Source organism: Nymphalis io, chromosome 7 (assembly GCF_905147045.1).
Source record: "Nymphalis io chromosome 7, ilAglIoxx1.1, whole genome shotgun sequence".
NCBI classification, from domain to species: domain Eukaryota; kingdom Metazoa; phylum Arthropoda; class Insecta; order Lepidoptera; family Nymphalidae; genus Nymphalis; species Nymphalis io.
The window spans coordinates 4,761,100-5,019,760 of NC_065894.1; the positions used below are offsets into that span (position 1 = coordinate 4,761,100).

Genomic DNA, 258,661 nt, shown 5'->3' on the forward strand with positions numbered 1-258,661 from the left:
ATAAAATACAAGAATTATCATACTGTATCTTTGTGGTTAATTGCCTGAGACCTACGCCATAAACCCTGTACCAGAAGCTCCTACCGATGACGGGCGTGTCGCTGATCTATCGAAGACGCCGTCAAATATATATTTAAAATCTCATATGTGTCCTCCGCATAGTGATAAAGTATGCCTGTAAGACTGACATGCACTGTAAATACATGAACATATTATTTAAACTGCATTTCCTAAATTATTTATTTATGAATATGATCCTCAAAAAACATATTACTCACTGTCAAAACTGCTTCATAATTACGAGAAAATTTTTCCCGAAAGCGTATTCAACTTCTCGTTACCAAATTTTCTTCGTCGTTATAATACTTAATGGACCATCAATCAATGTCAGGACAGTGTCTTAGATGTATTCGCATCTTAAGCACCTGGTCCCATTTTATCTCATTGTACCACATCAGACATCGCAAGGATCTTTATGTGCTCGCCTTAATGTAATCACTTATACTAGTTGTCACCCAGTGAGCATTCGGCCGTAATTCATTACTAATAAAGGTTAAAATTTATAGTTATAGACGTATATTCTATGAAAATAACTTATATAACTTTTTTTTGTATTCTAAAATTTTTGAGTTTATTTATTATATATTTTAGAAATATATAGTACTAAATATCATATAGGTTAAAAAAATAGATTAATCTTAAACCAAATCAGTTTCCCGTTATAAATAAAACAAATGAAATATTTTACACATTGTTGAACATTGGCAAAATAAACGGAAGCAATGAATGTCTTAAATTATTTACTATAAAATATGGGTAAAATTGGTATAGGTTGTATAATATTATACATAAATTTTAGCTTTTTGTACATATTAACATTTTATAGCAAGCATTTAGCTGAACACTGTTATGTCTCATTCTGTCAACATTGATTTCACATTGGAAAGAAGAAGACAAGGCATTGTTCAAAAAATCACCCCAATAACATAATTTATATGTAAAGAAAGCCAAAGTAAGTAAATCTACAAATAGTATCTGTCTTACAAAGTCAAAATCTTCTTAAAATTGTATTTGTAACACGTACAAAAAACCCAATGAATAAGACAACCTAATAGTCAAATAAAATCTATAATATATACAAAATATTCCTCAGACTAAATAATAAGCGCATAAATTAAGTTAAGGAAACTACGACGGTTACAAATGTATGACTAATATACACACATCATTGTTTAACCGCATTGTCAGATAAATAAAAAAAACATAAAAAATAATAAAAACATAAAAAAAATATTTTGTAAACCAACCTACAGATTAATACAAAAAAAATTCTTCAACAAAGCAATACAAAAAAATGTCTTTCTAAAGAAACCCAATTAAAGTATAACTTGCAAGTAAAATCAAAGAGTGATTCCTTTAATAATGAAAGCAGCTTTAATAATTCGCAGCGTCCTCGGAAACACTTGGAAAAACTTAAGCTGTGATGAGATATATCGTTAGTTATTTTTTTTATTTAAATATCTTAAGTGAATCAAGGTAAATAACGGTTTTGTACGCGTTCAATGCTTTTCGCGACTACTCAATTAAAAGGTTAGCAATATTTTTTTGTCCGTGCTTCAATATTAAAATGGCTGACTACCTTTGAATTTCTTTCACAGATTTTTATATTCCTTTTTTTCATATCAAACGTTTATAAAACCTTGAGAAAAATACGATTTTATTTTTTGAAATACGTTTAAGGAAAAACATATTTTTTACATTGACCATTTCAATTACCTACCATCTATCGTCAGTCATCCATTTATAAAAGTTGTATTCGCACAAAACATTATTGATAATCCGAGGAAAACATTTGAATTAGCTTGCTTTAATAATATTGTTATGAGCTTAATCAACGCGATAAAACTGCAAGAAAATCCATTCGTGTTTGAGAGATTACCGTGTTCATAAACAAAATTTAAAAAATGCATTTTCATGTTCTTCTAGTCTTTTATCATATCCTACACTCATTTTTTGATAAGTTTATTCAAATATATACTAATATAATATATTCATAATATTGTTACAATAATTTAAAAATGTCTTTAAATTTATTATATTTAAATAAACGATATAATACAATGTTGACTTAATAAAAGTACGTTCAACTACACTCGTGGCAAAACTAAAGCATACCTCAACTCAACGCAAGTCTAAGGCAATAACACCCGTTCACTTTGTATTAGAATTGATCGGCCATAGTTTACACAGTATTGCATATGTCGGCAGAATAATAACGTCATCATTCGAATGAACCTGTCAATATCGAGTTAATTCGATACGGTCTCCATTCGGATCGTGATTTGGCATCGAATTTACATGGAAATACATCGTTCCTTCGCATACGCTTCGTTATTTATAGGGAGACTATTGGAAACTTTTGGCTATATGAATGATCCGGTCCTTCGTTGCTTATTACATAAAGGAATATTGAAAAAATGTGCCACATTTTTCTATATCAAAAGTAGAATTAATAGCTCAAACTTTTATAAAGAACTAGTTTCCGACCGCGGCTTTGCTCGCTTGTTAGGGGGCAGGTTTTAAATACCCTATGTCCTTTTATATACCCCTGACAGGATGATGAACAGTTGAGTAGCCAATACGTGAAAGTGTAACAAACAAAAAATAAACAATGCACTTCCGTATTTATGATATTCGTTGGGAGAATAAATAAAATGATAACACGTTTCATATATCAAATAATCTGTGGACTTTTTAATACTAAAATCTATACGTATATACATATTCTTTTCCGAAGAAGAGATTGATTATGAATCAGATAGTGATTTTCCTAGTTATATTACAGATATCTTACAGAAAACATTTGTCTAAATTATTCTACTTACAATAAACGTAATTAAAATAATACTACTAAGAAGAGACGAAACTGAGTCAATTGATAAACAATAATTGTAATATCTCTTACTAACTCATGAAATATTTAATATGAAAGTGTTGTTAGCAAAATAAATTCTCCATATTATTAATCTGTTCAGAATAATATAGAAATGGATACCTTGTCTATTGAAAATGATAGATAATTTAGTGTTCTAGATTTTGTGTAGGCTTGCTTATGAAGGAATAGGCTAGCTATAATTTATTTGTCAAACATTATTAGTTGAATAAATACTACAATCTCCATTCGCGTTCATACGTTTCAAATATGCATTACGCATAATATGTTTAATTTTTCATACAATTGTATATTTATAAATGAACGCTTAAGTAAACTGTTAAGACATTTCTTGCTAAATATTTGCAAAATATTACAGAAATATGTCGAGTAAGAGTATCCGGATCTGAATTTCGTTAAACATACATTTCCAACAACTTGACGTCATTACAAACGTCACCGTAACCCAATAAGTAGTCGGTGCGATGGTAAACAATATTTCATTAACAGCACGACCCAAAAACAAATCGGGTCGTTCATCCCCACCCTCCCCGTAAACAATAAGATAATGTTGCGAATTCAGGGTCTAGTTAACACCCCGGGCTTTTTTCGACCTTAATTGTAAGTGGCAGTTTCATGTTTGATTGTCGTGGCCCACTTCCGTTTACTTTATACGTAATGCACCCAACATTATCTACAGAAAGTTACACCCACACAGATTAAAATCAGTGTATTATTATAAAACCATGCCGCGGTTTATTTTATCGGAATCGTTGATTCGGAGTACATTTTATTATTATTCTTATAATACTCGTATGTATAATTTTCTTATAACTTTAACAATAAAATACCTAACTATTTGCATTATTACCTATTAAAATGAGTATTCTACAGGATAACTGAAAATACAAACAGGAACACCGCTGTGTTTCAGGACCTGACCAGGTCTCCGTTTGCTACAACGTGTAGTAGTAGATAAAGTAGTTATTAGAGAATGAAAAATGACAACCGACTTACGGTGATTTTAATTATTATTATAATAAACGTTACGTTATGTGTAATATATATAATGTATCAAATATATAATAATCGTTGGTGTAGTGGCTACGTGGCCGCAGACCCGGAGGTCCTCGGTTTAAATCCCAGGTTAGGCCAATAAAAAGTTATTGAGTTTTTCAAAATTCTCAGTAGCAGCCTGGAAGTTGGAAGTGTATACACCCCTGTGCCTCGGAAAGCACGTAAAACCGTTGGTCCTGCACCTGAACTCTTTCTGGTCGTGTTGGAGTTCCGTCCTCCGGGATTATGAGAGTTAGGGAATAGAGAGTGCACCTTGAGTGTTTGCGCACACTCTTGTGCACTATAATATGTCCTGCGCAGTTGGCTTCAGATTGACCACCGTGGTCGAAATTGGTCTGGAGGACGTTATTATTATTATTATTTTGTATCTTTTTTTATATCTCCCTTTCAACAGGGGTAACTTAACTATCACGTGGGCCATGACCAAGCGTGATAGGTTTGTTAAATATTAAATTGACAATGGTGATGTGAGGAACTTTCGTGTAAGATGTGTGGTGTTCAGTATGACTGCTTTTTGTAAAAGTGCGAGAGTGGAGTTGGACATTTGGAGAAAATTGAGATTAGTCTTGAGTGTTTTTGGGATAACGCCTGTACTGGAGAGAATAATTGGTAAAATTTTCACTGTGTTTATTGACCATTGGTTTTTAATTCCATTAGCCAATTCTATGTATTTTATTACTTTTTCATTGTGTGTATTGAGTAGGTTGTGTGTATTACATACTGCAATATCGACTATATAAACTATTTTGTTGTTTTTGTCTACCACTGTTATATCCGGTCTATTGTAATGTATGGTTTGGTCGGTGATGATCATTCGATCCCAGTAGATTTTATAATAATTATTTTCTAGAACTTTACAGGGTTGGTATTTATAGTAAGCTACTTTATTTGTTATGAATTTATATTGATGGGCTAAGTTTTGGTGAATTATTGCTGCTACTTGGTCATGCCTGTGCTTATAATCAGTTTGGACGATTGACTTGCAAGCACCGGTTATGTGTTGAATTGCTTTGGCAACGTCTACATAAATCAGTCGGTAAATTAGCTGTGCGAATAATATGTTTCTGATAGTTTCGGGTGTCTATTACTTGATCTTGTATGGCTATCATAAAAGCCTCTGTCTCGGGGAATAACTCACCACGCCGCAGCCACTCGTTCGACGCTTCCATATCGACATGTCCTTGGCTCAAGTCGGCTCGATGTCTTCCATGCAATGACTTTTGTGACCACATACTAATTTTTTGTTCTTTATTAATTATTTGTTGACTTGATTGTTTATTTCTATTATGTAGATGTAGTTAAGTGGAGTGAATTTTTTATCAGTTTCAGTTATGTATTTATGGATTGGAGTACTTTCTGCCTTATCATGAAAGTACTTTCTCAGCTTAGCTATGAGACTATTGTGCAAATTATATATAAACTATCAATGAAACCTCTTCCTCCTTCACCGCGTGGTAGTGTGAGTCTCTGTATACAACTTTTGGGGTGATGATTCCTGTGTGTGGTCATATGTGTGTTTATTATTCGCTGTAGTTTTTGTAGATCAGTTTTAGACCAATTTATAATTCCAAAGGAATATGTGAGTAATGGTATTGCATAGGTATTAATTGCTTTTGTGCTGTTGCGTGAATTTAAATATGTTTTTAATATTTGATTTAACCTTATTTTAAACTTTTGTATCAATTCTTTTTTTATTTGTTTGTGTTTTATTTGGTTAGACTGGTGAAATCCTAAATACTTATAAGTGCTCATTTCATCCATTGCTTCTATTTGTTCTCCTGTTTCTAACATATATGTATTTGTTTCCGTTCCTCTATTTATTGAATGCATTTTACATTTATCAACCCCAAAGTGCATTTGTATGTCCGTAGAAAAAGATTGTGTGACGTCTGTTAGTTTTATAAGTTCGGCTTTAGTAGTTACATAGATCTTTATATCGTCCATGTACATTAAATGGGAAATAAGACAGTGTGTGTGATTATGTTTTAGTTTGAAACCAGCATTAGTATTATTAAGTAAATTGGAAAGGGGGTTGAGTGCCATACAAAACCATAACGGACTAAGTGCATCTCCTTGAAATATTCCTCTTTGTATTTTAATCGGGTCAATAGTAATTGATGCGTTATTCTGATAAACTTTAAGTGTGGTTTGCCACTGAGGCATTATACAACTAAAAAAATTTATAAGTACCGGGTCGATCTTATAAAGTTGAAGTACATGTAGAAGCCAACTGTGAGGTACCGAATCAAATGCCTTCTTATAATCGACATACATTGTGTAAATATTTCGTTTGCTGGTCAGTGCCTGTTTCATTACGATTGTATCTATAACCAATTGTTCTTTACATCCTTGACTATTTTTCCTACATCCTTTTTGTTGTTCTGCTAAAATGTTATATGCTTCTAAGTGCTGATGAATGATTTCGCTAATACATCCTGTCATTATTTTATATATTGTTTGTAAACATGTGATTGGTCTATAATTTGCAGGATTTTTAAGATCTGATTCTTTAGGGAGCATGTAGGTAATTCCAGTTGTTAAAAACTTTGGTATAGTTTCTGGTGATTTGATGAATTGACATATGTGATTATGAATGTATGGATGGACGCAAGTGAGTTTCTTAAGCCAAAAATTATGTATGTTATCAGTACCAGGAGCTTTCCAGTTATGTGTGCGTTTGATAATCTGAGTGAACGTTTCTATTGGTATGTCTTTAAAATTCATTTGCTCTATATGCGTATTATCTCCGATGTTCTGCAGCCAGTTGGCGTTTGCATTATGTTGGACTGGATTTGACCAAATACCCGCCCAAAATTCGAGAATTTTTTGTGGTGTGGTGTATTCAGTATTTTGAGTTAAAGTGTTATAGTGTTATGATTATGTGTTCCTAAATTTCTGTAAAATGTTCTTTCATTATTTGTAAATGTCAAATTTTGTTGTTTTCTATGTGTACATGTTAAGTATCGTTTAAGCCTTTTAGATGCGGCATTTAATTTTTGTTTTAATGTGTCCAGAAAATGTTCTAATTCAATATTTGGTTCCTCGTATTGACTGTGGGTTTTATACTTTACTTTAATATCGTCTACGGTTTTGATTACTCTCTGGTTTCTATTACCTGCAATATATTGGGTTAATCTTCCGATTTCTCGTCTATACTTTTCAATTCTTTTTTCAATTCTTCTCTGCCATGTCGTTTTTTTAAGGTATTTATTTTGTACTGTATCATTGCTTACTCTAAAAATTGTGCCATTACAGACAGCTGCTGTATAAGCTGCTGAGTAAATTAGTGTATGTAAATATTTAAAATCTACGTTGTTATTTAAATGTTTCGGGAGGATTTCATTATTCAATGTTCGTGTAATATTAGCAAATTTACGAGTAGTTTTTTGTTTTGGAATATATGGTCTTTCTTCTGGCTGCATATCTTTAAATCTATTTATTGCGTTATTAAACTGCTCGTGCAATAGTTGTAAATAATTATTCATTTGTGTTGTTTCGCATTTAGTAATTAGTAAATATGTGTGCCATATAAAGCGGTTCATATCCTGAGACCATTTATTTCGCACACGAGAAGTACCAGCACTGGGCGCAGCATTGATGGCACATGCCTCCTGCGCAACAGCTGTTGGCATTGAAATATGGGATAAATATCGTGATGGTGGTGAAGAGCTGGGTGACTCGAAAAAAGTTGCAGTTGAAGAAGGTGATGGAAAGTTTGAAGACAGTGAATAATTTGAAAGAGAAGTAGATGAAGGTGAGGGTGATTGGTCGGCTGTAACATATTCTTCGAGGGGAACCCGCCTGTTCAGTCCCCCATCGCCAACGGATCGCATGCTATGACATCCAGCGTCGGCTCCAGATGCGCCCCGGCGACCCCCGGGCAGCGACCGTAAACTATATCTTTTATTACTGCGTTCCATGTTAATCTCCAATGACAAGATTGGGTTGGGTTTGGGATCGTTAGTTTGGGTAGGTGTTTGCCAAGATGTATATGGCTATGTGAAAATGTATATTAGTCAAGATGATAGGACCACAAGAACCAGTACCAGCTACCCGTAAGCCTCCCCACCACGGCAAGGTGATCCCCGGGGGGTTATTATTTTTATTATTATCCATATATATAAATTAATAATAATATTTATAACCAATATAATATTTACATATCTACGGCCGTACTCATAAACGTTATGTTTAATTAAATACTTATTTCTCTATTTCTGTTATTCCTGATTTCACATTCAAAAGAAGGAGATACATTGTTTGACAAATCATCTGCTAAATAACGCTTATAAGTAAGGCCGTTATTTTCTATATAAAAATAATTGATCGTAAAAAATTAACATTTAATTTCTTGTCAAAAAATATATATATGTATAGATACTTTAGAGCAATGTTTCCATATATTTTTGAAATCGACTTAAAAAATTAATTTCCTGTCGCATAAAACGGAGTTTTAATCATCGTCGCTTAATTGTAATTTCCTCGCGATCTTTGAAAATGTCAGTTAAGCTAATTAAGCTACAAAAGACTCATTACTGTTAGTATCTTCGCTTAGTAATATATTCTATTTTATATAGACACTCATTATTCTAAAATAAGAAACGTATTTATTTAGTCTTCATTTAAGCTCCAAACCTTAAAGGGAAAGAAGACCGTAGCCCAGCAGTGGGATATCTACATACTGTTACTTATTTAACTTTATTGTCTTAGAAAGAAACAAAATAGCCAAGATAAATAGAGCACGTTTATTATAAGCTAAAACCGCGAGTTAAAATCATGGCAAGCATCACTGAGCTTAATTTATGTTTATAATTAATTTTGAGCTTGACGGTGAAGGAAAGCTGCATGTGTCGGATGATACAGCACACATGTGTATCATTATATTCCGTGTTTGGAAATGATATGATTGTGGAAAAATATTTAACAAATAAACAGTGTGAAATATTTAAAATTATGTGTAATATTCGTTTCATTATTAATTTTTAAAACATTTCTATATAGTAGAAACGTAAGTGGTGCGTATATATATAGGCACTACAACTAGATCATTCGTGTAATAATGAAGTAAATACATACAATAATAGCATTTGAAGCAGTGCAACTAAGCTATATAGAGATGAGACAATTGCCCAACATTAGGATAATATTGCCGAAAATGAATATATAAATTATATTTTTCGTAAATAAAAATTAGAATGTACACCACGATAGTAAATTTTACTGGTGGTAGGGCTTTGTGCAAGCTCGTCTGGGTAGGTACCACCCACTCATCAGATATTCTACCGCAAAACAGCAATACTTGATATTGTTGTGTTCCGGTTTGAAGGGTGAGTGAGCCAGTGTAATTACAGGCACAAGGGACATAAAATCTTAGTTCCCAAGGTTGGTGGCGCATTGGATATGTAAGCGATGGTTGACATTTCTTACAATGCCAATGTCTAAGAGCGTTGGTGATCACTTACCATCAGGTGGCCCATATGCTCGTCCGCCTTCCTATTCTATAAAAAAAAAAAAAAAAAAAAAAAAAAAAAAAAAAAAAAAAAAAAAAAAAAAAAAAAAAAAAAAAAATTGAAAACTTTTATTATATTATATTCGTATCAAACTATAACAGAATAATAGAACTTAAATAATAATAGTGTTCATAGTCTTTGTTTATTGAATTTACAAATATTTAAAATAAAGGCAATAACTTTCTAATTTAAAGCGTTTAATAATCCTTTCTAAGTCTATATTAAATAAATTTTCATACAGTTGATTCGTAGTATAATGAATTTATCAAAATAACGTATTGCTCCGTGAGGTGTACATATCAAACACTTATATAAATAAGTACAACTCATTAATAATTAAAATCACATCTTCTATTTTTTATTTTAATAATACATTTAACACGTTTTTAATGATTTTTAACAACGATGTTATAAAAAAATGCATATTATTCATTTTTATGTAAAACCTCATTCATCAGTAAGACCGCCTCGTATGTCTCACAGCAAACGGCATGACGTTTTCTCCGCCACAACTCTACTCTTATACTCTATATATTTATAGCACTATTTTTATATTTAAAACCTCAATTTATTTATTGGTTTTACTTAATTATAAATTAATAAAAACACTCAATATGTTTTATGGTTCATATCTGCCGAACCACGTTAAAATATTTTTTAATTTTATTACCTTTATTGTATACTTTAATTTGCTAAAAGTATCAACGTGTAAATTAAAACCAATGACACAAATAAAATTACAATTTATAGGTTGATCCGATCCAAACTTCTAGCAACCTAAATTAAACAGAATTAATTAGACCATTAACTTTCACTTTTTATTTTTATTTAATTTTCACTTGCCTTGCAATTAATATAGTATAAAGCATATTGCAATATTCTCAGTCAATGCGCCTTAAATATATAAGTTACAAATATTTTTATTCGACGTATTTCATGCTATTGTTCTTTTAGTATGTAATATTTTTTAGTATGTAATACGACTGCGTTGCGCTACGTACAAAGAACGGCCACACTCAGTAAATAAACAGCAATTTGCAACACATTGTTTTTAAATGCTTTCGAAGTCAACGCATTATTCATGATATTGCACTTTAAAAAAATAGCCATATTCCTTCTAACTAATACCTTCTAACTAACTCAAAAAGACCGCCTATTAATTTTTTTTTGCGGATTTTACATTATTCAACCATAACGCGTTCCGAAACATTTGTTCTTAGAATCTAAAATATTAATATGAATAAGACATTTATCTTTATCTTTTATCTCTAAAATTACTTAATGCTAAAAATAACTAAAATTCTATTAGAAAATATCTGCTCCAATTCAAAAGTAATTTTGTTTAAAATTCCACTGAACTTTTTTTCATCAAAGCGTTATAGGAAAACCCGCTGCGTTGAAATAGAAATGTTGTGTTATTTGCTTAAATTTTTCGAATCTTTATTAATATTATAAAGCTCAAGATTTTTTTTTTATTGAACTCTCTTATCTGTAATATTATTGCATTAAAAATTATAAACTATATAACATCACGCTATGAGCCATGTGTAATGTTTAAAGCAGGTAAAGATAACATAAATTCTGATACACGCAACATTTTTCTTATAACATTAATTGAAGTTAGAAATATCGCTTAATTTTTTGTAATATGAGTATTTCGTCAACAGTGTAATCGTGTTTATAACCGAAACGTCGTGGTAATTAATTACTAAAAATTATTATATTAAATACAATATAAGCGCTTTGATTATTATTTAATCTCTCAAACAATATAAGTTCATTATAAGAAAATTAATATAAAGTAATCTGTTTTATCATCAAAAATCAAAAAAGTATTAATAGTTAGTATTAGTTAAATGAACAGTACACTATCATTTAAAAGAACTATTATCTTAAATATATCTTTAATGTTATCTTTGTCACTATCTCGAACTGTCCCACAATTACTATATCAATATTAGCTATCACAATTAGTAAATGTAATGAACGTATTCTATATCTACAGGTCATCGTATAGCGAGAGACCGTACCGGACTGATACGCGCACTTCCTGGCCAGCTGTGACCCGACAGCCCTAACAAAATGCCTTATCGGACCCTCTTCAGTCTAAGTTCTGGGACACTTATCAGTCGCGCACGAAACCCGCTAGCATCCCGACCTAACCGTTAGACCATGATTGATGCATTGCGGGCAAATGATGAGTGATAATTTACAATGGGTGATCTTTTACCGAGTATACCGAAGAGTACTCTAGCCAGTGACGTAGACGGTCACAATTGGAGCGTGGTGGGACTGGACGCTTATAACACAGATGAAGAGCTGGCAGCGGTTGAACTTTTCAAGGATTATCCGGAAGGCCTGCTGCGTTTCGCATCAGCGTGCTGTGTGTTGTTCATGCTTGTTGGAATCCCCGGAAATTTAATCACAATAGTTGCTCTGGCGAGATGTAAGAAGGTAAGATTTTCTTATTTATTTTTTACAAAGTAATACTTAAACTTAATTTTAATAATAAATCGTGGTTAAAATTTAAATAATATCATAACAATATAAAATATTTCGGGTCTACGTACTTATTATTCATTACTAAACTTTAAGAACACACAAATCCGAACCTACTGAATATATTAGGAACTTTCTTTTGAACTGAAACTGAAAGAAAATGTGACGGATCGATGTTGAGTTTTCATAAAATTATGAGTAGAATTAATAATAATAATTAATATTTTTATATTAGTTAGAAACTCAATGTATAACCCTTGCTAAATGCAATTTAAAGTATTATCAGGTAAATATATAATATTTACATGACACAGCATAACAAATTAAACGAGGGGTGATATAAGTTTGACGTGTATGTCTGTAACTCTGTTTGTCTGTCTACATGAGATCGTAGCTCTCAAGCGGATGAACCGATTTTCATTAAGTTTCTTTTGTTTCAAAGATTTCTTATTCGAGAGTGTTTTAGGCTTGTTGCTTGTTTGAATGATGAATTTACTAAATTCAGCATACATACTCGAGTAGGGGGAGCGGTACCAAATGCAAAGGTTTGATTTGTGTTTTACAAAATGGGCTGTTTAAAGTTTTATTATATGATTTTTTACTTTTTACCTGTCAAGACTTTATTTTTATAGTGTTTTTTTTTAATTTTTAATTTTAGTTTTATTTATACTAAAATAAAACAGCCTGTAAATTACCCACTGCTGAGTTAAGTTCTTCTCCTTTTAACATACGGTTACAGCTTACTCCACGACACTGCTCTAATGCAGCTTGGTAGAAACATGTCGAGCGCAAGATGAAATATAATATCTATCATCGGTATCATAGGTCAGGATACACGTGTCTAATCATTGGGCCATTTTGGCATACATTTAAACGGATAATTTAGTAGTGAATGATAACTGAGTGTTGTATTTTTTCAAACACCTTTTATTTTTCAGCAATGTGAGTTACCTTGACTGTACCTTACAATATAGTAATATATTTAATATTTAGCTATAATGTGTTGTGAACTGACCGGATATCCACGGTAACGTACACATATGACCTAATTTCCGGCGTCTTTATTGTATCTAATAAGAGGATATGAAATATTGTACCTTTGGGGTGTAAATTGAGGAAATATAAGTCGCACCTCCTTGATACACGTGTCAAATCAAATCATTATCTTGATACATATTTAAAAAGTATAAGAATAGGACGTAGGTACATTGTATTCGTGCTTTTATTACGAAATTATGATCTGAAACGTTATTTTAATTTAAAAATTTATAACCCAAATATTGTTGTATCATATAATTTGTACAGTACCCATAAAATATACAGAAATGGTTCTCCGTACAATTTTATTTTATTATTTTTACACCGCTTGTCTGAAAATGTTATTCTTTAATGCTTTTTCTCATTAAAACTCAGAGCGTAGTACAAAGACATACATTGCAATTAGAATTGTCCGACGCTAACTTAATAGAAAATAAGAATTTTATTTTACGGAAATAGCCCGAGATTGCAGGAAAAGCAAGAAGTGCCCAGAGAGATAGTCTTTACGATAGTCGATATTGCATTAAGTTGTAAGTTTAAAGAAATATCCTCATTAAGGTAGAATCTTTTTTTAAAATTGATATCTTTGTGGTCTACATACTTAAAGAATATTATTCTTATTATTATTTCTTTGTTCGGTTGTCCATTGATCTTATGCCTAGCTTTAAGACCGTAAATCTGAAGGTCCTGGGTTCAAACCTCGGCTTTGGCGAATATAAAGTTGTTCACTATTATATGTCTCGCGCAGTTGTCCAGACTCCCTTGCAAATGACAGAATTGGCTATAATCGGTCAAGAGGATATCATTTTATTGCACACCACCAGAAAATATAATTGTTTAGAGCTAATTAATTAATTTTATAAAAATGCTTTTCTTATGCCTAATAAGATATTTGCAGACAATCTTATTACCTCGCTAAAAATATTTATATAAATATATCTATTATAGTTACATATGTTTACCGTATTTTCTCTCTTTCAAGCACTTTTAAAACATTTTATTCAACTTAGACTACTATCGCTCATATCCCATATCTATAAACTATAACTAAGTAGGGACACCATCAAACTAAACGCCATAAATTAATTATATATATTTTTATAGCTAACAGATGTAATAACAATAGTGGCAACATATTTTATTTATTTTAAAAACAATTATCAAAATAAATTATTTCGTTCGTTTCACTAATAGAATAGATAAAAAAATCAAAAATTAAAATAACAAAGTTTAAAGATAATTTTTGTCATGTTTGTCCGTCATTAAAGATAACGCTTTCAACCCAAACGACGGTGGAGACTACTGAAATTTATCACATAGATAACAAAATGAATGTTTAAAACTGTTGTCATATTTGATAATTAAAAAAAAACATCCCGTTCAATTTTAACTTAAAAACAAATAAAACTGTACATTTCATACAATATTTTTAAATCAATATGTCTCGTAATAATATATAAGAACATTTAACCGTAGATTTTGGTTTCAAACTTATATGCGTACATAATTCATCTCGTGTTCCGCGGTCCAGGAAAATATCCTGCACGTGTCGGATGAAAATCTGCTACACATGTATACTCCACACCAATCCTCGTTGATTAAACATAGTCGGATAGGTTTGACGAGCCGGTTGGCGTGGTTGGTAGATACTTGCCTTTCACGCCGAAGGTTGTGGGTCCGATTCCCACCCAGGATAGACGTTTGTGTGCATGAACATGTCTGTTTGTCTTGAGTCTGGGTATAATTATCTATATAAGTATGTATTTACAAAAGAATAGTAGTATATTATGTAGTATATCAGTTGTCTGGTTTCCATCGTACAAGCTCTGTACAAGCTTAATTTGGGATCAGATGGCCGTGTGTGAAAAATGTCCCACGATATTATTATTATTATTATATTAAACCCGGTCCAAAAACCAAATAGGGCTTAAGGCCCAGCATTGGGATAATGGTAGTAAATATCAAACGTTTGTCCGATTACATCAACATTCTCGCTATCACGCTGTTATCAAAATTCATCAAGTCTTAACTATCGAGGTTACGAGTGGAATAGTTATCTTCCTGAATCAAAGGTATAAAAAATCTCTATATTTCAATCAATATCGATAAATATTCGATTTTCGTCCTATTTTTTCCTAACATATAACGTAAACACATTTAAGCCCTTACTATTTAACACTTCGAGCCGTACTATTGCTGCATGAAATAAGGACACCGACCAACAAACACATTTTTGCATTTATAATATTATCAGGAAAGTGGAATTTATCGGACATCTACAAGTTAGTAATATTCATGTTCACATTGAATAAAACAAAATAGATTAGGTTTTTTGCGTTAATATATTATAATATATATTAAATTTGAAACTCGTGTAAGCATTAAATAAATATGCTTCCTTTGTGTGCGTTTTATCAAATATGCTAAGGACGTAGACATTGTTTATATATTACATCATGATCACAAATATTTGAAAAAAATATATTGGAGAATATAAATCCGTACCGTACCGTAACAGCCTGTGAATGTCCCACTGCTGGGCTAAAGGCCTCCTCTCCTCTTTTAGAGGAGAAGGTTCATTTATCGCTTTTCAGTTATATTACTTTCTATTTAATATTTTCAAAATATTTACAAATTTCTTATAGTTCAATATCAGAGAAACGTACTATATAATATATTCTGAACTAGATATTGCCATGAACTTGGTGGTATCCTAAGTAACATTTTGCAATAACTGTGTTTGCCAGCTCTTCTAAATAGAATCTACAATCCAAACCGGTGGTAACTGTACATTTTGTAAAATGATGATTCAAAAGTTCTCGTAAGAGTATACTTGAATAAAATATAATTTAATGATATGCAGCTTACAGACACCCTGAATGATAATATGTATTTGGTGATATTAATAGATATCCCTTTAATACCTTGAAAACATTTTAAGCCGTATATTAACCACCGCTACGCTTTGATTTATTCTGTGTGAGCATTATGCTGTATAATTAAAGCTTATTCTTAATTGATATCGATAAAAAGTATTGATATAAAACACGCCCGTTTATAATTTATATTGTATGCAGTCCTAAGATTAATAACACTTAATCAAGGTTGTATGCGTATTGTTTCTTTACAAATATATTCATAATCAAATATTGTTAAAAAAATCGAGAAATGTTCATCAAATTCTGCTTAATGAAACGTTTACCATCGTCAGCATGACGAGCATTCCTAAAAAATTTTAGCGATTCCAGAAACGTTGATAAGTGTATTCTCTAGTCCCTAACTCTTATGATCCGATGGGGTGGTAAATTTAACACGAACGGAAATAGTTCAGGCGCGGGGCTAACGATTTTACGTGCTATCCGAAACACGAGTGTAAAGACCTGAGTCCGTTGATTATTTAAGATTTCTCAACAGGGAGAACCGAAATCAAGTTTTATTTTCCCGACCCAGGGCTTAAACCCTTGAATTTAAACTTTTTAAGCTAGCCCACCAACGAAACAGTCAATAATAATATATTGAAAACTTACTAGTAATTTAATTGTAAGATTACATTAACATGTTCCGTATATTTATAGCCATATCTTCTTTGCCGTAGGTCAGTGATCATTGTAGTTATTTTAATAAATAGTTACAATGTGAGGATGCGATAACGTAACGTCGTTAGTTTATCTCGCTTAAATATGGACATTTATTACACATTTGTGAATGAGAGATTTTGAAATAAATTTAAATTGTTAAATTTATCGTCACGTGTTTATCTTTACGGCATAAAATAATCTTAAGTTACGAGCAGTAACTATCGTAACTGATTTATGTACGTACGTATGTATTTGAAGACAACCGATTTTTATCTCTATGTTAAAATAAGATCAATAACAACTTAGCATACATTACGAAAGTGAAACATTTTCGAGTCGTTAACGCATCAGATTTAAATACATTCTTAAAATTTAACTCACATTTATTGGCTTCGAAGAATTTTCAGGTAATTTCTTATGATAATACCATAACTTAACTTTATCGAGAAATAACGAAAGGAATTTAACAATATTGTCAATTGTCAAAGTTAAAATCAGCTAGAATTAGTTCGAACAAACAGTTAATAAGCGGTGTTACTAAATAGAGATCGTTACACACGAACGTTATCAGATTACGTTTCCATTTAACAGCTTAATTGAAAGCAATGAAACATAACGACAATTGTTCATTTGCTACGAGAATATTGTCATTGCTTCAAGTTCTTCGCAATTAAAATATGAAAGTAACATCCCTATAATATCTCGATGGTAGACAAGCTAGTGTAGGTGTCCTTAAGATTTTTTTATTTTAATAATTCAAACTAAGTTTAGCTTGCTTGGGGTTGGAACCGCAGTCTTCTGTTTATATTCTAGTGTTCTAGCCTGAGACTGAGTCATCTCAGGTCGTTGACATGTAAAAAGTATGATAGTACATCATCTTATGTTTATACTAAATTGTGTATTTTTTGTGTTTATAATAAACATGTAATATAATAAAATTAGAAACTACTCAGCCGAGTGCTGATTAATGAATCTCATTTTAAAAGTCGTTCTGAAATAAAACCTATTCTTAAAATTAGTATTAAAACTAGATTCACGACTGTGACACGTTTTCGTAAACTTGAATTGTTATAATATAACTAATATTATTATATTGTTTGAATTAAATTGTTAGTTTATTATATTATATGTATAATATATGTAGTTAATATCCATACCTTAATTGTACGTAGGACAAAACTTATCGTGTTGTTGTTTGTTTCCAAAACTTTGTGTCCAATAAAATTATTCTATTCTAAAACTAGTTACAACGTATAAAACCATTAAAATAATAACCAATAAAAATGAAGGTAATATAATAATAATAATACATTAAAACGATATCTTTTAGCCACATACAAGTTTTTCATTAAAGCGTTCTAATTATTTTGTAAACAATTACAGGTACGCAACGCGACAGCTGTGTTTATAATGAATTTGTCATGCTCTGATTTGCTGTTCTGCTGCTTTAATCTACCGCTCGCTGCTTCCACCTTCTGGCAGCGATCGTGGTCACATGGAAGGATACTCTGCAGGATGTTTCCCCTCGCAAGATATGCGCTCGTAGCAGTATCATTGTTCACTGTGCTCGCCATAACTATCAACAGATATGTCATGATCTCACATCCAAGGCTATACCCTAAGTAAGTATGATGGCTTAATAAAATTATAGACAATTTTTTGTCCCAAATGCAAACTATATATTTCGAATTCCTTGTTCCGAATTTAAATCGTTCTTGATCATGTTAGTAATCTAGATAAAAATTACAATTTTACGATATATGAATCACACTGTTGTTTTTAGTAAGATGTAGATAAAATTAATTCAAGCTTATCAATAGTTAAGTCGATATTAAGATAATGTCTATTTTTAATATAACCTTTTATTACAGACTCTATAAAAGGCAGTATCTGGCTGTGATGGTAGCTAGCACGTGGGTTTTTTCCTTTGGAGCTCTTATTGCGACATGGCTCGAAAAATGGGGTCGCTTTGGCCTAGACCCCTCTATCGGATCGTGTTCTATACTTCCTGATCAAAACCACCGTTCCCCAAAAGAATTTTTATTCGTTGGAGCTTTTATGCTTCCTTGTCTAGCCATTGTAATATGTTACGCAAGAATATTTTGTATAGTAAGAGAAGCTGCTCGACGATCCCGTGCACCTGGTCGAGGAAGACCTAGACCTGGTCTAGAAGATTCTGCAGTTGGTTCAGCTTCGACGGCATTAGAACGATCTCCGGGTCCAGAAAATGGTTTCAATCATGTCGCACCACCTAAAAAAGCTTTACTTGCTCCTCCATCGCTTCATTATCCTCCCACTCCGGGACCTGAGCGTTCATCATCCTCTGGTGTAGATACATTAGATGGTCACGATGATGAATGCGCTCTTGACGCAAAACCTAGAACTCCGAGCGGCAGTGATACAGCTAAAAGACTTCGACAAGCAGCAGTAGCTCTTAGGCGATCCCCGGCTCCTGTGCGACCGCCCCGATTAACGCCGAAGGACAGAAAACTATTAAAGATGATAATGGCGATAATGCTCTCGTTCTGGGTATGCTATTTACCAATTACCCTAACGAAACTGTTTAGGGAGTTCACTTCTCACCCCGCGGCAAATATAGCGGGATATATTTTGATATACTTGACGACATGTATCAATCCCATAATTTATGTGGTTATGTCGAGTGAATATCGTCAGGCTTACAAGAATCTTCTGATGTGTAGAAGACGAGCGTGACGTTCGCCCGGCGAAGGTGTCTCTGAGAAGCGCCCGCCGTAATTAACCGCAATTAAATACTGTGAATTAGTTTTAAAGTGGACGTTTCAACGTTCAAGAGAAGTTATGATAACTGAACTTTGAACTCTGTTTAATAACTGTGTAGTAATCATTTGTATGGTAGTATGTATAAGTATGACTGTGTATGTTTTGTACATACAATATGTTATAATCGCGAGCCGTCCGTGATTGTGCTATATGGAAGATTTGTATTGATGATGAAGTTTAAAACATAAATACTTAATATTAATAATTATTATAAATGTAAGTTAGTAATGTTAGTTAAATATCACGTAGTCATTTTAAATTTTTTTTACAAATGTATTTAATTATGCATTCATTATTCCCGGTTAAATTAAAATATCAATTTATGTTTTATTTTAATTTGAATATAAAGTAAATTATAGTATTATTGAACAACATTCCGCAAGATAATTTCCTTGTTATGATAATATTATTATTATTGCTTGTACTATAATATTTGATGGATATTTCCATTTATAACCTATGAAATAGTATAGAATAACGAATGTAAATCCTTAACCGTTCTACAATATAATGTGGACATCATGACGTTATTGATAAATGTAACCGAAGGACAGAGTACAATCAAAGTCGGGTGAAACCCGTCGAATATACAAAACTGAGTCATTAGGGAAAATCATTCTAGGAAAAAGAATCAACGCAATGATGTTTACAATATACACTCATTTGTAATGTTATAACTGTGGATGTATGACGCGTGAAGTGTAGTTTTCAGTTTAAGATGGAATTATTACATAACAAAAGTGATGTGTTTGTGAATGGTAGTGCGTTTATTTCTGATGCTGATCTGGCATCAGTGGAACTTTTCAAGGGATATCCAGATGGACTGATGAAATTTGCAACTGCTAGCTGCATTCTCTTCATGCTGATTGGAATCCCGGGGAACATCACTACAATTGTGGCTCTAGCGCGCTATGAAAAAGTACGTAATATACATTTTTTTTCTCAAATCTCCTAATCCGTATTTGTACCTTTATAGTTTTGCTTTATGTTTTTATTGTTATACTTGCATGTTTTATTTGCAGGCATCATAATCTAATATTAAACAATAAACGGTTTACAAAAATATTAACATATTCAAAATTATTATTTATTATAGCAACATTAAATTGGCAATTTGTTAAAACCCAAAATTAATAACCAAACCAAATTACAGTTACTATAAACAAAACACTCCTATTATAAACTTTTACATAAATTTTACCTATATTAATAAATTTTGTTACATGCAATAGTGTCATAAATTTTGTTTACTTTATATTAAAAAAATATCTATTTCACACGCAATTAAACTTTTTTATAACCTTTAAAGCATATTATCATCATATCAAATTATTAACGATGGCAACACTGTTGTTTTCGTCATAAATATAAACGCCAAGCAGTCTAGCTGGAACTAGTACAATTTCGCTAAAATAATCTTTAGTAGCTGAAGCTAAATAACTTGAAGCTAAGGAAATAATAGTTATAAATTGTTCACTGTGCAATGCACTTGGGTAATCCACAGATATGTATATTTATGATATGTTATATATCTCATTAACGTATCGTTAACAACATAACGTTTCGATGAAGACAAGCCTTTAAATATAATTTATAATTAAACGCGTGTAATAATAATTCGATTGAAATTCCTATATAAATAAAAAAATTCTAATGAAATGATATATAAATATATTTTGTAGATACAGAATATATGTATTGAAATAATAAACAAATTTAAAAAATATATATAATAATATAAACGTATTATATACAATAGATTTCTAGGAAATTATTTTATTTATCAATTGAAAAAATCGAAATAACCTAAATAAAGTTTATCTAATCAACTTTAAATACATCTTAACTATTTAATTTACTTTACCATACACCTTGACTTGGATAGTATATGATAAGCTTATTTAAAAATATTTTAGAAAAAAAAAATTAATTGAAAAACAATAAATTATGTAGAGACGATAGGTGTATAACACACTAATTACAATAAATTGTAACATATAACTAAAAATAAGGCTTAATTTACGTTGTAGATCATATTACACCGTCTAATATACATATAACCGCAGAGCATAGTCTTATTGTTAATATGTGACCTTTAAAAGTAATCAAGTCGTAATCCGCGGCACCGCACGTTCGTCCGGCCGTAATCAGTACCGGGATGGTACTGATTACAACTTTTCGTAAACAAAGCTGATTGTGTTATCATGTTAATGTTTCCGTTTATTCGTTAATTAATTTAATCCCTTATTTAAAAATCTGTCAGCGCGCTTATATCATGTTGATTTTTTTAACTTAACTCGCCTTTTTACATAATTTTTTTGTTTTAAATGTTAATTTACAAAAAATCAAGCTTTTTTAAGTAAAATATTTAACTTAAGCTTATACGGTTTTCAAAATATCAATAATCCTGTCCTAGGCTTAAGTCTTGTATTAGGAGTGAGTATCACAGTTACCGAAATTAGAATCAAACCCGTTTTGTGTTTAGCTGATTAACTTTTAAAACAGTATATAAATTTAAAAATATATTTTTTTGTTCTCATAAAAAGGTGAATAATTTTAAAATGACCTACTTAAGTGTTGAGGTAAACCGAAATGAATACATTCAATTTCATTATAAATTATAATACTTACTTGTATATTTACTTAAAATTTATCTTTGTTCAATTCAGCGACTGGCTAAAAAGGCCAAAGTACATTTTGAGTAAAATAAAACGTATTTTTCCATTTTCCAAATGATTTAAATAACAATAAATTTATTTCTGCTAGAACGACATAAGCCTTTATAGCATTACTAATACCAACAATATTACGGAAAAAATCATATGTTATATAAAACAACAAACATCTGTTCATTGTTTCTATTCTGTTTACCAAAATAAAGGATTATTAATAAAGGCCCTTTGAGCTCCAGGTCACCGAACTATAAGTGCTTTATTAAAAATGTTTTCCTGTAATAAATTGCCTTTAATTATTTTTATATTGTATTATTTATTGTATTAGGTAGCAGAATGACAAGTGGTCTGATAGTACGTGATCACCACCACACATATACGTTGACATTCTAAGTAATAAATTATATTGTATTCTATCGAAAGCTGTAAGGGTATTACACACATTTAAGATTTCAACATTAGTATAAGCACACAAACAAATTATTATTTACCATATTCAAATGCGTAACGTTAACAGTATGACGCATGTTAATACGTAAGTAAATTCTGTAATCTAGAGTCATTCTTTGAAGAAAGTTTTTTGAGACCGCTTCCTGGACAACGTGACGACAGCTTGATGACGAGTGTTCTCAATAAATATGATAATAAACAATGCAGTTTTTTTTAATATTGTGTCAATATTTAGATTACATTTTGGTTGAATTCACACAAATATGTTTAAATTAACAAAATTAATTAAACTTATAACCAACTTTATCCAGTACGGAATATTTAAAACGATACTTTATTGAAGTCGTAATTTAAGTTTTTAAGCTGATATATTAGTCTACGAAAATTAAATTACTTTTTAACTTTGAACGCTAAAATATTACATAATTAACTGACTGTCCTAAACTGACTCCGTACGATGAAATAAGACTAAAAAAATCCTGAAACGCCACCAATCGGGCCCATCTAAACTATCCAGAGACCCCCTTAAACACTCATAAAAAATCATTGAAATCGGTCCAACCGTTTTAAGAGGAGTTCAGTGACAAACAGTACACGTACAGAATAGTATAATATATAAATATGAGAGATAACTTGAAATCGGAACGAGCCTTTGTGAAGTCACCACATAATTTAGTACAAATGAATAAGAGATATGACGCATATAAACATTGTACCTGCAAGCGTGATTCTTTAAAGAAAGTTCCGTAATACCGAATAGCGATACAATACTAGGAGTGAAAGACATTTAGTTACAAATGAAAGATAATAATAAAATAATATATTATAATTTGCACAGACATTTTTAAAGATAATATTATTACAAGATTAATATTGGAGTTACACCTAATCATGTGGAAATTGTAAATTTTTATTTTTTTATAATTTAGGTGGGCGGACGAGCACATGGGCCACCTGATTGTAAGTGGTCACCAACGCCCATAGACATTGGCATTGCAAGAATCATCGCTTTCATTCGCGCCACCAACCTTGCGAACTAAGATGTTATGTCCCTCTTGCCTGTAATTACACGGACTTACTCACCCTTCAAACCGGAACACAACAATACTAAGTACTGCTGTTTTGCGGTAGAATATCAGATGAGTGGGTACCTACCCAGAAGAGCTTGCACAAAGCCCTACCACCAGTAAAATCGTCGACAATACGTGAACAGAGCATTCAAATAGGATAAATCTCATACAACTATACTTTCGGTACGGTTATTTTAAAAGCTTTATAATTTATATAAAATTGTATCATGTTGTAAATTGAAAAACGGTCTTTACAATTTCCATAATATTTAAACATGACAATCTAGCTTGATTTAATGTAAGCTTACGGTGTTTACGAGTATATCATGATATTATTCAACTATCATCGCATTTTATTTTTAGCTATTTATAACAGATAGGCAAATAGCAATCTGATAAAATATTATATCCTCACACTGGCATAAAGCCAGTGGAAGTATAAGCGCTTACTTATATCGTAAATTAGCAGGTATTGGTAAATGTAATGTCCCTTGTACCTGTAATTACGATTTCTTAGTCACTCTTTAAACTAGAAAACAGCAATATAATGTATTGATATTTGACAAAATAACTGGTTCATATATTGAATCCCTTTACGCATGCTTATGATTATCTTTGCAAAATAGTTAACGCAATTTTCAATATAGTTGACGGTTGGTGTGGTTGGTTGGTACTTTCACGCCGAAGGTTGTAGGTTCGATTCCCACCCAGGACAGACATTTGTGTGCATGAACACGTCTGTTTGTCCTGAGTCTGGGTGTAATTATCTATATAAGTATGTATTTACATACTTAGTTTCCATAGTACAAGCTCTGCTTTGTTTGGGATCAGATGGCCGTGTGAGAAAAAGTTCCCAGTAAAAAAAATATTGCACGGTCGTCATTTTAAAACGTCATGTCATAGTTGTAATTTTAGTGAATTGATGACAATTTTGCATGATATGCTTTTTAAATAACAAAATGACAAAATAATATTATTACAAAAGCATGCCTAGAACTTGAGCAAAACTTATAGAACTTTTTACTCGCTAGCTAATCATAAGCGTATAAAAATATTTTAATTTCAGCTATTAGCAAAAAAAAAACATTTCATTTCGAATATAAACGACATTAATGCCTACCTATAATTAATATACGCTTTAAAATTATTGAGTGAAGTTATCTAATATGTTTTCATTGATGTTTCGAGTCTAAGCACTTTTCTTATAAACATTGTTTAACGGGTGCTTAGTTGAACACCCTTTTCTCTCTTTCTCTCATCATTGACTTGTTATTGATAAGAAGAAGACACAGTTTTATTAAACTTTTCACGCCGTATTGTCATTAAAATTATTTTTAACAGTTTTTAACCGTTTTTAAATTATTATAATATACTGAATCGCCTGTAGCCGGTGTGAATATCTGCTGTTGTGAGAAAAAAATCAAAAATTTAATAACGAAAATGTTGCTATAACGTATAGAGCGTACGTGCTTCGAACGTCAAAGCCGGATAGTGAAACGAAAACTAACTTTTATATATTACACGGCATGTCATTGATATTCCATTTATTACATTTTAATTTTATTTTAATAATAGCATCAATTTGATATCCTCTCTGAAATGAAAACTCTTTTTTTAAATATCGGCTCTCAATTTTTTAATTTATCATTTTAATTATTATATTTTCATTATTACTAAATAAATACATAATATTAGGGCTAAGTGTGGTGTACCCGGTAAATAAATAAGATAGGTGACCCCCACTATGAATATATTATCTTTATATTCGTCGTTCGAAAGAAAACTCTATTATGTCCCAGGCAGGATATTATTATTATTTTCCTGATGAAATATGAATGAGTCAATGACATCCTTTTATTAATTATTTAATTGACGTACAGCAACGTTTTCAATTGTTATTAGCTTATTTTTATAATTTATTTATAATCATTAGTTATCAAGGTTTTACGCTTGACGGTAACGGTCAGTAACTATATTAAAAGAGTGAATATGATTTAAAATAGCATTAAGGAAAATAATAACACATATATTAAACGTAAACACGGTGGTAACTTTTTGCCTTTCGACTAAAATGAAGTAAAAAGTCATCTTATGTTAAGTAACCCTTGATCCTAGACATTAAGAAGTTGACTTATATAAATTGTTTAAATAATTCTTTAGTCAGTCAATGCACTGCTAACCATAAGTGCTAACATCCACCCCCTCTAATTATTATTGCTGTTTGCTTACCTTGTTTCTGAAACGGTGATTAATCTGTCATAAATATCAATGGTCATTGGTCAATGGTCATCTATGGCAGCCAAGGACAAAGCAGTCTTTGGTCGCCTATTGGCGACCAATGACTGCTTAGATTAAAGCCATAGTTATTCCGATTTTGACCAACGATTCAGAAATTGATGGTTATTATATAATTATTTCTGTATAACCTAGCTGCGCTTGCAAAATGGGCGTAGGTGACCACTTACCATCAGGTGGCCCATTTGCTCGGTCATTTTGACCTATTATGTAAAAAAAAAACTCGACTAAGTATATATCAAGTTATTGAAATTAATTTTGACAAATTCATTAAACAATAATGCTTAGAAATATGAAATCGGTTATAGTCAGTTTTCAGCCAGGAGTCAATACACTGCTGCCCTCCGAGAAATTTATAACAATATCACTGTGACAATTTTGATTTATAAGCGTTTTTCGTGACCGTCGTAAATTTCTTATTTCATGCCAAAATATTTATTTTCATTAAAGCAAAAGTTCGAATCTGCTTACGAAACTTGGAATTAAAAATAAAACGTGCGCTAACACACCATAATAAAAACCATATATTCAATTGTAAAATATATATCTAATAATACTAATATCACTTTATCCTAAAGATTCAGTTAAACGTTAGATATATGTCATATAGATAGCTCATGCATGCTCATGAATGCGGGTTGGTGGGGTGCACGTGTGTCATAATTTCAGTGAAATTAGACACATGCAGGTTTCATCATCAAAACATCATTTTCATTCACCGTCCAGCACTAGATTAATTATAACCACAAATTAAGCACATGAAAATTCAGTGGTGCTTGCCATCTTGGCCATCTCATTATAAAGGTTGAGTGACAAAAAATATATTGTATATTTTAAACTTTCGAGATATTTAAGTCATATTGTGTAATCTTAGACTAGCAAAAAGTGGTCCTGTACTGATTTTTTTTTTTTTTTATAGAATAGGAAGGCGGACGAGCATATGGGCCACCTGATGGTAAGTGGTCACCAACGCTCTTAGACATTGGCATTGTAAGAAATGTCAACCATCGCTTACATATCCAATGCGCCACCAACCTTGGGAACTAAGATTTTATGTCCCTTGTGCCTGTAATTACACTGGCTCACTCACCCTTCAAACCGGAACACAACAATATCAAGTATTGCTGTTTTGCGGTAGAATATCTGATGAGTGGGTGGTACCTACCCAGACGAGCTTGCACAAAGCCCTACCACCAGTAAAAGTAGTTTTTAGTATATGTCGACGATGTTTATGCTTACTACTTAGTTTTATTATTTTATTCGGAGCAAAAATGCAAATAACATTAAGAAAACATTGTAACCGAAGGCACGGATGTACATCTATGTGAAGAATATTTTAAATATAATATTAAAAAATAAATAAATTAGTATAGTTATTTATATATATTTACATTAAAAGGAACTATCATTTTAAAAAGGGAAACCGTTTTAATTAAAGACAAAAAAAAGTTTATTATTGAAGATTTGATTATTTTATACATGTCTTATTCCTTAGGCTTTAACCACAAATTTCCATATAATCCACTTTTTGACTGTTTCATCTGCAGTATTATGATGTGATAATAAATATTAACTTATAATTGTTAATCAGTACCGTGGTCTCGTTATAATATGTATTTTATTTTATATTAATTTATATCTGTAAAAGAAAATACTACATAACTTAGAAACATACATATATTAGAAAATTATTTTAATAATTATAATAGTCGTATTAATGTGTGATTCTCTTTGTGCAGGTGCGAAACGCTACAGCAATATTCATAATGAGTCTATCCTGTTCGGATCTGCTCTTCTGTTGTTTTAATCTGCCTCTCGCCGCTTCAACCTTTTGGCATCGCTCTTGGACTCACGGCGGCCTTCTGTGCCGTATGTTTCCTCTAGCAAGATATGCCCTAGTGGCTGCCTCACTCTTCACTGTGCTGGCCATTACAGTTAACAGATATGTCATGATTGCTCATCCAAGATTATATCCTAAGTGAGTATTAATAACTGACTAAATATTTAATATTGTTATATTATCTTCACTGTTTTAAAATACGCACAATTCATTAACAGGTTGTACAAGAACCGAAACATAGCAATAATGCTAGTCTTTATATGGATTTTGTCTTTTGGAATAATGATCGCTACATGGTTCGAAAAATGGGGGCGATTCGGATTAGATACAAGTATAGGGTCTTGCTCTATACTTCCAGATATAAAAAACAGATCGCCAAAAAAAGTTCTTTTTCTTACCGCTTTTATATTGCCTTGTATAGCAATAATACTATGTTATGCACGGATATTTTTCATCGTTCGCAAAGCGACGAAAAAATCTATGAACACTAACAAACGATTACCTAACCCAGAGGAATTGTCATCAGCTGATACGTCTTCATCGGTATCGGCACGAATAACAGCGGAAATTAGTAGCAATTACGTTATGGAACAAACCAAAGATCTTGATATTTCACTAAGAACTGATCAAAGTCCGGAAATTCAGCGATCTACGACGTTCAATCTTAGCACGAGAGACGATGTAAGACATCCTGAAGATTTAAGACAAGAACCAAGCAGACTTCGACGAACTGCATTAAGGAAATCTATGGCACTTCTCAAACTTTCACTACCAACTCGAAAAGATAGAAGACTTGGTACGATGATTATTGCTATAATGATATCATTTTGTTTGTGTCATTTACCTATTACGATAACAAAAGTATTACGCGAGATTAACCCCCATCCCGCATCTAATATAGCTGCCTATATTCTTTTATATTTATCATCTAGTATTAATCCTGTAATTTACGTGGTTATGTCAAACGAGTATAGAAAAGCCTATAAGAACTTATTTAGGCGACGAAGCAGAGCTTCGTTATCATTAAGGGAAATCAGAAATCAAACATAGCAAATATAATTAATTGGAAAATAATTCCTTAGAATATTATGTAGAACTTGAATTGAATACTCAAATTAACATTTATTTAGGTTAAGATGAATTCTGTGTGTCGTATTTTTTGTTGTTGTAAATATTGATAAATGTTATTTACGAAATAAAGGTTATATGAGGTATCATCATTGAAATGATGATTAAAGTAGCTGTTTTTCAGTAATTTATTGTTATAGATTAGATAGACTAGGTTTGGATTAGAAATATCTTAGGATTAATCATGTGTTTACCTGTTATAGACAAAGAATAATTATATAATGTTATATAACAATAGGATTATGTAGATCATTAATATATAAGATGACCAGTATGATTGTTTAATAAATGGGGCCCAAGAACAATTGTTATTGACATTCCGTTATATGATATGATATAAATCACATATATTATATTAAGACACGCACACACTAGTCGAGTGCACAATTGTTAAATTTAACATAGCATTATATAAGCCACAGATACTTATTGCGTAGGCTTTGTGATCGTATATTTTTTAGTCAGTTAACTCCTAGACTATCTATTAGGATCAATACCAAGTTCGTAATGCAAAACTAATTTCTGGAGCAAAGGAAACTGTTCCCATAATTCAATTACTTCTAACATTATATTCTGAAAAAATATATCTTGTGATTACTCATTTTTAATCTATGGTGGCTGAACGATGTTCGACTGGATGAAGGGTTTTTTTAGACGCCCAGTTGTTCAATTCTTCCGGTCACGACTAGTGTGTACCCTGAATTACTGCGTATAATCTGTTTCCAATGTTACAATATCATTCAAATTAAATGTAGGTTATAATTGATAAGGTAACAATAATCTTTTTAAAGTTAAGCAATATACATATGTGGCATGGAGATTGGTACAATAATACGAGAAAGCAATCAAATTGTGTTATAAATAAATTTAAAAGTGAAGATTTCCGTGATTTTGATAATTGATCATCGGATCTTTAAAATTAGTATATGTATCTCTTTTGAGATATGATTTGCAGCAAAGTTGACGGCTTTTATTTCATTTTTCTATTCGAAGTGTAACTTCTTTGAACGTGTCATCACGAGTCGAAGCTTCCGTCTTGCAGTAATACGAAGTGTGAGAAAGTAAGCACTGTTTCGCTTCCTCTCGCACTGAATTGCACGCACTCTTTCTCTCTTATAATGTATGAATATTTGAAACGATAACATCAAAGAAAACATATATTGATACAGTTAAATATAAACTGTCTCGTACTAAGTATACAACGTTGTGGTGTGATATTTTTTACTTAACGAAATGTCAAAGGCATGTAAAATTATTAGAATGATTAATATATAAGGTGCTGCCATATTGACATGTAATCAGGAACTACAGTACCATCAAATTATAATAGAATTATTCTGAATGAATTATGCATCTATAACTTCTTTATAATCAAAAATATTATAATTATTAAAAAGTCAGAGTGCTCAAAAATAATACAGAACTCACTATAACCAAATGTATATTAATATTAAGCTTATTCTTAATAAGTGTTGTATTTGTTATCTGTAAAAATTTAGATGATTAAAAATTAGATGTTGAAACGGAATGGTGAATATATACGACATATATGTATGTTTTTTTTAAGTATATACCAATCATGTTTTTTTATATAATGATACTTCAATGGAAATAATAACAATTTAGCTGTTTGAGAATTGATACTATTGTTCCAGTTAAGATATTCTCTAAAATAAAATATTGGCACTCGATTCTCGTCCAACTTGTAAAAAATGTCTGAAATCGACTTATAGTGATACGCTATTCGATGCCTATTTTCCTTAAATTAATTCGGTAATGACGTATACAATTTTCTGACAATTTACGATCGATTTATACGTTGAGTACGATCTGAAATCTATTCTGTAACAAAGTAAGTAAGTGACATACGACAAAGACTATATAATAATAATAATTTATTTACACACCCAAAAGATACATGTACACAATTTGTTTGCAGTATTATCCAACTCTAGGGTTTTTATTTACATTAGCAGTACTATTGGAGGATATCTGACTCCGAAACTAATATAAATTGTACTATCAGAGTCAGCGATTCCTCGACAATTATATCTTTAACATTTAACGCGTATCGCATACGCATCAAAACTCCTGGATCGGTTTCAACGTTTTTTGAGTGAAATACGAGCATTGTCATTTGAAAAATGCATATATTTCATGTTGTACATTATACTATATTTGTTTATAATAGTAACGCATTTTCTAATGTATCAAGCATGTTATATTTTATACTACGATTTTTTCCTTATTAATTCAACTTTTTTTCTTACATAATAATTTAATAGATTTCAAATGTAACCCAATATTTTAAAGCAAGTAGAAAAGTAATTAATTTGGGTCTGATCTACCAAACATGTTACTCGTTACGTTTAGGTAAAGTTTTCTAAAATAAATTAGTCTTGTAATCATTCAAGTATTATATAGTAACACCAATATAATTATGGAAAATTACGTAAGAAACATAAACGCAGAAAATTATTTATTTAAAATGGTAAATTTTAAAAATTGATTTTTGCTTATATATATGTACCTATATGAAATTATATAAAAATTAATATTGCTATTTTTTTTTTATTAAGCCATGTCTGTATTAAAAATGTTTTTCATATTATATAAGTTTTTTGAGGTGAAATGATGTACCAAAGAACCAATTCTCCTGGGGCCACAGAACCCTAAGCCATTGTACTTACCAAAGATGTAATAAAATGAACTTCAAATATAAGTGATTTTGATTGAAAACCAATACACACATATAATATATTATGTACCTTAGAAAAGGTAAGTTACTTCACTTAACTTTTTGAACTTGAAAGATACGTACTTATTAGAGAAGGTTTATTCTGATTGTTTAATATTTATTACGAAATTATCCTGATGGTAAGTGGTCACCACCGTCTATTTATATTGCTACAAGTTAGAAACATTAACCATCCCTTACATCGTCAATGTGCCACCAAACTTGGGAACTTGTACCTGTAGTACACACACACTCACAGGCACATTCAATCTTCAAAGCAAACACAATAACATCTTAGTATTGCTGTATGGCGCTAGAATATGTAATGAGTGTGTGCCGTGTGGCAACTACCCAAACGCGCTAGCACAAAGACCTACCATCAAGTTTTTATTTTGGGTTTTATACAAATGTTGGACTTACGAAATGCTATTCTGATAACGTAAGTTATTACAAAATTATCCTTAATATAAAATTTAAAATTACTTTTAAACAAAGTGTATTAAATTAAATTTAATAATTAAATTTAAACTTATATAAATTAATGATATACAATAACAAGTTTTACATACATAAAGTACATCATATATAATTATCATATATATGACTCAACAATACAGTAAAATAGTTATACTAATTGTACGTTTGCTTTGGTTAATTAAACATAATTATAGCATGATCGTCTGTCGTTTGCGGTGATTATCGGCGTCACGTGTACTGTAGACTACTGGGACGCGCACTATTATATCCAATTATTCTATTATTTACGTAGAATATTGATGTATACTTGTAATATTAGTAGAATATATTCATCATCAGAAGTAAACTGTTTTTTTTTTTAAACCTCGAAATTATATTAATGAAAATATACCACCAAATCGCTAAAATATTTTTAACAAATCATAAGTCGCGTCAATAATGAATTAATGACCTTACCTTTCTGTCCACCGACAAAATAGCGGTTTCAGATTATATATATAAAGGAATCCCCTTAGTATATAATATATGGTACCTAATAATTATCTTGATCTAGTGGCTGAAATATAAAGTAAAGCTGCAGGTTCTAGGTTCAAATCTCACATTAGGCTAATAAAAATGATCTATTCCTTAGTATTTTCTCGTAATGAATTCTTAATCAATTGCTTATTTTCTCGTGTATCTTGTAAAGGCGGCCATCATTGACTGTGATCTCTTCCAGACAAAACCTTTTAGAAAACAAAGAAAGGAAAAATGTTGTACATTGCGCAATTAGAAAATAAAATGAAATAATATATAAGACTACACCCTACATACATAACGTTAATATAATAAATTAGTAATTACGCTTTCCTTCTTATCTTTGTCCAAAATATTATTTTAATGTCTAACAAATTAATCTACTATACAAAATGTAGCTGATAAATATACTACACTAGACACAAAGTATTTTAAACCATAATTAGATCTACAAGAGCTGAAGATTAAACCTAACCCGTAACACACACCTAACAAAGTTTTATCCATTATCATCACAAAACAATGTAACAAAACGCGAACTATATAAATCAATTATCGTAAAGTAATTAAATATGTAGGCAAAGTCATTACTAGAAAGGGAACAACAAAGGCCATTGAGAAACTTCGGGCCCTTTGATGCTCGGTAACACATGATTAATTGGTACGAATAATGGAAAACTTTACGACCATATCATGCTGCGAATTTAGGATTAATAAATGACTATGGCTTAATCAATAACGTCGAAGTGTTTACGTTGGATTTAATAATTCTGTCGATGACTTCGATACATAACGAACGATAACGATATCTTCCTTACCGATTTTGAAGAATAACCAACTCTGCAGGGCCTTGTATTGTCCGTCCTGGGAACTCCAAGCTGAGGTACTCGCGAAAGTGCATCGGTTCCGGGTTAAAGCCAGGGCGAATAGCGACCGTCAAGGATCAGCGGAGTTGGGGCGAATCAGATCTGTCAAATTTGTCAGCCCAACAAGCCCTGATTCGCAGATAAGAGGAGGACCTGGGATCCCCATCAGCAGGCATGGTGACAGTGGATGCGATCCGCCTCCACTTGAATCGCTGAGTAACAAGAAGGAGCGGCACTCTCACGTTTAGGCTGACGCAGGTGCTTACCAGACATGGCTGTTTCGGTAAGTACCTGCACAGGATAGCGAGGGAGATATCACCCTCCTGCCACGAGTGTGGTGCGCTACTGGTGGTACGGAATCAACACACCAACAAAATCATTCAAGGACGGTTGGTTGCAGGTCAAGGTCAAGCAGGCCAACTTACCCAAATTATGTCTAACATGGTATAACATCTAACAAATTATGATCATATTGTATTTGATAGCCAACAATATTCAAATTTAAAAGTAATAAAATTCAACTTATAACATACTAGCTTCCAAACTTTGTAGGGATAACATTCATCGTTACGACTCCTTAATTTAAAAGTTGAAATTTACAAAAATCCTTTCTTAGATGACGCTTACATTATAAAATAAACCTGTTCCAAATTTTAGCTTTATTAACTCAGTTTTAGCTGTGTGCTGACAATAATCAGCCAGGACAAACAATTTTATAAATATAGGTTATTGAATATATCGTGTACTACACGTGTAAAAACCTTTACCTATAATATTCTTTTGGTGTTATTTTACCAATTTTCCGCGTAATATTTTTCTAACCAACATCAAACAATAATTCATACACCGGACACCATTTGTTCGGTTCCGTCGAAAATAATCCTTTCGAGCTTAGGTATAATACAAAAACGTGATCATAAATCAAACTTTATTTCAATTTCATTACTCTTATGTGATAAATTATAAATATCGATTTGTATTCAATGACCGAAAAACCAAATAGAAAATAAGATAGTAACCTATCCTATGTATATGAAGGTGGATTAAACGATTAAAACAAAAGGAAAGTGTTTATGTATTTACATACATGCTTACACAGAAGGAATTTTTGATTGGCCATAAATAGCCAAATCAAAAAATACAAAAACGAGACTTTAAACTAGCACTAATAAATATCAATATCGAGAAAGTTAGAGTATTTATTATAAAAAATAGTTATTTTAATAATAAATAAATTAAAGTACTTTTTCGGTACTCTATCAAATTGACCATACTTTCTTTAGTGAGGTTTATTAGATCGCTTTATCGATATTTTAATATAAATAATTGCTAAAGTTTTACTAGAAGCTTGCGTTAGTTCTTTTTAATATAATTTTAAAAATAATAAAAATAATTTTAAAAAATCGTTTAAGCATAATTTATACATAGATATTCTAGCACTAAACAGCAATACTAAATATTTTTGCGTTCCGGTTTGTAGAGTGAGTGAGCCAGTGTAACTACAAGCACAATGGACATAGCATCTTCGTTCCCAAGGTTGGTGGCGCGTAAGGAATCGTTAATATTTTTTACATCGCCAATGTCTTAAGGCAGTAGTGATCACTTGACATCAGGTGGGCTATTTGCCTGCGCGTGCTTCACAACATACTTTAAAACATTGTTTTTATAATGTTTACCACGGTTTGATTTATAGCATTTTATTCCGTAAACTCTTGGAATTTGAACATTTGTAAAAAATCCAATCAACGTGTCAATTAGACGTCACGAATCTGGAGTACTCTCACGCCCTATAAATTGTCTTCAAATTAGTTTTGCACTAAAGAAAGAGAAAAATAAAATCAACCAATAACTGTTTTATAACTGAGACAACTATGTCGGATGTGGTCTTGTCGTGTCGTAATATATATAATAAGATGGCGCTTCAGCTTTCATATACGTATTTTATATATGTTATTAATATTATATATGTTAGTATGTTATCAATAATCAACTCAAATGTTAAATTGTAGCATAATATTTATGAATATCGTGGAACATAATTTTATCATATCCTACTAATGTGAATAATATTGCTATTAAAATACACAACATGTAGATCCACTCATGTCGGTTCAAAGTAACGAGAACGAGCTCTCTGTCGTTTATGCTCGAAGATTGTTTAGGTAACACTGTCTTACGCCTTAATTACATAATATATGATATAGAAACTCAATAATTAATGAATATATACATATAATTGATAGGCTGTTACTATTAATTAATTATGCATTTCAAATTCTTTTATTGTGTGTGCGAGTGCGTGTGAGTGTGTGTGTGTGTGTGTGCGTGTTATACGTTCAAATACTTTGGAAAGAGAAAAAATAGTCAAGAAAAGAAGCCTTTACCTAACAGTTGACCAGGCTATTTACTTTACATTACTTTTACAATTTATTACAAAAGTAAAGTAAAACTGCTAGTAGAATTGTCTAAGTATTTGACTTTTTCATTCTTTTTTTAAATAAATAATGTATAATGTCATCTTCATAAGTTCATCCTACTATCCGACATTCGTAGCATTCTGATCCATTCATTCGCAAAATTCTAAAATATAGTAATTTTGCGATAATCAATGTTTATAAAACGAAGCATTTCTTTTCTTAATACGTAACAAAATTTTCCTAATGGCAGAAGTTTTTTTTATGATTTATATTTATTTTCGTTTTTTACAAGCGAACGCTAGAATCCTTTGTTTTATCAAAGCCACTAGGGTTTTATTAAAAAAGTTGAAGGGTAATTTAAGGTGGAAACAATTTGCAAATGTCACGCTGTTGTTTCCCTAACTCCTGTTTATTTTGCGGCAACAATATCGCATTGGTAATGCGAGGGCACGAAACGGTTAACTACAAACAGTCTTAATATTTATTGAGATATAATAATCGAATTGAAAAAAAAATGAAAAAAAATGTGAATCAAGTTTTTTTTCTTCCTTATTCACATTCGGTCTTCATCATTTGTAATTTATAAATGATGTCTGTCATTTTTCCACTAACCCGCATTCAAGCAGCGTGGTGGAATAAGCTCCATACCTTCTCCTTAAAAGGGAGAGGAGGCCTTAACCCAGCAGTGGGACATTCACAGGCTGTTACTGTTATAGTCAGTCATTTTGACTACAATTCATGTCCATACATGCATCGTGTAACATTGGATTTTGTATCTTGCTTCAAAGAGTCATTTGTTTTCTTTACAATAAACATTATAGATAATATATTATATTTATTCTGTTATTATTTTATTTTGCTTATTTTTTATTGTTTAAACTTGCACTACCCTATTTCGATTATTTTCATCGTAACTTCAATATTTTAGAACATTACCAAAAAAAATTGCTCGAATAGTCTATGACATAAAGAACATTCGCCTTCCCTTTAAATTGTTAGCGGATAATATTTCTTATTCATCTAAGGCCTACGTGACTGAACATAAGTTATATCGTGACAGAAAAAAGGGCCACCTGAATCACGACTAAATATAAATAATAAAATAGATTTGCGATGTTTCTTTCTAGACATGTGTAACATTAAAATATCGTACACAAATGTTTGTGTGTGTGTGCTGGTGTTAAGTGTACATTTATATATGCAAGCGTGCATGCGTGCATATGAGTGCGTACTAGTACACTAACGTGGGTTCACGCGTCCACTAACATTATTTTATTTCCCCAAAGAAGATTATCTGTACAAACATTCTCATGAATTGCTTGCTTTTATTGCTATTATTATTTAGGGCTTCGTTCAAGCTTATGTGGGTAAGTAAAATCCACTCATCTTCAAAACAACAGTTCTTAGTAATGTTGTGTTCCGGTTTGAAGGGTGAGTGAGCCAGTGTAACTACAGATACGAGGGACATGACATCTTAGTTCCCAAGGTTGGTGACGCATTGGCGATTATGCTTAGCAAAAAGTACAGTGGATATAGTGTGGTTCTATTCTAATCTGCCGGAACCACGCAGTAGATTCTCTATGAAAACCTATTCATTTATATTTAAATAAATCATATCCCATCATAAAAAAATACTCTGTTCTGAACCGGAATAAACTTTAAATCATTTCTTATTAGAATTTATACTAGAAATTTAATTAAAAAATTTTATTTTTATTTTTATTTATAGGACATCACAATGTTTTGAAACAAGATTTATCTGGTTTTTTATTTCATTATTTGGGAATAAATTTAAATACTTTTTTCATTCATAAGAGAGGAAGCCGAATAGAAACGATCCTATTGGGTAGACGCGCGACTACAGCGCCACATGCGTTGAACTATTCTCTTCTCATCGATATCCGAACGTGTCTGAACTGACCGGTCGATATTTTACGCACTGTAATCTGTGTTCTTTGTGAGTTATATCATCATATATAAAAGTGTGGACGACATCCCCTGGTTCCTTCAGCAACTGGTAACCTATGGAAAACGTATAAATAAGAAAAACGAAGACGCGTACTGAGCCCAGTCTACGTTAGCTAGTTGGTGCTGTTGAAGGTAGGTGCTTAGGTTCAATTCCTTATTAATACGTTACATGCTCTTATAAATCATTCATATAACTCTTTTTTTCTATTATTTTATAACTCTAAAATGGGAAAGTTTTTTTTATAAAATTTATAAAATCACAGTTTTCTGTAATGACATAATATATATGCTATATATGGAATATATATTTGCCAATATCCAATTACTTTATAAATAAAATTAAACAATATTTTTGGTTATTCCGTAAAGAATAATTTTATGTTAACACGTGTCTTAATAATCATTTTAGCTAACACGTTTACTTTAAGAAGCGTAAATATAAATGATATTATTAAATATGAAAAACATTTTACAAGAAACGGTTCCTATATATTTAAGACAAAAATGCTCTTAATTTTAACTATAACTCCTAACCTAGAGGTATTCCTGTAACATTATAATCATGTAAAACCTTTCGCACTCTCAAGACTAAATATAATTTAAATCTATCCACAATAGATACCTTGAAGCAAACAATGCCTGTAAGATACTCTGTTCCAAACGGAAGTATTTTTTATAAAAATACCTACGTGTCTTCCTCCATTTCATCCTCTCAGTGATACGAGTATATACGGAAATCCAATTATAAGTTACAATAACATTACATCATACATGCTATATATCAAAATTATGTCTAATATATATGATGTCATCATTCTATGAATATATTTACGTGGGTATTGTACACAGGGACATCAAAACATAAACAGCGGGCACAAAAGCTCGCCCCCAAGACACACACAAACATTCAGAAACTAAGCTTAATTAATAATTTGAGGTAAGATTTAGTCTCACTGGAAGTACATTTCGACAAATTTCATGTAAAAAAAAGATTGTAAATGTCCCACTGGGGGGCTAATGATCCAGCCAAAATATACAAAATCGTGGTAAGCACAGTAAGTGGCAAAGAGCTAAAAAAAGTCTTGGTCTGACAAATGAAATATCAAAAAACCGATCCTACGCCTGCTTAAAAAAATAAAATAGATGGTGCAATTATTGTAAATGGAAATATTTATTTTGATCGGACTATAAGTCCTCCCCTACTCTCGAGCTACTGCTAACAGCTACTGTTTTTTGTTAAGATAATAAAAGTATCGCGTGTATAGTAAAATATAAAATGAAATATAGTGTATAGTAAAATATAAAATTTATAAAATCACAGTTTTCTGTAATGACATAATATATATGCTATATATGGAATATATATTTGCCAATATCCAATTACTTTATAAATAAAATTAAACAATATTTTTGGTTATTCCGTAAAGAATAATTTTATGTTAACACGTGTCTTAATAATCATTTTAGCTAACACGTTTACTTTAAGAAGCGTAAATATAAATGATATTATTAAATATGAAAAACATTTTACAAGAAACGGTTCCTATATATTTAAGACAAAAATGCTCTTAATTTTAACTATAACTCCTAACCTAGAGGTATTCCTGTAACATTATAATCATGTAAAACCTTTCGCACTCTCAAGACTAAATATAATTTAAATCTATCCACAATAGATACCTTGAAGCAAACAATGCCTGTAAGATACTCTGTTCCAAACGGAAGTATTTTTTATAAAAATACCTACGTGTCTTCCTCCATTTCATCCTCTCAGTGATACGAGTATATACGGAAATCCAATTATAAGTTACAATAACATTACATCATACATGCTATATATCAAAATTATGTCTAATATATATGATGTCATCATTCTATGAATATATTTACGTGGGTATTGTACACAGGGACATCAAAACATAAACAGCGGGCACAAAAGCTCGCCCCCAAGACACACACAAACATTCAGAAACTAAGCTTAATTAATAATTTGAGGTAAGATTTAGTCTCACTGGAAGTACATTTCGACAAATTTCATGTAAAAAAAAGATTGTAAATGTCCCACTGGGGGGCTAATGATCCAGCCAAAATATACAAAATCGTGGTAAGCACAGTAAGTGGCAAAGAGCTAAAAAAAGTCTTGGTCTGACAAATGAAATATCAAAAAACCGATCCTACGCCTGCTTAAAAAAATAAAATAGATGGTGCAATTATTGTAAATGGAAATATTTATTTTGATCGGACTATAAGTCCTCCCCTACTCTCGAGCTACTGCTAACAGCTACTGTTTTTTGTTAAGATAATAAAAGTATCGCGTGTATAGTAAAATATAAAATGAAATTCTGTTGTGATGAGATAATTACCTAGATAATTATGCTAAATAGTTATTTCAAAATCCGTGTATTTCTTTGGCGTTTGTAAAAACTTTTTTCATTTCAAAACTTATTCATTTAGCAGTTGGATTACGTAGACATCAGCTGTGAATAAATCTCGGGCCTCCAAAACACTAAAGCTTAAGGTGTATTCTAAAAGGTCGTAGCAATTGTGGTTAAAAAAGATTAAAGAAGACTGTTTTTATCATTTGTTTTTCTAATGTACTCGATAATTATAAGTAATATTTTAGGTCAAGCAAAACAATCAAGTACACAATGATTCGTTTTTCTATTTTCCGGTTGAAACGGATAATTGGTAAAATTACCGAGAAAAGGAACATCTTAGATATTGACGGACAATATAAGAAAAGTTCAATCCCGATATATATTCTATATATATGAATTGCTCACCATCAGATGGTCCATTTAGTCTGCTTCAAAAGAAATAAATAAGAGGATCTTGAGAGGTTACGTATTGGTTGACGAATTCGTTTGTAGGAAATACCAAAATGTATAGAAATGCGTAATAATCAATGTATTTTTTTTCGTCGCTCGATGACGTCATCATATAAGGCTTTATAACATATTCGAAACAAATAAGCAACTTCGACGTTGAGTTAACGCGATATCATTGGTCAAGTCATGATAATAATTAATCGATCACTATGGATTCGCAAGAAAATAGCGTTTTGCATGTTGGCGAAGTTATTATCGAAATTTTGCAAATTGAAGCAGATATTATTAGTTAAACGGAATAGTGTATTTTTATAAATAAAATTATAATAATCGAGACACCCCAGAAACTTGGAGTTTGAATAAAATTTTACCTAAAAATCTCCTCCAAAGTTTATACCTTCTTAAATACTTTTGGATAGTCGAAGTAGTCTTAACAAAATTGACCGTAAAAAAATATATTCTATATTTTTAAAATACATCCTATATTTTTTTTTATAAAAATTAAATATTAAACCTGATATCTGATATTTCCGGTACAGAAAAAAATACTTTATCTCTTAAGAGCGCGCCTAAAGCTTTTACTCTCGCGTCCCTTACACCACTCTCAACGCGCAACAATATTGTATTTAATTATATTTTTTATAAGAATATGGCAAAGTTCTTTTAATTATAATAGGATAACTAATCAAAATCGTGAGGACATTTCGTGATTTTTTTTCTATTAATAATATAAATATTTCATTAAGTTATGTTTCTGATGTGACACAACCCTTGAAAATATGGTGTATGTATGTAATTATAATACATATAATATTTTATTTTTAACTTGAACTGGATGTAAAAAACCCTTTTAAATTAAAGGTTTTCTGTTATCGACAGTATCAAATATTTTAAAATTTTATACACATCAGTAACATAATTTATCAAAAGCGCTGTTGAACAAATTAAATAATAATAATTGCGCGACAAGCAATGTGAGGCTCCTACTTCAGATGTGCTTCGATCAGCGGTTTTTATTACCTACCCCTACTATAAATCTACTTTTCTGACTACCTGCCATTGGTAAAAAATTGTTTTTTTTTTTTGTAAAACGTTATTGTTTTTCTATCAAAAGGTTATCAATAACAAAAAGCATAAATTACATCATTACAATATTAGTATGATCAATTTTTATCACACAATTACTTTAAAAATATATGAAACAAGAAAAATTAAAATATTTTAAAAAAGAAGGGAAAATCTGCATATTTTTTTACTTGCAACCTTTCCTGGTACATTTATTGCAGTTAAATTTATATAATTATATCATTATAGATAAGTATTCATCGCGACAAATTACTTTTAAAACAAAATACATTTATATTTCTTGCGTTAATACAAACATGCATAATATGGTTCTCGTAAAAAATACATGTAAATAAGCACATCTCGTTTAGAAATTGTCCCGCAACTTCCCTTTCATATTTGCGTAATTTGAATATAAAATATTGTTATGGTATATGAATATGTCTGCCTTAGATTACTCACTTATATTTTTATTGAAGATGAGTATATACAGGAAAATATAAGGAAGTGAACACACGTTTGTAACAATGCTGTAGTAAGTACTTTTTAGTTGATTAGTAAGAAACTACTAAGAAATGAAATGAACTAGTAAGAAATGTGAAACTTTAAAAATAGAACTGATTCTATTTTTTTCATATTTCAATCAGGAACTATGTAATAAAAGAAAATATAATGTTATTAAAAATGCGAGCGTCCTATTCAGGTACCTGAATAAGTCACCCCATTTTTATCGACAGGACAGTATTGATGTTTTCCATTAAATTTAAATGGCTTTATTTCTATTTCAATAAGTTATTACAGCAATTTGATGTCACAGATAAGCAAGGCCGTTGTCGCAGCGCTGATCCTTATCGCCATTATTGTCTGCCCAAGAATGTTCATGAAGACCCCGTCCGCTAAGAGCCTATGTAAATATATTTTATCGCTAAAATCTAATATAAAAAGCCTATGTCACTCTCCGGCTCATAATGTATCAACTCAACCGACCGTTACTCCGTTACTTGAACAAAAACGCGCAAAATAAACCATGAGCAATCTTGATTTAATATCTCAGAAAGGTAATAATAATGTCCTCCAGACCGATTTCGGCCACTGCGGCCAATCTCAAGAGAGATTAGCCAACTGCGCAGGAGATATTATAGTGCACAAGTGTTTGCGCAAACACAGGTGCAATCTCTATTCCCTAACTCTCATAATCCGATGGGACGGCAATCCGACACGACCGGAAAGAGTTCAGGCGCAGGACCAACGACTTTACGTGCTTTCCGAGGCACGGGTGTGTACACACTTCCAATTTCCAGACTCCGGGCTGCTACTGAGAATTTTCTGACAGAAAAACCCAATAACTTTTTATTGGCCCGAACTGGGAATTGAACCCAGGACCTCCGGGTCTGCGGCCTTATATCAAGCCACTAGACCAACGAGGCTGTCAAACTTAATTGTATGGATAATATAATTAATACTTAATGAAACAAATGAAACGGCACTAGAGTATTTCAAGCAAAAAAAAAACATTCTATAAATCATTTTCGGAAAATTATTCACAGCTACTTAAATTGAGAAATTGAGTTGTTTATAACGTGACGTATCTCTGGTACCGATCAGAATACAATGAACTTAGAGGAAATTATAAAAGACATTGCCGGCAATTTACCCGAGTGTTAAAGATATTTTTATAATTAACTAGCTACCCGTCACAATTGAATTGATTGATGAATTTTAGCTTTGTCATTTTTAATTAAATGTTCAAAATGTTAAAATAATTATATTTAATAACTTGAATGCATTTTAATATCATAAATGCATTTTATTTTACATGGATATTCTTATTTATACACATTATAGCGTCAATAAAGTAACATTAATTTTATTAACACCAGGTGATAACAAACACTTCACTCAAGATGGATTCCGGATATTGATACAAAACAAATAATACAGAGTTTTACCTAAAATTAAAACTTACCTATTATTTTTCAATCAATATCCGGAATCCAGGTAAGGTCTACCTGGTGCATCATGAGTGCTATAATGATAAACTTCACCCGGTGCGAAACCAAGGTAACAAAGATTAAAATAAAAATAAGGGAGCGCCACTAACGAAGAGGAAACAAGAAAAGCTGATTCAAAGCTTGAGCTTGGAGCTTGACTAATTATTATTATTACTAATTCTCCACACGAGTGGAATGAGTATCTACAGAAAACTTTTATATTCTAATACACATAACTCCATTGGCTTACGCGGTTTACTGGTTTACTAGCGCAGTAAAGACAGCATAATTTTTTCTAACATCTTAACAATAATCGTCAAATTTCAACCAATTTACACAAAACTTTAATTTATTATACACATAAACTTTCCATAGAATTCATCTATTGGTGAAAACCATAAGAAAATCCATTCAATAGTTTTTAAGATTATCAAGTCGAGACAAACATAAAGGCGCGGCAGGGAGACTTTGTTTTATAAATACGTCGTGATGAGTAATATGAGTAATATAGAGATACTGGTGGTAGGACTTTGTGCAAGCTCGTCTGTACATAGGTTGTTGTTAATGCTTGAATTAAAGAACTAAAATGATATCAAGGATAGTATTTAAATTATATTGTTGAAATGAGTTTTTATTTCTTTCATATTTACGGACATTTAACTCAAATCAAAATTTAATTAAAAACAAGGCTTATACAAACAACAAAATCTAAAGTAATTATAGCGGTTTTCAAAACTTCCGACTGTTTCACCTAAAACCAGAACGACATATTCGGCTTTCTATTTTTATTCTTCAGGAACGTCGTGGCCGAAATCGATCATGAGTCATCACGCAACTAGATATAAAATGAAATAAATAAATAATCAATATAGTTTTACCATAAATATATTATAAATACCAACTTCAAAAATTGGCCCTAAATACGCTTCAAATAATGTAATTGTTCATTGGTGATGGAAATTGGTAATTATTTATTCATTCGTTGAGTTCAATATAACTTCAAAGTCCCAAATATTAAGTTGGGGCCAACAACAAAAATCATTTGCTTATCCAACAAGCAAAATAACTAATAAAAACAAAAAAATCTACCGCGATTGAGTTTGTTTGGATAATAAATGGTCTTCTGTTAAATAACCCGGAACGGTGAAATTACTCCCTTTTTATGTTCTCAGCGGAACATTTTTAATCGGCGTTTCTCAAATTTTCTATAATACTTGATAAAATTACGTAAAGATATCCCAAAAAATATAACAGGTACGGCAGAAAGTAAAATATACTTAGACTACATGATAAATAAATTGTTATTTAAAAAACCATAATATTTAGTATATCAATCAATTACTTGGATGTGGTTTAAAATTCAGGTACAACTTTTAACCCAGACATATTAAGTAAAATAACATTAACGTTTTTATAATAATCATGTGATCTAAAATCAAGAAGGCTTTCCAACAAGAAATCAAATGTTTTAATCAATATTTTACTTTTTGAATAAAATATTAAATATATTAATATGACTTCTTACGTAATATCGATGATGATGATGATAACGATGATGACCAACCAACAAGCTTCGTATAAAATCATAGAACCAACAATTATATATATATATATATATATATATATATATATATATATATATATATATATAATATTGTTGGTTATATATTAAAACAATTTAATTACAAACAGATGAAATCAAATAACATTAAATGAATGAAATGGAGTCTCTGTCCCTTAATCCTTAGAAATACGTAAATGACAATTCGTTGAATAATGATTGTAAAACATTAAAACAATAATTGGTATACCAAATTGAATGAGTTTCCTCGTTTATTTAATAGGAAGCTCTGGCTTTACAATGTTTAAAGGTCTATGACCTTACCATATATTTTAAAATATAAATATACACTTTTATAACTTATTAGTATTTTCATACACTGTGCAATGAACTACAAAAGTCAGCTCTTCCTTATCATTAATTGAATAATCAAATACTTGGGGTTTCTTGTACAAATGAAGTAACCAATAATAAAGAAGCACAAATATATAATATCTCTCTTTTCGGTTAAAATTCACGTGCTCTGGCCACTGGGCTGTCGCCTATTAAAGCGTAATTATTTCAGAAATTTGCAAAAAGTGTTAATGTTTTTAAAAAAAACGGTTTTTTAAGTAAAATTATTTTGTTACATAAATTGTATTCATTTTAACGTTTCTTTATACTTAAATATTTATTACCTTGGAAACTTTGGGATTTATCACCGGGCTTTATTTTACAAAGATTAATTGTTAATTTGAAATAATTAAACTGAGAATCTTCGACCTGGGGCTTGAACACGGGACCTCGGGTTCTACGGCCTTATATCTTTATGTAGGACCTATATTACAGGTTTATTAATTACAAATAGATTTTCCAATATCAGTGTCATATAAGTATATGATATACATTTAAGTTTTATTAATATTATTTGTAATTTGAATTATGTTTATACGGTAAATAAATAAATTTATAATTATTACAATTTATAACTTTCAGTTTAGTACATAAATCGTAGATTACTAAGAAATGATTTTTAGAAATTCATCTCCTAAGGGGGTTCGAAATATAAAAGGCTTTAGGCTTTTGTTCATGAGTAAGAGACACTTTTTACGGAGTTTCTAAAGATTTATCTCTTAACAGGGTACGATTGGAGATGGAAGCTTGTATTATAATATAGTAAATTATGAAGATCATAAATTTATTTTATTATTCCGTTTTCAAGGGTGAGTGAGAACAGTGGCGCAATAACAATCTAAGAAATAGTTAATATTTCTCAAAGCGCCAACGTCTATGAGCGGTGGTGACAATTTAATACTACCTTTTTACCTTACCTATTTTATGAAATATATATATTGCTGTCATCAATCGGTATAACTTCAACACAAACACAATGAGAACAATAAATATAAGAAACAATAAACAGTAAGGATGTATTGTGTTTACGCGTTCTGATTTCAGCTTGACCTCATTCGATTTTTCATAACGTCTTGTGATTGGAAAAGACGCTTACACTTGATGGGAATCGATTTGTTTACGATTATATTATGAATTAAAGTAAACACGTATTAATACGAACAAAGTTAGATCAATGACGAATAAATTGAAAAAAGGCGTGGCTGCCAGGGCTGTGAAACATCAAAATAGAGAGATTTTTGAAATAATTTATAATAGATGAAAACCAACATATAAATAAGTGAGTAGAGAATCGTCACGGAAATGGAAAACATAACGTCACCTTCCGAATTACGCGAGTTAGAACCGGTCATAGTGGTTTTGGACAATACCTGTGTAATATCGGACGCCAATCATGTCAGTGATACTTCGCAGGGCTCCGAGCCACGAGCGGAGCACAGCACAGCCTCTTCAATCCGTGCTGAGGACGACCATGACGTACGAGTCGGTCTTACTGCTAAGGTGCGCCAATAGATATTTCATCACTAAATCTATAAATATATATTATATAACCCTATTTATATGTTAAATAAAGATTTTGGAGAGAATTTTATTCATAAAATAACGAATATAAGGAATCTTATTGCTACTCCAAGCAACTTTATTTTTATAAATAATATTATATCGTTTTATTCGCAATTTTTTGGAAATGTATTTTGTCTAATGTAGACGACATATAATACGTTGCTATAAAATAATGAGGTCCAATAACCTTATGAAAGCTTTATAACTGTATATTATACAGAGTGAAGTTTTCTTACTTCACTAATAGGAAACTTATATAGATATTAAATAATACCTTGGAATACTAGACAAACTTATAAAAGAAACTAACTAAATACTTGGAAAATCAAACTTAAAATTTTCCTTAACCTAACCTTCATTGCTGCTACAGATGTTCATTCATTCAACAAAAACATTACAACTTTTTGAAAAGACACAAAAGAAGAAAACGTGAAAGCAATGTTTCGCAAAATGGCGACTAAGTAACATCAATCAAGATCAAAAGACCTCGTTTTAAAGGCCTATAGAAATGGTCGGCCTCTTTGAAATTGATACTCATAAAACTGTGCTAAATATAAATAAAAGTAAATCTAGCAAAAAACAACCTAATAACAGGTCGTTTTAGAGATAAAAAACCATGATACAATTGTACGACTTATGTACATATTGGCAAAAAAATTACTATATAAACGGATACATAGAAAATGTTTTGTTAAGATATATCTGTTCTCCAGGTCCTAAGCCAATACTGTAGAAAGAATGAAGAATGCACTAGAACTTCTTTGCGAAGACTATTATATCAAAACAGGCTTGAAGAATATTCAGCAATTCATATAGGTTTTCATGTTTTCTCAAGTTAAAAGATAAAATAATAAAAGGTAAAAATTCTTTATTCGAATTGACTCTTATAATCATATGAATCACTTTTGAATCGTCATAAATCTGTAAATCAAAACCTTGCCCTTACAGTCAATTCATCCTGTATCTGCTTTGCGGTGTCGGAAACTTAGTGTTATAAATTTCTTATCGTTTTCATACAACGATTGTCGCTGATTCTATCAAAATCATCTTTATTATTCTGAATATACATAGTATTGTATAACGTAGTTATCACTTTGTCAACTTTGCTTTAATTGATTTTAAAGTAATAATTTTATTTGCCAATACCATTTCTTCTTCTTTCGAATGTCAAATTAATAATGACACAAAAGGAAAAATCACAGCCTTACTTTAAAATAATACTTAAAGGGTAAATCAATAATGATAGAAAGAGCAAAATCAGTGTTTAAATAAACAACAGCTAAGCAACGTTTATATGTAAGACCGTAAGTTCTGACAGCCTTCAAAGAAAATTCACATCAAAAATATAAATAATCGTTGAAATAAATACTGTGTATATATTATTACGTGTTATAGAAACATCTTTATTTTCCCACTTTTGAAGATAAGTAGGTTTATTTCGTGACATTGATAATTAGTAAATAATTAAGTTCCACGCAATTTTTACGCCTATTGTGATAAAAACACTAATGAGATTCTTACAGAACACGATATAAGAATATTATCAGATGCCAAATTACTTTTTTTATATTCATAGCGACTGATTCAGCTTTGATATATTAATACTTAATGTCAATTCATTGGTATAATAAGATTATAACGCATCAGATTCCAAGGGTCTGGGTTCAAATCTCGAATCGGGTGGATAAGAAGTACTAACACTTAAACGCTAATAATAAAATTATAACTTGAATTTTTACATATTCATTTCTCTCATTTTCTTTTCTCGATCAACTTTCACCTCCGTCCACAAGCTCACAATTCAAATATAATATATGTTTTTAACAAACATCCTATGAATCCGCTTAATCAAAATTCCACACAGATTATTGACTCAACAAATATTATTATTATTATTTCATCTATAAATACAAGTTCTTACTTATCATACGATTTATACGTTTGAACGTTAATATTTAGTATAAGTACCTTATATTGGATTTCACTTTCAATTCTGAATACAATTTATTATATTCTCAATAATGTAATGTAATCGGTGTTTTTTGCGTAACAATGTCACGATTTTCATTATCAATACATATTGATACCAATCATGGTCTGAAATATAATAATGTATGACAACTCCAATATCGAGGACGTATTTTAAATTGTATTCCTGATAATCAAATCAAAATATACTTTATTCAAGAATCGTCATTAAATTAAATTCAAAGTTACCAATTCTCCAAATTCCAAAATATATTTTTTTCATTCATTAAATAATTTATCGATTGATACGCCTTATTAATTAAAAATTTTGTGAAATTAATACGTATTCAATTATACTGTTACGATATATACTAGTATACTTGATGGATAAAAATGCATCGCTGTATGTCATGTTACTAATTAGATTGGATAAAATCGTTGAGTGCATTGGCCAAGTATTAAAACCACACCACTTATGTAAATTGATGATTATTGAAAGAACTTATAATTAAAGAAAATCAATAAATAAATACAGAGTAAAAATTAAAAATATAGATTTTCGTTAGTAAAATAAATATATTGTTTATTATTATTGTTAATCACACAAGTTTTTGCAATGGATTTTTAAAATTTTGCATACACGATGTTAGGGTACAGAAAAGGACATAGAGTACATAACACCTAAAAACAACCACCCCCCCCCCTCTCCTTATACGAGGGCGGAGCCGCGAGAGGAAACTAGTAAGATATAAGATTTAGTAAATCTAAGGGAGATTTACTTTACATAAAAATAACCCATAAATCTTAAATCCATCAGAAACGTATGACCAATAATATTGCCTTATGTTTCTCATTCGTCAAATCAAAAAGCTCTACAAAAACTATCGTGAATCTTCAAAAGATAGAGATTTCCATATAAATAGGACTTGCCATCGTAAAAGAGTTGTATTATAATATTTACGCTCAAATAAATTATCAAGTATTTGCTTTTTACTGAAATATCGTTGATTTGAAATATAAAGTTCACACAGATATCACTAAAATCATATGCCAGAATGCGTATATTTTCAAACTAAACCGAATTGATGTTTAAAAAAAGAACTGTGATAATAAAATGGATATATTTTAGTTTACATAAGTGTCATTTTTCTTCACAAAATTTGTACTGCAACAATAATAGGGTTCGTTTCGAAAAATCTAATATCTATTTCGAAAAAAATTGAGTATTATAAGAAAAAAATATATAGTACATGAAAAAAACCTCTCATTATATTAGTTTGTATATATAAAAATTATATTTATTAATACGCCGTGGAGTACCGGCTTAGAATAGTACTCCCCCAATCTCATCCCGTGGGTGTCGTAAGAGGCGACTGAGGGACGGGGAAAAGGGGGGATGGGCAGCAGCGTCCCCCCTCCCATAAACATCTTACCCCCTACTGCGCTCGCCAACACGCCTGCCCAGCGCGGCGAGTATGGGCAAACCCCTCCCTTAATGGCAGATGCGCCCAAAAAAAGGCCCCCAGTTACCGGCAAGCCCGCTAGGCCCGACCAAGGTAGCGGTCGCGGTATCGGCAGGGCAGGGGGTGCTAAGAATCACCGGTTCACGGCAGGCTACCGTATAAAACGACTGAAAATGGCAACGTATAATGGACGCTCGATGAGGCTGGACCATCACCTCGCCGAATTAGAAGTAGAGTTAAGTCATATAAACTGGCATATACTGGGGTTATCTGAAGTCCGAAGACAGGGGGAGGACACGATAACTCTAGAGTCCGGTAACTTACTCTACTTCCGCGAAGGTGATAACCTCTCCCAGGGTGGTGTCGGTTTTCTAGTCAAAAAGGATCTCATTAGCAGCATTGTGGAAATCAGTAGTGTGTCGAACCGGGTAGCGTACCTTGTCCTAAAACTTTCCGACAGGTACTCCCTGAAGGTTGTACAGGTATATGCGCCAACTTCGACATACTCTGATGATGTGGTCGAAGCGATGTACGAGGACATCGCAAAGGCCCTCAACGACACCTCGAGGGCCCACTACAATGTTGTTATGGGAGACTTTAATGCTAAAGTGGGAGTACAAGATAGCGGTGAATCGAAAGTCGGACCTTACGGCTTGGGCTGCAGAAATCACAGGGGGCAAATGCTGGTAAACTTTCTCGAAGCGCAGGGGCTTTTTTTGATGAATTCTTTCTTTCAAAAGAAGCCTCAGAGGAGGTGGACCTGGCGAAGCCCCGATAACGTGACAAGGAACGAGATAGACTTTATCATTTCGAATAAAAGGCACATATTTAGAGATGTTTCAGTGATCAACAGGTTTAATACCGGATGTGATCACCGCTTGGTTCGAGGCACTCTAAATATCAACTTAAAAGCCGAAAGATCGAGAATGATGAGGTCTACTCTCCGACCTACCATGCTCCAAGCTGCTCAAGGCTCCGAAAAGTTCCAAATGGAACTTCAAAATCAATTCACCGCGTTGGAAACCATAAGCAGCATTGATGAGAGAACCGACACGCTGGTCAAAATACTGCAAAACACATCCCGCAAGTGTTTTCCGCCACAGAGAAGAGACAACCCACCAAAACTCTCTGCTGAGACACTCGAGCTCATGAGAAAACGACTAGAACTACCATCGTTTTTGTCAGATAAGGCCTTAAACCGAACAATAAAAACGCTGACGCGACGCGATCTCCGACGCTCCAATACCCGTGCCATCAAGGCTGCGATTGAGCAAAATCGGGGATCGAAAGTGTTCGCTCGCAAGTTTGGGAGGCCGCGTCTGACAAAACTTAAAACTGAAAATGGTGGGGTCGTTACCTCTAGGCCTGAGATTATCGGAGAAGTAGAGAGGTTTTATGGGCAGTTGTTCTCTTCAAGATCGGATAAACCCGTGGGAATCAGTATTGATGACCAGCGCGCCCCTCTTATGCGCCATTACTCCGAGGAGCTCCCGGTCGTTGACCAAGGAGAGATTAGGGCGGCTCTAGAACAGCTTAAAAACAACAAAGCTCCGGGAGATGACGGAATCACAACAGAGTTGCTTAAGGCAGGCGGGACTCCGGTCCTGAAAGAGCTAGCAAGCCTCTTTAATTCCGTCATCCAACATGGCAAGACCCCGGAAACGTGGAGCGGGAGTGAGGTGGTACTGTTTTTCAAGAAAGGTGATAAAACCCTCTTGAAAAACTACAGACCAATCTCCCTCCTGAGTCACGTGTATAAGCTGTTCTCAAGAGTCGTCACGAACCGTCTCGCCAGACGACTTGACGAGTTCCAGCCCCCAGAGCAAGCCGGCTTTCGATCAGGCTACAGCACCGTGGACCACATCCATACTGTTCGGCAGATTGTGCAGAAGACCGAAGAGTACAATCAGCCGCTGTATATGGCATTTGTGGACTACGAGAAAGCCTTCGCCTCCATCGAAACCTGGGCAGTGCTCGACTCATTGCAGAGATGTCATATCGATTGGAGATATATCGAGGTACTGAGATGTCTGTACAACGCCGCTACAATGACTGTCCACATCCAGGACTGTAAGACGAAGGCGATCCAACTGCGCAGAGGGGTGAGACAGGGGGATGTAATATCCCCGAAACTGTTCACCAACGCGTTGGAAGACGTTTTCAAAACGCTGGATTGGACTAGGTATGGAGTCAATGTAAACGGCGAGTACATCTCACACCTTCGATTTGCCGACGATATCGTCATCATAGCAGAGTCGCTGGAACAACTCACCGAAATGCTGCGTAGCCTAGGCGAGTCTTCCCGGTGTGTCGGTCTCGGTATGAACATGGACAAGACCAAGGTCATGTTCAATAGGCATGTCGTGCCGGGACCGATATACGTCGAGGGGAAACCTCTCGAAGTTGTTAGTGAATATACCTACCTAGGACAGATAATACAAGTCGGTAGGAAAAACTTCGAGAAGGAAGCCGATCGAAGAATTCGCTTGGGATGGGCAGCATTTGGCAACCTTCGTCAAGTCCTCAAGTCGTCTATACCGCAATGTTTGAAGACGAAAGTCTTCAACCAATGCGTCTTACCTGCCATGACATACGGTGCCGAAACGTGGACACTAACTGCGGGACTAGTCCACAAATTCAAAGTCGCTCAGCGTGCTATGGAGCGAGCTATGCTCGGAGTATCTTTGAAGGATAAGATCAGAAATGAGATTATCCGGAAAAGAACCGGAGTCACCGACATAGCTTGCAAAATTAGCAGGCTGAAGTGGCAGTGGGCTGGTCACGTATGTCGTAGGACCGATGGCCGTTGGAGCAGACGAGTCCTAGAGTGGAGACCGTGAATCGGCAAGCGCAGCGTAGGGCGCCCTCCAGCCAGGTGGACCGACAACCTTAAGAAGGTGGCGGGCACCAACTGGATGCGGAAGGCGGAGGACAGGGAGCTTTGGCGCACCTTGGGAGAGGCCTATGTTCAGCAGTGGACAACGATTGGCTGTTGATTGATATTTATTAATACCCTAATCTGTAGTAACATCGTTTTATTTTAATTATTAAATAACATATTGTAATAGATAAAAATACAAATAGATAGACATATGGACGTAAATAATCTTTTCATATTAGAATATAGGTATAACTAGAAACCATAGGAGTAATATTTCTTATAAAATAAATAATATTCACTAACGCGGTTTGTAAAACGTACAAATCACAATGGACGTCGGAAATTAAATCTATCCCTACCCTCTTCCTAAATTTACGTGATATTTTCAATTTAAACAAAATAATGACCGAATGAATGTTACAAATACATTATCATTCTTGACTCGATTTGTTTAGAAACAATCACAATATTATGCTTATAACGTTTGATTATTACATTAATGTTTTAATATTCACTTGCCTTACAAAAAGTGATAAAATGTATAAAGGCAGTTAATCATTTAATATTAATAATTATAGAAAATTATTTGACTTATTCTACTTAAGCTAGTGTAGTACTATCATGTTCGTTTCTGTGTCTCTGACAACATATATGCAAAATTTCAATATGATTGGTTGAGTAGTTAAAACGACAAAGCGTAACAAACCAACAAACCCATCTTCACCTTTACAAAAAATATTAAAAAGGATTATATAATATATTCACAGAGGTAATAATTAGTTTGTATTACGGTTGTTGAAGTAAAGAATGATTTCTCTTTCATATTCTGAGGACAATAATATTAAAGTCAACGTCAAAATTATTCAATACAGAAACCTGAAACGTGCTTATTTACTATAAGCGTTCTTATTTATAAACCATATGAAGGTTCTTCGGTTCAAAAATAAATTCCTCCCAAAACATGTCACAGAAATTCAGTAGCATCACTGGCGTTTTTTTTTTGCTTATATTGAATATAATTCTATTTTTATTTGAAACAATAAATATTTGCGTTTGGATATGTGAATACAAAACCCGGTTGTGAAATAGGTATTTGTAAAATAAAACGTAAATAATTGTATTATACGAAGTCAGAGAATGGCATGGAGAATGGAAATAATAAATATGCGTGTTAAAATATAATAATGCGTGTTAAATAGAATATATCAAAACAAGGGTAATTAATTAAATCTGGAGGCAGCATGGAGACACAAACGAAACCACTGTTATATTCATTAGAAATTTGGATAATTCATAAAAATCTCGTGTTAATCCTGAAACGAGTATTTGTATGGCTCTACTGATATTAATATAGCATTCAGAATCATTGACAATTGAACTTTTAGAAGACTAGCCTTTTTGATTATGAAATTTACTGATCTTAAAACTTTTTATCCAGACAATCTGTACAAATACGAATTGATATGTGGATAACATATCAATATTTCAACATCAATTTTTTTCAAACTTTATAATCTGCGGATTAAATTATTTTCTTTATAAATTTATGTTTGGATTTATTTTAGTTTTTTCTATACCATACATTTTTTATATTGGTCGTATCAATATCCACAGACGTATTGTTCGTGCATTTGTTGTATCTTTCTATTATTTCGAGTTATTTAGTTTGATGCTTGTTTGGTGCCTACGTGTTTTTATTTCCAGGCGTAATTCTGAAAATTTGTTGTTATCAATCAATCAATCAATTTTCAGGATTACAATTTTTACGAATGAATTATGTCAATAAGCTTTTTAAACGGTTTTATTTAGCTTGCCATGTTTGTTGGCTTATTTTTCAAATCTATACTACCTTAGCTTGAATTGAAATTTTACTACATATTATTTACAAAGTGATAAATTGAAATTTTTCGTTGTTACGCGGCGTGAAATGTGTGAATTTCTAGAAGCTCATTTGCTATTGATATACATCAGTGCATATTTTGTTTTTGTACGTGTAAAATAAAATAACCGGTTTTAAAAAAGTTAAAGGTTATAATATGTTTGACGTATGTTGATTGTATGTTATTTTATTTTAGATTATGCCTAAACCCTTTACTTGAAAGCGGCCAGAACAATTTGGATAATTTATAAATTTTCATAGAGATTTCATACAGAGAGGGCAGATAACATTTTTAGTATACGAGTACCTCTATTAGTACTTGTTGTGATTTGTGATTGTAATTGCTTACATATTATAATTTTTAAGGGATGTATTCCGATTTGAATAGCTGTTTAGTTGATGAACAAAGAACGACCTTGAGTAGAAAAGCCTGTATCACAAGGGCCAGTGACGAAATGGAAAAAATGTATAGAAGTGGATATTGTTAGGGACCTCAATTCTATACGAAATTCATGTTTTATTAAGAATCACAATTTGCTAAGAATATATTCTAAGTATTTCTAAGAAATACTAACTATAGTGGAAAATGTCTTCAAAAGAACACTTAATTACTACCTTAAGATATTTGCTACTTATCAAAGACTTGAAGTTAACTATACTATAATAATATTGCCATAACTGCTATCAAAACTTATTTCTGCGAAATGGTGGTTTCTAGGCCTATCCGTTTGAGCAGAAGGGTAAGGAGCTTATTCCATCACGCTGCTCCAATTCAGATTGGTGGATACAGACGTGGCAAAATTTTCACCTTATGTTATAAGTGGAAACTTGACTGGTATGTGGGCTAACATTAATATCATAGTTTAAGAATGAATGTACTGTTTGGTTCCGAAATAAATTTAAAAAATGCGGGTTACACCGCCGAGCACGAGATTAATTATAAACACAAATTAAGCACATTAATTAAGCACAGTGGTGCTTGCCTTTTTTTTTTTTTTTTCGAGGAGGAAAGGCATTTACGCCTGCCGCCCGGACACGACCGGGACGGGTATGTGGGACTCACGGGGCAGAAGGCCACCGTCCTACCCACTAAAACCTCCTCGTTTCCTTCTCACCGCATGGTGGCGGGGTTACGGGAACGCGTTAGCACACCACCACGACCCCACCTGCGGCCGTCGCTTTGGGTGAGCGACCCACCTGTTGTTTTTTATTGAGGTTTTCTCCTCTCGACCCGGCCGGTGAAGGCAAGGCCCTCGGTCCCACCACAGGCTGGCGCCTGGATGGGGAAACGAGTTTGAGAAAGCGGTGACCGAAGTCTGTCCGCCCAGCATCGACACCGAAACTGGACGAACCCGCCTCTCCTCCTCTACTCCTCTACTCCTCTCTCCGGCGGCCCAAAAGGACCCCGGAGTCCTCCTATTTGCCACGAAGCCGCTCGCTGGTCCACTCTGCGCAACAGAGAAGTCCCAGGAGCGGCCCGCGACACATCCGCCGCGTCAGTCTCAGCCGCGATCGACAAGCATTCCGGAAAAACATCGGATTGCTGGTCGACCCCGTTGCCTAGGGTGCACCACGTGGAGGTGACTGACATGCACCCCAGTGGTGCTTGTCCTATTCTGAAGCCACAATTTTCGTTTGAGATTCGGTAATAACCACTGGGCCATTTTGGCTCTTAGCAAAACTGAATACAATTATTTCCAGTTAATGAGTATATATAATTTTAGGCTTATGAAACATTAAGATCTCATAGTTAATGGCGGTAACATTTTCAGGGACAAAATATACAAGCTTTGACACAATAGCTAAGCTAATCGTTATGACGGCTATTGGCGTCCAATGCCCATAAAGTAAGATATGTAATTGAATGTTACCTAAAATTATCGTTTTAGAATGCAAAAAGCAATTATTATTTTTTCAGAATACATTTATATTACTTATGAAAATACATCACAATTTCACTGGACATTATTAGCATAGTTACGACAAATAAAAAAAAATCTCATAAATCTATTTGATCAAAACTCAAAAGTTTGTACTATTGTTTTAAGAATGTAGATCTAATTTATAAAAATATGACTGTGTGTGATACGAATTATATATTTCACATTGAAATTGGAATATCAGTTACGTTACATAAGCCTAAGAAAATAAGGCACAAAACGAATATGACGTAATATAATAAACGTTGAAGTCAAATGGGCGCGGATGTTCTGTTCCGAAAGTACAAATAATATCGAAAAATGCTGAAATAATTCTCTGGCCAGATTTTGAATGATAACTAAAACTGTTATATTCGAACTTTGAAAAATCCGTTATCCCAACTGGGTTTGTGAGAAAAATAACCCACATCGTATTCAGTAGCGTCACTCACTAGCTTAGGGCAAGGACCAGGACTAACATATAAAATATGTGAATTATATTTCCATACTAGCAATACAATTTTTTGCGTACCATTCATTTGTACTCTACCTTCATTATTTTTATATACTATATAACAAGGAGGAAAAAAACGGTCATCTAATGCGAACCCATAAGCGTTGAAATACAATTGAATCAGTTAGAAATTAAAATAATTCTTTATTAAAACTGTTTTATTTACTTTAGAATGATATTTTATTTATTTATTTAAATACTTTTTTGACCGCCTTACATTGTGTAGTAGGACAAAAGGCTGACTTAATGCGTAAAGGCATTCTCTACCAGTCAATCTTTTGGCTAAGCAGAAATTCGTGAAGGCGGAAGGAAAGGAAGGAAGGAAATTGATGATAAAAAATATACATACGTACAAATTTATATACTATACAATAGTATATCAACAAACTACAACCTCAATTTAAACTGATAAACATGTAAAGATGATATAATATTAGGTCCTTACATATGAAATTGGTGTTTGGTACGTTGGACGAGTTGAATTTTTTTCCTTATAAGAAGTTGTCCAAATTCCGGAAAAAAATGGTAATCTGTTGGAGCAAGGTCCGGGGAGTACGGTGGATGTCGCAGACATTCCAATTGTTGGTGGTTGTTTGTTGTGCAGTGTGTGGTCTTGCGTGGTCGTGAAGCAGCAGTGGCCTAGAGCGATTGACCAATCTCGGTTGTTTAACAGCTAGTTTTTCATTCATGGTTTGCAGTTGCTGACAATAGATATCTGCCGTAATCGTTTGGCCAGATTTTAGAAAGCTGTAGTGAACGACACCGGCGCTAGTCCACCAAACACTCACAAATAACTTTTTCTAAGTCAAGTTTCGTTTAGGGCAGGATTTAACTGGGTTTCCAGGGTTCAGCCATTGCGACGAGCACTTCCGATTATCGTACAGTGTCCACTTTTCGTCACAAGTAATGATTCGATTTAAAATTCCTTCATTATTGTGTCGTTTGAGCAAAGTAACACAGCAGTCGACGAGTCGTTCAAGTTTTTTTACTTTCCCGATTTGCTTCAAGTGGATTAATACAGTTTTATCACTTACCCCGAAGCCTGCGGCTATCTCTGAAGTGCTTTGTGGCGGATCCGCTTTCACAAAAGTCTTTAATTCTTCATTTTCCACTTTGGTCTCCGGCCATTCACGGGTTGGTTCTGCAGGTCGAAATTTCCAGAACGAAAACGTTGAAACCAAAAACGTACCGTGCTTTTTTTGCGACACCAGCGCCGTACACATCATTAATCCTCCGAGCTGTTTGTACAGCACTGGTGCCACGGTAGAAGTCGTACTCGTAAATATTCCGATATTTCATGTTTTCAATTGTGCGGTAATAAGCGACGCCAAAGAAAAATGTAATGAGGAAAAAACAAATTAATGACTGTTTTCAAAACTCAAATGTACCAGCTAAATGAAAATTCATTTCATATATTTCATAAATTTTAATTTGGAATTCTTAACTAAAGAGTATGTAAGGACCTAATATTTTAAGGATTCGATTGTACAATACCTACATTACCCACAATTGGTAGTAATTGTATTTTTATGGTTAAAGAAAAAAAACTTAAATGCCGTAACAGACAATGATTTTGCATGTGGTGAATTTAAGGAAATAAAATAACCAAAATTATAATTTTTAACCTATTAAAACATAACAAGTCAATCGCTTAAAAAATAATGGCTTAAAAAATAATCGCTTTATAAATTACTGACTGTAATTTGTAAACAAAATATTTCTAATGATGAGAAACAAAACTATCATGACATTCATTTATAGAACACAACCAAGTTTTGTAATTTCAACCGCTAATTGTAACATAATTTCAAAATACATAAAAATCTGACAACAATATCAGGTTAAGGAAGTGAAAAATTAGGTCATCAGGACTCGTGAACGAATCTCGGGTTTATTTATTTTTATACGTCGCTGCATATGTCAGGAGAATTGAGATTATGGTTCGTTTCAACCAGCTGCTCCACGCATAAATCGTAAACACAGCGAGTGTTCCCAGTATCATATTCTCAGCGCCCCCAGTCAGATATGATAAGCTGTTTATAAAAAAGAATGTCATGCTAATACAGTCATATTGTTAAGCCTTGTGACGGCGTCGTTAGTCTACCGACTAGATGTAAGGCGACAAACCTGAAGGCCCTGGGTTCAAGTCCAAGTTCGTTCCAATAAAAAGTTACTGGGTTTTTCAGCCAAAAATTCTCGGTAGCAGCCCGGAGTCTGGAAGTTAGAAGTGTGTGCACTCCCGTGCCTCGGAAAGCACTTAAGCTGTTGGTCCTATGCCTAAACTCTTTCCGGTTGTGTCGTATTGCAGTCCCATCGGATTATGCACACTTGTTAACTATAATATGTCGCAGGACATATTGTTGGCTAATGTTTCTTAAGATTGGCCGCCGTGGCCGAAATCGGTCTGGAGGACATTATTAATATTGTTAAGCCCAAGTTATTAAAATTTGGCTTGTAACAAAATTAATGTTATCCTTATAACAAATACATTTTCTTACAAAAATGATAGGTATATAGATATCCTTTTCAATAATTATAATTTTACATTTTTTTTTTCTCATTGACATATATTTACCATAAATTTATTAACCATTTTACTAAAGAAAGAAAACAACATTTCGTGCATTATTTATTATTAAATGTAAATATTTAGAGAATCACAAAAGTGCACCTATAGTTTTAACCACAAACCATTCTCAAGCGAGACTAGATAATTGCGCAAGACAGATTCTTTTACTCTCAAGCTTCAAAGCAAGTTCAAGCTTAGGGAGTGTAAACATTGACAACTTCGTCTGGGAGTTCCTGCTGCATTTTACTAAAACATAAAGTTAATTATAATATAATTTAATCCAAAATTTAAAAGATTAAGAGTTTTCTTTTCCAATATTATAACTTATTCATAGTCGTAGATACTTCAAATAATTCAATAACAATAGAAATATTATATTCGAATTTAATAATTTATCGAAATAAAAAAAAAACTTACTACTTTTGTAATTACATTACATATGTATTTACTAGTATCATTTATGTTCCATAAGAGATACTTGCTGTCAAAAAGGATTTAAATATATCGAAGTGAATCGAAAAAGGTTCCACTTTATTGGACCATAAAACAATATTTTAACTCGGTCCCTTCAAACTCAATTTTATCTACCGTTTAAGTTAATTATGGAAAAGCGATGTTCGGCTAAAATTTTTGAATAACTAAATTTAAGCTGTCCCGTAGTTCCAACTACGGGAGTTCTGTCAAATTTTTATTATATTTACTGAATAAAATTCCTGTCCTCCTGACCGATTTATTTTTAGAGAGAATAATCAACTGCTTGGGACATATTACAGACCACACAGTATAGTTTGCACGCTCATTTTAGACTAACAGAATCTGTAGACGTTGTCCTGCCTATTAAGACAATGCGATTAATTAGCAATTATATATAATAGAAAGATATTACCAATAAAAACTTAACTGTAATAATATAATAAAGTCCTCCAGACCAATTTCGGCCACGGCGGCCAATCTTAAGAAACATTAGCCAACAATATGTCCTGCGACATATTATAGTTAACAAGTGTGCATAATCCGATGGGACTGCAATCCGACACAACCGGAAAGAGTTCAGGCGCAGGACCAACAGCTTTACGTGCTTTTTGAGGCATGGGTGTGTACACACTTCCAACTTCTAGACTCGGGGCTGCTTTTGAGAATTTTCTGACAGAAAAACCCAATAACTTTTTATTGGCCCGACCTGGGAATTGAACCCAGAACCTCCAGGTCTGCGGCCTTATAACAAGCCACTAGACCAACGAGGCAGTCAGACTTAATTGTATGGATAATGTAATTAATACTTAATGAAACAAATGAAACGGCACTAGAGTATTTCTTTTATTTTTCATTGTAACAACCGTGAACAGATTTTTTTGTAAGTCTTATATAAATATGATAAGCGATACCAAAGCATTTATAAAGTTTTTATATATTAAAGTTGGTTAATTCAAATGTTACTTATAAAAATGTTAATAATTTGTCGAATATTTTATAATTAATAAATAAAATAAAAGAATAATTAATGTGCATCTTTACTATTTATTACTTTCTCCAAATTGTACTAAATATTATAATATTGAATTATCAATAAAATTTATTGATAATTTGGTGGTCTGGTTACCTAAAAAAAGGAATGTATCTCAAGGCCTCTTAATGCCTCAGCGAATTCACCATTTCATGTTGAGATTCAAATCCCTAACCTTCCCTTTAATTTCAATAATATTGCTTTCTCATTCATACTATTCATTATACTTTGAATGTGTATTTAAATTTGACAGACATTTAAATCCATGTTTTTTTCTTTGTTTCTTATATATTTACATAATTTTACTAACAGAGTTTTGCTTCAGATATCAATGGAAGGCTACAAGAAGCAAATTCGAACTTTGTTTTCATCTAAATTATTCAATACAATATATGATAAATGGAATACATATCATGTCATTTCCACACATTTTGGCCTTTGTACAAATGAAATCGACAATCGCTATAACTTTGTCTACGCTCGCTTGCCAATCTAATTAATTATATTCACAGTTATTGTCATTGTTCCTTTTCTACTACAATCATATAAAAGAGAATTCAAAGAGATTTTTTTAATGCTAACTTTTTAGCTAAGTATTAAATCAATGCAACTATTTCAGAATAAAATACTAAAAATCTTATACGCTTATGAGGTATTTCAACTGTTTCTGCACCAAGTCCGTAGCAGTCCCTTTTGTACGTGACATGAATTAATGAAACAAATTTTTACGTGATCAGATTAAAAAGAAAATCTGTGTAATTTGATAGCAAAATGCTTTCGTGAACATCATTTCAATATTATAAATACTTAATCTTGTTCGTAACACGCATCCTAATATTATTGTAAAAAAAAATATTTATAGATCCATTTAAAACATTTGACTTGAGAGGCAGATGAAATTAACATTTTGTTTTCGTGAATAAATCGTATTGCTAGCGAGTAAACAAAATTTTCTACGATAATATATCAAAATTTTTCTTAAGGTTGTAATCGGAATATTTTTCAATGTCTCAAAATGTTTAATAAATCATTTCTGGTTACTCCGTATCTTAAAAACCGCATTACGATATGTGACAGTTTAAGTAATCAGTTTCTTGGTAAAACTTAAAATGTATTCCTTAATACTTCATATACTCGTAGTTGTGAATCATATGATTATGGACACACATAAATACTCTTATAATATAAAATAAATTAGTAAATTTATTTTCTTAAAATTTAATTTATTATTATTTAGATAATCATACTTAATTTTAAAAACAGTTTGAAATTATTTTCGTAATCTTTTACGGTCATCTGCAATATATTATAAAAATATATTTGTTTATCTGTAAAGGAAGAATTGTATTTGACACATACGCATACCATTACATCTGAAAGAAAACAACATTTCGTGCATTATTTATTATTAAATGTAAATATTTAGAGAATCACAAAAGTGCACCTATAGTTTTAACCACAAACCATTCTCAAGCGAGACTAGATAATTGTGCAAGACAGATTCTTTTACTCTCGTCATCTGATCGGATGGCAAATCCGACACGACCGCAAAGAGTTCAAGCTTACGGTGTGTAAACATTGACAACTTCATCTGGGAGTTCCTGCTTATAAAAATCCAATTTATTGAACCAACCCAGAATTTGAACTTAAGACCTCGACATAAACTACGTAGCCATATAAACTAGTTACTAGATCAGCAAGATCGTCATATCTAATACAATTAATTGTGAATATGGAACACGCTATGAAATTACCGAGCGGACTTAAATAAATCTAAGCTAATATTCGCTTTGATGTGATAATGGAACGATGTAACGCTGAAAGGGTATAACTGCCATCCTGAACTATCCCGAAACCGTTCCCAGAGGGACTATTACATAGGACATAACAGTACAATATATTTTAAGTGAGCAAATGAGGTAAAACTTCTTACCTTAAGTCGTGTTTTAAGTGCAGATATAATATAAAGCGACCCTGTGGAATCCGCTTGTTGTTGTAGGTAATTGTCCCAATGCACAGCTGTGATATTCGGCAAGTACGCGCTTCATATCCCACTCGTGAAATGTTGAAATTCGACTTACGGTGTTACATTGTTTTGATGGGTGTATCCCTTAAATGTTATAATTATTACAACCAATATCACGCACATCACGTTTCAAAATCATAATCTGCGGTCTATCGGTTTTTTTTTCTTACAGAGTAGCTCTACAGGTATTTAAGTAATTACAAATGAGATTTTCTAATAAACTAAATTCAAACTTTGAAAAAAATTACACTAATTATTATTATTACAGTTCAGCGAAGCTTGGTCGCACACAAGACCTTTCTGCGGACACCACAGAGGGTCATAGCGGTGAGGGCGATACATGCTTACCGTACGGTGTCGTGGATGGCTGCTACACTTCTCGTGAGCGATTCGCTCTAGGAACTTCAGGCGGAGGTGCTCGTAGAAGTGTATGTCACAGAAAGAAGAAACTGTACGTGATAGAAGTAACATGAGGGAAACGCGTATATGCGTTTATCCAGCAAGAAAAATAAAGCTTGGTCGCCCAAGTGAAAAATTAAAGCAAGAATTTTCTGTCACTTAAAAAGACGTAACATAATTGAATATTTTGAAGAAGCAATCAACTGTATCAATTTTACGGCTAACCTTGTAAGGAATAAATTATTAGGGGCTTCATTTATAAATTTACATACAAACAGGGCCAATACGGATCTTTTTATACTCTTGTTATTATTAAACTCTGTCTTAGATTAAATAGTTAATAACAGAATTATTTATGAGATCACCATAAATAATCGTTCGTACGAAAATCTTTCGATACCATTTTAAATACTAATAAATTTATATATGGGAACAAATGATTTTCTTGGTATTTTTTTATTAACTTAAAAAAAGTACAGACATATAGAATCTGCATTATTTCGAAATATATATGGTAAATATACGATTGTTTTGATGGGGTGGATATAGTCAATCTGTACTTTTTTTATCACGAGGCAAAATTCAAATTTCGAACAACTGTTATCTAAATAAACTAAGGTCGATACCAAGACAAATGCAACTTAACGCATATTCCATATTAAAGTTTGTAAATATTAATATTATTAATAGACGTATAAAACACAAGATCATATTCAGTTCAGATTTTATCAGTTATCTGTAAAAAATATTCGATCATCGTACGTTTTACCTAAAAAAAAATATAAAGCGTTATATCCATCTGTGTTTGCACAGTCGCAGAGATAGATTAAAAAAAACGTTATTACGTGTTTCTGACAATAATCCCGGGGATATAGAAGCGCCATGTGTATTTTTCCAATAAACTAACAGAGATATCAACGCTTGCAGGCATTTTCAACAACGTGCCAGCTTGTGTAAATAACTATTCTTTACTAAATATACCAACTGTCAGATGTGACCTTTATATATATTTTTGTAACTGTAAATTTTATAGAACACAATACTATATAACAAAACATAATAAAATTTCCGTTCTCTTTATTTAATATATTATTTTAATATGAATATAATTTAAATAAAAATATTAAAATAAGATGTGATATTTATAGGCCGCTATTTTTATATCTAATTTTCGTCACACATTATCAATCCAAGTTAAAATTAAAATTATAAGATAATAATTTTCTATGAATAAATATTTCTGTTAACACATTGCAAAATAGATCAGTAATTTTAGAGACATTGTAAGATGTATAAGTATTCAATTCGGGCAAAGAGCACGCTTTGCATGACATTGAGTGCAAGAAATTATTCTAAGCCAATGAATATAAATGATATAACTTCTTACGTCAACATTAACAGAAAATTGTAAACCGACGATTTTCAAGCAAAAGCTGTTAAAACTCTAACAGATATTCCAAAGATTCGGGAGATTTTAAGACAAACATAATTTCCTCATAAGATTTTTTAACCGTATGGTAGACTTATTTATTTACACCTATTCATTTTTTCACCTACTGTTTCAACATTCAGTATTTATACAATACATATGAATTTTAAACTAAAACTATGTTGTTACTAATACAAATCGCTATTTGGTTTGCAATTTGGATTTTGTATTACTTAAAAAAACGAGGTATTTAAATATGCCAAGAAGAAAAAGGGAGTGCATTCTTGAATAAATAATAATAATAAAAAAGTGTAATCTTAAGTTCATCCGATTGAAATCGAAACGAGATGCTTATAATGTATATAATCAGTAATTATTCTTAAGCACTTATAAAAAATAATATAATTAATCATACAATAAAATATCATCATATAAGCTTTATATTCAAGTACCTTTGATGTGAAAATATTATAAAATGCAAAATTATTTTATTAATTGCGTTCTTCCAATAATTCAAGGCGTCGACTCTCTTAATATCAATGTCAAGAGATTCTCAACGTACATTGAGCAGGTAAGAATTTGTCTTTAATCTGTCAAACTGATATTTCAGATCAAAAACCAAAATTTTCTTTTACGTCTGATAATAAAACCTCTTGTTTTATAAATAATTATTAAAAATTAAGTATATTTAAATAAATATATATGTATCCACCGTTCGTACGTTGTGCCTACTACGAAGTATTGTATAAAGTGATTATATTCTTTGAATATATATTTCTACCGATCACGCCACTGAGCATATCATACGATCTCCCCACTACGTAACATACTCTTCAAGAATTATATAAGCACAACGATTTTGCTTGCGCCAGACTAATCGACCAGACAACAACCACAAGCCTGCTTATACAACTCGCTTTCAGTAAACTGTCCAGCTGACTCAGATGTCCTATGTACGTCCTGCAAGACAAAGGATAACCATTACGAAAACCGCTATCATATCAGGAAAACACTGCACATACCACATATACACTGAAAAGAGCAATACGGCTAGTAAGGTCACCCAAACGTACGTAATAAGAATCCTAGTGCTAAGTAATCTAATACTAGCCCCGTCGCCCGGTGATGCTGTAAAGGTCAGTCTGGCTGTCTTATCTAATTAATTGGGTTATCAAATCGATATGAATTATATTATTATACTTTATTATAATAATTTCCTGTACAATTTATAATTCAATAACTAAGATCGATGTTAATTGGTAATGTCATAAATCGGTTCTTCATTATTAATTAATATTGACACTTTATTAGTGAATTGATTAAATTATACATTAAATCTTGCTTTTTGTAGCTTTGTTTAATTATGTCTATCTTCCTTATGTCTTTTATTAGATAGTTGTGCGTTGAGGCGAACGTAATGACGTTATTAGTTAGTAAAATATTATTATTTTAATATATTTTTTTTAGTCTGACATGCTTGTAAGCTGATAAAGTAACTGAAGCCTTCACAAACATGAGTACGTGTGTCCATTAGTCTAATAGCAGATCTAACTATAATTCCTGTAATCTTACGTCACAAAGGCTATCAAACAATTTACCGACATACCTAATCTCCGAGAAGAGGAAGTGACTCTGCTACCTTTCAACCCTCACGGCAATGGCGTATAAGAGTATACTATACGTAAGTATACGTCACATGGACGAAAATATAGCCTACATTTTAATATTAAAATATATGTCATGAATTGAACCTATTTATCAACTATTATAATATACGAGTACATACGTAGTATTAAATATATTATTTAAGATCTATTCAAAGTTTTGTTACAACTGTTAAATATATATTTTGCAGCAAGATGCTTTAATTAATTTTTTTTTATATTTGCCGGGAGGGCAAATGACTACTCCACCTGATGGTAAGTGGTAGTAGAGTCCAAACGCGACGACGGCCAGTACAGTCGGGAAGAATGTTCTGCACTAGCCGCCCCCGCCTTGCCGGCCCGCAAGATGTCTCTTCACGACTCTTTTGAAGGAACCCGGGTTATAAGAGGAGGGGAACATGTGAGCTGGTAAGAAATTCCATTTTTTGGAAGTGCGACAAAGAAAGGAGTTGCCAAATTTCATCGGTGACATCGAGAGTCAGCACGCGTAGACTTATGAAGAAAGACCGCACGTCGCTGCAACCGATCCAAGCCCTTCAGTAGGTACTTAGTGGAGCCATCTCAAAGGTGTGAGTAATATTCAACGCAAGACCGTACCTGTGCTTTATACAACAGGTACAGTTGTTGTGGCGTCAAAAAACGCCGCACCTAATTCAGAACTCCGCGTTTCCGTGAAGCTGTTTTTATAATAGCCTCAATGTAATTCCATGGACTAAGGTCACTGCGAACGTCAATACCCAGCAATGAGATTTTGCTTCATATCACCAGCGGAGTGCCACAGAGGGAGGGAAGAGGGGAAAATGGTGACTTTTTCGCTGTGAGAGCGCATACGTATGTTTTCTTGACATTAAACTCAACAAGATTATCAGAGTCCAATTTGGCGATGAGTTCTAACGTCCTATCGAGTTCAAGAGACAAGAACCTCCCACCTCTCCTCAATTTCCGCTCGTCCAGCTTGCGCGTCTGTGGTATCCACCATGCACTGTACTATCGTCTGCATAGCAATGTATGTTCTCAAAAGAGAGCATATCATTGATATGCAAAAGAAAGAGCATGGGGATAACACAGATCCCTGAAGAACCCCAGCATTCACTACATGGAATTGTGAAGCGCTACCATCAACTAGGACACGGAGGCTACGCTTATGCAGGAAGCTGGCTATCCAGGTGCAAAGCTGAACAGGCAGACCGTATGCCGGCAGCTTGGAGAGAAGACTTCTGTGCCAGACCCTGACGAAAGCCTTGGAGATTCATACCTTAAAAATAAAGCAATTATACCCACCCAGAGTCATTTCCTAATTTTAATGCAACTTAAAAGACGAGAGAAAAGAAATCAAAGTATTATAAGTTAGGACGTACCACTTACAAAAAATAAAAAAGACATTGATATAAATATATACTATATTTTATACCATTCATACCATTATTAATAACAGTAGTACATATATAGAGAAAATATATTTTTATATATTCTTACCCGCTCAACCTTAATAAATCCCTTCGTCTAAAACGACATTTTAATAAAGAGTCGAAGCGCGGCCGTTTGGTATAAACTTATCAATTTCCTTTATTCGGTCGTACTAAACGATATTCGTTAAAGTTTTTCTTCTACACTATAATACAATTTAAATTCAATAAATATGCAACTTTAATAAAATATATCATTTCTTAATCTTATTTTTAGAGTAAGAGTTTTAGTTCTTTAAAAGAATTGTTTATTACAAAAAAAAATAATCATCTATAGCCGATGGTAGTAAATAAAGTGTATATTTTAGTTTAAAAAACGTATAAAATGTTTAGAAATAATATTTAATAAAGCATTTAGAGCACAGAGCATATAACTAGATACAATATCAACTTGTACTCTTGAAGTGAAACTTTCCAGTTAAGTTGGTAAGACTCCGTAAGTCACACAAGCTGGAAGGCCCTTACTGACAGTTCTAGCAAGTTTCGGCAATCAAGATAACTTTGAACATTTTAGAGCGGTCTCATGTCTCTTATTTTTCGATTGCTAACGAATCTTTATTTATTTTTTCTTTTGACACTTCTATTCATATTTTACACAAAGTGCGCACAGATACTAGGAATGTGGAGTGATAATCTTGCGCTCTAAACTTTAGACTATCATAATCTATCCCATTGAATACATACTACAGAGTATATTATTTTTAGTATTTATTCTAATAATAAATGATTATTGTGCCTAATACATAACTTAAAAAAATCACTTTAAAATATTATTTGCGACCTTCCACACATATTTGAAGCTCAAAATGAGCTTTAATTTATATGATTATCAAGCGTTTGTTTACAAATTTAATACAAAGGTAAGGCGTAGTATCAGGTTTTCAATTACGTTTTATATGTTGGGATTCCCGAATGCATGAATGAATGAACATGAATGTTGCTCATACAAAGGAAGCCACATTGCGCGCACCCTGGTAAGATTTCTGAGCCGACACAATTCCTGACGTTTTACGTCCAGAAACCGTACTCAGCGTTTGGAATTAAGTTAAAATCCGCTTTCGACAATTTGTGAAGTTTGCATTCAGAATGTACTAATTGCCTAGTGACATATATAAAGGTTTATGCAGTATATAGTTCCTATTACTGATACTATTGCAAATCTTAATTACAGAATTTGCACCCTGATTAAATTAAAACAATTATAATGATACATGTATGATTACATAAGAATTATTACAATAAGGACTCAACTAAATAAATACAGATCAAACTTGATAATAGCTTATGTACAAAAATTTAATGCCATGCAGCCAGCAGCATTTCCCATATGCATCGCAATTACTCCGTCAATTACTCAATTACTATCGCAAATACTCCGTCGAAAACAATGAAATAATTTTACGCAAATATATAACGGTAACCAAACATCACCCAAACGTTAAAGTTATGAAAAACAATAACTTTTTATTTGTACTTATTACCATTGCAAAGAGCGATGAAATTGTCATATTGTTTTATGTATTCGTATTCAAAACAAATCCAATATAAATATTTTAAAAGTCACAGCAACGTTATTTGAAATTCCACAGACGAAATTATTTGGCAATATGTATAAATGTAATAAGAATTATTACTACTACATATAATGACGAAACAAACTTGCGAACAATGGAGGTGTAGATAAGACAATTCCCGCGGCGTAGAGTAGATCAGTGTCACAACAAATACAAAACTAGAATATATTGAAGCTTGACATTATTTCAAAAATACACAAGAGTTAGTTTTTTTTTACTACGAACTTGACAAGTTATAGAGTAATAGTACGAGATACGTTATTAGAAATATATATACTCACTATTATTTGATGATTTCAAAGCTTATATGTTAGATAATACGTACATTGATAAATCGCAAATGGGTTGTCTAGCTAAATCACGAGCCAAAGCTGTTGATTAATATTAACTTTAATTCAGTTTTTTTTATCAACTTCCATCATTAGTCGAGAGAATTTTACACGAGGAATTACAAAAATATAGGTTGTCTACTTTCTTTTTAGCCTAAGTTGCCAAGTACAAACAGGTAAACAAGCGTCATTAATACCCTCATTAGTTATATAATTCTTTTTTTTATTAAATAAGGTTATTTTATTCATTTTTCAACAGTATTAGGTTGCTTTGTTAAAAGCGTCACATCCATGGTTGTCTAAATTTTAATATATAATATAATCATTTAGGAATTATTTTTGAAGTTGTATTTTCGTGAGGTTTCGTTATGTTTGGATTCCATTGATAATTTTAATAAATATACATAAAAAAGAAATACGTTAATATATAATATGTATATATCTTACAGTATACAGTAACAGTCTGTTAATGTCCCACTGCTGGACTAAGGCCTCCTCTCCCTTTTGAGGAGAAGGTTTAGAGCTTATTCCACCACGCTGCTCCAATGCGGGTTGGTAGAATACACATGTGGTATAATTGTAATGAAATTAGGCACATGCAGGTTTCCTCACGATGTTTTCCTTCACCGTCAAGCACGAGATGAATTATAAACACAAATTAAGCACATGAAAATCAGTGGTGCTTGCCCGGGTTTGAACCCACGATCATTGGTTAAGATTCATGCGTTCTAACCACTACACCATCTCGGCTTTTTTTAATATATAGCATATATTAAGTTCAAACTTTAACTCTGACAGGAAAGTGATTTTGATACCATACTTCATTGTTACTTAATTTATTAGTAATGAAAAACATAAGTTTCATAAATTTACTTTTAGAAAAGTACTTACAGGGGAAAATTCAATAATGTTAATGTTAATTAACAATGTTCGCCCATGTTTTAACTAGACAACCCATTTGCAATTTATCAATGTACATACTATGTACCTTATAAGCTTTGTTATCATCAAGTAACAGATGAGGGTTGCTAATAACGTATCTTAGACCATGCCAACAACTTACAATTTCATAATCAGATCTGATGGACCTGCCCGTTAGTTGATAGAACGTAAAACCAACCGTTATTTTGTAACCATTATTCAGCATGTGGGAACTGCCCGAGTTAAGGGCAAATTAAAATAAACCTTAACTGCAATATAAGATTAACCTCAAGTTTCATAAACGCTGATCAAGGTCAAAATAACTTATTTTATCTTATTCTAAATTGTGATTGATCTGTGGTAGTCAATGACATGATAAGCGACCAATGAACATTTTTTCAAAGCTGTTTCAAACTCTGTTTAGACATATTAGTCAATTAAATATCAAATGCATTCCACCGCAAGACCTTATTTTTTTCTTATTTTTATTTTATATCGATTGGGCGAATGATGATTTTAAGAAGGAGGAATAATAACTTATACGTGATTTACTATATCTATTGTGGTAGTATCTCGCATTGAGTCACGCAGGCCAGATGAATGTTCTATTCAGTCTACGGCAACATCAAAGGGATGATGGATGTTTCCTGTAAGATTAATTTTCACAACAATGACGTTGTTTATTTTCTTGTAATAATACTTATTTCGTATCCCTGACTGAACAAATTCGCGTGTTTATTGCGAACAAAATTGTGTTTTAAACCAAAAACAACTACAAAATTAAATTAAATAAGCATTTGAATCATTTATTTGAAATCATTACACATAAATTACATTATTTTTTTAAATTATATATCGCGATGACGATTTTAATATATGAAGGTAATAGAAATGGAGACGAGATAGCCCAGTGATTAGGCGCCTGAAGATTAATCCGAGATTGCATAATTTGAAAAAGCATTACTGCATTTTTATATATTTATAAATTATCTCGTGAGGTGCGGTTTAATAAAACATCATGAGCCTGGGTCAGATAAAAATTTGACATGTACCCACCGGGTAACAGCGTGGTTGAATAATAATAACAATAAAGACTTTAATTCCCATAACGCTATACATAATAAATCTTTTTTTTTGTTATTTCTTTGCGGTATGGGCCCCTCCGCGGGTGAAGGCCTCCTGCAGCGTGGTTGCGTAAACTCCGATTAGTCACCAAAAAAAGGAAAGCTCAACAATGATTAATTAACAGGCTATTACCATACTTTACCTTTCATCGGATTTCTTAATTACCATATTAAAATATTGTATTATTTTCATATATTAAATAATATCACTAGTATAAAAATTAGATGCATAGTAAAAGGTTCTAAAATTCCATCGAAATTTGAATCGTGGTATTTTTTCACCTAGTCACAACCTACAATCATCGTTGAAGAAAGTCAAATAGTTAAATATTTAATAAAAAAAAAAAATGAATCGTTAATCAAGCACATTAAGTTATAAGAAAGGAAATCATTTTTCAATTGTTTTATGTGTATACATATACGATAAATGCTTCATTGGCTATTTTTTCTTATTCTTGGCTGTTCCGCTCGCAAGAGATTACTATCGTCTGTCTAGTATAATGTAACATCTAGAGAAAAACCAATATCAATTAGCGCTACAAGGATATTTGGATTCAATGGACCGGCGCTGAAAGACGAAAGCGCAAATTTGTACCTTTCATACTGAAACTTTAAATATGTAATGTACTCTTAAAAAGTAAGAAATTTAATTATATATATCATATTATATACAAATTAATTTAATTTATATACCGTAACCGTAACAGCCTGTGAATGTCCCACTGCTGGGCTAAAGGCCTCCTCTCCTCTTTTTGAGGAGAAGGTTATATATATAAATTATTATATATATAAATTAATTATAATTATATATAATTAAGGTATATATATATATATATATATATAATTAGCACTAATAATGATATATAATTTATATATAATTGTGATTTGTTAAATTTGTTCAATCATTGTGTTATTTGGATTTTTATGAGGAATTGAGTGAGTAATTTACATCAATTTGTATGATTTGGTGTTTTATTTTTGAGATTTTTTTATATTATTAGGAAGGTATATTGACAAATGGGCCACCTGATGGTTAGCGGTTACCACCACTTATATACTTTGTCATTGTAACAAAAATTAACAATCAGTTACATCTCTAATGCGCCACCAACCTAACCAAGATGTTATGTCCCTTGTTCCTGCATCTACGCTGGCTCACTTCAAACCGAAATACAGCAAACCCAAGCATTGCTGCTAGGCTGTAAAATATGTAATAAGTAATTGGTACCTACCCAGACGGACTTCCACAAAGCCTATCACCAAGTAAAATCAGTTTCACTTCCGGATACTAAATGTATGATACTAGCTGACCCGTGTTCGCTTCGTTGGGCGGTAAACACTTTTGATTGATTGGCTGAACATTAATAAAATTGTCTCGCGTATTCGATATTTTAAATTATCTCTTAAACTATGGCACCAAAAAACAAGTGTAAAAAATTAATTTTATTTAAATAAAATTTCCTTGGTAATACAGCAATTTATTTTTAAATGGATTGACGTGTATGAAAAAATCTTCTAATAGAAATATCACTCGATAGATTACGACACGTCACGGTTCCGTACCCATATCGTATTATGTCTTCAACCATTCGTCCAAATTATATGCAGTAAAAGGCAAGTCTTTTGTTTTAAACACTTGAAACGATAAGTTTACTTATTTTGGATAATAATTCATAATTGTTGATAATATGACCAATAAACATGACCTAACTATTATTATTTTTTTAATATAAAAAACAACTTTTTGTGTCTTAAATATAAAAGTTAGACAAATGCTGTCGTTGACTTTTTTGTAGGCATTATCAAGTTCTACAACTTTTCTCTAGAACTCAATCATATATTTCTCGTCGTTAAGGCAGCGTTCGTAAAAAACGTTTTGGTTCGACCGTTTTTTCTCTGGCTTACTTTGAAAATCCCACTACCACGAAAAAGTCGTTTCATTTTTCGGGTTAATGTATTGGCAAAAGAATTTTCAAAATCTTAAAACTTTACCTCTTTATAATAGTAGTATAGATGTAGGTGAGCTGAGTAAAGTAATTAATCAAGATGTAATTCATTATTTTAAAATCATAAATTTTTTGAATGAAGTACCGAGGTACGATATTCCAATATTTTCTTTTTACTCTCAAACATTATATGTTTTAGGCAATATTTCGAAATGAATGAGATTTCTATTACCGTTAAACCGGTTTCGTTTTTCAATTTTCTATTTCAATACCTTATTGATATCTGGAGGCACGTTTTTGCGAAATTACGGCAAACATTCATAATTGTCTGTAATACTACCTTTAAAGAATATTTATTATATTTTAGATTTATGTAGATATTTAAATATATTACTAAAAAGCAAAACTAATAAAGTATAAAGTTATATTTTGAATAATAAAATTATAGTAGAGTAATTAAGGTTTAAACAAAATTAAAATCTATCACTAGATAAAAATCTAAGTTAATTCCAAGCGAGTTTAACGAATAAATTAATTGAAAATAATAAACAGGTGAACAAAGCTATAAACAAACATTTCAACGGGTAAATGTTACTATAACATAATATATAAATAGGCAAGAACAATTCACTACCATTTTCTCCTCTCTCCGTCAACCGATTTTTTTTTGTTTGGTAGCCTTTGATGAGTCTGATGTTTTTCTTTATAAATGTTCACTCAGTGGTCGAATTCCGACCAACAACACTGAGCGAACACTATTAATATTAACTATCCGACGTATTATTTCATAAATTTGAACTGAAAATATGCGTTGAAGTTCTTAATGTAAATATTTACATAAGTAAATAAATATTTCCGTTTAAATTAACAATTGTCTGACATTAAAAAATACATTTAATAACAAATTCTTCAAGCTTGTTAAAATAAATGTTTTACTTTATATCTATTACAAATTAATCTTGACTTGATTATTATTATCCTCCATTAAAGCCATATCAATATGATTAGTATGAAGACTAAAAGCTTTTGCGTGAACATTATTAAAATATTAAAGAATAATCTTTTTGTATTTTATTAAAGGCCCAAACGTAAATGTCTACGATATAACCTAATGGACCGTAATATTCAGATAAAATACTTCATGGTTAACGATTTCATCTATATAGTAATAACTGAAGTTAAAAATTGATTGAAGAACAATCCAATAAAGTCATTATATAAGGATGTCATATATAAAAATAACTACTATTTCAACTGAACAGTTACTTTATAGCATTTTTATCGAATAAATGTTCGACGTAGTTCTTTAAATTCTTCTTCTTTGAGTGCCACTCTGACTAGCGAAGGTTGGCAGTCAGCTTTGAATACTCCTTCTTGTTCTTCGCGAAAGAGTTCGGCAGCACTCGCAATTCCCGTCTATTCTCAGATAGGACACAAGAATAAGCCAGCCAAGACTTTTGTCTGCGACCAACAGCTCTCCTTTCGGCTACTTTTCCCTTCGTTATGAGTTGCAAAAGTTCATATCTTTCATGCCTAAGCACTTGTCCGAGATATGCAACTTTTCTCTTCTTGACAGTCACCAAAAGTTGCCGTTTCTGGTTGACGCGTCGCAGAACTTCCACGTTCGAGACCTTTTGAGTCCAACTAATGACCAACATACGTCTATATGCCCACATCTCGAAAGCTTCTATACGTTTCTTGAGGTCTTTTTTAATAGTCAATGCCCCGCATCCGTAAAGAAGTATAGGCCAGATGTAACAATGTAAGAGTATGCGCTCAGGGATCTTAAGTCTGCGATTGCAGAGTACTTTTTTTAACGTGCAGGAGGCACTTCGAGCTATTTCTACTATATGAGTCTTTACAGCCTGTTCACAACTCCAGGTATCATTAAGCCATGTCCCTAGATGTTTGTACTTGCACACACTCTCAATTTTTTGGCCCGCTACAATGATAGCAATGTCATCGAAGCTATGTTTAGGTAATACCATAATCTTCGTTTTTGATGTGTTCATCCGCAGACCAGCGTTTTCACTGCACTCATTATTTTATATATAATTCTTTAAATTGTTATTAATTTTTTTTTTATAAGCCGATTGAAATAAAGCAAACACTAAATTTTAAGTGAACTTTGCCAAAATACAATAGTACCCAAATCTGTTAAGCTGTTTCTAAGATTAGCGCGCACAAACGCACAGACAAACCGAGAAAAATTGTAATAATCATTGTTTTGGGTTCTATTGCGCTAATAAAGACCCCCATAATAGTTTTACTCATATATCTTCCATGTACAGATAGCGATCAGTTACATTTTTAATATATGTATAGATTATAAGAATGGGTCTTATATAATCTAGGACCATTAAATTACTCCCTATTTTGTAAGTAGAACGACGTACAATTTATCCGGATACCGAGTTTCAAGTTTCTGATTTAATTGGAATATTTTTTTCTTACTTCAGAGTGGTAAAAGGGTACAATAAGGTTCCGCAGTTAATTCATCTTTTCTGAAGCAAGATATTTATTTCTGTAATCAAAACCCGCAGATAATTTTACACTTTGCCTGTTTAATGTATTTAAAAACATAATTTATATATAAGTCGTATTATTCTGTACATGTAAGTGATAAAAACTAGTAAAAACACCTGGAATTGGTAGGTCCGTACTTATGGATTATAGTTGTAATTATAAATAGTTATTGTATTACACTATTCGAATTTAGTTGACCAACATTTATTGCTCAACTGAATTGTCTCGCCAGACGACTTGACGAGTTCCAGCCCCCAGAGCAAGCCGGCTTTCGATCAGGCTACAGCACCGTGGACCACATCCATACTGTTCGGCAGATTGTGCAGAAGACCGAAGAGTACAATCAGCCGCTGTGTATGGCATTCGTGGACTACGAGAAAGCCTTCGACTCCATCGAAACCTGGGCAGTGCTCGACTCATTGCAGAGATGTCATATCGATTGGAGATATGTCGAGGTACTGAGATGTCTGTACAACGCCGCTACAATGACTGTCCACATCCAGGACTGTAAGACGAAGGCGATCCAACTGCGCAGAGGGGTGAGACAGGGGGATGTAATATCCCCGAAACTGTTCACCAACGCGTTGGAAGACGTTTTCAAAACGCTGGATTGGACTATGTATGGAGTCAATGTAAACGGCGAGTACATCTCACACCTTCGATTTGCCGACGATATCGTCATCATAGCAGAGTCGCTGGAACAACTCACCGAAATGCTGCGTAGCCTAGGCGAGTCTTCCCGGTGTGTCGGTCTCGGTATGAACTTGGACAAGACCAAGGTCATGTTCAATAGGCATGTCGTGCCGGGACCGATATACGTCGAGGGGAAACCTCTCGAAGTTGTTAGTGAATATACCTACCTAGGACAGATAATACAAGTCGGTAGGAACAACTTCGAGAAGGAAGCCGATCGAAGAATTCGCTTGGGATGGGCAGCATTTGGCAACCTTCGTCAAGTCCTCAAGTCGTCTATACCGCAATGTTTGAAGACGAAAGTCTTCAACCAATGCGTCTTACCTGCCATGACATACGGTGCCGAAACGTGGACACTAACTGCGGGACTAGTCCACAAATTCAAAGTCGCTCAGCGTGCTATGGAGCGAGCTATGCTCGGAGTATCTTTGAAGGATAAGATCAGAAATGAGATTATCCGGAAAAGAACCGGAGTCACCGACATATCTTGCAAAATTAGCAGGCTGAAGTGGCAGTGGGCTGGTCACGTATGTCGTAGGACCGATGGCCGTTGGAGCAGACGAGTCCTAGAGTGGAGACCGCGAATCGGCAAGCGCAGCGTAGGGCGCCCTCCAGCCAGGTGGACCGACGACCTTAAGAAGGTGGCGGGCACCAACTGGATGCGGAAGGCGGAGGACAGGGAGCTTTGGCGCACCTTGGGAGAGGCCTATGTTCAGCAGTGGACAACGATTGGCTGTTGATTGATTGAATTGATGAAATATAGAAAAGCTTTAAATTTAAAATTGAATTAATAACAGTTTTATATTTATTCGATTACTCTTTTAATTTGACTTCGTTTTTCGTAAAAAAAACGATTGAAATACTGTTAAGATCATTTATATTTCAATTTAACTACAATTTATAAAACTATAAATGGCTCTGTGAGCGCAATTTCATTAAAAAACATTGAATAAGTCGCGAACGCAACAACAGAATAAATATATTTTGTATGTATTTAAAGAAGGGTTCTGCATCTACTGCAAGTAGCTTATAACTTATAATTGAGTATCATAAAAGATTGCTTTCAACGTAAATCATGCAACGATGCTTCCAAGAAAACGCAATTTTATACATCGCCTGGAACAAAATATAAATATGCTTATTTAAGGTTCGGGCCCAATCAACCGATATGATGAAATTCTTCATATTCTCAGGCCTTATATGGATCAGCGACATCAAACGTCTTTTGCTTAAACGTATTCGAGCAGCAAATTAACTCCAGTCGATATACGAAATTTTACCCATAAATAGAACTAACATAAACTTTATTGAAAGGATTTAAATAAAATACCAATAAATTTCATACACATAAGAAACAAATCCAAAAGTTATTCTATTTAAATTAATATATATTAAGAAAAAAATAAGTGATACATTCCAAACCGTTTACATTCAATTTGACCATATAAAAGTTACAAAAGCGCTAATAGGAAACGATACTTGAATAAAGAATAATTTAATCTTTAATTAGTTTAAGAAAAAAAGATAGAACTACTCTGAAAGTACTCATTAAAGGTTTAATCAAAGATTAATTTTACCCATTTAATCTTTGAGATCAACATACGAACGAACACGTACGACTGCGGTTTTCAAAAGAGTATTTATTCAGTAATAAATACTCTTTGATCTCTACCATGTGCCATCTTACTTATAATTCTTTCAAATTTGACATTTACGTATTATTTCACAAATTCAGATCTAGAAAATGTGAAATTTTAACAAACAAATATTAATATAAGAGTAATGACCTTGTGCTTCGAAATGTTTCCACAACTACCTAAAGGTCATCGTAAGTGCTCAATAATTTTGTTTTCAATCTTAAAATTAATTTAATCGATAATATATTTAAAACATTTAATGCAGTAACTAATGATTCTTTAAAATAATTATCACGACAATTATTAATAATGCAAGGCGTCCACAATAAGATATGAAGTTCAATAGGGTACGACAAAGGTTCGGTGATGAGAATAGACTAGCAGTTGGACCACCTGATGTTGTATAGATGGTCAAACGCCAATACGCCACCAACTTTGGGAATTAAGATGTTATCTTTCCTGTGCCTTTAGTAACACTGGCTCACTCACCTTTCAAATCGTAACACAAAAATACTAAGCATTTCTGTTTGGCGGTGGAATATATGATGAGTGAGCTGTACCTACCCAGGCGGGCTTGCACAAAGCCCTACCACCAAGTAAACTTAATTTACAAAAAATATTTTCATCACTAACTTAAGCCTCAAGCTAACTAATTATATAAATTCATCATACGTATTCAAGTTTAATAATACCTGTTGATCTAATCAAATTAAGTTTAATTATTTATTTATACTATAAATAAAGGTTTTAAGCCAACAGGCAAACAAGAGATACATTTGCCTATACATGTACTTTATTAAAGTATTAATTAATTATTTACGTTTTTATTTGTGTCAATGTGATTGAAATGATTTTATCTGTTTTATGACGTAAGTTTTTTTATAATCATACGACTATGCCAGAAAACGCAATTGCCATCAGCAAGTATACAAGTTTTCGTATTAAATGAAATTTATATTTCTAAAAATCGATTAAATATGATAAAATCTAAAAAAATCAAAGGAAATCACTTAAATGAATACGTTTTTGAAGTATATGTATCAAGTAATATGGTAAGAGATTGGCACTCGGAAGGCGATTTACATTACTTCGCATCATTATCATCAAATTAAGTACATAAGTATAAACATTTTGTATCTACTAAAACAAATTGACACTTCGTAAAAAAATTGTCAATTCGTATTGTTGATATAGGGTTGTTCTTCAGTTGGGCCCATCCTTGTGCCTATATTATTTCATTCTACTCACTATACAAAACAGAAAACAGTAATATTTTGTAACACTAGAATAACTAGTTAATAAGCCTACACAAATCTACCAATAAAGCAAGGCTATAATATATTTATGTAAATCTAATGCGGAAATATATTCTGTTAGCAAGTTCTTGATTTGTATTCGAATTACAAGTCCAAGATATAATTGAATTTTGTGTTTCATTCCGCAACATAAAGCATAATTATTTTGTAAAAGTCAGCAAGTGGCGGCCTTATTTTTAAACGTTGCATAGTTTTCATTGACAATATGTCACTGTCTCTCATCGTTGAGTTGAAAGAGAAACACAGCATTGTTTAACTGATCAACATTTATTTGTAAATCGTTGATTATTAGTTAATATTTTAAATAGTTAAGAAAAATTTAAATGAAAAGTTAACGCATTACAAATTACAAATCCAATCTTTTAAATTATATTTAACTCATAAAAGTGATATTCAATAAGTTATTGTAATTATTAATTTTCCGTTTCAGTTAGCTTCGTGGAAAAATGGCCCTTAATGAATCCTTACGATATGGGATTTATTATAGTAACGTATTTTGCATTTATTCTCAAAATAGGACCCCTGCTAATGGAGAAGCGTCAACCGTTACAGTTGAATAAATTTCTTATATTGTATAACATGGTTAAAGTGATAAATTCGAGTATATTAGCATTTAAGGTAAATCTAATTATAAATTCTGTTTCTTTATTAGAAATATGTATATCAATTCAAACTAGATATTTATATAAATAATCAAATTTTAATTAAATATCTAAGCTCACGAGGTCCAGAAAAAAATATCTTTCTCGGTAATTGTTTAATGGAACTTTGAGTTCTTTGTCCGTTTTTCCGTTTACTAAGTTACTCTGAAATTCTTTACGAATTTCGAATCTTAAGTCTATTGTAAACATGATTCCATAAAAACAAAAATAGACAATCTAACAACCCAGTGGATACATAATTAATTATTATTTAATTTTGCTTAGATATATTTTTGATATACCTACTATTTTATATGCAATCTAGATACCGCGAGTCATGCGTTGCTAATTACAACTATCAGGTTTAAAAACACGAACGATAGATTCGGCATTAATCCGGGATTACATTATTACTTAGATATAAGTTTTATAACGCAAGCGCTGTATGCCACTGCATTACGATTAAGATTATGTACTGCTAAAACCCTAACAACCTACCCTAAAAACCGGACGTTACCGCAGAAAGTCAAACATGTAATCAGCTAACAACCCTTGGTGCAAAAATTCTTAAATTTTTCTTTTTTATTTGACGTCTTTCCTGTTTTTATTATTACGAGCTAAGAAGCTAAAATATTTATTTCTGCTACAACCGTGACGCTAATTAAATTGGCCAATTTCATGTATATATGTATTACACAAACACTTGCTGTGTTTTCTTAGCGTTAGCGTTAAATGTGTTTGCGGTAACGCTTGGTTCGCGGCGAATGAATCCTTTGACGCGAGCATAAATATCAAGTCGGGACGGAGAACAAGGTGCAAAGATGCGTGAAACGGGTGAACACGCGCGAGAAACGTTCCACTTACGTTGTCGCGTTGTTTCACGTGTCTTCATGGCGCGTATGTAGATATACTGGTGTATACAAATATGTATATCTTACTTTTTAGTGAGTATTATATACTCACAAAAATCATTATAGAATACGTATGCAATAAATTTAATTATAAATTTACATTTTACAGTTTTTTTCATACATACTTGATAAAGGACTTTTCCCACGAAAGTGTGTATATGATGGACAAACCATGTTCGTAAGTATAGTTGATCTGACTCATAACTTATTGCAAAGCATATTAAAATTTATAATTGTATTATATGCCATAAATTATCAAAATATATGATTATTACTTTTAATTTACATTTTTTTCGGTAGAATCTTTAGTTTTGTCTTATAAAATGGTGATTCAAAGGTACTTGTAAGAGCCTATTTTAATGGATTATTTTATTTTGAACCATTTCGCTCTTTTAGAAAAAAAAATTACTACTATTATTATAAAGTATGTGCAAATTTGTACCATACCACAACCTCTCTACTCTCTCTCATACCACCTCTCTTCTCCCTCTCTAGAAGCTAGTATTTTATAAAAAAAAAATACCTTGAAATATTCACCAAAACTTGTACAAACAAATTTAGACACAACATTTAAACCTATAAATCAGTCAGGTATTAATTATCCCTGTCATTCGACACGCTTTTCTTGTTCTTTAAATATAGCTTTCTTATTGGGTTTTCAACCAGTTTCCTTATTTATTTTTTCTTTAAATTTAAAAATATTATAATATTTATTTCAGATAATAGCAGTTCTATACTGGAAATACATGGCAACAAAAATCTTAGACCTCGTAGACACAATCGTATTCGTAGTCCGCAAGAAAAACGACCAAATAACATTTTTACACGTATATCACCATGTTTTCATGGTGCTTGTGACTTGGTGTTCGTTGAAATATGACCCCACGGATCATTGGGCTTTTATGGCAATTGTAAATTGTGTTATACATATCATCATGTACACATATTACGGTATTTCAGCTCTAGGTCCGAGATACAGGAGGTACCTTTGGTGGAAGAAATACTTGACTATTATGCAATTGGTTAGTGACAAATTTTAAAGATGAAGACTTAAATATAAAGATGCACATACCATCAGAAAGGCCATTTGCTTACCTGCCTACCAAAACATAAATTTACAAATATATATTACTATCAGTCTAAAATAGAATAAGAGTTATTTTTATTAATTCCAGAGATTTCTTCGGATATTAATTTATTGTCATTATCATTTAATGGACATCGTTTTTCTCTTACAGCTTCAATTCGTTCTCATTTTTACTCACGTGGTGATTCAAACATACACTTCGGAGTGTCCTATGAGCTCTGTTACCTACTGGGTGGGAATATTTAATCTTTCACTTTTCATTTGTCTTTTCACTGACTTCTATAACAAGAGATATAGAGCAAAGTTGAAGGACACGTCTTTTGCCTGTACAAGACAGGTCGTTGATTAGGTTTTTTTTAATTTACTTACATGTATTTCAATTAGTACTTTAATTATGTTTATATGTAAATACTGATAATAAAGACTATTGATTTGTGTTTCCGTTATTCATTTCGTTCTAAATCAGCAACCTTTCTTACATAAACTATCTATATTTATACGAATATTTTAAATACAAAAGTACGCTTTCACAGCTAAATCACTTAACTGATTCTCATAACATTTGATATGAGGCAAGCTTGAACCCCAAAAAGAACATAAAAGAAGACACAGGGTATTTTTTTTAACTAATACTTGCTCCTTTCCTCTTGATATACGGGCTGAGTAGCGGGAGAATACTAGTAATATATAAGTCAATTGACGATACAGATAGCTAATATTTAAAATTTAATAATAATTTTAAAATGAAAAGTAATATAATATTCATTAGTAAATTGGGCTAAGAAATAATTAAATTTGTTCGGAATATTTTGGGGTTAAATAGGTATTCGTTTAAAACTTTAAATAAGTTCAATTTACTTAATTTTATCAATTTAGGAAAATGTGTAATAAAATATTCGTTTCGAGTTTTGTTGTTATACATTCAACTTTAAACACCCACACTTCGTTTCCTAAGCTCATTACGAGTTGCGTTCTCTGTTTGTGTTGAAATTTTCAAACCAATAAAAATATTTACACGCAATTTTAAAGGGGCTTTTTAAAAGGTCGCTACCGATAAATATATTTTTTCGAGAAGAACAGCAAATATTTATAATGAATTAAAAGTGATCCTTTAAAATACTCGACGATCAAGAAATGCTGATATAGCCTTAAATTTTATTTCATAATTTATATTGTCAGTTATATTATATTGTTATTTATGTATATATTGTCATTTATTTATATCCTGGGACATTATTCACACACGGCCAACTGATCCCCAAACTAAGCAGAGCTTGTACTATGGAAACCAGACAACTGATATACTACATATACTATTTTTCTTTTGTAAATACATACTTATATAGATAATTACACCCAGACTCAGGACAAACAGACATGTTCATGCACACAAATGTCTGTCCTGGGTGGGAATCGAACCCACAACCTTCGGCGTGAAAGTACCTACCAACCACGCCAACCGGCCCGTCAACTGCTTTATAACTGCTCTTTTATTTAATCAGTTTTTATGGAACTGTCTTCCGTTTATTCCTCAATTGCTAATCTTAAGTAACAAATAGTTCTTTTCGAGTAACAATAGCTAGTTAAATATTTGTTGGCATAAATTATCCTGAAGGCTTGTGTAATATATTTTTTATTATTTTTGTCGAGAATAAGCCGAAACGGATTATTTTTACATTATCATAAAATTAGAATCGAAACTCGATTTTGGTAAGCAGATACTGGTAAAAAATTACACGAATAAAAATTCAGGTAATTATGCTAATGTATGCTACGCCCATACCCGCTTTGTAAAATTACTTGCCTTACATGGCTTTATGCTAATATGCTATTGAATGCCCATTTGACGTCTCCACATGACATTAGACTTAATAGAATTGCTATACGAACTCATTTATTTCGTCTTAATAGGCAATTCTTTTTGATTTTAAGAGCTTAAATTGATAGAAGTAAGACGTTTCGATATAGAAAACATGCAAATGGATATAGCATACTTTTTGTGCGCATATACTATACGGCTTATTAACAATTGCTTTATTTGCTTATTATGGACGGCTCTTGGGGATAAGACCGACTCGTATGACGTGACGAAACACGACATGACGCTTCGACGGCGTTCTTTACTTCCTTGTGTGTGCGTAGTGCTTATACTTTATACTGCGTTGCTATATATTATTATAATAATCTGATATTATATTTATTTTAGTAACGAAACTCTGTTCGTATTAAATATCTTCGGGCAGTAAATAAATTGCAATAAATTCTAAAATATTAAAAAATGTATAGAAATATGTATAGAAATATATATAGCAATTGTAAATAATTCTATACATATATATATATATATATATATATATATGTATAGAATTATTATATATATTATTATTTTTAATATATATATATGTATAGAATTATTTACAATTTAATTCACGGACTAAAACAATAATATATTGGTCTGACAGCAATTTGGTCTGTCTACACTATCGGATTCGTTGTAACGACGCTTTTGGAAATCGGCTCATTTTATTATATAAGAAATGTATAATTTTAAAACTAAATCAGGCGTTTTGTGCAGTTATGCTTTGGAGACAATAGAATCATTATTTGGTCCTCAAAATTTGTGAGGCTAAAAAAACGGTCAAGAATATAATCACGTTCATAAACCACATCTTTCTAAAAACACAGAATCGAATTATGAGTACAGCTATCAATATGTAGATAAAGGGAATGGCGAGTTTGTAAAAAAAATACTTATAAAATCGGGCCAATAAATTCTAAATTTGTTTTTTTTTTTAATATTATTTTCAGTACAGAACTTTCGCTTCGGATGGGATTACGCTTTATGTAGGCTTCAAATTGATTCAAGTTTTTTTTTATATAGGTACTTACATAAATTAATATTGAATTTCAATCAATAATGCTACAACAGTGTACTTAACACTAAAAATAACTAATACATAAATATATTTTAACTTTTTTATTATTTTTGTAGCATGTAGGTATAGCTTTGAGTTTAACAAACTAAACTACGTGCTTAAATTAGAAAATAACAGTACCTATTTTTACCCATATATGAAATAAATATGTTTTTGTTTTGATTAAATTGATTAAAATAATTGATCATCGTCATGGTTTTTTTTAATATTTTAAGAACTATTATATTCTACACACACAACTATATTGATATTAGTAAGATTTGATATTAAAAAAATATTTTTGTACATATATAAAATTTACATAATTAGACATTAACTTTTAAACTATGTCGATACTTATAAACGTACTGAAAATCCGAGGCAAAGTTTTTCTTCTCTTACTTAGATATGATTATTTGATGGTTATTGAACTATATATTACGATCGCATAAAAAATTGGACCCTTAGAAAATTATCTCAGCAAAAAAAATTAGGCTACAATCATACAACGGACCGCTGCCCGTTGTATAGGTTCGTCTTATCGTTAGTATTGGAACGTATTTTTTTTCGGTGATGAATTATATATTTAAACGATCGAGTTTACACCTACGACAGTATTCCAGATCTAGTAAAAAATATCGATTCAACAAAATATAGAACGGTCCGTTTAAAAGTCTTTCAGACAGTTATCAAAATGTTCCAGTAAAATATAGTATGAACACAACTTAAAAAACATTATTGTAAATACGAACCCACTAATATTAACGAACAATTGTTAAAAAAGTTATAAATAAATTCAGAAGTCCACAGATATTTAATTAGACAATATTCAAAACAAATATAAAAACTGATTAGTTGCAACAGCTAATAAAATGTCACCCTTCACAACTAATTAGAACCTACTCCTTGAACAACGGAAAATTATCCAATTGTCAAGTTCCGCGACGAAGATAAACATTAATTGGAAAAGTTTAAAATTATTCAATGTAACTTAAAAGACAAATTATTTCAAGTGTCGTAAGAAAATATTTTAATAAAGTAACTATATAACAACTTAAACAAGGCATTTTTGTACATACATATTTTATAAAAACATCAGTGAGGGAAAAAAAGTTAAAGTTCTACTGAGCTTTGAGGTAATTAACGTTTAGTTTTGGTAATGTTTGGTCATTCTGACGTCAGGATGACGGGCCATTATAAAATTTATTTTTTTTTGTTAATGGTTTAGGTACCAAATATTTAAACAAAGGTACTAAATAGTTACTAAATGCTGGTAGTATTTTAAAGCTCTGCTGATCTGCCACTTTGTACAGATCTGATGCACGCTTAAAATGGGTAATGTTTGCTCAATATTTTTCGAATAACTCCGTTTTCATGGACATAACTTAATAAAATTTTAGTTATTCCTTCCATAAAACTACCTTTTCTATGAAACTATTCAACGTGCTATATTCTTCATTAGAAATATTTATTTTTAAATCACTTCACAAGTCGCTATTTCTTATTTTGTTTATTCTTTATTCTAGAAACAAGCAGTAAAAAATTAAGTAAATAATAACAAAATACCACATAACCCAATAACATCAACAAATAACTGAGTGAATAATTGAGTAACGTTCTTAAAAATTCAGCTCATCCGAAAAATATACCTTATATTCATTTATAGGTACCATAGATATCCGAGTGTAGGGCGTAGTAACTCATAAATATAATCTGTATTTGAAACAATTAAAAAATATATATGTGTGCGAACAACTTTCGTATTTTGTTTGTTCGTATTTAATGAATAGAAAATCTATTGAAATAGTCGCATCAAAGGAAAAATGTAACGTTCTCTTTATAGTCATTATGTATTGTTTCGTTTTCATTGTAAGAATACGTCGTTTTTATGTACCTCACTATTTACAATACAAAATGTAGTGAAGTTATTATACCAAGTATAAATAAATAAACGTAAAATAAAGTACGAAAAAAAATATGTATTTAATTGTTGCTTTACTATCTTTCGGAATAGATACACATATAATCACAAAATTTGTGATTATAATTCATCTCGTGCTTTACGGTGAAGGAAAACATCGTGAGGAAACCTGCATGTGTCTAATTTCACTGAAATTCTGCCACATGTGAATTCTACCAACCCGCATTGGAGCAGCGTGGTGGAATAAGCTCCAAACCTTCTCATCAAAAAGAGGAGAGGAGGCCTTTAGCCCAGCAGTGGGACATTCACAGGCTGTTACGGTACACATATAATAAATAACATCAATTTGCCACATGAGAGTTACAAAAAAACGAAATCCTTAAAGTTGTGGTTTTGGATGAAGTATCATTTAAATATTTAATATTATGATGACATGCATCAATAACTTAATGCTAAGAATAAGAGTATGTGCTATATGGAATTTGTGCTAAGTTTTTAACAATTTTATAGAAATAGATAAATAGAACATAGGGCCGCCTGGTCAAAGATTTCATCACATCTGGGTTTCCTTGGATATATTCTTTAAATTTTTAAAAATTTCATCTGTTATTACTATATTCCGGTGAAATTGAAAATTTGAAAGAAAGTAACTGATGTACGCTTACATAATTATAATTCTATTTACAATATAAAATGAGTTAATCTTCGACATCTTAAGTTATCAATCAATTAAAAAAAGAGAATTCTGATTTTATAAAACTAATAAATTATATATTATTTGGAATACTCAAACCAGATGCCGACTAAGCCGACTAAGCCGAGATGGCCCGGTGGTAAGAACGCGTGAATCTTAGTCGATGATCGTGGGTTCAAACCCGGGCAAGCACCACTGAATTTTCATGTGCTTAATTTGTGATTATAATTCATCTCGTGCTTTACGGTGAAGGAAAACATCGTGAGGAAACCTGCATGTGTCTAATTTCACTGAAATTCTGCCACATGTGAATTCTACCAACCCGCATTGGAGCAGCGTGGTGGAATAAGCTCCAAACCTTCTCCTCAAAAAGAGAGGCCTTCAGCCCAGCAGTGGGACATTCACAGGCTGTTACAGTTACAGTACAGTTACAGTTGGAATACTATTTAGGACTGCCTGAGATTCGTGAATTCTGTACATTTACCGTAGTGGTTAAATGTTAATCCAAAGAATTTGCTTAATAAATGTATAAATAGTACGATCACAATATCTATAAAATTCCTAAAACAAAGGTTTTATTTATCGACATTGAAGCTTTTTAAAAACGCTGAAGCTTAAACAATAACAATAAATGACTGTGTATCTACTTAAATAAATGTATTGTAGATAATTTTAAAGTTTATAATATGATCGTATCATAATATGAGGAACGAAGGTTGTTTCCCGTTTGCATAACTACCTCTAAATTATTATTAATGTAGCCATTAATTAATTTAACTTCGCACAGTTATTCTCAGTTTTAAGTGAACAAAAACTTGATAAACAGAGCTAACCCGACTACCAACTGCAATTAAAGGAGGAAATATTATCTTAACGACTTAAGGCCAGGACTCTATCAGCCTTTGAGGTCTCACGAAAACAAACTTCGGTAATGCGATCAACGATTTGTTGGGCTTGGAATATTAAATTAGATTTAACTAGCCTTTTGAGTTGGTAGCTCTAAATTTTAATAGGCTAAATTTAAAGCTTAAAATAATTTCCAGCATTAATGGTTTTTAAGTTCTTCTTTAGTTTTTAAGTTTTTCTTTATTACCTTAATGAGAAGTACATGTACGCTGTTTTAAAATTAATCAATTTTACTTTCTTCCTTTCTCCATTCCCCGCCATTGCTACAATTTCTGCAAAGTTACTAAAAACATGCATTTCACTTAGAAACGACAAAAAGATACACATTACAGTTGCACATGATAATAGAATAGCTGTACGTCGCCTACAGCTTGAGACTTTTTTTTTTTTTTATAGAATAGGAAGGTGGACGAGCATATGGGCCACCTGATGGTAAGTGGTCACCAAACGCCCTTAGACATTGGCATTTTAAGAAATGTCAACCATCGCTTATAGCCAATGCGCCACCAACCTTGGGAACTAAGATTTTATGTCCCTTGTGCCTGTAATTACACTGGCTCACTCACCCTTCAAACCGGAACACAACAATATCAAGTATTGCTGTTTTGCGGTAGAATATCTGATGAGTGCCTACCACCAGTAAGTTTACAGACATACTTACCGCCGTAACAGCCTGTGAATGTCCCACTGCTGGGCTAAAGGCCTCCTCTCCTCTTTTTGAGGAGAAGGTTTGGAGCTTATTCCACCACGCTGCTCCAATGCGGGTTGGTAGAATTCACATGTGGCAGAATTTCAGTGAAATTAGACACATGCAGGTTTCCTCACGATGTTTTCCTTCACCGTAAAGCACGAGATGAATTATAATCACAAATTAAGCACATGAAAATTCAGTGGTGCTTGCCCGGGTTTGAACCCACGATCATCGGTTAAGATTCACGCGTTCTTACCACAGGGCCATCTCGGCTCACAGACATACTTAAATACACACAATACATATAGCCTTCTAATATATACTGCTAGATAAATTGGCTATCTAATGTTGAAAGAATTATTAAAATCAATTCAGTAATTTCAAACTTTATAAATTACAAGCAAACAAAGCTTTCATCTTTGTAATATTAGTATAGACAGCCCAAGCGGGGCCAATTTCGAAGATACAAAATATACTTTTACCAATGATTGGATATGAAAAAACGTCAGCCTACGACTGAATTATGAAAAAAAAACAGTAAAAAGACATAGTTACACATTTCTTATTAGCTATTTCTTTACTTATTTCATACTTTAAAGCAGTGCTCCACTTACAAAATCACTTACAAAAATTTTTGGCAAAAAAGTACTTATTTATTTATATACTTATTATTAAAATCAATGAAATATGAAAAAATGTTTATTGAGAAATGTAAAAAAATATGTTTAATAAGAAATCGCTGATAACGCTACTCTCATTTCTTGGTCGATTGTCCTCAGGCATTCTTTCTTGTTATTTAATCGTAATGATGGGCCACCTGATGGTAAGTGGTCATCAACGCCCATAGACATTGGCATTGTATACCTGTACCATACCTTGGGAATGAAATTGAAAGATGTTGTCTCTTGTGCCTGTAATTAACCTTTCAAACCGGAACACAACAATACCAAGTACTGCTGTTTTGCGGTAGAATATCTGATGAGTGGGTAGTACGTACCCAGACGAACTTGCACAAAGACCTACCACAAGTAAAAGAGTTGAAAATCCTAATTCGCAATGACAGGTCAGGCTTTGAAATCAGTGAAGATTTATTTTTATATGTAGGCAAATCCGACAATAGGTTTCCTTCGAATGTTTTACTTCACAGGAGGTGCTTCTATACTTCATGTTAACGCCGGCCACGGAATTTATTATAAACCCAAACTAAGCACATGAAAATCCAGAACTTCGGTTATAATTCAAATATCTTTTTAAATAATAAGTTTTTAATTATTATATCATTTTTCACTTCTGTAGGAAATGGTTTATAAAATAAAACACAGTACTCGTTTAAATGTTTATAGCATACACTTAATCTATGTAATGTTTGGAATATCTCCAATCCACCAAAACACTAAACTGTTTTCGGCATTAGTTGAATATTTCATATCACTATTTATGGATACATCTTTATCCAAATGTTTTACATTGTCAATATCCATCCCACCATCTTCAAGTGCTGATACAGGATCATTGATATGGTACTGGCCTGACCCCGTGGCTAGAATAGGCCTCAAAGGATGAATTGAGATGCTGTTGCAACAATCATTGTGTAGAGGAAACTGAAAAAGAAGAATATGATGTCTGAATTATTTATTTGAAAACCATACATTGTGGAGGATAGACAGTTGACCAATTGATAAAATAACTTTTGTATATATATACATATATTAAGAATTTTCCTCCATACAAAGGTTACTATAATATATAGATACAGATAGAAAAAATCTTATGCCACAGTAAGAAAAAGTTTATTATATTGCAAAAATAAGACAAAACTTAAAAACAATAAAATAAAGTATATAAAGTGGTATGATGTTCAAAATTGATAACTATTCACTTAAAGTTAGGATGAGAGTTAATTATATAAATAATAACTAAAGATATAGAGAACAAGTATAAAACAACAATAACATTGTTTACAGTAACAGCCTGTTAATGTCCCACTGCTGGGCTAAGGCCTCCTCTCTCTTTTGAGGAGAAGGTTTGGAGCTTATTCCACCACGCTGCTCCAATGCGGGTTGGTAGAATACACATGTGGCAGAATTTCAATGAAATTAGACACATGCAGGTTTCCTCACGATGTTTTCCTTCACCGTTAAGCACGAGATGAATTATAAACACAAATTAAGCACATGAAAATTCAGTGGTGCTTGCCCGGGTTTGAACCCACGATCATCGGTTAAGATTCACGCGTTCTTACCACTAGGCCATCTCGGCTTTTTTAATTAATAACATTGTTTATGCCATTCAAAATATTCATAATACAAATACTGCCTCACCTCAGTGATCTATGAAACTTACCCTGAAAGTTGCATTATCTTTTGAAACTTCAGTAACATTAATGCTTTCGCTCCAATTAACTGAGTCCACATCCCATACTTTAGTCACCCCGTCAGTTCCTCCAGTTACTAAATATTTACCACAGGAAGACACATCAAAATATATTCTTTGGTTTGTATCCACTACTCTGGTAAGGATGTTGAGTGGCCTTCTGTAGTACCGAATATCCCATACAAGTAGTCTATGATCTTTTCTAGCACCAGAAATTAATTTAAGGCCATCTGGAGTAAATTTTATGTGGGTCACACCACCTGAAAACAAAAATATTACATAGTTTATATTATCAAAATTAAGGTTAATCGATCAAAATGCAAGAGATTATCAAATAAACATAAAATTAATCTAATTATAATTATATAAACGGTAAAAATTGACACAAGATCTTCAAGAACATCTATCATAACTATTTTGCCTAGTTGAAATTGGGAAAAGGAGGGTTGGTAAGAAGCACTTCTCGTCCATCACAAACACAAAAATAAAAATTTCAGTTGCCGACTATTTTTAGATTTTTTTTTATATTTGAAGATATATAATTTTTAATTTAATACGTTTTACATGATAAATAATATAGTAAGTCAAAGCAACTATTGACCAAAACAGTATTTGGGATTTTTGTGGTTTATTCGATCTTTAAGTTATTATTTCCTAAAGAAGCGCTCCATGAACCATAATATTTTTTACTCACGATTATATTACTCTTAATAGACTTTTATATAAGTACTTATTTAATTTGGTTCACTGTGCGCATCTATCCTAAACGGAAAAATATACGTTGCGCGTGAGTATCAGTTGCCGTTTTTTTGCCGCGCTCAAAAAGTATTAGTGTAAAGTGTAGATATCAATATTGAGTTCGGAAATCATTGTGAATATTTTTGGATATCTTGATAATTAATAGAAATATGAATAGAAACATTTTATCGATACTTAGAAGTTCTAAAAACAGTGATATATACAGAGTGGTTTTAAATATAGATCATATGCAACTCATATTGCTCGGCTCAAAATCAAAATACTCCTGTCTCATCTTCCATAATAACAAGAATTTTTGCTTCAACAAATACTGGCGACGACACTACGAAAAACCCTAATACACTTAGTTGTTGATAGATCAATTAAGTGTATTATAAAGAGTCTCAAACTTACTGATTATTTTCGATTGTTGATTATTTCCCATACTTGGAATATTCAATTCATTGTAATAATAATTTATTTTATCTTAATCTTGCATTGAGAATACTAATTATAATTGATTTTTGTGCTAAAACAAATGACAGCAGTGTTTATTTGAAGAAATGTTCATAAAATCTATATTAAGTTTTTTTTTTATTTATTACTATAATTACCAACTTTTTACTTAAAATAATTATTTTTCATGTTTGTTATAATATCTGCTACTAAATAAAATTGATATTACATTAAGTAGCTGATGGGCGAAAAATGCCCTTATCAACCGTCCTGGATTATAACAAATATTCATTATTTTTCAAGTTACTCGAAATATTGCAATCATTCACTTGGTAGACAAAGTATACAGTGAAAAGCCTTATTTTTTATTTTTAAATATTTAAATATTATTTTAAGTTCAAGTATTCACTTCATATTTATTTTCAATTAAATCCATAGTCAATAAATTTAAAATGATTTTATTTATTTATGTTGATAAATATTTAATATCATATTAATAAGTATTTTTATATTAAAAACAATTACCAGTATGCCCATGCATTTTGCCAATGCTTTTATAAGTCCCTAACTCACTCATGTTGAAAAGACTGATAGTGGTATTCCATGAACCTATGGCTAGGAGATTTCTATCTGTAGCCAGACATGAAGCTGGTGAATTTGTCTTGTGTTCTCCAAAGTCTCTTCCTGGTCTGGAAATAAAATGATGCCTTACTTAATAATTATTAAAAAAAAAAATGCTTTAGAATAGAAGTTTGAATATAATTTAAGTTCTCTAAATAAATTAATATCACTAATGCTCAACAAAAATATAAAATAGAAAAATATAAATAACAATACCTATCAACATCAAATGTGCGTAACATCTTTTTATATCCTGCAATAATTTTAGTGCCTTCTGGATTAAATGTGACTGATAAAGCTGGTTCCATCTCATCAACTGCATTAAACCCACGGTACGAAGCTCTTAGAGATCCATCAAAAGCATCCCACATCTGCACTGGGTCATTTTGTCTTGTTGTTAACCAGCTTTAAGATAAACAATTTAAAATAATTTAATCCTTTTGGTATTTTGTATAAAAAGATGTAAGCTCAGGATTTGTCATCAGTTTTAAAATTAAATAACATACCAGCAAGTTTCAGGGACATTACTATTCATTCCAGGGTACCAACAGAAGTCATAGACTAGACCAGCTTCTTTGACATGAATTACTGACTCTAAAACATCTATTGTCCTTTCAGGATGAACAGAGCCAAAGTATAGGTCTTTAGGAAGTTCTGTAATGTGTACTCCATCATTGTTCACTACAGTTAAACAGCATGTCCCATCTGGGGACCATTTGCATCCACGTAAATAAGGTTGTATATTATTTTTTGCTCTACAAGAACGAGACCAAGAAGAGTTGCAAAGTTCTAATAAAGTTTTGCTTGAAAATAACTTTGGGTACTGAAAAAAATCGGCTGCAGTGGCTACATTTGTTTCAATGTTTATGTTATCATTTTGATTAGTATCAGATTGATTGGGAGGGTCCAAGCTTGCATCTATATCCATTACGATTTTCCTATTACAATATTATAAATAAGAAATGCATTATATACTTAACATAATATACAATAAGGATTCAATATATAATAAAGCTGTTAACATCGATTACTTTGTTAACTATAACTATTCAGTGTACAACATTTAACAACTTAACACTGTTTTGAAAAAAGTTATTGATTTCTTTAAAATTGTATTGTCAAAATTTAAAGTCAAATCTCACTTTTTCCCCTATTTCTAGATAGGCAAACGCCTATCCATACAGCCTCAAGTAATTGCAAAATTTCAATAATTAAAATAAACCATAATAAATAAATAAACCGTAATTTGGCCGTTCATATTAAAATTAAATAAGTGAGAAACCAAAAATGGAAGGCATATTTACAGTAAAGATGATCAATAAAACAACGCCGAGTGAAGATTTCAATATATTAGTTATAGAAAATTAATTAACAGCTTACAGTGAAAATATATTTTATAAAGAATTTGTTTTAATTACATTTAACATAACCTTTTCCTCAAAAAGGGAGAGGAGGCCTTAACCCAGCAGTGGGACATTCACAAACTGTTACTGTTACATTTATACGGCGTGTTATTTAATTATTAACACTTAGTATTTTTTCCATAATCTTCAGTCTCTTTGTATTTTTTTTTTCTAAAACACAGTATCATCTTGTACCTAGTTATATCAACTATTATAATTCGTAAAAATTCGTGTAAGTGAAAGTGCCAATAATTGTTACATTTATACGGCGTATTATTTAATTATTAACACTTTAAGTTATTTTTTCCATAATCTTCAGTCTCTTTGTATTTTTTTTTAAAAACACAGTATCATCTTGTACCTAGTTATATCAACTATTATAATTCGTAGAAATTCGTGTAAGTGAAAGTGCCAATAGTTGGCAAATGACGTAAATTATTTTCCTTGCTCCAATATTTTGTCTGTTTTCGTTATCATCTTAGAGAAATAAAATAAAAATAAAAAAATTAACGAATTTAATAATGTTCTACATACCATATAAATATTTATAGCAATCTAAAAATTAAGCACGTAATGGCCTTACTTACCTATCATTACATCACCAGCAGTCAGCTGCTTATCTGTCATTTTCTGTCACTGACATTTAATCAATCATTGTTTATCATTCGTTCAGTTTAGTCGTCAGGCATTTTATATACGGGGAAAAATACGTAATATAATTAAAATATAATGAATAATAGCAACAAATTTAAAAGTACTGTCAACGTAAACTAAATATTTCTGACACTGACCTTCACAAACAGTATTCTACGAACATTACGATGTCATTTGCTTGCGGAATGTTTTGTAAATATATTGAGTGTTAATTTCTTTAAGAAAGCTCTTAACGAACTTACTCCTTATGTTTACGAAAATGTTGCAGATGAAATTTAGATTGTTCAGTCGTGGTTTTCGTTTTGCCACGGGCAGCGGAAAATTTTATAAAAAAATGGATTTTTCGGATCCGCCTGCTAAGGCATCATTATGCTGCGAGGAAACCGTTGAAGGTGCTCCGCCGACCTATGCTATGTACGAGGCTTTAAAAGACTCGTGCCAGAATAATGCTACCTACTTTCATCCAGATGATAGTGAAAATGGACAGCGGCTTTACCAAGGATTTATGACTCTAATTGATCATATAGATACTGTTTGGCCTCTCGTTGATCACGTTCGGAAGGTATGTAGAAACCTTGTGCATATTCAATTTTATATATGAACAATCTTACCATTGTCCTAAGTCAAAATAAAATATTTCTAATGCAATTATTTTGTTAGTGATTAAAGGTACTTATTGAACTTAAAAAAGTACTTATTAAAAAACATAATTTAAGTACTCATTTTAAACATAAACATATGTTGATATTTATCTGTTTAGGTAGGATACTTATCTGTGTAGGTCGTAAAAAAATAAGGTTAAGCGTAATATTTTTAATGTTTTCTAGTGTTTCCTCGAAAAACAGAATTTATCTTCAAAGATGATTGATACTTCCTCTGTAATATTAGCTATCCCCATAAATAACAGTTACAATTTTATTAAAAATTATAATACCAAATACTCAAACTAAAATATATAATATACATAGAAACTGAATGTGAATTCATATAATTAATTAACTAAATGATTAAAAAAATAATAATTAATTAAAAAATTCTAGGTATACTGATTATACTATTATTACAGATGACAGAAACTTATTCATACTTACTACATGTGAAATTGAGTTTGCTTCTTTGTAAAGCTTTCGTGTCTTATCTACTTACTCAATATATACTAACATACATAGCACCTAAAACTCACATGCGGCAGAAGCCACATAGTAAATAATATATAAGATTTATTATTCAAGATTACAATTTTTATTGGCAACTTGCACTATGTTACTTTTTTACCATTTGCTAGTAAAGTAAAATTGAATGATGTTACCAACCACTTTAATATGTAAATAGTTATTAACTGAATCTATGATTTAAAACAGATGATAGATAAGATAAAGACATATTTCATATATAAATAATCTATGCTTAGGAAGAGTCTGTAAAACTTGTCTATGATTCCCTATGTGGCTGACCTTATATTTTGAAAGCAGACCATTTGAAAAATATTATTTTCTTGAAAATCAACCCCATGTTTCTCAAATGCAAACGAGTCACAAACATGGAATTAAATTAAAAGAATGTTTATATATATATATATATATATCTTTCAAATAAACTCCTGTGCAGAAAACACAGAAATAAGGGTTTGGTTTAGAATCCAGTAGGAAGAGATTGGTCATGATGGTTTGGTCGTATTTGGTAGAGGTTTGCTTTCTAGCAATACCACACGCATTACAAAGCTATGCACCTTTCTTTTCTTTTCTTTAAATAAAAACTGTTTTTACCCATTGTAAACGTTAAAACGCCATTGTGAGAGTAGGACGAAATACCGTCTTCGGCACGGATCGGAGTGGCGGCGGGATCGTGTTGATGTAACGCATCCGCGGCCGCTCCCGTGCTTTGCTCCACTCGTGGCTCGGCGGAGCTCTCCTCAGGGAGCGAAGGTAATCTCGCCCCCCTGCACTCCTCGCTAGTGCGTACGGTAGGGCGAGGTCATCACGGCTGCCGTCCTCCTCAGGGCTGTCTGAAATAAGACACGCGAAGCCCCCACCTCACGTATCCACGGCCCCAGAGATACGCTCTATCTTTTAAGCCCCGAGCGTCGGGGCTGTGGGAGGACCGAGACGACGTCGACGTCGTCTCCTTCTAGACCATGACGGTCTCACAAAAGGAGGCTTCGGCCTTCTACGCCAATTCCCGGCATGGAGCATCGCTGACACGACTGCTCGCAGGGACAGGTCTTTTACGACTTCGTGGACCAGGACCTCCATGTGGGGCACGACTCCAGCGTATGCTGAGCGGTGTCCCGGTCCGCACCGCAGTGGTGGCACATCACCGACGATTTGCGTCCGATCTTACACAGGTATTCTCCAAAACAACCGTGGCCGGTCATTACCTGCGTAAGTCGGAAGGTGACTCGTCGCTTTCGTCTCATCCAGGCTTCGAAGGCTGGCAGGATTGCTTTAACGACGCGTTTGTGTGCGTACCGTTCTTCGCAAAGACGGTCGCCCCACGTCGTAAGAGCCCTCCTTTCAACAAAAAACCCATCTCACACCTTACATAAAATAGTTTAGCTCGAAATATTTTTGCCCTTTTTAAAAGCAATTTAAAAAACGCCCTTATAACAAAGCTTTTATAACAAAACTAAACAACTAAATTAACAAACACTGGGAACAAAAAAAGGTTACTTATGTTTACGTAACCTGCCCTGATTTGATTGTTCATCACAGTTCACAGATAAGTTTGACACGTGTTTAATGTTATTCTTTTACACATCATTAAGTTTTACGTATAAGATAGTTAATATTACTGCACAAGATAATATACTAATTATTACTATTTATTGCTTTTGAGATTTTACGACATTAGTCATGGATCAAGCTTTTGTAATAATTATATTATAATTAATATAATATTACGTTATATATTATAATTTATTGTACTATTAAACTGCCTCGTTTGACAATTAGCTAGCTTCCAAGGTTTCTTCCGATGTCCTGAGTTAACTGCAGGTCGGGCCAATGAACAGTAATTGTATTTTTCACATATCAAATTCTCAGCAGTGAAATATCCTCGTAGAACCCTGTCCCGGTCCTGCTTCTAACTCTCTTAACTGTCTGGTCGCGCTGGGTTGCCATCGGATTAAGATAGTGAGTGCACATATATTTGCGCACACATTTGTGCACTAGAATAGGTACTGCGCAATAAGGTACAGTTAGCTGGTCGTCATTGTGAATAGCAGCCGCTGACGAAAACGCCCAGGAGGCCAATAACATAAATTATGATGTTTAAATTTAAATACAATTAATTCGAAAACTTTATCTCGTATAAAGTATTGTGTCGAAAAGATTTATTGGGTCATGGAACACGTGGGTCACTATGAACTCCTTAAGCAAGAGTAGGTAAATCTCCAACTGTATTATTAATTAATTAAATCTGATTTTATGTAATTATAATTTTTACATAGTGTTGCTTACTTTTTATACCCCAAAAGTTGCTTATTTTCTTTGCATGAAAATATCGTTTTCACTTCACCATCGTCATTCATTCGCTTGCTATTATTCCATTTAAAGCAATGCAATCATATTCTTAGTTATTACCTTTTTGACCAAAAGACCAACTCCTACCTTACATGATTCTTCCATTATTTCTTCGGTCTTCCACAGTCATATTAAAACCAATCGTTCTGTCGCTTGAGTTAATTTCAAACTTCGATTCGTTTGTTACTTTTCCTTACATGGTCACACAATTTTACAAGCTACTCGGTCATACGCCCTTTCGAGGTCAAGAACATTATATATGCACATATATATATATCGGGTTTTAAGCGATTATTTGTCTGTATATGCACTGATTGCGAAGTGGGTAAATTGTTTTCTTTCGCTATCGATTCATCAGCAATTGATTGACTTCTTATATTATTTATTTCTTGAAATATTGTTAACTGATTCAATTCTTAAATTGTTAACTTAATCACATGGCACGATTCACAATTTTTCGATATTCTAAAAACGATTTTAAAAATATCGTCAACTTTTTATGAAGCTTATGAATAGTTACTTACGTAGAAATCTGATATGTTCAGTTTTTTTATAAGTAATAACATTGTAATAATCTTTTAGATAATAGAAACGGTGAATTATCAAATACTATTATAACATATTTGTCTTAAAATTGAATAGAATTCATGTTATATAATCTTGTTGTATATTAGTACTTTGATGTAGTGACGCGTTATTATAGTTATAAAAGGCTAAAACGGATCAGCGTATTTATTGATATGGTCCTTCAACATCTATAACTCTCAATAATAACTGTGATAACGATTCGTTTTCAGATGGTCTCAATATCGTTTATCTATTCTTACCTTATCTTCTAATTAATTCAATCTAAGCCGAGATGGCCTAGTGGTAAGAACGCGTGAATCTTAGCCGATAATCGTGGGTTCAAACCCGGGCAAGCACCACTGAATTTTCATGTGCTTAATTTGTGTTTATAATTCATCTCGTGCTTAACGGTGAAGGAAAACATCGTGAGGAAACCTGCATGTGTCTAATTTCATTGAAATTCTGCCACATGTGTATTCTACCAACCCGCATTGGAGCAGCGTGGTGGAATAAGCTCCAAACCTTCTCCTCAAAAGGAAGAGGAGGCCTTAGCCCTGCAGTGGGACATTAACAGGCTGTTACTGTTACTGTTTACTGTTACCTTATCTTCCTTGTATTAGTTTTACGATTGTAGAAAAACAAAAAACATAAATATTATATACCTATTGCTGGTTCATATGTAGCAATACCCACCTTTGGCTTAAAAGGCAATTAAAAAGTAAGCCTGATTAAATTGTCATGTTCCATACATAGCCAATGTTCTGCCATAATTCAGATAACCCTTGACGTTACCAATCAACAGGCTCACGTATTGTTAAGATAATAACGACTCAAACATTGTCTAGACAAACTTGTTCACATAACACGTGTTCGTAATCTATACCGAAAGGTATTACCGAAGCTTTCGATTGGTTAAAAATTCTTGTTTCAAATTTCGAATTTAGAGGCGAATATATATTTCATTCAAAATATCCTTATCATTATATTTGTTTATAGTTCGCATTAGAGAGTTTTGTTTCTTTGATTAATTTATATAAATAGTTATTTGATTATTCACATCGCATTATGATAAGTTTCAAGGCAAATAGGAAATATAATGTTAATAGGTTTTGTATTGTTCTAGAAATAGGTCATTTCGTTAACGTAATTAATGAGGTAGCTTAAGTAATCTTCAGTCACAAGTGAATATTCAATCGGTGATTGTATTTTTATATTGCAAACTATGTTTATTTCAATGATTATATCGAAGTAAACCTTGAGTAATACTTGCTTGTTCTGCACACTATTTTAGTCATTCATAAGACATTACAGTCACGGATATCGCAAGAAGACGATTCGTTATTATGGCATTATTATAATATACTAGAAGACTTAGCAGAACTTAGCATTACATGAAAACATTCGGAAAAAAGTACAAAATCCTCATGTTTAAAGGGTATAGATACCCTTCAAATATGACAGGAATTACAGGAGGGACTTTTGTGAATGTTTCCAAAACTATTATAGAATTTTTGTTTTAAATACTCTTGTATATTCAAGATAATTTTTTTTGTTTGTGAGAATTGCTAGTGCGCCTACTCTATTTCGTTAGCGTTAAAGCTATGAAGTTTTTAATTAAAACAGCACAGACTCGTGCCGAGCAGATGTCTTCGAGTGCGTCAATTTATAATCCTAACTCGTTTTATTTCATAAGATAGGTCTTTCGTCTATCAGTACAATGGGTTCGAGTGCGTTTTGTTAGCTATATGTATGCGCGTGTGTAGGTTGCATGAAGGACTTGAGTGAAAGAGGGAGAGGATGGATTGCCTAACATTAAGTAAAACAAACTTACGTGCGACTCTATTCAAGACATCTTGTGGTATATAAGACAAGATATAGCTTACGTATAACGTTTACAACAACATTTAATTTCTACATACAAGTGGTGTCTCATAAGAAATTTGTCTCATAAGACACGAGAAAATGTCTTATAATATGCACTGCAGGCACTTTCAGACGTCGAGACTTAGTTCTATTTAAGTAAAAAATACTTTACATATTTTTTCTTTCATTTTTTTTTAATTCCTAAGCATAATATAACTTGAGGAAATTAAACACAATTGGTATTCCGTCTATTTTAGTTTCAATGAAAACTAAATTATAATTTAAAGTATAAGATTTTATAATCATTTACAAGTACTTAATAGTTTAACTGCGAAATTTAAAAGTTTTATAGTATTCAATCCGATCCCTACCGATTATAAATTTAGAATATAAAAAAAAACACTTTATTTTACCCCATGTGATAAGTTAATTAAGTTGCAACTTGCTACTCAATGAAGGCCATGACATTCAGTGAGACCGGCCCAGAGTTCTTCTTGGCCTGAATGTCTGCTTGACTGTTTGTCACGCGTGTTTTACACGCGGAGTTTCCTAGTTTAGCGTTGGATACGAAGGGATTTTTTTTTGTTATAATTAGGTATAATTAATGTATTTAAATATTGTTTTAATTACAGGTAGCACCGTCATACGACTTTGATGCAAAGTCTCCGGGTAATGGATATCGGAGTTTCGTTTCGGTTGTTGATTCCTGTGTTTTGCACGGACTTAAACTGAGTCGACAAGTGTGTACTGGACGAGACGCGCTGCTCTTCCGTAAAGGTTACTTTGTAAAGTGAGTAATTTTTTTTCTTTAAGTTTTTCTTATAATATATTAAAACAAGAAGGTTTTTGCTTGTCAGCGTTTTACAGATACAAGTGAGAATAGGTGTGTTATATTCCAATAATCAACGTCGTTTGATATAATATTATCATTTTTAGTATAATTGCAAACATTGTACGTTACTGAAAATTTGGCGAGCGCTTTGAAAAAATGGCCGAATATTAAGTAGTATTTGATCTGATTTCTCACGACGTACCTCTCACATCGAGATGAATTATAAAAATAATTAACGTTTTCGCGAACTCGACTGTGTGACTTTCGGATAAAATTAAGATAAGCACTTATTCTACTAGTATATATTATTTTGTAAAAGTACTGTTTTTTAATATAAAATCGTTAGTGAATTCGGTAATCAACAACAGTGTTGTTGTATTTGGTAATCGGCCGGATACCATACAAACCATACAAAGTAGCCTGTAATAAATATTCCTTGCGACTCCAATTAATTTGTATATTCATATTAAAGGTCATTAAGACAATGTTCGTAACGTATAAAATGTCAATGCTTATAAGCTGTAAGGTATGATTATATATTAATTGAATTATTCGTCCGCTATTTACTTATATTTGTACGATGGGGTTACTGCTATATATATCCCAGTCACGGAGAACGGACGAATTGACATAATAATGTAATGAGATCAATAGAGTAATTATTGATTTTTTATTAACAACATTGGTTTTTAATACGAAATATATCATAAGGATCTAGATAAGTGTTTACGCCGAACTAATATCGGGGGATCAAACGGTAATTGAAACTAAAGAAGAGCTTTCCACTGTTCACGCTAAAATCTGTATGTCTAATCGTTTTAATAAAATCACTTTTATATTATATATATTCAGTAGCGAATTTTTTTTTTTTTATAGAATAGGAAGGTGGACGAGCATATGGGCCACCTGATGGTAAGTGGTCACCAAACGCCCTTAGACATTGGCATTGTAAGAAATGTTAACCATCGCTTATAGCCAATGCGCCACCAACCTTGGGAACTAAGATTTTATGTCCCTTGTGCCTGTAATTACACTGGCTCACTCACCCTTCAAACCGGAACACAACAATATCAAGTATTGCTGTTTTGCGGTAGAATATCTGATGAGTGGGTGGTACCTACCCAGACGAGCTTGCACAAAGCCCTACCACCAGTATGAATCTAGACAGCGCGATTCAGGAAACTGACAGATTTTATTACCGCCATCTATCGCTACCGAGTAGTAACACATGCCATTATACAAACAGTGATTGTATACTTTTATCTATTTCTAGTGGATATTCAATAACTGAATTATAGAATACCGACTTTTTTTTATTTAGATGTATATATATATATATATATATATATTAGTCTTGAGGAATTTTCTGTAATATATTTATGGTGTACAATAAAGTATATGTATATTATATAAATGTTACTTACAATATAAATCTTTGAAACACTCCATATATCTTACACATATCCGATAGCAGAATTGCTTTGTCAAAGCGAAATGAGGCGGGTTTTACGTCTCTTGGACGCTATTATAGTCGGCTGAAATGGGAACTATTTTTCAGGGAAAAGTATTGTACAACTGACGAAAAGCTGGTAAATAGTAGACCCATTTTGGTATATTATTTGACATTTAATTTGAAACTCTCAATAAGAAATATTATTTTGAATTATAATTAATAATTTGGATTTGACTGAGTCATTTTATTTATTATAAAATTTATAAAAATAAGGTATGTAATCATTTAAAATTTTAAGAATCCAAAGATATTAAAAAAAATATTCAAGAGCACAGTATATCATCGTTTATTTATTAAACTTCATTATTTCTTATATAGTATCCATTAAAATATTTATAGACTATTCCAGTCAAAGGACTAAAGATAAAAAAGGTCTTAGATTTGGATATTCCATGCGATTATCTAATAGCTCTTCTACAGTATGTTAGCAAGTTAATATGTCTACAGTCCGAATTAGAAAAATGTGTTAGCACAGTCGCTTTTGATACCATAATAATCCCATAATACGGAAATGTTTGATACTGTGCCAGATTTTTATTCAAATAACTGTATAGCTGTTATTCGCCAACAAATTATACTAATTGTGTAGAATTTAAAAAAAAACACGTATGATTAAACAATACGTAAGTAGGTCGCTTGTGATTCGTCCCAGACATTACAAATGTGAAATGACTGCAAATATAAATTTGTTTTATATTTTTTTTATTTAGTTATTGTAATATAAAGTACATTTATGTGTTGTTAAAACGTCGCATTATATATTTTTACAACTAGTGGGTAGTAATCCGCGGTCTCTTTCCTGGGCATTTTCTCTCTCTCACTCTTCAATCAAAAAATTATCTAACAGTTGCTGCACGATGCAATGACAAGTAAAAAAATGTTTGACGGTCATTCTCTAGAAATTAATGGTTAACAAAATAATTTATAATTAAAAAAAAAAACAATAAATAAATATGGAGAATAATAAATGAAAACATAGATTTTCGGTTTTAAATAATAATTATATCTTTCTTATTATTATAATAATATATACAAGGGTGCAGAGAGCGGTGGCGGAGCGTCATGCCGTTTTTCGTCACGGCATACGATTCGTTCTTATATTCTACATCTAGAAACACACATTCGCATTTATGTATTAATAATGATACCGAAATGTTATTTCAAATTTAGTTGTACAAATTTAACTGGCTTGCGATTAATTGGTCTACGAAATTACTCACGACGCGACGTATGGATATCGCTTGCAAATAATTTCCTTTCTTGCAACGTTGACTATTATGAATATCTGAAATCTGAGAGATAGATTACAAATATACTAGAATGTCAAGCTGTAATTTATCGCAACAAATATTAATATATTATAACAAGAGCTATATATATTATGAATTTACCTAATTAAGGAATAAATTCAAAGCGTTTTATTTATACAAGATTATGCAAATGGTAAAAAAGCGTGGAGTATTCGTTTTTTTATGTGCAGTTTGAATTCAATTGTATTGTTTATATAATGTAGTAGTTATCTGTCCTGGCTTCTCAAGAGTAAAACAAGGTCCTACATAATATATGGTTTAAAAATTTATTTCTCAAAAAAAGAATACAATTCACTTAATATAACGTGTATATTTTTAAATGTATAAAACGTATGACCTTACTTTAGTAATAAGTAACTGTACAACCATTTCTGTAACGCTGTTGATTACAAGTAAAAATAAATAAATTACTATTACGCGGCCTACACCTTTAACAATCATTTTCATATTTTAGCCGAGTAACACAAAGGACTTTGTTTTATATAATGTAGTAATTTTAATTAATAATTAACAGCCTTAAAAACGTTGCTTATCGAGTTATTGGTTAAAAATGCTGACTTATTTTAATAAAACCGCTTATAAGTAAAGGCCGTAATTAATTAATATCACTGTTATAAATAATAATTAATTAATAGTATATAATAACTTATAAGGTTACCTACACGGTATCCAGGTTATTTTAAAATAACGATTAAAAAGTGCTTGTAACACTTATATAGTACAAATAACTGCCTGTAAGTGTCCCACTGCTGGGCTAAGGCCTCCTCTCCCTTTTTTAGGAGAAGGTTTGGAGCTTATTCCACCACGCTGCTCCAATGCGGATCGGTAGAAGACACATGTGGCAGAATTTCGATGAAATTAGACACATGCAGGTGTCACGATGTTTTCCTTCACCGAAAATCACGAGATGAATTATAAACAGAAATTAAGCACATGAAAATTCAGAGGTGCTTGCCCGGGCTTGAACCCACGTTCATCGGTTACGATTCACGCGTTCTTACCACTGGGCCATCTCGACTTCTATATATAGTATAATAAAATATATTTTGATTTAAAGAAATTTTGACAACCGACTTATAGGATATACTATTTCGATGCGTGTATACTTGAAATGTTATAATTTTTATTGTCAACGTCGCATATCACTTTGTGATATTTCACGACCGATTTCTGTGGTGAGTTTTGAGTTTTTTGATATATGTTGAATTAATTTTTAATTTTAGGGAAGTGGAATCATGCGGACAACTTCTAGCGTCATTGGGAACGTGTTTACATCATCTCCAAACTTTGCTTTCGTGGGCTGCTCCGGGAGAGCTGTTTCCTATAGAGCCGCATTCACCAGAAGAATTGTTCTCGCAAGCGGACACAATAAATCAGTATTGCTTCTACGGAAGATGTCTAGGGTTTCAGGTTAGTTAGCAATGAGTGTAATATTATATCAAATATCTGTTTAAATCGCAACTTTGTCACATTAACATCTGATTAGATACACATATGGTATAATAAATATTGATTCAGATAATCTTTTAAATAATTCCTTAGACAGACGATAGTAGAATAATGTTTTGGATTTTGAAATAAGTATGTTTGTTATATATACATTGTATTATACTATAATAAAAAAAAATCAAAATTACTATCAGTTGATGTTCGTATAGGAAATACCTACAACGAAATAAATGTTATTATGAGTATATGTCTATTAAAATTCCTATCAGAATAATTACTGAGTAAAATGTGTTTGTAAGTTCTTTACTGGTAGAATCTATATTATGCATCTGTGGTAACTTAGCTTTTAATTTGCTATGCAAAAATAACGAATTAAAAATAAAAACTTGACTATGTACTTATAGTTTATTTCAATGTACTTCATTTCAGTACCCATTTATAAATAATCAAAGTTTTTTAAATAAATATATTAAGTAATTTCAAAAGTTTTTAAACTTCGTCAGCAAAACAATTCTATATCGTATACCCTGTATTGAAAATTACAGTTCCTGCCATCAATGCGTGGTATACTCAAAGGTATATCCATATGCATGGCAGGTTTCTCCGAAGCGTACTACAGCCACGGTAACCTTATCAGTTCCGTGTGGACGGGTGGACAGTATTTAATAGATCCGGAGATGCGAGCGAGACGCATCGTCAATATAAGTCAGTCCGCGAGTGTGGAATTCTGCAAGGCCTTTTGGTTTCTAGCCGAGAGCGGTGAGTGATCTTTTATTTTTCTTGATAGTTATTTAAAAAATGGAAGCTGAAAACCTATGTGGTCCTACTTATATGTATAATAGTATAATGTATAGCTTGTATCATGTAGACACCTTTTTAAAAGGTTAAAAATACTAACTGCCCCTTGTTTATACATTTGCTACCCTGACAGATTAAAATTTCCTAAAGTCAGAACTAAATTATGCAGTGCGAACTTTTATTTCATGGTCGTAAATTTTTTTAATAAGTTGACGAATGACATCAAAGAATACAAAAACTTAAATTGTTTTAAACTTAAACTAAAGCATTTTTTATTAACACATGTTACTATCATTTAAAATAATACTTTAAATAGGGTTTAATTCATAAACAATGAAATTTATTGTAAATGATTGAAATCTTAAAATATACTTATAAATTTAAATTTAAACTATTTTTATGACATTTTTATATATTGAAATAAAGTAGTCTAATATTGTGCGTAATTTTTTGTAGTATACCTAAATATGACACTTGCATACCATCTTATGGTTGTTGATGAGCCGGTTGGCGTAGTTGGATGCTTGCCTTTCACGCCGAAGGTTGTGGGTTCGATTCCCACCCAGGACAGATATTTGTGTTCATGAACATGTCTGTTTGTCCTGAGTCCGGGTGTAATTATACATATAAGAATATATTTACAAAAGAAAAATAGTATATGTAGTATATCAGTTGTCTGGTTTCCATAGTACAAGCTCTGTACAAGCTTAATTTGGGATCAGATGGCCGTGTGTGAAAAATGTCCCAAGATATTATTATTATCATTATTATTACCTTATGGTTGTTGTGCCGAGATTTTAACCATTGTAACATTAAAAAGATACCTATCACTTTGCAAATAAATAATTTGGATATAAGCTTCTCTGCTGCGATTCATACTTTGTATTTTTTTTTTGAGTCGTATGCTGTCTTCTGTGTGCGAACTTAACTACAAAAGATATATATATATATATATAATAAATTATATATATATTATTTTAGATGTCATGGTTTAGACAATAATAGATGTAAATTAAGAAACCCAATAACTTATGAACTTAGAACCTTATATCTAGCCACTAAACCAACGAGGCAGATATACATATATATATATGGCTATGTTATATATAACATAACTGTATTGATAAGCTAAAATTACGATAGATTCATTAGAGACAACAAATTCATTCATACGATTTATCTTGATTGTAAATAATAAATTCACTAAAGCATAAACATTTATACTTATGACGCACAATTAAATCGTAATATTAAGATAAAACGAAAATAGTTTTCTCTGCGTAGTCATTTACGATGCAGAACAAATATAAATAATCAAATTATGTCATCATCAATCATCAGCTGCTCAAGTTCATATTAAAGAATAATCATTTTTAATCTGTGTATTAAATCGAATAAAATTTAGTTTCTTAGTCGGTTGAGTGAAATGAATGTTTTAGAAATTATCATTTTACAAAAACGTTTTAGAAACCATTCGAGTGATATGTATATAAAATAAATATAAGCTCCAAAACTTCTCCTCAAAAGGGAAAGGTCTTAGCCCAGCAGTGGGACATTAACAAGCTGTTACTGTATATAAAATATGTATATTTTTCTAAATACATATATTTTAATGAACGATCATTTGACAAACACTCCATTCGCAAACTTTAAAGTTAAGTAAATTTCCGTAACAGCCTGTGAATGTCCCTCTGCTGGGCTAAGGCCTCCTCTCCCTTTTTTGAGAAGAAGGAGAAGGTTTGGAGTTTATTCCACCACGGGTTGGTGGAAATTATTTTATATAAAATATAATTGTTATTAAACAATAAACACGGTTGAGGTACAGTGCATAAATTTCATAAATGCATTTCAAAAACTTTTAATATGGAATGGGTGTATATATAGGAAATGATTATTAAACAATGATTTAAACATTAAATAGCTAATGATGTGATGAGTGTAGATGGTTTTGGTGTGAGAAAAATAAAATCTCAGCCATCGGCAATATTTAAGAGTTGATACAACGTCTCTTTTATAGTAAAAAACAACATAATTATCATCATAAACAATGTATGATACTTAAGTTATTTTATCAGTGCATCAAAATTAATTATTATTATTATATTCATGAAAAAAAATTGGGGTCCTGGTCTCCTCGGTAAGTCGTAAATACGTGTAAATACGTAGATACGTCATGAGATGAATTCGACTTTGACCAAATCATAAGTAAATTTAGTAAAGTAAAATAATTTTTTAAATAAAATATTATAATGTAAAGTAAACAGTATAATTAATAAATCAATTGCTTGTCAAATTATATTTTATGAATTCAATTTCTAGTCAGTTGTCAAAAAATAGTTGCAACGAAGAAGTGAACCAGATCTTCGAATAAATACTATAAACTTACTCCTTATAACTTTTTTATTTTAATAATTGTATTATAGTATAAGATACAATATATATTTAAACTGATTTTGTAACCCAGTTTTGGTAATCTAGTATTTTTTGTATATAAACTGTTGGATTATAAAATATAATTAAAAAATGAATAATTTTATAAATTATTTTTTATATAATAATAGATATAAATTTATTTTTAATTAAATTTAATTATATGTCGAGGCCTATAAAGCACCGGCATAGGGGCCCTGCCATCCGAGGGACCTCACTCGAACAAAAATAATATAATTTTACTCTTACTGCTTCGGAATGGAGAGGTGCATCAAATGTCAAAGTGCATAGAGGGCCCTTGGATCTCTATGGCCGGGCCTGCTTTTATTATAATTATTAAGTTTTATTACTTTTACCTCTTACAGAGATTATGAAGCGCGTTCCGAGTCTCATGTCATCAACGGTGGCCGTTAACAAGATAATAACGTTACCGCCGGAGCCTATAGTGATGACTACGAAAGAAGGGAAGGAAATGACAATACTACCACCCACCGTTCATATAGGATTACAAGGACTTAATGTTAGACTGATCAGTGTTAATAAGAGAATTGGTATGGTAAGTTTTATTTCATTTATTTATTGAAAATGCTAGAAATAGTTGCTGCCTGTTAATTACTACATTATTGATGGAAGACCACTTCTGTTAAGGCAGAGATTATGACGACAGTACCACCACGCTATGGTATAGCGTTCGGAGTCTATGAATATATATTCTGATGAACGGCATTCTTCGTGACGCTTTCACATTCAAAAATTTAAAGTCAAAAATATTTTTTCAATACTTCTATACTGATTGTCAAAAATTTACCACCGATTCGGAAACTGAGTAGGATGTTTTATGTCATATTTTACAATTATAGATATTATACTATAATAGAATAACATCGTTTTTTTAATCTGAAAATGCCTGCGGGCGATCCTTTCATTTCCAAGGTGTGCAATAATTTAAAAAATCACTGGTCACATACATAGCCGACCAGAAAATTAAATAAAAAAATATATATTAAAAACATGAAAAAATTAGTGGTGCATGCCCAGTTCCGACACCAAAATCTTACTAATACCCGCCTAGGCTCCAAATCTAAGCGGTGATTTGAATGAAAGATATGAACTCCTTATCTTTTGTTAGATCTACGTGGTGTATTTTTTTAAGTTCCTACTCTCATCCACTAAGATACATGAATGTACTCTGGTACACACCGTAACACGGACTTGACCAAATGAATATGATCTTACGTTCACGTAAGTAGAAGCCATTCAGATCAATATTGGCGCCTTTTATTTCAATAATCAGTTCAACCAATTGGATACTAAATCATTTTGTTGTGTTCTCTATTTTCACTCTATTTCCTCGCTTATTATGTATCAAGTTGGGCTTCCATTTGCTCAGATTTTTCAGCCTTTTTCACAATACTTTGCACTAAATTCGCTCTGCTCGCAGTGAAAGCCCTACTACTATTATTTTCTTACGTATCCACTTTCTTACCTATTCTAATTCGCTTTCGTTTTAACAAGTCCAGTAAATTGGATCGGCTACCAACAGCTTTTACACAACAATAAAATTTCAAGTAATATTATTTTGAAATTTTAGAATTCATTCGAATTTTTTAAACCCTTATTTGAATGGCACTTATCTTTTATGAAAAACACAAAAATTTAAATCGAAATTATAAATTATATTGCTACCTTTTTTATTCACAACATGATATTGCGTTTAGTTAAATTTATTAAAAAAGCAGGTAAAGTAAACTCATAATTTAAATACATATTAAGAACGCTTAAAAAACGGTCGTTTTTAAGATTTTCGTCACATATTCCGTTCGAATCGAAAGGGATTTGTACATAACAAGTCAATTTTCTTTATTACATTACAATTTTTTTTTTTGTTATAGATATTTCTATAATCTATACGATAAAATTTCAGGCGGGGGAAAGTTCCTCAACTCTTCCACCGGCGGAAGGTATAATATTCCATTGTCACGGAGGTGGCTTCGTGGCCCAGAGTTCCAAGTCCCACGAGACTTATCTCCGAGAATGGGCGGCCAAGCTGAACATACCCATACTGTCGGTCGACTATAGTCTCGCGCCGCAAGCACCATTTCCGAGAGCCTTGGAAGAAGTATTCTATGCTTATTGCTGGATGATAAATAATTTTAAAGAAATCGGAACAACGGGTGAGTATCTGTTACATTAATATCAATTTTGATAAAATAATAATAATAACAAATAAACTTCATTAAAAAACACATAAATAATATTTTTTATTTAATTATGATAATAATTTCTTATCTGTTGTTTATTTACAGGTAAACGAATAGTATTCGCCGGTGACTCGGCGGGTGCAAATCTAATCGCAGGCTGTACGCTCAAGATCCTGGAGGCTGGTCTCCGTCCACCCGAAGGTCTGTTCATGGCGTACGCTCCCTTGCTCGTGAGCTTCATCCCGAGCCCGGCCCGACTGCTGTGTCTAATGGATCCACTGCTGCCTTTCGGATTTATGATGAGGTGTCTTAAAGGTAAGATCGAAGATTACAATGGTCCCTTTTAATAGACATTATTTATTTATAATATCTCATAAAACGTATTCGCTATAATTTATTTATACCATTACTATTATATATTCAACAAGAACATGAAATTTACACTTGTAACGTGAATAGTCTAAATTTAAAGTCTTACATATGTATTAATATTATATACGCAAACCTTTTCCGATACGCGCTGCATACTCTGGTATAAGATTTATCGAACAATTTAGTAGTATTTTCAGTTGAAAATTACAAATAAACATCTTTTCATTTATTTGTATAGATTCTAGAAGTTGACAGTAAACTTGCTAATATCTTAATAAATCTTTCAAAGTCATTGCGACACACCTAACATAACAAATGATGATCTCCTAACCGATTTCGTTCAGCCAACTGCGCATGCGCTCAAGTGTGGGATGGCAATCTGAACCGCCTAAAGTTAGTGCTCTACCTAAACTCTAGCTAGAGCACCAACGGCTTTACATACTTTTTGACACATAAGAATGTTAACTATAGCAACATCGTTCTAATATGGAGAATATCTGGACAAAGAAACTCAATGACTTTTCTGACATTATGTTATTCCAAAAGCCAAAGTGAAGAAAATATCTCCTAGACTCTTGTGACACCATGAGTTGAGATGAATGAATGGATTCAAAAGGTGAATTTTAATTAACATTGAAATTAAAATAATAATTTAATTTCCAGCATACGCAAGTCCAAACGCAAGAGGCAAAGTGGATAAACGATCGAGCAAAGAAAACAGTACATCGAATGCCACAACGCCTGTTGAAGGAAACGGCTTTCTTAAAGTTAGTCCATCACAAGGTTAGTTCTAATTTATGGTATTATAAAAATGTACCAAAATAAGCGCCCTTTTTAACGAAAGCATTATTTTGGTGTTCAAGTATGTAATCTGAATATAGATCTAGTTTCTGTAATGAGAACAATTCATTCGCTCTGTATATCCAAAAAGAGAAATAATAGTAGGGAGACGGTATCTTTTCAAAACCTGTCATCTCTATAAAAAGGGTCTATCTATACTTTACTAGTAATTTGAAGAAGTTGGTATGTAACGTGTCGGTCGGCTGCACAGAAGGCGCCAGCGAGGGTCCGTCGTCGTTCGAGGAGGTGTCTCCGTCGGACCTGGCGGAGCTGCAGGCGCACAAGTCGGGCTCCGAGCGGCGCCAGTCGTCCGACACCACCATCAGCGCCGCCTCGCTGCAGAGCGAGCACACCGCCGCCGGTACGAGCCTCTCGTCGGCTCTCATACGTGTCTTAGAATCTAAGATGGCATGTCCCTTATCATCCTTCATAAAGGAAAACGCCAAAACAAATGCCTTCACTAAGATCTCGAGTATTTTATATAATATTTACGGATATATATATAATATTTATTTTTATGTTTAGTAAAATCATACAGTTTGGAAGCTTATTATGCAGAAAATCTCTTACGGTAAAATACTAAAGAAACTACAATTAATATTACCAAATAAAAAATTATGCATATCAATAAAAACGCGCTATCCATATCTTTAAACGAGGTTCTTTGTAGGCGTTATAGATATGTTTGTTGGTTGGAAAATATATCATTTAGTTTCAAGGCACTGAACAAAATAGAGGCAGGCACTAAAGAAAGTACACTGAACACAATAGATAAGTAATGTTAATGACGTCTATAGGCGTCAACTATACGCGAAAATGTTAATATTTTTTTATATATTTGCAGGTATAACACCAACGGAGGATAAGTCACAACAGTACGTATCAGATTTCCTAGAGCGGTACGTTTTCGACAGCGATACCGACTCGGAAGGGAGGAGGTTTCCAGTCGTTAAACCTAACAAGAACATACATTCTCAAAGGTACCCCATAGTCTTCCGTAGTTTTTGTTTACATTGGACTTTCATTCAACCTTAATATCTCTAACTTCGCTATATATAACCTGACATTTTTTGTGTTTTTTTTTTAATAGTTTTATGTTTTAATAGAATGTGTCGTTTGCTATTAATATTATTATTAAAAAAGGTCGGATAGTATTTCATCACTTATTGATTTCATTCTCGTGAAATTCATTCGAATGAATAAATTAATACCGTTTACGTTTTTACGATTTTTTTTTACTCAAACTTAATGTAATTTAGATAGAATTTAAGTAGCTAATTTAAGCAATAAATAATTCTAATTATTCTTCATAAAACATAAATCGAAAATCAGAAGAAAATGTCGTAAACCCGAATAATCCATGGACACACGGGTGTAGATTATCGATAATAACATGAAAATCTTGATAAAATAGAAAATCTTATTTTCATTAGAGAACCGGAATCGGAAAATTCAAGTACTTTGATAGGTGAACCGCCATTGTTACAAGATGGAGAGAACAAAGACAATAAAAAGAGGATAAAGACACGGTAAGTGGGTAGTATAAATAGTGAGAGTTGTGTGCAATTGCAATATAATCAATTAATTACTAAACAAGCTATTGGCATATGTTTTGTGTGTAGATGTATATAAGGGTGTGTGTGTTTGTTTGGTGTGTGCGTTTTTCTGCACGGTTTATGCTAGGTGTATAAATATATAGAATCGTAAAGAATAAGGTAAGCAGAAGACGAACGCATATTAAGTATTTTTTTCGAAGGATTTGCAGAGATTTGTTGTGAAAGTTTTGGGTTCTTACGAAAACAGGTACTAATGAGTTTAAGAATATGTTTGCGACTGTCCTGATCGGCCGTGAGGGAATATGTCTTTAGGAAAACTACATAATTTCGGAGATATTAAATTTATTTTTTCCTACTTTATAGCTCGGTGGATTTAACTCATTCATGTTAATAGTATGGGGGTATTTTCCACAGCATTAGAACATTTATGGTTTGTAGCTTTACGCAATAATTATGAAATACAAATTATTTTTTGGCTTAGTGGCTAGTTCACTTTATAGGTTATTTAATTACAGTACAGTAACAGCCTGTTAATGTCCCACTGCTGGGCTAAAGCCTCCTCTCCCTTTTGAGGAGAAGGTTTGGAGCTTATTCCACCACGCTGCTCCAATGCGGGTTGGTAGAATACACATGTGGCAGAATTTCAATGAAACTAAATACATGCAGGTTTCCTCACGATGTTTTCCTTCACCGTATTTGTTATTTAATTACATTTTATTATATACAACCATTTTATCGCATCGTACTTCCAAATTGACATATTGAAGAAATTCATCTCTAAAATGTATCTAGTTGTATATTCAGTAATAGAATATTAATTTTATTTTTGAGTAGTTGTCGAAGTGGCTATATGTGATGTATATAATTTAGTATCGTATATGTTGGCTTGATATATTTGTAAATTCTTGTCATAGTATAAGTGAAGCAGCTACCGGTCTTATGGGTGCGATGTCGTCTCGCCTGGCATATATCACGGGTTCGAATAATATAAGACCAACCCAGGAAGAGTAAGTACTTGATACATGTGATAATAATTTTTGCTATATCATTATCTCGAAAGCTTAGTTCGCTAGTGAAATCAAACAAATATATTTCGATATTTTATCGTTGGCTCAATTTTAATTTAATCTTATAGACTTTTAGATAAATTAATATAATAAGTACATAACTATATATTTCTATTTAATACAAATATGTAATAATGCAGATTTTTTATTGATAATTTTGCACCTTTTTTTGGCACACCTGATGACGATGGAATATATTAACGTAACCAATATATGAGTTAATTTTGTATCTTTGCCTACAGGCTAGCAGTTAGGTCTAACCTAGACGCATTGATAGCTCGCAGTCCGTCCGACGAGTTCATCTTCTCCGTGCCTCGTGACCCGTTGCTTTCACCATACTGGGCCGACGAAGAACTTCTCAAGAGGTTCCCACCTGTTAGGATATTGGTACGTTCCTTTTTATAAATAAAAAATATGGAAAGGTCAACTTACAATTTGTTTTCTGTTATTGTATAATTAAATTAAAAAAACAATATCTTGTCTCTGACATTGAGAAGGTAGACAGAGAAGAAAAAGGTAGAAGATTCGTGCGAATTACTCGAATGTTTAGCCAGTAAAAATATTTGGGACGTTGTACAAGAAATTCCGAGAAAAGTCAAGATTTCTCTTGCAACATTTTTGAAAAGCAATAAAAGAACATTAATCAATAAAATACGTTACAAAATTAGTGACTGATATTAATAATATCAATTCGTTCTTCTATTTTTGGTAAAGATTTATTTTTAAGCAACCAGTGACCATTTTGCACTGGAGAAAATTAGAATAAGGTCTAACTGTGGATAATTTTCAAGCTATTCCTAAATGATTCAATCATTAATTTTAAAGAACTTTTTTTATTTATATAATGGCCTTAACAGGAAATTATGAGCGCGTGAAAAGTATACTTCGTATCAAATGTTTGCTACAAAAATAGGTTTTTATTTCAGACAGTACACCTGGACCCTTGCCTGGACGACTGCGTGATGTTCGCTAAGAAACTGAAGGGTCTCGGCAACGAGGTCGGTCTTGATGTACTAGAGGGTTTACCGCACGGGTTCCTGAATTTCTCATTGGTGAGTCACGTAAGAGTATGCTATTAAGTTATTAAAGCTTTGGATATTACATAATGTATATTAAATAAACTATTTTATCTAATTTCTTACAAGTTGAAGAGTTAAAGGTACTCTCTAGAAAAATGGTATTGGTTGAAAATACATACAAAATAACGGGTCATTAAAAATTCCATCACATCTGAGCAACATATAGGGATATTCCTTAAAACGCTATTGCACCGTGAAAAATATTTGTATTTATATGTTAAATAACATTACACAAACACAATTATTTTTTGTATTAGGAAAGCCTTAGTAAATGATTAGTCATTGACAATATATATATTTTTTTGCTTTTCAGATGGCCAAAGAAGCACACGAAGGCTCAAACCTCTGTGTCGAACGTATAAAACAATTGCTCGACTTAGAAAATCACGTGAATACGCCTGACAACGCGGAGTTATGAATGTGTGGCCTCTGTGGTGTTCATAGAACATAGGCTTTAAAGTGTGCCTGTGCCTAAATAAAGGCAGCGAGGCTGAGAGCCTTAAAGCAATTTTAAAAAAATAGCGAATGTTCTACGCTCGTTTAATTTTGTTAAAACATTTCAATCGAACTGTTTTTAACAGATATGAACTTTGTTGTGATTTATTTTTAGAGATCGCGCTGCGTGTAGATTTTACTTAATAGATGTTTAAAAATAAAAGTTGTGTGTTTTCATATTTCTAAAAAAAGATTATATCTTTTTTTGTTGATTTTGAATGAAATAATAATAAGTCTTATTTTAAATATATGGCACTAATTATATTTTATTTAAACAAATTTAAATTTATCAAAATGTTTTTATTAAGGCTGTATGGAACAGTTCCTTTGTAATTTACGCGTTAAAAAATACATATTTTTAAATCACCAAAATAACCTGTTTAAAGTATATAAATATTATAGCCGCTATAGATATATTATTAAAAATATATATAATATTTAATTATGTCATATAATATCATTGTGGAAAGTTACACGAATTTAAATTTACGGTACTAACTTCATGGTGGACCAGTTAATATGGAAGTGGACGCTGGATAGATTAAAAATACACATTAGAAATTGGATACCTATTTATGCAATTAGAAGTGATGTATTTGAAAGAGATTTAAGTGAGTTGAATTTGAGTGTAAATTTATAATGATGTTACGATATACGGAACCGTACGAAGTTGGACTCTGCCAAGTCAAGTTGCGCGTAATTTTTTTTTTAATATGCTTGACATTGACATGACTTAAAATGTAGCATGATTATTTTTAATCTGTAGCATTTAATTTGCCATTGATTTGAATCTGCACAAAGAATAAATAAATTAAACGTAGAAGTAACTACATACAACACCTGTTAGTGTATATAAAACTGTCTTTGTCTGTTGGTCTATTAGCCAATAGCCGCAGATCTTAAGGTCCTGGGTTCAAAACCCGTGTTTTGTTTTTGTTTTTTGTCAATGAATTCTAAGGATAACAAGATTTAAGTATAATATTAGACATGGCTGGCGGCTACTTTATAAATTATCTATTTTTCTTTATTACTAATGTATGTAACTTTAAGATAAAGACATCTGTAGAGGTAAAAAAAAAACTATATAAAATTGTGTTTTTCTTACCAGTTTTGGTTTGTTTTATCTTTTGTGCGAATTCTATTGAATTAAACTATATAATATTTTATCTTCACTAAAACAGCAGGCTTTTAGATTACACACACAGGACTATAATATTAGAAATTAACAAAAAATCTTCTAATGTAATTTAAATGTGTGTAAATAATGCATTTAGTGGTAGGTGGTCCGAAATTTATAATCTGTGTCAAAAGATTGTTGAATTCTTTAAATAATTCTAAAATAAGAAACGGTTAACTTAGCTTACCTATTATAATTGACTTTGTTTTGTGTAGTAATCTTTTTTTCAATATCAAATGGAATTCTTCATATATTATATAGATGCTACTAATTTGTACGATATTCGATTTAAACTGTAAGCAAAGAAATGTATTATAAATGTAATATGAAGTCTAAGCGCCGCCTAGTTTTCGGTGAGTACATTTTAAATCAATAAAAGTATGTTTATCAATATAGTAAGCAATTAATAATGTCGGCATTTTGCTAAAGTTGATGTTTAATATCTGAAATATCGACTCGTGGCGAGTTTGATGTCCGTCCGTCCGTGTGTCACGATCGATATCAGAAAGCAGGTACAATCGATTTGAAATAATATTATATACATTTTAACAAAATCAGCCTAATTGTTAAACACTCATAATCATAAACCTGATAATAACTATAACAATTTCAACTTATTTATTTTATTATTTATAATACATTAAAAAGATAAAACACTCGACCTTAGTTGTAAACCTTGCTTAGTAGGTGATTAGTTAAATAATACTGTCCTTTTCTTTCATATGTCAAATCAATAATGTTAGAGCGCATTCCGTTTAACTAAACAGCCGCTAAGCAACGTTTATAAGATAGATTTTAACAGAAAAACGCGTATTAAAACCTATTTTAAATTACTTTAATTTGAGTTTAATATATGTTGTGTAAGAGCCGAGATGGCCCAGTGGTAAGAACATGTGAATCTTAACCGATGATCGTGGGTTCAAACCCGGGCAAGCACCACTGAATTTTCATGTGCTGAATTTGTGTTTATAATTCATCTCGTGCTTTACGGTGAAGGAAAACATCGTGAGGAAACCTGCATGTGTCTAATTTCACTGAAATTCTGCCACATGTGTATTCCACCAACCCGCATTGGAGCAGCGTGGTGGAATAAGCTCCAAACCTTCTCTTCAAAAAGAGGAGAGGAGGCCTTTAGCCCAGCAGTGGGACATTCACAGGCTGTTACCTTACCTTATATGTTGTGTTATTCATTAAATGAAAACATTTCGAGTAAACCCATTTGTTTTGCATAAAATTTTCCAACTAACCCGCTATGAAACAGGGTGGAGGAACAAGCTCCATGGAAGTTACGTTACGGGATATACCCTTCAAGTATTACACACGAGTCTTTTTTATATTATTTCTTTAATTAATTTTATTACACTTCAAAATAAAATTACAATCATGATTGCTCATGTATGACGTTTAGACTGCTGTTCTAATACAGGTTGAAATCGGTTTTGAATCAATTTGGATAACATGTATTTTTTTTTAATAATTTATTTAAAAACAGTAACAACCAAAGCAAACCGTTTCTTCAAAATTTCTTAGGTCTATGGTCAGATTAATTAGATATATGTAATTGTAATTAATATTATAAAGTTTTGCTCACTAAGGTACTTCTTACTTGACCTCATAAATTATTTTGAGGAAACTAAAAAAAATGTTTTATTATTACGGCTTTACCTACTCGTGTTGTTTAAGGGTGTTTCGATTGTCAAATCAATAGATGACAGAGCTGATTTTACTTGCTGGTACGATTTGTGCTACCCGTCTGAGTATATACCACCCACTCGTCACATACACAACCGCCAAACAGCAATGCTTGTCGGTAACACGGTATAGTTGTGTTCCGATTTTTGTGAGTGTACCAGTGTAATTACGCACAGGAGATAATATCTTAGTCCTTAAGGTTAGTGGCGCATTGACGAAAGGGTTGATTAATATTTCTTAGTGTCAATGTCAATAGGCGGTGGTAACATCATACTATCAGTTAGTTCAATAAGTTTTCAACTAAACAAATACTAAACGTTTATAAGTCCGACATTATTTAATAACATTATTTGTATTTTACGGAATAAACAGTTAGACTGTTTATGTTTATTTAGCTTCGACTTGCACCTTTTTTTTACTCTAGAGCTATTTTATTACAATGTCAATTATTTTACGGTCGTTGTTTTTCTTATTCATTCAAATATTTATAACCGTTTACATTTCATTATAATTCGCATATAATTACGTACACAGTGTAATGTGCAAACAGCATTAATTAATATATAATACATATACATATACATAGCACTAAACGCTTATAGTAAATAAAAGCAAATTACATGTAATTTAAAATGGAAATAGTAAAAAAAAAATACAAAATAAATATATCTAGGTAGGTACATGCTTCAGGTTAAAAATTGATCTGGAATCGGAAGTGATTTTGATATATTTTTGATTATATTTCGTAAAAACTGGAATTGAATTCACTTTTATTAATAAATAAAATCTTACATACATGATTCCGTTATCAAATTAAATAATAATTTAAGTCTCATTAGAAACTTTGATGTTTAATCAAAAGGTCTTTTAAAATAAATTAAGTTTTTTTTTACACATACTTCAAATTAAAAGTACTATATAGGTTATCGCATTACGCAAAATAAAATTGTTTCGTGTTGCTTGAATGAATTGGGAGCCCTAAAACTTGCGAAGTCGAACAAACTTAGAAAACAAAATGATTTTGCATTTAATTTAATTATTATTAATATAAATTATACGGGTTATATCTACCAACATATTTATTTCTTATGCATTTATGAAATAGCAGTTTATTTTTAATAATAATTACCTTTTTTTCATCACATTAAATTACATTTTATTAATGTTAACATTACAATTAAAACGCTTTAATAATCAAAGCTTAGATTGGAAATAATAATTAAAAAAGTGTATATTATGCTCGTGTCCATTGTATTGTAATATTTTTGATAAATTTTATGAAATCAATGTATCTAAATATAAGAAAATTTTGGTGTTATCAAATAAGTTTTTACGAAAAATAAAATTATTGCTTATAAATCAAATATCACAAAACTAATATAATTGATACGTCTACGTTGTTAAAAGAAAACACTGGCATGACTCATTCAAAACTTTTATTTTGTAAAAATGATTTAACTTCCAATTACGAGTAAGTACCTACTTATACTTACTATCAACTGATTATTGCATTTTTATCTTATTTATAAACGGATACTGTGTCGGGCGCATATAATTTTTATGTTACATACATATTCCTAATTATTTTATCTAGTAATTTCATGTGCTAGAAAATTAACACAATTAAAAAAATATTGAGCTTGTTTGAATATGTAATGTATAGTGAAATTAGAATATCAATTCTAAAAAAAAACAATTCCTTATAGTCCTAGACATGATTACTGCTTTGAATTTGGAAAAAATATTGATGACAAGTCTTATCCGTACCAATATAATTAAATTTTAAAAATTACCTTCAATACCGAATCTCAGAATATAAAGTGTATTAGTAAAATTATAAACAGGATATATAAAACAACATATTTTTAAAACAAAAAATACTTCTTTGCATTTGCTTGTGTATTTATTTCACAAGATGTATAATTTTAATTTTTATGTCCAGTTTGAAATTTTTATAGTCTGTGATAGTGAATTGAAGCTTTTAGAAAGCATAACAGTATTCTAAAAATGCACTAATGTTATATTCATAAAATAAATATGTGTTTTATAATTGAGTTGTATATTTATTTTTTGATAAGTTCCTTTATATCCTGGTGAGTGGTGGTGCTAGTGAATAAACTTTTGAACCTTAAGGGATGTAACTGATGTGTTTAGGTTCATAAAAACTTTTGCTCTTTTTAACTTTAAATAATACCAATTACGACATAAACTCGTATCATGAAGAGAGAAGAAACGTGCTGACATAAATATTTAGTATTTTGAAATGTAGATTACTTGTCATATAATTCAAGTTTTATCATTGGCCGTCTCAAGTTTTTGGCTGGAGTTTCGAAGAGAAATCATGAAAATTGGTCTGTTGTCGATGTAATCTGCCCACCATATAAAAGTTTCATTTGAAATAATTAGAAAAGTTTCATTTGAAATAATTAGAAAAGTTTCATTTGAAATAATTAGAAAAGTTTCATTTGAAATAATTAGAAAAGTTTCATTTGAAATAATTAGAAAAGTTTCATTTGAAATAATTAGAAAAGTTTCATTTGACATCATTCGTTAGTTATAAGGCAAAAAAACATTACAACAGTTTACGCAAATGTACGTACATACATGCACACAAACACACACATTGGTCTAAGGAACAAAATTTCAAAATTAGCTATAATAATAATAATAATAATACTTTATTTCAGATTAAACAATCCATATTAAATTAAAATTAACATTAAATTCAAATAAAATTAAAAATAATAACAAATAAATTAAAATAAATAATTAAAATTAAATAGATTAGTAACGAATGCTTAAACTATGTTAGTACTTAATCCTAGAATTAGACCCGCTTCACATGTACACCATTCCAGTGTTCCCAGAAGTGACTGTCCAATTTACAAGCCAATGTGCTGATGAGGGTGTTGGTACTTTTCGAAGTTCTGCTCATAATGGAGGCGACACGCTTGCGTATTATAGAGAAAAAATCGTCCACGCGAGCATCAGCGAACATTGCCGACGCACTACAGTGTCGAGGTTTCCTCAACACCGCCCTCAACACATTGTTGTATTGGACGCGTAGGGCACTGTAGGCCCTCAGCGTATAGTTCGTCCACAGACTGCACGTGTAAAATGATTGGCAATATGCTCGAAACAGGGCCAGCTTTACAGGTGTCGTACACCGTGCAAACCTGCGAGCCAACATATTACCTCGGACCGACAGAGCCCTACGCTCACGTTCAATGTCACTGTTATCACTGAGGTTTTCATTAACTATGTGACCAAGGTATCTGAAATCAGTTACCTGTTTCAGGGGTGTGCCATATAGTCTTATGTCAGGATTACAATTTATCGGCTTGTTCCTACCCCTGAAAAGCATAAATTCACTTTTCTTCACATTGTAACTGAGTCCATTCACCCTGGCATAGTCCTCACAGATCTTTAGCAATTTTTTGAGACCACTGACTGAAGGGCTCAGCAGAACCATGTCGTCCGCGTAGCTGAAATTGTTCATAGCCACGCCATCGATGGAACATCCAACTCCGGCTCCACTCAGCCTCCCAATCAGTTGGTTCACAAACAAATTGAAAAGCCTGGGCGATGTGAGGCCACCCTGTCTTACTCCGCACTTCAATTTGTATGAATCGCTTAGTGACTGTCCCCATCTCACCACGTTCGTTTGGTTTTCATACCAGTACTTAAGCAATGAGATTTGATTGGATCTTAAGCTAGTTTCGGTTTTGAGCTTTTGCCAAAGAATTTTATATGACACTCGATCAAAAGCTTTAGACAGGTCCAAAAAACAAGCGTATACCGGCGTTTTCCTGTCAGTGTAGTACCGCACAGTCTGCTTGAGGCACAGTATTGCGGTCTCAGTTGATAATTCAGGCTTAAAGCCAAACTGCGCGTCGTGAATTTTGACTGAATTATTTAACTGTGCATCAAGAAGACTGTCCAGGACCTTTGCTGTGATTGTCGCCAGTGATATCGGCCTGTAATTTGACCCGTCTGCCACATCCCCTGTTCTGTTTTTAACTATGGGCACCACAACAGTCATCATCATTGCATCTGGTAGATAAACATGGCTACAACAAAGATTATAGAGTAACCTGAGAACTCTGGAAAGATGAATACCGGCATACTTTAAATGATCGATGCTGAGGCCGTCGTGACCCGGCGATTTCCCACGTTTCATGCTGTTTAACGCTTTCATTATGTCATTTCTTGTGAAACAGACCGGACCCTCACCAGCGACACTAACGCCCCCAGCATCGCTCTCATCCCCACAGTCACAAATTTCACATGGGTCCACGCTAAACTGGGCTTTAAACATATTAGCAATATTTTTAGAGCCACTGGTACCTCCTACCTCAGCCGGAAGGCTTGCCTTTGCATTCAGCCTGTTAGTTTGTTCCCAAAATTTACTGAAATGTTTAGCCTCATACGACGAGGCGAGGATATCCATTTTTATTGTTTCGGCATTGTCTTGGCACCACTTTAATTTGCTCTTAAAAACCTTACGTGATTCTCGCATCTCGTCGTATGTCGCTCCACATGTCGGCCTTCCAGCTAATATCCACGACTGAAAGCAATTACGAGCCTTCAAATGAGCCATCCTAACGTGCTTATTCCATCCCATAACATATTCTTTCTTACTACGCTTTACAGTTTTGTGGCTGGATAATATTGCAGCCTCCTGCAATATACCTATAATATCACTATACAGTTTATTTATAATTACTTTATGCTCGGACTTATTACATACGTTATTGCAACAATCGATCATTTCTATTGGAAAATTAACTAAACTTAACCTATTGTTACATAATTCAGTATATAGTTTAATCTGGTCACTATCCCTATGACCCCATATTATTTTGTTAGTAGAGAGCGGGGTCGATTCTAGTTTTTTATGATTGGCTTGTGCATTATAGTTAAAACTACAATGGACTTCCAGAGGATAGTGATCAGACCATGACACATTATTTATAACATTGATACTTTGTATATGCCTTCTAGCTAGTTCCGTTACAATGCAGTGATCTAACCACCGCGAGGACCCATGACTGTCACTAACATATGTGTAAACATTGTTCTTATTAGCAAGAATTTCATAGTCAGCACATACATAAGACTGATCAGTACAAAATTGTATCATTTCATTAAAAAATAACTCATTAGGATGCGCATTAAAGTCTCCTAATACAAAAACTATACTAATTCCACAATCCTCAATAATTGCATTAATTTCACTCAGGCACTCTGTGTATTCTATTAAATTATCTGCACAGTCTGTAGGCATGTAAACAGAAAAATATAGTATATTATACTCGCGAAGTTTACATTTGATCGCGCACAGCCTCACGTTATTACATTTAACCACTGACACAGAAGAAAAAACACCCTTTCGCCATAAGAGCGCGACGCCACCATAGGGTCTGCCTAGCAGAATGCTGGCACTGGTGTCCACAGCCGACGTACCAGTAGATTCAAACTCGTCGTGAACAGTGCCGAGGTAGGTAAGGTCATGAGGTAGTAACCAAGTCTCCTGTAGTGCCACTACGTCGGCACTCAAGCAAAGTCTTCTCACACTGTCTATTGAACGCTTAAGAGATTTACAATTAAAGCTCACCACCTTTATTTTATGACTTTTTAAGTTATTCTTATCCATTTTGTTTGTTTAAATTTACTGAAGCCTTTTTTAATAAGCCTTCAAAAGTAATTATACTAAAGAAAATCCAACCAACGACATCATCTTCTAAAACATATAAAACCACGTTTCGTAAATACATGCCTCCTCTACTCTTAAGGTTATTTCAACATGCTCAGCACTAGCATCATTATTACTTATATTGTATTTCATATCAATAGGGGAAGCAATGCCTTCAGAATAAGTTTAAAGTCGAAAGGCATTTGGTACTCTGGCTACGGGAAATTGTGTTCTGATATTTATAAATTTATTTTATTTATTATCATTCGTGTATTTGTCTATATGACTAAAATATATCATTTGTAAGATAATTAAAATTTTGCGACATAGACTGTATATTGCCTCAATTAAAGAATTATAAACTATTTGAATGATTTCTCATCCTCATCAGAACTTGCTCGACCATTTTATATTTTTTATATCATAAAAGTTTGTAGAAGGAATGGTAGTGGAGATCAAAACAGATGAAAAATATTAATCATGTTTATTGTACTAATTCTAAAAGTTTAGAGAAACATGATAATCAACAAATAAATTTGATTATTTTGACAGCAGACAAATTGACTTTTGGTAACACCTATTGATTACAATGGGAAGAGTATTTTTAACATACATTTTTGTAAACACAGACAATTTTGAAATAATTTTAACAATTCTTTCTTAGGAGATAAAATAAAAATAAAGTTATAATAAAAACAACAACAACTGTCACACGGAAATATAAAAAAAATGCTAAAGTTATTGCGAGGTGACATCTTTAAAAGATAATTTGAGATAAAAAAAAAGAAAATTACACCAGAGTGATCTACACTTATAGTAAGTCTTACATTATTACACCGTAAAAATGGACACAAAATTTTGCATTCCATCAAGTTTAATTAAAAGACTGCCTAGAGCTAATTACATGTTACTTTACATATTATCCAAATTGAGAAGAAGTAATTTACAAATACTAAGCTATTAAAAAATTCATCAGTTGTAGTTTATTTCCTGTAAAGAATCAAGATAGGCTCATTTTGAGAAAATGCAAATTGGATTATTTTGGTCAATAACATGCAAGTACTTAATATATGTACAGTACAAGGTTTGACAATGATATCAGTCATATTATACCTATCATTATGGCCTCAGAAGTCCACAACCACAACCCTACATTATTTCCATTCATTACAATTATCATTTTATCCATTGTGTGAATATATAAGTGACTTGATTATGATTCTTATGTTATTTATCACTTGCTCCATTTTGCAATAACGACTGAGTTGAGACAGTGGGGATCTAAGCTTTTCAATCATGTCCATTGGTTTTCGCATGAGGGACAGTTCCATTCAGCATTGGCGGCGATTGTGGTTGCCTTATTGTTTTTTGCAGAACATGTGCATCAGCTGGCTCTATTCTTTTGTAGTAATGCTCTTTTGTCTCGACAATTTCAAATCCAAATTTCTTGTAAAAATCTATTGCACCTTCATTGTTAACTTGTACATGCCTGAAAAATAATTAATTATCCGGTTAACTTTATAATTCTTGCATAAAATATGTTAACTACACCATGCATATTATATTAATTATACACTCTGAATTTCTACTCTTTAGAGTCTAAAGGATAATATATCCATTATAGTATCGATAAATATACTTAATTCAAAGTGATTTTCAGCTTTAAATATCTTTTATTTTATTATATGAAATCCATAAATAAAATATCATTGTCATTCAATTTAATATTCTAGTCTACTAACAGATGTTTATTTTAGTTAAATAAGGCATTTATGTGTGGTGTGTTGTGGTGGTATAAAATTTGATATGTTAAAATTGAATTTCTAATGAGGAAAAAAAAAGAATAGTGCTTCAGAAGTCAGATAAGAACTACTTTTTTTGTTACAAATTGATTCACAAAAATCTGCAATCCTATTTCTAAAATTATTTATTAAAAAAATATAACTTTAGTCTCAAATATTAAATTAATACAAAAGTGCTCGGGCGCCTGAATGTTTACATCCATTTAAATTAAATAGTAACTTAATAAAGTAGTTACATAAAGTAAATTTTTAAAGTTCCAATAAGTTTCAAAGTATTGATTTAAATATAAACTATACAAAAATTATATCAAATAAATCCAATGAAAAGTCAAATTACCAAAAGTATAAAGTTACAAATAAGTCAAATATGACTTAACTAAACCAAAACCATAAATTGTTATATCCAAATGAATATAAAATTATAAAGTTTTAACTATGATTACCAATGTTAAATATTTAAATTCAATAAACAAAATTTTTGAGAAGGTTTGGAGCTCAAAAATTCTCCTCAAAAATATAGGAATAAGCTCCAAACCTTCTCCTCAAAAAAAAAAAAAAAGGAGAGGAGGCCTTTAGCCCAGCAGTGGGACATTCAAAGGCTGTTACGGTTACGGAAACAAAATTAAAACTTGAATACATTTTTTGTTTGTGTAAAAATATATTAAATACACACATCTCTATTTTGTTGCTAGAGGATTTAACATGGTTGTCAAAAAGACAATCAACAGATATTTATTATTATTATTAGAAGAAACTTTCAACATTATAAATAATTATAAAAACTTATTCAGTAATTTTATTTTACTAATTTTTATGTTTAGACACAATCACTAGTGAAAGAGCACTGTCCCTGGGTATTCCTTTCATTTTATTTACTTCTTACCATTGTTTTTAAGAGTAACATATCAAACTGTGATAAGAAATAGGTATAGTATATAATTTTTCTTCAAGCCTAAAGTACATATATTTGATTATATGATGTATTATTAGATATTTTTAATGTAGGCAGAACAACAAATGGATCTCTCAATGGTCACCTCTTCCCATAGATTAGCACAGCAAGAATGGGATCTATATGTTATATATACATCTGTTACTATACAAGTTCATTACTAAATTTTATTGATAAATAACATTGATTTTATTTAGATTTATTAAAAGTTTTAAGCTTAATCATCCTTACTGTGCAAAGTAAACGATTTCATTGTTATCAAGAAGAACATTTATAATGATGTATTTTATAATGATGATCAGATATAATAAGCAAAGAAAAGTGTAATCAAAATTCAAATGTAATTAAATTTTAATCAACTAATGAGTTATCAATAATATAAATGAATCTATTCTATTTTATTAATTAAATCTCTAAATCAAAACTATTAACAAATACGTAATTATATATTTATATATAACTAGTAATTGGGGCTTCGACTACATTAGGGAGCAGGAGTTAGGTACCTTATGTCCTCGTCTGTATCCCTGATAATGTATATGCAAATTGCATGATTGGTTGACTAGTTAAGATGTGAAACCATAACAAGAAGCCTATTCTTACATATATAAGTTATGACTATTTATTAATATATAATTAGCAGATGACCTTAACACACAGTAAATAGCAAAAACAATTCATTTTTCCACTTCTTGTTAAAAAAAACATTCCTAATGTCTCTATTTCTTGCAAGTTCTGTTTTAATTTAATAACATTATAAATGTTTAAATTGTGTTGTGTTATTATCATAATGATTGCTATAACTACTTGGAATATTGTTAGCAATATTATTTAATATTATCTTTATGGACAATTTATAGTGGTTAATAAAATCATGATAATAAATTATTTTACTCCGTTTTGCTGTAAAAATTGTTTTTTATACTATTGTTTAGTAGAAAAATTATGAAACTAACTGGTATCATGGGGCATGGTAAAAAACATTAAGAAATGAAAAGCTTGGCATTATCTAACAGTTGGCCCTCATTGGAGAAGATTTATATCAAAGACGTCAACTGGAGTAAACTCAGAGTGTAAAATGCTTAAGCATTGTGTTCTAATTAATTATCTAGGATGAAAAAGAAAAACAAAGAAAACTTTGATGAACAAACATTCTGTAGTATGCCAATCATATGGGATTGCAACGGTTATACAGTTAATTCCTCCACAAGGTTAAAAAAATTATGTACTCTTTTTGAATTTGTAAGCAATAATACTAAATTTTTTAAAAATCACAAGATAGACAAGGCAGATTACCAATGCATTTTTCTACAAGATTCACTTTGTTAAAAGTAATGAAATTTATCTTTAAAATTATTTTTTAATTCTATTGTGTTGTTTTTTTTAATACAATAAAATTAGTCAAAAAATTTAACATTTTTAATATATTATTTTCTAATTAATAGGTTACTTTTGTTTCATCAAATGTAACAAACTCAACATTCACATGCCTACAAACAACAATAACTACACAAAATTATAATAGTTCAATTGAATAATATATTTCCGAGTACTTACAAGAAAATGCTGTCAAAATTGCCATCCTGTTCAACATACTTGAGCACATGTTCCACCATTAGAGTGCCTATTCCAAGTCTTCTGTAAGGGTATAAGCACCCCAGTGTCATTATGTACAATCGTCGGGAATTCTCCGACGTATCTATTCTACAACAGACTGCTCCAACCACGATATCATTGTAATAAGCGAGTTTTGCCAGTTCGCCAGCCTCTAAAACATCTTTGTAAAATTTGTCGTTGTAGGAAACTGGAAACACGACTGTATTCAACTTCTTTAATTGTTTAATATTATGCTGTGTCACATCGCCAAGTTCTATTTTAGCTCTGAAATAGCAAAGTGTTCTTTTAACAAAACGATTTTGAGTGATATTAAGCAGACGTACTTATCGTTGATCTTAGGACTTAAACGAATATCGACGTAAACGGTAGCACACAGGTCATTGCATGGAACAAAGAAATGTAAATTTACCTTGTCATTTTAAAAACTATTTTTTATTTTACACTAAAATTTTAAAACTAATCTAACACAGTTATATCACACGAGATCACTCCCGCCATCTACCACATTAGCTAACTCGCTCACTCTTCACCATCACAGGGTTGACAGTTTTCTTGAAACCAGTGTTGCCGACTCTGTAATTTATGGGGATCGCAGAATTTATGAAAAAATATGCGATGTTTTTTGAAAATGTATACTAATTTATATTTCAAATACGTTAAAATTTACTTGGGGTTTTATCAGCGAAATAACGTTTTAATTTAATACTCATATTTTAACCTAAATTAAGTTGTATAATTATTACCTACCAATTTTTATACATATTATTTATAACATGTTTTTTAATCATTTCATCAGTAGGAAATAAAAACAATACAGTTATTACTTATTACCATGTGATTTGTAGGCTTGCTGTGAGAAAAGATTGATCTAAATAGATTTCATGAAAAGCATACAAACATAACTCATTTCATTCTATACGCGAGAATGAACTCGGTAGAAGTAAAAAAAATGTGTAAAGATAAGTGCTTTTCTTAAAATAAAATTGAAAACTTTTACGAAAGTTTATAAAAAACCTTAAAATTCATAGACATATTCAGAAATATGTATAACAAATAACTATATAGTTAAAAAAATCGATCATCATTGTTACGGTGTTTTGTGCTACCGTAATTAAAGCGCTACAGTAGTAAATCTATGCTTTATTTATACCGTAATTACGGTGCAGTTGGCAGAACTGCTACGAACGCACATTTGACAATCAATTTATAGTATTGTTTTCGTTGTTAAAGATAAAATAAAGACACTATTCTTATTAAAATTATTTGATATACATAAATAATAAATAGTAATGTAATTGGCCTTTTTTAATTGGTCTAAAATCTTTTTTATTTAATATACTATTATTCAGCCCGTTTGTATTGTTGTAGCACAATAGATAATATATAAAAAATATAAATTATAGAGCGCGAATTTTAAAAACCGATTATAGCTTCATACCTTCTTTTGTTTTATTCTATGTCGAAAACGAAAAAGTCTATAAGATATTTATATTCATTTTAAACGTTGTTATTAAGTTAAAGATGGCATTAAGCAATTTAAGATATCTTAAGCCCCGTGTAACCAAATATTTTAGGTATACTGGAAATAACTTACACATTTGGCTTTCGAAAATGCAGACAATAAAACCGTTAGAAATAAACAACGATATGATAAAAACTCAACCTAAAAAGGCGACAATAGACGAAGCAACTCGAGTAAACAATGGAGTAGGAGATGTTTCTACTGCTTTACCTCGTATAGTGCCAATGGTTTTAAATACTAAAGAACCTATAGTATTGCCCTTTGATGAAGTTCCAGGACCAAAGTCGTTGAAATATTTATCAATATGTCGTAACTATATAACGGAAATTGGAACTCAAATTACTGCTGGTTTTTTAACTTTCGGTCTCAATATTGGTTAGTATCATTTAATAATTTTCTCTTAACACATATACGAAATTATTGAAAATATTTCATACTGTTAATAGAACTCTATGCTTAATAAAGATATTTTAGACAAGATTTGAAGATCGATTTTTGGACTAATGAATCCAGGTGAACAATAAAGGTTCACTGAGATATTAGTAAATGAGCAAAACAGATAAAATAAATTACCTTATGTTTAAAAAAAGTGTTTTAACAAAACGATTATTATTTTAATTTACATTTTAGGAACAATCTTAGCTAATAGAAGAACTACACGTAGTTTTTCCAATCTTTTTGAAAAATACGGTCCCGTGGTACGATTCGTCAGCCCCGTCGGAAGCGACATCGTGCTCATCAACCACCCTGACCACATCCAGAAAGTGTTCAGCATGGAAGGAGAATATCCTGTTAGATCGACGTTGCAATCGCTAGAGAAATATCGAACTGAACACAAAAACCATATTTTTGGTGGACTTTATACTGTGTTAGTACATACATTAATTAATGACTGAGCTGATAACGCCCAGGGGATAGAATCGTGCAGCGCATCCTTACACGGGTGTGGGCTCAAATCAGTAGTTGGCAGAAAAGGAAAACCTAATTAGGTATCTCAAATTATGCGTCTACATAAACATACCACTCATAAATAATTTTAATATAATATTTTAGACATGGTCATGATTGGGTACGACAAAGATCAGTGATGTACAATCCCGCACATAATGCGTTCGTCCCACACGCCCAGAACATTAATGATGTGTGCGAAAAGTTCACACAAAAGATTTACAATATAAGAAATTATCAGGATGAAATATCGAAGGATCTACATAAGGAAATACATAAATGGTCATTCGATTGTATGGGTAAGTAAAAACGTGTATGAATGGGCATACACGATTATGTTTAATGTTACATATGTTTACGGAATAATAATCTTCGTTCCATTAAACTGAGGTTATGAAGTTAATAGCCAATTCATTTTAGTTTTGCTTTTTTTTTCTCGTTCACTGTTGTGGATTGTAAGGGCCTGCGTCTGAATACTATATCGAATGAATAAAAATGATTGGGTTTATTTGTCGTCATGTTAGAGTTCAATATCTTAGAAAGCATCTTCCCCTCATCGGACTTTGAGAGTGGTTGAATAAAGGATGCACCGGTATTTCAGCACACCCTCACTGTAATAATCATAATTTCCTCTGCCGTCCGTGGGTGAAATATATTGCGAAAAAATATTATTATATTTTCTATTTTCAATCCACTTCCATTCCATCTTTTTGTTTAAGATGTTAAGTGCATTTTTCACCTGAAATTGTATTTTTATTAATTTGCAATAAACCAATTATAGGACTAATAATGTTCTCAAAGAATTTCCAACTGTTAGAAACGGAGTTAGTGTATAGTCAGTGTGACGCGTCATGGATGTACCACAGCTTGGAGAAGGCAACTGATGCAATCATTAAATGTGAAACGGGTATACACTTTTGGAAGTTCTTTACTACACCAGCTTGGTATTCTCTGGTCAAGTATTGTGACAATCTGGACAAGTAAGTATATTATAATTATTTATCTTAAAACCATTTAGGAAACTTAAATATTATTTATATTTGAAATCAAAATAACTATGAGTATTTTTTAAGTCTTTCATGTCTAGTAAAAATAACTCATTTGATGCGAAAAGAAACCATAGAAACTGTATTAGGCCTTGGAAAACGTGCCGAACGTGTATTAAATATAAAGGGCGTCGGAAAACTGAGTTTTACCTTACGGGTTATAACTAACATCTTGGCTCTTTTTGTAAAAAAAAAAATAGTGGGGGTATTTTATTTTACCTTGAGTTTATTTGCAGCCTTATTGGAAAATATATTTTGGATATAGAACAAGAGATTGCTACGAAGGTCCAGGACGAGCATAATATTAGTATGTAATAATTTCGTTTTATATGATTTATTTTACAAAACCGCACTACGTTGCGTGAATTAGAAATTTACCCAAAACCAGTAGATTTGGCAAAAATTGACGAACCAAATATTTGCGCGTTTGGCCGATACACGAATATTTGTTAAGCCGGACGAATATGCCAAATACTGCCCGAAAAGTAATATTCCTTTCTATCCATAGTTTGAATACTTAACGGCATATTTAAATTTATTGGTAAAGTTATTTAAACAACACTACTAATATTTTTTGGGATTTTCATATTTTGACAAGAGTCTACGTTATGTAAACCAGAATAAGAACGCCTAAAAAAATTTAAAAAATTAAAAAAAAGCCATCATTATTAGGTCCGAAATCTCTAACTAGCGCAATGTTGCTAAGCGAGGAAAAGTTTAATGCGGAAGATATCTCTACAATTTTGATGGATATGATGCTCATTGGCGTCAATACGGTTAATATTGTTTTATATATGATATGACTAGCTTATAAACCTGTAGATGCCAATTTGATTCAAGTCTATAGCTGACTAGGCAACTAAACCAATAAAAAGTGATAAGTTTTGATAAGAAATTCGCAGTAGCAACCCAGAGTTTTGAAAGATGCAGTTACACCTCCTGCGCAATTCACCAGTTGATAATGGGCACAAGTATCCAAATAAAAGAAATACATATTTTTTTACGAGTGCTTAATTGTGTAAATTCGCAAAGATAGCCTTCGCTTAGATTCGCAGTTGTTCGAAGAAAAATTTTCTACTGCAAAAGCAGTACTTGGTATTAAGGTTTAAAGGGTGAGTGAGCCGGTGTAGTTAAAGGCACAAGGAACATAACATCTTAGTTCCCAAGGTTGATGGCGCAATGGCGAAGTAAGCGATGGTTAACGTTTCTTACAATGCCAATGTAATTATGGGTGGGCGTTGGTGACCACTTAACATCACGTAGCCAATACGCTCGTCCACCTACTTATTCTATAAAAAACGAATGTGTTTATAATTCATCTCGTGCTCGGCATCTAAGGAAAATGTCGTGAGGAAGCCTGCATGTGTCGGATAAAAAATTGCCACGTGTGTACGTCTATCTATCATTCACCATCGCTAATAATAACGACCTATGTCCTTCATAGTGTTGAAAAACATTTATTCGAACCATAACTCATAACTCCATAATTAGAAGAAAATAATATTCTCAATAAAAGGTGAATTATACTGATATCAGTATCTCTACTGACATTTAAACGTATAATGTTAAGTTCCTACCTTCTAATAATAATGTAGGAAAAAAATTGACAACGTAAATCGTAAACATGTTTTCCCGTTAGAATTAATAATAGAGTTTAGTCGAACAATTGATAACTCCATATCCAAACAAAGACTTAAACCTGTCATGGTAGAAGTTATACTATTTTTAAATTTACTTTAAACGAACAAATGTGAACGAGAACTCGTTGAACGCAATTAAACATTTTTCAATTTTACAGATTACATCTTCAATGGCATTCTTATTATATAACATCGCGAAACATCAAAAGAATCAAAGGTTGCTCTACCAAGAAGTAGGGAACTTGTATCAAAATGTAAACGACATCGAAAATATTAAAGAGAATACTCCGTATTTACAAGCGTGTATCAAAGAGACATTGAGGTAAATCGTAGGAAAATAATAATAAACGCTCACATTGCCTATTTAAAAAACGGTTCGATTATTCTGTGGTGCTATTGAGTATAGGAACCACGCATTTTTCAAGTGTTAAGAAGTTGCTAATAATTATCATAGCTCAATTTTGTCTTTTTTTGATGAAGATTTGAAGATTTTTGGAAGCATTATCGCCATTTATTTAGATACTATGAAAACATGATTATCGAAAATTTCTCATAAGTTACTATGAAATATGTCATTATTTACTTCTTTTCGAATGTTCTAACATTTACGACTATTTTTCTCGCGTTTTGCTGCTAGAAAGATCATGCTGATGCTGCAATGCAAAAATAACGCCCAATTTAACTTTTTAATTTCTTGTTCTATGTTAAACTATGTTCTCTAAACAAATGATATCATGCACACGGTGCATGATATCATTTATTATAATTTTATATTAAATGTTAGTAGGTCCCATTATGCTTGTTAACCTTAAACTTAGTTTATATATTTATAGTGTATTTTCAAATGTAACCCTCAATAATCTAAACTGCAACTTTCACATGGCTAGGTGGACAGCAAGACGTTGAGTTAATTTTGTTGGTATCTTGAGTTGGCAATAAAAAAATTGTATCTCGAATTTGGGGTTGATAATGGTTGTTTTTTTATTGGGCTTGATTGCCCCATTCAAATGAACCCCCCCCCCCCTAACTCCGCGGAGACGCGTTGAGTTTGAAGTCATGTCTTTGTTTACATGTGCATTTTTAAAGTTCTAGAATACGTTTATTTTGTTTTATAAATATTTTTTTGTTATTTTATAATAAGTCATTATTATTTTATAAAATATTTTTTGTTTTATTTCTATTAAAATGAAGCCAAAACTCAATTCGGGGTACCCTAATGATTACACATCAAATTCTAGGGCAAAGACGTATAGATACTTAATACTTTTAACTTCGCCAGAATCGAATCGGCTGCTGTTCACCGGTCTATCTATATATCTGTTAGATAAAGTATTCGTATTCAAATATTATAAATGCACATGTGAACGTAAAAGGATGTGCCATTGCGCATAACTTCAAACTCATATAAAAAAACTACGCGTCTCCGCGGGGTGAAGGGGGTGTCGTTTGAAAGGGCCAACCAACCCCTACCAAAAATAAACCTTATCAACCCAAAATTCGAGATGCGACTTTCTAATGCATTCCTGGTTGAATGTATTCTTATTTGAAATCTCCTAGATTGGTTCCTCCAATTCCACTGCTGACAAGAATTCTCTCTAGGAATATAACATTGGATAATTACAAGTAAGTAACGTGTAATATTTTTACTTGTTGAACTTACGCGGTAAGCTTTAAAAATCCGCGTAGTGGAGTAGAAAGAGTGTCCAGGGAACCTTGTATCAGGATCGGCTTTAACCACTTAGTATATTGTTTGTCAGTTAGTCGCGAAACATTGAATTACGTTGGGGTATAGCAATTCTATTAGAATATCAAATTTAAATGTGCCCATTTACTTTTCTTGCAGTATAGAACAATATTGCCGTAGTTCTTTTTTGTTTTGACCTTTTTATGTTATTTTATATAGGAAAGTATTCAAATTAAACGATTAATTAACGTAGACACCGGCGGCCGGACTGCTTGCACTGCCGGCACTTGTAACAATGTAATTGGCATTAAAAATTAGACTATAAAAACAATTAAATTAATATAATAAATAATATATATTTATAGTATTCCACGAGGAACAATGATAATAATGTCGACACAAGATACTTCACTCAAAGAAGGTAACTTTGATGACGCTACAAAGTTCTGCCCTGAGAGATGGCTGAAGCCTGAGGCTAAGAATTACCACACATTTGCTTCAATACCATTTGGGTATGGAGCTAGGAAATGTGTTGGGCAAAATGTAGCTGAAACTATGATATCTCTTTTAACAATTAAGGTATAGTTGTATGAATAATCGCTGAGTTTCTTTTATCATATAACGTCAAGATTAAAATAATTGTTTATATACTATTCACTCATAACCTAATCAATGTATTATAAGAAAATATCTGCATGATTGTAGCTTATAAATAATTTTGTTGAAGTAATTTAACTTTCTTACGAATTTACCTTTTCATTAATCCAATAAGTATTTTTAAAAGTTTTAGTTTTGCACTTGAGAGTATTCTATATTATATATTTTTGAAGTGAAGTCTGTTCTGAAATTAATCGTTTTTACCATAAATTTCAGTTTTTTTTTATTAATCTTCGTGCATGTCATTTTTAACCCAACATTGCCCTGTTCATACCACAATAAAATATCGAAAATGTCTCTTAACAGGATTCACGGTTCTAATACAGACAATCTGAACTGCATGATCATTTTACTATCGTAAACCATGTTTTATATGTTATGTATTTTAATATAAAGGGGTCACCACCGACCATTATCGAGTCAAATAAGCATTTTACAAGTCAACGCTAATTAATAGCGTTGTATTATTACCATATTAATAAGATTTTTTTTCCACGCAGGTATTACAAAAATACAGACTTGAGTATCATTATGGTGATGTGCAGCCGTCACATGGTTTTATTACAAGGCCAAATAGACCATTAAAAATAAGATTTATTGATAGAATGTAATTCATATATGTATTTCTAACAAATACTAGATTCATAGATGTTGCTCTTATGTAAGTTACGGAAAAAAAAAATACAAAATGATTAAAATAATATTTTATTTTTTAACACAATTAGTTTAAAATAATTTTGCTACTATTTACAAAAACATTACATGTTCAATAATGACATAAATTATTTTTTATATAAAATATACTTAGTTTAATAAGTTCATGTCTACAAACAATTTGTGACGGTGATAGAGATGGGTTTTGGACAGTGTCAAAATATATTAAAATTGTGGTCTTATTAGCGCCGGTGACAGTTGCGTGAGAAAAGAAAATGAGAGAATTAAAATAATTAAAGTTGTATTGTATTATTAAGGGCGTGGACCCATGTCTACGGTGCGGCACCGGCCACCGTGTAACGGCACGGCGCCGTGCCGCAGCACAGTGCCGTGTAAAATGCACCGCAATGTTTTGCTGTTGCTTAGTTCGCACGTGTTAATAAAAATGGCTGACAATTTATACGTCGGATTTTTAATTTCACTTGTGGAACAACGTTTCGTTCTTCTACTAAGTCACAGCATTGTTTAAATAATCACCTGCTAAATTAAAAAATTGTTATTGCTTGAATTTCATAATGACAAAACCTATGAATTCATACTATTAATTAATGTCGCTTCCATCTTATTTATTTTGTCTGTGTTATTATGACAGAATTCATTAAACAAATATATTATTTTCTTCATCGTCAACTTTACTTGAATAAAAGTAGTAGATTATATAAAGATTTTACACATCGTTAACAACTAATGACTATTACATAATATTTAAAAGTATATTATATATTTCTAGAAAGTATATTTGTATTTGTATATTTCATTTCTTTGTTTAATAATGACATTTTACATAGTGGCATATGTTTACACATTAACCTTTAATCATTGGCTAGGTAGGATTGCACAGCCCTTTTACAAAGAAGCAAATATTGTGATATTTCAGTTATTTGTAATATTTTCGAAAGCACCAAATATTTAGTCAAACAAAGCTATAATGCAAAACACATTATCAAGCCAATGAAAGTAGTCACCAACTGTACAATATTTACAAAGAACTCATCGAAACAAACTTAAAATTCAGCATTCTTAACAATTAAAATAACATCAAGTGAACTTTAACTTTTAAAACTTCATTTTTAGTACAAGATTTACCTTATTTTGCCACAAATGTAATATTATTAATATCATATTTATTATGTAAGTATATTTTTAAGACAGAGCCCCTTATTATTATCTCTGGCGTCTAGAAGAGAATATATTTAAGTATTTCCCCCTTGTCATCTCCTTTGCTTCTTCCAAACCTAGTTGATAAGCAAGATCATGAAGTTTCTTTACCTCCATGATGAGGCTACTTGTAGTTAATGATCCCAGCTCTGAAATATATAAGCAATTAATAATCTTTTGAAACATTAATTTACATGTTTTAAAATTTTTTTTTCTACTTTTACATCTAATTTTTATTTTAAACATTAAGCTATCCAATAAAAATAGAGAATGTATGGATTACTATCAATTACTGATTAAAATCTAATACTATTGACAAACTAAGGAGAATAAAATACTGAGCTATTTTATGTCTAGATAATATGAAATAATTAATCAAAGTGTTAAGCTAATAATCAATTTTAATTTAAATTAAAATCTTTAATTAGAGATAAATAAATAGAGCCGACAATACTATCTAAACATGCGGTAGCGTGTCAAGCCGAGTTCAAGCTAACAGAACTGGCGATTAATTTTTCCCTATGTTTTATTAAGAAAATAACAGTTATACAGTTTGGACTATTTTTGTAGGATCTTTAAAATCAACTAATAAATAGAACATTAATTTGATGCACACAATTTAGATAACTAAGGATAACTTGTAAACTACTAAACATATTTTTTTAAGTGACAAAATATTTGACATTTCTGTATTATTTGTAAATTTACTTAAATTGAATTATATATTAAAAACTTCCGAAAAAAATAATGTGCAGTGAATAAGATGCAAGCATACTCAACTTTTTACATGTTATATATATAAAATAGATAGAATCCATAACATAAAGAATTCATAAATAGAATGAATCCTATAATCTTTTCTAATATGTATATACCACTACTAAGCTTAGTAATTTTTTAATATTAAAGTGACATCAATATTGTGATTTTTTTATATGTAAAAATTCTATACATTATTTGCCCAAGCTAAGCTTTTTATAATTTAATAACATAAATAAGTTTATGATACACTATTATAAGAAAATATACAATATTTTACTATTATCAAAATAAATTTGTCAAGATTACTAAAGTAGTAGTGGATAGTAATTTATATTTAAAACACTAATAATATCACAATAAAAAAGTTGAAAAACACAAGGTGTATAAATGAAAATATATATAGATTCCGATTAACATAGACTTATTATATAATCGATATATAATTATTTCATAAAATATTTTTCCAAAAAGATCAGAATCAATATAATCATATACTCACGTTGCATATAATTGTAGTCGTCTTTGGTAAGTCCTTTATTCCATGACGGAGGCGATTGGTTAGGGTTTTGCAAAGCTGCGAACTCTGACACCCCAGGGACTACAAAAGAATCATTTGAACACCGTGAGCCCTCATCATTCGAAAAATTGCTGTTCATATCTCCCATTTCAAATTCAATGTTTAAAAACCAGTCGTTATAACCGTAACGCCAAAAATGAACAAACGTAATGGTGGGCGGAATGACAACATTAGAAAAGTAACGCAATCGCGGCACTTTTGAAAAATTATTACTTTCACAATAAATAATATCAAATAGACACAATGAGGCAAATCATGCACAAACAATCTTACTTTGTTCAGGCCACAACTCTGGGGAAGCTCGATCTAGCTTCTCTAAGCTTAGTAAGCTTTCTTCTAACGACGTCAGAGGAATATATTCAGATGTAGTTTGGGCTGAAATAATAGTATTTTATCAAAGGTTAAGAAACTCTAAATAAAAAAGAACAAATACTACAGCATAAAACAAAGAAACTATACCAGTATAGTGATCTAAAATAATACATGGAAAACAAAAAATGTTTAATATCAACAATTTTACCTTCATTTATTAAAGAATTTTGTTTCGCGGCCATTTTCTTGAATTTGACAACAAATAACCATAAACATAAATTAAACTTTTAATGGTACTCAAAGATAAGATGCGTTCATTTCTTGACAAAGTATTTTATTGTTATTAATGAAAAGATAACATGTAAAAAGGGATGTACTTTTTAAAATTATTGACCATTATATAATCAACCTTCTCCTCAAAAAGGGAGAGGAGGCCTTAGCCCCGCAGTGGGACATTTACAGGCTGTTACTTATTTTTTTATTTATATAATTTATTTCTTTTTTAAATATTGAGTAAGAAAATTTAAGTCAAAATGTTTTAAATAAGTAAAATTTTTTCAACTTTAATATTTTTTATAAATAGAAGATAAAAGTTTGTAATGTAACTGTCTATTTGAATTTAGTATATTTCGATATAGAGTTTGAACATTTATAATTATAACTTATTATTAACTGTGCAGAAATATTAACAAACATTAAAATTAATTTCAAATTAATGAAATAGTTTAGACATTTTAAAAACGAAAAGTTTTACAAATTTAGAAAAAAACATAAGTGAATGTGCAGAAAAAAAATCACGCATGCGTATGTATATCTTTTGAATGATGTAACTTACATTCCATAACATTTAAAAACTAAAAAATGTAAACGTTATTTTTTTTAATAGAAATTTTTTAATTACATTTTTCTTCATCGAACAGCTTCCACCTATTCTTTAAGTCAAATTTAGAAAATAGTTATGCAGGTTATATAATAATTATTAATATTTCTCACATCTCATAATCATCATCATAATCAAAATTATAATATTTTCTAAAATGGGCTCCAATAATTTTTTGGAAAACTTCATTGCTTTTCAACAAATTAACTATATAAATTTAAAAACTAAATTTAATATATTTTTGGATTTTAGTAGAATGGCAATATATACTTATACTTAAAATATAATTTAGTAGAACGACAACATTGGCTTAGTTTATCTGTCTCTTTCTTTCTTTCGGATCGGCCCTAGGCAAGGTGAGTGTCGTGGTTCTACCGCATGGTTTTTAGTGAAAAATTAAAAGTGAATATCAGATTAAACAAATAAAAAGTGCTACAATATAGCGTAAGGTAAAAATAAATTATAACTACCAATAATCTTCAAGACACCAACGCTTCTAATAGATAATGGACTAATGACATGTTGAGATCTTGAAGCCACAACACCAATGTACATTACACACTTTAACTACCGTATACTTAATCTAGATTCTTAAAATTTTATAAAATCTATCACATACCAGTCTAGTAATCATAATTTTAAGTGTGTTGAGTTAGCTGACTATCGGTTTAGTGCTAAAATATAGTACGTTGAACATAACCTCTTCTATGGCTTGATGGCGAATATCTCTGAAGTCGAAGATGCTTTTAATTGTTATTTAAATGATGAAGGTTATTAAATAAACATAAAATATTTTTTGTTATTGTCATAGAAGTTTGTGAAAATGTTATTTATTGTGACTGCCTTACTTTTCCTTGATACTCTTTTCACATTAAATGTGTAAACATCTTTTTTAGAATTTAGAATCATTTACAATAAATATTTACCATAAGTTTAAAGCATTGTTTCCTAAAGTAAGAAATTGGTTTAAATAAATATGCTTTTGTAGAAAATAATGATACCGCTATGAACATCAGAGGTTTTACTTCACACAATTAAAACATAATTTATTGTTAGTTATGGTTAGTCCATTTGGTAAAAATTTTCAACTACATGTAGTTATAATTTGTTTACATTGGCCAGTATACCTTGGAAAATATCACAATAAAACAATTGAATTAGTTACTAAGAGATTGAAATTTTATAATTATTTAAGTTTGACTATTTTCACTAATAACATTTGATTACTTCAATTTCAGATGCGTTCCGTCACATTGAAGGATGTTGAACAAGACAAGGTCGTCAAGACCGTAGCTGCCCACTTGAAAAAGTAAGTTGGCATGAAAATACAATTAATATATTTAAAAATTACAACACTTATTAAACCTCTTTTCTCAATATTTGAAATGTAAGATGATACATTTATTTATTCCAATTACCATTTAACTTTTCAGGATGGGCAAGGTCAAAGTTCCAGAACACATGGATCTGGTAAAAACTGCCCGTTTTAAGGAATTGGCACCCTACGATCCTGACTGGTTTTATGTACGCTGTGCTGCAATTTTACGTCACATCTACATTCGCTCTCCAGTTGGTGTTAAGACTGTAACAAAGATCTTTGGTGGTCGCAAACGTAATGGTGTCACTCCTTCCCACTTTTGCAGGTAATTTATAAAGTTATTTATTATCACTTAAACCTTGTAAATATCAATCGCTATTATTGTAAAATATGAGATTTAAAATATAATCAATAGTATATAGATAGATATATAGATTATATTCTGTGTCTTTGGCCAAAGTAATATTAATAAAACTATACTGATTGTAAAATGTGCAATTTTAAAAATTATTTTATATTATAAGTAGTTCATAAACACCTGTGTATTTATATACTGTATGTTATTTATAGATCATCAGGCAGTATTGCTCGTAAAGCACTTCAGGCTCTTGAGGCCTTGAAGTTAGTTGAGAAAATTCCTGATGGTGGCCGGATCCTTACTGTTCACGGAAGACGTGACTTGGACAGAATTGCTGCACAAGTTCGTCTAAAGGCTAAACAAGCAGCCAAACAGAGTGTTATTGTTCTGTAATTTTAATATAATAAAAACTATAAAATATTTGAATTTTATTATTTTAAACCTGTCTTTTTTATATAACTTAATAAGACTTGCACTAAATATTTAGTTTAATTTTTTTTTTAAAGTTCCCAAAGTATGGCATATTTAGGTAAAGAAATAATTTAATACCTAATGGTAGTTAGTTCTGCCAACAGGTTGCATTATTTTCCTTATGTCCACACACACAAACCACAAATTAACATTAATTAAACAATTGTTAGTATTATAAAATATACATATTACAACAGAAGAGATCAAGAATATTTTATTAAATTTTCATTTATACAGAGATAGGTTAGCCGCATTAGGCTATTACCTTAAAGCAGTTAAGCATATTAGTAAGTGCCATTTCAGATGCCATTGTGGCAACTGTGACTGCAAATTTGTAAGGCCTTGTGTAAGTAATGGACGCAGAGGAATATAGAGGAACTTAAAAGTTTTGTAGCTGTGAATGTCGTACAATCATTTATATAATAGTCGAAATTACAAATTTATTACATTTACAAAAGCCTTAACAATTGACCTGAGTATGAGAAATATAATAGGGAACTATTTAGATATTTTATTAACGTTCTTTTGTTTAGAAAAACTAGCGCCAAATGCCACAGGATTATCAATGTCCTTTTTATCTTATTACTTTATTATATTTATTTCTGTGCTATCAACTCTCGAGAACTTATAAAATGTGGGGAATTTACTCTATTAGGTATATTATTTATTAGTTGGTGATAACGGTGACGCAGGGCAAAAGTAGACAATATAACGCGGTAATTATACAATACTTATATAAATAACAGCAAGGGTCACATTAATCATGTGCGCAATAAATTAAGTGGAATACCGGCTACATTTTCTGTACTAACATACCAATCCAAACGTTTCTATTCCTCTACAAATCCTTAGCAGAATGTATCATATCTTATGAGTGTTCAAGCTATGGAAGAACATCTAAATTCCACCTTGATTGATATAGCGTATTTACGTTCTTCATACCCATTTATTTATTAACCTTGGGTAGGTTTTACTTTTTATGTAGTATAAGTTATATATTAATGTATCTAATTTTAATATCTAATTTATCTCTATTAGTAAACTAATAGTATTAGTAAACTATAGTATTAGTAAACTATATACAGACATTTTTATAATATACAAAATTAAAATAAAAAATGAAATACACATGACAAATTTATAACTAAAACACGCCGTCTAAACGATTTTCCTCTGGCATTGTACCCAAGACGCTGGCACTATTGCCTCTCTGCACCGCTAGACTCAGACTTTGGGCTAAATAAGCCCCAGCTCTTGGGTCACCAGAAGTGTGGACCAGTTTCTTAGAAAGATCTTTTATGATTTTTTTTTGAATCAGACGACCATGGACCTAATGTTTCAAAACCCAGCCTCGCAAGTTCATATCCGTTGGATAAAATATAATTTTGTTATCTTTATAATGTGTAATATGTACTCAATTTAATTGTTATATTTTTTTCTTTCACCCCAGTTTTACATTCTGAATTATTATTTCTATACTTCTGTATATACTCTGTTGTGTTATAATTTATTTATCTGTCTAACAAAATGATGTTTTCCTTCTAACTTACAAAAAAAAGAGAACGGAAATCACGTTACAAATGGGACAGAGATAGAATTATCAAATCTTTTTGTATCGCGTAACCAGTTTTATCAAGGTCGGCTACTCAAGTAGCGAAACAAACTTGACTTGGTACGCTTGATGACGGGCCTAATATTAAAATCCTGAAGATAATAGGATTTTCCCGTTTTTATCATTCATAACCTATAATTATTTATCATGTGCTGCCAGCGTCAGTTAAAAAATGTCCCAATTTTCGATAAAATTAAAGAGATAAAAATTTAGGCTCGTCGACAATGTAAACAAATAAATACGGAGTCGAATAATAGCTTAAAGTGCTTCGTTATATATAAATATGTTATTTTAATTTATTCGTTCTCCGATTTATAATTTCCTAATGACAACATTATTAAAAATTCTTCTTGAATTTATAATATTATTACATTCCCAGTTTTGACTCTTAACATAGAAATATACGTGGCAACCATTCTTTATTAATAATTTAATTGAGTGTTTTAGATTTCAGCATCTGAGGAGGGCACTAATCCAATACCATATAAAGATGCTGAAGTACTATTGATAACTAAGACAAAAACAAACTATGCAACTGCAATGGGTGTATTGGGAAAACAAAAAAGTATTTTAATTAAAAAAATGCATAATAAATATTAAATAGTAAAATTTAATTACCTCATTTTTGTTTTAATTAACCCTGAAAATTATTTACCTCCCAAAACAGGGAATGCAGTTATTATTAATTATACGCGCACATTGACAAAATATTCGTTTTGTTCTTTTAGTTTGTCTACGGTCTACAATAATTTGACAATTCGACGTTCTCTCTTGTTTGACAGCAGCTTGACATTTGAACTTTTAAAATTTTTGTTGTCATTATTGAATTGTCACTTCATTGTGTTTTTGTTAATCAGTCAGTCAGTGGTCCAGCCATAGTTTAACACTATATATTTGAGAATTGAGAGGTCCAGCGCAGTTTTATACGAATTACAGTCGATGTCGGATGGGCTTGGATTTGCAGTGATGACAAAATGTTAGCGGCTTTAGGATTTAAAATTAGTTTTATTGCTGTTGTGAATATAATTTCGTGTGTACTAGCTGAACAGCAATATGATCACCCGGCAGTTAATCTTTACGTGGCAGAGCCACACAATAATCATAATCAAAAAATAACTGTAATAAACAGAATTATAGATGAAAATACTAGTGCGGCATTGGAAAGAAAAAAACGCGATGCGCCGACGACTCCGCCGCCACCATTGGAAAAACATAAGAATATAAGCTCATGGGTAACAATCATTTCCTTATTAATTCAATAACTCCCCTTTGTTTTGATTTTTTAATCGTCTGCCGCCCGCATGATTGGACAGATGTAGTTATTTATATGTTGTTGCTTGTCATTTAGATACGGCGAGTAGACGCACTATACAACATATTTACATTACATACTTTCTTCTATATTTATCACGTCACAACGACGTCTATTGTCGCACCAAGGGTGACTACTTTTAGTATCTTTATTGAAGGGCGTTTACTGTGAAGAAATTATTTTAAGATACATTACTTGCACAATTATTTCTTGATGTAAACAAACAAACACAGGAATACTACATTTAGTTTTTGCTTTATATTCAATTCAAAGAATTATATAAAAGTTACCAAAAAGATTTATAAACACTATTTTCATTTTTTGAATATATTAAAAAAAATCTATATTTGATGTATCATGCATGTAACTATTAATTTTATATTCAGTTTTTATTTTTTTATATATTGTATAGTTCTTATCAAAGATAATATTTTTGTACATTTTTGTCAAGACAAAGGAAATTAATACCTAATAATTTTATCAAAGGCTTAGATAATCTTTTGATTAATTATGTTCATCTTAATATATTTTTTATTAACAAGGATATTTATTTATGACCATGAAATAGTGAATTATATATTTACTATTTCATTTCATAATTATAATGATTAAACTTAAGATTTTTTTCAATTTTAGTTTTTACTTATCTATTTCTACAAGGCCTATTAGGTATATTTAAAAATTATACTTAGCTTTTAATAAAAATAAAGCAAATAATTAACAATATAAATAATGATCATTAAGTTAATAGAATTTTTAAGTTGAACCATTATATTTATTTATTAAAGATATAAATTGCATTTTATTAATATTCTTCTTTTAGACTACTCATCTCAATGATGGTCATCAGCAATTAATGGTCCATTGGGTTGGAGAAGGCTCCGACGTAATCATCTGCCTGGCTAGAGATTCCACTTCAAGGAACAAAGGAGTTGCTTCATCATCAGCGCTCTATATATCTTATGATTATGGAAAGAACTTCACTAACAAAACCGAGGTCTTTCGACTAGGAGATGAAGCTGACAGTGGTTATGCTCAACTGGATAAGTTCTTCAATCATCCCAAATACCCTGAGTTTGTAAGTATACCATTTACAAATTTTAATTGTTTTATAGAAGAAAAAGCCTATTTTTCACAAGTTATATTTAAATAAATTTATAATGGAGGAGTTATCAAAATAGAGAAAAACCATGATATTTCTAATAGTAGCAATTCTTTTTGTTTACACCATTTAGAATTTAAATTATTTTTAGCATAAGTGATACTTCATTCATAATACAATGGTGTGGATTATCATCTTATCATCCATAATGAGTAATTTTTCCATATAAATTTATTCTGATATCTCAGAAAGGGCTCTAACAATTTTGCTCAAATTTTGTATTGAGCCATGGTTTTGCTTTTTAAGTTTATCTTAAGAAGCGTAGCTTGTGTGCCCAGTTACTAATATATACTACTGAGTTATAAAGTATCAGCCTGTCAATATCCCACTGCTTGGCTAATGCCTTCTCTCTTATTTGAGAAGGTTTTGTGATTATTCAACCTTGCTGCTCCCATGTGGGTTGGTGGTTAATAATGCTAAAGATCAAACTTAAAAATACAAATAATAATATATCTTAATTGTAAGAGCCTGTGAATGAAGTTGAACAGAATTTCAGTGTAATTAGATACACGCAGGTTTCCTCACGATGTTTTCCTTCACCAACAAGCACGAGATGAATTATAATCACAAATTAAGCACATGAAAATTCAGTGGTGTTTACCCGGGTTTGAACCCATGACCATCGGTGACCATCGGTTGAGATTCACGCGTTCTTACCACTGGGCCATCTTGGCTATCTCTCAATATTCAACTCTTTTGTGATAAAGTTCCTAATAAGAGTTTCTTTTAATATACACTTAATAGAAAAAATTAAATGCAACATTTAAAAAGTTGTGCAATATTTTTAGCCAATAACGTTGAAGTGAAAATAAAATTGGCAAACGTCAATAACATAGCACTGTTAAACGACTTTACCAAGGGCATATATGCTTTTGTCAAAAACAAACTTATAATCGTAATACAAAGTAATCTGATCTTATTATGTACATATCTGAATGACAAATCGGCGATAGGCGACGTCAGTATTATAAGTGTCATTGAACTGAGCTACGCACGAACTACTATTTGTTTCAAATTGCGGTATGCAGTTATATTCTATATTAAAACAATGTCATTGCATACCTAAGATGTTATTTTAAATATTTTCATATATTTTTGGGTTTCGTTAATCACGTAGGCGTGACAAAAAGGTTTTTAAAAATTATATAATTTTCTATATTTTTGCCATCGATTTTCTCTATATTATGGATATTTTATGATACCAAACTTCATTGAAAACTCATAGTTAATTCAAGTAATTTGCTTGATTTTATACGATTTTAGAATTTGATCACTTTAAAACAGTAATTTAAAAATTTAATAACGGGCGTGCGGCACCACATAAGTAGACATTGGCGCTGTAATAAATATTAACCATTCCTTATATAGTTACTGTAACACCAGCTAAGATATTTTATGTATGTAGTACACTTGCTCACTCACTCACTTTAAACCGGAAAACAATAATACTAAATATTGCTGTTTGGTGGTTGAATGTGTGATGACTATCCAGACGGGCCTACAAAAAGTCCTTTCACCAAGAAAATAAGAAACCAATAAGTACTCTCAATGATAATAATATAATCATAATTTTATTTGATAATTATAAGTATTATATATAAAGATTTGTCCAGAACTTAACGTATACCATTGAAATAGAATCCTTTACTTACAAACAAACCGAAACTTTCTCGAATTAGAATTACCTCCATACTATAATAATTTCGATAGATATAATACAGTTTTTTTTTTATATATATTTTTTTTCACACACGGCCCAATGGGATCAGATATCCCAAATTAAGCAGAGCTTGTGCTATTGAAATCAGACAACTGATATACTACATATACTACTTTTCTTTCGCAAATACATACTTATATAGATAATTACACCTAGACTCAGGACAAACAGACATGTTCTTGCACACAAATGTCTGTCCTGGGTGGGAATCGAACCAATCTAGTATCTACCAACCACGCCAACTGGCCCGTCAAAATAAACAGACGTTGTAATTAATAACATAGATGTGTTGTCATATCTTGTTATAATATTAAGTTGATATTTTAAATTAATTAAATTAATTCAAGGCTCAATATATCTTGATATTTTCAGCGGAATTTAATAGATATAATATCTTAACATCACTTTGCTTCTGTTTTGTCCGGCAATGAAATAAACTTTATATTTTAACGATTTACTTTGTAAGTAGACTTAGTAAGTAGAATTAGTCATGTATTTTTGTATTTATCTCACTTGTATTTTGAACTGTTTATTATAAGAATTGGTTGTTAGAACTTGTTACTATTTGATATCAATTAAACAGTTCATTGTACGAAAAATCAACACATAATGCTATGATTCATTTACTTATTCAATTGTCTGGAGAGATAATAAATACAATTATACGGTTGATTAATGTCGGCCTTATTACTTGAAGAACATAGATAAGTATATGACTTTTCCTTGTTTTGCTTTCGACAAGATCGTCTGGGTATTTATTAACTTTTCACCCACTCGTGAGTTCTTTTACCACCAAAAAACATCACTTCGTTTTGCTATATCTTGGCTTAGGTTAGTGACCCAGTGAATAATAGGCTCAAAGGACAACATTCAGTTCTCATGATTGACGGCGAATTGACGGTGTAAGGAATCCTAACTAATGTTATAAATTCGAAAGTAAGTTTGTTTGTTTGTCTGTTACGTTTTGAGTCTTTACTACTCAATCGAACATCATGAAAATTTGCATACACGTTGCCAGGGGTTCCAGAAAAGGACATAGGATTAACGCCTCTCCCCCTCCCACCTGTGTGAAGCCGCGGGCCGTAGTTAGTAGATAATATATTTTACAGCGCCAGTGTCTAGTAGCCCATTTGTTCGCCTGCCTTCTATTTATAAATTTTATAAAATAAAAGAAATTATGACACGGATAGAGAAATAATTAAATTATTGTAACGCTTAAAGTATTTTTCCGATAAGCAGTATTAATCTTTATGTAATTATTTGTTCACCCATAATTAATACCCTGTTTCCACTTATCAAGTATAATACTTGTAAAAATATTATATATTATTTGATAATATTGTAATGCAAATAAATAATATTTAAACGTTTTTTTTTTCTTATAGTGTGTTTTCGTGGATTCGACTAATAAAAAATTATATTACACCCAAGACAATGGACGGACTATACACAGATCGGACCTCAGTTTCCATCCTAGTGAACTTGCTTTTGATGAGGATATTCCGAACAGATACGTTATATTGGACAAGGTTAATTCGACTCGTAATGTAAGTACTTTATGATATTTATAATAAATCAATCAATAAAAAATAATATCCTGGTTTAGCATCCTATCATCAATCAAACATATCGTTTAAACATAACTAAAATAATTTTAACTTATGCTTACAAATTAAGTATATATATATAAATGTTTATGAGTATTTTATTTTATACGTAATTATTGTATAAAGAAAGGCAGAACTTAGAAAGAATTAACTGTTTTTTTTAATTATGTATATTCCATGAAGCAAAAACGTTACCGTAGCGTGATACCGTTATTTTGAGCAGTGTTAAAACTGTTTATATTATTTCGCGGTCAAGGTCAACATACTTTTTTTTTATAAACAAATAACGGAACTTTTATTGCACACGATAATCGACTTTAACTTACGCAATCGTTTGCTTCTTATCTTTATGTAATTTTTTTTAAATTGTGAACTAAATTTCGATGACATAATTATTATGTTTATATAGACGACAATGGATTATTGTTTTGAAAAAAGAATAACTAAGAAAGATTTATTGGTAAATCCACAATGTAATTTGTAATGAATATATTGATAATATCATTTATACATAAAACATAAATTGAAAACGAACAGATCTATGGCTGTTCGTTCATCTATATGAATGGCTTGTGATTACTTAAGTGAGTTTAGTCCAGAAGGGACGTAATAGCTTAGATCCGGCATGGATGGCAGCGCATTGAGGCGGGCGGTGCAAGAAACCGTTTTAACTTCTATCAGTGCGAGTGTCTATGGGCGATGGTGATTATTTACCCATTAAGTGGCACATATGCTCGACAGCCTTTTTATTTTTTTTAAAAAGTAAGAAGTATATCCAGGTTTTTATGAGTAGGCAAATCTGGATTAATCCTTAAATGGTCGAAACAATAAACATGTTAATAAAATATTTATATACTAATTAATTAAAAACTTATATTATTATTCATAATTTTGCAAATTATAAGTAATCAAAAAATTACCTAGTAAAGTTTTATAAATACATGCTTGTCTGACTTGAGAAGAAGAAGAAAAAAATATCGATTAATAACTTTGCTTATAATATAACGACTATAACTTTCGATATTTTTTTATAAATTTTTAAATGTGTTTAGAAAATGCAAATAGGTTTTGCAAAAGACGACCTCGCGCGCGCTAATTCCATAAGTCATGCATCAAACTTGTTTCTAGCTCTACATGACCTTGGACGGAGGAAAGACTTTCAAGATGATTCAGAGTTACGTTAAGATGTTCTTCTGGCCGTCAGGACCTGGTTTCTCTAAGGTTTTCTATGTTGAGAGATGGAAGCCAGGCGGTAATAGTACAGTGCTCAGTGTCAACGATCCGACCAACATGGCCAATGCTCACGAGCTGTTTACGGATGCCAAGGACTTCCAGATAAAAGGGGAATTTATGTTTGCAACCAAACAATCGAAAGAGGTAAGTTTATGTATAAATTATTTAATTGCACATGTTATTCAAAGGCTGGCATACTTATTCCCGTATAATACTAAAAATTTCCGGCCAATTCTAAGCTGATCAGGAAATTGTGCAAAGAAAACAAGAGGATATAAATAAGTACTTAAAAACAAATGAGCAATAAATAATAAATTTATACGTACATTACATATTTATATTTTTCCTAACTTTACTTACTGCACAATCCTATAAGCGTAATGAAGTGGATTATAATTATTAATATCACGTTTATTATTGTTGTCGTTCGAACAAGTAAAAAGGTTGTATTATGTTTTCCTGCCAGTTCAATAATGAAAAATCATCCGGTAACATTTTCTCAACGCTAAAATAATTTTGCTTTACCTAGTAAACTTTGTTAGCAGTTGAATTATTCGTAGTGCATAAATATATGAAACACATTTATAAGTCGCTTTATAACGGAAAATTACACGATAAATGTAAATAAATGAAAACGCTTTACTTTTTTATAAAATTTAGATCGATCCTAGGTCGTGCCACTTAACAGATTCCTTGTCTTTTATCACCAAGAAATGCCTTAAAAATTGGAAAGCCTCGGCAGAGAATGAAGTTATTAGAATTATTTTAAAATTCAAGTGAAATCCCGGAATACTGGGACTCCGGTAGAACTCATGAAGCCGGCAAAGAGGGATAAATTATGATCGATATTACTAGCTATTTATTGTAGTTAAATATTGTGTTCGTGACTTATAAATATGGAATGCCATGGACGTATCACAATATAATGCTTCAAATGTTATATATGTTTTTGTTATACTTCCAGTTTTATATAACTTTTTTTGAATATCGAATACGATAATAAAGAATCTAAAATAATGACGGCATAATTTTTATCAAATAATTGTAAAACGTATTGAATAGTTTTGTATTCCCTCCCAGGTTTATTGTGATGACCCATTGTTAATATATATATCCGTTCTAAACGGGAATCGACCCAGCCTCGCAGGTATTGCCCTCTGCGTCAGACAGTAGTTTGAGGGTCCACGACCTAGATAAATATCTCATATTATGTTTTAAGTACATTTCCTTTGCAGGATACTCTCTTAGCGAACGCTTTTAAACTAATTAGAAAACCCACTTCTTGTTTATGATATCGTTCATACGTTACGAGTATATACGAGTCATACGTACGAGGACTGTAAGACTTCGGTTATTGGGTTATGTAATCGAATCGTTCTAAATTGATTGTAAAATTATGTATCGTTACTTTGAGGAAAGCCGTACGATTATGTCTGCGAAACTGATCACACCTCCCTATTTTATTTAGAAAAATACTGCCAGCAAATGATTTTGCAAGAAGTCTTATTGTTATGATTCAACGCGCAACCTCAGTACATGACATGAATGCACGCGGACATGATTAATGTTTTACTCAGTAGTTTTTTAAAACCAAATCTTTATATCGTTAATAAAAAAACATTATAAAGCAAACGCTGCAGATCTGCCAGTGTAGAAGGCTCGAAGGCCTGGGTTCAAATCCCAGGTCGGGCCGATAAAAGGTTATTGGGAATTGATGTCGAAAATTCTCAGTAGCAGTCCGGAATCTGGAAGTTGGAAATATGTGCGTGCGTGTGTATTCCCTTCCCTTGGAAAGCACATAAAGCCGTTGGTCACGTCTTAACTGCTCAACTGGTCATTATGAAATGTTGTTGTACAGAAAAGGACGTAGGGTACGCAACACATGTCCGCACCCTGACGCGCGCGCGTAGCCGCAGGCGGAGACTAGTTCTCCATAAAAGTATCCGATATAACGATTTTCTCTCCGATAACATTCACACAAACTTTAAAAATATATTACTTTTATTATGTAATGTATATATATTAATAAGAATTTTTCGATTTTGTATATATAATCAGGCACTCAAGATAAACTTTCACGGTTATATAAACATTATTTTTTTGTTAAAATTAATTTTATTTTGTAACTATTAATTGGTAGGCCATAAATGCGCTGAAAAACAAGTTAGTTCGGAAAGTTTTTTCACTCCAGTTTTAATATACATTTTAGCAGCATATACATCATGTTAGCAACGTGAAAATGTATGAACAACAATAGGTACATAAAAAATATATATAAAACCGTTTTCCTTAAGCTTCCTTTGTCCTTCCTTAGTCTTCCTCGATAGTGTAAATGTTAAATCATTTAATTATTTAAATTAATTTATAAATATATTAATGTTAATATTTGTAAAACTATTTTTGTATCCTGATTTCCCCATTGCAATTACTTCATCAACAATTATCTGTATAGTAAGATGGACGTTAAATGTTTCATTAATTACTGTGTAATCTTTTATGCATGCAGCATGATAAAGCTAGATATAATTATATTTTCCTCAATTATTATACTCGGATATTTTTTCAGATTCGTTTTTTTTTCTTTTATATATAATAGGAAGGCGGACGAACATATGGGCCACCTGATGATAAGTGATCACCAACGCCCTTAGACATTGGCATTGTAAGACATGTCAACCATCGCTTACATAGCCAATGCGCCACCAACCTTGGGAACTAAGATTTTATGTCCCTTGTGCCTGTAATTACACTGGCTCAATCACCCTTATACCGGAACACAACAATATCAAGTACTGCTGTTTTGCGGTAGAATATCTGATGAGTGGGTGGTACCTACCCAGACGAGCTTGCACAAAGCCCTTCCAGTGTCGTATAAAAACTAAATTAATTTGGTAAAATATTAGACTTACTATCCTTTGTCCTTTGTCTAATGGAAAGAAAAGAAAGAGATAGCAAATACTAGTCAGTAGTAGAAATTAAATTAGCTTAGAGATTGTTTCAAAACAACAATCAACTATTGATTATTCATGATTGGTATAATCGTTGCATTGTGCCAGATATATCGACTAAAAGAGCCTTCACATTTAAAATTATGAACATGTTAAATTACTTCATAAACTATCATGTTTGATGTTATAAAAGTGGTTAAACTATATTGAATTTAAATTTATTGTCGAAATGTCGTACTGAGTAGAGTCAGCAAAATATTTACAGAAAAAACAAACTATGACAATAGTGTTGATGATTTAAACTCAATTGATATACAATTTTACAAGACAATAATTAATTGAGTACTTAAAACTTACCCCTAGAGATAATATAATTTAAAACAGTTAAAAGTAAGATTTGTCGTAAAATAATAAATAGTTAATAATAATACCTGTTAAAAGTTTAATGAAGTTACTTATCAACTTTTGCGACAGTAAACTACAAACTCTTAACGCGAACTTTATATTTTGCCGACTTTAATCATTTCAACATCGTTTATTTTTTGTATTTTATAATATATAATAAAAAATACGAAAATCAACTCTTTATAGTCAAGGTCGAATAAACAGTTGCAAACCAAACAAATTTGAAATTGAAAAAAAACAAACTAACATTGTTTTTGTCTTTTCTTTGACTGTGTAATTGCTGTTGACCCTACTGACTTTTACGATGTAACCGGCACGAGTATATGGGCCTAACTTTATACTATTTTTTGGACTGGGTAATAATGAATAGCTTAAACTCGGATCGGAATAATAAAGTATTTTAGATCTTCTGTCGAGAAATTCTCAGCAGCTCTGAAGCTGGATGTTGACAACCGAAACACAACGATAGCAATTGTCCAATAATAATACAGAAGAATTGTAAATTTTTTAAGATATAATAGTTGCCTTCTTAAACAACATGAAGTTTATCAACGTGTTTAAGATCTCCTACAACTCCTACAACTGAAGGTATGTGGAAGAAGATGATCATGTACACTTAACCTGTACATTTCCTTCAGAGTAAGACTATAATTAAATAAGATTTTTAAATAATTAACTTCATACCATTTTTTGGACTGGGTATTAAAGAAGAGAATTATAGGAATAGCTTTTTGTTTATTGTGTGCTTGCGTTCACGTGTCTTATTCAAAACGGGACGTATGGTCATGTAGGAAGGCAAACAAAAATATTAATTATATATATACTATAATTATATATATATAACCTATAGAGCGATTTCCTTGTGATTCATGTATAGCCTATTTCAACCACAACATGGGTACCATACCACAACAAATAAACAAATTTGACATTGAATTAACGCCATATCAGTGAAGAATTAGAATAATCACCATATACTTGCGGTAAAAAGTGTTTTAAATTTCGAAGAAGTCATTATCAAAATTAAAAATGGATAAAAGTACTTAAGTGGAATAGTGCTGTATTATAAATAAACATATATCAATCTAGAACTGTATGTGCATAATACAACAGAGTTACTATCAAATCGCATGGAATATCCTCGACTCAACGCTGTCCACCACCATCTCGAGACAGCACGGCCAGCAATGCTGTTTCTCACGGAGACGCAAATACTCCGCTCTGCCGACACCAGCTACCTTAACTATCCCGGCTACATGCTAGAAGAATCTTTTAAAGCGAAAGCCGCAGTATGCTTGTTCGTCCGGGCGGATGTTTGTTGTCACCGATTGCGCTGCTTGGAGGACCCCTCCTTCTCCATGTTGGTGGTACGTGTGGACCTGGTTCGTCAGAGTCGAGTCTACGTGTGCTTCTACAGATCCCACAATGGTGACTTGGAGACAAGCCGATTATTTGACCATCTTAGTCGGGTGGCAGATGCTGCGCAAGAGCAGTTTCCTAACGCGGAATTGGTGTTTTTGGGGGATTTTAATGCTCACCATGAATCATGGTTGAAATCCCTCAAAACTGACCATGCTGGAAGAACTGCTGATGCTTTTGCTCTCACACACGACTTGACCCAACTGGTTGATCAGCCCACCAGGATCCCAGACATTGATGGGCAAGCGCCTTCTCTACTGGATCTTCTGCTGACTTCTCACCCGGTGGAATATCAGGTTGTGGTTCAAGCTCCACTTGGTTCTTCGGATCACGGCCTTATATCTACCAAAGTGCCACAGGCCAAGCTGCCGCCATCAGCGGTATGCAAACGTCGCGTTTGGCACTATAAGTCGGCAGATTGGGACGGTATGCGCGATTACTATGCGTCAGTCCCTTGGAAGGAACGTTGCTTCAGTGGGAATGACCTGACAGCTAGTGCCGCTGCTGTTGCTGATGAGATCATGTTAGGAATGGAATACTACATTCCTAGCTCAGATCTCATCAATAGGGGTACGCGTAACCGTTGGTTCACTCGTGAATGTGCCGCCGCTGTATCATCTAAGCAGGCGGCATATCGCGCGTGGATCAACGGCTGCATTAGCGGGGCATCTAACATTGACTCACTGAAAGCAAACTACAATAAAAATTCCAAGTCCTGTAGGAAAGCATACACGAGAGCGGATGCACAGCGCATTGTACAGATTGGTCATGACCTTATTTCGCATCCTAGGGGCTCCCGTAGCTTCTGGCGTCTGACCAAGTCTGTGCAAAACAATTTCTGCCAACATTCGCTGCTACCGCTCAGAAATCCGGACGGATCGCTAGCTCACAGTCCGCAGGAGAAAGCCGACCTCCTGGCTAAACTCTTTGCCGACAACTCTGTGATCGATGATTGTAGTGCGCAGCCACCAACAATACCTTCATGTGGCCACACGATGCCTGACATCAAAATCAGGCAACGTGATGTGCGTGCGGAGCTGCAATCACTTGATATACGGAAAGCTAGCGGTCCTGATGGAATACCAGCCATTGTGCTGAAGAAGTGCGCGGCGGAGCTGTCTCCTGTGTTAACGCGCCTGTTCCAACTTTCTCTCTCTTCGGGATGTGTGCCGGAGGCTTGGAGAAGAGCTAATGTGCAAGCGGTTCCCAAAAAAGGGGATCGGTCTGAACCGGCAAATTATCGACCAATAGCTATCACCTCAGTACTAAGGTGATGGAACGGATTCTAAACAACCAACTGATCCATTACCTAGAAGATCACTGTCTAATTAATGATCGTCAGTACGGGTTTCGACCAAAACGGTCCACAGGTGATCTTCTAGCGTACGTAACACACCTCTGGGGTGAAGCTATCGACAAGCATGGAGAATCGTTGGCTGTCAGCCTCGATATCTCCAAGGCTTTCGACAGGGTCTGGCACAGTAGTCTTCTCTCCAAGCTACCGGCATATGGTCTGCCTGCTCAGCTATGCACCTGGATTGCCAGCTTCCTACACAAGCGTAGCCTTCGTGTTTTAGTAGATGGTTGCGCTTCACAATTCTATGTAGTGAATGCTGGGGTCCCCCAGGGATCTGTGCTATCTCCCACACTCTTTCTTTTGCATATCAATGATATGCTCTCCCTTGGGAACATACATTGCTATGCAGATGATAGTACAGTGCATGGTGGATACCACGGACGCGCAGTGGCTAGGCGGGCGGAAACTGAGGAGAGGCGGGAGAATCTTGTCATTGAACTCGATAGGACGTTAGAGCTCATTGCTAAATGGGGTTCTGATAATCTTGTTGAGTTTAATGCCAAGAAAACACAGGTATGCGCTCTCACAGCGAAAAAGTCACCATTTTACTCTCATCCCTCCCTCTGTGGCATACCGCTGATGATACAAAGCAAAATCGCCATGCTGGGGATGAACGTTCGCTGCGACCTTAGTCCAAGGGCTACATCGAGGCTATTATAAAAACAGCTTCACGAAAACTCGGAGTTCTGAACAAGGTGCGGCGTTTTTTCACGCCGCAACAACTGTGCCTGTTATGCAAAACACAGGTACGGTCTTGCGTTGAATATTGCTCGCACCTTTGGGATGGCTCCGCTAAGTACCTACTGGAGGCCTTGGACCGGTTGTAGCGACGTGCAGTACGCATTATTGGCGACGTAAAGGTCACAAACACCCTTGAACCTTTACAATTGCGTCGCGAAATAGCAGCACTGAGTGCTTTCTATCGACTGTATCACGGCGAGTGCTCTGAGGAATTGTTCTCTCTAATTCCTGCTTCCCCCTTCCTTCTTAAGTCCACGCGAGCTGGTTCTCGATGTCACCGCCTAACTGTGACATCAATTCCATCGCGCACAAAAAAATTTGGCAACTCCTTTCTTTGTCGCACTACCAAAAAATGGAATTCCTTACCAGCTCACGTGTTCCCCTCCTCTTACAACCCGGGTTCCTTCAAACGAGGCGTGAAGAGGCATCTTGCGGGCCGGCAAGGCGGTGACGGCTAGTACAGAACATTCTTCCCGACTGTACTGGCCGTCGTCGCGTTTGGACTCTACTACCACTTACCATCAGGTGGAGTAGAGTCATTTGCCATACCGGACATATAAAAAAAAAAAAAAGATTGGAATGGGCTATATGTAGGCACAATACACTATAAAAAGTCGGACCAGTTGACGTGACAATCGGACATATCTAAATATTGCTTATTCGACTTATGCTTATTAAGTGGTGTTGTAATATGACCATGTTGAAAGTTATATTACGCAGTGTTGAATAGTTTGCACAATGTGATTCTAAATATATTTTAACATGTGATTTTATAGTTTTTGCATAAAGGATCTTGTATACGAATGAGACGTTAATAGTCGTTATTTATTTTAAATGAATAAGTGTGTATTCGATTGTGTACTCGAATAGCGTCCCGCCCGTGGCTCCAGTTATCACTAAATTTCCACTTGACGCGAGGAAGTCGTTAGTAAAGTGAATAATACGAAACAAATTTGTCCCCGTTGCTCTTGTAGTCCTTCGAGTCTAGAATGTTCGCGCTAAATCACATTGATGACCTCTGCGACCGACCTGACTATGTCGCACAGGTTTTATTTTGTGATTCGAAATATGCTGTTTTATTTGCAACAAATTTTAGTTCCTTTATCCTTGTTGCTTCAGGATGTTATTGTGAATTACCTGCCAGCAGAATGAAAACGAACGATTTTCAACGAAAACTCGACAATATATGCAAAATTACCCACCTACATTCTCATTTCTTCTTTCGTTATCGTTTTCACAAAATTAACACAAAAAATTTACAACATTAGCAGATTAAGTACAGTATGATACACCATTACAACCACATTACCATTATATTAACAATTTTACACGAAACATATATTAATGAAGGTAAAAAAAAATCCAAAAATAAAATGATAAGAAAATATAAATGTCAAACTTAAAAACGTTTTGAATTTGATCTTGATTTTTTCGCTTTTTATAAATTTTCGCATATTTTAATTGGATAAAGTTCAGAAAAGCTCTTTCTTTCGATCAATCAGAATGATTTAGGCCAAATACCCCGTACAGTTAATTTTCAAGGTCAAGACAATAAAATAATGTTTTTTTTTTAAATTTTTGATTTAATAGAGTATAATGTAGTTCAATTTTGTAATATATTTCGTTTGTAAAACTAAAAATTTTACGGGCGCTTTGACTGACACGGACATAAAATATAAACAAAAAGTGATCGTGATTCTTGTTTATCTTGATAATTGTACAGGTAATTTTATTATGGAAATTCGAAAATTTTATGATATGATATTCTAAATATCAAGAAGATTCAAATGAATTAGCAAAACCGTTGGCATACGTCGTGCCTGTGAAATGTCAATTGTCATCTGTAATTCTTATGGCGATCGGTGCAACGGTAAATAGGTTTGTCTGATGCAGCGCCGTCTAAGGTAGTAACGAATTACACTTACAAAAGAGATGATTGTATAGAAATCTTCACGTTAAGAAATACATATTAGTGTCAACTGTTATGGTATTGGGTCAAACGGAACACCATTTGACCCAAAGCGTCACGGTAGCATGCGAAAGCGCTGCCGTGGCGTTCCATTTTAAGACGGAAAGTGGACTCCGGCGAGTCCCACATACCCCCCCCACTGTTCCAGCGTAAAAAAAGATTAACTAATATATATCATCATAATCTAGCAGCTTCCACGGTGCTGTTGATAACAGCAATATGATTACAAGAACTCATAGGGTATAATGGTTTCAGCGCCCATTACTATGTTTATGTTAGTATTAAATATGACACTCTGTTTCTGTTACTTACTTACATGTATAATTTTTCAGCTTATGTTTTATTCACACATATTTAGTTATTTGATGCCCAACACACAGTTAGTTAACACATAGTTAGTTGATGCCAAATCGTAATGTCGGTTAGAAAGCATTCGTTTATTCGTCTTGTATGACGCAGCCAAGATTGATACATAAGCTCTTTTTGTTTTAACATAAGCACTTATTGTTAGTAGCTGTGATGTTATTATTCGTGTCATATATCATAAACGATACATGTTTATCGTAAGTTGAGTTGACTAAACTTATAGTTATGATTATTCCATCGCGGCTCACCAGCCTTAAATATTTTTTCTGATTCCGATTCAGGGCCAACATTAGCATCCAGAAGTGAAGCTGATTTTACAAATACCTCGAATTGGTATTTTTTAAAAACAGAACACCAAACCATACGAATTGATGTTAATACCATACTCAATTACTCTCAAAAATCCAAATAACATATTTGAACGCTTTGAACAAATCACAAATCACGTCAATAATTAATTTGCCTCTTTTGTACGCCGAATGGCAGTTTTAAATTAGCGTTTTTTTTTCAACAACGTTGTTGTATGGATCAACGTGTCTGCTAACTATATACTTCGAGAGCAAAACTTAACCCCTCACAAGCCAGCAACAGGACCAAAACTCACAGCATCCCATCGACAAGCAAGACTACAATTTGCTAGGCAGCACGTCGATTGGACACTGGACCAATGGGAGACAGTATTGTTCAGTGATGAAAGCCGAATGTCTCTAGTAGGCTCTGATGGACGACGTAACGTCATGCAAAGGCCAGGAGAACGCTACTCTCAGTGTTGCATTCGAGAAACAGTCCGATTTGGTGGAGGCTCTACAATGTTTTGGGGAGGTATTTCTTTGACGGGACGCACAGAGCTGGTTTTTTTCCGTAATCGTGCTGTTAATGCTGAAACTTACATAACGAACATTCTGGAGCCTCATGTGATGCCTTACGCTGGATATATTGGGGATAATTTCCAACTTATGCACGACAACGCACGACCTCACGTCGCTAGAATTGTTAAAGACTATCTCAGGGAAGTCGAAATTTCAGTTATGCAGTGGCCAGCCAATAGTCCGGACTTAAACCCGATGAGCACCTCTGGGACCAGCTAAAACGTACGGTTCGAGCACGAAATCCAATTCCAGAAACCCTGAATCAACTGGAAGCTGCCCTAACTGAAGAATGGCAACGGACCCCACAGGAAGACATTAAAAAGCTAATCAGGTCACTTAATAGGCGTATGCAGGCAGTGATTAGGTCAAGAGGAGGAAACACTCCCTATTAAAGTAAGATTTAGGCACCCAAATTTAAAAACAAACGGCATAATCGTTTTGTACACAAAAAAATAAAATTGCGTAAAATTTTGTGTTTTCGTGTTTTGTCACATATTTACCTAAAAACCTATTTTTTGCGCACTATTTCTGTTTTTGTACAATCCTACAATTGCATTTTTTCATTATCAATCTTAAAAATATAAATATGTGGTAGTTTAAAACCATACGATAGCTTTTTTACAAAAAATGTAGGTGGGTCGATTTTTTTGGAGGCCAGTGTATATACAAATTCAATGTGCTGTAAATTTACAATGTTAGCTCTACTATGGTGGCTGACGCGGTACTTAATATTTTGTATGACCCTATTAATGATCATTATTAGTCTGTCACATGAGCAAATCAAAGCAAAAGAGGCATCTTGCGGGCCGGCAGGGCTAAGGCGGCTAGTGCAGAACATCTTCCCGACTGTACTGGCCGTCGTCGCGTTTGGACTCTATTACCACCAGGTGGAGTACCATCCATACCATGGAGACCTTACCATCAGGAAAAGAATTTTCCTTCCCGACGCATAAAAAAAAAATAATTTAGAAATTTTGCTCGTCAGCTGAAACAGCCATCTGAAACATTAATATATTGTATATTTGGTGATTTTAAACAACAGTAGTCATACAGATATTATTTACAGAAGATTTAAATATATTATTATTCATTATGATGTGCTTATTAGAAATTATTGATTCAATCTGAAAAAATATATGATGTTTCATATACTTATATGAAAATACTGCAAAGTGAAATTGTTTCTCTCGAACGTTACCGCGACTATTTACAGCGCACAGGCTATTCGTGCGAATCCGGGTCTCTAGTTAATTGGTTAATAAAGAAATATTAATTGACAAGCTACCAATTAAAAATAAAGAAAAAAACAAGTTATGTCAATCACATGAAAAATTGCATTAAAAATTCTTAAGAAACTACTAACTTCTATTATTTGCTCGTGGCAAAACATTATGTATAGTTCATATAAATAATAATTATTTGTTAAAGTATCTAGTACCAAATCATTATATACTTTTTCTTTTTTCGATATAGTTTTAATGTCAATGTATAAATTTAATTCGAATTAGAATTGGAAATCATTGTGCAATGACCGAAATAGTTTCTATAATAAAATAATTGTTTTTTTTTTGTTTTTATTACTTTTTACACTTGTTGTTGTTTTATTGGTACTGCAGTGACGTCGGGCATACGATTGTGGCGCGTAAGACGTATCGCATAATTGCTTACAAATATTTTTAAAGAAGTATTTCAACATATGCTGGGAATAAGCTAGTAATCAATAAATTGATGAAATACAAACATGTTAGGCATAATAATCTTTTTTTTAAAACTATTATATTACTATCAAGTTACGTAATAATATTCTCGTAACAATATACAACATCGCATACATACATATATTGTACATGTGAACGAAGCCACGATACTCAAATAATAAGATTACATTATTTTAATACAATTATGCTAGACAGAAATGCTTTAATGTATTTGAACTAGGATTCTGTTTTAATATAATAAAATATAGGAAGATTACTTTGAAGGTCGTTGCTGTTGTAATCGTAGATTTGCGAAGATCGCGTTCATCATTTTATTATATATGGAGTTTTGAATAAAATATAATAATAATTCAGTTACCTAAATAACATCCTTGCTAATATTAAAATGCAAAAGTAAATTGTTTGATTCAGACGAGAATTACTCAATCGATCGTTATGAAATTTTGCATATACGTTCTCAGGAGTGCAGAGAAGGACATAGGGTACCTAACAACCCCCTCCCGCAAGTACGAAGCCGTGGGTGGAAACTAGTTGAGTGTATATGTAAGTGTAAAGAGTCGAAGATAAAGTGTTACGGGGACATTTCGTAACAATATTCAAGTTCTGACCGCAATGATACAAGAGTATGCGTACACAGCACTACACACACTTTGCTAGAAAGTTCTTGATTTATATTAATGGTTTCCGCTCTTGTCTGTATGAAGTGCATGTAATACTCGATGTAGAAAAATCGAACGCGCTGTCTCTCAGTTCTTAATATGGCGTATTTTTGAAGCTAAGAGTAAGGTTCCGTTAAGATCAGGAACATTCTCATTAAAGAGCAATTCGATTTCTTTAGCAGACTCAAACCTATTGGTTATATAGGGCAGCACCAATATTGATAGAGAAAACATACCTAAACTAGTTCTGAATGACAAAGACGATTGGCCACAGTAGCCTTTGCTCCCTCAGCAGGAACGAGATCATAGTATAGCCATACCTACATCATCGCCGCCGGCAGACGACGTCCCTGGCCTAAGAGGTCTCGTCGATGGACGTGACGAGGTGCTTTGCACAGCGCTTCCTCCTTTCTGCTAACGTTCTAAGCCGAGTCCTTTTCGACCAAATCCTACAACAACAGCAATATATAATTTAGGGACAAAAGTCAGTTTTAGACAATTTTTGTCAACGACATTGTAAGAAAATAATAGGAGGCAACTTGAGGACGGTCGTAAGTCGGAGCTGCGGTCTAATTTTGACTTCCATTTTCTGTTCATTTCAATACTGGTCCTGCTAAAAGGCGTAAATAAAGATATCGATTAAAAATGTGCCACCGATATATGCTACATAAAATTTTCGCCAATATAAAATATATAACATAATAAAGAGTAATGAAGAAAAGTTTAAAATGAAATACTACGATTTATGTGAATACATAAAAAAATCAGCGGCCGTGAAAGGAAACCTTTTGGTGTCTATGAAAATTATAAATTGAATACATCCTTAATTCGTTAGCTTTTAACAACCAGCCCCTTACAATCCACTCTTCGCTTATCTAAGAATTTATATCAAACAACTTTTATCGTATGTTGATATTGGAGACCACATTATAGGCGAGCATTACCTAGAAGCTCATAAGCACTGCGTAGGTACTTTATTAGAAATACAACTACAAACTGATTTATAAAAAACAAGCGAACTCAGTACCGACTCAGTTTTTCTTGCTTTTTTTTGTCAGTTGTGTTTCGAATACACAAGTTGAGCTAAGGATGACATTTGTCTTTTAAAAGGTTAAAGGTACAACTTACAAAAAAAGGTACAAAAGTATTCTTGTAGAATTCCTTGAAAATCAAAAATCTTTTAAATAAAGTTTTTTTTTTAAATTGATTTTTAGTAGTATTTTAATTATTACCACGGAAGCGAAGACGACCGGTCTTTTGCCGGCATTGGCAAAGTTTAATACATAAACATTTGCAAATTAAAAAAAAATAGCCCCATTACATTTAAAAAAAACTAGATCTTACACGCTCGATTTCTTCTACATTTAAATGCGGAACGAAATATTTTTTTGGATATTATTTTTTACCCTTGGAAGCGTCCCGATCCACCAAAAGTCCGCGTGGCAACGTATACTTAATTCGTTTATTAGTCATATTCAAATTATTAATAACGATAGAAAATAGGTAATAGGTATTATATGACCACCAATGCGCTATATGCGTCTGTTTTAAGTTAGTGCAAGAAAAAATCCTACAATTTTACATGAAAACATACGTCTTGTATTTGAAACTATGAATTACAAGAGTTTGCAGTAAGATATGTAATTATTTATGCTACGTCTATTCTACATTTGATATACCATACGTAATTATTAGACTTGCAGTAATAACTTTCCATGTACTCTGTTATTTATATTATTAAAATTGTTGCATTGCGAGAAACAAGAAAATTCTATATTGTAACATAATGTATCTATTTATTACACTAATTTTGTCCTATTTAACGGGCAACAAATCAGTTTTTTTATAAGTCATGTGAATTAACAAATATTATATTTTATATTGTTCATTCTACCGAAAAGAAGCCGAGATGGCCCAGTGGTAAGAACGCGAGAATCTTAACCGATGATCGTGGGCTCAAACCCGGAAAAGCACCATTGAATTTTCATGTGCTTAATTGGTGATTATAATTCATCTCGTACTTGACGGTGAAGGATAACATCTTTAGGAAACCTGCATGTGTCTAATTTAACTGAAATTCTGCAACATGTGTATTCCACCAACCCGCATTGGAGTAACGTGGTGAAATAAGCTCCAAACCTTCTCCTCAAAAGGGAGAGGAGGCCTTAGCCCAGCAGTGGGACATTATCAGGCTGTTACTGTTACTGTACCGAAAAGAAACGGCAATAAACGGCGTGAAACTTCGTAGTTTTGTACCAATTTTTACTTATTAAAATCAGTGAACTTAGTTTATTTATTTTTATTGATATTGTTAATCAGTAAATGGAAATAAGTAAAGTTATACAATAAAAAAAAAAAATTTAATCGTTTTTCTGCAAAATATTTATATCGCAATTTAAATGTACTTACTACTTTACAAAGTTACATTCGTACGGATGGCGTTCGTATTGTTGGAAGTCAACGTTTTTTATATCTTTGTAGTGTTAATTGACTTCACAATAAAAAGTTAGTTTTAACATGAACATAGCGTTATGATTTAATTCAGTTGATTGATTTAAACCTACTTCGTTTTTTGGCTCTCAAAGTAGAAACCGACAACCATTATTAATATTGTGTTCCAAACGAGATTGTTTATTTAAAAAATAATGATACATATGTGAATCATACCTTTACTTATTATTTGAATGAGTCATGAAATATCCCTGATATGGAACAATAAGTGAGTATTTTGTTTTTATACCATATAGCAGTATTATAACTGGATAACTGTAATAATTCGTAATACTCCTAGAAGTTATGTCTTTTTAGCACGCTTTAATTAAATTACACGTACATATGTTACAATGATGATAACGGAATCTTTGTTCCTTTTTGTAACTAGTTCGAAGGCGATCGTTCTAATTTTACACCTACTTCAAATGATTAAATTCAAAAATTAAAAAAAAAAATTTAATGGAATTCCTTACCAGCTCACCTCCTCTTACAACCCGGGTTCTTTCAAACGAGGCGTGAAGAGGCATCTTGCGGGCCGGCAAGGCGGGGGCGGCTAGTACAGAACACTCTTCCCGACTGTACTGGCCGTCGTCGCGTTTGGACTCTACTACCACTTACCATCAGGTGGAGTAGAGTCATTTGCCCTCCCGGCAAATATAAAAAAAAGTTTATTATTAAATTGTTTTTTTGTTAAAAAAATACAGGAAACCTTAAATATGTGTTCGTAACAAAGATCGTTAATGTGTAAATATAGTTAGTTCAAGGTGAAATTTAGAAGTACTTTTGAATTATTAATTAATGTTGTTGTTATTTATATACTGATACTATTCGAACGAAAATTGAACTTGCTACTTATGATATAGATAGATATAAGAGTACAGAAATTAATAATCAATTTATTAATATTAAATTTAATATTGTTTCAGAAAAACTCCTTAGATCTCTACATTTCCCATCAACGAGGTCCATTTTTCAAAGCAGAATTTCAGACGGAGTTGGATCTGAGCAAGTTTCACATCGCAGATGTAACTGACAAGCGTATATTTGTCTCTGTCATGCACACGGAAAACCTGGCGAATCTCTACGTATCCGAAATAAGCAGAAACTTCACTCAGTATAACTTCGTGCTTAGCTTAGAACATATTTTGAGCTATTTTCCCGATGGAAATTGGAAGGACAGTTGGTTGGAGTAAGTTTTATGGATGTTTTTCATTTCTCATAATTTTTAAAGGCAAATAATTGGTAATTTCCCACAACTAAATCAACTCCATTTAATTATACTTTAAAAAGAAGATTTGAAGGTTCACTTCACCTGTATAGTGACACTTGTGACTCTATTTACGACTTGGGATTGATTTACTGCTGAAAAAAACACATAAATAATCTTTGTATACTAATTTCATTAAATACTTGGTGATTCGGCTTTGTGCAAGCTCGACTGAGTAGGTACCACCCACTCATTAGATATTCTATCGTCAAACTGCAATACTTAGTATTTTTGTGTTCCGGTTTGATGATTATAAATTAACATGTGTCTTTGAATATTTGTCATACGTAACACTGGACAAAGAATTTCTGATAATTGGTATACAAGACGAGTGTTCCGTTGACAAATAATTCAATTAAACGCTTAGCACATCTATAAACGGTCTTTCTTGCATTTCCTTTGTTTGATAAAGAATAATTTTTGCATTAGCTTCGGTGTTTGTACTGTATATATAGTTGTCGTGGAATAAAGTATTACATGTGTAGTTCTAAGCGCCGAGCGAGCATGACTCTTATACTCAAATATTCTATGAATTTGTATAGTCATAGGCAGTTAAGCGTAACGTCATGTCCTAGAATATAGCTATGATTAAGGATCTTAATATATGAAGCATTTCATAAAACATATAAGATTTATACAATATGTATCAAAACAATTATGGTCTTTTTGTTAGGTTTCTAACGTACTATTATTATCGGCGCATACCTTAGCGCTATCTGTTAAATTATAAAAGTGTTTCCGAACAGCGTAGTGCGAGACGATCATCGTTTAACTTTGACGAATTTGTGCCAAAGGAATGATACATTTGTAACTTAATGTAAGGTTTAATTTTCTGTCAGTATTTATCGACATTTTCCGTATTATCCGTATCGATTCAAATCTTAGTTGTAAAAACAAAGCGGGTCGAGTTTGAATTGAGTCGCAATCTTCGTTTGGGATTGATGTTTACTTACTACTGGACCGACTCGGGTTTTGCTATTAAAACGAATATTATTGACGTAAACAATGATAAAATCAATTACTACATCATTCATTTCTTGTCGAGACCCATTTCATGGAACTTGGTATAGTAAAAGTTGGGTTATCTAGAAATTTAGTAGCAGTTAATTTTTAGTAGCAGAAAAATAACTTTATGGAATCGCTGTAAATAATAGCTGTAAATGGGTTTATAAGAAGGCGGGCACAAGTGCCCGCTTCTTATAAACCATATTTATAATAATACTTGTTACTGCCTACCGCTTCGCCCGCGTATTTGGAGGTTAGGTGTGCAAAATTTGATGTGATCGGTTCAGTAGTTAAGACGTGAAAAAAACAAACTCACTTTTGTAAAGTCATTTATATTAATATTAGTTAGGAATTCTCATACATTGTAAGGTTTTATGTTTCACGATTATAAGAAAAAAATATATGTAACAATAATATTCATTGCCAGTAGGTAAATATTATGATACTTCGCTGTAATTAATAATAAAAATTACAGTACAAAATGGTATTTATAAATAAAAAAAAATACTAAAAATGATAGATTATATTATAGCGATAAATTATTTTTCAGAGATGTGACTGAAGATCCTTTTACTGATTTATACCGCGTCGAAGGTTTGAAGGGTATATACATCGCGTCTAAAGTTAACTTCAAAACTCAAGCGTCAAACATAGAGCCGGAGCATTTGGTGTCACTCATAACATTCGACCACGGAGTCACGTGGTCGCCTATCAAACCACCGACTGAAGATGAAAATGGTAAAAATAAAAAACATACTTTTTAAAAATAGTGCTTGAAACAAGTACTATTGAATCGATATTTTACACCCAGACTCAGGACAAACAGACATGCTCATGCACACAAATGTCTGTCCTGAAACGTTTCAAATTCTTAGAATATCGTTCCAATTTTTTTCATTTGATTTATTATTTCTGACCGTTTTGTATCATCCAAGACATCGTAGGTATAAGTTGCGTTAGTTTTTGTTATTCATACTGAATTAAGTAATTAGCGTGTCTATCGTAAAAAAAGAAATCCGTATTAATACAATAATAGTAAAATGGCAAAATGTCGACTCGCCACGATTTATAACATATACTATTTCTCGCGCAAATCTCATTTATATGTCCTTACCCCTGGGTAGCCTGTGACGTCACCAGGGACCTGTCCCAGGCTACGTCAATGTCAAATCACAATACGATCGGTTTAACGGTTTAGTCGTAATGAAATAAGAAAACAACAGACAGATTTACTTTCGCATTTTAAATATTATTAAAGACAAAACTTCGCTGGTTCATAATGGCCAAGACACATGACTACTTGTAGGATTATTTTTTTAATCACGACGCTGGGAAAAGATCCAACTCTTGACCACCCGGTCCTTTGTACATAACATGGTCATTCTAAATTTAAAATTAAATTGTTGTATTTGAAACAGGAAAGCCGCTCAACTGCCACATAGAGAACTCCTGCCGTTTACATTTGTGCCAGAAATTCAGCCAGTTGTATCCAGTTACAAGGTAAGGAAGATATCATCAAATCTAATTTAAATATTGGCAACCTTGAGATTGTAGTGTCGTGTGTGCTACTCATGATGTACGATTTATTTTGAACTTTATTTTAATGTCGTGTAAGTCTATTATTGTTTGGAATGTTTCGTAGATAAATGTAGCCCTTCAAGTATTGTAGTTACTTTAAGTTATTTAATAGTTAGTTTGTTTAGTGATATATCTTTATTTAAGTATGAGTTTTTATTGTATCTATTTATGTTAATCAATCTCTAATGTCTAGTATATCTTAAGAAAGAGAAAAGAAACAGAGAAAGAGAGTATCCGCTGGAAACTCTTTCATTGTGATCGTTAAAGTCGTTTTTTTTCATAATACTTTTGTAACCTATCATCCGTTTTAATGTTTCATTAAAATGAATACAGTAGTTTTTACAAACTGACTGACATTTTTTTTGAAAAAAAAACATCGACCGCAATATGACGTTGCATAATATTATAATGAATAATTTTAAATTTCATACATAATCAAATCAGTTGATCCATTTCTATAATTTATGTAAATTATATACAAATTAATTTACATATGTATATTAAAATTTAAATCGTTGACCTATAATGTATCCTTATTGAAGGCCAAAGAGTTATAAAACATTCGAATTTTGTCGAACGAATCGAATTATAATGATGACGATTAAATGCTATGCATAATAATGACCTACTGATAGAATTTCTGACAAGGTCCAAGTTCAAGCACTCTAATCAAACCATTTTTTATTATGAAATATTGAATTATACTTATTTATTGTTTAAAAATAACCATTGGTTCAGAAGAGAAAATACCCTGATCAGAGAAAGACCAGCGAACGAAACTCAGCGATTTTTTTATTACGGTTTTTTTACTGGCCAACTAAGCTGGTGATATATGTGCGGATATATTCTCTCACTGTCATATACCGATGGTACTGGTTACGATAAGACCGAAGAGATCAGGCGCAGGATGCACAGCTTGACGTGTTTTCAGAGGCAAAGGGTTGGAACACTTTGCAAACTTTGAAACCAAATAGCTATATACGGTTAAACGGTAGGCGCTAACAATAACAATAACAGAGCAGTTAATGCTTCTTAGCTGCAACGTCTAGGTAACTTTCGCGTTCTACGTCAGCAACAATTGTCTCTTCTACTATAAATGTACTAGAAAAAAATGAGTTAAAAAGCTTTTGAAGTACGAGAAAGATTTTTTTGTTACTGAAGTTGATGTTATTAGAATATCATTATTTTGAATAATGAAAATGAATTTGTAGCTCTTAAAATGCTGCTTGCGTGCAGAACATGGTTTGCACGTACATATTGTGTTCGAGATCTAATCATATATCATGATATAGGTAAAGAGATGAACGCTAAACATTACGTAGATATAAACAATATAATGGCGGATATGTTAACATGTAACTGATAACAGGATTCGTTAGGATTTATTCAAATTCTCTAGTTTAAATTTTGCTTGAGCAAAACTTGAATATTATTTAAATTTGCATGTAAAGTAAGACGCTATGATCGTAAAGTTGTAACAAGCTGTTTAAGATTAACATATTAATTTTCATATTTTTATAGTTACATTAAAACTGATTTATAGTTAGTATGTCGTAAAAATAAAATAAAGATTGATGAATATCGAAATGAAAAAAAAAACATGTTTGAACGAAATTAATTCTAACATACATTTTCAGAAATCATATCAATATTAAGTTACATATTTCGATTGAACAATTTGATAAAAAAAAAACGTTTCGTTACACACATATATTATATATAGGCTCCATATAAAAGCTACATATATCTACTTAATTTTTTTTTTAAATTTTATTTTCTCTCTAAACGAGAATTTATCTATTTATTTATTAAGGATCTCCAACAAAGAATATACACTTATAAGTACATTACATCGTGGAATAATATTTTAAAGTATGTATCAATTAAAGGAGACCACAGCAAGCGCATAAATAATGACTAAACAAAAATTAAAAAAAATTATAAACTAAAGGATACGTAGTGGCACTCAATAAAACATAGGAACTAAAAATTAAAATTAAAATATCGAGTAATAATAAAACTTAAAATAATAAAACTTTTGTTTAAAGGTTTTATATCTTTAAACAAAAAAAAAAAACAAAACATTATGTATTAAGAAACATATTTTTAGGATATTTTTTGATTTTAATTTTGATGACTAAGTGGATAAAACTCTAGATAGACAGATCCAAAGACAACACCAAAGACAACAAGAAAAAAAAAGTAGATCTCTAGATAGACAGATCCAAAGACCGGTGGTTTATATCAGCACAAGTGTTACTGAATTTTCATATGTTTCATTAGCGCTTTTAATTTATCTTCATGTAAAACGTATAATAATCTTGAAGAAACTTGCGTGAGAGAGATAAAATTCTGGCATTAAGGTATCAAGCCAATTTGAAATAGAGTAGCGATCCGGAATAAGTTATCTTTAAGAGAAGAAGCGTTCGTTCAAAAATTATGGGGCTTTCTTTTAGCCTAAAATCGAAGTTGTAAATTAATGTTTTATGAAAATATTTAATTAAAGGTAAAAGATAATTTAGTTTATTTGTAACTACCATAAAATAATATCGCATTAATCTTAACTAGACTACATTTATGATTATTTATTTTCGTTCATAAATTAAATAGATTTTAATTTATGAACTATAAGTATTAAATAAAACATGAGATAAGATCATATTGCTAGCCTGGGATTTTATTCTGGCTACACCAAGAATTTCAGTTAAATGCAGTCAATTAATGTTATCGTAATTGACATATTATCGTAAAATGAATAAATATCTGTGTGGGAATTTCCAATAACAAGAATAAATCAATTTCTAGTGATAAGTTGAATGCCTATTAATGATTGATTAATATTAGCAAATGTTGCCATGCAAATTACTTTTGTTGCAATATATGATTTATAATTAAAATAATCGTTTTCTTTTTTTAATTTGAAAAAATGTGTCAAATCTTAAAATATTATTTTTTAATAATTTAATACTAATGGTTTAAAAGATAAAATACGAACTAAATTGCTGCTAAATGGTATATAATAGAAGATAATTTTTTGCAGCCAACCAGGAAAAGTGATAAACAATGATATGAGGTAAACAATCAGTTATAGAGAATGTGGTATTTTTTTATATGTTGGTTGCATTGAGCACGGGGTGCTTTTTAAAATTTAATTAAGACCTGCAAAATATATAATGGGATTTTTTGGGAATTGATTACGAGTTGGGCTTATACACGACATATTTCGTATCTCATGATAATCATTAGACATCACTGATTAGATTTTTCAATGCAAAATAAAATTCAGTCCATTAAATAAAATGCACATGCATTATGTATATACATTATAGTTTTAATCGTTAGTAAAAGTACATAAATCGCGGCTTATAAACTTTGTGTGAATAATGGTATATATGTAAGTAAACATATTTTTTTACAGGCTTAACATTTTTGTCACTAATATTTAAGTGCATTTAATAATGGAATGTCTTTATAAATGTCTTTGTTTTTGTCTTTTTAATTTTAAGTTACATTAATTAATGAGCTTAAGTTTTCTGAATGTATGTTGTAAAGTTTACTTGTAATTCATTTCCTAATTACAGATCAGCAAGTATAATGAGTTCTAAATCAGTGCCTGGAGTTATAATGGCGACTGGGGTGTTGGGGAAGTCTCTGAAAGGCATACCCGGAGTTTACCTCAGTAGGGACGCTGGCCTCACGTGGAAAAGAATACTGAAAGATTATTATTTCTTCAATTACGGTGATCACGGTGGAGTACTTGTAGCTGTCAAGTATTTCAAGTCAAGGGGGGAGACCAGGAGAATCTTGTATTCGACTAACGAGGGTCTGGAGTGGAATTCCTATCAGTGAGTATTCATTGACTTTTTATTTCTTGTATCAATAAAGTACTATTTGGGCATTTTGACAAAGATTTAAGCATTATTATCAAATAAACGTAATATGTTATTTATCGTAATTTTTATTTCACTTTTAGGTTTAATAGTGACGATCTACGCATATACGGACTTATGACGGAGCCAGGCGAGAATACAACTACGTTTACAATGTTTGGCTCCGAGAATGCGCAACATCAATGGATTATCATTACTATTGACTTGCTAAACACTTTCCCACGTAATTGTACGGAGGATGATTACAAATTTTGGTCTCTAACCTCGCCTAATTCGACGGTGTCCTGCGTTCTCGGGACAAGGGATACGTTTCAACGACGTCTCGCGCATACTAACTGCTACAATGGTGTTGGATACGAAAGACCGGTTAAAAAGGAAGTCTGCGAATGTAGTAGACGGGATTACGAATGCGATTTTGGATTCGTACTCTCTCATAACGTCTGCATCCGTAATCAAAGTCTAAACTATGATCCATATGCAGTTTCACCGGATTGTCGACCGGGTACTTCCTACTATCGAACCAAGGGCTACAGGAAAATTGATGGCGATATGTGCAGAATATCGTATTATATGCCCTACGAGCCTGAAATGGTACCTTGTCCATTAGAAGAGCCAACAGAGTTTATTTTGGTCGCATTAAGAGACAAAATAGCGAGAATCGATTTATCAGATAATTCGACCGTAATACCAGTACAAGGTCAGAGAAATATAGTTGCAATTGAATTCGATATGAAAAATAACTGTATTTATTGGGCTGATATCGAAGTTGATAAAATTAGCCGGCAATGCTTCGGCAACGGTAATGCGCAAGAGGTAGTCGTCGATACCGACTTAGCTAGTATAGAAGGTATGGCTTTAGACTGGATCTCGAACGTTCTATTCTTTGTAGACGGTATGCGCAAGAAAATCGAAGCGGTACGAACTGATCTTACAAGTCAAGGTAGAATGAGAGCTACAATATTGAACTCGACGATTCTCTCCAAACCTCGTGGTATCGCTGTTCATCCTCGAGCTGGATATCTGTTTTGGACAGATTGGGATCGTTACAGCCCGTCCGTTTCTAGATCGAATCTCGATGGTACGGATGTCAAGAAGCTGTTCACGAGGCCCATTGTGCAATGGCCTAATGGTATTACTATCGATCAAATGGCAGACAGGATATATTGGGTAGATGCGATGGAAGATTACATTGCAAGTGCTGATTTAAATGGACAATACTTTAGGAGAATATTATGGAACGATGACAAAGTCTCACATCCGTTCGCTGTTGCCGTTTTGAAAAACAAAATGTATTGGGATGACTGGAAAGCAAAGTCCATTTTTATAGCCGATAAGGACACAGGAGCCAACATTGTTACGATAAACGATAATTTATCTGGATTGATGGATCTTAAGGTTTTCGCTTATTTCATGCAACATGGAACCAATGCATGTTCATATAAAAATACGAGTTGTAACACATTGTGTCTCGGTGGGCCCGGTAACAGCTTCAGCTGTCTCTGTCCCGATGGGTTTAAAAGGATTAACGGAAAATGCATGTGTCCGAATGGAATGGAACCAGCACCGAACATGACTTGCCCGAAGCAAGCCGGCACTTGTGCTCCGGTATGTATACGAAACAAATTTTAATTTAATTTGTATTAACATCATTTAGGTATCAGATTGTAAAACACGTATATTTTTTTGGTATTTACACGTGGTGTTTGCAAGTGTGCAAAAAATGTAAGTGTACTTTAACATTATGTAAAACCTACGCGCATAATAGTTTGATTAAACGATTTTTGTACGTTAAGGAATTACAGTAAGGTTTTCTCACGATGTTTTCCTTCACCGTCAAGCACGAGATGAATTATAATCACAAATTCAGCACATGAAAATTCTTGCCCGGGTTTGAACCCACGATCGTGGGTTAAAATTCACGCGTTCTAATCACTAGGCCATTTCGGCTTTCGGATTTCGGATTTTATTTTCGGATTTTGTATAAAAGAAATAAAGATTATTGTATTACCTTTTTAGCACGAGTTCACGTGCAAAAACGGCATGTGTATAACGAGCACGTGGCGCTGCGACGGCAACGACGACTGCGGCGACCTGTCGGACGAGGCGGGCTGCCTGTGCGCGCCGCCGCTCGTGGCGTGCGACGACGACGCGCACTGCTACCTGCCGCCCTGGCGCTGCGACGGGGACATCGACTGCGTGGACATGAGCGACGAGAAGGGTACCTCTCTCTCTCTCTTTCTCTTTCTAACTCTCTCTTTAAGTATTTGAAACAAGTGTACAATTAAAAAAAAATGGTTTTAAGTTTCATGTATAATGTTGAGAAATTGTCATTAAATTCGAAAAATTCATTACTTATTACTCATAGTTAAAAATGCAAACGATTCTGAGTGATACACAATACATGATCACATCCAATTTGTCATGATTGTTACCAACTAACTGTTTTAACGAAACTTGATTATGTATACGTATACATAAACATGACCTCCGAGTCTCCTTTACCTTAATTTTTTTTCATATTTTACTGTTTATAAAAAAAAACACAAAATACTAATATCATTTGGCAATTATTATTTATAACTTATTAAAGGAACGGGCTTTTAATAGCAATCTATATTTTTCAATTATACGACTATTAACTGTGATATTTTTCATATTAGCATAGATGCTTTTATTATTTATTAGCAATATAAAGTGTTTACGAAAATGTTGTGATCCTTTTTGTTCACTTCTAGATTGCAGTAAAAAAAATTGTAGCGAAACTCAATACCAATGTGCGAATGGAAACTGTATCGAGAAGAGGTGGGTCTGTGACGGAGATAATGATTGCAAGGACGGCTCGGACGAACGCAATTGCACGGTAAGAGATTTTTAAAGTGTGTCAAAAAAATAATAACATACTAAGCAAAATTATAACTTATGGGCCAATATAATAGGGATCAATTTGCCGCACAAAATATGTACCCTGTAATTACATGAGAAAGATTGACTTACTTCCTTTTTTGTAAGCTAACTAGCTTAAATTATATTTAAATGATTTAATCTTATAATATTGACTAACTGCCTCATCGGTCTAATAAAATATGTCTTTATGGCTCGTAGGTGTCGAGGTCTAGAATTCGATCCCTCGTCGGATCAATAAAAATTGAGTTTTGCTATCGAGTAATTCTCAATGCCTGGAGTAAGGAAGTTGTCACTGTTAGCACGGAAACTTCGTCTTAACTCACCTCGTTTTTATGTTGCTATCAGATTAGAAAAGAGAGCGAATAGACAATGTGTTCGGTACTCGTTTGTGTTGTATGTCTCATGTGTTGAGAATAGCCGCCTTGGCTGAAATCGTATATATCTTATTTATACAATTTCCATTGGTTTTATTTTTAGCAAAATTTACCAAAACGACCTGAATCAATGAGTTGTGATTCCCATGCGTTCCGATGTAACGACGATACCAACCCATTATGTATCCCCGACTCGTGGGTGTGTGACGGAGAGAGGGACTGTCTCGGCGGAGATGATGAAACCGAAGAGAGATGTAGAAATTCCACATGTGCACCCTACATGTTCAGATGTCCCAGTGGGAAATGTATCTTTATGTCTTGGGTAAGTTATATTCATTTTCCGAGAATCATTCGTCTATTGTTTGTTGGAAATTCTCTAAATTTGAATGGATTTTGAACTTAAAATTAAACATTTTAGATTATATGGTTTTATTTTGTCAGAAGTGTTTTTCAAGTGACTGTTCCGTAGGTCTGTGACGGCGAAAACGACTGCAGCGACGTACAAATGTCTGACGAAATTAATTGTGCTTCTATCGGTCATACGAAATTAATACCTCGACCCAGCACAGAACCGCCGAATTTCTCAAACAATGGGTCATGCTTGGACTGGATGTTCAAGTGTCACAATGGCAACTGTTTGCCATACTGGTGGAGGTGCGACGGTATCGATGACTGCGGGGATGCCTCAGACGAATTAGCCTGCGGCTTTGTAGTTCCAGAGAAACCGATAGTCAGCCCAGAACACGACGCCACTAAACATAAATGCTCCAAGAATCAGTTCACTTGTGCTCCTGGTGAGTACGATGACAAATTGTATGTTCCAATTGCGGTTCTCGATAATAGTAGTACAGTACAGTAACAGCCTGTGAATATCCCACTGCTGGGCTAAGGCCTCCTCTCCCTTTTTGAGGAGAAGGTATGGAGCTTATTCCACCACGCTGCTCCAATGCCGGTTGGTGGAATACACATGTGGCAGAATTTCAACTAAATCCGTTTCCTCACGATGTTTTCCGTCACCGTCAAGCACGAGATGAATTATAAACACAAATTAAGCACATGAAAATTCAGTGGTGCTTGGCCACCACCACTAGCCCATCTTGGCTATAAAATAGTAGAACTAAAGTAGTAGAACAACTGGTATTTTTTAAACGTCGTTCAAATTATATATTTGGTTGATTTTTATTCCGTAATCCGTAACAGCCTGTGAATGTCCCACTGCTGGGCTAAAGGCCTCCTCTCCTCTTTTTGAGGAGAATTTTTATTGAACAACGGAAATTATAGTATTTTTGACGTTTAAATAATAAAATGACCCCCAGCTGAGCGTAGTGAGACAGCACAATGACCCCCACTGTAGTGTAGTGAGACAGCATCAATAAGTCGTGCGCTTGTAGGCGTGTGCATCCCGCTGTCGTGGGTGTGCGACAAGATGGCGGACTGCGCGGACGGCGCGGACGAGCGCGGCTGCCCCGCGGCGGCGGGCGGCGCGGCGCGCTGCCCCGCCGACAGCACGCCGTGCGCGGACGGGCGCGCCTGCGTGCGCGACGACCAGCTGTGCGACGGCGTGCCGCAGTGCGCCGACCGCAGCGACGAGGCCTACTGCGGCTCCGTGAGTGCACTAACCGTCACACATTGTGACTTTCTTTTTAAAAAGGGTTGAATTAATCATGACACTTGCGTAAGTGATATACTTATGCAGTTATGAGAAATGTTAAGGTGCTATTATAAACCCGTGATGTATACAAATAAAAAATACAATCAGTGATAATCAATCAATCAATCAAAAGTAAAGACATATATATATATATATGTGTGTGTATGTAATCCGTCTTCAGATCAGAATTATTTTGTTCCGCAATCGCAAAGCTTTAAAATAACATCAAATCTATTAAAATTCCTTTATTCAACATAGAAGCATTACACTTACTTTTTATTATCGTATTTATGTTCGATTATTGAAACAAATATTATTGCATTATTATTACCAAATGTTATCCATCTTGTCTATTTTGTAAATAGAAACACAAAAGTGGTGGGAACTGCCCTTCGCGATACTTCCAGTGCGATGATGGTCGGAAGTGTCTTTGGCAAGTTAAGGTGTGCAACGGTGTACAGGACTGTTACGATGGCAGCGATGAAGTGAATTGTACGAATGAGGCGAAACAATCACAATTTTATCAGGTTTGTCACTGATAATGTCAAGAATATTATATTACCTGTGGTAGATGTAAATATGCACAATTAACATTATTCAGCCAGTATATTATTTGTTTATGAAATCTCATAAAGACAAAATAAAATCATTTAAAAATATTATACTTTTTAATTGTATACATTTTGTTTTTTTTTTTAGTTTCTGAGTATCGGAGTCGATCAGACTTCTATAAATTCTTCGAGTTTCTTAATTTCGTGCTGGTTAGCTCAGCAGAAGTCGGTCCTCTACAGCTTCTTGCCGTCAATAGCTAAAGTAAGCGATGGTGTTTGGAAGAACATGACTTGGACTAACGACAGTGTTTACAGGTAAGGATGAATTAAAAACTTTTTAGTTTTTATTCAGAATTAAAAAGAACTTCCTTCTTTTTTAAATTTTACTGGGACTGTGGTGCCATTGGTTAACCAAATTTTTTTCAAAATAATCTACATTGATTTTAATTTATTTAACCTTTTATTTTAGGTTTATGGATTTAGAGTCGTATACGGAATACAACGTGACCGTTTATGTAAAGGACAGCAAATCAAACAAGGTCTATCCATCCATGAAATATGTTAGCACCAGGACTGGGGAAGGAAGTACGTATTTTATGACTAGTACTGTGTGAACGTCAATGGTTGTGGTCTGACCGCGCCCTGTGTCCAGCGCCGTCGGCCCCGCGGCGCGTGTCGGTGCGCCAGCTGGTGGGGCGGCGCGTGAGCGTGCTGTGGGACGCGCCCGCGCGCCCGGCCGGCGAGCTGCAGCGCTACACCGTGTACTACGTGCCGCCGCTGCCGCCCGTCGAGACCGCGGTGCCGGCGCCCGACAACTACCAGTCCGTCTCCGTCGTGCTCGAGGGTTACTTCAAGCCCAACACCAATTACTCCATCTGGGTAAGTTTTTTTTTTATAGGATAGGAAGGCGGACGAGCATTTGGGCCACCTGATGGTAAGTTGTCACCAACGCCCTTAGACATTGGCATTGTAAGAAATGTTAACCATCGCTTACATCACCAATGCGCCACCAACCTTGGGAACTAAGATGTTATGTCCCTTGTGCCGGTAATTATACTGGTTCACTCACCCTTCAAACCGGAACACAACAATACCAGGTACTGCTGTTTTGCGGTAGAATATCTGATGAGTACCCAGACGAGCTTGCACAAAGCTCTACCACCAGTGCCGTGCCGGCCTTCCTAGTGTGTTATATTCGACTAGCGATCGGGTGTTGATATTTGGAATCGTTTCGAGTGCACTGATCTATATATTTCGTTCAAGGTGACGGCTACCAACAATGCGATGACGTCCGATTCGACGGAGATCTGCAACATAACGTTCGACGACGCCGGCGACGTAGACGACATCGTGAACGCTAGCATGTCCCTTCTCGGTCCCACCTCCGTGTCCTTGCAGTGGCACAAGCTGAGGGGGGTGGAGGGGTACATAGTGCAACCGAGATTGCCATTCCAGTATCCGAAACTAGAAGCGATAAAAACTAAGGATAACAAAGTTAACAGTGAGTTATTAGTAGTTTTGATATGTATAAAAAACTTGCTCTCAAATTCGACCGTTAAATTTTAATCTCTTCTCAAGAAAGTTTATTAGAAAAAAGTTAAATTTACACATAAATATGATAATTATTAATAGAAATTAAACAATAATGCAAAAGTAATAAACAAAATTTAATTTCAGTCACAAATCTACCGCCTGGCGTGAAACTATTTATCGACATAAAAGCGTTCAAGAACACGACCGTCGGCGACCCGTTCACCATTCCACTCGTGACGGGGGGAGCTCCAGACGAGACACTAAACGTGACTGCGGTGTTGCTGAAAGAGAAACGGACTTCTGTACAACTCACGTGGACCCCTCCGATCAGCGAGCGATACAAGAATAAGGAGCTCGAATACGAAGTGCATTATGCGAACGTAATGAAGTGGAGGACTAATCGTTAGTTCTAATAAATAATAACGTCCTTCTGACCGAATATTTCAAATTGACCGCCGTTTCCGAAATACGACTTACTTAGAATACGCAGGTCTACCAACCCGCATTGGAGCAGCGTGGTGGAATAAGCTCTAAACCTTCTCCTCAAAAAGGGAGAGGCGGCCTTAGCCCAGCTGTGGGACATTAACAGGCAGGAGATGTGATGGTGCATCTTTGGTCTTAGCTAGCCTAGCCTAGCCTAAAGTAAAAATGGGGCAGTGTAGTGTACTAATAGTAGTTACTGATTCTTCGAGATGACTCGTCTCTAGGTGGATTTATGACCCTCAAAAAAATTACGTTGACCAAATTTTGACGAGATTATTTTAGAAAATAATTTATATATTATACAGACATTACTTTATGTTGATGTGTAAAGTAATCGGATAATAGCACAATCGTTTTTTTTTAATATTTTGTAGCAGATATAAGGCTGTTAAAAAATCAACAAGTTCAAAGTAAAGAAATCACTTGAAGCATATTCATTTTAGGAATTAAATAATAATAAAAAAGTGTATCGTATATCCTATTTTATGATATTATCACAGCCAATTGAAATTTTTAATCTGTATAAACACATTAAATGAATTGGATGTGATACTGTGAAAGAAAGAAGAAGTAAGGTTATTTAATAATTAATTCTCAGACACTCGTATCGTGACGAAGAAAACGAGCGTGCTGGTGGAGGGGCTGCATGCGTGCGAGACCTACGTGTTCTCGGCCGCTCTGCGCGGGGGGCCGCTGGCCGGCCTCAAGGAGATCGTCACGAGGGAGAATCCCAAGTAAGTTGCGGATATCCAAGGCAGACATTACCTTGTCCGCCCTCGATCATGGCTTAGTCGCTAATCGTGTCGTACTTCGTATGAAACGATCGTCGAGTTACAGCTAAGTGGATAGAATAATAATTATAATAAATAATAAAAACCTCCATAGTAGAAGAAAAACGTCAACTCATTAAGAATATCCATTTATTCAGCGATATCAAACGAGAGTCTTATCACTCCGACAGTTCGAGCAAGAATGAATCGGTTTTCCTCGGCGCTCATATTAAATCAAAATCAACAAAACTAAGCTATGTTTTAAAATAATAAAATCAGTTGTGAAAGTTGTGGGAAATTATGGTCAAGCGCTATTTAAGTACCCATTAGTAATGTATATATTAGTAAACTTCTAATATCTTTATAATTCGACAGGGCTCCCGTTAAGAATTTGAACTATGCCTATGACACAAAGAAAGAATTTCATATCTTCTGGAATGCAAATTGCGACATCATTAGAGAACCAATTGCTTACAGGGTAAGTTTTTAATATATTAGTTGTAGTGTAAGGGTTGACAGTCAATAAAATTTCCTTACTTTTAGGGAATACATCAATGGTTATTATCGAGTTTTGTCTAATGGATGGATATCAGGAATAGTTACTAAAAGAACTATATAAGAATTAAATAAAAGGCATTTTATTGAAATTTTAATAATTCCTATATAAAAAATATAAAGATGTAATTTAAAAATAACATAACATATTTCATTTCTCACTGGAAGAAAAAATTACCGAAGAATAATAATTTAAAGGCGTATCTTCTTCAAATCAAATCAATGTGAACTATTCAAGTTGGTTATTACGAGCACTTTTGAATCTTTCAAAATATCAATTAAAAGTATAATAAAAAGTAATGTAATACATATTTTTTTATAACAGAATAATTGATATTTTTATAGCTGGACTTAACGGAGTTAACGCAAAACCGAGTGAGTCGCTACGAGCTGCGCGCGAGTGAGAACGTTTCCCTTGCACACGTCGTGCGGGACGTGCCGCTCGGCGCTCGGTTTAACATCTGTGTTTGTGTAAGTCTTTATCGCTACTTACGATAACGGTTCAACAGCTTAAAACATTTCTAAACAACATTTTAAAACATTTTTAAACGTTTGCGATATTCTTTTCAAGGCACATTGTAGTAAATTAATCATATTCATTGCTTGGAAGCCTGTGATAATATCGCTACCGTTAGGAAAGGGGTTTTTTATTTTTTTTACGAAAAATAATTGTTTATTTTCTTAATTACAAATAAGGAGCTTCAAAAACATAATATATGTATGTGTTTTTTTATTTAAAAGTAAATACATTAGTAACGTAATGATGTAGGCGTCGGTGAAGGGCGCGGCTTGGACGTGCGTGGAGGCGCGCGCGGGCGACGTGGAGCCGCCGCGCGCCGTCATGGCGTGGTTGTCGCCCAACGGACACATCATGGTCAGCTGGCAGCACCCCGACGACAACAGCTCCGTGCGCAAGTCAGTCCGACCCCGTGATACTTATAATAATACCATGCAACCATCTATACATACTACAGTCTTTTTTTAAAATTATTTACAACTAATAAGGTATTCATAGTCAACACATTTTTTTGTTGTCTTTAATCTGTGATTTTATTAATGTTTTCCCTCCTCGTACTTATATCACTTTATACGGAATGTAATCAAAGAACGACGGCATACATTATTTTATTTGACAACGACCAAATTTATTTTCCAGACACAAGTACCAAATCCTAGTATCACAAAAGGAGATTCCCGAGGACATCCTCCACCCGACCGAGGACATAAAGACAGCGGAAGCGGAGTTCTCCCCGCTCATAATGACGGCCGACAGCACCCCGAGCGGCCCGCTGTACGTGAGCGTGCGCGCGGTGACCCAGGACGGCTACTACAGCGACCTGAGCGAGGTGCTGAGCATGGAGGGCGCGGAGGCGGCGGAGGCGGCGAGCGCGTGGCGCGCGGGCGCGGCGTGGTGGGGCGCGGGCGCGGCGTGCGTGTGCGCGCTGGCGCTGGGCGCCGCGCTGCTGCACGCCGCGCTGCGCCACCGCCGCCTGTCGCACTCGCTGCTGCGCCTCGCCGCCACGCCGCGCTACGACAGCCGCCGCGGGCAGGCCACCATCGACCACGGTCAGTGCCGACGTAATTACTTTACGGAGATGGTCAACATTCTTCCATTTTTTTGTGGCACCGTCCCTATGCCTATATATAAAGCCGATATGGCCTAGTGGTAAGAACGCGTGAATCTTAACCGATGATCGTGGGTTCAAACCCGGGCAAGCACCACTGAATTTTCATGTGCTTAATTTGTAATTATAATTCATCTCGCGCTTTACGGTGAAGGAAAACATCGTGAGGAAACCTGCATGTGTCTAATTTCACTGAAATTCTGCCACATGTGTATTCCACCAACCCGCACTGGAGCAGCGTGGTGGAATATGCTCCAAACCTTCTCCTCAAAAAGGGAGAGGAGGCCTTAGCCCAGCAGTGGGACATTCACAGGCTGTTACGACCGTCCCTATCAAAAATACAGGTTCTCCTTCAGTACTAGTGCAGAAAATACTACAAAAAGTAATAACATGTAGGATTTAAGTTTTTTTTATTTCTCGTATTGCTGTTTAGTATTATGATATGACATTAAATAGACCGTTGTTTACACAATAGTCACCAGTGGATGTATTATTTGTGAATATTTCTAAAATTATAAGACTTAGTATTCCTTTCATATTACAAGAATAACGAGATAACAAATTCTTTCCAGATGACGACGACGTGCCTCCCATCCACGGATTCTCAGACGACGAGCCGCTCGTGATAGCCTGAGCTGAATGTGATAGACGATCTTGTCGTTACCGGGTATCATGGCTTGAGTTTATGACACGCTGCTACCAAACGTTACAGATATGAAAAGTTCTTCAATACTAAAAATCGAGTCATTTTTAGCTTTACATCATAAATTGTTGAATGACCAATCACAATATTAGATTTCAAGACATATTCTATAATTTCATAAATTAACAATTATATCTTGTTAACCGTCTTAGCGGCCAGTATCTAGCTATGATACCAATTCTTTAGTATTGCGTACATATTTATTATCTGTATTAAATGTTATAAACGAAAGAATTTGTGCATTTGTCAGTAATTGTTTTTATTATTATGTGGTTGTCTTTATCTAGATATAATTGTAGCCACAGTTCACAAATATTTTGTCGTACTATTCTCTAATTAAAATTATGCATTGTCATAATCAACACATTTTAATAAAAAAATTGTAAATTCGTGATTTTATGTAAGTATACTAAAAATGCTCAGAGTATTAATATATTTTTTTTAAGATATAAATAGATCATATAAATCGAAATTGTTATTTTTTTTTACATTAATTTCAGTGTTAATAACTAAATTAAACGTACATAAAAATACATGAAAAAAAATTAGAAATAAAAAAATAACAGCTGAAGTCGTCTTATGAAATTTAAACTTGTTTATTTATTTTTAATTTTAAATGGCTGTTATTGTTATGAAATGAATCGATTCTCTAGTTATTAATAATAAGGAAAAGCTTATTCGATTTCGTTTTTATTTCGACATACTTGCCACATTTAAAGTTCGACACCAAAGATCTCTATATAAAGATATAATGTACAACGTATTGTATATAAAGCTTTGTACAGACATAACGAACGACTAACTTACATAATTAAATATTTGCGGGAAAATATTTAAATTGGTAAAAAATATTTGTATTGAAATTAGTTCGCTATATCTGTACCTAGCGTAATTATTATTGTAAATCGCATTGTGTTGAACAACGTTATTATGTAAGGTAGGTCTCGACATTCCTCATGTTTCGTGAATAGTTTTAATTCCTAGTTCCTTTAGTAGAAATGTTTAATATCCCCGCGTTCTCTTATGTAAGTAAGCATTCCATGAAAATTAATATTGTCATAAAATTATAATTAATTAGCTTATTAGGATCAATACTTTTTACGAATATTAAATTTCATGCGGATGCTTAAAATGTGTATTTAATGTTTTCGAGCGATAAAATTAAATAAACTATAAAGGAAAATAAATGGACTTTTATTTTTAATAATTAACTAACTATGCGAAAGTAACCATATGTCCGTAATGCTTTCACGGCTAAATAACAACCGATTTTGTTGAAATACAGTATGAAAAAAAGGTTGAACTCTGAGGAAGGACATAAGCTACATACCTAGGACATTTTCTTTTAGTAAGTTAAACGTTTAGTATTGAAAAACAAAAGAAATGTGTATTACATATATTGTTATATATTTTTTAATCTGTAATATGTGCAGTTCTTTTTAATAAGCCACTACCTTTACAAAATATATTACAAACGAATACAGACAGAGGTTTACCAGATCCCTAGACAGATATATAAACTAGTTATTTCAACATAGGATCGATATTGAAATACTGTGTAAAATTAGGTGGGAATGGAATATGTTGTTATTTATTATTACGCTAACTGTTAGGTATGCAGTGTAATAGGTTTGTTAGTCCTATCACCCAGTGGCGTAGCTAAGTGGACAAGGGCCCCGGTTCATATAGAAAGAATCAGGCCGTCGTTTCCTCTTTCCGTGTAGCTTGAACTTAATTTGGCCTTCAAAATTATAGATAGGAACAAGAATAGGACACAGTGAGAACAACTTATCCCTAGTAAGCTAAATCCATACGTCGCCTCTGTGAAGGGTAGAATCTCTATGTATTTAAAAGAAGAATTTGGGAATAAATTAACAACGACGCACATGACAATACAGAATATTTATTATACAGATGAGATCAATAAAAGGAAAAAAATGATTTTTGACGGAATTCCTCGTCCACACGAGATTTTTTTCTTTTTTTTTTCTTTTATGCTCCTCTCTTTTCAAAGCTGAGGTTAGAGGGCCCCCTAAGCTCCGGGGCCCTGGTGCACTGGTGCAGTGGCCTGGCCCTACAATAGCTACGCCACTGCCATCACCCCACACAACATAATTAGTGACAGGTAATTTCGATTACATCCTAGAAGCTCACATATTCAACTAACAATGAATAATTAATTACTATACTGTATACTGTAATATACGAGACTATTTAAAATGCAATGGTTTATTTATTTTAGCATAATACGACAGCATGTTTATGCTTTTATATTTATCAAAATAATTTTTGAATACGTGATTGCGTAACGATGTGGTTAGTATTTACATGAGTAGTGATGTTTTTTAATGTGTGTAATATCGCTTCCCGCTAAATATGACAGATTTTAATTCTGAGAATTGGCAAATAGCGTTCCCAGTTGGTTTAATACTAAAAGATATATGTGCCTACATCTTATACGTCCGCGGTTTCTATTACAGATACAATTTTATGTTTAATGTCATAGTTTTATTGGAATACAACTAACACCCATTCATAAGATATTAGGCACCACCCAATCATCAGATATTCTACCGCAAAACAGCAGTACCTACTTGGTATTATTGTGTTCCGGTTTGAAGGGTGAGTGATCCAGTGTAATTACAGGCACAAGAGACAACATCTTAGTTCCCAAGATTAGTGGCGCATTGGCGATGTAAGCGATGGTTAATATTTCTTACAATGCAATTGGTGACCACTTACCATTAGGTGGCCAGGTGGTATTCTATTTAAATAAAATTATATTTAAAGTTTTGCTATATTTAATTTAGTAATAATAATATCTATAATATCATATAATATATACATAAGACACCGTCGTGCCGTGCACGAAACATTGAATAAAACTATCAATGTCTTTTTGAATTGCAACCAATTTAGTTAGTTATTACTTTTTATACATTTTTTATCGTCAATACCACTATTATTATTTAGTCTAGTCAGTATACATAATTGGAACAATTAATAAAAACAAACAAAATAAAAGATTTTTTTTTTTTAAATATATTATACTTTTCTATAAATTTTATAAAAAGTTCTAAAACACAAAATACATATACATTTAATTAATATGGAGCTCCCGTAGTGCAGTGATTATCCAATCAAATGTGGGTAGAAGTACGACAATGTTCTCTCGGTAAACTGCTACACCCACTATGGATATTCTAGCATTAGTTTTGCATAACAGCGGTCCACCGATACCCGTCTAAAAAAAAAAATTTAAATATTACACCGATTTCGATTAATGATATTTATTTTTTGAACTCTTTTTGAACTTTATATATGATATAACATATGATAATGACATAGCTAGCCTATTTCTCTGAAGCCCAGATAGTTGTCACCGAAGTTATTTAAGTGGAGATCGAATTTTTATAATTTATAATGTCCTTCTGACGGATTGAGACCACGACTGTGATTCGCTGGGGAGACTAGTCGCAATTGCTATATTCTCTCACATTCATAACCTGATAGATCGGGAAATCACACAGATATACGTGCTTTCCGAGACACTGGAGAGTTCTGAACTGACAACTTCCAGACTTCGGGTTGATACTGAGAATTGACAGAATAACCAAATAAAATTTTTATTTAGCCTACCTAGGGCTTTTAACCCAAACGCAACGAAGCAGTCAGTTAATAATTAATTGAGTTAAGTGCAGTTTTTTTTCCGTATTTCTTTTCTCTAGTGAAGTTTCGCCATTGAAAGTCTGGTTGCTTAAGAAAAAACAGACTGCCCTTTCTTGGGTGATGTTTTTTCTCCTACAAGCAACGTTCAAGGAGAACATAAAGATGTGCCTTTGATAAAAGAAATATAAGAACAGAAATTTTACCACGGTCCCACGAGTTTTAACAGAAGCACAAAAAGCACCGGTGGGTATATCAACGTCAGGCGCAGATACTTTTTCATTACATTTCTGTGGAGTGAGTATGGTCGCATGCTGCCAGTGTGGTTGCGGTTGTAAAGCTTAAATGTATTAAAAAAATGATTTATAGTAATAAAAAACTATCACTTCATTAGGTAGCTATACGAGTATTTATATATTTAAAGAATTTAATTCGACGATTTCCTAAAACGAGATCGATGTATATATTTTTTGCTCATGATTTGTTTGTTAGGATTTCTCTCAAGGTTGATATTATATCGTGTCTAAAATGAATTTCATGTTTAAACTGTTTGATTTTGTATGGATAAAATGTGAATAGTTGAATGTAGTGTAAAATAGAAAATATACTGGACACAATAGGGCTATAATTAGTTTATTCTATTGTAAATATCTAAACATTAGGTAACATATTCAATGAAATAATGTCAACTGTTACACGTTGTATTTTGTAATACGTTCTATTTTATCCATACTAGTGCCTACAATCTGTGGTTGACATCGGGCCATCGGGTCATTTTTAACGAAAAACATACTCGTATTTCTGTGGAACTGAAACTTTAGAATAATAAAAAAATATATAAATTTTCGAACTATACATAATAATAATAGATTATATCGAAAATAGTTTTAAGTATATTTCTAATAACTTTATGAAAAAAATATTATTATTGTTTGTTATTGCAAATCAGTTGATTTATTTATTAAAAAAATGAATACCTAATACCTTGATCGTAGCCGCCCCAGCCAACAAAGTAACAATCGTCTCCTACGTGTGGGTCTGAAAGGCATGCCGGTTTCACATTCGGCTCTATCTTCAAAGGCCGATTCCAGTGCTGTTAAATTAATAAATAAATATGTGTATAATAAATGAAACATATATAACGTGTTAAAACGAAATGGATGAAAAAACAACTCTTAATCCAACAACATAACAGCACATGGAAAATGCTTTTTGTTTACCGTTTTCAGACTCAATTACAATGCCAATCTCTTAGAAATTGAAACATTGGCTAAGTAGCCAAGTATAATCAAATGATGACACTTGTATGAAATAATTAAAATCAATTACTTTACATAAATAGAAAAACATCTAACTAATAACGCTTTGTAATTACTTGCAAACTATACAATCGTATTTTTTTATAATATCTTACCAAAAGAGCGAGATCATTGTCGAGCTCACCAGGCTTAAATAAGTGAGTGTAAACAGTGGACATGCGGCTTTGAGAACCTTCTCTATTTTCCTTTAAGTCCCAAACACCACTGATAGTGGTAATTTCACCCGGCGCTTTACTGAACAAATAATTTATACTTATACTATACTGTTGGAAACATGTATTTTATTTCATGCAGTTCATTCTGTGCATCCTTAATCACGTGTACAATTTATAGTTCGGGCTACCTTTTTTATATCAAGGGCTTTAGTAGTGCATAACACACATAAAGATTTGTATTATCATTTATGAACCTTAATATTTGAAACATTATATAGTTTATAGTTTTACTTATTTACCGATAAGCGTTTTAATTATTTTATAACTAGATTTATTCGCTACAATTTACTAATAGGTACTACTTATAACAATGTCAGGTACTAAACTTCTAATAACATTAAAAATTTCTACAGTTACATCTAAATTATATATCATTAAAATATTTAGGAGAGCGTTGACACTCGTAATGAGTAGGTAACTCAGTATTACAAGTACCATTACCTTCCTTTAAATTCTAAGCTTTACAAACCCATGAACACAATCTGCAGCAGTGACGGCTGCTCGCTGGTGTATAATTGTTGCGTAACATAGGATACTTTGCATTCTCTTAGTTAACACGACGAAAGCTAGCCATGGATCACATCCACCTTCCGCTACATCTTTTTCTGTTTATTTGTAAGAAAAATTGTCATAAGTAAAACCATTTTTAATGACCGTTATTATAGTTCTCTCTGTATTTTTTCTTATTATTTTTGCTGTGATCGTTACAGAGAAAGAAGAAGATAAACGTTATAAGAGACTAATTAAGTTTTTTAAGGTAATAATACTATATTATACCAGCTAATTCTTTAATTTACATATTCATTTTATTGTCATGTTTCGCTTGGTGCTAAGGATTTGTGCAGTCCAACCACTTGGACTCGGGTTCATTAATTTTTTCGACATAAAGTGTCGCCGTTTATTACATTGGCTCACCCATCAAACAAAACTTTGTTTGATTGCTGTAATTACAGACACCATCGCAAGGAAATAAAATCATATCTGCATTTTCATATTAAGTTTAAAAAAATATGTAAGTTGTATATGTAGATGATCTTGTTTAGTTAAATAAAGGTCACTAGTAAACCATGTCGCTTCGGGCTTCAGATTTATTAAACATTCGATCACAGTGCGGACTATTGCTTGCTACAATAGCTTTAAACCACCGACTATTCGAAATAAATTTATCGTGCAAATATAATCTAAATCGGTGAAGTTATTGTTTTATATCTCTATAGCAAACAAATGATCATACAAGAAGTAAACTAAACTAAAAAATCTATTAAGGTGGCCTTAACCCATTTACATTTTTTTATATAAAATAGGTAAGCTGACGGTCAAATGGGTGGTAAGTAGTCACCATCGCCCATATACATTGGCGCAGTAAGAAATATTGAACGAGGAATATTTAATATTTTATACATCGCCAATGCGCCACCAACCTTGGGAACTAAGATATTATATCCCTTGTGCCTGTGGTTACACTGGCTTACTCATCCTTCAAACCGGAGCACAACAATACTAATTGCTATTTAGAGTTAGAATATGTAATGAGTGAGTGGTACGTATCCAGACGGGCTTGCACAAATAACTACCACCCAGTAAGAAGTCGTTTAAAAGTACATTATCAATGTATTAATTTTCTTATTAAAGGGATGTAAACAGTAAAACATATAATTACCAAAGTTCATGTCATGAACAGATTTTTTTATGACTTTTCCACATTTTTTATAAACCTGCTGACTCAGGTCAATTCCATCAATATAATCTTCATTAGAATAAGTTATCGCTGAAGTTACTGTATCAAATGATGATATCGTATCTTCAACATTGTCATACATTTGTTCTGTGGTTTTTCTTACGTATCTGTTTTTACTTTCCCCTAAGTTAACAAGCTTAAATCCATGTAATACATGAAAATCTGGAGTTGAATGGTAACTAATCGTTTGACTTTCGGAATTACTCATATCAACGTCATCTCCTGTTGATAGCGTCAATCGCTGTGGTATACGATTTACGCGTCTAGGATTCTCCGTTGATACACGATCACCTTAAATAAAATAAGTGTCATTAGTTACTTTCTTTGATTTAAAGATTTTTCAATTTATAGTGAAACTATTTTACCTAGTCTTGGATCAAAAGTTGAGTAGCCAAATGGGAGGTCACTTTCATTGTCATCTTCTTCGCTGTCTCCATCTATGGTGTCATAGTAAATACCTTTGTTCATATTTTTCGTTTTCCAACTAGTTTGCCCTCGTGAATCTTCGTGGTCAGAGTAAAGGCCAGCTAGACCTGGCTTAGGTAATTCTACGGCATAATCTCCTTCGTATTCCGGGTTACTGTAGTCGTACTTTGTATTTTGGTAATCAGTGTACGTATTGCTTTGGATACTGGGATTTCTAAATTTAGCGTTTTTTACATTCCAATATGGATCCACGTATTCTGGAGTAACTATTTTATTAGTTGACTTGGAACGTACAGTTGTAGCTGATAATTTTGGTATTTGAGCCTTTAAAGTATTTTTTCTTCTTTCTAGCAGGGCATTTCTCTGTTTTAAAGCTGCATTAAAGTTATCGATATTATTGGAACGTCTATATCGTTTGATTTTTTTATAACTATTATATTGTCGGGCACTTGATGTTCTGCTTGATGACAGCGGGAGTATACAACAAAGTTTTTGAGTACTGAATATGGTGTTTCTATTGAATGACCTGCAATTGCTTAAGTTTTAATATTATTTTACACTTATTTTTTTATATATATAGTTAAGAACATTTGTACCAACCTCGGTGTATGAACGGTTCCGTTATTTCGAATGCATTCTTGCTTAGTAATAAATGTACATATGCTTTCTGATTCAGAATGTTTCGTTTCTTCATCAAACCATACTTTGTCGTTTAAAATTGTGTTAGGTTTGTTGACTGTATTATAAGGATTAGTTATATTGAAAGCATTTGGAGATGAAGAGTTGCTAATATTTCTTTGATTATCTTCCCAAAAAATATCATTGCTCATTGGAAAAACGAAAACAAATTCGTCACCGTTTTGGGGCTTATTGGTTAATATATAACTTTCTTTTTTAGCAAGCGATTTAATACTGTTATTATCGTTTTCTGTAAGGCCCGTCATATTATTTTTGTTTTTACTTTTATTATAAGTATTTTCTTCTACATAGGCAGGCTTAGACAGTTCAGTTTTGTCTCGAAAATAAATAATAGATTGTCTCTTACCCTCATTAGATATTCCTTTATTTTTTTCGTAGTTGCTTATTTCTCTGGAATTTAGATCATTATCTTTAAAAATAACTTTAACACTTTCGTCAGTTTCAAATTCTTTTATATCATCGAATTTCGGTGGAGGTGCTTCAACTTGACGTATTTCTGAAGCTTTCTTATGCAACCACCAAAATTCACCATTAATTTGTGTTGAAACTGATTTCAACAACAGTAAAGCAATAAAAATATAGGAGAACATGTTAAATGCGTTTACGCGCACTGAACGCAAATGAAAACTGCGGATAAAAGGTGATAGATTAAATTTAAAAGCACAGGATGTTGCATCGAGTGAACGTATTAGCGAGTCATTTACGATAATAGCAGGTGCTGTTAGGTCACTTGTTAGTTTGCGACAATTATGATTGATCAGTGCGTAGAACCCGCACGCACTACGATGGACAATTTGCGGTCAATTATCGAAACGGTCCGAAGTTTGAAATCGGTACAGTTAATAGAGTAAAGTGGCGTAACAACTTTTATTTGCTTTGTGACATCCTCGTTACCAATGCATCAAGTAATTGTTTACTAAATTTTAATATAACTTAATTAAATGCAATTATTAAGTCTATTACTTTTTAAAAATTATAAAGAAATTGGTTTGCTTATCGGAAAAATCTTTAGAATAACAATTTTAAAGTAAACCTGTAACAATGTAAAAATATTTGAAATCCTATTTCTCTCGGAATCGAAATCGATACAGTCGCACCTAAGCCTACAAAAACAAAGTTATATATTTTCTATATATGTGGGAGATAATATTTTTAATCAATTTCCGGTCTTATAACACGGTTGTTCAATTGATTCAAATGACAAGTCTAAGACTCAACAGATGTCAACAGATCAGAAGTGATTCAGTGTTGAACACGGCACTATCGGTGCTCTGAACTATATGTTTGGTAATTACCCTGGTAAGCGTGTTATTGTATTTATTCTGTTAATTATATAATTCAACTTAATTATTTTATGTATCGAATTCATTGTAATCAGTGTTTAGAAATAAGTATAATTACTTGCTATTGTATTAAATATACTTTGTTTTCTTATAAATTTATTTTATTATTTATATTGTCTCTCGTTCTCCCGTTGAAATTAAATAGCTTTACTACATTTTATTAAATTCGCATATGCTTTATATATCCGATTGTACCAATTGTGTTATTAAGCACTTAGGAAAATAGATAAATAAAGTCGCGGCCTAAATAATGATGGACAGAAACATAATTTTTGCTATAATTATAGCATTATAGCCCATAGTAGTGAACATAATTAAGAGGAAAATTATTCACGCCCTACTAACCCAATTAAAATAATTTGTCATTAATGTTAGGATGTTTAATTACATTTGAGTTAATTTTAATTTATATTACTTCGACGAAAATACCTTTTAGAAGTACATAAAGTTTTAAATGTATATTTTATACATAATATAAAAAAAAATCTGTTTAGTAACTAAAGTGAATTTATTGTCTTTTGAGGCATCTAATGTAAAGTTTTATTTTTATATAGACAAAATATTTTAAACATATTCTTAATAAAATATTTACTCATTATCTTCTTATATTTTCATATTTTACAAGCTTTTCATTTTTCCTTATTGAATTTTGTCTTCATAAATATCAATTAAAAGTTGGCTCGATTTGTCGCTTCTTTAGAAATTTCGAATACATATGGCCTCCAATTAATTATCTCGTGATATTAAGGGGCAGGATAAAAACGAAGTTATTTAACTTGTGTATTTATATAGGATCTTTCAACTCGGTTCTTATCTCAGAGTTGATGGAAGTTAGGCACTTGAAAACTTACCGTGCCGTCCAAATTGATTTCGTTTGAAACTTTAAACTGGAAAAGCTACGAACTGATAACTTCATTTTGAGTTAGCTAAAAATACATCGCTTTTAATTATGCAAAGAGGAAGTAAGTAAACTTTATAGTAACTAAAGTATTTCCGTTTGCCTTTTTCCGAGGGAAATGACAGACAAAGCAAGAATGATAGTTTACTTTTTACGACAATATTTTGTATCCGACTATATATTGCAAGGTTGTTTATTTTCATTTTAGAGATAAGTGAATTCTACTGAGCCTAAACAGCTGGAAATCCAACAATAACTCTTTTTATCAATTAAGAGCTTGACGATGAAATCAAATTATTAAATTTTATACAAAATTATAATCATATTATCGATTATATATGAAAATCGATTGCTACTAATTACGAAGTCTATGGTTTTTTATTCTATTTAAGATCTAGGTAGATAATTTTGTGTAAAATAAACCTTACATGTAGGTGATTTTTTATAAATAAATTTAAATGTATCTGTGAGAAACATTCAAATTTATATCTGTATAAGCAAGGCTGTGTTAAACCAAGTTAAAGGTCCTAGAGTTTGGGGGTTACATTTCGGAGCCCCTGCGAGGCCAGAAACTCTGGTATCGTGTACCACGTTTACCGTAAGTCGGAAGTAATTGTAATATATAGACAATTATACTTATGCTTTCAAAATTTTGTAACCTTAATTCAAAACAAAAAGCATCTAGTCGACAAAAATTAATTATTAAACAATATTATTTGTTAAATTTCTCGAGTAAGTGTTATTCTTGATATTCCTATAATCTACAGGAATCGTATTAGTAACGAGGGACTGACGAGAAATAAGATATGCTGATGATGACTTTTATCCCGCTTTCCTAGCAATGTAGCACTATATATAACCATTTGATACGAAAAAATATATCTATTACTTTAATTTTTGATTACTAAATTAACATGGTGAGCTCGTAAAGAATGCTTACAGTCAAAAAGTTGTATGGTTCTCTGCAGATCCATTTGATCCAGATACAATTCGCTAGTCAAGCCTTTTTGTGATAATTAATAGAAATGTAAGGAAACGCATATCCAGCAAGCTTAAAATAATTTCAAATATTTCAAAACATAAACATAATATTTTAAATTTAGTTTTAAATTTAAGATTGTCTCTTTGGTCCACTGGGTAGCTTATAGACCTCAAGTCTTGGATTAGGCCAATAAAAATTTATTAGGTTCTACTTTCGAAAACATTTCTATAGATGCCTGTAGTCAGGAAGCTGGCAAAAGGTTGGCACATAAAGACGTTGATCCTGCGATCGAATTCCTTCTGGTTATGTAGAAGCCGAGATGGCCCTGTGGTAAGAACGCGTGAATCTTAACCGATGATCGTGGGTTCAAACCCGGGCAAGCACCACTGAATTTTCATGTGCTTAATTTGTGATTATAATTCATCTCGTGCTTTACGGTGAAGGAAAACATCGTGAGGAAACCTGCATGTGTCTAATTTCACTGAAGTTCTGCCACATGTGAATTCTACCAACCCGCATTGGAGCAGCGTGGTGGAATAAGCTCCAAACCTTCTCCTCAAAAAGAGGAGAGGAGGCCTTTAGCCCAGCAGTGGGACATTCACAGGCTGTTACGGTACGGTACGGTATGTAGGATACGCTGTCCAATCGGACTATTAATTACAGTGAGGATGCACTTGTGCTCACGCTTACACTCGAGTATTATAATTTGCCAACTGCACAGGGTTGGCTAGAGTTCCTTAAGATCGATCAGCATGGCTGAAATTGCTTAGACGAACTATTTCATGTAACACTGTTCGTGTACTTATAAAATAAAATAAATATACTTTGATACCTGATTACCGTCTAATGGATTAAATTGATCGTTAAATTAATAAAATATCAACGTCAATAATACATGAATAGCAAACAAAACCGGTCGATGTTTTTAAGCGAAACAAATAATGCTTGCAAAATGATGTGGAAACAATTTCTGTTATATTGATTGGAGTTCAATAATGCGGTGCAATCAGTAAACTGCGATTGTAACCTGTTCAATGATGCTTTAAAAGGTAATTTACAATAAATTGTGATATAATTTACGTTTCCTATACACTTGAATATGGAAAACTATTTTTTTATTTAGTCTCAAGAATGTGTATAATATAAATTATTGAAATAGCTTTAAATTACAAAAGAATGTTGTTCTTATACAAAAGTTAAATAATAAAATAAATGGTTCTTATTTTATTTTACAATATTTTCATAATATGTTTATATACTTGCAGTCTTTTCAAAAATTTTTTCGACTTTTTAATAGAGCTATAATCGGTAAAGTGATTGGCATTAATAAATTTGCATTAATCGAATATGCTTGGTATAAATATGAATGTACGGTAAACTTGCTGAATACCGATCGCGAAACGTAAATGTGGCCTATTTCTATTAATAATTAACAATTTAAATCAATTTTGATTTAACTATATTAGAAAAACAGCTCGTAGCAACCAACTATTAGAACTTTGGTAAAATTAAAAGTTAGGCGAGTGATGTGTCACTCAATCTTCAGACTTGGATCTCCAAATATGGTCCTTGTGGGTAGTCCAAATGATACAGGACAAATATAGTACATTACTGTTATGTCATTATCAATAGAACATATGTATATTTTAATATACAAAGTCCAAAAATTAATTTAAATACATTCAGTTTTCGGTTTATTAGTATTCATGAATTCATGGACCGCTCAACTAAAATGTATCATGTGTACAATTATTCCATTTAGTTTTTACAATTTTGAGGAAAGTAAAATTTCAACAATTTATATGGTCATTAATTTCATTGTTTTTTTTTTTAATTATAAATTGTACTTAATATTTAATAAAAAGAATATTATAAGTATAATTAAATTTTAATCCTGATCAATGCATATCATCATCAACAGTTCGTTTTCCACTGCTGGACATAGGCCTCTTAAATGGCTCGCCACTGATCTCGATCTTCAGCTCTAAATATTCGCCGCCGCCAGCCACATTGCGTATATCGTCACTCCACCTAACTGGAGGGCGTCCTAATCTACGTTTGCCAAGGCGTAATCTCCACTCCAGCAATGCATATCGACTAAAAATATTTAATTTGTTATATTCATTTCATTTGAATAATTTTAGGTCGAGTTATTTATAGGTTAGGATTAAATTTCCAATAACCCTTGATTTATTACATTTATTCATTCTAAATATTTTTGAGTTAATCTTTTTTTTGTAAGATATACCACCGGCTAATCACTAAAGACTTGTAAAATACATTTCATCGTAATTTTTTCCTTTAAATGAGGCGTGAAGAGGTATCTTGTAGGCTGGCAAGGCGGGGGCGGCTACTGCAGTCATTCGTCCCGACTGAACTGGCCGTCGTTGCGTTTGGACTCTACTAGTATTTATGTGTTTTGCTTCTGCATAATTATTATAAAAAGTTGTAACGAAGCTTATCAGTTAGAGTAAGAAAAATGTAATCACGTTAATCTTGATACAATAGTTTGTCATCGTGTCAAATACCTTTAAAATTGAATATGAGTTATCATAATAACATGTATAACCAAATGTTTTTACATAATGTTTTTACAACAACGCTCATAAAAATACTTAACGAAGTAATGTAACAAAGATTTTTAGTCTTTGATTCAAAACAATGTAGAATTTATTCACACAACACATATTAAGCAATAATAATATTTTTGTCTCCCTTAAACTTGTAACATTACAATTTCCGTTTTAACTGTACCAATCAGTATATCATTTTAATATCAAACCACTTTGAAATGTTTACGGCGCTGTGAAACAAATTTCATCTACGTTGATGGATTTGCATGCATGCTGCATATGATAACTACAGCGAATATTTAGCTCCGATTCGAACGCAAATTACTGATATTAGCGCTTTGTGATATTTAAGCTAGCTTGAATTACATTACTGCTACTTCGGATAGTATTATTCAAATATATACCTAATTATGAAGCCGACGAAAGATTGCGACTTTAACACTTCTTCCTCAGTATAACCATCGTTGGCACAATTCACGACTGTACTACAAAAACGCAAACGTATAGCTATTGGTTATTAAAATAATAATTAAATGGAATTGCATTTTAATTTGTATTTAATGAATTAATTAAATTATTAACAAAAAATAACTGAAAAGGCTCGAACGCAAATGTCTCTGGAGATAGTATTTTTGTTTCAGCTTTGTCATAATTAAACAGTAGAAAATTAGTCTACGATATATTTGGTTTGTCTTACATGTCTTTTTATGTAGTTTTTATTTTTATTATAAATAAAATGCTGTATAGATTTTAAATGAGAGCTTAATTAAATTATAATTATGCTATAACGTGTCGGAGGCTTTTAATTATTTAGGAGTCTCTCAAGATATGCGAGACGGGCGGAATATTCACATATACATATACGTACTTCTAAAACACAAGTATCTTTAGACACAGACATTTGTTAAAGATAATTAAAATTTTGCATTCTAAATGAGATAATACTTCTTCCAGCGCCAATGTCTATAGGCGGTGGTGACCATTGACCATCAGGTGGCCCATTTGTCCTAACGACTACTTATTTAATAAAAAAATGCCTCGATACGCCTACCTAAGGTTGTAGATCTCGAGGTCCTGAGTCAAACTCTGAGTGAGGTCTAGATATGTACTTAGGATTTTCTGCAAAGATATTCAGCCGAAGCTGGGAAGACACTACTGTGCATAGCATGTAAAGCTGTTGTTTCAGCACCTGAATAGATGTATTCCTCTTGGGTTGGACTGCCGAGATCGAGAGAATGGAGAGAGAGAGACCTATTCGAACACACATGTGGACCTGCATAATGTAACCTGCATAATTAGTCTCTGTCGAAAATGGCCGCTTTGACATTATTTTTACAAATTCATTTCATTTATCTTTTGATATAAAGTTTACCATTTTATTTATTTTCGGTCGAGTATTTTTTTGAACTCGCTTTTTGCTTTTTCGACGATTTGGCAAAGTATATATTTTTGAGTACACTTGTAGACCGCTCAACTGAATTCCAAATGGATAGCATGTTGGCGGTAAACCGCGTTTGGTACAACATAGTCCTTTATATCCTCTCATGTGAAAAGGGTTTTGGGAAGGCTACAAACGACACCTTACCCAGAAGAAACTGGACTCAGTAATGAGGACTATAGAATTTAAAATCGCTTGCGATCAATATATTTCTTGACTTTCATATCAAAACTAAGCAGTGTATAAGAATATTTTTCTGTTTGTTTTCGGTTCGGAGATTGCGCCTGCAGTGAATTTAAATAGCGGCGTCCGTAAAATATGCAAGAGATATCGGTCTCATATAGTTTTATTTTAACCAGTTGCCGGAGTATGGCACAGCAATAACTTTTTTAATCATATTTTTATGGCGCTTCGTGTCAAATGAATTTTTAAATTCTGCTTCGTATGCATGTTAGTAGTTTGAGTTTGAATTTCAAATGAACTTTATCAACTTCATACACATATTATTTTTATACTGATTAATTGTGCAGTTCATTTGTGGTTCCAGTTGGTTAAACTTTTAATTATGTACATATATTATAATACTGGCTGGAAATAAAAATATGCAGGCAATTTAAAAATTAACTCAATCAAAATAATTGAAATCTACACCAATGGCATGCACTACATGTATAAGGGGATTTGTATAATTAAAGAAAAAAATATATAATGGGCATCTTGTTATAAAAATATATTGGTGTAAAATTACTTAAATACTTTTGAAAAGTAAGTAAGCTAGTGATGTACGGTTATTCGTACAGTGACTACTATTCAGTCACGGGTTTACGAACAAAGCCCTCGAGGGAGCTGTGTCGGTGAAATATCGCTTTTGTAAGGCAACCTTACCGGAACTTTAACAATAATTATACTATATCCTGGCTCTATATAATTAAATATAACTTTGGAATCCAGGTGAATTATCGACTTATGTTAACTTTATAAGCAAATTTGAATGAATTTAGTTGTTACGTACCAATAGAGCTAAAATAGTTTGAAATTATAAAAATAATAATTTCTGCCAAGCATTAGCAGTAATAGCACGTATTAGTTACCTTGTCAGTGCATATCTGTAATTGGTATATATACATATATACGATAGATGTTACTAAAAGATGCTACTAAATTCAAAAGTGATTAATATATGTACCGTAGATGTACCTTTTCAAATAAATAAGTAAAAATTAATAAACATGCGTTTTCTTTTATAATTTTAATGAAATAATTCTCTTCTTAAAGTATCATTTTTTTATGTGGCAGCTATTACTTAATTTTTTTTTTAAATATTTATCAATAAATGATATATTTAGTTTTAAGTATTTTAAATTACGTATAGTCATCTTTATTCATGTATTCTATATTTAAAAATATATATAAAAAAAATACTCATTAAAAATATATATAGAAAACACATTCTCTTCTTAATTTTTTTTTATATCCATAATTTACAATATTCTCAAAAACGTTTATCGTATAAATCGCTTCATTACGTTTTAATAAATAGTTGTGATTGACGTTTTCATATGACAATTTTAGTAAACGATAAATAATAAACGTCTATAGATACAAGTAAGATAATAGTTTGAATATGCAAGAGGGCTTTGACACGTTTTACGAGAATTAGTGACTTTGTTATACAAATTGACACTAGATCGTCGGGCGACAGGTTGCCATCACCCTTACATAGCAAGGTGTCGTGTTTGCCTGATTGAACCGTACTAGATTGGGAAATCTGTTTGGGAAAACACCTTATATTAGAATATATTATGCACATACATCCATATATATACATATTTGCATCTGAAAGAGATCGTTTATATATTTCATGCCATTCATATTGTAATAGATATAATTTTTAAATTTCAAAATTAATGTACTATTATAAAAAATGTATTTTCATTGCACTCATAAATAACTATTGTATATAATCAGCGACTGCTCACGGCGTTTTATATAAGAAAATAACATTGCAGTTTGAATTACAAAAGAAAATATTAAGATCACAATATATTAAAATTAGCCAATTCGCTCAAGATGTCGCTGTCAAACAACAACGACAACAAAATTACAACAATGATGTATTTTATTTCGCCATTTATAAAAATATCAATTATTTATTAATTGTATTCATAGTTTTTCAGTTTCAGTTTTTCATTTTAAATAAGTTGTTTATTTTATTTCCGTAATGGATTGATTAAAATGTATTGATGCAATTATGTTTCAGGCGGTTGATAGCTTATTTTGTTATTACTTATACTTAGTAGTTTACAGGTCATTTATGTATGTTTTGGATTTTTTTTGTATTAAGAAATTCATTTAGCTAAATGACAATTTATATTAATACACTGTTTTCAATGTATTAATAAGGGTTTATTTACACATATTTTGTAATTTATTGAAAATCTTCCAACTAGTTAAGTTTGTTAGAAATTTTCTTAATTCATATTTTTTTATTCTAATGGGTAGGAAAAGCCATGGAATGGCCTTTTCATGGTAAGTTGTCACCACTGTCCTTTAAAATAGGCGATGTAAGAAATATTAACCATTCTTTAGATGGCCAATGCTCCACTTACTGACTTGTGGCTGTAATTACACTGGCTCACTGACCCTTCAAACCGGAATAGAGCAATAGTAAATAGTGCTATTTAATGGCCGAATAAGTGTTGAGTAGATAGTTGTGGTATCTATCCAGATGGGCTTGCACCAAGTTACATATTTTTAACACTTTTAAAATTATGGATTGTCATATACTTTATGTGTGTTAAGGAATACGTAAAATAAAAGCCGCAATATTTTGAATATTGGCTCTTTACGGCTTTGTTTATCCCACACGATAAACACGAGCGGTATTTAGGACTCGGGCTTGACTTCAACCACTGAATATTCCAAACAAAGCTTGCCTGTATGGGCTTCATGCAGCTGTCTGTTTTGTTTTTCCGTTTAAACACGGATTTGCCGAGGCTATGACTATTCCATCTGCAACGCTGGCATGTTGTGCGCTTTCACATATTTATTAAACAAATCTTCAAATATAGTGATTTAATTAAAAACAGCAAATATCAACATTAATACTTGGTTTATTCGACAAGAGAAATTTAAATATTTATTTAAGAGAATTCTAGGGTGCGTTGATATGTTTTTAAGCGTAACGCTTACGATGATATTAAAATATCAAGGTCGCATTTGGACGCAACATATATGTATGTAACGGTTTGACTTTGTAGATAATAGTTTAAAATGTCAAAGATTAACCATTTCCAAATCCAGATTTGATTTATATTGTTAAAAAATAAAGTAGCCTCTAAATGTTAACTGCTGGGCTAAGGCCCAACTGCCTTTACTTTTGAGGGTAAGGTTTGGAGTTTATTCCACCATGCCACTGCAATGCAGATTGGTGCATACATATGGCAGAGTCGCAGTATCCCAAACTTGCAGGTTTCCTCACGGTGTTTTTCATAACCGCCCAACACGTGATAAGTTATAAGCCCAAATTAAGCATTTCACAATTCAGTGGTGTTTGAACGTGCAATCATTGTTTAAGATTCAAGTGTTCTAACCAATAAGCAATCTCGTCTTTATATATATTGTTTATATATAACAAATATTAATTAGTACTGAAATTAAATATTACAAATGAGATAAACTCGGATATGATGACTGGTTTTGTACTATTAGGAAAATTTAAAGAGGAAATTGCTAAACATCGGGACGAAATGACAAACGTGACTTGGGTGTTAAATTACGAGGCCTCATGGTATGCCCCTAAGTAAATAACATAACTTTAAGTAGAAACTTTGCTTGCTAGTATATGTTGGGTTTTATGGAATGCGTGATATTACTTGAGCTGTGTTGGTACGTGGTTTTGCGTACGTATGGTCGTAAAGAATATGTGTTTTCGTTTATGAGGGAAACAAGTACCAGCACTGGAAAGCGACCTTTATCAGGGTAGCGTTGTCTGTTTTGCGTTATTTAGTTGCTAATTGACGTATCATTAGAGCCTCGAGCTCAGCAGCCATGCATGTTAAAACGTGTCTCTGTAGCACTTCATCTAATAGATTCTGAAGTAAAATTGTGCCCGCTGCAGTTCCCCTTTGTCTTCTGGATCTGAAAATGTATCAGCAAAAATTGATTTTTAGCTTAAAATTTTTATATCAGCGCAGGCGTGAATAAGTAAATACAATTTACCATATTGATGGTTTTTCTTTTACAATCAATTGAAATCACCCTCTCAACAAAATATTTACATGTCCTGTTTTTCATTGTTGTATGACGTTTTAAACTATAAAATAAATATTTTATTCAATAACAAAAGTGATCACGAAAAGATCAAATATAATGGTTTTTTTTGCAGATTTTTTTATATAGGTATATTCTAATATAGATATATGATTAAAATATTATCTCAAGAAAATTTAAATATTTATTGTTTCAAATAACAAAAATATACCGGAGGGAAATATAGACGATTTGTTAAATTTAAATTTTTATGATAATATTCCGCGGTAATAAACCGATTTCTATGTTAAAAATTTGGTTGTTCTTTTATTTTAATATGCAAAGTGTGAAGCTATGCAAATTATTTTGTATATTATTTGTGCCGTTTTGCATTTCTTTTACAAATATGTATTGTTTTTATTGGTAATATTTATATGAAGCAGTTATACGACTCTCATTTTGTATGTTCATTTTGTTTTTAATTATCTTGTAATCTTATAATCAAGCTTGGATTTTTATTTTACTGTAAGTTAAAATTTTGAGTCTTTTAGAAGGTCCGGTATAATATGTTTATTTTATTTTTTATTTTTTTTATAAAATAGGAAGGTGGATGAGCATATGGGCTACCTGATGGTAAGTGGTCACCAACGCCCATAGAAATGTTAACCATCGCTTAAATCACCAATGCGCCACCAACCTTGAGAACTAAGATGTTATATCCCTTGTGCCTGTAATTACACCGGCTCACTCATCCTTCAAACCGAAACACAACAATACCAAGTACTGCTGTTTTGCGGTAGAATATCTGATGAGTGGGTGGTACCTACCCAGACGAGCGTGTACAAAGCTTTACCACCCACTCGATGGTCAGACGATTTCAGAAAAATGGCGGGTTCTCAATGGATGCGTTCAGCACAGGACCGATACAATTGGCGCGCCTGTGAGAAGTCCTATGTCCAGCAGTGGATTAATGTGGGCTGAATATGATGATAATGATAAGTTTGACAGAAAAGTTTTTTTCAAACGCTACGAATAAAAATGCACTTATAAATATTTGTCTTAGTAACATACATTTAATTAAAAATGATTGCATTTTTCATTTCCTGAGTAATTAGTATTTTAATTAACGCTATATATACGTGATAGGAGTAGAAACGTAGAATACAGACGCTATATATTTTCGTCGTCATTATATAATACGTCATCATCCTTTTCTCGTCTACTGCTGGACATAGGTCTCTCTAATGGCACGCCACTGCGCTCGATCTTCAGCTCTCAATCTCCAACCGCTGCCAGCCACCTTCGTCACTCCACCTAGCTGGAGGGCGTCCTACGCTACGTTTACGCTACGTCGTTATACATATTGTTAATTATATAGTCGTCTATTTTATTTTCTGTCTGTAATTAATAAAGAACTTTATATTCTCATTATGAAGGTAAGGTTTATGAGAACTATAGATATAATAATATGATTTGAGACAACGTGATATCCTCCGGATCGATTTCAGCGAGCCATCTCAAGGGATACGCCATATGCGTAGGACATATTATAAGTGTACAAGTGTGTGCGCAAACACAGGTGCACTCTCTTTTCCCTCACTCTCAATCTCAGTACCGGCATTTAAATTGAGACGGCAAATCCGACACGACTGAAAAGAGTTCAGGCGCAAAACCAATGGCTTTACGTTATCTTGAAAATTATGGTACAGAGAAGTTAACATTTTGTAATTTTAGGTGCTTGATGTGGTCTCCTAAATTAAAGGAGCAAACATATTTTAAAACATTATTCCACAATGTAGTGTACTCCTTTATTGGAGATCATTAGAAATAAATAAATAAAAAATATGAAACCTCTTTTATATCGCATTTGTCAATACTCACTCACTCACTTTTTGACAGTTTACAACAGATATAGACTATTTCAGCTCAATAGAAATTACACAATGTAAATCAGTTCATTATTTATGAATAAAAACTATATGAAATAGAAAATTACTTAATTTATTTTTATGTGTAAAAAAATATTTTCAAAATGCGTTTGTTGCGAAGTGGAATCCGCATGTGGGTACAGCCTAAAGGAAGGGGTAATATTTGTGGGAATAACATCATTGGTAAATATATAATATACTTGTCGTTAAATTGTGTCTTAAAACTTACTCTTAAATTAGAGTTTTAGCATTTGTCAACAAAATGAATTTGCAACGTTAACTAGATAATATAATTAAAGCCATTTACTCTACAGGTCATATCTGTGGTAATGTTGTTTACGGCAATCACAACTCTGATAATTATAACGTGTATGAAAAAACAGTTCAACAGCAATCCGATCGTCGCCATCAACTTGATATTCGGACTTGTAGCAGCTTGCTTATCAACTTACCAGATCATCATCACATTGTTGTTGCTTTGGCAGGCTGTTAAGGTATGAAGTACAACATTTTGTTTTCAACCGCTAAAATATTTCATTAAACTATAAGGTAGACAGCCAAATTCTAAGTTGGTGGTAAGATCACCACCGCCCATATTGGGTTAGGTATTGGTATTGTAAAAATAATCAATCCATTGTACGCGTGCTCAATGTTGACACGCCAAATTAACCTACCTTCGAAACCATAACTGAAGCAGGTTTTGGAAATGATTTTAATTAACATTGTTCAATAGTTGGAATAATCTTAGTAATACTATCTGAATTCATTTGAATAATAATAGCTTATGTAATTTATATATTACTATTTACATAGCTTAGATCAAACAATATATATCAGTACTTATGTACGTAAAGTTATGTAATAGAGGATAGTAAATTGCTCAATCCCTGGACACAGCAGTATTCGAGATCGGAAATCCTTCCATTACGATTTAGTTCCGTTCTCATTGTACATAATTGTTCTAGTATTGAGAATGAAGCAGTTGTGATTTAGGCCATGAAGCTCTATTAAGATAAATCAGCAAGTTTAATAAACTATTTACTGATATTAATAAGTTTTTTTATTAACTAATTGCCTGTGACTCTGTACGCGTGAAATAAGAATGTTATTGTTTTGGTTGTAAAAATATCTTAGAACCCGATCGCAGCGCTATCTACCGGACTTAAGTCGTCATCAGACGTCAAGCAAGGCTTATAAGTGAGGCCGTAAACTGTTGAAACGCATATGGATCTGTTGAGGATCATCTGCGCATACCTGCAGAATCCAACCATAACGCTCTCTTAAAAAAATCTAAAACAGAAATATTTTTTTGGATGATAATCATCTATTTTTTTAATTTTTAATCCAATTTTAATTGTATACTTATTATGAGCTTTTGGGTTGTAGTTTCAGCTGGAACTGAACCACTAACGAAAGTATTCACAGGGAAAGTCGAAAGGCGGTCGGCCTCAGTCTTTCAAATATTGTTTCGCACAGTTTTAAGAAGCGTCGATAACAAATTAATGGGATATTTATTGAACTAATTGTTTTTCCCTTGTATATATAATATTTAATATATTTTATTTATTTGATTTTATGAGTACATAAATGGTCCAGTGATTAGAATACGTGAATCTTAACCGAAAATTACGGGTTCAAAGCCGATACGATTTTTTTCTTTTTTGTTTGTAATTCACCTCGCGTACGGCGATGAAGGAAAACATCGCGATGAAACCTCGCTAAATATAGGATGAAAATCTGATATTTGTACATAATCGGACCCGTAATAAGAGCAGCGTGGTGGAATGAATTCCCAGCAATGGAGGATGGGCAATGAGAAATTGCGGTTATAGGTCTTTATTTACTATTTAATTTTATATTATCTATTTTTACTATAACAATGTTGTAAATAGCAGTATTTTTCAGACAAAGGGCAACATATTCCTGTGTTCATTGTGGTTCGTGTCCCACATATCATTATTGACGATGTACTTTCTCCTGTTCAGCGCGGAGGCTGCAGTCTGCATTGTAAAGAAGCGAATCATTACAGCTGCCTTTACCATTTTTATAGGAATTATATATGAAGGTATCTATTTAGTTTATTTAATTAAATATTAGTGTTTTTCTTCTAGAAAAATTAAAAATAGGTCACACACAACGAATAATAAAATTAGAACGAAATCCGTCAATTCATTTTTAGTTCTGCATAAACATGTGATTAAAGATAATATATTTACAATAATTAAGCGAACAATAGATACAGAACAATAATAAAATAATTCCCCTTCACCTTGTCAGCTAAGTATTAGGTCTGACGATGACATTTATAGAGTCGAAATGCCTACGTTTAAACTTTAAAATAAATATAGGTTCAGGACTCTGTTATTTCTATTACGTTTGTTATATATGTATAATATACATATAATTGGCGTTAACTATTAAAAGACACTCGAAATTTTGAACTGACCTCGGCTTATAATATGAGATACCAGTCCGAATTATATTCCCTTACAAAAAAAAAGGCTTTTGCAGCTTACTTGCCTAACTTCAAAATTCGGTAAAAGTAGAGGATATTCTCGTGACTTTCTTTTAAATAATGTAGGTTTAAAAAACGATTTATTAAAAATAACGTTTTCTGTAATTCTTTCCTAATTTCTGTACAGAATATTTTTAATTTATATAGCTATATATTTTGATAGGATTATATATATGTCATAATACTATGTCACAAATACATAAAACTTTAGTTCGTCTAATTAATTTGTAACTTACCATTTGAATACAAAAACATGATATATCCAACTATTATTAAATAAAAGGTAATATTTAATTATAATAGAAATATAAATAGGTATAAAAACCTTTCCGATAAAACTCTCAATAATTGTAAAAAAATGGCTACTATTCTACAAGTATTTACAAATATTTCTTTAAGTAAATACTAGTATTATCGAGATTTTTTACATAATAAAAATAAAATTACTTACGTTAATAAGTATTCTATGCGAATAAATAAAATTGAAGTGTCTCACTGTGATTTCAATATAACTCTTTTTATGTTAATTTGCGTTACTCAAACCAAAATAACCTTTTTGTTATTTTAGACCACCGTTCCTAACCTAATCATTTAAATCTATACTTACGTGAAAGTAACTGTGTCTGTCTGTCAAGCTTTCACGGCTAAACCTACTTTGATGACATTTAGTATGAAGCAAGCTTGAACCCAAAGGAAGAATATAGGCTAATTTTTTATACGATAAAAATATTACATCAAATGTTTATTTCACATTATTTACTTTTACTATTGTTGTTTCAGCGATATTTATATACTATGCCATTATAGTCAACAGCTACTTGCATTCTTTAAATCAAGCAAGATATTTATAAAAAATGTTATGTAACATTCTATACTGCATTTTATAATTGATGTGATTGTATTTTGTTTAGTACTTTTTTAGTGTTTGTTGGAATTAAACATTGATGATTTTAATTTAAAGACTTTTAATATACCTCTATTGATACTGCTTGTAATCAAAGGATATTTATTTAAATGTAGATGAAAGATAAGGGGATTCTCTTTACTGTTTCGTTAAGAAAATCAACGTAATTGATGGACATGCAATTTTACGAATTAAACAAATTTTAAGTTTGAAATTGATAAAAACATCTGATATTTATTCATTCGTATGAATTTACGTTTAAACTATGGTTTGAAAATTGGTAATGTAACTGTAAATATAAGTCACGATATTCTATGTTTATTGACTTCCCCGTTGATCTAGTGGTTAGTTTATAAGGCAGATTCCGAGATCCTGGTAACTAAATTGAGATAATACCAATAAACAGATATTGAGGTTGATTTAAGTTTCTTCTGTCAAGAAATTCTTCTGATTTATTGTCATGCGCTTGAATTCTTTCCGGTCGTGTCTGATTTGCCGTCATATCGGATAATGAGTAAGTGTGCTTTCTAATAAATCCTGCGCAGTCGACTATTGTCCAATCCGCTTAGAAAAACTGCCAGACTGTAATCATTCAGAAAGACACAAAATAAACATAGTTATAAGCAGTTTATAATGAAACTATTGTCAACTTAAAGGTACGTTACCTGTTTAGGTAAGAGTAAGGTAAGCCGAGTTTTCGGCTCTAGTAGTACAGTACAGTACAATACAGTACAGTACAGTACAGTAACAGCTTGTGAATGTCCCACTGCTGGGCTAAGGCCTTCTCTCCCTTTTTGAGAAAAAGTTATGGAGCTAATTACCCCACGCTGCTCAAATGCGGGTTGGTGGAATACACATGTAGCAGAATGAATGCAGATTTCTTCACGATGTTTTCCTTCATCGTAATTATAATCACAAATTTTTATTTATAATCACAAATTTTTATTTATAATCACAAATTATACTCACAAATCGTATTATAATCACAAATTAAGCAAATAAAAATTCAGTGTAGATTGCCCGGGTTTGAACCCATGATCACCGGTTAAGATTCACGCGTTCTTACCACTGGGTCATCTCGGCTCTAATAGTGATTAGTAACAATTTTTTTTTTAATATTTCGATTTTTTTCTAGCAGGAATTTTATTAAAAACGATTGTCAAGTCGTTAGAGCCGTTTCCGAGATAGACGAATTATACAATAATTGTTCATTTAATATTAAAGTATTTAAAAAAAAATAGGTAGGACAGGCAAATAGGTTAAAACAATAAAATGTTATGTCCCTTATGTTTGAAGTTAAACTGGTTCACTCCTTCGAACCGGAGCACGACAATAATATGTGTTGTTGTTTGGCGGTAGCATACGTGATGAATATAACCTACCTAGACCTAACCTAGAGGGTTTGTACAAAGCCTAACCATTACAAGACACACTACCATCAAGTAAATAGTAATATAAATAATATACAAATTTAATTGTTTTTAGTTGATTTTATAATTTCGAGTGACGAAGACAAAGCTTGTTTTGAATATACATTTCGAACGGATCGAATGTCGGTAGGCTTCCATTTAAATTTATTTCTGTTAAATGGCCAATAAAAAGATTAATAAGTGCCTATTTGAATAAAATTTTTATTCGACATATTGAAAACAATTTTCTGACCACTCTAAAATTAATATGTATGTATGTATATATTCATAAAGTATGAGAATTAAAAAAAAAACGCTTCTTAAAAAAATACGAATGACGTATATCTCATAAGTTCATCCTTTACTAAAAAAACTATGGGGGTGAGAATCAATAAACTCTTTGAAGGCGGTTTGGACTGCCGCGTCGGAGTTGAATTTTTTTCCTTGTAAGAAGTTATCCAAATTCTGGAAAAAATGGTAATCTGTTGAAGCAAGGTCCGGGGAGTACGGTGGATGTCGCAGACATTCCAATTGTAGCTCATCTAACTTAGTGGTTGTTTGTTGTGCAGTCTTGCGTTGTCGCGAAGCAGCAGTAGAGCGATTGACCAATCTCGGTTGTTTAGCAGCTGGTTCTTCCTTCATGGTTTGCAGTTGCTGACAATATACCGATATTTCATGTTTTCCATTGTGCGGTAATAAGCGACGCCAAAGAAAAAAATAATGAGCAAAAAGCAAATGAATGATTATTTTCAAAACTCAAATGTACCAGCTAAATGAATTTATAAATTTGAATTTAGAATTCTTAATCAAAGAGGAGATATTTCAGATCAAAGTGGTCAGTACGACAAAACGCTAATTTCATATGTAAGGACCTAATACATAAGCTGTTGAGATACAGGTGATAACAGTTTTAGGGACGATTTCTTGCAATATGTTTTACTTTTTAAATATGTGTCGATAGTACCATTTTTTTAACTCTGGAAAAAAGGCATTACGCGTTTCTCCCACGGGAACAGTGGGGGGGTATGTGGGGCTCGCCGGTGTCCAAGGCGCCGAGTGCGCCACAAAAAACCAGCGGTACACTTTCCGTCTTGACGAGGAGCGCCAAGGGATCGCTTTCGCATGCTACCGTGATGTGTCCCTGGTACCAAGGTCAGGTCCTTTTTTTAGGTTTTTTTATAAGGCCTGTGTTTTTATATATATTCGATTGTTATATTGCTTTTATTTGCTACATTTATAAATGTATTTATATATAACCTGACTATATTTTTATATTACATATATAAACATATTTATAACTTCATGTCCCATAGGATAAGTTATATTTATAAATAGATAAATAATCCTAAACAACCATGTCTAAGTGAAAAAGATAAAGTTATATGGCTGTTATAAAATGTTCGCGCTAAAACTCATGGATTTTCCACAAACATTTTTAGGTTAATTCTCTATAGGATAAATATAGCCTTAAAGGTTAGTATGATATGATTTACTTTTCAGACTAATTTATATCAAATATTTACAAGCTATTTAACCATTTGTCGCACAGGTAGGATAAAGTTCTACATAAAAAAGTATGTTGAAGGAAAAATAAACAAAGAAATTATATTCTTTTTTTGGACCAGAAATTTTTACATCTAACATAATAAGTTAACATATAATATTCAATTTTAAGATGTAGCAGTAATAACTTCTAATATCATTTTGTCCAGCAAAAACGGATTACATGATGAACAATAGTTCATCAATATACTGCTCGCCTAGGGATTTGTCATACATATGTATATTTAAAGCATAAGCTTATTTTTGAGCGCGTGCGTGGGATTATTGGAATATTTATTTATTTCGTAATCAATAGCATTAAAATTAATTTTTGTACAACTACGATAATTGGTATGATAAATAAGTTCAAAAGATAAATGATGACTAATTAAATATGTTATATGTAAAAGAATAATTTAAAATTGTATGGTTAAGTTAGTATATCAGTGTGCGTGTGTCCATGTGTATGTGTTATTGGGCGTATGAGAGTGTAAGTGAGGTTGTTAGTGGGTATGGTGGTATACGGTGGTTAGTATGGTATGGCTACCTATTATTAACTAAACAAATATTGTGTACATTTGTGCTTGATTCACGAAAAAATACGGATTAGATTAACATGGTACTGTCACATTATAATATGAAATCGTTTGTGGAGGGATGATGTGTGTTGTATGTTTTTTGAGACATAGCTTGTTAGCATATTAAGAGATTTGAAGAGAAAGTTGTTACTTCAGGTAATACAGGCGAACAACAGACTGATTGGTACAATTATAAAAGACAGTCAATTAATTCTCCCATTGGTGAGATGTTTTGATATATGTCATGATAATAACAAGAGTGAAGTTAGTATTCGTTGATTTTCATGTAGAATGTAATAATTAAATTGTATTTTATTACGTACCTAACTTTAATTAACAAAAAAGAGTATTGAGTTTCTTGCTATCGTTTAATTATGAAAGAATTAAACATCTCACTGGGTTATATTTGTTTATAAGCTCAAGAGTTCTGGTGCAGGACGTTGGTCATTCAGCACGTAATAATGCTTTCCGAGGTACGTGAGCGCACACACATCCAGATTTCAAGCTCTTTGAAAATTATTTTATATATATAGTGAGCGAGATAACGCTCACTTTCCAACCTATCCACTGAAAGTTAAGCCTTACTCCCAGTGGACTGGTGTTTTATGACGTCATTTAAACTACGTAAAGCCTTGTCGTTTTGACATCAAACGCTATAACAGAAGTATAGTCTTTATGATTTTTATTATATTTTCAACATCATACCATATATTCTTTTTTTTAATGTTTTTCCTGAAACTTTTATCAAAGCGTCTATAAAATAGTGGATGACTGTCTATTAAAACAGTTTAATACTTGTTATACTCCTCAAATGTTAAACAAAGTTTTATCCAAAAAAAGCTAACGATTTTTCGCTTAAGCATTTGACTTTAAGAACATACCTTATGGTGTTATAGGAACTCAAAATAAATATTTTTATTATTTTATAATTAGTTTATAAATAAAAAAAATATGTTCTAATATTTATTTTTATGGAATTGACTACTATTACATTTAATATTCAATTTGGTGAAATCGAAATTGTCCGTACTCTACTCGAGACTTTATCGAGCTCACAAATTCATTACGTTTCGGTACGGACAGAGCTTAGTGTGTTCGCCGAGTCTGCCAATAATTGTAAATCGCCTTAGTCAATGCATTAGTAAAAGAAAAAAATAAGAGATGGAGAAACTATCAATCCTTAAGGAACAAAATTTTCGAAAATAAATTTAATGTTTTACTTAGAAATTTACATAGATTTTCGCAGCTTACGAGAATAAATTCTGAGTATTTTCAAGTAAAAACACGGTTTCCAGAAACTCCCTTTATTAAGGATGAAGACATTTTAATGGTTAAGAGCGTTTTTCTTTCAACTTTGATATTTATTTGTATAGGTCTAATCTGTGAAGACTTGAAATATACTTCAATTTTATCGCCGTAGTTACTATCATAAATTATTACTGAGACATGCTGGACAATTTACAAATGTTTGCGATAGTAGAACTACTAGAATAGTATAATTCTCACGTAGTGTTACTCACTTCGTATGTCAAAACTTACAAGTCCAAGCTTGCTTCATACCAAATTTCATCAAAATTGGTGCAGTGGTTTAGCCGTGAAAGCGTAACAGTAAGACATACGTTAAACGTGTAAGTGAAATTACAATAATTTTATCTAATCTTGATAACCTTTGGCTCAATATTAAAATGTCTATTTAGTTTTTCTATTTGAATTGAAGGCAAATAAATTAAAAAAATATTAAAACAAAAATTACTTGTATATAAATAAAATAAATATGTTATCTATAAATGAAATACTGAATCACTGCAGCAGACAATAAGGGGTCGTTCCCTATTCATATCACATTTGGTTACCCTTCATAGAAGATGACATTACTAAAGAAAACATTTATTTCTAGGGTTTCATACATTCCATGATAAACCGAAACCCGTATAGGAATATTATAGACTTTGTTCGTTCGTCTGTCACACAAACACAAAAAGGTACAAAAAGGTATATGCATGTACATCGTAAATAAATAAATAAATTCTGATTCTGATCTTGCAAGGTGATAAGTAACAAAAAATAATTATAATAAAATATATGCCTTTTCTTAACTTATTTTTATAGATTCTTATACAGCGTGAGATTGCACTTCTTTATTTTATACCTAATTTTTAACATTATTTCCATCGTAATAATCCTCATTGACTACAGTATTTATTCTCTTCCTATCTACTATATCGGTGGTTCGAAACCCTCTTCACATCAATCCAACTCGACCTTGACTGGTATGTTTCTTATTACCCATGTTTCCGTTTAAATAAATGAGCTTCATAAATATTTGCGTATAAAACTTACAATTGTGTAAGGCTCATAGAATTTAATTTGTAGGTGTGTAATATGTTATTTTAAAACACCTGCTGCAACTACTACTTACATAACTATATGTGACTTTGTCCGCGTACTCGTAAATAATATTACATTATTAGTGATATCTCCGTAATTCCGTAACAGCCTGTGAATGTCCCACTGCTGGGCTAAAGGCCTCCTCTCCTCTTTTTGAGGAGAAGGTTTGGAGCTTATTCCACCACGCTGCTCCAATGCGGGTTGGTAGAATTCACATGTGGCAGAATTTCAGTGAAATTAGACACATGCAGGTTTCCTCACGATGTTTTCCTTCACCGTAAAGCACGAGATGAATTATAATCACAAATTAAGCACATGAAAATTCAGTGGTGCTTGCCCGGGTTTGAACCCACGATCATCGGTTAAGATTCACGCGTTCTTACCACTGGGCCATCTCGGCTTTTTTTAGTGATATCTAACAGGATTTTACTGAAAATTTTAATAATCGATTACTGATGGAAATGAAAATCAAGTATTTGTCGCCATCTTGTATAACACGTTTTACGGAAAGGAATGGAATCTTTGTTTTAGGAGTTTTTTAAAGAGGTAAACAATCTTGGACGAACTTGGATTGCATGTTTGGAAAAAAATTGTGATATGAATGCCTCGTTGGTCTAGTGGCTAGATGTAATGCCGCAGACCCGGAGGTCTTGGGCTCAAACAACAGGGTGGGCCAATAAAAAGTTATTGAGTTTTTCTGTCGAAAATTCTTAATAGCAGCCCGGAGTCTGGATTTTCTAAGTGTGTACGCTCCCGTGCGTCGGAAAGCACGTAAAGCCGTTGGTCCTGCCTGGACCTGAACTCTTTCCGGTCGTGTCGGATTGCCATCCCATGGGATTATGAGAGTTAGGGAATAGAGAGTGCACCTGTGTTTACGCACACACTTGTGCACTATAATATTAACTGCGCAGTTGGATTATATCTCTTGAGGTTGTGCACCGTGGCCGAAATCGGTCTGGAGGACTATTATTCTTATTATGAATGCCACATTCATTGATTTCAACATTTTCAAAAATATGTTTATTATACGTAACGAAACGTAAATATACATTATTTAGCTTAGTAAGTTAAAACTAAAGTGGTAAATTATTTGTTTTGTATTCTCCCTTGACATGAATCATTGCGAGGTAACCCACATTTGTGGTAACACATTCTAAGACTATATATAAATCCGCAAGGGAGAAGTGTGGTTCATGAAGCATCTACTGAATCCTTTTCGAGACTTGAGCTCAGCTGATGGACATACACTACTTTGCAAATAATTCAAGATATTACAACTTTTGTTTATTATTGGTACTCTAAATACAAGTAATTTGAATAAATGAAAATAGGTGTAAATATGTGTGAAATTCGAATTCAAATTAATCGTTTTGTTTAATATTAATAAAGGTAAAGATTTTCAAGGAATCTTAATATTCACCGTCACGGTAGCCGGGATAAAAGGAAATGATCCAGCCTACTTAACGCTGCGGTGAACGAAAGGCGAAGAAAGAAGCCTTTTGTGCGAGCCACATTGCCGTTTGAGAGCCATTTCAAAAACGCTTGTAGGCTATTTGAAAGGCTCTATCCTCTTCTTATCTTAGTGATTTAGTTGGTCCCTAATAATTTTCTATCTTAAACTTAGTTAACGAAGTTAAGTTCATGAGCTGAATTTGAAACTCGTTAATTATTAGCTTATCTAACTTAGAACTAAGTTGTGAGTAATTACAGGGTTATGATAATAATTGATAATATTTCAATAACTTCGGTTTTACAATAATTACCTTTAAATACATAAATATTTCTATTTAAAAGTAATATTGAAATCAGTGGAATTACTCTTAAAAACTAGAAAATGCATAAACTGTTAATTTTAAATATATTGTTACTTCCCTAAAATCTTAAGCGACATTTTGGTTGATTTTTTCCCGTTTAATCTTTTACTTGATAACGTCAAGCAGAAGCGTTACTGCAAAGTCAGGTATAAAAGAGGACCGTAGTCTACTAAGTCTGGAGCAATAATTTGCTTTATGGTGTTTTTTTTAATCTGTGTTGACAAAAACATATTCATGAATGATATTACTACGTAAGAATTTTAACAAATAAGTCAAGAAGTTTTAATTAAACAACTTTGTATATTATTTATATCATAAAATAAATTGACAATAATTTGCGCCTTTAGTTGTAGCAAAAAAGGAAAAATGTGACAAATTTGATCATTATCATAAAATGAAGTTCTAAAATTATACTAAATGCAATAAAACTTTCATTTGCTATTGAATAGTATACATAAACCACAAACACTTAAAGTTGTTCAGCGATGCTTTTAAAGACGCTTCTGAGGATAAACTCAATTTGACGAAGTGCCTTAGTTACAAACAAGAGAGCTTTGAAAAACAAACCTTCTGGATAACTAAAAAACTTGTTTATACAAGAGTGAAGAATTCATTTTGAACTTCTTTAAGATTTCGCCCGCGCTATTCTTCAGGGATTTAAAAATTCAACATTCTTTGTTTTTAAGCACTGACTTAATTAATGAACTTAACAAATATTGTAAACTTTAACCCTTTTTTCAACGTTTTATCATTTAGTCGTAGTTTAATATTTCTTAATAACCACTAGACCAAGGACTTACCTGAGGGCCTGGGTTTAAACGCCAGTTTTTTTTTATAAAATAGGCAGACTGACATATTAATTCCCTTGTGCCTGTAAATATCAGGAAAGGCTACGAAAAGTTATTGTCTTTTTCGTCAAGAAATTCTCAATAGCACTCCGGTGTCTTGAAGCTGGCACTGCTTATAATCCCGTCCATACGAAAGCACGTTAAGTGATTGGTTCTGTGCTTGATGTCTTATTGATCGTTTTGGATTTGTTGCACCTTAGGATTATGAGAGTGAGGGAATAGAAAGTGCATTTCTGTCTAGGTACACACTCGCTTACTATAATATGACCCGTGAAGTTGGACGCCGTGGTCGAAATCAATCAGGAGTACATTATCATCACTTCTTTAAATTATAAACTCTACTAAACGATATAAAAGTATTTCAATTCATTTTAATAGCAATATAATTACTTTTTAATGACAGCATTATTTCCGTGTTCTGCATAATTCATTCATGAAATTACTTTATATTATATCGCCATGTTGCTTTAATTTCACTTAATTTTGGAGACGGTAACTTCATCATGGCATCACGTTTTTAAAGACCATTAAACCACCCTTACAATTTAAATATGGGCTGTATTTACAAAAGCGATTTAAGAAACAGGGGAAAATATAAAAAAAGTAAAAATATAGATCGAGCATTTTTCTTTCCCGTAGTCATTTTATTTGTTAAGCGGTCGTATAGTAAAGAGGTTTTCAAAAGGAGGTCTGTCTATAATGCGAGACTGTGGTTAATAGGTGACATCATCTCGGGTATTTAACTCTTTTGTTTGTGGAAAATGGTGTTGAGTTTAAGAACAGCATCGTTTTATGTTAGGTAATTTCTATTTGTAAAGTTTTTAAATATGAAATATATTTTTAATATTAAAATAACGTTGAGTACATATTCATTTATAGAGCCGATATAATATGTTGAATTTTAACATAATCGTGCGGTTCAAATATGGACAAGCTTCATTTTTTTATAATTCATCTCTTGATCGATGTTGACGGAAAATATCGTGAGGAAACTTGCCTGAGAAAATGTACTAAATGAAATTCTGCTAGATGTTTATCCACCGTCCCATAATGAAGAAGGGTGATGTGTATAAGCTTAAAACAACCATCTCCTTATAAGGAAAGACACATTTGTCTTGTCAGTGACATATACGGGCTATAATAAATAATATTGTTACTCAAAACTTTTCTTGTTTTAATTTAATATACCACAATTATACGTTTTCTAAGAATGAATAAATCAATAACTTATGTTTACTTCTAAGAAGTATTTGTTTTAAATAATTCATAACTAGAATTCATATTTAGACATGTTACGTTATGTTATTCTTATTTAATAATTTTATTGAAATATTCGTACCAAAAAGACGTAAATCACAATAAAAAATTAAATAAACAAAATGATTTATGACCTTTATCGATTGCGAAAATTCAAACACTCTGGAGCTGTTTATATACGAGCAGAGAAAATATATCGTTAATAATTCCAACCTACACTTTGGAACTTACGGCATCGATTCCAATTTGTAAGTTCTGTAAATTGCTACCGCTTTGCTCATACAGTTAAACATGGTAAAAAGAATCCATTGAAATTAAAAATACGAGGGACATAACATTCTTTAAACTTAAAAATGGCTTAAAAAAAACAGAACCCTGCGGTTTTCGAGGAATTTCCTTAGCGCAAGCATCGTCGGTGATTTTGTCGGTGAAAACGTGTAGTAATTAAGATAGTAATCACGTTGCTGCCATGAAATTAATTATTTCGACTACAACAAATACTTACACAGTAACAGCCTGTTAATGTCCCACTGCTGGGCTAAGGCCTCCTCTCCCTTTTTGAGGAGAAGATTTGGAGCTTATTCCACCACGCTGCTCCAATGCGGGTTGGTAGAATACACATGTGGCAGAATTTCAATGAAATTAGACACATGCAGGTTTCCTCACGATGTTTTCCTTCACCGTTAAGCACGAGATGAATTATAAACACAAATTAAGCACATGAAAATTCAGTGGTGCTTGCCCGGGTTTGAACCCACGATCATCGGTTAAGATTCACGCATTCTTACCACTAGGCCAACTCGGCTTAATACAAATACTTAATAACATAAAATCACAACAAGGGTATGTAGCTATAACAAGACACAAGCTAATCACATTTAAAGCAAAATCAAAATGATATATTCAACATTGAAGCATTACACTTGCTTATTGATAGTCAAACCAGAAACTATCACCCGTTCAGAAAAGAAACACCCAGCCCTGAGAAGAACCGGCGAAAGAAACTCAGCGGTTTTTTACATGTATGATACATGTAAAAAAAAACATTTACAAAAAAAAAGAGAAATAACCATGCGGCGATCGTCTCATTCCCAAGCTGTGTAAATACCTACCTTTAGCACACAAGCGTTCCTTTACATTTTTTTGAAATTTAGCAACTAAGACATTTTGAACTCTTTTTGGGATCCTGTTGTATCCTGATCCTGTTGTAGAACCGTATACCTTGCCCCACAAAAGAGTTACTGACCATGCAGTCGAGTAACGAGAGTAATTAATTGGTGTTTGTGCAAACAACATTTATGGAAAACGAACTATAGATTATATCCTACCAAAGCTAATAAACGAACTACCATTAGATTTTAAGCAACAAAACGTTTACAACAAATTTTAAACGACAAAATATAATTAAGCAAAAAATATTTACTAAACGGTTCAATATCATAACGAATATCATACTTTTGTAATAAAATTTAATATTGTAAGAATGTCTAACTGTCTGAATGTTACATTCATAATACGTACAATATTAAAATATATTTTTTATGGTATTGGTAGTACCTGATGGTAAGTAAGATGGAATAGACATTGGCGCTGTAAGAAATGTTAACCACTGGTAACTAAGATGTTACCAACCCTGGGAACTAAGATGTTATGTCCCTTGTGCCTGTAATTACACTGGCTCACTCACTCTTCAAACCGGAATACAACAATATCAAGTACTGCTGTTTTGCGGTAGAATATCTGATGAGTATCTGATGACGTACCCAGACGAGCTTGCACAAAGCTCTACCTTACCTATCTTGCTTTATTCATTGAAAGCTCACCTGTATATTATTGTTTTACTTTGTTTTTTTATTAAGCTTGATGTGTGTGTTATAGTAAGTTTGTCTAGAGTTTGTCATTGTTAGTTTAAGCAGCACCCAAACAAGCTGACAAGGTTTATGGGTATCAAGAATAAAAATAAACATTAATATTTTGTTGTTAATAAAGTAAAATAAAATAAAATAAAATAAAATAAAATAAAATAAATTTATGTATTATTGATAACATTAATAAAATAATGTAACGAGCGTAAAAGATGATCACATATAATATAAAATAGAAATTAAAAAAGCGGACGCACATTAACGTAGGGAAGGATTTAAAATAAAATATATTAAATGTAAAAGTAGGTATTCATTAAATATATGCTACATAAAAGGTCCTTACATATGAAATTGGCGTTTTGTACGGGAGGAATAAAAAGTCATTTTTTTTTTGTAAAATATATTTAATTAATCAAAGTATGCATCGTTGTTATCTATGTACTTTTGCCATCTAATAGGTAGTTTATTGATCAATTTACTAAAAAAACCACGGGGAATTAATGAACTCTTTGAAGGCGATTAGGACAGCCGCATCGGAGTTGAATTTTTTTCATTGTAAGAAGTTATTCAAATTCCGGAAAAAATAGTAATCTGTTGAAGCAAGGTCCGGGGAGTACGGTGGATGTCGCAGACTTTCCAATTGTAGCTCATCTAACTTTGTGGTTGTTTGTTGTGCAGTGTGTGCTCTTGCGTGGTCGTGAAGCAGCAGTGGCCTAGAGCGATTGACCAATCTCGGTTGTTTAGCAGCTAGTTCTTCCTTTATGGTTTGCAGTTGCTGACAATACATATCGGCCGTAATCCTTCGGCCAGATTTTAAAAAGCTATAGTGAACGACACCGGCGCTAGTCCACCAAACACTCACAAGTAACTTTTTCTGAGTCAATTTTCTTTTAGGGCAGGATTTTGCTGGGTCTCCAGGGTTTAGCCATGGCGACGAGCGCTTCCGATTATCGTACAGTATCCACTTTTTATCACAAGTAATGATTTGATTTAAAATCCTTTCATTATTGTGTCGGTTGAGCAAAGTAACACAGCAGTCGACGCGTATTTGTAAGTTCAATTCACTCAATTCTTGAGGTACCCATCGTCCAAGTTTTTTTACTTTCCCGATTTGCTTCAAGTAGATTAATACAGTTTTGTCACTTACCCCGAAGCCTGCAGCTATCTCTGAAGTGCTTTGTGATGGATCCGCTTCCACAATAGCCTTTAATTCTTCATTTTCCACTTTGGTCTCCGGCCGTCCACGGGGTTGGTCTGAAGGTCGAAATTTCCAGAACGAAAACATTTACACCAAAAACGTACTGTGTTTTCTTTTGCGACACTAGCGCCATACACATCATTAATCCTTCGAGCTGTTTCTGCAGCACTGGTGCCACGGTAGAACTCGTACATATACGTAAATATACCGATATTTCATGTTTTCCGTTGTGCGATAATAAGCGACGCCAAGGAAAAAAAAAATGAGAAAAAAAAATGAATGACTGTTTTCAAAACTCAAATGTACTAGCTAAATGAATTTATAAACTTGAATTTGGAATTCTTAACCAAAGAGGAGATATTTCCTTCCTTTTCCTTTTATCTTCTGAATATAAGGAGTAAAACAAATAGGGTATTGTTTTCGTTTCAGTAATATTAGCGAGTAATATAATTATTATTCTTAGCGAATAAATCTTCCAGATTTCCTTAAACCACCACCGGATGTCTCCGAAGAAAGCTTTGTATATAAATATATTGTTATTTATAGTAGTGTAGTGCTTATTATATCGTATGTATAGTTCTTTCCTCATCAACTTTGTAAGTCTAAAGGTTATCTTATAAGGCTTTTTATATAAAATAGGTAGGCGGACAGGCAAATCGGTCGTCTGATGGTAAGTGGTCACCACCGAGACCATTCGATTTACCCAGTGGGACATTAACAAGTTGTTTTATTAATTAAAAATATTTTTAGTAATACTTATAAAATAAAAAAAAACTATTTTTTATCGATATTGGTTTTTTTTTTAAATAAATTGTATCGCGTGATATTTTATCCTATTATATATAATGAAATGAGTACTTTTTAGCTTTATAGTTTGGCTTTGCTACCCCATCAAATACGAGCACATATATTCAAAGACCTACAACGATGGAAGTCAGTTTTTAAGAGGTACTTGAGTAAGTTTTCAATTTCCACGTATCTCCATACTACTCCTTATAAGTGGCTGTTACCTGAGGATAGTGATTCTCATCAACATTATACGGCGAAGACAAATTATAATTTAAAAAGTGGAAACAAACATAGTCAAATGTCAGTTACCATTTTTTTAAATACTGATGTATAATAACTTATTATGTTTAACTGAATTACCTCAGTATAACTACTAACTCATATTACTAATTCGAGGGTATCGGAAGGAAATCTATAATCATAAATATAAAAATATGCTTTGCTTTGTTCTACAGTTCTTATGTTATGTTTCTTCGAAATATATTCGTACACAAAGAATAAAATAAATAATGTTTCAGGTTTTTATTTGGGGAATATCACTATTATGTGATCTAAGTATCCGTGAATAAATAATACTTCAAAATTTTATTAATTCATTGTTTGTATAAAAAAGATTCAAATTTTAAACTGTAATACAGTTCAAAAACAATTATATAAATAAAACTACTGATAATAATTACTTCAATATATATAATCACATCTTTTTGAATTGTAATATTTATCTTCTAGTGTAATTAAAAGCTCATATTTAGGGCAGACATTGTATTAAATAGGACACAACGGGGCGTTCACTCTTCGCACTGGCTCGTGGAAATAGCGGCGCCGATGCGTCGGTATACGATAACTAAAGCCTAATGATCATGGCTTATAAGCGATTTGTTTTATTGTCCCATATTCGCTTCTCATGTGTAATTACAATTTGATGATGACTATGACTAACTGTTTACTGATTAAAGTAAATATCTAGTGGTTTCCAGGTAGCGAGAGCTACTGTTTTAGGTGAGAATTTTTATTAGAATATTTAAGGTTGAGACTTGCATATACAGAAGACCTAAAATATCATGCCGCACTAGTTCTAATCGACTTAGCGAAAATTTTGAGTACAATTTTTAGTCAAAATTTACATGCTACATGTTAGCGAAAATTTTGACTACAATTTTACTGTTGAAAAATTGTAACAGGAAGAAGGAAAACACGCGCGGTAGTCGATTTATTATCATGTAGTTTTGGTTAAATGTCATCATATGATATCATCATATCATTTAGGTATTATCATTGGTGACTACTGTGCGCTATGGTCGCGATGTATAAAAGTTGTTCCTTATTTTTTTATGTAAAAAGTAGCCTGTATAGGTCCCATTGCTGGGCGAAGGCATTCTCTCTTTTTGATGAAAAGGTTTTGCTGCATGCTGTTCCAAAGTTTTCAGTGGAAACATTTTGCAGATTTTCATCTGACACATACAGGTATCCTCGCGATGTTTTTCTTCACCGCCAAGTACAAGTTGAATTTGGAACTAATTAAGCATATGAAATTTTCACTTCTAATTCTTGTACGTTTTATGACATAATTAGGGATGTTGAATGGTAGTGCTTATCAAAGAAGGTGATGCTGATATGACCAACTGAACAATTTCTATGTGTGAAAAATAATGCGTTGTATAAGTACGTTAGTATCTAGGTCGTGTGAAGCAGTATTACAGGCGCAAAGAACATGAGAGTTGATACCAATTTTGATTTAGCGAAGTCATTTGTTAAACTGCCTGTTTAATATTAATATTATTTTTCAATAGCATCAGCAATTAAGAAATGAAAAGATGCAAAATATAATTGAGATTTCATGTCTTTATATTTACATATAAAGACGATAACGCTTTGATACCTTTTTCGTTTGTGTGTTCATTCTCCTCCTTTACAATTCGTCGAAAAGGAATCCTCTCAGCGTGGATTATTTTTAATATTTTCTCGAAGCGAAAACGCGTTTTGTCAATAAGGGGCATGTCTTCCCTTGAAGATTACTTTTCTTAGCTCAATACCTAATGTAAACTGAGAAAAACGTGACATTCGTTGTTGATTCAAAGGATTTTTTACTTTTTTATTCATGTAATGTGTTAAGCGGGGGAGGTTTTTATTCAATTATGCTTTTTGACTTTCAATATTAATATTCATTGTTTCTCTGCTTAGGTGAAAGTTTCTATATGTTAAGATAAGCGTATTATACTTATCTACATAAGAACTACTTACATTGAGGACCTATATAAATATATACAAATATGTAGATACTTTGGACGAAAGGGACCAACTCTCTAGTCACCTGAGTGCAAGCATTAAAACGAGATGTTTGTGTAGAAATACTTTTGTAATTTTCTATTTGTTCGGTTTTGCAACTCAAACGTCGAAGCATTTCATCCAAAAACTTAAGAAAGTCATACTTTGGAATAAGAGACGAATGTTTGCACCGTTCGTTTCAGCATTTTCCTTGACTTTGTACATGTATAATATTATTGTCAATTTTCTAACATTTTTATTTCTTTTTTTTCTGGCGTGTATTACGCTAGTTGTGCGCAAAATATTCTGCCAATGTCACGTATAAAAGAGATGACACATATGAGATATTTCTTTATTATAAGAATATATTTTGTTTAAATTGGCCCACGTTACTTTGGCCTAGTATTGTAGTACATTTTTGTTGACGCTAGTGTTCAATACGGCTACGAAATATTATAGATACTAAATTATAAAAACTTTCTTGTTTATTTAATTAAGTATTTTGACATAATTACCTAATATTTGTAAATAGACAGAAGAGACTTATGAGCCACATGGATTTATGCCGACCGGGTAAGTTTTTCTCCTCTTTTTTTACTTCCGCCATACATATTATAAGTCATCAAAAACAAGTGGCTTATATATATACCAAAATTTTCTGTAAAATAATCTATTCGCAGATAAAATTAAAAAGAACAAAATTAGCTTACTAAGCTATCGATAAATTTAACAGTAGTATTCAAGTATTTGGAATTTATTTTTTATTCAATCAAAAATTAAAATGTACTTTATGAAATATTTAAGGCAGACAAGCACTTTTGAGTCGTTATGTTACATGATTATATTTAATATAAAGTAATTAGTTTAACTCTTTTGATAAGTTACTTTTTTTAAAGAAATGTGGATCATAATTCAATTCTTGTAAAACTTTTTAACTTAATCTGGAATGAATGTAACATAAACCTTAGAATTATCTAACATTTAATAAAAAATGAATTTAAAAATATATTTTTTGACGATTTTCAATTTATCTTTATGTAATAATTAATGAACTGAAAACAGTATTCTATTATATTTTTCTACTTTTAATACTCAGGCTTTACGTGTAAATGATATAATAAAAATTATAAGGACAGTTGTTATGAAACTGACACGGAGATATATGATGCCATTTGTTATAATTTAAAGCCACTACGTACTCTACTGTCCGACAAGGATTATTTTTCACGGAATTTTTTACCCCTGTAATATAATTTAAACATAATATTTCACTGAAAAATCGTTCTTATTACTAAATACTCATTTTCGTTGCTCTTTCTTAAAAAATTAAGGTTATTAATACATAGTTTTATTCCTCTAATAACGAGGATATAGGATACATTTAAAAAATAACCGTCCATATTATTTTAAAAGAATCTGTATGAAAACTTTTATTGTGCTAACTCAACTAGGGTTAGGTCAGTCAGTTATTCTTTTATACAAGTACATTTTTGTTGACGTTAATATTCAATACGGTTACGAAATTTTATAGATACTAAATCATAAAACCTTTCTTGGAAATTAAGTGTTTTGACATAATTACCTAATAAATTTGTAAATAGACATAGAAGTGACTTATGAGCTCCATGGATTTACGCCGATCGGGTAAGTTTTTCTTCTCTTTTTTTTACTTCCGCCATACATATAGTCATCAAAAACAAGTGGTTTATATATATACCAAAATTTTCTGTAAAATAATCTATTCGCAGATAATTAAAAATAACAAAATTAGCTTAGTAATCGATAAATTTAACAGTATAGTGTTCAAGTATTTGAAATTTATTTTTTTATTCAATCAAAAATTAAAATGTACTTTATGAAATATTTAAGGCAGGCAAGCACTTTTGAATCGTACTTATGTATAAAATAATATATAATATATATATTAGATACTCGGTTTCCCTTAAGGTAAATTTGGATTAAACACGCCTGTTTCATAATTACTCATTATTAGTTGACCAGAGTTTGCAAGATAGTCAGTCCGTTTAAACATAGAAACTCTCCAACTTTGTAATGTAAGTAATAAGTAACAGCCAGGATTTCTCTCCTTTTGTTTTTTGTTGTTGATTATATGGATCTTATTCCACAACCATGTGGTATGATGGTTATTACACAAATTTATGCGAAACATGCAGATTACTCTACGCTGTATTACTTCACCGTCCAGCGCAAGATAATACATGAAAACTGTTATGCTCGCCCGTGTTTGAAACATAATCACCCATTAAGATTCAAGTGTTCTAGCCACTGAGCCGTCTCTGTGATGTACATATAGATATAAATATATATTAAGTATTTAATATAGCTACTTGAACTTACTTTTAAACATCGTATTAAACATCGTTCACTTAAATCTTAAGTTTCATACAAATAATTTATAAGAAAAATAACGCATCAAATATTTAGATAATAACGCAAAAAATTTGCCCTCATTAAGAATGTAATTTAGAATTCTGCCCCATGTGGGGCTCGATCGTTAACAATAGATATTTTGGAGCACTTTCTCTCTCGCGCACCTGCCCTGTTGGACGTGGAAATATATGTCGTCGTTAGTTATAATATGTCCAGATAGTTAGATACTTCATAAGTTATTAGATCTTAGGGTGAAACTAATACAATACTCAATACTTATCAAGCTTAGTCGAAATATACCATTTTGAAAGATATAAAATTCATTTACAATTAAAGTAGAATGAATGTCGAGGGAAAATCAACCTCACAGCATTAACAAAATAATCTGCAATAAAAATGTTTGAATGCAGTGTACTGCAAATTACTGTTATTTAAATTTAAAGTACTTTATATTATTTTAGTGTGCGTCCGCGGCTTCGCTCGCGTCTGATAAAGAATGTATGCAAAATTTCATGTTGATCCGTTGAGTACTTAAAAGGTGAAAGGATAATAAGTATTTATGATATTAGCTAGGATTTAAATAGGGTGCTATTGATGTTTTTATTACTAGATAATGCGTCGGTCAGATATCGGTCGGTGTCTTCGATTAAGTTTAAAAACCTGTATCTCAGGTTACCTTCTTTTTGTACAAAGTAATTTACATCATACTATATAGCTCTTTTTCTTGTCCTTCATAAACTTGAACTTTAAACTTTTATTTTAATATTATAGTATTCCCGTGACGGCAACATTACTTTTGATAAGTCATAATATTGTTTCAGTTAATATATATATTTAATATCATGCTATTTTAAATAATATATTAGTTATTTATTATTAAGAAAACATTTTTTTTATCTTACTGACAGTTTTTCTTTGAATTAGAGTCACCGCCGCTAGACGCTATAAGTAATATAAAAGATTTAAGAGTATGTTAGAAATCACCCCGATGGGTCTATATAAAATATTGCCATCGGTGTAATATTTACATTTTTACGGATTAGTCGTAATAACATTAATTTATAAAACAACCAAAGAAAACCTTTTTATATATTTATATTAGTATGAGCATCAAGGCACTTCAGACTGACGTCTGTGTAGTAACACTATTCTATGTTTGGTACTATGTAAAGGTTAAGCTGATTAAATAATTCCCCAAAATCAATGTACAGCTAAAAGTTTCGGGTTGGGATATGTTATACATTTTAATCCCAGTGAGAGTAGGCTTTTCCCAGAGTAGACGATAATTCCGTGAAAAGGGTTTCATCCTAATGCTTGCTGCTGAAACACTATTACTTACTTTGTTTTACTTTATTTATATCAAGTGAAATAATTATAAATATTATTCAATATAGTTTTAAATACTACAGAAGTCTAAAAACTTTGTCAACCAGTGCGTTGTATTTTATTATAGTAACATGTTTATAAATATCCCACTACTGGGCTAATGCCTGCTCTGATTTTTTAGGAGACGTTTTGAATCGACGCATTGATGCAATGCGGATCAATTGATTGCATTACCATTGCATTGAGTACACATGTGGCAGATTTTCATTCGATACGTGCGTGTTCCCTTATGCTGTTTTAAAGACTTAGAACACGCAATGTTTTATTAAAATTCACGTATTCTAACCACTGGACCATTTCGGCTCATATTTTTGTTGTTTAATTAACAAAAGGTAGCTGGCTTGATTGTTTGCCTTGTAGTTGTGTCTGAGAAACAACATTTTCTGTAGTTGGACTTTTAGAACATTTTAAGCACTGAGGGTGAAATATTAAATTTAATTACCCTATTACTAGGGTCATCAAACTGAAAACAGAAACGCAGTTACGAAATAACTTTGGAAGCGGAGTACAGAAATCGTATATAATCACACGCGCCCCCGCGCAGCGTTACGACGGCACCGTATCGCATTTTCCACGTCATAAAACTAAGTGGATTTGGCGACGTTTCAATAACTCGATCCATGTTGTCACTACGAAGGTACACCCCAAATTACCGGAATTTTCTCTTCGTATTTTTTACCTTTGCCAAAATTTAATACGTGATCGTTGCGAGGTGCTTGCTCATAAGCAAGAAATTGTGTGTTATATCGGACAATATAGGTTTTTTTTAAATTTATTTATTAGATCACCAATAAAATACACACAGATACATGATAGCACACAGTGGTACCTCAACTATAGGTGATAACTACATTATCAATAAGGCAATATACACATTATAGCACAATGGCCCCCTAGCAATGTAAAGTCCTAACCGGATTGAACTTGCGACCTTGGGTTTATTGTCGTCTCCACTTCTAACACAAGCTGTATGCTTAATTGGAGGGGTAAATAGGAAAATTAGTAATTCCTTAAAACGGGAAAAAATACACACATACCTTATTATATGTTTATTATATCGACAGATTTTGTAATTTTTACAAACTTTTAAAGTCGATACTAGAAACATGAAATTTTTTTTCGTGAAACTTACATTTTTAAATTGTGAAAACTGTTCTCCAAACCTCTGAATGACAGTTTGAAGTACCCAGTTTAAAAATTATATTATATATTACATTATATTCCATCTTTTCATTATATTTTCTACTCCAGAATTTCCTTGTAAGCAACTTCGTTTGTTTAAGTTTGTAGATTCCTGGACTAACATACAAGTTAAGGAAGTTGGGCTTTCTCATAAGCGAGATGTCTTATCTCGCCAAGACCAGTACGCTGTTATAACAATTGAATTGTAAACTAATCTGAAACTGCACCATACTCATTTTGATCACAGTTTGTCGTTTTCAACGTAAAAGTTTAAATGTTACAAAAACTTCTTGAACTATATGAAATATTGTGTTGTAAAATTTTTGGAATCTAGAATAAGTTTTTTAATAAATAGATCATGGTCCATATATAGTAAATTAGGGAATTCGTAGGCTTCAGAAATTCCTGATGTCGATCTATAACGACTTGTCACGCTGATATTGGCGCGAGGTTATTGCCTTTCGCACATTTATGAAAAACGTGACGAATTTCACGACTCGACGCGACGTATTGACGCCGTGACACTTCAAATGGATTCTGTTCAAGCTTTCTTTATAAATCTACTAATAAATATGATTGTCTTATAGATAAGAAAGGGATTTCAATTGTTTAATATTAATTCTATTAAGGTATGTATAATTTTTTTTCAAAATTCGGAAAAAAAACATGTTCATCAGTGCTTTTCATGGATTTTGTTTTTATTGTTATTACTAACTACTTCGGATTTACTAACGTTTATTTATCGAGTACTTTTAATATCTCGGGAAGACTTCAATTTCCATCATCCAGGAGCGAGAGCATGAACGCCGACGACGTTGACGGCGATATATAACCTAAGTATTCTTAAAAATTGTGGCTTATATTAGAGGTAAATTTTCATATTATTTTAATCTAATTGAGAACAGTATTCTTAGTGAGAGTTTTTTTTACTTATTCAATAGCAACGCTAAAACTCGTTTACTGCGATCTGTATGGAATTCCGATTATTATCACTAGTATAAAAAGTTGCACTAAATACACATACGACAGATTTGTTAATTTTTAATTGCCTTTTAAACTTTTTCGACGTGTGACGTTTATTTTAATTTTTATAAGAAGTTATTATTCGATATATATTTTTGTTGCCAACTTTACTTTTACATTAAACCATCAGCAAAAGTTGTAGAGTCGATTTTCAAATATTAAAGTTGATATTGTACCTGAGAAACGTTTAGAAATTTAAAGTCCTTTCATGCGATCTACATAAGTAATAAAATTATCGCGCGAATAGAAAATAGTTTTATTATTAAATTTACATTATTTGACTCATTTTCTTATCATAACTTATCTTATTCAGAGTATATTAGATTTTTGGTGACAATTAAGCCTTACTGTCATGCAATTATTATCATAATATTATGATCGATTTTCAGTTAACTCGCTCTTTTTAAACTCTAAGTGAATTTGCAACCATATTGCTTTTTCAAACTACATTTTTATTTCATCTATTTAGTTATTAATATTAAAACAATATTTGCAAGTTCATGTAACTTGATAAAAGTTATACTTAAAATGAAAACGTGTTTTTTTTGTTTTCTAATATTTTTGGTTAATATTATTCTTTTTAATTTAATATTTTTTTATTAGTAAGCATACTTCTACAGATCATTAAAGATTGCGTAATTTTTAATATTGTTAATTTTTAATTTGGTATTCAAAAAAGTATTTGATTTTTTTAACTATTTTCTTATGTTTAGAACGCATCTAATTATTATTAATTATGTACCTTTATATTATGTAACAGTAACAGCCTGTTAATGTCCCACTGCTGGGCTAAGGCCTCCTCTCCCTTTTGAGGAGAAGCCGAGATGGCCTAGTGGTAAGAACGCGTGAATCTTAACCGATGATCGTGGGTTCAAACCCGGGCAAGCACCACTGAATTTTCATGTGCTTAATTTGTGTTTATAATTCATCTCGTGCTTAACGGTGAAGGAAAACATCGTGAGGAAACCTGCATGTGTCTAATTTCATTGAAATTCTGCCACATGTGTATTCTACCAACCCGCATTGGAGCAGCGTGGTGGAATAAGCTTATATTATGTACACATCTGAAAATACATGTTATTTTATGTTTGTAATCATTTTGTAGAATTAACTTTATATAAAATATTTAGTTCGTACTTGTTTGTACAAAAATAAACGTTAAATGGAACATCAATTTCGATTGGATGCTTGCTCGCTTGCTGCTTGACCTTGCTGTTCCTTTAAAAGAAATTGTAGAAATATATGAGAATTAATTTCAATATTTACAGTTCATAGTATTATAGGAACGTAATGGATTAAGAAGCGAGAATTTAAGAATATTAATAATTTATAAAATGTAGATACTGTTAAAACATGTTTTTTTAAAAAGAACATTTGAATGGATTGGAACACTCGGTTCCAATTTTAAATGTGTTCATATAACTGATAAAAATTACCTCAATCGCGATATTGGCAATATCAATTTAACTTAGTGCAATCCATTAGTAAATCAAGTGTGCAGTCGGTACGGCACGCAGATTTAATTTGACGACAGTAATGGATACAAATGCGCTCAGCCTCCCCTTTTTTGTCCTAGAACTCCCCGGATAGGACGCCACGGAAATGATTTAAGCCGAATGTATTGAAAGTTTACGAAATAAAACATACATTGTTGTATTTTTAGTTGGTTGAATTGAAATGGGATTAAGTAATTGCAGTTGGTTGCAGATTGAAGTAGTTGGAGATCCTCTTTTCTGTTACATCTTATGTGATTTAAGTAAAAGACTATGTTGTTTTTACAATTATACATACAATAATGTTTATATATATTTATATGCATTTTATAATTAATTATTTGATACCAACAACTTAGTTTTAGATATAATATTTATTTTTAATAAAATAAACTATAGCAAAAACAATATCATAAGTAAGCATTTTAAAAATAATGTTGGCTAAAAAATGTGTTATTTCATATGAGTGTTATTAAGCAATTATTACATATAAAACCTTATAAAAATCTCTTATAGAAAATAGTTTTGCATGCTTTTTATGGTCATGTATGGTAAACCGAACGCATACTGTAACTGAAAAAAAACACTAGCCATAAAAATTCTCTAGCCTTCATCATCAGATCATTGTCCAAAAGACTTGAAAAATATCTGACAAAGTATACATAGACAATTTACAATAGCAAAAAGAAGTTAAAATAATTTGATTATGATATAAGGTTTTGACGAGCCGGTTGGCGTTGTTGGTAGAACACTTGCCTTTCACGTCGAAGGTTGTGGGTTCGATTCCCACCCAGGACAGACATTTGTGTGCATGAACATGTCTGTTTGTCTCGAGTCTATAGTAGTATATGTAGTATATCAGTTGTCTGGTTTCCATAGCACAAGCTTTGTACAAGCTTAATTTGGGATCAGATGGCCGTGTGTGAAAAATGTCCCAGGATATTATTATTATTATTACATTTATCTCGTTACTTCATAATTCATCATCATTAGCACAGTTTTAATAACACGCTTCTCGTCACTAATATGTATTAGCGAACTAGTAAAAGGGCCAACACACGGAAAACACACGGTGGAAAATCGATAGAAATTGATGAGATTTTTCCACATGATCGCCCAAAAGAGAAAATTCGAACGTGTTCGCCACTGAAATATTAAATGTAAAACCCCCAGAGCACTTTATTTATCTTTTTGAGGTCTTGTTATGTAATTGTTTCTGTTAGTATTTTCTTACGTGTATACAACTATATAAACAAATAAACTTATACAAGTAATTTAAATCAAATTTTCCTATGAAACATTTTTATATTATATTGACACACAAAAGTCAAATCAATGTAGAATCTACCTATAATGTTTATATCGTAATAAATATAACTCTAATGGTTTACGCGGAACACGTCAGTGAAACTCAGTCAGAATGATTTCCTACTTCAACATTTTGTCGTCATATTTTAAGCCAATTTTCACAAAACTTAATAATTGTACACATAAATCTTTCGCGTGAATGTTCTTCTACTTGTGAAAACTTTATGAAAATCCCTTAGGTAGTTTTTGAGTTTATCTTGTACAGACAGACAGACAGACAGACGTGGTGGAGGATTTTGTTTAATAATATGTAGTAATAAATACCTTTAGAGATCTTTCCTTTCTAATTAATTATTCAGATGAAGAAGTTTTACTTGAACCAAATGTTTTAAGATTATATTAATTATGCTTTTAATCTTTCATATATTTGAAACTTTTGATACGCGAATGAATCTTGTTTAAAAATGTTAATATTATAATCATCAGCCTTACTTATAAACGTTGCTTAGCGAATGTTTAGCAAAATAATGATTTTTTATTTTTTGTCATCATGGATTTGACATTAGAAGGAAGAAGGCACAAGATTGTTTAATATGCTTACATGCTGTTTTATATTGTTATTATTTAGATCAAAGTATTCGATAGCATCAAATATTAAGTTGTTTTAAATTCACTCTTCATATAATTTCCACTATTTTTAAATATAATATTAGATAAGGTGAAACAATTATATTTGAACCATGCTTTTTTAATTTGTAGTTATTCAAGCAAGTCTGCGTGATTTTATATTAAGAACTAGATAAGCTTTGTAGAGAATTTTTAAATCGACTTAAGTTCTTACACTATTTCAGCAAAAGTTGTACATTTACAAAATATACATACATGTTATAATATACGTACCTATACAGTCTATACGATTTTTAAAATAATATAAATCATGAACTAAATATGCATTTAGTAGGAGTTTTTAAAATTAATGTGAGTTAAAAAAGTAGGTTTATGGTTTTAGGGCACTATCACATTACAAAATTTAACCAAATAAAGTTCGTAATACATGGAGCCTACACTGCAGCTTAGTGCGCCCGAGAGTTTAGAATTGCAAATTTTCTTGGGGAAAGCGGTTGGCAGGGGCTTATACATTTATTACAATTTATGCCTTTTCATATCAACTTTGTAATTTATGACTGTATTGAACTTAATTTGTAAAACATTTGTTTATCTCGAGTTTGTAACAATATAGATATATATTTGCGTCGAGTATGAAATATAATGTTAATTAGGTACATTTGTGAATGTAATTGTGTTACTGGAAAAGCAAAATTTATAAAAGTTTTTTTAAATAAAATAGGTAAGCGGACAAGTGGGTGTCATTGGGGCTGTAAAAAATATTATTATATTAACAATTCTTTACATCGCTAATGCGACACCAACCTTGGAAACTAAGATGTTTTGTCCCTTGTGCCTGTAGTTACACTGGCTCAATCACCCTTCAAGCCGAAACCCGACAATACTCACTAGAATATCTGATGAGTAAAAGGTGGCTTCATTTCCTTTATCTAGTAAAACGAAGTATTATATATAATTATATAAATATCTTAAGATTTCTTCAGTAACAGCCTGTTAATGTCCCACTGCTGGGCTAAGGCCTCCTCTCCCCTTTTGAGGAGAAGGCTTAGAGATTATTCCACCACGCTGCTCCAATGCGGGCTGGTGGAATACACATGTGGCAGAATTTCAGTGAAATTAGGCACATGCAGGTTTCCTCACGATGTTATCCTTCACCATAAAGCATGAGATGAGTTATACTCACAAATTAAGCACATGAAAATTAAGTGGTGCTTGCCCGGATTTGAACCTACGATCATCGGTTGAGATTCACGCGTTCTAATCACTGGGCCATCTCGGCTACATTTCTTACCTTAGTCATATATCTTATTCATGCTCGCAGGTCACTATGAAGACAAAATGTATGGCATTTGTATAAAGCATTACAGAGACTTTGATATTAACTGCGTGATTATTCCGTTCATTCAAGGATAAACATCTTGCTATGGAGTGAGTTTTGCTTGGACTATTTTTGAAGGCTGTAATAAGAAATCAGTTCGTTTGATATGAATAGACATGGTTTGCATATCAGACAGTTGTAGAGTAGTGGGCTGGTTACGTATGTCCCATGGTTGTTAGAGCAGACAAGTTCAAGAGTAGAGACGTGAAATGGTAACATCACATACAGCAGTGGACTACGATTGGATTTAAATAATGATATGGATGTCAAAGCCCCAAACTAAGGAAAAGTACAGAGACAGCAAAATTAAAAAAACTAAAAGCGGCAACACGCATTTCACATATTAATTATTTTTTGACATTAATGTTCGTTAATTTGTGAGCACATGAAATGAGATAAAAAAAATTGAACCAATGTAACTATAATCTACATCTCGTGTTCATGGCGTGAATAATAAAATATAACAAAGGGAAGGGAATTCATGAATCTTCCAAACGTAAAAACGTTGGGAAAGCGACTCGGAGCCTGATAAATAAACGGAAACAGCTCAGAGGGTTTGTTCGCTTGGATTGTTTTAATTTTTCACGGTACTTAATTCAATAAAAACCCTGTTTAATTATTTTCTAATAATAAATGCTTAAGAAATACATAAACATGTTAAATTAATTTAATCAAGAATGTATTGCTATAATCGACAACTTGGCTAAACGAGCGATTTTCAATTATCACTGAAAACTCTCGGAATAGATCGTGTATTATTTGGTTTGCTTTTTATAGTTTTAAACAGAAGCAATTTTTTCATACATGTAAACATACGTAACAAGGGCTATATTGTATTATTAGTACTTGCATGTGAACCTTTTTCAAATATCAAATTTGCTAACTCGAAGCCAAAAAGTTCAAAAAGGAAGACTCGGTTCCAGCATATACGTTTTGAAAAGTGATACTAATTCTGGAAAATCATATTAATCATTCTCGGTTATTATATTAAATTTCATACATTATAACCGCGATCCGACATTTCGACAGGGTTGCACTTGTTGTGGTCACGAATTGACTGAGCATGGAAAAGATAAAAAATTGGTATGATCGTGGTTAAGCCCCGAATGAACTGGAAAATTGACATCTTTAATATTAACTTATTTTTATAGATTTATGAAGTATAAATCCATAATATGTTTATAGATTTATACTTTTAGTTTAACAGAGTTTTACTTTGAGGTAAATGCTCAAAAGATGACAACTGTTTGTATTTCACAAAATATAGCCATTAGGAATTATTTTTTATGTTCTTTTATATAAAGTACGAAAACTCTTATTTCCTCACATTATATTCAGAACAATATTATATTTTTGTTCCAGGGATAATATAGATTATTTTGACAAAAATCATCAGTCATTCATTCGATCTGTCAATTTGCTTGGCAGAATAAATTACACTTTATTAAATTACTCGGTCCTAAAAAATAATTACGCTACTTAATTATTTCATCTTGTAATTTCTTGTGACTACCGTTGACGAAGTTCCTTTCAGTGTGTAGTTGTTAATGTATTCCTTCAGTAGTAGCCTTACAGTGTCTTGTTTGTGTTTGAACAAACTGAGAACTGCTTAATTAAAGTACAGAACAGAACAGAATACGTAAAGCATATTAGAATATGAGCTAATAATGTCAAATAGAACATTAAAATAGTTGCTTGTGTTGATAATATTACTATATAATTATGATTGATGTTATATAACATATATTTACAATAACAATTTTTAGATTTCAGTTGTTCTAAAACATAACAGCGATTTAAGTAATTAAATTTCGATATAAATTGAAAAATGTCTTTGTATGATATTATGGTAAGTATTATCATAAGCCTGACAATGTTTCGCTGCTGGTTTAAGGCCTACTCATCCCTTGAGGAGGAGGTATTGGTGATATGGCATTGCGCAAGCTTGTCGGGGTAAGTAACGCTAACACATCACAGTAATACTAAGTGATGTTGTGTTCCGGTTTAAAGGGTGATGAAGTCAAGGTAACTAAGTACAGGCATAAGGAATATAACATCTTAGTTCCAAAGATTTGTGGCGCATTAGTGATATAAGAAATGGTTAATATTTCTTACAGCGTCAATGTCTATGGACGGCGTAGATCATTTACCATCAGGTAGACCATTTAAGCCGAGATGGCCTAGTGGTGAGAACGTGTGAATCTTAGCCGATGATCGTGGGTTTAAGCCCAGGCAAGCACCACTGAATTTTAATATGCTTAATATGTGTTTATATTTCATCTCGTGCTCGACAGTAAAGGGAAACATCGTTAGAAATTCTGCCACATGTGTATTCCACCAACCCGCATTGGAGCAACTTGGTGGAATAAGCTCCAAAGCTTCTCCTCAAAAGGTAGAGGAGGCCTTAATCCAGCAGTGGGACATTAACAGGCGGTTACTGTTACTGTTACTGTAGACCATTTACCATTTGTCCGTCTACCTATTTATTTCATAAAATAAAATGTTTTAAAATCTTTTGTAAGTTCAAGAAAAATAATAACTCAGCTCTGGAAAACTGGCAAAAGTAAAATAGGAAGACAGGCACGCACAACGTGTGTCACTGTAAGAAATATTAACTGTTTTACTTACTGTACTACTTCTAACTTATGTATTATGTCCATAGTGCCAGTAATACATTGGTTCACTCATCCCTTAAGCTGAAAGAGCAATATAGAGTATTATGGCAGCATAACTGGTTATATACTTCACAAAAGAAAAACCGCTACATATCCAGAATAAATCACAATTAAAAGTTTATCATGATTTAATAATAACCTTGTAGCACTCCTTAAAACTCCAGCAAAAACTAACACAGACTAAATTAAAAATAACACGTTAATTATATTTTTTATTTATTTTATCAACTGGTAGAAATATTCAAAGTGGCGAATGACCAGTCGGAACGTAGCTTTAATCAATAGACCATCTTGAAATTTTAAAGTTTCGCCACCTATGTACAATAATAAATAAGTATAACCTAACAATAAAATATGCACTTTAACAATATACATATGAGGTTACGCAAAACCCAATAATCAGTGAAATTTTAATTAAATCTACAACTCTAAATAATTTGTATCGTCTAAAATGTTATAAATGTAATATTTAATGTATATGGACAAAAATAAATACGTGAGATGGAAGCAGAGGAGTTTGACTTAAAATAACAAGTTCGACTTCAAAATGCAACTAAACAGTTCGCAGTTATAACTCTCACATATTAATGTTAGCTGGGAAAACATGAAATTACCTCTACAAGTGAATTATTACACACACATGCACATATTTATCTTAACAGAGATTAAAATAGGACAGCTCTATTATATTTAAGTCTATACTTGAAATATTAAAAGATATATTTACTGTTATAAAATCATATTTAATTTTATTTTATTCTAGTTACTCATCCTGAATTTGCATAAATAGAACAACATAGACATAAAACGTTTCTATTAAAGGACGAATATACAGAGAAAAAACTTCTTTTTTTATGGTAGCAACCCAGACAAGCTTTATTAACAGTTTCAAAAAGTATTTAAGTAAAACTAAAAAAAAAGTGTTTCTTATAAGAAAATATTGTCTTTATGCTATAAGATTTTCAATTGTATTACTCTGTTCTTTTCACGATGCAATAAAGTATAAAATAACTAAATATGAAATTAAAAATGTAGCATTGTGAACATTTTTACCAATAACATGGGTAAAAATACCGTTTCCCCTTATTGATTGATAATAGATTGAGATAACGGATTCTAATTAAACTTGGCAAAATAAATACTTTTCGAATAAACTGATTGGATTGGGTACTGTCTATTATTTAAAAAAAAAATGTTTAATGTGTTAAAATCTATAATTATTAATTTATTATTTATCATGTTGTGATGTATCATTAATTTAAGGCAAGGAGATAAGTTTTACACCATAAACGTAAGAAGTACTTATATTGATTAATTATAACTTAACTCAGATGGGCCAATCGCTATCTTCAAGTTATTCTATAGTGTTAAGTATATTATATATAAAAGCGTACGCCCTTAATATGATTTATGAAGAAGTGTAAATAGATTTTAGAACATTAATATTGGATTTTAAATAAAAATTTTATAGTCGTTTATCTTTTGCGTGTGTTTATCCTAAATGTAACTTAAATTTCTTTCAAATACATGTGTTATTGAAGACTTGACAAAACTATATTCTTTATAATCGACGACCAGCTACACTATTACGCTATTCCACTTGACGCCCTAACTCACTCGTGATATTAAAACCGACTTACAATGATGCATGTATCCTTCAAATGTTATAATTATTATAATCCTCTCATATACTTTCCCTTTCTGACACGTCACGACCGTGTAATTCGAATTTCTTCTCTAGCGAGCAAAGTCGCCAGCACGACTTGTATTTAATAATGTTTGCGATGACAGTTATAAACTAATTAGTTAAGCAGTAAGATCCCATCGTGACTCTCAACTTGCCAGTTTCATGAATATGCAGAGCGAGTTGTAGTGGACTTGCACGCAAACTTATATTAAATGCGTCGACAGGGACACGACAGGATCGAATGTAAAACTATCGTAACGCTGGATCAATCTGCTATGATTTTTAAACAGCGGATAAATGCTTTTTAAAACTCTCTCTTCTCTTTATTTACCTTTGATTCCCTGGTAGGTTAAGATTTCTTTAACGATTGCGCGAAAAATATTTGTTTCATTTTATGGCAATATTTTAATTGTGTTTCATCATAATTATTCAATATATACTAAATATCTGAAGAATCTGAATGATTGCCTTATATAAAATAAATTGTAAACTGACTTTCCTCGCACTAATTATTTATTAAATCAGACTTGTTCGATTTATAAAATTAATTAATGCGAAAGTACACGGTAAGTATTCCTAATCTAAATATAATGTTTATGCTAGGTAATTTAACACTGAAACGTTTATAATGAATTTTAACATAGGCTAGAAATTTTTAGGAAAATGAGGGATACGGGACATCGCGAGGAACAAGAATAGTTAATTTCAATAAATCAGCGCCTTTTTATGTAAATCGGAGTTTAAGAACGACGTGCAGAAACATAACATTTCATCGATATATCAGTATAATGTTTTGAATAAATTGAAATGAAAATAGGAATCCATAGCGAATGCGATTAGATTGATCCGATGAAACGTGTAAACGGATCAGCGGGAGTGACACTAACAAGAGTCTAACAATATTCGAATGATTCACGCTACAATAACTATGGATGCGCTTAATTCTATTTTTTACGTCATTGGGTAGTCCGCCTTTGAAATGACATACAGGGTTCGCGAATCCGTCACGCGCGTTGCACAGTCATATGCCCATTGTGTCTCCCTCACCGATCTCATATCGAACGGTTATTTTATTACGACTCGTTTATATGTTACATGCGATGTCACGACATTTGACACGTGTTTAGAGTATGATTTAAAATTCTATTGTTGTTAATCGATTAGGGGAAAAATGTGTATGTCCCTCTTCAACGGAAACTTTCTATTGCGGCACAGGTCAAAGTTACGTATAAAATATCACTTGCAATTAATTTTAAATATTTATTTAATATGTTAAATAGAAATATTAACATCTTGTTTGAGTAAGAAAAATACGAGCTCGCGTGTCTGTTAGTTTGTGATATTTTAACTAAAATATATCCAGGATTTACTTCAATTTAATCAAACAATGCACAGTATATGATATAAGATGCAATAGTTTTTCACGTAGAGTAGATCGAGTATCAACTTTTTAAGTCAAAGCCGATTCAAACTTGTCAGCGCCTGTCATATGACTTGACATGAGAGTGGCAGACGCTGTGCCAATAACAATACGTTGCTGGATTTTTCTCTGGGAAAAAAAATATTGATCAAGCTTAGAACAACCCGTATACAGAAATAATAATAATAAGCCGCATTAGTGATAATAATTGTTTTAATTATTAATTTCTATTCAAATATTAAGACTAAGTAAACACAGAAGATGCCCTTGTTAAATAATTATGTATGTGACGTCACGACAAATGCGAAACATCAAATTGGCGGCTATTGATATATTGTAAAATTATAGGAAACCAATAAATATATTTGAAAAAAAAAAAATAGTTTCATTAATAATATAAATGTATTACTTAATATTATAATAATATATAGCAACAAACTCTACGCGACACACACACATGAGGGACTAGAACGGCGGTGGAGAAAGTATAATATGGCGGCATAAGAAATCGTCATTCCTGTACAAAGTCCTAACTTCACTTGCGCAGCAGTGTTCCTAATGTAGTTGTAACTGTGTCGAAACAAACATATATTATATAAAACTATTACAAAATAAATATTGTTATTTTGTAATAGTTGTGATCAAAAGCAAAGAAATTAAAATCTTGTACGAAAATTCAGTACTTGGTATACAGTTTGAAGGGTGAGTGAGCCAGCGTAATTACAGGCACAAGGAACATAACATCTTAGTTCCCAAGGTTGGTGGCGCATTGGCTATGAAAGCGATGGTTAACATTTCTTACAATGCAATGTCTATGGGCGTTGGTGACCACTTACCATCAGGAGGCCCATAGGCTCGTCCACCTTCCTATTCTTTAAAAAAAGAGGCTATGTCCAGCCACAGATTAGATAATATATAATAGCATTATTTTATGCTAATCAAATCGTAAAAATGATAAAACGTGCATCAACGTAAAATGAAAAAAAAAAATCATCTAGTTGCTTTTTTATAACGTTAATATTGCATACAAAAAGTAAAGTAAAGTGAAGTCCGTTTAAAAAATCAATAAAATGTAGCTTTCGAAAATGAAACACATATAGTTCTCCTTATTTATATGGCCATTAAAACAAAGCCACGAAGTAAGTTTTCCAGTGGTCCATCCATTAGCACCTTCCTTTGATCCTATTTCTTTTTATTTTCTGCTGCTCTTTTTTGCTCTTTTATTTCCAACGCTTAAATAAAAAGTCATTGTTCTTTTGACTCTTTCAGTGTAAGTAAGTAAGTTATCTATAATTTTGTTTTTTTATTACTAATAAATTATTATATTCATATTTATATATTTTTCCAATAGTCAAATATAATTATAATAAACAATTTAAGAAGTTATATAATATAACAGCGCATCAATGACTGGATTGCTTTTTAAAGCAAATAATTATACTGTCCCTAATTAAATGTAACTTTGTTTATACTGTGATGCTGTTGGATATCAGTACTATATAATAATTATTTTTAATTAAATTCACAACATACATATATATCGAAATTGGTAATTATAATTTATGTAACACATAAATTATAATGTTAAACTAAATAATTAATATTTAATTATAATATATTATTAATATGTCAACTTTTTGAAATATATCCTAGAAAGAAGGACACACTAACAATATTATTTAAAAATTAAATAAAAATAATAGATATTTTCTTTATAAATATTTAAAGTCAAGAAACTAAAAAGTGTGTATTTATTTAATTATATCAAGTATTAATTGACTACATTGAATTTTTCAAATATCGTTTTGTAAGTCTCCTGATCGTTGGGAAATTAAAAGTAAAGTGAGGTATGATTCTCGAATCCATTGTGAGGAAACAAAGCGAGAGAAAGTTCCTGTTACATTCTCCCAAGAGGATCTTTTCATAATATGAAAGCGCATGTGTTACATAAAAAAAAAAAACAAAAAACACGTTTCCATGAAACCAACATTCGAATAAAAAAATGCATCGAACTCGGTTCATTCGTTTGCACCACGAAGCCGGGTATAATTCTCAAACTTATAACATCCCTGCTTTTAGACGTCAGCGTTCTAAGCGTATTTTATCTCAGACACAAATTTAAATTTTACAGTAAGAAAGAAACTGAATTTTACAGTGTACAGAAAATTAAAAAAAAATTGTGCTTTTATAATTTACACACAAATTATATTTATTCTATGTGTGTAATTAAGCTATACAATTTTAATTAAAAATGTATTATTTAAGTAACATATAGAATGAACGATAATATGGATTAAATTAAAAAAAAAGAAACAGTTTGAAGTACACATAATATTACTTCCAAGGCAACAACGGACGCGACATAACTAGTGACGATAGTACCTATCTATATAAGAGTCCATTCAAATGGCTCGTCGACCTATTTAATTGCAAAGCTAGGCTCACCGGTGCGTTCACGTGAGCTGGAATGAGCTTACCCAGTTCATTTCATAACGCTGCCTACCTTCCGTGTGGAGGTGTTATACTTTCCTTTGTCATTATTTATCTAATGAATTTTATTTTAAAGTTTTTTCTTTGTTATTTTTATGAATCTAACTTAGTTTTTTTTTTCTCAAAATTCTCAATTCACTTTTTGAGTTACTTCGTTACATACTGGTAAATATAAGATATGATGATTGTATTTTAAGTTTTTTTTTTTTAATTTAATTATTTTAAATTGTTAAACCTTTTATTATTTTTATTTATTTACTTATCGTACTACTTATCGTTCAAATGGTTTCTATTCCATATTTATATTATGAAGAGGTGCGCGGGTACAAACTATAATTTTTATATTTTGTTCTTGATTTGTTGTTGTTTTTAGTTTTTTTTTTTTTGTAATAAGTTCAAATTTCATACGTGTATATATTATAAGTGTATTTTATGAATGACCAGTGTAAAAAAGCCGAGATGGCCTAGTGGTAAGAACGCGTGAATCTTAACCGATGATCGTGGGTTCAAACCCGGGCAAGCACCACTGAATTTTCATGTACTTAATTTGTGTTTATAATTCATCTCGTGCTTAACGGTGAAGGAAAACATCGTGAGGAAACCTGCATGTGTCTAATTTCATTGAAATTCTGCCACATGTGTATTCTACCAACCCGCATTGGAGCAGCGTGGTGGAATAAACTCCAAACCTTCTCAAAAGGGAGAGGAGGCCTTAGCCCAGCAGTGGGACATTAACAGGCTGTTACTCTCAGTGTAAAAATCGCTAACAAAATTTCTGGGTGTTTTTTTGTTAGCTTAGCTGTTTCTTGCATATTAGAGTATGTTGAACTGTTTAATGTTGTTTTGATTGTAATAGGATATCATACACTTAAATTTTATACTCAAATTTCACATCCCAAGGTTGGTGGTGCATTGCGACGTAAGGGAAGGCTAATATTTCTTACAACCCCAATGTCTATGGGCGGTGGTGACTAACCATCAGGTTTTGCCTGTCCACATACGAAAACATAAATAATCTAATATAATTTAATTTAATAGAATAATTTTTAAGTTATGCTACATACAATATTTTTGGGAATTTTGTGTAGAAAGTATACTATATAATTTTAGGTAATTAGACGAAGTAGCGATTTATTGACAGTATATAAAAAAAAAACACAATAAAATTGCGTTTAAGTATTCATAGTTAAAACTTTGATACTTTAATAATGCGACCCTGACCTACAATGTCATCGATTATTTCACCCTTTGCGGAAAGTTTGCGGCATTTCGAACATCGCGTGACCGAGCCGTTAGTGGATAACATACATTTCGTTTGTAATACAAATTGGAAAATAGATTTATGATTTAACGGTATATTATATAAAAGCACAATGCGAATGGGGACTGAAGGAATACTACTGTATAAACGGGTAATATCTCGACATAATACATTTTTGCCATTTGTATGGATTACGTTAATTTTTTTCTTTTGATGTGTTTTATTATTATCTGTCATCCGCCCGCTTTGTTAGACGTAGATAAAATGTAAATAATTAATAAAAAATTGCAATTGTCTTTATTTACGATATCAACTTTAATATCAAAATATCTGCCCGTATTCAAAACCCAGCAAGATTTCACGGAACAAGCATTCAAACAAACAAAGTATCTACCTACTATTTTTTTTTTATAGAATAGGAAGGTGGACGACCATATGGGCCACCTGATGGTAAGTGGTCACCAAACGCCCTTAGACATTGGCATTTTAAGAAATGTCAACCATCGCTTATAGCCAATGCGCCACCAACCTTGGGAACTAAGATTTTATGTCCCTTGTGCCTGTAATTACACTGGCTTACTCACCCTTCAAACCGGTACACAACAATATCAAGTATTGCTGTTTTGCGGTAGAATATCTGATGAGTGGGTGGTACCTACCTAGACGAGCTTGCACAAAGCCCTACCACCAGTTATTAAGATTTATGTTGTATTTTAAACAGGCAAATAAATCATTGTTTACATATTAAAATAATGATGTAATTAAAGTTATGAATAATAATTTAATTAAAAATATCAAACATTTTATCTATAATGTAACTATTTAACTTAAAATTATTAAATAAAATTAGCGCCTACGTTATTTAGAATAGCAAATATTTTTCTCTGTAAATATAACTCTAGATGTCCCTTACTGAATTTAAGTTATAAGTATGGCCGCAAAAAAAGGAGGATTTGCATAATCCGGTAAGATGACAATTCAACACGATTGAAGTGATAACAGGTACAGTGTAACTCTTTTGAATTTTTGATTTTGACTAAAAAATCCTTGATGGAAAAACTCTTAGTATTTTTATTGGCCCGACCCGATTCAAACATGGATCTCAGGATTCATTAGCGGGCGTTGTATTCATCCTGTTAATTTATAAGTATATCTGGCATCATTTTTATCTCAATTATTTGATACACAGTTTAAAAGGCAAAGATATTACACTGAACAGCCTCAACTCTAGTATTTCATTCAGACGTCTGTTATCATATAACTGGTTTGAAATGCGATCATTTCCTTTTTTATCGGCATAAATTAAAAAAAATATATGTATTTTCAAAAGAAGGAAACGATAATAAAACGTAGCAAGCGATAGTTGTCATCGCGGTAATTTGAATGATTTACGCAGTCTTCCGTCGCTGCTTCAGTGCAGACACGGTATGAAATGTGAATAATGGGCTGTGAACGCACGGGGAATTGTAAATCGTGGAATAGTTAAACGTTAGCCAAATTTGAATTTGCAAACCGTTTATACATCATAGTCTCTGATTAGGATTTTACTGCAATGCCAAGTTATCACTTAGAGATTTGTAATTTTAATCTTTGTTAACAGTATTAATTTGAGTTTCCTTTGCAATGTTACATTTTTCTTAATAGTAAATGATCAACAAAAAAGATTAAAAATTTGTGTAACCAATAGCGATGCAGAAGACGCAAGCGTGTGTCTGTAATTCGTTTATTAATAAGTTGTATTTTATTATATATACACGTAAATACATTACGTGTATATATAATAAAGGCTAATATATAACTAAGGCCTCCTCTCTCTTTTTGAGGAGAAGGTTTGGAGCTTATTCCACCACTCTGCTCTAATGCGGGTTGGTGGAATACACATGTGGCAGAATTTCGATGAAATTAGACACATGCAGGTTTCCTCACGATGTTTTCCTTCACCGAAAAGCACGAGATGAATTATGAACAGAAATTAAACACATGAAAATTTAGAGGTGCCTGCCCGGGTTTGAACCCACGTTCATCGGTTAAGATTCACGTGTTCTTACCACTGGGCCATCTCGACTTATATAATAAAATACAACTCAATTATTATTGATAGATATTTCTAAGTTATATCGTAACTACATCATTAAGTATATAGATACCTTGGATATTATTTTTGTTTCGATGCATATATTAAAACTTGGCTTATAAGTAATAATCCCTTGGGATCCCATTGTTAGAAAGTCTCATCGTTCTGTCAGTCTCATACTACGCTGATTCACAAGTTCGACGCCCTCACAAAGAAACAACAAAATATCTGAGCGCTGGGGTGGTTATGCAATAAATCAAGCACACGTCATAAATAGTATTCTCCCTTCCAAGGGTAAGAAGTGTCACATTTTCCAAGTAATAACGCAGCTCTCTAATACACTTCGCGGTATGTCTTAGGGCGGCTCTCAGTAAGTCCCGGAATTCCGGATACTCAATTTAGTTTAGAAGTCGTATATTCTAATAACGGTATCGGGATTGAACTGTATTACGTAAGTAATGAAGTCTACAGCTGTTTATTTAGACGGATTATTAAAGTTTGCTATTGAAACATGTACATAAACAGCTCTCAGAAACGAAATATTAATCTCAAAATTTCATTTCAGGTTGATTAAATATTATTTCAATTTCCGGTCAATATTTATTTAATATAAAACATATTCAAAGAGGATTTTAACAAGCAATTTTGAGTCATTTAATAAATGAACTCAAGCATCTCTTTTTCAATAATCACATTATTCGAAATATAAATTGAATGAAGTATATTCCATTGATATAAATATGTCATTAAAATAAAACACTACGATTTATATTACGTATTTAATTTATAAATTATATAAAATTATATTGGTTCGAGGAATGCGGAGGCAGGCCAGTAATATGCAAACCACACGAAAAAGGTAATGTTTAATGCAATTTTGTGTTTCCTGCTGCACTCTTTTGCGCTCCTGTATGGTCGGTCCTTATGTGATCGCATATTAATTAGCTTGACAGGCTTTCAAACTTAAGATTATTTTCTTGGACTTGACAGTATAATTGAGTTATACCAATGAGCTACCTATTCAGTAAGCAAAACACGTGAAAATCATTAGAACTTCATTCGTGGCTGTTGCATATTATATCAAAGACAAGTACAATTTTAAATACATACATTCGCAGTTAATATTTTATGCTATAGCATTTCAAATATTTTAATAACTTTTTTGTAGAAAGAACCGAAAAGGTGGATCTCAACATTGGTATTTCATTTAAATCATGTTTTTTTTTTCAAGTACGTAATGTTTTAATTAATTAAAGGCATTGTGAAAGCTCTGAGCAATTCGTGTTACTTTGTAAAATATATGGTAGATCATTCAATGTTTATTTTTTGTAGAACCATCGTATATTTGCACCTTTTTATCGAAGTATATGTCATTTTATCGTAAATTCGCTATCCCTAAATTACATGCACGAGTTGTCAGGTATATTACTTTTTTTAAATATTGTAATACTCCGTTCACCTTAACGGTATCGGTGATTTGAGAAGCCAGTGGCCCGTGATTAATTTATAAGGACATCAGAGGGTGCAAGATCCATCCCTCTGATCCGATGCCATGGAGACAATGCTTTAGGCGACTTAGTTGTAAAATAAATTAATAAAGCTATCCATAACATTAATTAGTTAGGAGAATTAATCTTAATATTAAGCAAAAAATAGAACTTTTTAATAAATATGTATAGCTTATTTATGCTTATATTATAAAGAGGTATGATTTGTTTGTTTATAATCGATAAAATCTTTAAGAACTGAACTGTATTTTAATATTTTTTTTCACCTTTAGAAAGCTATCCAGGAGTAACATAAAATATATTTTATAACAGTAATAATAAGACTCTCATAGTCTCATATTGAATTCACGCGGGCCGCGCCGCGGGTCCAGTTATTTAGTAACATAACAATGACATTAGTAATTAAAAACTACATTTCGTTATTAAGTACAAATAAATATAAATATATTATTATTTATGAAAGAAAATTGGTATTAACGATTGGCCATTTTGTCCATTGAAAATTAAACTATCATCGGACGGGCAGTCAACTGTCGAATTGTTAAATAGAGCGATTATTGGAATATGGGGAGCAGGTTTTTAATTTCGTTTGTTCAGTCTAAACAAGGGCTCGATCCCCTTTTCAATTAATTGACTCGAATATCCCTAGGGTTCTCTTTTTATTCGTTTTCGATTTCAGTTAAATCGAAAATAGGAAAATGTTTATTTAAATATGACGAGTAACCTATCGTACTCGTGCCAGATAAAAATTAATAGCAACACTCAACGTACGAGTGAATCTCTATGGAAATGAATCAATAAAATTTTAAATGTAATGTAATGTAACACTTAAAACCAATATTTCTCTTTATATTGTGTTGTGTAATCGTTATGATTTTAAATGATTTATTTATTTGAGTTTAAAGTTATGTATGTATCTTTGTTATGTTTTGTTTATATTAATTTTACTGGTTTTGTGCAAGCTCGTCTGGGTAGGTACTCGTCTGGTGAGTGGCACCAGACATTATACCGCAAAACAGCAGTACTTGGTATTGTTGTGTTCCGGTTTTAAGGTTAAGTGATTACAGACACAAGGGACATAACATCATAGTTTCCAAGGTTGGTGGCCCATTGGCGATATAAGCGATGGTTAACATTTCTTCCAATTCCAATGTTTATGGGCGTAGGTAACCACTTACCATTAGGTGGCTCATACGCTCGTCCGCCTATCTATACTATAAAAAAAATATTAAAGTAAAAATAAATAAATATAAATTAAAATAAGTTATGATTTTTTTACTCATAAGAAATTTAATTGTTTTCGGTTCAGCATGTCTAAGTACTTGTACTGGAAACCCTTTAAGAAAAAGTAACTTTGAGTTAAGATGATAACAATAGTTGACCATGGATTCTACAAGTGTATATTATATATATAACTATTGTGCCCTGTGTTTTGGCTAAACATAGAAACTCTTACATGTATGCAACCATATTCATTTTACTTTGTTAAAAACCAGTTGGACAGATTGGTTGAGGCTTATATTAAAACGTACCTCATTGTCGAGGATATCTCCCAAAAATTTTTTATAATATATTTTAAGTTAATAAAAACTGCTGTAATAATAATGATGATCGTTTTAAATTTATTTATTTAAGAACATCATATTTGGCCAGTAATGTCATGGCTTTCTTGTTGGTCAAGTGGCTAGCTAATAAGGCCGCAGGTCCAGTTATTGTGTTTATCTGTGGGCAAATTGCCATTAACACTACGGGGTCTTGAAATTGGCTGTGTTTTTAAGCTCGTCCTTTGAAAAGCATATAAAGACTTCCTGCGCTTGAACTGCGCTTGAAAGTGATGGAATAGAGAGTGCACCTGTTTGCGCATACATTTGTGCACTATTATATGCCCAGCGTATTTGTCTAGTCTTGAGATTGAACGTCGTGGCCGAAATCTTTTAGGACTTAATCGCAATGTCATGAATGATAAATGATCAGGCTTATACTTCTTATAATGCCCGCTTTTATGTGCGTCGAGCATTTAAAATCAGATCGCGCATTTACCAGTCTTTCAAAAAATAGCTGAACAAATAGCACTGTCATATACTATACTATGTCATATAGAACGTTCCTAAAACTCCTTCTGACAATTAATTATCATGTGATATACAATCACATGATTTACTAAATATTCGTGATCGATAATTTGCGGTTAATAATTAATAAATCATTACTAACTCGCAAATCTCAATAATTAGTTTATTAGTTTGTGATTTATTAACCACATTGGCGTTTTGGATATGATGTACCATAATGAGATTACTGATTCAGAAAATTAGCATTTTATACAGACTATGTTTAGTTAGATTTTGAGTTTATTTTAAAATTTGCTCTTTGGTTGAGGTAAGTCTATTTTATTTATGTCGGTACTTATATATAATACAGCCGAGATGGTCTAGTGGTTAGAACGCGTGAATCTTAACCGATGATCGTGGGTTCAAACCCGGGCAAGCACCACTGAATTTTCATGTGATTATTTGTGTTTATAAAATTCATCTCGTGCTTGACGGTGAAGGAAAACATCGCGAGGAAACCTGCATGTGTATAATTTCATTGAAATTCTGCCACATGTGTATTCTACCAACCCGAATTGGAGCAGCGTGGTGGGATAAGCTTCAAACCTTCTCCTCAAAAGGGAGAGGAGGCCTTAGCCCAGCAGTGGGACATTAACAGGCTGTTACTGGTACTTATATTGTAACTAGAACAAATTTCCAAATCAAAATTAAAATATTTTAACAAGACTAATAAAAACAATTAGAAAGGTTTTACATATGATAGGATACTTGAAACGCTGCAAAATTCTTATAACTAAAACTCTTTTTTTTAATTAGCAATTTTAAAAGAAGTGTATTCGTAATTTACTTGTAACAAGCTTCGGTTTTATTATAAAATACATAATAGATACATTGGAACTATAGCGAATGTATTAGGCAATACAGACGTAAGGGCTTAAGTTGACGACTGTTCAGATATTCATGAAATTTCACGTCAGCCAAGAATGGTCGTTATGTTAGTCGGGAAATAGAACGAAATGTACAGTTAAAGGCACAATTGTCTACTCATTTGTATTTTTTTTTTCAATTAATTATTAGATTTATCCTGATCAATATGCTCAATAATAGTTTAAGTGCTGAAAATTGCGTTGAGTCGATGTTAAAAGTTACGATATTATATATTCTTACAAAGATACAACGTGATTCTGTGTAAATAAATGGATAAGGTTATTTAGGCATCAAGCTAAAATCTAACAAAGGCTTGACTGTACGTAAAGAACTTAATAACTTTAGAACTTTTCACTCTCTTAAAGTTTTTTTCATTATGTTTCTAAAATTATTGAATAATTTAGGATCAAAATCTATAATTATATAGTTATATAAATGCGAATGTTACACTGTCTGTTACGCTACCACGGCCAAATCACTGAACCGATTTTGATGAAATTCGGTACGGAGCAAGCTTGAACTTACTTGAACTACTTTTTATACCTAGCACCTGCACCTAAGACAATCAGAAGGGGAAAACTAAATAAGTGTTTTCAATTCACAATGAACATAAACATTATACCGCGGTTAGCATATTGTGTGTAAATAAAACATGATATTAGTAATAAAATATTTAAAGCCACAACGATACAGATGCATACATGGCTAAAAGCGAATCAAGTGTACTTGGGTATTCATGAAACTACAACTGACACTGGGAAGACTTGTAATATTGTCTAGAGGAATAGGTTTCTCACTAGAGAATCAAATAACTTGACAACTCTGCAAGTATTTCCATATAGAGCTATAGTGTGCAAGTCGTTCGTTTATATGTTAAGTTTCTCGTAGTTCTGAAAAGTGCACTTCAATAAAAAGGAAAGATATCAGTTATGGCGACACCAAAGCGAAAGCCTCTATCCTGTTACGGAGAAGAGTTGAAGATTATTCCAATACCTTGCTCCAGGGTTAGTGGATGCATACGCAGGCTACCTCACGATTGCGAGAACTAGTTGAATTGAAAAGAAAGTATCAGGCAAAATAAACAGAATAAAATATGCAGAAAGAAATGAAAATATCAAAATTATTTAATTTGACTATATTCGATCGTACAAATTGAGAACAAATAAATACTAAAATTCATAAATTTCGGTTATGATCGACGCTATACGTGCAAATTACATTGTACTATAACTATACTGAAGTAGGAAACCGTAACCGTAACAGCCTGTGATTGTCCCACTGCTGGGCTAAAGGCCTCCTCTCCCTTTTTTGAGGAGAAGGTTTGGAGCTTATTCCGTAGGAAAACAAAAGAAAATTTATCTATCTATTGGACTTTCATGGATTAATCGCTCATTTGTTTTAATACGGTATAATGTTATACATACGTTGCGGTTAAAGCAGTAATAATACGGGAATGCACAGATGTATAAATGAAGTACTAGCTTACCTATAATTATTATCCGGCAAATTAAGATAATATTTCTTAAATATACTTCATATGTTTGTTGTATAAAAAAAAAAACGTTAACAACGCAAGAGTACAGACTAAAGCCAAGCAACAAAGTTTTTTGCTGTTATATTACGATGTAAAATGTGAATGAACCGGTTTCGTTAAAGAGACAGGACAACAATTTACAAGATATTTCTTACCTTTGAGTATTTTAACAATATACAGAATTTTTCATATTGAATTTTAATTTTCAATAATTTTTTGTACATATGGGGGAAATAGAAAATCTTTTGAAGTTAATCAAAGACATAATTTGATAAAATTGATTTTATTTTATAACGTTTATAAAAAAATGCGTCAGTATATAAAACTAAAAAAAAACACATTATGTTTATTATTATTTGTGTAAATAGGTTGTGACTGACGACGAGACAGATGCGGATGTGATCCCAGAAGGGTTTTGCTTTTTCATCGGATGTACGAAACCCTAAAGCCGTTTTAAAAATCTCTTTCATTTTTGAAATCCGTTAAGTACATAAAATATTTTACGCAAGAAAACCTACACTATAATCATCGATTCGTGTTGTGCTTATCAATCTATTGGCTATAGTCATTATAGTAACAACTGTATTAATTATTAGAGCACTGATTATGATATAATTAAATGGATGGAATTTATAGGGCGTCCGCTGTCTATAATTTACGAGTTATGGTACAATTAGGAAATGAACCGGTGACTCAGAGGCCCTCTCATGTTTGAGAGGATTAGTCATAATAAAACGAAATTTATATCACCGTTATTTAATTTCGTATTATATATTTCTTTATTTTTATGTTACTTGTTAAATTATAAATGTGAAATGTTTTTTTGGTTAAGCGGATATAAATAAAATTAGACATAGAAGTTGATTATGTTATGACACGAAACAGGAGCACTTTTTTAGGGAAGTGGGCGAGTAATGGCTAACTTTATATGCGAGCAACGAGTTTACTATAATGTACAATAAATATAATAAAGTTTTTTTACTATATACGAATGAAATTGTAACATAAAATAT

General features: G+C 32.3%; 11 protein-coding genes across 16 annotated transcripts; 7 read left to right on the forward strand and 4 right to left on the reverse strand.

Moving 5' to 3' along the window:
• The first annotated feature begins 11,667 nt into the window (after positions 1-11,667).
• On the forward strand, positions 11,668-19,571 carry LOC126769592 (G-protein coupled receptor moody). The gene is made up of 3 exons (XM_050488456.1): positions 11,668-11,973; positions 18,018-18,256; positions 18,506-19,571. The coding sequence occupies exons 1-3, from the start codon at positions 11,734-11,736 to the stop codon at positions 19,347-19,349; spliced, it is 1,323 nt and encodes a 440-aa protein (XP_050344413.1). The 5' UTR covers positions 11,668-11,733; the 3' UTR covers positions 19,350-19,571.
• A 338-nt stretch (positions 19,572-19,909) lies between these two features.
• On the forward strand, positions 19,910-31,582 carry LOC126769599 (G-protein coupled receptor moody-like). The gene is made up of 3 exons (XM_050488467.1): positions 19,910-20,355; positions 27,663-27,901; positions 27,982-31,582. Exons 1-3 carry the CDS (start codon positions 20,155-20,157, stop codon positions 28,811-28,813), a joined length of 1,272 nt encoding a protein of 423 aa, XP_050344424.1. The 5' UTR covers positions 19,910-20,154; the 3' UTR covers positions 28,814-31,582.
• Positions 31,583-79,849: 48,267 nt separating this feature from the next.
• LOC126769732 (elongation of very long chain fatty acids protein 7-like) lies at positions 79,850-84,008 on the forward strand. The gene is made up of 5 exons (XM_050488649.1): positions 79,850-79,895; positions 81,451-81,638; positions 82,682-82,750; positions 83,292-83,594; positions 83,811-84,008. Exons 1-5 carry the CDS (start codon positions 79,850-79,852, stop codon positions 84,006-84,008), a joined length of 804 nt encoding a protein of 267 aa, XP_050344606.1.
• An 8,102-nt stretch (positions 84,009-92,110) lies between these two features.
• On the reverse strand, positions 92,111-96,060 carry LOC126769596 (telomerase Cajal body protein 1 homolog). Its single transcript, XM_050488460.1, has 5 exons — positions 95,481-96,060; positions 95,191-95,379; positions 94,879-95,042; positions 93,130-93,419; positions 92,111-92,387 (listed from the first exon to the last, which is right to left on the reverse strand). The coding sequence occupies exons 1-5, from the start codon at positions 95,900-95,902 to the stop codon at positions 92,142-92,144; spliced, it is 1,311 nt and encodes a 436-aa protein (XP_050344417.1). The 5' UTR covers positions 95,903-96,060; the 3' UTR covers positions 92,111-92,141.
• Positions 96,061-97,050: 990 nt separating this feature from the next.
• On the forward strand, positions 97,051-119,937 carry LOC126769387 (hormone-sensitive lipase). 4 transcript variants are annotated; one of them, XM_050488133.1, is made up of 16 exons: positions 97,051-97,223; positions 97,300-97,593; positions 103,615-103,772; positions 107,861-108,047; positions 108,632-108,845; positions 111,680-111,870; positions 113,239-113,488; positions 113,621-113,830; positions 114,551-114,670; positions 114,939-115,088; positions 115,572-115,707; positions 116,161-116,256; positions 117,198-117,290; positions 117,593-117,737; positions 118,277-118,402; positions 118,743-119,937. In XM_050488133.1, exons 2-16 carry the CDS (start codon positions 97,300-97,302, stop codon positions 118,845-118,847), a joined length of 2,475 nt encoding a protein of 824 aa, XP_050344090.1. In that variant the 5' UTR covers positions 97,051-97,223; the 3' UTR covers positions 118,848-119,937. The 4 variants fall into 4 exon arrangements, with proteins under 4 accessions (XP_050344090.1, XP_050344093.1, XP_050344091.1 ...); XM_050488136.1 differs by having other exon boundaries at positions 115,572-115,602; XM_050488134.1 differs by having other exon boundaries at positions 114,942-115,088.
• Positions 119,938-127,955: 8,018 nt separating this feature from the next.
• LOC126769638 (probable N-acetyltransferase san) lies at positions 127,956-132,403 on the reverse strand. Its single transcript, XM_050488524.1, has 3 exons — positions 132,269-132,403; positions 131,800-132,123; positions 127,956-128,977 (listed from the first exon to the last, which is right to left on the reverse strand). The coding sequence occupies exons 1-3, from the start codon at positions 132,274-132,276 to the stop codon at positions 128,779-128,781; spliced, it is 531 nt and encodes a 176-aa protein (XP_050344481.1). The 5' UTR covers positions 132,277-132,403; the 3' UTR covers positions 127,956-128,778.
• A 1,067-nt stretch (positions 132,404-133,470) lies between these two features.
• Positions 133,471-139,967, forward strand: LOC126769734 (probable cytochrome P450 301a1, mitochondrial). The gene is made up of 10 exons (XM_050488650.1): positions 133,471-133,756; positions 134,012-134,249; positions 134,435-134,628; positions 135,111-135,309; positions 135,612-135,682; positions 136,048-136,151; positions 137,174-137,337; positions 138,573-138,638; positions 139,065-139,278; positions 139,857-139,967. Exons 1-10 carry the CDS (start codon positions 133,471-133,473, stop codon positions 139,965-139,967), a joined length of 1,647 nt encoding a protein of 548 aa, XP_050344607.1.
• Positions 139,968-140,087: 120 nt separating this feature from the next.
• LOC126769643 (protein lin-52 homolog) lies at positions 140,088-143,140 on the reverse strand. The gene is made up of 4 exons (XM_050488530.1): positions 143,088-143,140; positions 142,841-142,942; positions 142,490-142,588; positions 140,088-141,377 (listed from the first exon to the last, which is right to left on the reverse strand). The coding sequence occupies exons 1-4, from the start codon at positions 143,119-143,121 to the stop codon at positions 141,235-141,237; spliced, it is 378 nt and encodes a 125-aa protein (XP_050344487.1). The 5' UTR covers positions 143,122-143,140; the 3' UTR covers positions 140,088-141,234.
• A 916-nt stretch (positions 143,141-144,056) lies between these two features.
• Positions 144,057-189,572, forward strand: LOC126769369 (40S ribosomal protein S19a). Of its 3 annotated transcripts, XM_050488089.1 has the most exons (31): positions 144,057-144,115; positions 144,998-145,068; positions 145,193-145,402; positions 145,648-145,824; positions 148,438-148,750; positions 149,654-149,908; positions 153,098-153,259; positions 154,448-154,696; positions 170,423-170,685; positions 172,319-172,506; positions 173,187-173,268; positions 176,387-176,419; positions 176,928-177,191; positions 177,320-178,841; positions 179,253-179,454; positions 179,972-180,096; positions 180,618-180,836; positions 180,984-181,308; positions 181,906-182,120; positions 182,531-182,692; positions 182,865-183,031; positions 183,186-183,301; positions 183,369-183,595; positions 183,980-184,217; positions 184,394-184,651; positions 185,331-185,466; positions 185,878-185,980; positions 186,403-186,528; positions 186,827-186,972; positions 187,214-187,623; positions 188,255-189,572. In XM_050488089.1, the coding sequence occupies exons 2-31, from the start codon at positions 144,998-145,000 to the stop codon at positions 188,314-188,316; spliced, it is 7,026 nt and encodes a 2,341-aa protein (XP_050344046.1). In that variant the 5' UTR covers positions 144,057-144,115; the 3' UTR covers positions 188,317-189,572. The 3 variants fall into 3 exon arrangements, with proteins under 3 accessions (XP_050344046.1, XP_050344045.1, XP_050344044.1); XM_050488087.1 differs by lacking the exons at positions 144,057-144,115; positions 144,998-145,068; positions 145,193-145,402; positions 145,648-145,824; positions 176,387-176,419 and having other exon boundaries at positions 148,356-148,750; XM_050488088.1 differs by lacking the exons at positions 148,438-148,750; positions 149,654-149,908; positions 153,098-153,259; ... (22 more) ...; positions 187,214-187,623; positions 188,255-189,572 and having other exon boundaries at positions 144,071-144,208; positions 145,648-145,855.
• Positions 189,573-191,448: 1,876 nt separating this feature from the next.
• LOC126769735 (uncharacterized) lies at positions 191,449-197,042 on the reverse strand. Its single transcript, XM_050488651.1, has 8 exons — positions 196,350-197,042; positions 195,689-196,275; positions 195,246-195,614; positions 194,055-194,190; positions 193,466-193,604; positions 193,036-193,144; positions 192,258-192,391; positions 191,449-191,629 (listed from the first exon to the last, which is right to left on the reverse strand). The coding sequence occupies exons 1-8, from the start codon at positions 197,036-197,038 to the stop codon at positions 191,486-191,488; spliced, it is 2,307 nt and encodes a 768-aa protein (XP_050344608.1). The 5' UTR covers positions 197,039-197,042; the 3' UTR covers positions 191,449-191,485.
• A 12,893-nt stretch (positions 197,043-209,935) lies between these two features.
• LOC126769652 (uncharacterized) lies at positions 209,936-213,330 on the forward strand. The gene is made up of 4 exons (XM_050488541.1): positions 209,936-210,044; positions 210,176-210,355; positions 211,767-211,926; positions 213,157-213,330. The coding sequence occupies exons 1-4, from the start codon at positions 209,943-209,945 to the stop codon at positions 213,225-213,227; spliced, it is 513 nt and encodes a 170-aa protein (XP_050344498.1). The 5' UTR covers positions 209,936-209,942; the 3' UTR covers positions 213,228-213,330.
• The last annotated feature ends 45,331 nt before the right edge of the window (positions 213,331-258,661 follow it).

Bases quoted from the DNA above. Each gene is read 5' to 3' on its own strand.
- LOC126769592 (XM_050488456.1), top strand. From the start codon at position 11,734: ATGGGTGATCTTTTACCGAGTATACCGAAGAGTACTCTAGCCAGTGAC. The intron at 11,974-18,017 runs GTAAGATTTTCT...AAACAATTACAG, and splicing joins CTCTGGCGAGATGTAAGAAG to GTACGCAACGCGACAGCTGT. The intron at 18,257-18,505 runs GTAAGTATGATG...CTTTTATTACAG, and splicing joins CATCCAAGGCTATACCCTAA to ACTCTATAAAAGGCAGTATC.
- LOC126769599 (XM_050488467.1), top strand. From the start codon at position 20,155: ATGGAATTATTACATAACAAAAGTGATGTGTTTGTGAATGGTAGTGCG. The intron at 20,356-27,662 runs GTACGTAATATA...CTCTTTGTGCAG, and splicing joins CTCTAGCGCGCTATGAAAAA to GTGCGAAACGCTACAGCAAT. The intron at 27,902-27,981 runs GTGAGTATTAAT...ATTCATTAACAG, and splicing joins CATCCAAGATTATATCCTAA to GTTGTACAAGAACCGAAACA.
- LOC126769732 (XM_050488649.1), top strand. From the start codon at position 79,850: ATGACCTTGTGCTTCGAAATGTTTCCACAACTACCTAAAGGTCATC. The intron at 81,639-82,681 runs GTAAATCTAATT...TACATTTTACAG, and splicing joins CGAGTATATTAGCATTTAAG to TTTTTTTCATACATACTTGA. The intron at 83,595-83,810 runs GTTAGTGACAAA...TTTCTCTTACAG, and splicing joins ACTTGACTATTATGCAATTG to CTTCAATTCGTTCTCATTTT.
- LOC126769596 (XM_050488460.1), bottom strand. From the start codon at position 95,902: ATGGATATAGATGCAAGCTTGGACCCTCCCAATCAATCTGATACTAAT. The intron at 95,043-95,190 runs GTATTGTTATTT...TTTTATTTCCAG, and splicing joins CGCACATTTGATGTTGATAG to ACCAGGAAGAGACTTTGGAG. The intron at 92,388-93,129 runs GTAAGTTTCATA...CTTCTTTTTCAG, and splicing joins AAGATAATGCAACTTTCAGG to TTTCCTCTACACAATGATTG.
- LOC126769387 (XM_050488133.1), top strand. From the start codon at position 97,300: ATGAAATTTAGATTGTTCAGTCGTGGTTTTCGTTTTGCCACGGGCAGC. The intron at 111,871-113,238 runs GTAAGTTTTATT...ATAAAATTTCAG, and splicing joins TTAATAAGAGAATTGGTATG to GCGGGGGAAAGTTCCTCAAC. The intron at 115,708-116,160 runs GTACCCCATAGT...TATTTTCATTAG, and splicing joins AAGAACATACATTCTCAAAG to AGAACCGGAATCGGAAAATT.
- LOC126769638 (XM_050488524.1), bottom strand. The intron at 128,978-131,799 runs GTAAGTACTCGG...ATTATTTTTCAG, and splicing joins AATTTTGACAGCATTTTCTT to GCATGTACAAGTTAACAATG.
- LOC126769734 (XM_050488650.1), top strand. From the start codon at position 133,471: ATGCAGACAATAAAACCGTTAGAAATAAACAACGATATGATAAAAACT. The intron at 136,152-137,173 runs GTTAATATTGTT...TCAATTTTACAG, and splicing joins TGCTCATTGGCGTCAATACG to ATTACATCTTCAATGGCATT. The intron at 137,338-138,572 runs GTAAATCGTAGG...GAAATCTCCTAG, and splicing joins TGTATCAAAGAGACATTGAG to ATTGGTTCCTCCAATTCCAC.
- LOC126769643 (XM_050488530.1), bottom strand. From the start codon at position 143,121: ATGGCCGCGAAACAAAATTCTTTAATAAATGAAG. The intron at 142,943-143,087 runs GTAAAATTGTTG...CTATTATTTCAG, and splicing joins AAATTCTTTAATAAATGAAG to CCCAAACTACATCTGAATAT. The intron at 142,589-142,840 runs GTAAGATTGTTT...ATTCTTTTGTAG, and splicing joins AGAGTTGTGGCCTGAACAAA to TCCCTGGGGTGTCAGAGTTC.
- LOC126769369 (XM_050488089.1), top strand. From the start codon at position 144,998: ATGCGTTCCGTCACATTGAAGGATGTTGAACAAGACAAGGTCGTCAAG. The intron at 145,403-145,647 runs GTAATTTATAAA...TGTTATTTATAG, and splicing joins ACTCCTTCCCACTTTTGCAG to ATCATCAGGCAGTATTGCTC. The intron at 170,686-172,318 runs GTAAGTTTTATG...ATTATTTTTCAG, and splicing joins TGGAAGGACAGTTGGTTGGA to AGATGTGACTGAAGATCCTT.
- LOC126769735 (XM_050488651.1), bottom strand. From the start codon at position 197,038: ATGTTCTCCTATATTTTTATTGCTTTACTGTTGTTGAAATCAGTTTCA. The intron at 196,276-196,349 runs GTTGGTACAAAT...AAGCAATTGCAG, and splicing joins GGAACCGTTCATACACCGAG to GTCATTCAATAGAAACACCA. The intron at 194,191-195,245 runs GTAATTATATGT...ACAAATAAACAG, and splicing joins TGTTCATGACATGAACTTTG to AAAAAGATGTAGCGGAAGGT.
- LOC126769652 (XM_050488541.1), top strand. From the start codon at position 209,943: ATGTGTAAAAAAATATTTTCAAAATGCGTTTGTTGCGAAGTGGAATCC. The intron at 210,356-211,766 runs GTATGAAGTACA...AGTATTTTTCAG, and splicing joins TGCTTTGGCAGGCTGTTAAG to ACAAAGGGCAACATATTCCT. The intron at 211,927-213,156 runs GTATCTATTTAG...TTGTTGTTTCAG, and splicing joins TATAGGAATTATATATGAAG to CGATATTTATATACTATGCC.